The sequence below is a fragment of the Taudactylus pleione genome, unplaced genomic scaffold (genome assembly GCF_031769625.1).
Source record: "Taudactylus pleione unplaced genomic scaffold, aTauple2 ptg000372l, whole genome shotgun sequence".
In the NCBI taxonomy this organism is placed as follows: domain Eukaryota; kingdom Metazoa; phylum Chordata; class Amphibia; order Anura; family Myobatrachidae; genus Taudactylus; species Taudactylus pleione.
Genome location: NW_028284773.1, coordinates 8,202,089 through 8,490,446, shown reverse-complemented (window position 1 = coordinate 8,490,446; position 288,358 = coordinate 8,202,089). Strand labels below are relative to the sequence as shown.

General features: G+C 44.6%; 1 protein-coding gene across 2 annotated transcripts; it reads right to left on the bottom strand.

Moving 5' to 3' along the window:
* Positions 1 to 134,795: 134,795 nt before the first annotated feature.
* On the bottom strand, positions 134,796 to 242,703 carry CCDC50 (coiled-coil domain containing 50). 2 transcript variants are annotated; one of them, XM_088444807.1, is made up of 12 exons: positions 242,427 to 242,703; positions 210,312 to 210,374; positions 192,975 to 193,104; positions 185,899 to 185,989; positions 171,261 to 171,357; positions 165,918 to 166,418; positions 165,051 to 165,166; positions 162,347 to 162,391; positions 158,548 to 158,646; positions 148,251 to 148,324; positions 146,796 to 146,911; positions 134,796 to 140,033 (listed from the first exon to the last, which is right to left on the bottom strand). In XM_088444807.1, exons 1-12 carry the CDS (start codon positions 242,473 to 242,475, stop codon positions 140,014 to 140,016), a joined length of 1,401 nt encoding a protein of 466 aa, XP_088300933.1. In that variant the 5' UTR covers positions 242,476 to 242,703; the 3' UTR covers positions 134,796 to 140,013. The 2 variants fall into 2 exon arrangements, with proteins under 2 accessions (XP_088300933.1, XP_088300934.1); XM_088444808.1 differs by lacking the exon at positions 165,918 to 166,418.
* Between the last annotated feature and the right edge of the window lie 45,655 nt (positions 242,704 to 288,358).

The following is a 288,358-nucleotide window of genomic DNA, read 5'->3' as shown; positions in this document are numbered from 1 at the left end:
AAATGGCCTCTCCTGTCACTCATTCCACTGGGCAGTCTTTTCAGGGCGAGTGAGCAAAATCCGATCGCTCGTACTAGTTTGAGCACACGCACTGTGACTTATACGCATGCGCAGAGGGACGACCATCGCTCAGAGGGAGCGAGCGCAACTTAGTGCCCGGGTCTGAATCAGGCCCTGTATCCCATCTTGTAGATTGTTAAAATATACTGTACATAATAAAAGCTATATGTATACAATCACAGCTGTTAGTAAAGCAAGCTAATGTGATTGGCTGTATATGAGACGGGCATGCGGGCGGCAGTTGCTGATGGCTGCTCATTAGATGAGCTCTGCCCTATCCTCCAAATCATCCTCATCTCACACACATGCAACAGACAAACGTTAGTGATGCCAGCGGCAGATCACAAGGTGGCAGACAGGACTGTCATCTCACCAAGCTCAGAGGTGTATCTGGGATTACTTATCTGTGATCATGGAGAAAAAGTTTTCTGGATCTATGTCCAGCAGTGATCATAATGGTAACAAAAACTATGGACAGAAAGCGACTCTGAGCTGGCAGATAACCCAAAGGTAATATAACAGCAAAGACCTTCTCCAGCATTGCATAATATATTGGTACTGTATACAGTCAGGTGCATAAATATTAGGACATTGACAGAATTTTCATATTTTGGCCTCTATTCACCACCACAATGGCTTTGAAATGAAACAAACAAGATGTGATTTAACTGCAGACTTTCAGATTTAATTTGAGGGTAATTACATCTAAATCAGGTGAACGGTGTAGAAATTACAACGGTTTCTATATGTGCCTCCCACTTTTTAAGGGGCCAAAAGTAATGGGACAAACTAAACAATCCTAACTCTAACTTTCACTTTTTAATACTTTGTTGCAAATCCTTTGCAGGCAATTGCAGCCTGAAGTCTGGAACGCATAGACATCACCAGACGCTGGGTTTCATCCCTGGTGATGCTCTGCCAGGCCTCTACTGCAAATGTCTTCAGTTCCTGCTTGTTCTTGGGGCATTTTCCCTTCAGTTTTGTCTTCATCAAGTGAAATGCATGCTCAATCGGATTCAGGTCAGGGGATTGACTTGGCAATTGCATAACATTCCACTTTTTAGCCTTAAAAAACTTTGGTTGCTTTTGCAGTATGCTTCGGGTCATTGTCCATCTTCACTGTGAAGCGCCGTCCAATGAGTTCTGAAGCATTTGACTGAATATGAGCATATAATATTGCCTGAAATAAAAATGTGAAAAAATACCGGGGACAGCCCTGTGATAATAATGCCACCTGGAGGTGGCCTTATCCAGGGTCTTCCCCGGTTACCGGACTTCTGCTCCACTATAATGAACAGAGCAGAGCCCGGAGCCGGCCCCAGTGTTCAGCTGTGTGGTCTAAACACACCACACGCTGATTCACTGTAATAAAAAGTAAACAAAACCAAACTCACCTGAGTCCAGGGACCGGAGATCGGGGCTCCGGTGATGTCCTCCCTCCAGTCAGCTAGTCTCCCATGCGGCACTGGGGCCCGGTCGTCACCTGACAGGGTCCCAGTGCAGTATGGGATGTTAGCTGACCGGAGCGACAGAGGACATCACCGGAGGCCCGATAACTGCAGGTAAGTGTAATTAAGGGAGGGGGGGTCGCGGGGGGTCCGCGATTGCGGGGGGCAGGGCTTAGTGACGGGGGGTAGAATCAGCGGCAGGTCGGTGCATGCGCGAGGCACTTGTCACGGTATTTTTTGCGAATATACTGTGATAAGGCTCCGGAGGGGATTCGCAGGGACAGAGCTTTATCGCAAGCTCTGTCCCTACAAGGGATTTGTAGTAAATCCCTGTGATATTGCCAATTGCAATGCGAATTCAGTCAGTAATATCACACTACAATCTGCATTTCAAATGCAGATTGTAGTAAATAGAGCCCTAGAGCAGGAAGGCAGGACAGGAGCTGCTGTTGCTGCTGCGTATGGCACAGGCTGTCAACTACTTGACAGCTGCTCTTGAGTCCGACTTCAGGGCGCCCTCTGGTAACTAAGGCACCTGGAGCTCGTGCTCCAGTGAAAATGTGAGGGGCGGGTGCGGTGCAATGCCTGCTGCCGTGCAGGTGTACGTCTGTTACTTACCTTGCGTCGCACCCTCTCACCTTCAGGCCGTGTGTTGAGCAGACGGTCCTGGAACCTCCGAATAGAACACGGACACGATGACCTAGGGGGAAGGAGACGAGGTGAGTACCGTCCTTCCTCACGTCGACCGACGCGCCCTACTGAACCGGGGGATAAATTCAGGTTTTAAGTGAAGATCATCATTGGCACTTTTGGCCTCAGATCCCGAATTTTCACCTATCGGTACTCACGCACCAGGTTCACCGTCCGCCCAGAAGGAAGGAGATAGGTAGTGACAAACAAACAGGGAGAGACAGTACACACAGATATTTCTCACCGTGTCCACTCTTGCTCTTCGTCCGCTCACTCGCCTACAGGTCCCTGTAAGGAGATACACAACACAGCCGTGCAGGGCCTAAACCTATGTCAAGCAACTACACATACTAAAACGGCATCACCCTCAACCTACAGTGTGTGGTGCGACAGATATAACAAAACTAAACATTTGCCCTGCACGGAACACCAAACACAGACTAAATACACAAGAGCAAAACACAGTGCTGTCCCTTTAAATGTCTGCTACCTATCCAGAGCTGGCCAGCTCCTCTTCTCGGTGACTGGGGAAACCACTACCTCATGGGTGGAAGCCGTACAGCTCTCCACCACTGCTCACACCTCTAATCATCTATGCGGGGGCTACCTAATGGGCTCAGGGCCCTGGACCTAACGCCCAGGGTCTTACCAGCGGCTCAGGGCTTATGCCTGCCTACTGTGGGGTACTCAAGGGACTTGGGCCTACTGCCCAGAGTCCCGCTCTATTTTGCAGCTCAGGCCTAGTGGCCTGCCTAACGGTGGGCTCTGGTAGTGGCCTGGGCCTAATGTCCAGACCACTTTTATTGGGGCTCAAATATAGGGCCTAATGCCCTCCTGTATGGGTACAGGCCTACGCCTGGTTTATGGCCACGGGCCTAGTGCCCGCCTACTCGATCATTTAGTGGCCTGGGCCTAGTACCCAGGCCACTCACACCTTATTACGGGCCAATCCTTTTATAGGGCCTAATGCCCACTATAGTGCCCCGGGCCTTGTGCCCGCCTAATTACCCACGGGCCTAGTGCCCGACAACGCTCCACGGGCCTAACGCCCGACAATCCTGGCGGTCTAGGGAGGGGGTATATGGTGGGCCTCACGGAGGGCCTACCTGCTACGTTGGAAGAGGCTGCGGGGGGGAGCTTCGTGACACTCTTTCACTTCCCACCCCCGCAGTCCTCTCCGGTCCTCAGCCGCATTCTTCTGCCACTGGCCCGTCCTGGCCAGCGGCGCCGCCTCTTCTCTTCCTCCAGCCGGCGCCGCCTGTCTTCTCTCTTGACAGCGGCATCTTCTGGCCTCTTCCGCGGCCGCCGCCCCTGTTGCCGCGCCGATCTTCCACTCTTCGGGAGGTCTTCTCTCCTCCCTCTCCGCCGCCGAACTGACTTTTCCCGCTCTGCGCCGTCTAATACAAGACGGCACGAGTGGGCGGGGCTATGACGCGGCGAGCCGCGATTGGCTCGTCGCGTCCGCCTCTGATTGGCTGCTGGCCCGCGAGCCAGGTTTGGCTCGCGGACAGAGCCAAACGCCCGCCGCGCCCAACGCCTGACCGGCGCTGGGAGCAAGTACTCTCTCCCAGCGCTGGCTACCCGCCGCCTCTTGGCTGCCGGGCGCCAAGCTCCGCTGAGCTTGCGCCCGGAGCCAAGCTTCTCCCGGCGCCACAGTACCGCCGGCACTGGTGAAAGGGACCAGGCGGTCCCTTCACCAGGTGCCCGCGGTATCTGCACCGACGCTAGGGACATTACTGTCCCAGCGCCGGCAACGGATGTGTCCCGCAGAGGACACATCCCTCCTGCCTGCCCCTGCACGTCGGCTGATGCTGGGATCAAACTCGTGATCCCAGCACAGCCTTCCACATTTCCACCCCCTTTTTCCTTTGTAGTCCCTACAAAGTCTTCCTCCATCTCCAACGTCCGCGGGTCAGGGTATTCTATGGTCCCTCCAGCGAGGATCTGTTCAAGGGCCCAGCCGGGACCGACTATGACCCCACATTCCTTCTCCACTGGCTCCGGGCTCTCCATCTTCGTACCTCCTGACTTCACTCTGCGGATCCTCTGTGGGAGTGGCAACTCGGAAGTGCCACTCACGATGGGCCACCATGGGGAATTTTCTTCTAAGGGTGCCGCAGCCACCCACTCTTCTTCCAACTTGTCTGGGGCATCTTCACTGAATTCAGCGTGTGGCACTAACCACCACCCAATAGTCGATTCCTCCGGGGCATCCTCTTCCTCCCGGGTCTCCGCCGACATTTTCCATGAGTCGGGACTCTTCTCCACAGACTCCTGCAGCAAGCGACACTTTCCTTCTTCAGCGTACTCCACCTCTTCCGCTGACATCTCCGGGTATCCAGGTCTCGGACTCTTCCAGCATGGGGAGATCCTAGACTTCTTTGCCACTGGGTCTTCACGCTCTTCCTTATAGCGTGGCATCTTCACCTCCCAGTCATCCACATCCGTCCTCTGCGGGCAAGGATCCTTCTTCACTGGGACCTCTTCGGAGCATAACAGTGTCACTGCCTCTTCCCAGGGACACTCATGGGCCAAGTGTCCCTGCCGCCGACACTTCCAGCACGGGGGTGCTGTTGCCATCTTCATCACAAAGGGGTCTCTACCCTTCGGCTCCTGCTCAGGAACAATGGGCACCTGCGAACGTACTTCCAGCAGGCTCTTCTGCTCCACTTCCCTGGCTTCTTCTATCCACTTCTGGGCTCGGCCATCCAAGATCATCCGGTTTTCGTCCCACGGACAATCTCGAAGCTCATGCTCTGGATCTCCACATCCTTCACACCGGAATTCTTCATCCTCCTGGTGCCACTCTTCATCACGTGGACAGCTATTATGCTCATGCCCGTAGGTTCCGCAGAGCATACACCAGAGTCTCTTCTTCACAGAGTTCTTCTGACCACATTTCTGGACCGCTTGCTGGGCCATCTGTGTGATCTCCAACGGGGACATTTCTTCCTCTTCTGTCGCCCTAAACTCTCTCCAGGGACATTCGCTGGCAACATGTCCCAGCCGCTGACACGTCTTAGAGGCGGTCACAGCTGATTTCTTGCGCCCCTTCTCCCGGCGCTCTTCCTTGCCGCGCTGTACCGACCGCTGCACCATCTTCATGATGTCTTCTCCCGACACCGTAATCCAGTCACTCTTGTCCTCATACGCCCGGGGATGGTTCCACTCCGGAGCTGTCCGTAGGGGGGTCCTCTTGCCGGTGGTCCACATCGTGTCCGTGATCCTGCCGACTACGCCAAATGTGAGGGGCGGGTGCGGTGCAATGCCTGCTGCCGTGCATTTGTACGTCTGTTACTTACCTTGCGTCGCACCCTCTCACCTTCAGGCCGTGTGTTGAGCAGACGGTCCTGGAACCTCCGAATAGAACACGGACACGATGACCTAGGGGGAAGGAGACGAGGTGAGTACCGTCCTTCCTCACGTCGACCGACGCGCCCTACTGAACCGGGGGATAAATTCAGGTTTTAAGTGAAGATCATCATTGGCACTTTTGGCCTCAGATCCCGAATTTTCACCTATCGGTACTCACGCACCAGGTGAAGATCCGTCCTTGCACCGGGTTGCAAGGTTCACCGTCCGCCCAGAAGGAAGGAGATAGGTAGTGACAAACAAACAGGGAGAGACAGTACACACAGATATTTCTCACCGTGTCCACTCTTGCTCTTCGTCCGCTCACTCGCCTACAGGTCCCTGTAAGGAGATACACAACACAGCCGTGCAGGGCCTAAACCTATGTCAAGCAACTACACATACTAAAACGGCATCACCCTCAACCTACAGTGTGTGGTGCGACAGATATAACAAAACTAAACATTTGCCCTGCACGGAACACCAAACACAGACTAAATACACAAGAGCAAAACACAGTGCTGTCCCTTTAAATGTCTGCTACCTATCCAGAGCTGGCCAGCTCCTCTTCTCGGTGACTGGGGAAACCACTACCTCATGGGTGGAAGCAGTACAGCTCTCCACCACTGCTCACACCTCTAATCATCTATGCGGGGGCTACCTAATGGGCTCAGGGCCCTGGACCTAACGCCCAGGGTCTTACCAGCGGCTCAGGGCTTATGCCTGCCTACTGTGGGGTACTCAAGGGACTTGGGCCTACTGCCCAGAGTCCCGCTCTATTTTGCAGCTCAGGCCTAGTGGCCTGCCTAACGGTGGGCTCTGGTAGTGGCCTGGGCCTAATGTCCAGACCACTTTTATTGGGGCTCAAATATAGGGCCTAATGCCCTCCTGTATGGGTACAGGCCTACGCCTGGTTTATGGCCACGGGCCTAGTGCCCGCCTACTCGATCATTTAGTGGCCTGGGCCTAGTACCCAGGCCACTCACACCTTATTACTGGCCAATCCTTTTATAGGGCCTAATGCCCACTATAGTGCCCCGGGCCTTGTGCCCGCCTAATTACCCACGGGCCTAGTGCCCGACAACGCTCCACGGGCCTAACGCCCGACAATCCTGGCGGTCTAGGGAGGGGGTATATGGTGGGCCTCACGGAGGGCCTACCTGCTACGTTGGAAGAGGCTGCGGGGGGGAGCTTCGTGACGCTCTTTCACTTCCCACCCCCGCAGTCCTCTCCGGTCCTCAGCCGCATTCTTCTGCCGCTGGCCCGTCCTGGCCAGCGGCGCCGCCTCTTCTTCTCTTCCTCCAGCCGGCGCCGCCTGTCTTCTCTCTTGACAGCGGCATCTTCTGGCCTCTTCCGCGGCCGCCGCCCCTGTTGCCGCGCCGATCTTCCACTCTTCGGGAGGTCTTCTCTCCTCCCTCTCCGCCGCCGAACTGACTTTTCCCGCTCTGCGCCATCTAATACAAGACGGCGCGAGTGGGCGGGGCTATGACGCGGCGAGCCACGATTGGCTCGTCGCGTCCGCCTCTGATTGGCTGCTGGCCCGCGAGCCAGGTTTGGCTCGCGGCCAGAGCCAAACACCCGCCGCGCCCAACGCCTGACCGGCGCTGGGAGCAAGTACTCTCTCCCAGCGCCGGCTACCCGCCGCCTCTTGGCTGCCGGGCGCCAAGCTCCGCTGAGCTTGCGCCCGGAGCCAAGCTTCTCCCGGCGCCACAGTACCGCCGGCACTGGTGAAAGGGACCAGGCGGTCCCTTCACCAGGTGCCCGCGGTATCTGCACCGATGCTAGGGACATTACTGTCCCAGCGCCGGCAACGGATGTGTCCCGCAGAGGACACATCCCTCCTGCCTGCCCCTGCACGTCGGCTGATGCTGGGATCAAACTCGTGATCCCAGCACAGCCTTCCACAAAACCGCCCTCCCTATGCCCCTGATTGTGACATCATAACAATTCTATAATCACACAGAGCTGTTACTACCACCTGATGCATTATAGCTCCGCCCCCTTACTGGCTGAAATCCGTGGCTGTGTGATGCTTAGTAATGGGGTGTTTGGTGAGGGGCCGCTGAGAAATCACATTTAGCAGCTCACTGGACCTCCCACTCATATCTAAAATCTGTAACCATGAATCTCTAAACACAATTTCCCTAGGCAAAAGGACATTTTATAAAATTCACAAACATGCTTAAACCTTTTCATACCATGACTGAAAATGAGGTATTGTACATTTGCTGTGCTGCTCACTGCTAGATATGGAATCATCATTGTTATATAATGAGTATGTTTAGGCAGGGCCATCTCTTCCATTGGGCTTATTGGGTCCCGCCAACACACCCCCCTGCAGCCGCGACCAGTTGGTAAATTTGTGATATTTTCACAAGCCGTCCGCTGGTGCACTGTATTCTGATCTAATTTATGCACGCCCAGGAAACGACGTTCAACGGACAAATACGCCTGTATTTTTATCAACAACCGCCCGGCACCACCCCCAAACGCTGCCAGCCTGTCACTTTTTCTGCAAAGGATTCCTTTGAGTGTCTGTAATCGCAATGTGATCACTGCGTACGTGCAGTGTGACTTGTTCGCATGTGCAATGGCAAGCAATCACTCAATCTGCATCCGTAATCGCAATTGCATTCACTACTGAATCAGGCCCAGTGTTGTTATAATTCAAAGCTAGTAGTGTGTGGCTCTCCAGATATTATAAAGCTAAATGTCCCAGCATGCTAACTGGCCTTTTGCATGATGAAAAAGCTTTACTTGTGCAAAATAATGGATTGGGGCTGCTGTTCAGCCTTGGCAGTCTCCCTGCAAAAGGGATGTGGCCTCACCTGAAAAGGGGCATGGCTACATCTCACTGGGGCGTTCAGTGAGTCACGGGGGCCTGGCCTCACAGCACGCCACCATCTTTCAGTATCTCGGCCGAGCAAAGGACTGGGAGGCGGAGCTGCTCGGCCGGGTTTTGAGACCGGCTCAGCCCATCAGCCCTTCTGGCATTTGCCAGAACTGCCAGATAGCCAGTCCAGCCCTACCTGTGACCGTGCAGAACATCTGTCCTAGCTCCATGTGCAGCAGCAGTATCATAGTAAATCTCCAGACAAATACTCTGATCTCATGGATAACCAAAACGTAAGCAAGGACGGATGTATTAAGAAACCATAGATGTTCATTGACACAGCAATGGCCATACAGCACAATCACACACTATTTCACACCAAATAGAAGCAGGATATGGGTGCAGTAAAAATGTGGACATCTAGAATGTCCACAGCATAATGTCGCATTTTTAAGCTTAATAAGAAGGCTGATGATAATTTAATGTCTGAGTTGAGTGAGCTGGAGATTTGAACCAGCAATTAATGCAGTGATGTTTTCAGCAATAGTAATGGCATCATATCCATAGGCATGTTCATAATTGGTGCAGGGTGTGCGATGCACATGGGTCCCTTGGTCCAGTAGGAGATCGCACCATACGCCCTGCACAAAGAGTATACCTACATGGTACTGGCAAATGGGTCCCCTCTACTACGCGGCACCATCTTCACAGTGAACTCTTCATAAAGATGGAGCTATGCAGTGAAAGCAAAGATGCCAGAGCTTTGCTATCTGGTGCGCAAGCACCGTCTTCCTGAATATCACTGGGAAGAGGTACTACATATGAGGGGGACCCACTTGCCGGTACCAGGCCAGATGTGGATGGGTGCGACCCACAGCTCAGAGGAGGGGGGCACACTGCACACGGGCCTCCTTGGGTGCTAATATGCCCATCTATGGGCCTGATTCAGAATGGATCCCAAATGCAACCGCATACACACATCGGTCGATGGTGCGTACAGCGCATGCACTGTAGTGCGCGTGCGCAGGTTAGCATTGCGATCGCACTGTGATCACGCACGCAGATAGAAAGCCATCGCAGAGTGAGTGACAGAACATCAGCATTTAGGGGTGGTGACAGGGGAGTAGTCTAAGAAACGCAAGTGCACCTGTCCGTTTGAACGCCGTTACATGGGCTGGCATAAATTAGCCACTGAGACGGAATACGAAGCTTTACTACCCACTGCATGTGATGAGACTTGCAATTTCTGACAGGTCAGAGCTGCTGTAGTTCTGCGTGAGGGTCCGATGTCACTCGATGTTACCGATGTATACACAGGACTGCGAGTTATTACGGATGTGAGAAAGCGGTAGAGGGAGTCTCTATGCTGGCTGAGCAGTTGCAAACAGCATATTTTTGCAGCAGGACTGCGTGCGCAATCCCAATAGCGATCCATGCTGAATCAGGCCCTATATCACTATTTACTACTAAAGATTACTGGCTGAAGTGCCGACCTGTAAAGTATACCCGTTATCTGTATGTAGTGAGGAAGCTACTTTTATTTGGCTACCTAAGAATGCAATCTTACTACTCACAAGGAACTAGTGACACAACTGTATCATGGGCATTTTGTATTACATTGAGTTATTACATAATTTAATATCACATAAGATTCAAATAGATAGATCAATAGATTTTTATCACCACTTTTGTTTCAACTTTACAGCCACTTTTTCCTGCACTGTCCACCAATTTTACAAACTTTGACCTCTACGTCTACCTTAGGATACCACCATTTTTACCTACAGTTTATGACCACTTTTACCTCTAATTTGTCATAACTGTTAAAAACTGAACCGCTCATCTCTGCCGATTCCACCACTTTAACATACAGGCCTTGAGGTAGGGTTAGGGAACGCTGTAGGATCGGAGGTCTGACACGGAAGTGACAGTCACACGACTAAGTCCTGATTTTGTGACACAAGTCCCTCCATCCCTGTTCCTTGCAGATCCAAACATGGAACGGGAGAGGACTCCTTCTACTAAGGTGAAAGGCATTTGCTTGATGGGATTCTTGGGGATTCAATTTTATCACTTGGTCCAGGGGCAGACACACCTCTGCTTAAAGAGGACCTTCAACCCAGATACCCCAGCAGCCGAGCAGTTCCTGGAATAACCAAGCTACTCTGTGTTCTACATTTATAAACATTGGCACTTTTCAGATGTGTCCACATACATCTTAGCTCCGTGCGCTACAAGTCATATTAAACATAACGCATGAGCACTGTGCGACTCGGTAGCACAGAGCAACTTTCATGCAATTTATTTCGCTTCGAATGCATCTCATTTGCGCAGTGATGTGAATAGGACACACAAGCAGCTTCTGCTGATTACAATGATATGCAGCATTCCTATATTCTGTGAGCGACTGCGGGAGTATCTGCAAGCGAAATACTACGTTACAGTGTCAAGGGCCGCATGTAGCATTTTGCATGTACAGCAGATACACCCGCAGCAGCACACAGAACAAAGGCATGCTGCATATCATTGTAATCAGCAGAAGCTGCTTGTGTGTCCTATTCACACCGTTTTGTAAATTAAGCTGGGCATCCACAATACAATTTTCTGTCAGATATCTGTCCAATCTGGCTGGTTGGAAAGAAAACCTGGTAATGTATGGGAGCAAATGACAGTCGATCATATGGTTTTAAACACTGAAAAAAGGACAAATAAAATTGTTGAAGTTGGTTACATTTGTGTGTTTTAACCAATTTGTCTGAACAAAAATTTTTTGCTATTTTCCAGTGTTTGTGAGCAAATGGACGATTGTCATTTGTTCCCATATATTACCAGGTTTTAATTCCAACCAGCCAGATTGTACAGATATCTGACATAAAATTGCACAATGGATGCCCAGCTTAAGACGCATTTGAAGGTAAAAAGTCAAAGGAAAAGATGCTCGGCACTACCGGGTCATGCCACGGCATAATTAGAAGGGCTGTTTAATGCGCAAGGAAGTAATATGTATGTGAAAACATCTGTAGCTCTTATTGCTGGCTATTCCAAACCAACATTTTCCAGAGTTTTGTTTAAGGTCCTGCAGGCAATGTGGAAGCACTCTGCGGGTTTTATAAAATTTCCTCAAATTGAAGTAGAGTGACTAAATGTAAAAAGTGATTTTTATGATATAGTGGAATTTCCAGTTGTGCTTGGGACGATAGATTGCATACATATTGCCCTAATAGAACCACAGAAAATGGAGGAATTATTCAGAAATTCTCTGAACGTTCAGATAGTCTGTGACTGATGCCAACCACAGAATCCTGAATGTGAATGCTCGTTTTCCAGGGTCTTCTCACGATTCCTTTATTTTGCAACAAATTGCAATATCCACAAAGTTTGAAGGTGTTTTTGTCCCATCATGGATGGTTGCTGGGTAAGTTTATTTGTAATTGTTACTTTTTTTTGTTTAAGAAATTATAATATTCCATTGTTTTAGTTGAATTCAGTATATGGGATCAGGCTCTAGTTGCTGACTCCATTAGCAAATCCAAACACCAGAAAAAAGAAAGTACCACGTGGCAAGCATTAGGACCAGAGCGGTAATAGAGAGAAACTTTGGTGTCTTAAAAGTCACTTTCGCTGTTTAGACAGGTCTGGTGGTGTGGTGTATTCTGCCTCCAAATTTGCAACATTATACTTGACTGCAGTATTCTACACAATATGAATAAAAATAAAATGAATTGTTGTTTATATTTTCTTTACAGGACATCACACATCATTGACAGTTGGCCCGTTTCTTGCTACCAGTTTCTTGTTCTATTCACTTTATTACAAGTTTCCCATTATTCTGTAGTTTAATTTATCGTGTTCCTGTTGAGAGCACTTGTCTTTCTGGGAAATGATTACACAAAGAAGATAGGTGAGTGTATATAGTGAACAGGCGATACTGGTTGGACAGGGTTTTTTTTTACAATATTATTAAATGCTACTTTAAATTCCTCTATTAGATACTGCACTGCAGTGATTCCTGTGACTGGCAAGACCAGCTCCTTGTATTTGTCCAAAAGGTGAAGATGGGGATTTCCGGCAACACCTGTGTCGCATGGTGTCTGGCAATATCCATGTATGTCTTGTTTAGTTGTGTCTGTTTGTGTCTTCTCTATGTTTTATCAGTGTTTGTCGTGTGCCGTTCCAAAATCATTCTGTTTACAATTTTTTATTTTTACAATAAAAGAAGGTTGTGGCATGGTAAAAAAGGATGAAGGCCTTAAATGACTTAAAAACTAATTATTTAAAGAAGACGCTTCTGATTTTACCTTTTAACTTTTATTTCAAAAGAACCAACCAAAAGAATTGATTTGATAACATAAAAAATAATATTATATGAAATATAAGGGCAGTAATTTCTTTTCAATTTTGTTTTCTCCTAGGTGTGGTTTTGAACAAGAAACATACTAATCTGCCGGAATGAATATACATCATATACAAACTATACAACATTTCAAATCTATATAGAAACTACAATTTATACTACAATTTGGAGGACAGTACATGTAAAAGGACAAACAGGAAGTTCACCTGACTATAATCACAGTAAACGCATACTATTTTTGAGTGACATACTGGATTTAATATTATTGATTTCAATATTTTCCAGAAATAATTTACACTGATGTTTGTTTGATATGTACCAGAGAACCAGTAAATAATGTTTTATATTCAATGTTAATCTTTCGATGTCCCATCCTCAGCCCACTCCCGTGGGTAGGAGGGGGGCAAAGCGCACATCACTCTGCAGGCTTCTCTCCTCACCACGGAGCTCAGCCCACTCCCGTGGGTGGGAGGGGTCAAGCACGCATCACTCTGCAGGCTTCTCTCCTCACCACGGAGCTCAGCCCACTCCCGTGGGTGGGAGGGGCCAAGCACGCATCACTCTCTGCAGGCTTCTCCCCCACCCCAGGATTTCTAACTCCGCCCACTCCCACAGGTGGGCGGGGCAAAGCACGCAGCACTTCATCCACAACAACCCTGCTGGCCAGGAACAACTGCACTTACATTACTATAATGGTGCAAGCTGCTGCCAGGCGGTGAAGGATTCTAAAGTGTCACTGTCACCACCACTACTCTGCAGGCTTGGCTTCGCCCACTTGTGGGGGTGGGTGGAGCTACAATTCCTCGGTTCTAGCCCGCAGAAGTTGAACAGTGACAATTTAGAAACATTTACCGGCTGGCAGCAGCTTGCACCATAATAGTAATGTAAGTGCAGCTGCTCCCCAGCCGGCAGGGTTGTGGATGAAGTGCTGTGGGTTTGCCCCGCCCATTCACAGAAGTGGGCAGAGCTACAAGTCCGGGGGCCCACCGGGGATTTCCCCGAATCTCCGGTGGCCCAGTTCGAGCCTGATATTATATATATATATATATATATATATATATATATATAATGCTCGCTTCGGCAGCACATATACTAACAATTGATTGCTCAATCTTATACGATATTATATATATTATATGTATATAGGTAAGGATGTAGATATAATTCTTGTGTGTTGTGGCTGTGCATATCTGGTATGTCCATACATGCATTTACTTATATGTATAGGAGATGTTTTTAGTATTGTTCCTGCTTCACACACTATGGTGAGTTATCACTTCGCAACCTTTGACAGTCTACAGTAGTAATATCCAATACGCTTCTTTCGGGGGAGCCCTTTTTCAATGGTATTGCAGTACCTAGCTTCCTACTGCTTGTATGTTCTCTTGTACTGTCTCTGTTATGATATTCTACAATTGTCTCACCTGGTGTGGCAGTTCGGCAATAAACTAGTTCTGCTTAGCACTATTTTCCCTCAGAAACAGAGAGAGACATTCTCTTACATATACATGCCTCTGGTTGACAATGGCATCAATTGTATATATTATTTACCCTTTTTTGGGGGAATATTTAAAATATAAATCTCATGGGAGACTCCTTTTAGAACCCTTGCTGGGTTTATGGCTGTTAGTTGCTCTTTTCCCCTCCTTAACAGATGTGTATGTCTACAGGGTTATAGTCTCTATCCCTCCTCAGAATGGAATCACTAATGTGATTAACTTTATAGGTCATAATCCTGTACTCCATAGAAGCATCATGTTACATACTGAATTAAATTAGCTCAGTGTGGTAAGTCTCTGAGGATGGCGCCTGCGGTGTGAAGATTGGTATTGCTGCCTCGCAGCACTGAGGTCATGGGTTCTCTTCCCACTTCAGCCCTAACTGTGTGGCGTTCCTATAATTCTCCCTGGGTTTACAATGCAGTGTATTCCTCCCCCTCAGAACTTAAATGGTTTAAATTATAACAATTTGTAGTACAGCTGCTACTTCTGTAAGTGAGGGCCACTCTCCGAAAAGTTAGACAGGATCAGGCTTAGTTTGAATTCTAATGGGGACATTATATACATGTTATGGAAAAGTGTCTCACCAGATAAGGCAGGAAAACTTGGTTTGTAGAGTAGCGTGCGAGGAGGGCAGGATAACTTGGTTAGATGAGTTTCCTGCCAGGAGGGCAGGATTTCTTGGCTAGATGAGTTGCCTGCCAGGAGGGCAGGATTTCTTGCCTAGATGAGTTGCCTGCCAGGAGGGCAGGATTTCTTGGCTAGATGAGTTGCCTGCCAGGAGGGCAGGATTTCTTGGCTAGATGAGTTGCCTGCCAGGAGGGCAGGATAACTTGGCTAGATGAGTTGCCTGCCAGGAGGGCAGGATTTCTTGGCTAGATGAGTTGCCTGCCAGGAGGGCAGGATAACTTGGCTTGATGAGTTGCCTGCCAGGAGGGCAGGATTTCTTGGCTAGATGAGTTGCCTGACAGGAGGGTAGGATTTCTTGGCTAGATGAGTTGCCTACAGACAAAGAAGAAAAAGAAAACTCCTTTTGTGGGGGCACTCTATAAGTAATTAAAAGATTAAAGATATTTTAATTGGATCTCTTAAGATCAAGCAGACTAACAGGACATACAATGTTGTGCTGTGTGGGGACAAGTAACAGTCCTCCTCTCAACACTAGCACCAAACAACACATATGTTTTTGTACAATATTTTAGATAAATTAAAATTCTAATTCAAATAAAATAGATCAATTGACTTCTAATTGTTGTTTATCACATGATTAAACATAAGGTCTCCCACCGTACACGTGAATCTGTATGTACGTTTCTATGATTGTGGTAATTGTCAGTTCATCTCATATGTTCCAATATCCACATGCCCATGAATAGTGATGGTACTTGAATATTAATATTACCACACAATACACACTATTATTTCATAAATATCCATAGACCCGCTCTATTATTGTCGGTATAGATGCAACATAAAGCAGGTGTCCCAGGCATACAATATATATAAGATGATATTATAATCAATAATCATAAATTACATTCACAAACAAATTCTGTGAGAGATTTCTCATATTATGAGATGGAATCACTATCTTGTTGTGATACTAGGTTAGTTTGTGAAAAGCGCCTGTATTTCTCAGAAGTGGTGATCTGCTTTTGATCATATGCCCGTCGGCAGTGATGAACAATGAGAGTCACCCACTCCAATACGTGCATTTGCAAAGTTCCCCTGCATCTGCTGTCAGCTCCCAGAGGTGGAGCTGATGAGAGTACAGAAAGTAAAGATATGAAATAACAGTTCCCAAATCTATCTGACTTATGGACTGGCTTTAATAAAGAGGCATGAAAAGTGTTGTTAATCTTTAATGAATTTGGTAGTTGGAGTTTGAAAGCAACTGGGTTAACTTGAGAAATGATCCGGAAAGGACCAATAAACCAAGGACCCAATTTGTGAGAGGGTTTGCCGGAGTTTGATATTTCTAGTGGACAGCCACACTAAGTCCCCCCTTTTGAACGTGCAAGGCCTCCGATGTCTATCTGCCAATTTCTTAGAATGGAGAGATGTCTTGAGGAGATTATGATGCACCTTAGCCCAAATACCACGGAGTCTGGAAACAGTCCCTGCATCAGAGGTTCTGGAGAATGATAAATCAAATGAATTGGCCTGAGGATGTTGGCCCATCACACAATAGAAGGGTGAAACTGAAGATGCAGAGTGACAGGAATTGTTAAAAGCAAATTCAGCCATGGGAAGATGAGACACCCAATCATTCTGGAATTGTGAGACGTAACACCGTAAATATTGCTCCAGGGTTTGATTAGCATGTTCTGTCTGCCCATTAGACTGTGGGTGATATCCTAAAGACAAGCTGAGACTGATACCCAGTGCAGTGCAGAAACATCTCCAAAACCGTGCAAAAAATTGTGTCCCACGGTCGGAAACAATGTCACAGGAAAGACCATGCAAACGAAAAATATGTTCCAAGAAGAGGACAGAAAGTTCTTTGGCAGATGGCAATTTGGGCAGAGGAATAAAGTGCGTCATTTTGCTAAAGTGGTCCACGATAGTCCAAATAACTGAACAGCCAGCAGAGCGAGGAAGGTCCACAATGAAGTCCATCGCAATGTGTGTCCAGGGTCTTTTGGGTGTGGAAAGAGGAAGCAGTAATCCTGATGGTGGGGCACAAGGAGTCTTGTTACAAGCACAAACCTCACATGCCAAAACAAACTCCCGAACGTCCAAAGCCAAAGACGGCCACCAAACCGCACGAGACATTAATTCAATAGTCTTATTGATGCCTGGATGTCCGAAAGCCCATCTCACATGGAAGTCCTGTAGGACAGCTTTTCTCAAATTTACAGGAACAAACAGGCAATTGGACGGTCTACCAGGAGGCGAATCCTCTTGAAACACAGACAGATCCTAAGCCAAATTTTGAGATAAAACCACCTGGATACAAGATCTGGGAATGATGGATTCTTTGATCACAGTATCCTGTTTGACAGGAGTGAAACTCCTGGACAATGCATCAGCCTTGATGTTAGTAGATCCGGGTCGAAAAGAAATGAGAAAATTAAATCTGGTAAAAAATAGTGCCCATCATGCTTGCCTGGAGTTAAGCCTCTTGGCCGATTCAATGTATGCCAAATTTTTGTGGTCGGTGAGGACAGAGATCCGGTGTTTGGCTCCTTCAAGCCAATGTCTCCAATCCTCAAAAGCTAACTTAATGGCAAGCAACTCCCTGTTCCCAATGTCATAATTACACTCGGCTGAAGAAAATTTCTGTGAAAAAAATGCACATGGATGGAGTTTGCCATCCAATGGATTATTCTGAGAGAGAATAGCTCCTGCCCCAATCTCAGAGGCATCCACCTCAACCACAAAAGGCAGATCTGGATCTGGATGTTTGAGAACAGGGGCGCTGGTGAAAGCAAGTTTGAGATGTTCAAAGGCCCGAACTGCCTGACTAGGCCAGTTAGAAGCATCCGCACCTTTCTTGGTTAACTCTACTATGGGGGCAACAATGGAGGAAAACGAGCAAATAAATCTCCGATAGTAATTGGAAAAACCAAGGAAATGTTGAATGCCTTTCAATGTAGTAGGCTGAACCCAGTCCAATACTGCTTTAACCTTTCCAGGATCCATGGAGAAGCAATGAGGAGAAATAATATATCCAAGAAAAGATACTTGCTCCACATGAAACTCACACTTCTCCAACTTGGCAAATAATGAATTCTCTCTCAATTTAGATAGGACCTGACTGACATGCTGGACATACTGGTGCATGGAGTGAGAGTAAATGAGGATGTCATCGAGATAAACAACCACAAAAATGCCAAGAAACTCCTGGAGTACATCGTTGATAAAGTCTTGAAAGACTGCTGGAGAATTAGCCAATCCAAACGGCATAACTAAATTTTCATAGTGCCCCGTATGCGTATTGAATGCCGTTTTCCATTCATCTCCGGTCTTGATCCGGATCAAATTATAAGCTCCACGGAGATCAATCTTGGAAAAAATGGAAGCTTGCCGGAGCTGATCAAAAAGTACCAAGATCAAGGGCAAAGGGTACGAGTTTTTGATGGTGATTTCGTTCAATGCCCTAAAGTCAATGCAAGGACGTAATGACCCATCCTTATTCTGGAAGAAACCAGCCCCAACCGGAGATTTAGAAGGAAGGATGAATCCTTTAGCCAAGGCATCCGCAATATACTCCTCAATGGCCTTATTCTCAGGTGTAGAAAGAGAATAGAGATGACCCTTGGGTAACTTGGCTCCTGGTAACAGCTGTATGGCGCAATCATACGGACGATGAGATGGTAGAGAATTGGCCTTTGATTTAGAAAAAACATCTGCAAAAAGATGGTATTGAGCAGGAAGTCCTGGAAGAGACTCTGAGACAGCAGAGATAGCCGTCCGGATGGGTATAGATAAACAGCAATTTTGACACGCTGGACTCCATTTGACAATATCCCCCATAATCCAATCAATGACGGGATTATGGGACATTAACCATGGAAACCCCAAAATGACGGGAGCAAAAGGACACTGGAGTAGCAAAAAATAAATCATCTCCGAATGCAAAATTCCAACTGGGAGACGAAGAGGTGGTGTCTTGAATTTGATAAGACCATTAGCCACCAGACCACCATCTAACCCACAAATAGGAACATCTTGAGGTAAAGGAACTGCAGCTAAACCTAAGGAATGAAAAAATGATAACTCCATGAAGTTCCCAGCAGCACCGCTGTCCACAAACGCCGATACGGAATGGACGGATTGCAACAGATGTACCACTGCAGGAACTAGCAACACATTTTTTGAAGAAACAGATGCTAGGCCTAAATGTAACTCCTCTTTTACATTCAGACCCGATCTTTTACTGGCCTATGTGGGCAAGATTTCAGCGGATGACCTCTAGCTCCACAATATAGGCAGAGGCCTTGAGATCATCATCTTTGTCTCTCCCTGGGCGATAGCCGGAAAGCTCCCAGTTGCATGGGTTCCTCAGAGTCCTCCGCCAGCAGCCAGGAAGGTAACTGAGGCGACTGTACAGAAAGACTGCATTCTCATTTACATTCTCGGAGGCAACGGTCAATACGGATGGCTGAAGAGATTAAGTCATCAAGGGACTCAGGTGATGGATGTTGGACCATAATGTCCTTGATGGCATCCGAAAGACCCAAGCGGAATTGGCTATGCAATGCAGGGTCATTCCATCCTGAATGCACTGCCCATCTCCGAAACTCTGAGGAATAATCCTCTGCAGGATTATTTCCCTGCCGAAGAGCCCGCAGCTTGGATTCAGGGAAAGAACTACAGTCAGGATCTGCATATAATAATCCAAGAGCATTAAAAAAGGCATCTACTGATAAAGGCGTAGAATGTGTTGAAGCAAGACCAAATGCCCAAGTCTGTGGATCTCCTTGTAAGAGCGAGATCACTAATCCTACCTGCTGAGTCTCGGATCCAGAAGATAAAGGTCGGAGACGAAAATAGAGTTTACAACTCTCACGGAAGTTCAGGAACTGAGTACGGTCTCCAGAAAACCTATCAGATAGATTCATTTTAGGTTCCTTGGGAACGGCTCCAGGAGTGGATGCCCGAACATCCTCAAATCTTATAGAGAGCACCTGAACTATTTGGGTAAGCACTTGGATCTGTGCGGCAAGGATTTGTGCAGGGTTTTGAGCCTGCTCCATAATGAAGACTTAAATACAAAGTTGGCCGGTTATAATGTTATGGAAAAGTGTCTCACCAGATAAGGCAGGAAAAGAGTAGCCTGTGAGGAGGGCAGGATTTCTTGGCAAGATGAGTTGCCTGCCAGGAGGGCAGGATAACTTGGCTAGATGAGTTGCCTGCCAGTAGGGCAGGATTTCTTGGCTAGATGAGTTGCCTGCCAGGAGGGCAGGATTTCTTGGCTAGATGAGTTGCCTGCCAGGAGGGCAGGATTTCTTGGCTAGATGAGTTGCCTGCCAGGAGGGCAGGATAACACAGGCTGAAAATAGTTCAGGTGTAAATGTACAGTTTGATTACACACAGTAGGGCTGAGAAAACTGTAGCTGCTGATTATACAGAGGAAGCACGTAACCCAAAGGCTTGGGCCTGCATACACTGTGCACAGCATGTGGATGGTGAATAGTTCAGGTGTAAATGTACAGTTTGATTACACACAGTAGGGCTGAGAAAGCTGTAGCTGCTGATTATACAGAGGAAGTACGGACCTAAAGGCTTGGGCCTCCATACACTGAGCACAGCATGTGGATGGTGAAAACAGACAGCAAGCTAACAGCATTCAGAGCAGAGTGGAACAACAGTCTTGAATAATTGAGCTACCTGCTGAAGCCTGGAAGGCAGCGTGGAGGGGGACGGAGAGTGGTAAATAGAAGCAGCGGCTGAAGTGTAGACAATCACGGAGGATAGCTGGAACAACCAGACCGAGCTATAGGAGGAAACTCTATAACCGGCGAGGGGGAATGAATCTGGAAGCTACAAATAGGAGGAGCAGCCAATCAGCAGCATATGGAGTATGAGTCACTCTCTGCAGCATCCCCGATGCTTGGTAATCAGCGGAACCGGATTCTGAGTCAATGTAGGTCCCGAGCCGGTGGGAAACAAGCCGCTGCCATGGCTTGTGACAATACAATATTGGCAGGACAGGTTCCTGTTGTCCACCATAAATTCCTGACTAGGGTCTCCAGTTAGGGGTCCAGAGTTGGATATGTTGGTATTCCTGACACCCTACAGGCTGTCCTCACAGTCATCTACCCTTATAGGGTACCCTTCTCATCAGTTGGCTCTGCTCTATTAAAGTTTTCCTAGCTTGGGGGTCCATAGTTCCGCCATGGCTGTTATTCCTCTCTCCTAGAACAAATGGTTCTGCTTTACACTGGTGTTTTGGTATCTCAGTCAGCATAACCAATGAGGATATAACTGTTAGGTGTAGGGGTCCTTGGAAAAGGCTTAGTGGTCAATCCAATTAGGTGCAAAATTGCGAGTTGCTATTTTCTATTCGAATTTGCACAGCGATTTAATTTTGCAATCCAATTAGCAACTCGCACTGAACCAGTGAGACTGAATTCACATTTTTCCATTCGCAACTCCCTGAGGGTGAAAGATGGAAAGGAAAATCTTTATTTAAATGTGGAACACTGTGATGAACCCCTTAGATACCCCCCCAATGACTAATTAGGCAATTGGAAGTTTCCAATTAGCTTAATTAGTCCAATAATTACATGTCATTTATTGGGTAAAAAAAAAGTCCTCAAATGACCCCAAAATCTACATTTTTGTTAGTTTAGGCACTGCAAATTAAATTACAATTTTTTAAAATTGAAAAATAATTGTTTTTAATATTTATTTTTTACAATTTTTCAAGGTGCCCTCAAAGTACCCCAAAATATTTTTTTGTGTAATTTGTTTGAGATTAAATAAAAAAAGTTTGCTTTTTATAATTTTTTTGCATTTTTAAAAAAAAGCACAAATCAGCCATTTGACACCATTTAAAAACCTGCAGTACCTTCCTAATGCCGACAAACAGCCTTCTATACAGTCCTGCTAACTAAATTATCCATTTATGTGGGTCCAGGATGGTCTCCCCACTTTTTTATGCACTTCCCTCACATCTCATTTGGCAGTCAAAAAGTACATATTCAACTGGCTTTGTTACCGTCCTGCTTGAGGATATTATGCTAGAGAATGGGGAGCTAAGGACACTTAACAGTGGTGCTTGTATGATTGCCGATGCGATTGAAGGGGAAGGGTTTGAGACTTACTATTGTGTAATGAAAAAGCCAAGCCTTTGCGGGCAGCTTTGTGACTTCTATTTGAAGTATCTGAAGAGTAGACTTAAGTTTCAAATGTCTGTAATGGAGTTTGGAGGTAATGCTTTACTTTTTAATACAGCTGTAGTGGAATATCCGTGTCGTGCTAAACAACGCATTTTACCCACAGTACATAACTTACTAATTTTACCTATATCATTTACTCATGTATGTTACTGTGCATATAAACGTGCTAAAATATATTTGCTCCAAACATACTTAGTATAGGGAATTTTATAAAGTAATTATTTTAAGTCTAGTCACACCTAAAACCACTAATTTATTTTGGACACTGACAAGGTCATTAATATTGTCCATGAGACAAACAGTACAAAAACAATTTTGCTAAAGCTTTGTAGTGCATGATGCAAGTTAATTCAATGTCCTTGATACTTCCAATGCATGACTTTGATTAGGTGCAGAGGGTAGTATAATCCCAACCTTTTTTGTATCTCCAGACAACTTTTTTTGTAAAATGCTGTCCTTGGTACTAAATAAATCGTCTTGTTGTCTTGTCTCGCCACTTGTGTGTAATTCATGTTTAACCTCTCTGAGGTCTGCCTAAATGACTTCACTCAGAATGCCATATTTCCTGACAATGTCATTCATAGCAAAAGAAGGACATTTTTATTATTCCTCAAATTGTTTTATGGCATTATGTGCAGAGTGTAAATAATAAACCCTTCTGCTTTGGCTGGCTCTGTCACCATAAGATCGTAAAACAGTGTCAGCATATGCAGAAAATAAGAGGATGTATGAGGAATTTCTGATATTTCTGTGCAATGAATAAATGAGGAATAGAGTATTTTCACAATTAAACATTTATAAATATCATGTATATTAATAAGTGGAAAAGTCATGTTTTGGAAAAACTTGATAGTTGAGAAGGTGACTTTCAATGACTACAGGTTCACTTATGTGAATCTATTATATGTGATAGTCAAGACCCATTATCTACAGACAATCACTTAAATACATATTTTAATAGAAAACAAAATATAGCACATCAAATATAATGACAGAAGTACTCTGTTTAGGCTCTAATATTAGGTTCTAACACTTTTTACCGTTATATGTAAACTCAAAATATATGTAAATACAAAATCTGCCGTGGTTTAAAAACACTGCACAGACCCCCTAGGATCTCCTCAGGCTTGTATATCAAGAAAATTAGCATAATGCAAAAAAAATATATAGATATATATGTATATGTATATGTATATATATATATATATATATATATATATCTATATCAGAGGTCCTCCCAATATTGATAACCGTTCCTAGGCCTTTACACCTAGACTGCTAATGGAATAGTTAGGGGAATAAAGAGCTGGGGTCCCCATGATTTTCCACTATCCAACACTAGGATTTACCAACCAGGGCAGGTGGAATCATAGAGGGGAGACCTGCAGTGTGCGGGTCCCCCCACTATCATTTCACCATCCCTAAGCCAGTTGGCTTCGCTAGGTGTATCAGGCCTGCTACAAGACGCGACTTTAATTCATGACCATGAGAGTCACTTATGCTGGAGAGGCAAGTAGTTCCGGTCGATATGCACATATTCAGGGCCGGTACAAGGTTTCTCGGCACCCTTGGCAAAACCGCAGCCTACTGAGCTGCCCCCCACCACCGCCACCAATACCAACTTTCAAACCCAACAGGTTAAAGTGTGAAGGTACCATCCTAGTTCCAGAGCCACCACCTGCATTTAGTACAAACCCCCCCCCCCCTCCCCAGATCCTGGTGCCCCTGGGCAGCTGCCTAAAGCTGCCTTATGGTAGAGCCAGCCCTGCACATATTAATGCACGGATGGCTGAGAACAGAGGAAGCTTTTTTTTTTCTTTTTACACAGGTAATCCACGGATTACAATTAGAAGTATTAAATACTGTGGGGTCTATTCATCATCACTTAATTTCAACATTTTCACCTGCTTTTATAGAAAGTAAGTTTTTGGGCCATTCATAAAAAAGGTAATGCAGGAGATATCACAGATATTACTTACTCTCCAGGGATGGCCCGCTGTCCCTATACACTAGTATGAGGACAGAATTCATCAAGCTCTGAAAATACTATATACATCTTCAAATGGTGTTTGCTCCCGCAAACCGCTCCTTCCCTTTTGGATCCCTCTGCCCCTGTCCGGCTCCTTCTGCCGGATGGCAAGGCTTTTGTGCGCCTGCGTGACCTGTAGGTCATGCAGGTTAACTAGTTTCACTGCTCTGAAAGGAAAAGATTTACTGAATTGCTCCGGCGCTTGCTTTGAGTTGGAATGTTAATTATCAGGGTCCGTTTGGTACCCATTAATTACCATAATGAATAGAGCCCGAAGTATGAAACAGGTAAGTATGAAATAAAACCTGACATTTAAAGAGGTATTTGGGGGAGTTTGTAATTATTAAATATATTAATTTTGTTTGTTTGTTCATTTACATTGTTCCATGCTGCACTAAAAATGTCTACAAGCCTGTCTGTGGTTCTACAGGTGCCAGCAGACTCTGGCAGCTATTTTTGGCATCTGGGTATGTACATTGTAGTGCACCTAGGCACAATGTCATTTATCTATTATTAACCACTTATTATCTCCACACCCATCACCCTTGGGTGTGAGGAATACTGACACTAGGGGAGCTTATACTTTGGATTGGGGCCATCATTCTTAATTGCGGGGCCTGACCCCCTTGAGGAAGCCAGTTGTAGTGCCTACTGGCCTAGGGCTGGTGGAATAATGGTTTTGAGCCCCAAACTGCAGGTCTCTCCTCTATGGTTCCACCAGTTCTGGCTGGTAAAGCCTAGTGGTAGGTAGGGAGGGGGTGGATATAAACATAATTCTTTAATATTTGCAGTGCTTTAAAACAATGGCAGGTTTGTAGCAGGATAGGGGTTTAGAAACCAAAATGTGCTGGTAGCAAGTTCTTTTTAGAAGGTCAGTCTTGCCCAAAGATTGCTGAGCAAAGTGTAATCATATTGCATATGGTAAAAAAAATATAAATTGTTTTTCATTAAACCAAAATTCTACTGCTAAATGTAGTCAAACTTCTCCTAGAAGCAGTGAAAGCGATCATCACTTCCAAAAGTAAAGCAAATATTCAATTATTACACTGAAATGATCATTTGCCCCTGCCTATCTTCTTTGCTTGTTAAGATACAAAGCGAGCAATATTACCCGCACAGATTTTAATCAAATTTAAGATTGTTCTTCACTTATAAAAATATTCTTAATGGATCATATTACTTATATGGAGGTGCACCCAGGAATAGATACAATTATAAGACAACAAAGAAAAAGTATTCCCATAAAGGGCACTCATAAACTAATCATTAGTCCAACATAACTATATTAGGTTTACAAAAGGGATATAAGGAATGCAAGTTTAACTTTTATTAAATACTCTTAAAACATCCAGGCCAGCGAACAATGTTCCATTTTTATGTATTATTATTAGGGATGAGCGGGTTCGGATTTACTCGGATTTACACGGAATAAATCCGAACTAATCCGAACTTGCGGTAAAATGGCGATAAGAACCAAGTAAATCCGTACCCGCTCATCCCTAATTATTATTTTTTTATATTCTTAATGTAAAGTGTGAATGAGTGATATAAATTGTTAAAGTAAATCTGTAACTCTCAATTGTGATAAGTTGTGATTGTGCACCTAATGTAGTTATTTTGGACTAATTATTAGTTTGTGAGTGCCCCTTAATACTCTTTGTTGTCTTAAGGTGCGTATCCACTAGGCGATTAAAATGAGCGATTGAACGATAATCACATGGTTATCGTTCAATCGCTCATCAATCGTTCACAAATTGGGCATTAAAATGTTGAAAACGACCAGTGATGCGCACTCCCGCCAGTCATTTTTAACATCAATCATTGCCTAAACATGCAGGTCACTCTGCCCATAACGACATATTGTGCATGTTCAGGGATGAGGAGAGTGCCTGCACTGAACAACATATCGTTCAATGTAGGCACTTACAGGATGAGGAATGACTGTACGATTACAATGTTGTAATCGTGGTGTCATTCCTCTGTCGGCAAGTGGATACGCACCTAAGATATAAGCCCCATCATAGGAGCCACCTTTTTTAAATTATTTGGAGTGGCCAAGTTCCCTCCCCCCATATGATGTACAGGCATGGTTAACGACACTCACAGAGCAGGCCCCTATGTGCCCCATCATTTGCTCAATATTAGCAGTTTTAAAATCCCTGTAGCAAATAGCTGTTCAAATCAGTTGTCAGCAGATGATGCAGTGGTGGTGGTAAGTATGTATGAAGGCAAATGCTACCATTAGGCTAAAATGTAGTCGATTACCTAGAGCGCACCTATATATTTAAATGAGCAACATAATGTCACTTATTCAGTGTTTTCAACACCCCTACAGCTCCACCACATGGAGTCCTTGATACTGTTTTACCTGTGAGGCTGCCAGCGGCTGTTTCTCCATTAATGTCATGGGCTGGTAGTGAGGCGCTTAGCAAGATGTCACAGTCAGAGGCGTAGCCATGGGGGGTGCAGTGGGAGTGACTTCTCCTCCTGCTGAAGAAATGTATAAACAGTGTGTATCAGGGGACAGGCAGTGCCAGATCCCCACACACAGGAGGCCCCTACAGGGCCACAATTTCCTGCAAATTGGGTGCCCAAGTCCCTAATTAATCCCCACTCACCGGCAATAACAGTTCATAGCAGCATTGTGGATGTGATGCTGAAACATTGCGACATTGCTGCCAATTGAGTGCAGTGGCAGTGTCTGGAGGAGGGGACTTGGGGACAAAGGAAAAGAGCATAAGAGGATGTCGCCCACCTGGGGTAAATGATCCACTGGGGCAGAAGATGTGCACAATGCAAAACATACAGGGGTGAGTGTGAGCACAATACAGTGTAAGATTATTCCTTTTAAATTTAGAGACAGATATGGGAGAGGCGACTTTGTAAAATATATGATGATGGGGGATGGAGGTTACTGCCTATTGGGGAATGAAGAGAGGAATTCTCATGGGGTGGTGGTGGTGGTGGTGGACAGGGTTGTGCTTCGTAACCAATTATAATTCACAGCATAAGAAATAAAACATGTTTTAAAAAAAAAGTAACTTTTACTAAGAGACCCACTCATATTTACTAAAGTGCAGGTTTTTACAAGTGGAGATGTTGCCCATAGCAACCAATCAGATTGTAGCTATTATCTTCTAGAAGGTGCTAGATAAATGTTAAGTAGAACCTGATTGGTTGCAATTGTCAACATCACCACTTCTAAAAACTCTCACTTTAGTAAATATACCCCATAGGTTCATCGATCCCCGCTAAGCCAACCTACATTTATAGAAGGGCATCTAACTTAAAGAATAAATTAGTAAGCAATGTTCACATTAATACAGCCAATGATCCAAAACATTTTAAGCCTACAGGTTTTTACAGATGTGGATTATGTACAGGGTGCAAAAATGTAAAAAGTATAGGGGTGAATAAGTTTAATGAGGTTACTATCAACAATAGCAAACACCAGCAGGTAAATGTAATAGCCTGCGGACTGCAGGCATCGACGATCCCCGTGGGACTCTGCCCAATGTTTTAAAGTAGCAGTCATTTATAAGGCAAAATCTGGTTTTGCCTTTCAAGTGACTGCTACTTTAAAACATTGGGCAGTCTCGCCAGGGCTCGCCGATGCCTGCAGTTCGCAGGCTATTACATTTACCCCCAGAGCAGAGAATTTATCATTAAAAATGTAGTTTATGCCATAGAAAGTAAATGTAACAAAATTTATGTATGACGGACTAAGACCCCTAAAAGTCCTCAGAGAACACTTGAGAAATGTAAAAAACAGGATGGAAACCCATTCACTTTCGGTACATTTTAAAAGGACACATGATTGCTCTGTAGAGGGCATAAACAGCTTCCATGGCATTAAATTAGTAAGAAGAAATAGTGATCAAATCCGTAGTATTTCAATATCTCCTAACACAGAAATGAGACTGTTTATTCAATAACAAACATTGATAACTGAAGGTCTAAATAGCGATTTTGAGTTAAAATGGTTTTTATGATCCATCTCCCCTTATTGTATTAAGTTCTTGTTTTTAGGTATTTTATTAATGTGTACTATATTTATATCGCAAACTGTTCATCAGTTTACTGTTTTATGAGGCTAAAATACTGTTTTAATATAACAGTGTCTTATTTATATACTATTTTCTATTTATTGACGGGTTACTATAGAGATTTCCAAATATGATGACTACAATATGGTGTAACATCCGGTCCACGGTCGTGCCATGGATCAGAATAATACAACTGATGTCACGTCTGGTTTCGCTGCTATCCGATGGAAATGATCGAATACACACCCGGTGATGACTGACTGCTAGTCACTTCTGGTTCCGCCACAATCGATGCCCAGAGTTACATCAATTTCAGCTTGGATACCGGTAGTTTGGGAAGTAGGCGGGCTACAAGGAGGACATCACCGTGGATATACTAAGACTGTATAACTTATGGACTACAGGATGTTATTATATCCATTATGCAGAGTGGGTCATTTTTATGGTTGGCTGATGGGCTAACTGAACAGGGTATCATATAGTTGTGCTTGTTAGTTATCCCCCTATACCTTGAAAAAGATCCTTTAGAACGCATTGTTGGGGGACCTCTTGTTTGTTGAAAATATAGGACTTTTATTGGAAGAAAGGAGTACCAACTTGCAGTGTTTTGGGATCCCAATGTTGTATATCTACTGCTAGCAATCTTCTGTCTACTGGTATGAGTCCAGTTCACCTGCTTAAGAAGTTTTTTTAATATAGGAGTTATAAAAGGATTTATGCTATAAACCTTTTTTTTTTTGCTTTTGGATGCATATATATGATTGGCTGAGTACCAGAGAGAAACAGGAGGCGATTCCAGACCCTATACGAATACAGTTCTACACGCTTTCTATTCAGTAGGAGGCCGTGAGTGCAATGTCTGGGGGGCAATCCCGTCATGCATCATTTCTTTCAGTGGTGGTTGAGAATAGTTCACTACTTTTTCAATAAACAAACAACTGAGAGAAACTTATATATTAGTGTGGTAACAGGATTACACTATTTGTATTTGTGTTTTCTCTTTTTATATTTGAGTTTGGAATCAACTATGAAAAAGATACTACACATGCACTGCAAGGAAAGTATCTTTTATTTATATACAGAGGCCATTATACCCACATTATGCATTTAAGTTTGTGCTTCTCTTTGCCCACGTATTTTATGATTGGCAACCACTTTATTTCGTACTGGACCACAAATCCGTGGCACCCCTGCAAGTGCCCTGCAGCACCCAGTTTGTAACCACTGATTTAATGTGTTCCTTTTTCCTAGTTAGAAATATTGTGAGGTATAAAGAAGAAGGACCGGGGGTTTATATTTTATTTATTTACTAATAAAACTATTTATCTTACATTTGTTACTTAAAAACTATCATGACTGAGAACAACAGAGGTAAAAGAAAATTGTTTGAGACTATATAAAATAATCGAGAGCAGTTCAAAAATGCAAAGCATAGCAAAACATAATTGCATTAATCTTATAATAAATGAAAAAAATATTTATAAATATATGGTACTGGCCGTGTGTACAGACTTTGGCAAAACAACCAGTGTACAAAATATCTACAGAAATGCTGAGACAGGCATACTTAATGTACATTACAGGTAGAATTTAATATCCATATAGTTTATGTAATAAATTAAATGCAGTGAAAACTTGGACAAAAAAGTGATGAGCATAACTAACTAGAGATTCACTTATTTTGTCTATGACAGATGGAAGCAATGCCATGGTAATGTATGCTCTTGCAGTAATTATTTGCTACTATAGTACAAGAAATTTTCAGAATGAATTTATGGCAAGAAGTGACTTTAATCCATTGCAGCTCTTCACCCAGTATCCATTAATTCACAACTGCAAATGTGATCCTTGACTTCCTGACACCACCTTTCTTCTGTGGCTGCTCCTGTGGTTCAAGTGATTGGTTTTCCCAGTAGCAGTGAGACATGATGTTTAGAATTGTCCTGTGTACAGTAGGTTGCTAATTTGTGCCAGCGAGCTATGCCTTTATTTGTTAATTAAAAATAAAGAGATTATTTGACATTATTTTTCCTTAATGTTAAGTTTTAACAACAGCAATATGTTTGTCACATGCATTCTGATTTCTTTTTTGTATGAGCACCCCCAGTGGTAGATTCAGGAGGATGAGGGGGCACCAAGACACATGCCTCCATTGTCTATTATTGACATTTTATTTTTCACAACTGTTTCTTTTTCCCCTGCACCTTCAACTGGGAGGCATGGGGCTCTTTGGGACTGGTGTCATCTTTGGATGGTTTTATGGTGACAGGTCCCACCCCTGGGACAAATCACTTTATCATGACACTGGTTGCTATGAAATTTAATTTTTGATGGACTATATATCTCTTTATTGTTAGTTTACTAATGGGATCTCTATTTATTATTATTATTTATTTATATGGCGCCACAAGTGTTCCGTAGTGCCTTACAAAGTACATAAACAAATAAGTAACCAGCGACTTACAATACAATACAATACAATACAAAGCAGGACATGGACAAGGATAATAAACATTGCTACAGTGCATCCGGAAAGTATTCACAGCGCTTCACTTTTTCCACATTTTGTTATGTTACAGCCTTATTCCAAAATGGAATAAATTAATTTTTGTCCTCACAATTCTACACACTATACCCCATAATGACAACATGTAAAAAGTTTTTTTGAGATTTTTGCAAATTTAATAAAAAAAAAACAACAAAGAAATCACATGTACATAAGTATTCACAGCCTTTGCTCAATACTTTGTTGATGTACCTTTGGCAGCAATTTCAGCCTCAAGTCTTTTTAAATATGATGCCACAAGCTTGGCACACCTATCTTTAGGCAGTTTCGCTCATTCCTCTTTGCAGCACCTCTCAAGCTCCATCAGGTTGGATGAGAAGCGTCGGTGCACAGCCATTTTCAGATCTCTCCAGAGATTTTCAATCAGATTCAAGTCTGGGCTCTGGCTGGGCCACTCAAAGACATTCACAGAAGTGTCCTGAAGCCACTCCTTTGATATCTTGGCTGTGTGCTTGGGGTCGTTGTCCTGCTGAAAGATAAACCTTCGCCCCAGTCTGAGGTCAAGAGCGCTCTGGAGCAGGTTTTCATCTAGGATGTCTCTGTACATTGCTGCATTCATCTTTCCCACTATCCTGACTAGTATCCCAGCTCCTGCCACTGAAAAACATCCCCACAGCATGATGCTGCCACCACCATGCTTCACTATAGGCAGGCCCGGTGACAGGGGGGAACTACAGGTACACCCATACCAGGCCCCTAGAACCGGACGGGCACAACACAAGGCCACCTTGTTCTTGCTGGGTCGCGGCTGCCAGGACCCATAGTCACCGGCCGCCCAGCCTCAGCCCCGTTTCCCTAGTAGCCTAGCCCGGGCAGTGCTGGGCTCTCCCAGGTGGCTCAGCTGCGGCCCGGGCCTGACCTTAAAGTGTGCAGCGCGGCGGCGTGATGTCATAGGTCACGTCACCGCACGTCTTCCATGCTGGGCCATCAGGGGTAAAGTAAGCTGCGCGGTGCGCATTTTATACTTTTCCTAAGCTGCGCTGTAGAGGGGATGGTTGCTAGTACTACTGGGGATAGGTGTTTATAGAGGAATAGGGGCTGCGTGCTGAGGATGGAAAAAACTGAAGGGGGCTGGGGCAGAGGAAGCTAATGGGGGCTGAGGCAGAGGAAGCTGATGGGGGCTGAGGCAAAGGAAGCTGATGGGGGCTGGGGCAGAGGAAGCTGATGGGGGCTGGGGCAGCGGAAGCTGATGGGGTCTGAGGCAGAGGAAGCTGATGGGGGCTGAGGCAGAGGAAGCTGATGGGGGCAGAAGAAGATGATGGGGGTTGGGGACAGAGTAAGGTGACGGGGGCTGGGGCGGAAGGTGACACTGGCAGGGGCAGAGGAGGGTCATGTGAAGTGGGGATGGAGGAAGATGAAGTGGCAAAAGAAGGTAATGGGGCTAGGGGAGTTAACAATATCGTGCTTCAAATATCACACATGCAGGGGTGGAATGTGAGGGATTGTGGGTGGTGGTGAGATGGTGGGGCCCCCAGAGACATCAGTGTACCGGGCCCCGAGATTTCTGTTGCCGGCCCTGACTGTAGGGATGGTATTGGCCCTGTGATGAGCGGTGTCTGGTTTCCTCCAAACATAACGCCTGGCATTCACACCAAAGAGTTCATTCTTTGTCTCATCAGACCAGAGAATTTTGTTTCTCATGGTCTGAGAGTCCTTCAGGTGCATTTTGGCAAACTCCAGGCGGGCTGCCATGTGCTTTTTACTAAGGAGTGGCTTCCATCTGGCCACTCTACCATACAGGCCTGATTGGTGGATTGTTGCAGAGATGGTTGTCCTTCTGGAAGGTTCTCCTCTCCCACAGAGGAATGCTGTAGCTCTAACAGAGTGACCATCGGGTTCTTGGTCATCTCCCTGACTAGGACTAATGTGAATCATGGGCACTGTAATGTGAATAAGATTGTGCTACTGTGTGGCGTCATTTGGATTGGGGATACTATTGTGTGACCATGCCCCCTTTTGAGACCACACCCTTTTTACACCACGCTTTTTTTGTGGCGCTGTCCCTTTATTAAATAAGCTCCAGGGGGAGGGGGTAGTTCCACCATGTCTCTAGCACCACTTTAAGCACTAGACACAGACATGTTCCACTTAGCTCCAGAGACCCAGCTACATTATCCTGCATATTGGCCTGTATACACTGCATATCCCCTCTTATAACTAGCTCTGCTACCAACATACATCACTGGCTGGTTCTCTGTATGTTCCGCTTCTTCCAGATTAGTGTAACTGTGAGTATGGCTGTGCCAGTAACTATTACTACACTTCAGTAAACCTGACACCTGGTTAAGCACCTGGGCTGTTTGGTGTATTTGCAATTCCACTGGTGTTGCTATTTTGTTCTGCATACCACTGCCCAATAGCACACACATCTCAACAGTTACATGCATTTTATTTGTCAGATTTCAGGCCACTTTTTACAACTCTAATAAAGAGCCCCCTCAATTCCTTATATGCCTCAGAGCTCCCTCATGTCTAGGGAAGCCAAGTCCGGGTTGATTTTTAATTTGGGATTGAAAAATGGGCGGGTGCAGATGAAGGGGCAGTCCAACATGGGGTGACCTCTGATGTCACGTCATGCTGCACACAGCCACACAGCAGGGGGCCAGGGCAACCAGTCAGTGTCAGAATGAGTTCTGCAGGTGCTCAGTGCTGCCTGGCATAAAAAAACAACTAAACAGCGCAACAAAACCTGCACTCACTGATCCAGAAATCCCAGCAACTTTAGGCCAAAATCCCAATCCCGGGATTGGCCTCCCTACTCATGTCCCTTTATATGCCTCAGTTCCAACTCAAGCACTATTATATGCCATCAGGGTCCCCTCATGCCCCTTTATCCTGGTGCCCCTATATATGCCAGCCAAAACCCCCTAGTGCTCCTTTATATGCCCCAGAGCCCACTTATGCCATTATTTATGTCAGCCCAGAGCCCACTCATGCCCTTAAATGCCAGCCCAAATACCCCTCATACCTTACATGCCATCCCAGAGCCACCTCAATTCATCCTTCTTGCTTTCTATATATGCCAGTGCCACACATAAATCATGATAGATTGCCAGAGTCCCCCAGATCTAAGCCAGAATTGGCCCCTAGCACTTCATCTTGCTTACAATATCTTGCCAGGCACCAGCAGATCAGATTAACTGTATTGAATGAAGGTCCACTCCGAACGATTGATTTAAATCCTTCTCACCACAACTGAACAGAATAAACTGCCAGAAGTTCTGCTGCACACTGACTCCAGTCTCACCCATGGCCACTTGGAAGGAGTATACAGTGTAGGTGACTGCAGGGTGGGCTGGGGCTCACACCCATTGCCTGGGGGCCCACCTCGCATCATTGCTGGGGACATGCTGTGGAGCTGCTCACTAACCTCTGGAAGCATGTTAATAGGAAGGAAGGAAGGAAGGAGGAGTTGGGGGACAAGAAAGTAGGGGAAGCTGTCGGCTGATCTGCATGGCTCATAACGATACTGCCTTTGAACCTTATGAATACCCCTGCCTATACCTTCTAATATCCTTCCTATAAACCTCTAAGGATGACGCTATTTTGCGTATGCAGTCATACAGTAAATAAAGACTCCAGACCTAGAACCTGTGGTTCCAAAGCACAAAGTATTATTCGAGTAAAAAGTACAGCAGTTACACGCTATGATCCTCATATAATCTTAGCACAAAGAAATTATACAGACCCAAGTACAGTTATACATACGCAGCGCTCTCTGGTCCAGATGTAGGCATCATCAAGAAACCCCTCGTCAATCAGCATTCAGCACGAAGACTAGGAACCCAGGGTCAGAGCACACATATTTATACCCCCCAGAAATAAACAACACAATAGAGAAGTTTGTTGCTAATACCATTGGTCCTAAAGGAGAGGGCATATGTTACAAGGCATTTAACAGGTTGGTTCAAATAGACACAGTCCAGCCTCTAACAACTGGTGGTCTCTGGTTTCCCGCCTCATGCAAATCCTAACAGTTGTTCATATAATGTACATTTTGTTGCTTGAAGTCTCTGCGGTCCATAAGTTGAGAATGCATGTTGCGATCTCTCCATCGATATTACCGGAATACTGTTGAGAGAGTACGCATCAGTACAATACCAAACATGGCTTACTTATCACGTATAAAACCTTAGTTACAAAATAATCTTTATTTCCTAACAATTATAATAAATGTGCATACTTGAATCTTATACCTTAAAGCTTATGGAATCTTGTATGTGAATATGTAATGTGTGAGTATGTGGGGTTTGATGTAAAGACGCTAGTTAACTTGGGGAAGATGCGTGTGCATGAATCTAATATTCAGCGTTTTCATACAGGATGCATTCGCTAATATGCGACTAGTTAACAGCGCAATTGTGTGTATTAATGTGTGTATGAGAAATGGTGAAAGATGCAATCACATGATGCTAATAGTAATATCGCCACATGTACTAAAGTGTGAGTTTATCTAAAATGGCGCTTAGGTGGCCAGTCGCAAGATGGCGTCGCTGCGATCCAATTTTAAACTGATCTTGTCTCAGCCAATTATCCAGCTTCGACACTCAGGAAGATGTTGGAGCCAGCCACTAATAGGCTACAGCTTACAGCCAGGATCGATGAGTGTATGCTGCACAGGGATAATAAATACATCTGCCCACCAGGGAAAGTCTATACAGTGGCGTCCCTACCTGTAGATGCACCCAATGCAGTGGCTATAGTGGGTGTGGCCTCATGGATGGGGGTGGGGCCATGCACCTGAACCCCCGTTTTAGTCTCTCTGGGGTCCTGGAGGTGCGGGCTGCCCCCGGGGACCAGAGTACTTGTAGTGTCGGCTCCCTCACTGTGACAGGAACCGACTGTGGCACGTAATTCTACAGTGCAGCACCCGGCTCCTGTCGCTGAGGGGGAGTCTGCACTTTGGTGACACTCGGGTGCGGCCCGCACCCCCTTTGTGACGCCACTGAGTCTATGGCCAATCCGCCCGTGTGTGTGTCACTCCCAGTCAGACTGGAGAGCAGCCACAGTGGATGTCTACTGAGCCAAACCACTGAATTCTGCCCAGCCTGCCCCTGCCCTTTTGAGATCACTTCTCTCCTCTGGTGCTGCACTGTAAGAATTAGAGCAGCAAAACAGCAGCTGCCCCTACCTTCATCAAGGCTGCCAAGAGCATCAGAGCGGAGATCAGCAGTAACGTGGAGGAGTGGTCGGATGTGTTTGGTGCTGAGCAGGGCTGACAGCTGAGGATGAGCAGCAGTTCGGGCAGAGCTTACTGCAGACACTGGCTGGTGGTCTTGGTAACCAGGAGACATGGTGCAGTGGGTTTGTTGCTGAGCAGGCGGGCCCCCTAAGCCACCAGGCCCATAGTAAGTGTACCCCTTACACCCTCTATAGTTAAGCCAGTGGGCTGGCCAAATTGTGTATGAACTGCTGCAATTAGTAGTGTTGCAATGGTGTGGGAGGTTTGAGTAGTAGTTGTGTAATATGAGGGAAGTATTGTTGTAATGTAGAGTTAGTGTAGCCAATTGTTGTAATGTCGAGAGTTTAGGGCAGTATATTTACTAGAGATCGATTTTGCATTGGATTTTATGGTCGATTTAAATTGACTGAAATCGAATAAAATCGACATTCCTTTTCACTGTCAACATCCCACATTTACTAAGATTAAATTTTAAATTCGATTTCAGAATCAAAATCGATGTATGTCGATTTTAAATAGTGGTTTCTTGTTCTGTGTTGGATGTCCATTTGAAATCAAACATTAATTCACCTATAAAATCTAATATAAAATTTAATTAAAAATCGACAAACACTTCCTTATTTTTCCGATTGGAGAAAACATATCACATGCAAGAAGCTGCTGTGGTTCCCCTAATTCTGGTTTGCGAACACCTCCGATGATGGGGCACCTGCGCACACACAGGATCCGTTCATCGCACACAGTGCCCCCTAAGCCGTGGCCTGTCACTGTTTGGGGACGGGGAACCCAAAGAAACAGGAGCGATGTGCACTGCGTCCATCTCTGAATGAGGCCCATACTTCTTACAGCCACAGAGAACCACATGTTTGGGTCCCTTTTTATTAGAGATGTGCGCAAATCCTCAAGTGTTTCTTGATTTCTTTTAAAATTGATCAAAACATCTAAAATCATGAAATTTGGACCTGTCACATAGATCCTTTACAGTATTATCAGGCCTGATTCATTGACGGACGCTATGGTGATTGCAGCAGTGATTGTGCATGTTGAGGATGTGCAAAATTATTTCAAAAAAAGAAAAAAGAACAGAAACGCCCAGTGGAGCAATCGCAAAGGCACAGCAACTGTGTACACATTCCCAACGCACACGCACATCCTTTCGATAATCGCCAGCTTAATTAAATCAATGGACATGCAGCATGCCTGAACAGAGACATCAGAGGTGCACCAAGCAACACGCCCTAAAAACAGTCACGACACATCTGCATTTTTGCCACCACTCACCCGTCAACGGCCAGAAACGGTGCCTGACTGTCAATCACTCTGGGTAAACGTAAGCACAGGGAGCTGCATCACTATGCAGTGCAAATAATATGAATGCCCAATTTATTATTAATAATTGCTCAGTTGCAAAATATTGGCATAGCATCCATCATCTTTACTGATGTTTTGCCAATACTCTATTTTGAATGGGATTCGGCTTTATATTAGAATTTACATTCAATTTTGCCTTTAGTACATCTACGATTGCAAAATTGAATGAAAATCAAACGAAAATCTAATACAAATACACCAAAAACCCAATATCGAAAAACATGCCCACACCAATTATTTACTCTCAATATGAAGGGGTCATGTCCTCTTTGGTCGATGTAGCATCCTGAATGTTGGCAACACGAAAAAATTCCACTACGATGAGGCCCACCTCTCGGAGCCCCATCGCAAATGAGTGGCCACTCCCCATAGAAATGAATGGGCATGCGCTGATTGGTCAAAGCATGGAGCTGACGTGAACTGACCAATCAACGTGGGTACACTCTGTACCACCAGCACCCTCGCTGGATGACCTTTCAACAGCTACAGCTGATCTGCAACCCATCCCCAGATGTCGTGAGAGGGGTCCGTTCTGTGGCCACCATCTCACATAGGGAATTGGTCCATTATCTGTCCCTACTGCCATCAATGCCTAGACCTGCGATCTCTGTTGCGTGGGTCATTGCTATTGGGTACCCTAGTTAACTCATACTGGAGTCTGGTTCTGCCTGCTGTCTCTGTGCTGAAGGGGATGCTGGTGGTAGTGCACCAAGCATGAAGATTGTAGCAGTTTGTGGTGCTTCCGGGGTGATGGCTCCCCTGCCGCTATGGGGGTTTAGCTTATGGTGTAATGAATCCAGTGGACTATGTTGAAGGGGCCACCACCTTATCACCATCTGTAATTGATGTGTTTTCTGCAGTGGTGGTGACTGCCTCCACTGCTAGTCCAGTCCTGTTACAGTCAGCATGGGCTTTCTCTATGGTGCATAGTGTAGAAAGTCTTGCTGCTCTGCAGTATGGCAAAAGCCAATTTGTAAGGCACTAATCCCACACTAATTTTACTGTTCCTGATTCTCAGAGGGGTTCCATGTCAGGGGACCATATGGTGGAACATTGGTTGGAGCAGGCTGCCTATCGGGCATCAGGAGATGAGATCAATCTCGTATTCACTTCATCAGGAACTGGTGAGCATTCTGACTCCAGTGTTTACGTGGCGAATCTTGTGGGGCACAGTAGCAGGAGGAAGAAAAACTGGATTTAGTACCCGCACAAGAGCAGTTAAATTCTTTACATATTATATACTGCACACATACATATGGTCTAATAAATATATATTTAATTTCTCAGGGGAGGTGCGCCCTAGAATAAATATCACATGCAAGAAAAAAGGGGTAGTATTCTAAAGAGGGGCACTCAAATAAGCAGTATTTCCTAAAATGTAATCTTTATTACATAAATTAAAAGCGAATAATAAAAACAGAATGTGAAGTGATATGTACTGTAACATGTATGTAGTTTATATTGTCAGTTAAAATACAGACACAAATATAGGGTATTTACCCCAGTCCAAGGAATGTGGTCCTTAAGCTAGAATGCAGATTTAGGTAGTGGGGGTGTATTATTATCCAGGTCAATTATCAACCTCAATTTATTGGTGTTACTTCTCCAAACCCTCCACACCTGAAAACGCACCTCTATCTGCTAGTGGCTCTTATATACTCTGAATCCTGCTGGTTACCAGAATGAAACTGTCATGTAGCTACACATAGTAACTATTTTTTCTATTACAAAGATGCTGATCTTTGTGCAGCTGGGATCAGTCTCCACTGCCATTCATTCTGCTGTTCTCAGCAGTGACTCATCTCTGTTATACACTAAAGGTCAAATCAATTGACTTATTCAGCCCTCTCTCTGTGTATGTACAAATAGTGTATACCTGCCTGAGGTATCATTCTACGATTACCATTAAACCCTGTGTAATTCACTCATGCTTTTCAACAATCTGTTTCTGATTATCACACTGCAGTTGTAGACTGCTAAGGCCAGTGTGAAGGTATCAGTCTAATCTCATGTGTATAATATTCTCATGGGGTGCTTAGATACCCTTACTATATTCTCATGGGGTGCTTAGATACCTTTACTATATTCTCATGGGGTCAGAGCTGGATTTAGATCTCATGGGGCCCTAGGCAAGATACCAGTTTTGGGGGCCCCATCCCTCAAACATTCCATAGCACTATATTTTAATTTCTGATTCATTCACCTGTACAGCGCCCTTAAGAAAAGGTCCACTGCGGCCTTGAAATGTCGGCTATGTATGTATGGGTTGGGTATGGTATGCCAGTACTCAGAATCCAGACGCCGGCATCCTGACAAGGTTAGGATACCGATACCTGCTGGTAAGTATCCTAACCCTACCCCTGAACCTAACCCTCCCTCCCCACAGCCTAAACCTAACCCTCCCAGCCTAACGCTAACCTTCCACTGCCAGCAGCCTAGCCCTAACCATTCTCAGCACAGAACCCCCCTCCCCTCACAACACAGACCCCCTGTTTCCTCACATAGCTGTCGCCTCACAGCACAGACCCGCTCTTTCACTGACCCCTCTCCCATCTCAGCATAGACCCCCCTCCCCTCATGCAGTGTCCCCTGTACTAGTGCCCCTTATGCAATGCCCCCTGTAGTAGTGCCCCTTATGCAATGCCCCCAGTAGTAAGGGCCCGTGTAGTGCTCCAGTAGTAATGCCCCTTGAAGTGCCCCCCAGTAGTAAGGGCCCCCGTAGTGCTCCCAGTTGTAGTGCCCTTATAGTGCCCCCAGTAGTAAGGCCCCAGTAGTAAAGCCCTTGTAGTGCCCCCAGTAGTATTGCTCCCTGCAGTGCCCTGGTAGTAATGCCCCTTGTAGTGCCCCCAGTAGTAAGGCCCCTGTAGTGCACCCAGTTGTAATGCCCTTGTAGTGCCCCAGTAGTAATGCTCCCTGCAGTGCCCCAGTAGTAATGCCTCTTGAATTGCCCACCAATAGTAAGGGCCCTTTTAGTGCCCCTGGTTGTAGTGTTCCCAATAGTGCCCCCAGTAGTAAGGCCCCTGTAGTGCACCCAGTTGTAATGCCCTTGTAGTGCCCCCAGTAGTAATGCTCCCTGCAGTGCCCCAGTAGTAATGCCTCTTGAATTGCCCCCAATAGTAAGGGCCCCTGTAGTGCCCCTGGTTGTAGTGTTCCCAATAGTGCCCCCAGTAGTAAGGCCCCTGTAGTGCCCCAGTAGCAATGCCCTTGTAGTGCCCCCAGTAGTAATGCCCCTTTAGTGCCCCCAGTAGTAATGCTCCCTGCAGTGCCACAGTAGTAATGCCCCTTGAAGTGCCCCCAGTAGTAAGGACCCCTGTAGTGCCCCCAGTTGTAGTGTTCCCAATAGTGCCCCCAGTAGTAAGTCCTCTGTAGTGCCCCCAGTTGTAGTGTTCCCAATAGCGCCCCCAGTAGTAAGGCCCCTGTAGTGCCCCCAGTAGTAATGCCCCTTTAGTGCCCTCAGTAGTAATGCCCCTTGAAGTGCCCCCAGTAGTAAGGGCCCCTGTAGTGCCCCCAGTTGTAGTGCTCCCAATAGTGCCCCCCGGTAGTAAGTCCCCTGTAGTGCCCCCAAAAGTAAGGCCCCTGTAGTGCCCCCATTTGATGCCCCTAGTAGTAAGGCCGCTGTAGTGCCCCCATATGATGCCCCCAGTAGTAAGCCCCCCCGCGCACACACATACACACACAAATAAAAACCCAATACTTACCGTAAACCCTGCTCCAGTGCCTGCTGGGTTCCGTCCCCGGTGCCCACTTCTCGGAACTATGGGAGTGACGTCACTTCCATAGTGCATTGCGGGACCCGGAAGCCGGAGCTCAGGATTGAGCTCTGTCCTCCAGCTGCCGCTGGTGTCGGGGGGGAGAGAAGGAGCCAGGTACCCGCTGGAAAAACACTCTCAGCGGGCGCCTGGCAAATGGAGGGTGCAGCGGTTGCGATCACTGGGCCGGTGGGCCCCTTAAACCACCAGGCCCCATCGCAACCCCACCCCCTCCACCCTCAGTAGCTATGCCACTGCTCTCTCCAGGGCCGGATTGCGGGGGCGGCCCGGCTACGGGCCACTTGGGACCCGCTGGGCCCAAGTCGTCCACCTAGGATGCCTAGCGGTAAATCCGGCCCTGCATGGGGTGCTTAGATACCCTTACTATATTCTCATGGGGTGCTTAGATAGCCTTACTATATTAAAGCAAATAATGTTTAGAGCACTTGAGAATTTTTCACTATTCACACTGATAGTTACTCTCAGGGAGATTCTTCTTCATACTTATTTATAACTACATGCAGATATCAGGCACAGTAAATAATTTACGTGCACAGGTTAAATGTCTGCTAGTAACATACAGCTCTATTGAAAACACTTTCACTGAATCCTAGCTATATGGCAGGAATGTGTCTGGTGTCACTCTGGCCAGAATATAATTACAGTAAACTAGTGGGTGTGTAAATGTGTATATCACCTTCTGAAACATATATATATATATATTATGGCCCTTATATTTGTGGAGTAGTGTTCTATACATCAGATATACCGTTAGGTTCGTTCTATTACTGTGTCAGCTATAATCAGGAAGTGTCACTACAGAGTATATTATCCCTCCTGTCTGTAAATAAAATTGCTGCTGTGCCTTTTGGTGATTTGTTATTAAGTTATTATTATTATCCTTTATTTAGTAATGTATAACTCTAGATGATATAGCCTGTTAATTAAGGCATTCAGTACAGTATGTCTGAGGATCCTCCATTCAAAGGGCACGCTGATCTAGGCTCACCTACTAGCAATTGCTGAATAAAGTTTCATACTAACTAGTATATCACTCTTCTACCTCTCAGGTATAACATAACCCTGTATGTGACACTGTTATAAATGCAATGTTTCAATAGTGGATCTCACATTGGAGAATGTCATTGTATTACTATTATTTCATAGAGCTGCTGCTGTCAGCATTGAAGATAAATCCCTTGAGGGCTACTCTCCACTCATAGAGGCACATTGCACAACAGGTTTAAATACATATCAACGCCATTATGTACATAACAGGAGGTATTGCTGCAAAATAAAAATATAAAACAATGTATTGCTAACTGCCAAAAAAAAACTAGCTTGGACATTTTTTAACACTAAAAGGACATATAGGTGTCCATCAACCTGGGGGCCTGATTCAGAGGCGCTTGCAAAAAGCGAGCGCTCGCTCTGAATCATGGCGGGCGCTGCCTTCTTTAGCTGCGGCCTCCTGGCCGCTCGCATTACTGTGGGTGACCACCCACAGCTATTGCGAGCGGCCAGGATGATGGTCAAGACCATCGCAACCATCGGGCTTGCGACGAGACCCTTGTGGTAGGGTCTCATGGCCGCAAGCCCCAGAGAGCTTCTGGCTCTAATAGAGCCGGAAGCTCTCCCACTGACATCACTGGTGATGTCAGTGGGGCCGCCCACAAACGGCAGGCGTTCGCTTGGGAACGCCTCTGTTTGTGAAGCCACTCCCCGGCCATGCCTACAAAACGGGGCGAGCTGTCGATCAAGATCGACAGCCGCCCCTTTTGTAGTGAGTCCCGGAGCCAGTGCTTTTTGCGCTCGCTCCGGGGCTCGCACATGTGCAGTGCCACCATCGACCCGCTTGCGAGCACAATGCGCTTGCGAGCGGGTCTGAATCAGGCCCTGGGTCTGTTTGACATATGTTTCGCATCCAAGATGCTTTATGAAATGGAGTCAGTGGCAGGAGACGCAGGACAAAGAAAGAACAGAGAAGGCTACTATCAAAAGGTGTCGTCCACTGCACTAACACGGCTATTCACAAGCATGTTTGGGATAAGATGTGATCTGGTAATTATATGTATCTCTTTAGGTGCATACACACGTAACGATTTTTTGAACGATTTGTCATTAACGACATCGTTATCGTTCAAAAAATCATTCAGTTTCTGAGTTATAATGATGAACGATAATCGTTCAAGCGCGCTCCTGTTTGTAGTTTGTAGTTATCGTTCATCGTCCATTTCAGACTGTCCAACATAACAATTTTTATTAAGGGAAGGAACATTTTTCGTTCATCGTTGTAAATATCGTTCATTACACTATAAAATTGTTCACTTTTAAAAGAGAAAATCTGACAGACAATCTAAACGAAAATCGTTGGCTCCAAAATCGTTACGTGTGTATACACCATTTCAGGTTACTAATGAAACCAAGAAGGCTCTGTCGGCCAAAAGGAGCATTGCTGAGAAGGCCATTAGTACAAAAATTAGATGAGCAGCATGTACATTTTTACCACATGCAACCTGGAGATTCACCCGGAGAGACTTTAGACTAACATAGGGCCTGATTCAGATCCGGAAGCTATTTGTGCTCGCTCGTTCATTAAAAAGTGGTGGCTATTCAAATGAACCGTTCGCACTTTGCGGTCTGTTGACGCCTCTATGTCTAAACGAGCGAACAAAACTTGCGGTCGTAATTTTGAAAAGGACGCCCCCTGGCCGCTCGCACCATACGTCATGTCCGCTATTTAATAGATTAATCGAGTACATCGAACAGCGTATGAACTGCTCGCTATTCTTGTGGTTGGTTTTTCCTACCACAATCTTGCGAGCAGTTCTGACTATAAATCAACCAAGTGACGTGGTCAATGAAGCTCCTGTATTAATTATGCACACCCATAAAACGCCCGTTTTGACCTTTAAGCACGCCTGCGTTCTGATTTCCACTCCCAGTTTTCAAACACCTTCCCCTGTTACCACCCACATATGCCTCCTCCTGTCACTCAAAATAGCAGACATCCGCTATTTAGCGAACAAACGATTTTCGGCCGCACTGACTGGTCTGCGCATGCGTATTAAAATCCGTACGCATGCGCAGATGTGCGAACATCGCTCATAACGAACGAGCGGCCGCTTACGAGCGGCTCTGAATGAGGGCCTTAGTGCGGTAATTACCGCCAGATACCGCATTCATACTAATCGCATATGCACTAACATGTGATCAGTACAGCAAAGGACAGCTCTTTTCCGATAAGAGCTGTCCTTTGCGATCCACGCCGCATTGTCGACTTCCAGGTTTATGACCCGGGAGTCCATCTGTGCATGTGCAGAGTGACGCTGCGGCTGCGGGGCATGCTGGGAGAGATCCGATTGGATCCCTCATACCAGTGCAATGGGAACGCCTCCGTCTGGCAGCCACGCCCCCGGAACGCCCACCAAAGGGGGCGTGCTGTCACTCACCATTGACAGCACGCCCCCTTTGGTGCGAGAGCCCGAGCGACGTATTCCTCAAAGCTCGCCGGGTCTCGCGCATGCGCACGACGGATCTCCCTCCGATGTGCGCATGCGCATTCGCCCAACATCAACCCGCTAGCGAGTGGCCTTCGCTCGCGAGCGGGTCTGAATGACCCCCTCAGACTTTCACTTGGACACTGGTACATCACTCTACAGTCCACAGTATACCTCCTGGAAATCATTCATGTCCATATCATTATTATATCTATCCCTGATCTCTGTTTATTGTCTTTGGAATAGATAGCTGATCTTCCAGTAAAAAGATCCCATTAGGTAAATGAGCAATATAATTTTTCCATTACAGAAACTGCTTAATGATTTAAAGAGCCGTAATTACCTACGCAGAGTTAAATAGTAAATTATGTCATATACTTTGTTTAAATAAGTTATTTCTAGTGTACACATTTATGTTTGTCAAGTTCTGTGTATTATTAATTAGAGATATGTATATTTCCAGGAAATACTGGTACTGATTCAGCAAGGAATGCGCGGAGACAGACGCACGCAATCGGTCGATGTTTTTGCTCTGCGCATGCAGCTGCATCGCAGTGCGTATGAGCGGACTAGCTATTGCGATGGGAACTGCATTTGCAGAGGCTACGCAGACCCAGAGCACAGTGATTGACAAGAAGTGCCATTTGTGGGTGGTGACGGGAGGGGTCAGGCAAACGCAGGCGTGCCTGTGCGTTTGGACGGCTTTTCAGGGGCGTGCAGAATTAAGCCCTTGCGGTAGTGGACGCTGCCTGAGGTCTAGTTGCACACAGGAAGTCTCGCTATGTCTGCGGGAGGATCAGGTCAACCACTGTTGAGCATATGGGTCCGATGGTTCTCAATGTTACCGATGTTTCCGCTGTCTTGCCAGGTATAGAGGAAGCAAGTAAAGGGAAGTGGGTGGTATTATGTAGTGCTGGCCATCAGCTTATTCTGCTGCAATTGCCATGCATATGTATTCATTAGCATATTCTCACAGTGGCCGGGTGCATGTGTCTGCAGCCGTGTGTGAATCAGGCCCACTGCACGCTGATCTTTGCAGTTCAACAACAGTCAGCGAGTCACTTGTTGTCTATTTACATTAAATAACCTGTCTGCTGCATTCAGGTTCAAACACTCCACTTGTTCAGTCTCTGTGACTCTGGGCCTGATTCAGAGCCGGGCGTTTTTTGGTTTTTTTTGGTGCGTCCTCCTGGACGCTCGCATAGCTGTGGGTTACCACCCACAGCTTATGCGCGCATCCATGATGATGGTCACGATGGTCAAGACCATCGCGACCATCGGGCTTGCGACGAGACCCTGCGGTAGGGTCTTGCTGCCGCAAGCCCTGGAGTGATTTTGGCTCTATCAGAGCCGGACCCAGACGGTAGGCGTTCCCATGGGAACGCCTCCGTCTGGGCAGCCACGCCCCGGCACGCCCACCAAAGGGGGCGTGTTGTCACTCACCATCGACAGCATGCCCCCTTTGGTGCGACGGCTTCCCTGTCGCTCGCCGGGTCTCGCGCATGCGCACGACGGAGCAGCCTCTGTCATGTGCATGCGCATTTGGGTACCATCGACCCACTTGCGAGCGTCCTGCGCTCGCGAGTGGGTCTGAATGAGACCCTCTGTCCTCTCATGGATGACTTCCTACCTCTCTATCTGCTCCTTCTCTGGGCCTGATTCAGAATCAGACATGGACGGAACTGCACAGCCGCACACAATGTGTGCAATTCCGTCCATTTAAAATGCAAATGCAGAAGGAGGTGTCGAAAACCTCCTTGCTGCATCTGCGAGGTTGCAGCCTGGAATCACCATCGGAACAATCATGACCATAGATAACGATTGTTGTCCCTTTGGCCAGGCTGTGGTAGCTGAAGCATGCACCTACACAGACCATGGCCTCGCCCCTCCCCCATTTCCAGGAGCGCTGCCCAGGAACGCTCCCGATCCACCTCCTAAACACCGCACCCTGTCAATCAGGCTGCGGCTGTGAGGTTCTGTGTGCGAACTTGCAGATGGAGGGCTGCCCATGTGCAGTCCTCCCACCATCGGAGATGTGCGCTAACCGTCGGGTTAGCATACATCTCTGAATCAGGCCTTTTGTCTCCTCATCGGATCTTCCTCCTATTTCCTCCCCTTACCCATTTATGTTTCCCAAGGGTATGTTCTTGTCCCCTTTATTTTATCCAGCTCCAACATCACCTACTGTATATGCTGATGATCCTAAAATGTACCTCTTCCCCACAGATCTCTCTTGCTCCATTTCTTTTGTGTCACTAGCTGTCTTTCTGCTATCTCCTCCTGGATGTCCCAGTCCTTTCTCAAACTCATCATGTCTAACTCTAAACTCATAGTATTCCCACATCCAGGACCCCCTCTCTCTATCTGTTGGCACTTTCATCTTCACCTCTGTCCCCCAAGTCCACTGCCTGGACATAATTTCAGCCCCCCCTCATTCCATGCATCATAACTATCTCTCAATCATGCCCCTTTCACCTTTACAGTATCTCTAGAATCAGGACCTTTCTTACTATGGATGCCACCAAAACTCTCATGCATACACTTGTCATTTTCCACTTGGACTACTGCAACCTTGTCCAATCTAGTGTGCATCTCTCCCACCTCTCACCAATCTAATATCTACTTATAGCTGCTGCTTATTATTTACCTCTCAGGCATCTCTATGTCGAACTCACCCCTTTTCCAACTACTTCACTGGCTCCCAATCCACCTCAGAGTTCAATCCACAAACCTAACCCTCACAAAGCTCTTAATCACACAACTCCCACCTACATCTCTTACCCCATTTCTGTTCACATTCCCTCCTACTCTCACCATTCTTCCAATGACTGCTGTCTCTCCTCTAATCTGGTCACCTACTCTCCAGTACCAGAACTGAACCAATCTCTTGGTGGCCCTGTGGATATTTTATTAAGTGTAGAGATGAGTAAACTTTTCAAATATGTTCTGCAGAATGTTCGCATTTGTCTGCCAAGTTTTGCATGAATTCCAGAGTACATCCTTAAGTTTACCCAGTATTACCCATGCCCACCACGCAGCAAAATTGCTCAATTGTCATTGTTCCAATTACATTTTTGTGCTAGAAATTCAGCAAAATGTGAGTTTACAAATGCAGCATGAACTAATTGCAGAACTTGAAGATCGGATAACCAGAACTTTGAGACTCTGCAAAAGGGTCTCTTATGCCGCGAAATTTGATTCACTTGAAATTATTTGATTCACTTTCAACTCTGATTGAACGGCTCATATTGAAATCTCAATATCTTAAACTCAATAAGCCCAATCCCCTGATGAACACAGTTTTCTGCATAAAGTTAAAAGAGAGATAAACTGTAAATTACAAAGCAGCATATAAAAAGAAATCATTGGAAGAAAATCTATTTACTTTGCACTTTGCAAAATGATGAAGAGAAAGGCACAACTTGATCACCACAGTTGCTGGTACCCAGCTAACGTTACAACTCAACCTCTGCAATAAATCTCATGAACATAGTGGGAAATAAAACTACTCTGTTACAGGACAAAGTAATGCTTCTAACAGGAGGTATATACAGGCTTACCACACCATGGGGTCTATTCATCATCACTTAGGGGTCTATTCATCATCACTTAGGGGTCTATTCATCATCACTTAGGGGTCTAATCATCATCACTTATTTTCTACAAAAGCAGGTGAAGATGAACATTTTCACATGCAATTGTAGAAATGAAGTGTGCGGGCAATTCATCAACAAGGTAAAGCAGGAGATATGAAAAAAGGGGGGGATGGGCTGCACATCCTAATTTCAACATAATAAGAGGTGCTACCATGCTGAGACCTGTAGTTCTAATGCAGAAAGAAGGGGAGAAGCAGATGCACACTCTAAGTACTACGAATAATAAATATCAAAAATATATATAATTATCTATTAATCGATCGTAGCACCTCTTATTATGTAGAAATTAGGATGCGCAGCCCATCCCCCCCTTTTTCCTATGTAGAGTATGTGTGTATTTAAGATACAGTTGAAGGTGTGAGACCCCTTCTCCTGGGCTGGCACTCCTCCCACCTGTCTCAGGTGATTATAATTAGTATTAGTCCTGTGCATTGCAGCACACACATGTAATGGGCAGTATTACAGGTAAGTCCTAAATAAATGTATAAAATATGTCAGTATTATGGATGGTAAGGACCCACCTGATGAGGTCACCGTGACATGGTAGGTGGCCAAACATGTACTAAGAACCTCTATAGAAGACCATGTTAATTGATAGTTTATTATATATATTTTTGATATTTATTATTCTTAGTACTTAGAGTGCGCATCTGCTTCCCCCCTTCTTCCTGCATTAGAAAAGCAGGAGATATCACAGATCTCTCCTGTACCTTTCTCTCCCGGAATGGACTGGACACTTAATTTGTGATTTACAATTGCAGGTTCAGAGCTTAACTGCAGCAGCACTCACCATCTTCAGATGACATTTGCTCCCGTTCGCACATCGCAACCCACTCCTTCCCTATGGGGAATTTAATAATTAATCATCTTAATTGTTAAAAGTCTGTCATTGCCCGTACTTGCAGGGCAACCTGACAATATCGTCAGGTTCTGCAAGTACAAGGATGAGGGAGGGTGCAGTCACTGAACAATATCGTTAACAATATCGTGCAGTGTGTATGCTCAATGTCCGGCTACGCAGGGGAAGCAGTTAACGATATTGCTCATGGAGCATATCGTTAACTGTGCATGAGCCTTACAACACACTCTTCTGTCTGGCAGGGGCAGGCTACTTCCATCCTAATGCTAATGCTAGAATCCAGCTGTGTCTGGCAAAGATCTGTGTACCTGTATGTGGAAGCCTATCCCTCCCACTGCTTTTACCTCCGCAGCTGCAACCATCACCATTAGTATCTGGACTTGCACCTATCCAAGCAGGGTGCAAAAGATCAGTCTGAAACAGGCATTTAATTTCTGTCCACAGGCTGCAATCAAGCACAGAAGCTGTTTCAACACCCACGATACTCCCATAAGACGGAACAGTTACATATGGCCACATGGTCACCGCCAAGTTTCCGCCCAGAAATGGCCATTTCAAAGAATGCGTGGTCCATCAACTGAGGGATCAATCCGTACTTACTAGTGATCTCTATCTGTGTGCGTATGTCTGAGCCAGCGAATGTGCAGTCACCATTTTCTTACTTTGATGCATGCTGAAATCCACGAGATCAATCTACATTTCCTCTTCCATCCAACTCAGAGTCAGGTCCTTTATGTAATTAATGTCTAAGCAACAATTATTTGTACATTATTGATTCAGACAATGATTATAATGCCTGGTCACTGAAGAGACGTAATACAGCATACAATACAATATTGGTCTCCTAGGAATTAGGACAAAAGGTCATGGTCAAGCACCTTTGGTCATGTACTTCCTGTAACCTGAAATCACCCTCTAATTGCTATATGTGCCAATGGCATGTAGCAAATCAGAAGACAGTTGGGTGCTATAGTATATTGCAATTCTCAAACACAAAGCGAAGATCCATTCTGTCCCTAGAAGGAAGGAATACAGTTGAACCTGGATAAGTGGGACCTGGAAAAGTGGGAAACCTCTATTACTGGGACTAATTGTGAGGTCCCTGCATTTTTGCACCAAAAAACTGAGACTATTGCAGTTAATCTGTTACCCCAGAACCTGGGAGTCCCATTTATATAATTTGTGATTTTTGTAGGAAATATGTGAACTTATGACAGAAGTTTATATATGTATGTAGTGTATTAAGACTGGTATAATATGTAAACATTGTGTATGTAGTATTTTATCCAGTTATTATGCCCGCTTCTTATGTGAGGTTTGTTCCCCATTCCTGGGGTTAATGGTTCACCCCAGGTGGCCGGGACTGTCCAGCTGTATGGGGGGCTCCACTTAATGGCCCTGGCTGGCCAATGGACTTGAGGGACAGACTGGAGCACATGTGTTGAGCAGGAGAGAAGCTGACACGCTCTGCAAGGAGGTGATAAAAGAGGCATTACTCATGAGACTGTTGCGCAGTTGATCGTGAGGCAGACGGAGCTCTACGCTGTCCGGTGGTCTGAGGTGGCAGTATGTCCAGTCGTTGAGAGGGCGGAGAGTGGAGTGGGAGCTAAGCAGGCAGTACCACGGTGAATCGGAAGATCACTCCCTCTAATCTCCTGGCTGATCCAGATAGGCGATAACCCACGATAGTAGTAGACGCAACAGGCCCGGGGTGGAGCAGGAGAAAGAGCCAGAGCCTCACAGAAAGATCCAGAGCTGTAATGGTGGGTACACACTGGGCGATATTACTGAGCGACTGCACGATTACGACATCGTAATCGTGCAATTGCTCAGTAATCGTGCACAAATCGTGCACTTTTATGTCGGAAACGACCAGCGATGCGCACTCCCGCTGGTCGTTTCCGACATTGTCCATCGCCTGAACATGCAGCACAATCTGACGATGTCGTCAGGTTGCTGCATGTTCGGGAATGGGGGAAGAGAGCCCGGCGCTGAACGATATCGTTAATGATATCGTTCAGCGGCTGTGCTCAATGTGATAAACGACATTGAGCGCAGCCTGCCGGGGACAAACTACACGATATCGCTCAGGGAGCATATCATGTAGTGTGTACGCACCTTAAGAGACCGCTCTACAGAGGAGACAACTGTGAGAAGCTGTGAGTAAAGTGTCACTCATAAGGCGAGGTAGTCCACCAGAGAAGAGAGCAGTGAGTAAGAGGAAGCCTAAGCCACATCACACACACTGTCTCAGGTGTCAGTTAAGACAGCCCGTAGTCCCGGCTCACTTAACAGATGCCAGAGACACCAAAAACTCACCCCTGCAATATTAGTGCAAGCTGTTTGCCCATTATATATCAGTTCCATAGACTGAGGAGACTTCAGTTAGCGATCAGCTGCAGTACATCATTAATTTCATCTATGCAGATAGGGCCTGATTCAGCAAGGATCGCTATTGCCAACGCAGCTGCGATTACGCATGCAGTTCAACTGCGATAGTATTCTAATTCATTGCGGTCGCTATGCCACTGCAGCACTACATTAGCTGATACATAGTTGCCATATCGGAACTATATTGAACTTTACTGTTGTAACCATTGTAGTGATAACAAAGTAGCAAGTTGCGGGTGAAATTCACAACAGTCAGGAAAGGATTTAAGGGCCTGATTCAGAGCCGCTCGTAAGCGGCCGCTCGTTCATTCCGAGCGATGTTTGCCCAACTGCGCATGCGTATGGATCGTTATACGCATGCGCGAACCAGTCAGTGCGGCCGAAAATCGTTTGTTCGCTAAATAGCGAATGCCTGCTAATATGAGTGACAGGAGGGGGCGTATGTGGGTGGTAACAGGGGAAGGTGCTTGAAAACGGGGAGTGGAAATCAGAACGCAGGCGTGCTTAAAGGTCAAAATGGGCGTTTTAAGGGTGTGCATAATTAATACAGCAGCGTCATTGACCACGTCACTTGGTTATTTTATAGCCAGAACTGCTCGCAAATTTGTGGTAGCAAACACCAGCCCCAAGAATAGCGAGCAGTTCATACGCTGGTCGATGTACTCGATTAATCTAATAAATAGCGGACATGACGTATGATGCGAGCGGCCAGGGGGCGTCTTTTTCAAAATTACAACCGCAAGTTTTATTCGCTCGTTCAGACATAGAGGCGTCAACAGACCGCAAACAGCGAACGGTTCATTTGAATAGCCACCCCTATTTTGTTGAACGAACGACCGCAAATAGCGACCGGCTCTGAATCAGGGCCTAAGTTTCCTAAAAATTTATTCCAGCAAGCACAGGGAGACTGCTATCCATTGTAGAAAATCACTATTTCATTTACACTCCAACAACCCGGGCAACGTTAAGTGCACTGTCTGAGTGGTTAACTCTGAACTGAAGGCCTAATTAACTACGGAACGCAACTGCAAATTACGCATGCAGTTCAACTGCGATAGTATGCAAATTCATTGCGATCGCAATGCCGCTGCAGCACTACATAAGGACGCCTACTTTACCTTACACACATCCGTAATGTTTAGCAAGCCTGCAAAACATCTGTACAATCGAATACCTTCGCAGCCTGACGCACACGCCCTGACTTTATTCAGAAATTGCTAACTTCATCACGCGCTATGAGGCCTCAGGCTGCGTAGGGCATCACAATGGTCAATTTATGCACGTCCCTGCAACGGCGTTCAAATGCACTGGCACGCCTGCGTTTCCCCGACCACCCCCCGTCACCACCCACAAACAGAACTTCCTGTCAATCACTCTGTAATGGGTCTGCATAGTCACTGCGATCGCATTCCTTATTGCAGTGGCTGGTTTGCGCACAGGCATTGCGATGCATAAGCAGTACGCAACAATCATCCGACTGCGTGCGTATTAGCAACTGCGTTCCTTGCTGAGTCAAGCCCTCAGTCACTAAATTACACTGTACAACAAATTAATACTTTTAATTTGTTTCCTTTCTAAAAATAGTCATACATTACTAATTTGAGGTCAAGAAAAACTAAAATGATTTCAGAATGGTTTTACTAGCTCTATTTTTTGAACTACACTACTTGCACTATACTGTATGTACATTAGTAATATAGTCATAGTGAAAAGCTATTTTAAAATAATCTGATATTTTCTTGATAGAAAATAAATAACAGTTGTTTTAATGCAATCAATCACAAATAAGAACACAAAACGAAACAAACATACAGTATACAAAAGTACTATCTAATATAGTGGCCTATTCATGGGGGTACTTTCTCTTTGCTTGTCGCTTGTACTCCTCTTCTGGGGCATCTCTTGTCACTCTCCAACAGTAGTGATCACCGACCCTGATATCTTTGTTCCATTGCTGAAATGTCTTGGTGGAATCACTCACTATGCTTGTCACTCAGTGCACCACAGTTATCTTGTGTGGGTAATTCCGTGAATCGCATATATTTGAGTAGGGGAGGGGACAAATAACGGATTCATTTAATTGGGTCATTAGGCCCCGCCCCCTCTGAGCTGAAAGCAGATTGCTGGTAAGATTCTCTCCATTCTGCCCACTTCACTAGGAATACGCCTACATCGTCATAAATGGGCTGTATCTCGGAACTCAGAGCTAGCTGAGAGTTTTAAATGTCATATTCATTCTTTGCATGCTGAAATCAATTGGAAGTAACTATTTTCACATCGGAGACATTTTCATTGTTGTGCAGTGTTATTTGTTATAGTGCTGGCCAGCAAGAAATTATTATTAGTTAAAGTGAATTAGTAATATTATTATAACGATTATTTCAAATCCTAAACTTGTTATAAATGTAGTGATTACTTTGTAACATAATTGTTTATATGCTGCTGTAATGTGAATTATTTTATTAACCCCTTACCTTTCACAGGATTCCAGTTGATCCAGCTAATCTTCATCAAGAGTGTGTTCCTGTAAAACAAACATATAGGGGTATATTTACTAAAGGTCGATTTTGATCGATTTAAAATCGACCTTTAGTATATATACCCCATAGGGTCAATACAGATGTGTCTATTAATCTCGTAATGGTTTAACATTTGTGTAGTGTTGTGATTAACGAATGTTAGAGAGGACTGCGCTATAGTTGTCCAGTATCATACACCAGCATATTGTTAGTTTGAATAAAAGAGTCCAAGGCTTCTCAAAAAAACTATTCATTAAACAGATTTAATCACAACCCATGATATACATAATTAAAAACACACAACAAAACAAAAAGCAGAAATCACATATTCAATTGCACTGGTAGCTTGTTCTCTTAAATCGCTTGTGACTTGTTTGTTTTAGTCTCCATAGGCACCTCTGTAGACACTGATATTATCCACCTAAGTTTAAGTGCGGGCTTACAGACCCATTCTACAAATGCGCAGAACGGATCAGGCGCCTGCGCAGATTCCCGAACATCGGGAATCTGTGTTCAGCAGAGCACTAGCGTGCCCTGCTGAATTAGGCCCCATGTCTGTACCTGGATTTACAGGAGTGAGAATCTGGATAAGTGAGAATCTGGATAAGTGAGATACCTCTTTAAGTAAGACTAAACGTGCCAACCCTTGAGATCCCACTTATGCAGGTTCGACTGTATAAAGAATTGGGGGGATTGTGCGCCTTCCTTATTCATGAATCTGCCCTCTTGTTGTTGTTGTTTGATCTGGCAGGCATTTAGTTCCTGTAGAGATTACAAACAAGGTGCTTATTGCCAAACTTGTTCAAAAAGGAAAGGAACCTTGGGAGAGCAGAGATTAAAGGCTTTGGAGTTGAAACCTGGATCCTCCTGGGCCAGTAAGCTTGAGATTCAGAAGTGCAGAGGCAGCACACAAGAGCTAAAAATAAAAGGAATACTTTTACATTGAAATTTAAGAGTGTAACTTCAGTATGGTAAACTATATGTTAGCTGCATTAGTATAATATATGCAAATCATAACTGAATTCCTACTGATCTAATACTTTGGGATATCTCATCTAATCTTAGCAGTTGGCAGGAGAGTGAAGTTATTTACATTCAACCCCTGTGGGGATTCTCCCCTGCATCTGTTACTAAATGTGCACTGTACTAGTCTATGGGGGATGATCGCCATCTGAAGCTACATGGCTTAACAGTTACTACTGCCAATAAACCAGATGCCAAGTGGCAGATTAAGGCCACAGAGAGTATCTGCCTTGGAACATAGCCTAAGAAATGTATGGTTGCTCATGTCTGTATATGATTGCCTACTCTCCCGGAACGCCCGGGAGCCTCCCGAAAATTGGATGGCACTCCCAGTCCCCCGCAAAAGAAGGCAACTCTCCCAGATTGGCCACTGACAGTGGTGTCCCTATCTTTTCTGACACCCAGTACGGGTAGGAGTGGGCTGCCTTGTAGCACGCATGGCAAAAAGGGTCATGGCCTCACAGCCCAGCTACGCCCAAGGTATCACAGTACTTGTATACAGTATACAGAGAGGGCTACGGCCCAAGGAGTCACAGTACTTGTATACACAGAGGGTTATGGCCCAAGGAGTCACGGTGCTTGTATACAGTATACACAGAGGGCTACGGCTAAAGGAGTCATGGTGCTTGTATACACAGAGGGCTATGGCCCAATTCAATTCAATTCACTTTATTGGCCAAGTATGCATAAATACATAAATATACAAGGAATTAGTTCCAGATTAGCACACTCCCATAGAACTCACAACAACAATGCCAATCAATCATGCCACAATGCAAGCCCCTACCACCCTATACCCTCATCTATTTAACACAATAACAGCCTGTGGAAAAAAACTATTCAGATGTCTGGAAGTTCTCCCCCGTTGTGACCTATTCCGCCTACCAGAGGGTAACATTTGAAACAGATGACAGCCTGGATGTGCATGATCTGCCACAATGTTACCAGCTTGCTTACTAATCCTGGCTAGATATAGCTCTTGAAGGGGGGGGATCAATACCAATAATTTTTTCCGCAGCCCTAACACTCTCTGTAGTCTGTTCTTCTCCCATTCTGTAATAGAGCCATACCAAACAATAATTGATGTGCAAAGAACAGACTGGATTATTGTTGAATAAAAAAGGGCTAAAAATTCTTGGGGCAAATTAAACTTCCTAAACTGACAAGAAATACAGCCTCTGCTGGGCGTTCTTCATGATGGAGTCCACATTAGTTCTCCATTTTAGGTCTCATGAAATCACTGAACCAAAAAACCTAAAGGAATCGCCCACAGACATCACTGTATTGCTAATGACAAAAGGAGACATCACAGGCGGCTGTCTCTGAAAGTCCACTATCATTTCCACTGTTTTCTGTGGATTTAGCTACAAATTATTCTGACCACACCAGAGGGCCAGCCGATCAATCACTCTCCTGTAAGTGGACTCATCACCATCCCTAATAAGGCCTATAATGGTAGTATCGTCCGCAAATTTTAGTAATTTCACAGATGGCTCACCAGAAGTGCAGTCATTTGTGTACAACGAAAAGAGAAATGGCGAAAGGACACATCCTTGAGGGGCCCCTGTACTGATTATTCGACCACTAGATGTAAACCTACCCCACCTCACCTGCTGCTTCCTGTTCTTTAAAAAAATAATAATCCAACAACACATTGGGCCAGAAACCCCCAAACTAACCAACTTAGGGTAAAGTTTTCCAGGAACAATTGTGTTGAACGCTGAGCTGAAGTCAACAAATAGGACCCTTGCATATGTACCCAAGGGTCCTATATGTACCCAAGGAGTAACAATGCTTCTATACACAGAGGGCTAAGGCCCAGGGAGTCACAGTGCTTGTATACAGTATACACAGAGGGCTATGGCCCAAGGAGTCACAGTGCTTGTATACAGTACACAGTGGGCTACAGCACAAAAATGAGAGTTATGATAAAACTTACCTTTGTTAACGCTCTTTCTTTGAAGTCCATATGATCCACAGGGAGACCTTGGGGTGTAGCTGGTGGTTGAGGACCGGGCACCACACAGTCAAAGCTTTCAGCTCCCAGGATGCACTGGTCCCACCCCCGAGCCAGAGGCACCTCAGTTCATGACAAGCCAAAGGCCTGAGGAGGAGAAGAGAGAAGGAAGACTGGCACACATGAGAATCACACTCAAGTAGGAGGAGACGGGAAACCGGTGACCAGAAACATAGCCCATATGAAGCCAGGTATGTCAGGGCGTGTGCCCTGTGGACCCTATGGACTTCAAAGAAAGAGAGTTAAGAAAGGTAAGTTTTACCATAACTCTCATTTTCTTCTTCAGGGTCCATAGGGCTCCACAGGGAGACCTTGGGAATGTCCCAAAGCAGTAATTTAAGGGTAGGGATGCTCATGAGCTGAGAGGAGAATCCGGCACCCAAATAAAGCATCCTGAGAGGCAAATGTATGAAAGGCATAAAACCTTAGAAATGTATGGGCAGTGGACCACATGGCCACCTTTAAAGCTGTTCAGCTGAGGCGCCAAGGCTGCCCACGAAGGACCCACAGAGCGAGTAGAGTGAGCAGTAACAGTAGCCGGTACAGGAAGGCCTGCCTGTGTGTAAGCCTGTGAGATATTCATGCAAAGCCATCTAGCCAATGTCTGTTTGTTGGCTGGCCATCTGCTCAATACAAAACCTCGCGACCCGACAGCGGGATCGCAAGGTTTTGCCTTGGGTGAGGGATCCGGGGCAGGCAGGGAGATCCGAGCTTGGCTCGTATCGCCCCAGATCCCCAAAATTTGGGTGGGTTCGGATCTCTGAGATCCGAACCTGCTCATATCTAGAAAAGACCATTCCCTGGGATGCACGTCATGGCAGCTGAGGAAGTCTGCTTCCCAAATGAGAACTCCTGGAATAAACACTGCAGAGATGGCCAGGAGGTGACCTTTGGCCCATGTCAGAATGCATGACACTTCTGTCAATACTGCCCAACTTTGAGTGCCTCCTTGATGGTTGATTTAATCCACTGTTGTGGCATTGTCGGACTGTACCTATACAGATTTTCTGTGATGTATGTTCTGGGCCAGTATGAGGGGCCTGTAGACAGCTCGAAGTTCCAATATGTTGATTTGCAGGGTTGATTCGACGATGTCCAGCGACCCTGAAAGGTGGGTGGACAGGTCACTGTTCCCCAGCCCCAGAGACTGGCGTCCTTTGTTAGGAGTACCCAGTCCGGGATCCAAAAGGGGCAACCCTAGGGTAAATAAGATGTCTGTAGCCACCAAGAGAGGGACAGATGCACCTCCGGAGAGAGTACAACTGTCTGAGCTTTGATCCGATGGGGTAACCCGTTCCACCTGGAGAGGATCAGCCTTTGCAAAAGGTCTGGAGTGGAACTGAGCATATTCCACCATGTCGAAGGTGGACACGATGGATCCCAGAACCTGCATTGCTGAGTGGATCGACACCCGGTGACTGTGGAGACATCTGCGCACTCGTATTTGAAGTGTGGAGATCTTGTCTGATGTCAGAAAGATTCTCTGATCCTGAGAATCCAGCAGGGCTCCCAGATTAATCATTCTCTGTTAGGGATTCAGGGAGGACTTTTTCCAGTTGATTAACCATCTGTGCTTGTGAGGGAAAGCAATGGTTAGCCGCAGATGGCAGTGAAGCACTTCTCGGGATCCTGCTAAGAGGAGGAGGTCGTCCAGATATGGCAACAGTCGGACACCCTGACCACGCAGATGGGCCGTCATGACAGCCATAATTTTGGTAAACACCCATCACTAATGTGAGGGTGCTATAGGTACAGTACATGTAAGTATGCATCCTGAATATCCAGAGATACCATAAAATCCCCAGGCTCCATAGCTAGGATGATGGAGCGTAGGGTTTCCATCCTGGACCTGTGTACCCTGAGGAATTTCTTCAGGTATTTGAGATTGAGGATAGGCAGATGAGACCCATTTGAACCAGAAAGAGAGTAGAATAGTAACCGGTCCCCCACTGGGATAGTGGGACTGGCACAATTACCCTTGCTTGCAGCAAGGACTGTATGGCTTTCTGGATTTGTAAGACCTTGCTTGGGTCTGAAGCAGTGGCGTCCCTCCCCGCTGTGACACACGGTGCAGGGAGGGATGCCATGCACGTGACGCAGCCACGTACCGCTGTAAAGGGTTGTGGCCTTGCAGATGGGCATGACCTTGCTAACAGGGGGCGTGGCCTCGTGGACCGAGCCCCGGCCCGTGCCATGGGTATCATCACCATCACTGGGGTGGTAGGGGGTACTGGCTCCCTCACTGTGACAAGAGCCGAGTGCTGCACTTAATGCTACAGTGCAGCACCCAGCTCCTGTCACTGTGAGCAACAAAAGACATCTGATCCCTAGAAGAATCTGAGGGAAAAGAGGCTTCAAGTGCGTCAGCCCAGCTCGCTTTAGCTTTAGTCACCCATGCAATAGCAATGGTCAGATGGGCAACAGCCCTTGAAAGAGAGTATATTGATTTAAGGCAAGATTCAACCTTTCTATCCGTAGGGTCCTTCAAAGAGGATACCGTAGGGATAGGCAACGTAGCGCTTTTAATTAAATGTGTAACATGCATGCGTAAAATGGGAGTCCCCTATTTTGAACAGTGAGCCGCAGAAAATGGATAGCAGGAGGTCAAACGTTTTTGGGGATGAAACCTCTTACCAAGCGACTGCCAGGCTGCCGCCATGTGTTCAGCTAATTGATCCAATAGAGGGAATTCTGCTGAAGCCACTTTCTGTCAGTTAAACAGTGGGTGCTTTGATTTAGGGGCTGGCTCGTCATCTTCTATTAGTAAGATGGATCTAACGGCTCGCACCAAGGCAGGGACTCTCGTCCTCCCCCTGAGGGGAGTCAGTGTTAGAGAGATCAGCATCTTCTGCCTCCTCATATGGCACTTCAGAATCTGAGAGCTACGTGGTCTGTGAAGATAATACAGGAGCTTAGAAGGCTTACTGGGTAGGGGCTTCTCGCCTTGCAACATAGGTTGAAAGGCTGTAGAGGAAGCCACCAGATTCTGTACCGAGCTAGAGAATACATCTACCCATGGAGGGGCACAGGAGGTACCTGTATTGACTGAACCTGTTGTGGCAGCCCCAGAGGGGGAATGATGGCCTGCTGTGGTAACCCCATAGGGGAAATTACAGTTGGCACCGCTAGGCCATACTTGCCTACTTTTGAAAAAGCATTTCAGTGAGATTGTGAAAACAACACCTATGAGAGCGTTTGTAAAGTGGGCGTGTACTGCTACATCTGAGAGACGTGTCATAAAAGTGATTTATATTCAAATGTAAACGAGACCCAAAGCAGTTAGTAAGATCTATTTGTTAATGAAAACACACTGATACTTCTCAGAAAATGCATGTAGCCATAGGGATCATTGTGCCTTATAACCAATGCAGGGAAATTATACTAATGATCCCATTTGAATGTATATACCTCTGTTTTTTTTTCTATAACAGCTACATAATGGAGGTAAGGTGCAATCAGGGAGATTGCTAGACTCTTCAGGGAGACAGGGAGACTGCTACTATTTCAGGGAGTCTCCCTGACAATGAGGGAGAGTTGGCAAGTATGCGCTCGGCTAGGCGGTCCGCAATAGTAGCCAGCACCTGAGAAAAGGAAGCCCAGGGGGGCTCTGTGCAGGAGTTGGGGGATCTGATGGGCCTGGTGGAGTAGAACAATTAACACATAACACATCTTGTATCAAATCCTCCTCACTTAAGCCTGCAGCACATAATTTGCATGATAGCAGTATGGATGCAGATGCTTGCTTGCTACTCTTGCCTTTGCTAGACATCACTGTAGAGTAATATAGCATACAATATGGCACTGGGTATAATGCAACCACTGGGTATGTAGGATACAAGTAGGAATGCAATATACTCATCCTGTCTTAGGCTTGAGCAAGCTGCAGGGGCGCACAGCACAAATATGGCACTGTGCAGTAACCAACTGTATGCGACAACCCTCATCAATACATTAATTGTAGAGATGTGAGGTACTGGGAAAAACCCTGAATACACCTGTATGTTAGGGCAAAGTCAGAAAAAAAGGGAAAGATATATGCTGACAGTATAGAGAAATAAACAGACAGGCAGTGCTAGCATAAGTCACATACAATGCAGAAATACAATATAACTGAAAAATGGCACTACAATCAACTACACAGATTCTGTGGTCAGTGACTCAACATCTGGTAGGCTACAGCACTACATAACCTGACTCCAGGGAGAGGTATGTAGGGGGACCGGAACCTGCGTTTCCCTGAGAGAGCAGTAGTTGAGGGGGCGTGGTCAGAGGAGGATAGCAGCTCAGGGAAGCGAGACATCAGAGGAATGGCGCCCTGAGCTGAGGGGAGGGGACGCTTTAATGGGGAAAGCTGACCTCGCCATGCTGATTTTTTAACCACTGGGACGCTGGATTCCTGCTCCATATGTATCCTGGTGGTCTAGTGGATCACTGTGGACAAAAGCCTGTGTTCACTCTCAGCTCCTCTTGTCTGTCCCCTGAGACCGCAGGTATGACTGCAAATCCACTGGTCATCATGAACGATGACCCGCCTTACCTGTACCCTTGTGTCCGGGCTGCAGTCTGGGTCCGTCTGCGGGGCCGGCTAGCGAGGACCCCGGGATGCCCGCCAAAATCCCCAGCCAAAGCTGGCATTGCGGCGCCCAGAGGCATCTTTCGGACAGTCTGCTGCTGCTCACTCAACAGATAAAGTACACATAAATAAATTAATTCATAAAAATAAAGCTATTTGGGCCCCACTGCATAATGGTGACCCGACTCCAGCCAGGCACCGACGAAACTGAAGTGCCTCTGGCTTGGGGGCGGGGTATAGGGGGTTGGACCAGAGCATCATGGGAGCTGAAAGCTTAAACTGTGTGCTGCCCGGTCCTCAACCACCATCTACACCCCAAGGTCTCCCTGTGGAGCCCTATGGACCCTGAATAAGAAAAACATTTTCATAAATTTTTTTTAATACTTTTTTTAAAATAACATTTTACTTTTTTTTTTTACACTGAAGCAGATGGGCATGAGTACAGCACAGCATATATCAGCATGCCTTGTACACACAACCACTTGTGAGTCTGGACACAACCACTTTAATCAGCAGAGTATAGCGCAGCAAACATCAGCGCGCCGTGCAGTGTGCCCCCTTATACACAGTCACTTAATAGCACAGCCACTTGTGAGTCTGGAGTCTGGACACAGGCTACAGCCACTTTAATCAGCAGCGTAGAGCAGCATACATCAGTGTGCAGTGTGCCCCCTACAGTAACTTTACCAGCACAGCCATTTTAACATATGCAGAGAGAAATTGCAGAGCAGTGCGCAGCATGCGAGTGAACAGTGAAATGGCACAGAGTACCGGTCGCGACACCTTATATAGAAACGAACTCTTGCGAGAATCCGATGTTGGAAGGAGGGACATTCGGCCTCGTAGTGGGATCCGAGTCAGACGGAAACACCCGAGCCTCGGCTTGGGTGGACTCGGATCCCCGATGTTCGGAGCGGTTCAGATTCCACAGAATCCGATCCGCTCATCTCTAATGCAAACATTTGCATATCACCGCTGATATTAGCAACTGCGTTGCATGCATATAAGCAGAATAGCGATCCTTACTGATCAGGCCTTTAGCCCCCTTTATAGGTGTCATCATTGTGTTCCCACTAATTGCAGGTTGAAACACCTGTGAACACATGCAAACACTCAGGTCAGGAGGTAGACTATTTGAAAAGTGCATTTTGGTTTGAGTTTGCAAATTTATATGCGAGTTTTGAAAAAACACGATTCATGGTAAATTTGCGAGTTCTATGGAAAGTACTTGCAAGTTGGTTCGATGGTGTATTTCTGAGTATCTTTGTATTCACACGTTTGCCTGTTCGTTTCCTGCTTGCTCACCCGAGTTTGTCTTTACTAAATATACAAGTCAGAAAAACAGACAGAACACGCATGAGAATGCCAAAATAAGGATTCTTAAGGCCCCCATACAGGGTGCGATATAGCAGCCAATCCGACGAATTGGAACGATATTGCTGCTATATAGTTCCATGTGTGGCTATAACATCGGCCAGTGCGCGCTCCCATAGAACCGTACATCGCTCCTCCAGATCTTACATGCTGCACATAAGATCTGGTGTTGCGATGTACAATCAAATGCAGTGCTATGCAGGGGGGTGTCGACATGTCGGACAGCGGATGGCTCCGTGTGTAAGGATCGCCCGATATGTCGGCCTTCGGATGGGGGCCTTTAGTAAATCTACCCTCAAAAGTCTAGACAGTACATTTCTCTTTAAAGAATCAATAATTTGTATGTGGCTTATCTATCAGCATGGTTACTGTGACTTGTAGTTCGACAGCAGCTGTGAATGCAACATGAAGAAGGGGCAAGAAAAGTATCATGTGAGAATATTTACAGGGAATACACAAAATATCTTTACTCACCTATGATCAAGTCCTCTTAATGTAACCAGTCAAATGAGCAGATTCTGTAGGGCAGGTGATTGAATTAGATGTAATCATACATTTTAATGAATTCTTAACTTAACAGGCAATTTATTAACAAGAGTGAACTAATTTATCATTGTTGCAGTATGCAGACTGTGAGCAGGATTCTAATGCATACAGCGCCACCATGTGGAAGGACTGGCTGGTGCATAAAAGAGGAATGTTATAGCATACAGCAGCTCTTATAGGCATGGTACAAAAATAAAAATTAACCATTATTTCCCTGAATATAAGGTTATTTCTCGGCCTTATATATATTTATATATATATATATATATATATATATATATATATATATATTACCAGTGGCATTTAAGGGATTAATAACCAGTGAGGCAAGTGTTATATAATAACTATGTAAATGCTGATCCATTTATCCTGTAAACTACAACATTTAAGTGCAGGTTACCTTATTTTGGTATTATAGGGTAAATCGTGCATTTGCCTTCTAATATAATTTGCAGATCACATTTGTATTGTGCTTTTGGGAAAAGCAATTGTATGTGAAGTAGTCACTGATGTATGTTTGTTGCCAGTATTGTGGAATACTATACAAATCAGCATAACATATTCATATTGTTTCAAATGTTTTTTGTTTTAACTTTACTGTTTATTTATCTACAGTTGTCATTATATGTTGCAACAGAGAAGTTCTGCAGTGTAGTACTTGTCCCTTTCTGATAGGAAAGTGTTTTTTTTTTGGGGGGGGGGGTATATTACTCTGTTGAGGGCTCAAAGATAACCTTAGGAAGTTAGGGAATAGCAATTGAACTAATGTGTACGTTATTCCTGCGCAAATCAATGTTGCTCATCAAGTCCCAGGTGGTCCAAACAAATCCACAGAAAGTCTGCAAAGGGTATGTGATTGTATAGTGATAAAAGACCCAAAGTATACCTGCAAAGATATGACAGAGAGCAATCAATGCAGCTCATCTATTCCCTGATGGTACTTACATCTAGAACATAAGGGCAACAAAGAAGTTTACTCTCAAGATCAAACATATATAACATTTTACCATATATTTGGACCTTTGGGAACCTGTTTATAACGTGCAATTATTGCAGCCATAAGGGCTATTAAATCAAAATATATTGCTTACCCTCTTACTTAACATTATTTTATCACTTGAGCAATTCTCAGATATCACAGCATAAACTATCCAGAGAGATAAGAGGCACTGAATGCCCTGCATCCCTCCGAGCATGTGCAGTGGCCATCGTATGTCTGAGACTGGAAGCCTAGAGGATCTAGATATAGTTTGCTATAGTAAACTACCCTGCACTGATCCGGGATGTTTACCTGAGACCCATGTATGTGAATACAACCAATATACATAGCACTATCTATAACTAATGTATAACATAAAACAGATTTTTTTTTCTCCCCAGAAAATAAAAACCTAATTTATTTTAAAATTAAATAACAAATGTAAGCAACTATTTTTTTTTTCAATTCTCACTGTTAGTGGCATCCAGATATGGCATTAACAGGACAGGTACCGTACCGTAGCAACATAACAGATATACTTGAAAAATAAGCAAAGGCATGAAAGAGACTTTGCTGTTGATAACCCCTTTCATGTATAGCTCATAATGGGAAAAAGCCATATCACCAGCAAAAACACATTCGCCACAGGTAGGGAATTTTGCCCTCTGATTAATTAATCTGATAATTTTCATTAAGTGGTTCTTTTGTTGAAACATTAATTAAAATTTCTATATGGTACCAAACAGAACCAATAATTTGATGAGAGAGGGAGGGGGGATAACTGGCAACCAAATACTATTTAAATAAATTGGAGACCGATAGCTCTACCACTCAATGCGACGTATAGCATGAATAAACTTTATTCATTTATATTAAACATGAAGACAAGTGCCTTTTTCTTAATTCCAGACTTTATTTCTACCTAATAAAGCAAAATGTACAAATTAATCTGTTAAAGAAGGCTACCCAGTCAGAAGAACACCTATTAGCCTCTCTTGCCAAATGATTACTTCTTCCCACGATCGCCTCCAATATTTTGCACGGGCTGCTCCCTACCTCTGGAATTCTTTACCTGTCAGACTGTCCACCTCTCTGTAAAACTTCAAGACCCAGTTCTTTATGCCCGCATGGCACGCCTCCAAATAACGTCAGGCTGGGGGGAGCCTCACTAGCTGGGCTCCCCCCAGCCCTCTCCCGTCACTGAATCCATTCAGACTCCGGCACCGTTTTTTTACTCATGGGCTGGCTGCTGGCACTGACAGGCAGGCTGTATGTGGTGGGGTGCGACACACCGGCACATAGTCATACACACACAGCCTGCCCTGCCAGTGCCAGCAGCCAGCCTGAGCCCATGGTGATGCATTCACTTACCGTCTCTCCCCCGCACGGACGCCCTCGTTGCATCATCCAGGCCTCCGCGTCCGCCCAGTGCTCAGCCTCAGAGACCAGGGTGCAGAGTCTGCAGACACGCTGGGCGGGTGGGCTGGACAGAGCCCGGTATGACAGTGACAGGGCCAGGCCAGCCAGGGAAAATGGCGGCTGAAAATCGGTGCGCCCACTGTAGGTGGCACCCTCGTGCGGCCGCTCAGGTGGAACATGCCTGGAGCCGGCCCTGCCCTCTTCCCCCAATGTGCTTTTCCTTCCCTTACTATTACTTATGGAACCTAACCCTTGACTTCTGTTACCATACTACTTATTTGAGTGTTATGACCACTGTTGCAGCAATGTTTATATACCATGTAATTGTTCTGCATTGTCTTGTACTGTAAGTCACTGTTCTCTTGTTCTGCTCAATTGTTTATTTTCTTTGTTAGGCACTGCAGAACCCTTGTGGCACCATATAAATAAAGGATAATAATAATTAGATGTTCAAACAGCAGGCTCAAGTGACATGTACAGTAAAAGAATTATATCTACACCGTATTTTAGGATGACATACCAACCCCTCTACCAATAGGTATAAGGGGTAACCAAGGCTTTGGTTTCTGGGCCCTCTGCATCACTCTACAGATCCAGACCAGTCACCTCCTCACCTCCTTCTTCAAAACAGTTCCAGAATATGCCCCTATTTCACTCTGGACTTTACCAAAGCCATTATCCATTCTCTCATCTCCCTTTATTTTACTCATCCGTCCTTCCTACAATCTATCCTAAATGCCACATTGAGACTGATCTTCCTTTCTTGTCACTTCACATCCACTGCGGCACGCTGTAAATCCCTCCATTGCCACCACATTACCTCTAGTACCCTCCAAGCTACGCACGCTCACAGTCCCCATAAAAATGTAGCCCCCATACATTTGTCTCCCTCTCGCCCTCTTAGCTTTGCCTTTATCATGTTCCTTGCTCTCTGATAACAACTTTTCACTCTGCTTCCAGAATTTATTCTGTGCTGCTTACCCCCTTACTGGGCTCTCTTTATAAAGATAGTTTTGAGGCCTGTGATAATTACCATAATGATTTGCATTGTATCAATACCTTATTTTTATATGTTATTTATTTAGCAATTCATGTACATCCACCCCTCCTGTGAAATGAAATGGAAAAAGACATAACAGCAAATGTAAAATAATACAATTGAGTAAATATATATATATATATATATATATATACACACACACACACACACATATATATATATATAATATATATATATATATATATATGTATATATACTGTATATACATACACATATATATATATATATATATATATATATATTATATATATATATCACTGCGCATGCGTTCAACAGGAGTGAGTATGCACACTTCTAGTTATTTCAATCAGAGCCCTATAAAATCTGCTACTCTGATGAGAATTATGCAGCCTCAGCTTCCACTGTTCAGTTTCATTGTCACTGCATTACACAAGCCAGCAGACACTACAGCAACACAACAGCACTCTGGGTGTGTGTCACAGACATGCAGCATCACCTTGTACCCAAGTCAGTAGAAGGTGCTGCTGCCTGTAGCTAGGTTAGGAAAGGGAGCCACAGTCTCTGGGGGGCCTGGGAGTCCCCGACATGCCCCTCCATTAGTATAGCTAAAGTATGTGCCAGGCAGCTTTCTCTGCTGCTGGGACATAAGCGCATATTATTTCCTGGGACTGTGGTTAGCGGCGTAACTATAGAGCAGTGATTCCCAACCTCGGTCCTCAAGGCACACCAACAGTCCTGGTTTTGGTGATATTAATGATTGTGCACAAATGGTTAAATCAACATAACTGAGGTACTAATTAAGTCACTTGTGCTCAAGTATGGCTATCCCTAAAACCTGGACTGTTAGTGTGCCTTGAGAACCGTTGCTATAAAGGGTGCAAGGGGTGCGCTTTCCATGAGGCCCGGCGGCTTAGGGTGCCCGCTGGCCCAGCAAGCCACACCCTGCATCCATTGGCGTACACCAGACCACCCATTAGAATCGCAGTCGCTGCTGCTTTTTTTGTAAATCTGTGTGGCTATGTGCTCAGCCTCAGGCGGTCAGACGTTCAGGCTGCTCAGCGCCGTCAGTGGGAACGCACACAGCGTGATGTGACATCATCGAACCCGCCTACTCCACTATGAAGAGGAGCAGAGGACGGAACAGCAATGGCCTTAGCAGCCAGAGAGCAGGGAGAGGATGCTGCTAGTTACAGACACACTGCTGGCGGAGGAGACAAGTGGCCCCGGAATATGATTTTGCAAGACTCCAAATCATAGGTGGGTTGACCGCTCTCTTACTAGTTACCCCACAATAACTAACTAGTTGACCGCAATACTAGTTACAATATCATGTGGTGATTTTATTTTATTATTCCCTCTGCATCAGCCGCTTAGGAGTGTCCCGATCACTGGACATTTATTATATATGTTTGTATTTACATATAAACATTTATATATATATATGTATAAACTCTGGTTGAGACCTGAGTTGGGGGGGGGGGGGGGCTTTGAACATTTTGCTATGGGGCCCACAAAGCTCTAGTCTACGCCACTGACTGTGACTACACTGACTGAAAGGTCTCAGGACCCTTGCCCTAGGGCTGTGGGCGTTTCTCTTAATAAGTGCAGGATGGGCATCACTCTTCAGAGCTTTCTTCCCTTCACACGTCCATTTCTATGTCATACACCATCCTGATATTTATTTTATTTATTACCAGTTATTTATATAGCGCACACATATTCAGCAGCGCTTTTTACAGAGAATATTTGTCCATTCACATCGGTCCCTGCCCCAGTGAAGCTTACAATCTACATTCCCTACCACATGCTTACACACAGAACCCGTAGGAAACCCACGCAAGCACAGGGAGAATATACAAACTCCACACAGTTAGGGTCGTAGTGGGAATCAAACCCACAACCTCAGTACACCGCATAGTTGCCTACTTTTGAAAATGCATTTCAGGGAGATTGTGAAAGTAGCACCTATGAGCGCAGCGGTAAAGTGGGCGTGTACTGCTACATCTGAGAGGGGTGTCATATAATTGATTTGTAAATGAGCCCCAAAGCAGTTAGTAAGATCTACTTGTTGATGAAAACATACTAATACTTTTCAGAAAATACATGTAGGATCATTGTGCTTTATAACTAATGCAGGGAAATTACACTAATGACCCTATTTGAATGTATAGATCTCTGTTTTTTTTATATAACAGCTTCATAATGGGGGTAAGGCGCATTCAGGGAGATTGCTAGACTCTTCAGGGAGACAGGGGGATTGCTAGCCTTTTCAGGGAGACTGCTACTAATTTAGGGAGTCTCCCTGACAATCAGGGAGAGTTGGCAAGTATGGTACACCGTCTGTGATGGCCTGACATGGCAGGGCATAATCTTTTGATATATTGTAATAATGCGTAAAACAGCATTCTGTAGTTTTAGGAACTGACAAACCATCGCTTACCTCATACTTATGTATGAATGAGGAATAGAAATTAATAGAAAACATAGATTTCGCAGTGAAAACCCTGTTCTTGAATCAGATTAAGCTGTGACTTAATTTGCTTTATAAATAGAGCCTACTGAAATTCCTTGCCCAAGTCACCATTAATATTCTAAACATTCGCTATAAGCAACTTCTATACTACATTCTATCCTGCCGCCACCTCCCTTCTGCATGTTCTAAAACTTACAGTTTCATGGGGAGATGTATTATGCCTTAGGGCTCTATTTATTATCATTATTTTGTACTAAAATAAAGTGAAAAAATAAGAGTTATGGTATGACATACCTTTGTTAACTCTTTTTCTGCGAGGTCCATGGGGTCCACAGCCATTACGTTGGGTATGAATTCCGGTCACCAAACAGTTAATACAAATGAGCTCCTAGGATGCACCGGGTCCCTCCTCATATACCCCACCCCCTGCCTCAGGTAGCCAGTTCGTTACCAAGCTCCAGCAGGCGAAGACAAAACACAGGGTAAGAAAGAAGAAACCCATACTCATAAGTTCAGACTCCCAAGAGAAAGATTTTACGGAAACCCCCCCAGAATTACAGGTGCGTCTGGGTGGGTATCCTGTGGACCCCATGGACCTCGAAGTAAAAGAGGTAACAAAGGTATGTCATACCATAACTCTTATTTTCTTCTTCGGGGGCCATTATGTTGGGGATATCCCAAAGCACTAACCCTACGGGCGGGGACGCTCCTGACTCTCGGAAGAGAGGAGGATCCTACACCCGAAGGAGGCATCCTGAGAGGCAAAGGTGTCAAAGGCATACAATTTGACAAAGGTATGGAAGACCATGTGGCTGCCCTGCATAATTGCTCAGCAGAAGCACCCAGACGGGCCGCCCACGACGGACCTACCGTCCTAATAGAATGTGCCGTTACTGAATCCGGCACCCGCATGCCAGCCTGTGTATAAGCCAATGAAATTGCCATGCGAATCCACCTGGCCAGTGTCTATTTATTGGCTGGCCAGCCACACTTATGACAACCATAAAGCACAAAGAGTGAACCAGACTTCCTCCATTTGCTAGTGCGTTTCACATAAATTCTCAACGCACGGACCACATCCAGGGAAGCCTCTCCTGTCGAGAGACTAGTACCCTGAAACACTGGAACTACTATTTCTTCATTAATATGAAATTTAGATAATACTTTCGGAAGGTAAACCCTCACTTGTCCGTAGTACTGCTCTATCTTGGTGAAACACCAAGAACGGCGCACAGAAAGAAAGTGCAGCTAAATCCGATACTCTGCGTGCAGATGCTATAGCAAGAAGAAATACCGTCTTTGCTGTTAGCCACTTGATGTCTATTGAATTTAAAGGCTTGAATGGAGGAGCCTGTAAAACCCCCAGAACTAGAGTCAAATCCCACGGAACAACTGAGGGAACGAAGAGAGGCTAAATCCACAACACCCCCTGAAAAAAGGCCCCTATATCTGGTCTCAGGGCAATTTTTTGTTGGAACCAGACCGAAAGAGCAGACATGTACCCTCAACGAGGCCAGGCGGAGCCCCTTTTCCAGACCATTTTGAAGAAAATCAAGCACTCTGGAGATCAGAAATTTCTCTGGGTCATATCTTTTCAGTTCACACCACTGAAAGAAAGTAAGCCAAATTCTATAGTATATGCGAGCCAAGGATGGTTTCCGTGCCTTCAGCATCGTCCGTATAACGGACTCGGAAAACCCTTTCTTCCTCAAGACGGAGGCCTCAAGAGCCATGCCGTAAAAAAGATAGCCGATGCAGATTCGGGTACCAGCAAGGACCCTGTAGCAACAGATCCGGTCTCAATGGCAGAGGCCATGGCGTGTCTACGGAGAGGGACTGTAGATCTGTGAACCAGTGACGCCTAGGCCATGCCGGAGCTATTAATATCACGGTACTGCCCTCTTGTTTGAACTTTCTGATGATTCTGGGAAGAAGAGCAAATGGCGGGAACAGATATACCAGCTTGTAATGCCACTTTACTGCCAGTGTGTCTACAAACTCGGCTCTCAGATCTCTGGTCCAGGATCCGTACCTGGGAACCTTGTTGTTCCTTCTTGATGCCATCAAATCTATTTCTGGTAGACCCCACCTGTCCACAAGGTTCAGAAAAACCTGTGGATGTAGGGCCCACTCTCCTGCATTTATCTCCTGCCGACTGAGAAAGTCGGCCTCCCAATTCAGAACTCCCGGAATGAACACAGCAGATATCGTGGGAAGATGACCCTCTGCCCACACCAGGATTTTTGATACCTCTGCCAAGGCAGTCCGACTCCTTGTGCCCCTCTGATGATTTAGGTAGGCAACTGCGGTGCGATTGTCCGACTGTATCTGCACCGGCCTGTCTTTTAGGATTTCCTGAGCCTGAACTAAAGCTTTGAATATAGCTTCTTAGGGCCTGATTCAGAGCCGCTCGTAAGCGGCCGCTCGCTCCGAGCGATGTTCGCACATCTGCGCATGCGTATGGGTCATAATGCGCATGCACCAACCAGTCAGTGCGGTCGGAAATCGTGTGTTCGCAAAATAGCGAGTGCCTGCTAATTTGAGTGACAGGATGAGGCGTTTGTGGGTGGTAACAGGGGAAGGTGCTTGAAAACGGGGAGTGGAGATCCGAAGGCAGGAGTGCCAAACGGTCAAAACGGGCATTTAATGGGAGTGAATAATTAACAAAGCAGCGTCATCGGCCACGTCACTTGGTTGTCTCTTAGCCTGAACTGTTCGCATGATTGCGGTAGGAAAATCCAACCACAAGCACTTGGAGCAGTTCAGACGCCTTTCGATGTACTCGATTAATCTAATAAATAGCGGAGATGACGTATGATGCGAACGGCAAGGAGGCGTCTTTACAAAATAGCGAGCGCATGTTTCGTTCGCTCGCTCAGACATAGAGGCGTCAACAGACCGCAAAGAGCGAGCGCTCTATTTAAATCTCCGGCCCCTAGTTCCAGGATGTTTATCGGTAGCCGGCTTTCCGCCACTGACCACTTTCCTTGGAAAGTGTGTGACCCCGTCATCGCCCCCCAACCCTGAAGACTGGCGTCGGTTTTGAGCAATGTCCAATCCGACACCCAAATGGGGCGACCCTGCCTGAAATGCTTTGTCTGCAACCACCAGGACAGGGACAAACGCACCTCTGGAGAGAGACGCAGCAACTGAGACCTGATCGTTCGGTAATCCTTGTTCCAGCGAGACAGAATTACTTGCTGCAGTGGTCTGGAGTGGAAATGAGCGTATTCCACCATACTGAAAGTGGCTACCATCGACCCCAGGACCTGCATGGCCACTAGAACAGATATCTGTTTGTTGCGGAGCAATCTGCGTATCCGCGATTGTAAGCAAGGATCTTCTCCTGCGGCAGATATATTTTCTGCACCACGGAGTCCAATCTTGCTCCCAAGTGACACATCTGTTGTACCAGACAGGGTGACGACTTTTTCCAGTTTATGACCCAGCCGTGACTGTACAGACATGATACCGTCAGCCCCAAATGATCCTGTAACTGCTGCGGGGACCGCCCTAGCAACAGGAGATAGTCCAAGTAAGGCAAGATCCTGACGCCTTGGCGTCTGAGGCATGCCATCATCACCGCCATTACATTGTTGAACACCCGAGGGGCTGTGGACAGGCCAAAAGCTAGGGCCTGGAACTGAAAATGTTCTCCCCCTACCACAAAATGAAGAAACTTTTGATGGGCCTGCGTGATTGGTATGTGGAGGTAGGCATCCTGTATATCCAAGGATACCATATAGTCCCCCTGCTCCATTGCCAACACAATCGATCGCAACGTTTCCATCTGGAAACTGAGGCTCTAATAAATTTGTTGAGCTCTCTCAGATTCAGAATGGGCTGGTATGACCCATTTGGTTTTTGAACCAAGAACAGATTGGAGTAAAGCCCCTCCCGTTACTGATTCCCTGGCACCGGAACCACCACCTCTGATGCTAGCAACGCCAGGATTGCTTTTTGAAGGGCCAAAGCCCTTTCTGAACCCTCCTGCGGGTTTATACAAAAAAAATCTCTGAGGAGTACTCCTCCAAAACGTCAAGGCATACCGTCGGGAGACGACTCCTCGAACCCAGGCATCCTCCGTCGTGAGGTGTCAGGCCTCTGAGAACCAAAGCAGTCGGCCCCCCACCCTGGGATCCCCCAGAGGGAGGCCCGTCCCATCAGGCCACTGGTTTATCCTGGACTCTAGAACCTGGACGCTTGTTCTGCCAGGGCTTCCTGGGTCCCGCTTTTTTAGGTGGAAATCTCACCGAGGGCTGACCCTTGGCCTTGCCCTGTGCCCGAAACCCCCGAAAGGACACCCATCTAAGTTTAGACGAGGCTGCAGATGGCAGACCTGCCATCTTTGAGGCTGCCTTGGAGGCCACAATTTTATCCAATTCTGGACCAAAGAGGACTCCCCCTGTGAATGGAAGGGATTCTAGGGCCTTCTTGGACCCGGCATCCACCTTCCAATCCTTTAACCAGAGAATCCTACGTGCCACCACGGATTCCGCTGAAACCCTAGAGGAAAGGATCCCTGCGTCCAAGGCGGCGTCTCCCAGATAAGACGCTCCTTCTCTAATAAAGGAGATCATGTCCAGCTGATCCTTAGAGGCATCTGGTAAGGACTCAGCTATAGTTTTAATCCACTCCTCAATAGCTCTTGCTACCCAGGCAGTAGCCATAGCTGGACGGGTGGCTGTTCCCGCCAGCGAGAAGATTGATTTGAGGCAACTTTCCAGTCTCTTATCCGTGGCCTCCCTAAGCGAAGCCGCTGGGATTAGCAGAATAGTACGCTTAATCAGCTGCGCCACATGCGCATCAACCGATTGTGGATTCTCCCACCGAGCACAGTCCTCTGCTGGAAAAAAGATATAGAAGCGCCACTCTTTTGGAAGGGTGGCTTTTCTTATCTGGACAGACCCACGCTTCACCCATAAGTTCTGATAAATGCTCAGACTTTGGGAATTCTGCCTTGACCACTATCTGGCGTTTGAACAGGGGTGCCTTCCTAAGCGGAGGATCTCCTTCCTCGATATTTAATACCAATTTCACAGCCCTAATCAAAAAGGGGACATCGGCTACTGGGAAATGATCATCGCCCTTCTCGGCGCTAGACTCCTGAGAAGAGTCCTGTGCCTGCTCCTCGGAGGAGGAAGCGCTGGAGTACTCACCCATGTTAGAAGGTAAATGGCGCCTAGATTTAGGCTGTTTTGGTTTGACAGCCTGAGGAGGCTGAAAAACCCCCGAGGATGATGCCATAACCTTACCAGCACCAGGGTCCATCCATGGCGGCCACATCATGGGCATAGGATGCATCTGCTGGGGCAAACCCCAAACTGGTGGTGCCGGGGCAGCCAGCCGCTCCGCCACCTGAGCCATAACCTGAGAAAATGATGCCCAAGGGGGCTCAGGGCCTGTAATAGGCAACTTAATTGGTGTGGTGACTGTCTAAAACAGTTCCCACAAAGCCCATTTTGTAGAAAGTCCTGTGGGGATAAGCCTGCCTTGCAGGCTATACAGGATATCTGCAACAGGGCTCACGCCACCTGACCCTCAGACTACTTAGACATGTCAACTATGCCAAGGTTCTGAGAGTATATGTGCTGACTTTCTACTCTCAACCCACACACCTGTAGTAAGGGATAAGGGGAAAGACAGTGACAGTTTATAGGAATTACAGTTCTTTTACATAAGAAACAGTATCCACAGACAACAATCACATGATGATGTCATGCATAAACACTTTTGCAAGTCATACGCATATAAGCTCTTGCTACCATAATCAGCGCTAGGCTTAGTAGGATAGAGCACTGTAAAACCTGAACCAGCAGTAGGAAAGGTATACAGGAAGACTGCCCAGCGTCCTGAAGGAACAGCGTTCTGAGAGCAACTGACATACACGCTGGCTGCCCTATATGGAGGCTGGGAGGAGCAACCCACCCCACTGTGCCAGAAAACTGGACTAGCGTGTGGATTGGGGGAGGGGCCGCCGGGGAAGCAGACCTCCCCTTTGCTGCTTGGACCTGCCCGGTAAACTGACATGGCCGCCACCACAAGCCCCGGCTTGCCAGGAAACATCACATCCTGACGGTCTAGTCTAGGTGACAGGCTGTTCTGCCCCTGACTGCATGTCACCTCCGGCAGTCTCACCGCCGGATGCCGGACCACCACGTGGTCCCGGCATCAGTGGCCGCCACAACCACTCGCTTACCTGCCATCCCCTTTGATCCGGATGCAGTCCGGGGCATGAGAGCCCCTGCTTAAGCCCTAGCCTTGGACCTGCCAAGGCTAGCGGTGCGACGCTGGAGGAGGTAGTTGTAGCGGGTGACCGATGCGTCTCCGATCAGACGCGAGGCTGCTTCCAGAATAGCTCAGACCACCCGCCTAGATGGAGAGTAAAACTCTCTTTTTTTTTTTGTACTCGTCTGCGGGACTGCTTCTGCAGTCCCACAGTTTATGTGGTGTACACACCAAACAGCAAGCACTGGCTTCCTGAGGCAGGGGGTGGGGTATATGAGGAGGGACACGATGCATCCTGGGAGCAGAAAGCTCGTTTGTATTAACTGTTTGGTGACCGGGTTTCATACCCAACATAATGGGTGGGGACCCCATGGACCCCGAAGAAGAAAGGGTGTTTTCATACCCTTTTCACATTATTTTAGTATAACCTAAAGTTACTAAAGGGCAATTGGAGTAGAATTTGTAAATTTCTACTCCAAGCCCTAATTATCACTTATTTTTAGTAAGCAGATCGCATTTCCCATAATTGTAATGTGAAATGTGATCTGGCCAAAGTTACTAAAAATAAAATGTGAAAAAATACTGGAGAAAACCCTGTGATAATAAGGCCACCTGGAGGTGGCGTTATCCAGGGTCTCCCCCGGTTACCGGACTCCTGCTCTGCACTAACGGGCAGAGCAGCGCCCGGAGCCGGCCCCAGTGATCAGCTGTGTGGTCTAAACAAACCACAAGCTGATACACTGTAAAAAAAAAAAATTGTAAAAAAAAAAAACTTACCTGAGTCCAGGGACCGGTGATCGGGGCTCCGGTGATGTCCTCCCTCCGGTCAGCTGGTCTCCCATCTTGCACTGGGGCCCAGTCGTCACCTGACCTGGTCCCAGTGCAGGATGGGAGGTCAGCTGACCGGAGCCACGGAGGACATCACTGGAGTGCCGATCACTGCAGGTAAGTGTAATTAAGGGAGTGGGGGTCGCGGGTGGGGAGGGGGGGTCCGCAATTGCAGTCGGTAATATCACACTACAATCTGCATTCCCTATGCGGATTGTAGTAAATAGAGCCCTAAGAGAGAGATAGTGGAGAAGTTGCCTAAAGCAGCCAATCAGCTAATTGTCATTTATCTAGCACAGTCTATGAAATGACAGAAGCTGATTGGTTGCTTTGGGCAACTTCTCCACTTTATCTCTCTCCAAGGCTTGATACATCTCCCCTTCAATCTCCACTCTGTTCCATCAGTTCCTTTTGTGCCATTATTGCCCCATCTTTCTAGATTGTAAGCTCTCTAACCTCTTACTCACATCTGCACCTCTTTTGTCAACCTTGAATTCTATCATTCATAAACATGTTTGAAGATAGTCTAAATTAACAAAAAGATATCTAACTGGTTCTGCAACCTTTGGAATTTAAATAAATATGTTTTAAAAAATACATTTATTAGAATCTTCTAGATATTGTCAGAATGAAGCCAGCAGGACATTCTGGGCCCAGGTAGATGTAACTATTTTTCCTGGGGCAGTAACTAATGTTATGTATGCCTTGTCTCTCTCAAAATCGAACATCTACAAGGTAAGACAGACTATGAAGACAGCAACCACACAGAGCCAATCGTACACGGGAAGCAGTCGTGAAGCCGGCGGTCGAAATGCCGACCGCCGGCTTCCCGACTGCTTAATCCCGGCAAGGTACAAATGACAGGCGTCAAAATCTCGACGCCTGTCATTAGACCTACGCCGGGAGACCGACACCCGGCTAACTGATCGAAGGTAAGCCGGGCACGGACAGCCGCGGGGGGAGGGTTAGGTTAGGGTCTCTCAGGGGGGACTTAGGGTTAGGAACCCCCCCGGGAGGTTGGGGTTAGGCTAGGGGAAGGGGGGGGGGTAAATCATTCTGATTCCGTACACACTGCAGTACTGACTAGGTACAGCTTTCATTAGTTACATGCCTGTCTGCCCATGAGCGACCTCTGCAGTCACTTATATTTATGATACACACCATTTTTTTTCCAGATTATTGATAAGGATGTGCTATGAAATTATTAATGTTATTAAGTGGAAGTAGTGGTAGAAGAGCAAAAAATACTTATATACTGTATATATTACATTTATTCATTTATTACAGCTGATAAATCTAATACATTTCATATATTTGCCACTGTGTTCTCTTTATATCTAAAACAACAAGTAGTACATGAAAGTAAACCACTTTCCTCAGTTCTACCCTGACTTCCTACTGCATCTCTTATCAAGTGTGACTGATGTCCCCTTCCTCATTCCTTTACAGGTGGCGGAAACCACACCCCACATTTTTAGTAAACTGTCCTAAGGGAGTCTGACTGCAAAGAAAAAGTCAGCTTCCTGCGCCGTCTCTGGTAATGTGTGGGGTAATCCACCACAGCATTTCTAAATAGTAAGTATGCAAATGTTTCCTTTAATACATCTGACACTAGCCATCAGTACATCTATTTTTCAATTTTGTTGCTTCAGAGTGATACCAGGCTGAGAAGTACCTCAAAAGCGCAGTACCTTGGTATCTGGAACAAACCATGTTGCAATGCAAGGGGGGCAAATAATTTTACGTTGGGATTTCAACCGCCGTCATCTTAACTGCATCCCATCCCATTTCAAACCATGTAAGCAGCTTTATTTGTGGCAAAAACAAGATAGTGGAGTATATCTCAGTGCTCTCTGGCAGCCAACAGATCAAATAACCAATGAAGTTGTTCCCACAACCTCAAATCAAATACCTTCTAAACACAAATGAAGTTATTGGTATCTGCCGGTGCTCTCATAATATGACAATGCTAATAAAAGTCAATGAAATATGCTGTTAGCAATCCTTCTTTATAAATATAAATATCTTATCCTCCAATGAGTGTATATCCTCTGTTCATGAAAAAGCCAGACTTTCAGTCACTTTTTATTTGTGGCGTCACAAACATTGTCCAAACTCTTAATAAGAAGTAGATAAAATATTGGATATGTGTAATAATGTCATATCATGGCCAGTACTTTCAAAACATATTCGCTCATTTAACTTTGTATAATATCCAGTTGGTAGAATATCAGGATGTGTTATATCTACTTCTCTGAGAAACTTTCTGGTTCATTGTTTATGTCTTTCATATAACCAGGTCCTTGACCCTCCTGTGTTCCATCCTGGTACCCTGCCATCAGCACACAGCATATCCTGGCAAGAAAATAAAAGCTGTTTGCATGCAACATCAATGAATACACAAACAGAAGGAGCATGTTTGGGAATGTTTCCAGGTTCTATTGATAAACAGCACAAGATATATGACTCTGAATTCCAATACATTGTTTAATTTCAGCAAAGCATTATGTAATAGGACTAGTAAAAAAAGGCCTTATAACTTGGCACTCTTTAAGTGCTGTATGCATTCCACACTTAAGGTGCCCACACACATACCGACTTTTCATCCAATTAGGCCGATTTTGACGAATCGTGACAACGAATTGGGTAAAAAAAAAGTACAAATCGTGAGTTTATACTCACGAGCACGATGCCGATGCGCGTCCCCGGTCGTACATCGCATCCTCTGATCTGCCGTGCTGTAGGGCAGGTCAGCCAACCATGAACACGATGGAAGCCGATCGTGAGGGTTTTTTTCCCGCACAACGAATCGTATGATTAATCGCACAACGCGGAATTTAACTGACAGGAACCTGGACACGCCCCATCGCCATCTTGTGCAGCATCATGTATGGAGCAAGACAGTCACACATTGAGGAGCCTGCACACTGGATTCTTGTTTTGGACAATTTTTGGTGAGTATTGGTACAGTTTAAATTAGGGATGTGCAGGCTCGGATAGGTTCGAGTTTGCACGTGGAGTTCGGATTTTTCCCTCCAAAAAAACGGAACTCAGAACGAGGCAAAACGTCATCTTACATGGACGAACATCATCATTCCTGGACAAAAGACCAGGAATGATGATGTTCGTCCATGTAAGATGACGTTTTGCCTCGTTCTGAGTTCCGTTTTTTTGGAGGGAAAAATCCGAACTCCACGTGCAAACTCGAACCTATCCGAGCCTGCACATCCCTAGTTTAAATACAACCACACTGACCACCAATATGTGCTCCCCACTGCCCACCAATGTGAGCCCCCAGGTAATAAATGCATGACCCAGCCACCGCCCGCCTCAATACGGTGGGCGGTGGCTGGGTCATGCATTTAAGCTCCCACTGGCCACCAATGTGTGCCCCCTTACCTAACCACATCATGGGGCCACCTAATAATTAATTAGAAAACCAATCAATTTTTTTATAATTAATAGACAAAAATATTTACTCAAGATAAACAAATACATTCCAGGAAGATTATTCATATTGAAATATTAATAAAAAACATGTTTACAAATCAATTCAATACAGATAAAATAAAAATACATTTTAAGTAATATAACAAAAAAATAAATAAACACGTATTTTACAAAATAATCACCAAACATTACATTTAAAAACACACATTATTTAAAGCTGGGGGTGTTCTGCCTTTCGGTCTCCAGCTGTTGTGGAACTACAGATCCCAGGATGACCTGCCACCCACCTTTGGGAAATAACAGCATGTTAACACTGTTTTTAGGGCATCCTGGGATCTGTAGTTCTACAACAGCGACAGGCCCAAAGGTGGAAGACCCATGCTGTCAAACAAAGAAAAACATTACATTACCAAGCAATGAACACATGACATTCCTGTAAAAGAAAACACGATTAGAATACCATAACAAACCTTTAAAAACCTATAAAAAAGAAAATTTTAAAACATTAAAAATGTGTACTATAACAACATTAAATTTTTAAAAACAGTAAAACAGAAAATATTAAAACATTAAAAATGTGAACTATAACAACATTACATTTAACAAAACTATATACACAAATATTTAAATGTCCTTTTTTTTCTTCTTCATAGATAATGTCCATGGATTCTGAACGTGAATTAGTTACAGGATTCATTGAAATCCTGCACTCGAAAGAGTGTCTGTGGAAGATCAGTTCTCGGAAGTACCACAACAAGTCGCACAAGATGGCCACACTAGAGGAACTTTTGGTGTATATGAAAAAATACATATCTGATGCAGACCTGAAAACTGTACGTCAAAAGATTCAAAATCTCAGGACAGTGTACATCAAAGAAAAACAGAAGGTGGTTGACTCAAAAAATCAGGAGCTGGCACAGATGAATTATATAGTCCTGCGCTGTGGTACTACCATATGATGTCATTCATCAGTGAACAAGAGCCTCAAAGGGAATCTATCGTCTTGATGGCTGAGCGTGAGGGAGAAGAGGAGGTTGCAGAAGTCTTGGTAAGTAGTGACACAGTTTAAACCAAAATCCTTAAAGTTTTTGTTGTTAAATCCCAAATGTCCAATTTAGTCAGTAGTTCACAGTCAGTCCTCCTGCCATGGTACAGCACCTGGTCCATTAAAATAGGTCATGTACTCCTCCCTCACTTCTTTGGCACGTGCGGTGGATATTGTTGTAGTTGGTGGTGCAGACACAGATGTCAGATGTTCAATGTCCTCCAGGGGTCCTACATCTTCTGGTCTAGCTGGGACTGGTCCTCGTTGAGTAGATTTTCGTCACAGAAAGTTGTGCAGCACATAGCATGCCATCACGACCCAGTCTATCTTCTCCACACGTAGATTGATGGTGGTGTGGAAAATGCGGAAGCGGTTGCTCATTATTCCAAACGCATTTTCCACAATGCGCCGTGTCCGGATAGACGGTAGTTGTAGATCCTCTTCTCTCTGGTCAGGTCCCTCTGTGCAAATGGCTTCATCACATGTTCATGTAATGCAAAAGCCTCGTCTGCGACGAAAATGTAATTTAGGCCGTGCTTTGTCTGGTCCAGTGAGGGCAAGTTGAGGGTTTTGTTGGCGAGTCTCTGGTAAAAAGCTGTCTTTTTGAAGGACCCACCATCCGAAGCACGGCCATTCTTGCCAACATCCACAAACAGAAATTCGAAGTTGGCATTCACCACTGCCATGAGAACGATGCTGAAGAATCCTTTGTAGTTGTAGTAATATGATCCGGTGTTGGCAGGTGGGTTGATGCGGATGTGTTTGCCATCAATGGCTCCTCTGCAGTTAGGGAAATTCCAACGTTGTTCAAAATCTTCCGCGATGCTGGTCCACTCCTCCACGGTGTTAGGAAACTGTAAAAATAGTAAAAAAGGGGTTAAAACATGACTATAATATTTTTTATATATTTTTTCCCTATATAGACTCCCACCCAAGACCCTGATTTAGCATCCACACCGGACCTCAGTCTGCTTGGTGGTGAGAGTGAGCCGGAGAATACCACACAAGTGGAAACTCCACTTCCTCCTGGACCCTCATCTTCTCAACAACCCCCCAAAAAAGAAAAAAAAACAAGGGAGAAAGGAGAATCTTACTGAACATGAGGTCAATTTTTTCCAAAACGTAGAACGGCTGCTGCAAAAAACCCCTGATGCAATCGATGATTTCACAGCTCATGTGAACAGCACATTGAGAAATATGGATACAGATATCCAAAGAAATTTTCTAAGGTTAAACTATGACCTGTTGAGCCACTGTATGAGCAAAAATATCTCCAATTCTACATACATTTCAGATCCAATTCTATTTTCCCCTGCCCCAAATAGGTATGTCCCCCCTCCCCCTGCCCAGTTAGATATTACTCCCCCACCAAGCACCAGCACGACCTTGTATAATGCTCTGCTGGATGCAGCGGATGAGTCACCCCAATATACAGAGATGTAAATTTTTTCTTGCTTTTAATATCACCAAATTTTATGAATTCTAATAGGTGCTTGCTGCATGGGATAGGGTGGTGATGACGCCATTTGGACAAGGTCACTATGCACATGGCACAAGTACACATTGCTGGAAGCCGGGGTCACAAAGTGTACTTGTGCCATGTGTGTATTGGCCTGTTCAAACTGGCGTCTGACCCACCCTATCACATACAGCCGGCTACCTATTGGGATTCATAAAATTTGGTGATAATGTACTTTTGTGAAATTGTTACAAAAAAAAATTATTTTGCACACAGTTTAGTGCACACTATCAGTTGCCTGCAGGTCAGTGCACATTGTACTAAATGAAGGCTATTTTTTGCTTTATATTGAGTAAAAATAAAAAATAAAAATTTCTTTACACAAGAAACCAATGTGTGGTGTGTTTTTTTTTACTTACCTTGCAATAGTGGTACTGTAGCACTTTAACGATGTCTTTGCAGGTCTCCGGAATGATGACTACCAAGTACTGAGGTGAGATGTGTCGAAACCGTATAAATTGGTTGCGATCGCTTAATTGCGCACGAATCGCAACACGACATCCATTGGACGATTTGATCGTCCACGGCCATTTTATGCGAACACAGGCTCCCGCCGCATTTGCGCACGCACTTGCGCATGCGCAATTGCACATGCTCGCTATACATGCACACGCATCCCATGCCCCCGCAACTCGTCATATTGTGAATGGCGAGCCATGCTTCTGTGCTCAAAACAGTTAAGCGCCATTTTTACATTACATAAACACAAAGTTAGTACAGCAATACTGTTTAAATACTGTTTTGCGTTTCAATCGCATAGCCAGCTTTTAAGTATTATTGTCGGAAACCTTACCCCGACGGACAGCAGCCTTTCCTTACAATAAACTTATATCCCATTTAACCCTAAACTGACTGAGATACGCACAATGCTATGTGTTTTAAAGGTATACAGTGAATGTTACATGTTAAATAGCAGTTATATGATATCTGGGATTAGGAATAAGATAAATGGGTCATGAGTAGTATCTACCAATTTCCCTCTGTCTCAACAGGAATATGAAACCAACAGAATGAATATGGAAGGGATCACTATCGAGTTATGAAGACCTGCCAAGAATTATACTCTATACTGTATAAATCACTGTACACCTCCCCTGTAGATTTGCATGCCAAATGTTAGTACAAAGGGATTTTCTAACAGTTCAACCTCCAGTGACGTCAACCATTTACTAACAAATGAATAGCAACAACCATTGTGACTCAGTAATAAAGGGCCAATAGGGAACCCCTCTGAGTATTCAGCTTATGTTCAAAGGTAATTGTACACCTATAAATTGCCATGCAGTCTGGATCCCAGCCCCTTTCCTTTGCTACCTTTCTCCCTGCCTGACCCTAAAGAAACACACAGCAATCCTGATGGACAGCTGTTAGTCTAGGATCCAGACCGCATGGCGAAATATTGGTAATTGTATCTTTGTCTTTATCCTGTATATAGCTGCATTGTATAGATTAAGGCTGATTATACCCTTTTTACAATATAGTACCTTTGTGTGTGTTGGAACCGCAAACTGTTTCTGTGTGACAAAGTTATTTTATATTGAAATGGGAGGTATGGGCAATCTGGTCTGTGCAATCAAATCTCTCTAATATCGATGCTGTTCAAACGGTATCAATAAATGGGGGCTCACCGAGTTGGATATCACCCATCACTGTGTTTTTGAATTGCTCCCCTCGTCTTGGAACAAAAGACTGGAAAGGCGCCCGCAGATTTTTTTCCTGCGTTCCTATTTTTGTTCAGAGACGGAGACTCGCAGTTTGCGAATTCAGAGAGGGCTGATTAGAATCTGGGATAGTGGAGAGAGATTTGTGCTTGCCCACGTTGTTGTAGAATGGCCGCGCATTGCATGCGCAACCGATCGCACAATAACGCCACAAAGGTTATAGTGTACACCACATGCAAACAGTCACAGCATAGTGCGTGCGACCGGATGTACGGCCACTTCCTGCCATGTGTAGTGATTACATCTAATTGTTTGTAACCGAGCGCACAATAGCAAGTGAAGCATGTGACTAGCATTTCTGTTAGAATTCAAATAAATCATCAAGACTGAAATACATCATATTGATAGGGCTGTAATCTCCAAAAGGCTATTAATCAAAAGAAAGGTATTTTTTTTATTTTTGGCCACAATATAGAAGTGTGTAAGGTGTATGATTGAGATTGTGAAATAGGTTGTGCCTTCGTGGTCCCTATTTTAGGTAATAAATATAGGGTATACATAACAGGTATACTTGCAGAGGGGATCCTCCTGGTTTCCTATCGTTAAAGAGAGTTAACGATAAAATATAGCTTCCAGTGTAGTTGTAATATTCTTCGGTCAATTAGGGCCTTTGAGTGTTGCGACCGGACCATACGAGTGTGGCATCTCTGACTGAGGCTGGTTGCGGGGACAAAAGGACAATAGGTAGTTACTGTGGTTTTATCTATAGCTAGATAACTCCTGTGTTCCCTATTATAGGTGGTACTGTGCTTGCCTTAGTAGGTATTGCTGTGTTCCCTATTTTTAGATATTAGCTAACTGTAGAATAGGTGCGTGGAGGCAGCCTATCAGTTAATTCTTCCACCGGTCTCATCATTGTTGTTGTTTTTTTCCCAAAATGGGCGCAAAACAGTCAACAGGGATGGTAGACGATGCGCTGTGTATGCAAGGTCCGACGGGGTCGGCTCTTCATATAATGTACACTAAATATGGTGCGTACGCAATGACGCACTGTACTGTGAGGGTTAAGATGACGAGTAAGAGTGAGAAACCTTTCCCAAAGATTGGAAGCTTTAATATGGAGATTTTAAATAACCTTAGGGATCACATATGTAGAGTGAAATCCCTAAAGAAAAGAGTGGAGTATGATGATTCTTTGAAACTCTGGCTGAATGAGAGTCGCACATGGGTTAATGGCGTGCATGGGGCACTGCGTGGAGCCACGTGCATGCCTAGGGGTGATGCGCACGCAACGCTACACAGCGTAGCGTACGCATCACAGGGAAATGCAAACTTGCAGCACGGTAGCATTGCCAAAGGTATTGCGAATCGCGCTTGCGCACCCCCGCCACCTTATGTGGTGGGCGGTGATGATACATTACCACATAACAAAAACTATAAAAATGTTGTAACTGAACTAAGTAAGTTGTACCCGGTCCTGAGTGAATATTTGGAAAATGTCTATGATGCAGAAAGTGATCCTGTAGCAATGTCTGCTGTATCCCATGCTGTGCAGTTATTAAATGTCCTTTCCCAGCAAGTACAAGTAGCTGCCCCTATGGCATCAAGAGGGGGGGAGGGATCCTTAGCTCATGGGGGGGAGGCCCTAGTAGAACCCATGGTGGGGGAGGCTCCTTTAATAAGGGTGCAGGAAGTATTAGAACCAACTGCTTCAATAGCGGAGGTTACTAATACCGTTCGCTGCAGTAATAGGCTTAAAGGTATAGAGGTGGGAGGCATCCACCCTGTAAGGACAATTATTGTCCCTAATGGGAACGCAGATGCGAATGGTGTCGTACCCACAAGGGAAGTAGCGATGCACTGTCCTTGGACACGGGCGGAACTACATTCCATTATGTCTGAATTTCCTGACCCAAGAAACATCTGGCAAAATGTCAGCATTTCATAAAGGATCTAGGCAATGCCCATGAGCCAACCAACAAAGATTGGCGAGTGGTGTTAAGAGCATGTCTCCCAGAAGGTACAGATGTGAAAAAGTTTATCACATCATGTACTCTGGATGCAGACATCCCCTTAACTGATCAAGGTAATCAGGATTGCATTGCCCGTATAGTTGCCCAACTAGCCATATTTTTCCCGTTAGTTGTTAATTGGAGTAAAATCTTCTCCATTAAACAAAAGGAAAGTGAACCTGCAGAAGATTACTTTAATCGTGGGCTACAGACGATCACTCAGTACACTGGGATCGAAAACATTAAGGATAGCACGCACTACCGGGGAATGGTCATCACTGTTCTAATGGACGGTCTAAAAGACAGTTTGAAAGACAGAGTTCAGACCTCACACCCTGGTTGGAGAGGGATAACAGTTGACGCGCTCAGGGAAACTGCAATAGACCATGACAAAAATATCACCAGGAAACGTGAAGCTCAGAGCGAGAAATTGATGGCTGTTAGCATTCGAGCTCTAGAAGATATGCACTTACAGCCAACAGACACATATCCACCTGCACAGTTACAAGTCTTAAACACCTACCATCCTGCGCAGGCCCAACCCATACAATTCCCTCACACATACCACACCAGACCACAACACACTCTTCACACACACCCAAAACCATCATACCCACACTCAAAATCCCCTCCTCCCGGACTTCAACAAAATTTCCCCAACAGATCAGCTAAGAAATGTTTTAACTGTAACCAAGTAGGACACTTTCGGAAGGACTGTAGAGTCATAATTCAGGAAACCCACATGCAGCAACGTATTGATGCATCTCGTAACCATAAGAACTACCAGATAAATCCTGCCCACATAGTTGCTGCAAATGCCTTGCTGGGGGAAGATAGCCAACTATAGGGGTTAGGTCATACCTGTAGTCTGCAGGCAGTCAGGATAACGGGAGGTACTAGGGAAGAGCCGGTAATAAAGGTTAATGTAGCTGGTACTGAACGTTCCTTCCTAGTAGACACAGGGGCGACCAGGTCTGTTTTAAAATCTCTTGAAAATCTACAGATAACAAACCAGACAGTACCAGCAATGGGTGTAACAGGTAGCGTACAGCATTACCCTTTAACCAAACCCACGGAGGTTACCATTGGGCCTTTGCATGCCAGGCATTCTTTCCTCCTGGCAGCAACAGCCCCTACTAATCTCCTGGGAAGAGATTTATTGTGCAAAATGGGATGTATTATCTATTGTACCCCTGACGGGATATTTATGGATGTCCCAGGAAGGTTTGCACACGAGGTAAGGGATGTGCTAGACACTCCTCAAAGGTTAATGCTGCACACCATAACATCAGACAAGGGTTCAGCTCAGGTAGATGAAATGTTAGAACAAATACCTAGTTTCCTTTGGACTAAGGATGGACAGGACACTGGGTTAATGGCAAATGTAGCTCCCGTCATGGTAAACCTGAAAAACTGTAGACACGCTCCTAAAATTCCCCAATACCCATTAAAGCCAGAAGTGGAGTTAGGGGTTCACCCCATAATTGAGCGTTTACTACAGCAGGGAATTTTAGTCCGTACAGCCAGTGTAGCCAACAGTCCCATCTTCCCTGTGAAAAAGAGTGGTAGGAGGGGGTACAGGCTGGTACAGGACCTTAGAGGGGTTAATAAGGTGGTAGAAAGCCAATTTCCCGTAGTGCCTAACCCAGCTGTCATCCTTATGCAAATCCCATCAACCGCAACCCATTTCACGGTAATAGATTTATGCTCCGCTTTCTTCTCCGTCCCCCTTCACCCTGATTGCCAATACCTATTTGCCTTCACATACAAAGGCATACAGTACACATGGACACGACTACCCCAGGGCTTCATTGACAGCCCCAGTATCTTCTCCAAGGCCTTACATGATTGTTTACAGTCTTTTCAACCTGCCAATGGATGGGTACTAATCCAATATGTAGACGATTTGTTGTTATGCTCTGATTCGTTTATGTCATGTTTAAATGATACTAAACTATTGTTGCTTCACCTCTCGCACACAGGGCATAAGGTTGCTAAGGACAAGTTACAGCCGTGCCAGACCAGGGTTAAATACTTGGGACACTGTCTTACCCAAGGCCTCCGACATCTGACAGCAGACAGAATCCACGCCATACAGACCATGACACTACCGCAGAACCAGCACCAGATCCGTACCTTCTTGGGCATGTGTGGGTATTGCAGGTCATGGATACCCGGTTTTTCCATTCTGGCTTTACCACTGCAGGAGTTAGTATCTTCCACAAAACCAGACCGTGTCTTGCACTCTGAAGAGTCAGAGCAAGCCTTCCTTAATCTTAAGGACAGTCTGATAAGAGCACCTGCATTGGGGATTCCAGACTATGGGAAACCCTTTGATTTATTTTGTATGGAGGCTGCTGGTTGTGCGGCAGGAGTTCTCACACAAAAACATGGTGATGCCAATAGACCAGTAGCATACTACAGTGCCCAGTTGGACGCTGTGGCAAGAGCACTCCCAACCTGTTTAAGGAGCGTAGCTGCAACCGCACTCTTAGTGGAAAAGAGTGAGGATGTAGTGTTAGGCCATGACATGACTGTACATACACCACATGCTGTTTCTGCCCTGTTAAATTCAGCCCAGACCAGACACGTTTCCTCCGCTAGGTTCACTAAATGGGAACTACCGTTAATTGCACCGACCAACATTACTATAAAGAGGTGTAATACTTTAAACCCTGCTACATATTTACCAAGTGTGCCTCATGATGCACAAAGGGTGGAAGGTAAAGGTGAATCGTTACCAGTGGTAGAAGGTGAGTTTGGTACAGGACTTAATAGGCATGACTGTATGGAGTATTTAAATCAAAATTTTACAGCTAGGCCTGACATTCATGACACACCGTTAGAAAATGCAGACTTAACGTTTTACACGGATGGGAGTTGCCATAGACAGACTGATACAGGTGAGTTATGTACAGGTTATGCTGTGGTTGATGACAAGGACGTTATAGTGGCCGAACCACTCGGTCCACCCCATTCAGCGCAGGTGGCGGAACTCGTGGCACTAAGGAGAGTGTGTGAGTTGGCCAAAGGAAAAACGGCCAATATTTACACAGACTCCAGGTATGCTTTTGGGGTGGTGCACGATTTTGGGGCCCTATGGCGTCTAAGAAATTTTCTAACGGCAGCAGGCACACCAATCGCACATGCACATCACATAAAACGACTGTTGATGGCAATACAGCTACCCAAGACAGTAGCTGTCATTAAGTGTAAAGCCCACACCTGCGAAGATGATCCAGTATCATTGGGTAACAACAGGGCTGATGAAGCTGCCAAATGGGCAGCAGGTTTAAAACTTAATCAAATGGATAAAGTGTTGGTATTTCAAACGGTTGACATGCAGAAACTGGTTGAAATGTAAGGTGTGTGTACCCATCAGAAAAAGGCAAGCTGGAGATCCAAGGGATGTGAGCAAGAGTCCTCTGGGCTCTGGAGAAATAGACAAGGGAAGCCAGTAGCTCCTAAGACATACTACCCAAGCTTAGCAGAAGCAGCACATGGTCTGACCCATCTGGGTAAGCAGGGTATGTGTAAGTTAGTGAAGGCATACTGGTATGCACCTGGCTTTTCTTCCCAAGCAGAGAAGAGGGCAATGTCCTGTTTGACCTGCTTAAGGAAGAATATAGGAAAAACTGTACCCACCGAACCATCTCACATCCCTCCAGCAGACGGCCCTTTCCAGGTCATACAAATTGACTTCATCCAGTTACCACCCTGCAGGAACTTGAAGTATGTTTTGGTTTGCATAGACGTATTCTCTAATTGGGTAGAGGCATACCCAGCTGCTACCAACACTGCTGCATTCACGGCAAAGAAAATAGTTCAGGAGTTTGTATGTAGGTATGGTATCCCTAGAGTAATTGAAAGTGATAGGGGTACCCATTTTACCGGAGATGTTTTTCAATGTATGTGTAAGTTGATGGGTATTAATAGTAAGCTTCACACCCCATATCGACCGCAGGCCAGTGCCAAGGTGGAGAGGGTAAATGGTACTATTAAAAACAAGCTGAGTAAAATCATGGCTGAAACTGGTTTGGGATGGCCAGAAGCTCTGCCTCTTGTGCTCCATAGTATCAGGACCACCCCTAGATCCCCTCTTAATCTTTCCCCATTCGAAATACTGTTCGGGAGGCAACCTCATTTAATTATAAGTCCTCAGGAAGATTTGAAAAGTAACAACGAGGTTACTGTGAGGTACCTTATAGGGATGAGTAAGCAGCTCCAACAGCAGTAGCAGAAACTAAAACTGTTATCACCTGATATGCCTCAAATGAACTGTCATGATGTTGAACCTGGAGAGTATGTTATGATCCGAAACTTTTTACGTTCAGGTTGTTTGACTGACCGTTGGGAAGGACCATACCAAGTGCTACTGACAAGTACAACATCCGTGAAAGTAGCTGAGAGAGACACCTGGGTCCATTCCAGCCATTGTCGGAAGGTCAAAAATCCTGAGGAGAACCAGACCAGGGGAGAGACAGATAACCTGGACCTGTCGATTGCAAGCCTGTTCCGTAAAAGCTACTAATTGTATCAGTAGCACTTGAACAAGGCTGGTAAGACCTGGTATGGTGATGGGGTTTCAGGTTGTAACTGCTTTTGTGTATCCTCCCAGAGTTTATATCATACTGTTGTGTTTCGGGATGTCCTGGTTCTGTGCTGGTGGTCAGAGGATGGAGAGAGAGATCGGTAGTGGTGTCGGTGGAGAGGAGCTGGGAGAGAAAGAGCTGCAAAAACAAGGCCAGTACCTGACCAATATTAGCACTGTAATGGTTAAAAGATCTGCTCTCTTGGAATCTCGGCGGCAGCGTGAAGGTTTATTGTCTGAAGAGTATTGTATACGCGCAAATTGTGGGCATTTAGTCAATGATAAATGCATCCTATGATGTCAGACCCAGAGTCATTTATACTTGGGCGAGCATCCGTTAGAGGACTACCATTCCCTAGTAGGCAAGGTTTTGAACCAAACCGAATGTTGGGTATGCTCCCAGGTTCCTCAAGGACAGCATAATGTAGGGTTAGTCCCATTCCCCTTAAAGGTCTCTGAAGTCATTGACTTAAAGGGAGGCAAACCGGTGGACAGAAAATTTAACATATCCGATTCCCCTAATTTGAAGCTCCACCAATATCAAGTAGATAAATCCCTGTTATGTTTCAACTTCACCAATCCCAACAAACCTGGGAATTGGGAAGTCACAGGAATTAATCAGACAATGACCTTCTCACTGAGAGCTGATAATGTATCTATAGACTCAGCACTTTTATACAACATTGTTACAAGTGGGAAATTCTATAGGTACAGGTATACGCGGAGTAATGTTAAAGTGATGGTTGGAAGAGTACCACCCGGGTACTGTGCGAAGATCATACAACCTGATACTTGTATTAGCCAAATGGAGGAGATAGGGATGGGATCATTCATAGAAAAGATGTGTACCAGTATCATGAAACATTCCATCCCATTCATCCTCCCAGATAATGTATATTATATTTGTGGTAGAAAAGCGTATAAATGGCTCTCTCCAAGTTCCAGTGGACTATGCTATTTGGGAAAGGTACTCCCTGAAGTCATGACTCTTGCACATAATGAAATGATTGATGTCCATAGGAACATACCTTCTCCATACCTTCATACGCATTATGAACACAGAAATAAGAGAAACATGATTCCTGGTGATGTGCATAAAGCCACTCAAATGATAAGTGAGACGACTGGCTTCCAGATTTTAGTTGCACTTGATCCCACCAGGATTGCTCGGGGATCTCTAAATTTTAGGTATATTCAAGATCTCGCAAAATTAATAGATAATATCACCGAGCTATATGATGACACCTTTAGGTACACTGGTAAGGAGTTGCAAGTGTACAAGAAAGAGCTGGTCCAACATCGTTTAGTGCTGAATTATTTAACTGCTGTCACAGGAGGGTATTGCGTAACCCTAGCCACCCAGTTTGGTGTTAAATGTTGTACTTATATCACCAATAGCACTAGTGACCCCAAGGAGGTGATAGACCGGAAAATGGATGAAATTCTGCAGTTGAAATGGGAATTTCGGAAGAACCATAATGCTTCAATCGCTGAAGTGGAGGAACAGGTCGAAGAGTGGTTCTCCTGGTTGAACCCTATGAAATGGTTCTCGGGTCTAGGAGAGTGGGTCCAAGGACTGATTGCGAGTATAGGGAAACTCCTGATCCTAGTGTTGGTGGTCATCCTAATAATTGGCATATGTATCAGATGTGTTCCAGCGGCTATGAAGTGTGCAAAAGGTTGTTCCAATGGAAACCAGGAAAATGAAATAATGATGGTAGTTACCCATGATGCTGTGAATACTAATGTAACTAATACCCTACATTATAACACTGAATTAGAGAGTACGATCTAATGTTTGCTTGCATATTGCCATGTATAATAAAGTATTGTCAATGTTTCTTTAGAACACCCTAGTTTTAATGTAGTCTTCATCTCCCCTTTCTTCCAAGGTTGTCCTCTCCATGGAGTGGTGCTTTCCCACACTAGCTCCCCATTGGTCCTCGACTTAGGCCCTCATTCAGAGCCGTTCGCTATTTGCGGTCGTTCATTCAAAAACAAGGGGTGGCTATTCAAATGATCCGTTCGCACATTGCAGTCTGTTCACACCTTTAAGTCTGAATGAGCGAGCAAAACATACGCTCGTTTATTTGATAAAAACGCCCCCTGGCCGCTCGCACCATACGTCATGTCCGCTATTAGATTAATCGAGTACATCGTACAGCGTATGAACTGCTCGCTATTCTTGTGGTTGGTTTTTTCAACCGCTATTTTGCGAGCAGTTCTGAGTTTAAAAAAACCAAGTGACGTGGTCAATGACGCTGCTGGATTAATTATGCACTCCCTTAAAACGCCCGTTTTGACCTTTAAGCACGACTGCATTCGAATTCCACTCCTCCGTTTTCAAGCACCTTCCCCTGTTACCACCCACATACGCCTCATTCTGTCACTCAAAATAGCAGGCAGTCGCTATATAGCGTACAAACGATTTTCGGCAGCACTGACTGGTTCGCGCATGCGTACTAAAAACCGTACGCATGCGCAGATGTGTGAACATCGCTCGGACCGAGCGTACTGCCGCTAACGAGTGGCTCTGAATGAGGGCCTTAGAGTCCACGTGGTATGCGTACGAGGGGCTACTTTATGTCCCCAGGGGCGCATTGTTCAACGATTCAAATGACCACACGGAGTCATATCGTTAAGAACATTGAACAATACTTTATAATACAGTGTCCACATGAAATAAGATCCGAATGATAGTAGAAGTCCCATAAGAACAGGTACCTTGTAATGATGTGATTTGAATTTGTTTAGCAGTGCATAAAAGTGTTATTAATGCTATTTCAAAACATCTTAAAATGAAGTCTCTACACAATTCAAAATTATCCTTATGGGTTAGGTGCATTCCCACATCTAACATATGGTCACGACCTCTTCAGTCTGGCCTGTGGTGTGCACATAAGGCTAGTTTTATGTCCCTTCCCCCAAGAGCGCTTCATTGATGGGTAAATTAACAACTCATGCCATCCCATAACAATAACATTAACTAATGTCTTATAGTATGGCTAATCAGATAACCAATTATTAATTGTTGCTTGCGTATGGTGATAGCGTATAATTGCTATCAAAGGGTGGACTGTCGAAACCGTATAAATTGGTTGCGATCGCTTAATTGTGCACGAATCACAACACAACATCCATTGGACGATTTGATCGTCCACGGCCATTTTATGCGAACACAGGCTCCCGCCGCATTTGCGCACGCACTTGCGCACGCGCAATTGCACATGCTCGCTATACATGCACACGCATCCCATGCCCCCGCAACTCGTCATATTGTGAATGGCGAGCCATGCTTCTGTGCTCACAACAGTTAAGCGCCATTTTTACATTACATAAACACATAAAGTTAGTACAGCAATACTGTTTAAATACTGTTTTGCGTTTCAATCGCATAGCCAGCTTTTAAGTATTATTGTCGGAAACCTTACCCCGACGGACAGCAGCCTTTCCTTACAATAAACTTATATCCCATTTAACCCTAAACTGACTGAGATACGCACAATGCTATGTGTTTTAAAGGTATACAGTGAATGTTACATGTTAAATAGCAGTTATATGATATCTGGGATTAGGAATAAGATAAATGGGTCATGAGTAGTATCTACCGATTTCCCTCTGTCTCAACAGGAATATGAAACCAACAGAATGAATATGGAAGGGATCACTATCGAGTTATGAAGACCTGCCAAGAATTATACTCTATACTGTATAAATCACTGTACACCTCCCCTGTAGATTTGCATGCCAAATGTTAGTACAAAGGGATTTTCTAACAGTTCAACCTCCAGTGACGTCAACCATTTACTAACAAATGAATAGCAACAACCATTGCGACTCAGTAATAAAGGGCCAATAGGGAACCCCTCTGAGTATTCAGCTTATGTTCAAAGGTAATTGTACACCTATAAATTGCCATGCAGTCTGGATCCCAGCCCCTTTCCTTTGCTACCTTTCTCCCTGCCTGACCCTAAAGAAACACACAGCAATCCTGATGGACAGCTGTTAGTCTAGGATCCAGACCGCATGGCGAAATATTGGTAATTGTATCTTTGTCTTTATCCTGTATATAGCTGCATTGTATAGATTAAGGCTGATTATACCCTTTTTACAATATAGTACCTTTGTGTGTGTTGGAACCGCAAACTGTTTCTGTGTGACAAATTTATTTTATATTGAAATGGGAGGTATGGGCAATCTGGTCTGTGCAATCAAATCTCTCTAATATCGATGCTGTTCAAACGGTATCAATAGATGAGTGTCCCAAACTTCAGGTCTTGAAATGACCTTCCTGTAGCCAGGTACCTCTGGGTAGCCACAAGTCTGTCTTCAGCAGGGATTTCCCTCCGCCATCTTGTGTCCTGTCTCTGGATGTGGGGGGTCACCAGATGCAGCAATTCCTGGAAGGTGGCATCATCCATGCGCACGTAGTTCCGATAGTCATCTGGGTTGTTCTCCTTGATCTCCATCAGCAGGGACATGTGAGAGCGGGTATCCCTTTGTAGAAGCCACTCCTTGGTCCAGCATGCTCTCGTCCTTCTTCGCTGGGCCCTCTTCCTAATCTTCCGGGCCACAGCTTCAACAACCAACACTCTATACCGATAGGGATGCATCAGTAAAGAATTTAGGAACAGGATAGAATGCAGGTAGGTAGCACACACTTGCAGGTAGAATAAACTTTGTAAAAGGCAAGCCAAATACAAAGAGCAAGGTAGCAGGAATACACCTAGCCTCATCTAGTAGCAGAGCAGAATGTACACAGATTTTAAAGGGTGCCTGCTTTTTATACTCCCTAGATATCCCCTCCCATTGTTATGGTTATTTAAATTTCCCACCAATAGTCAAGAGCCTGTTTTTTTTTTTTTTTAAACTCACGATTTGTTATGACCAATCTCACGATGCGAATGATCCGATAGATCGTGAGATCGTAAAACAGATTGGGTGTCTTTTTTCCAAAATCGTGATCACGACGGCAAGGGAGCTCCCGTGAAAGTTCATGAGGAAATTGGACAAGAAATCTGATCGTGAGCACATCGGTATGTGTGTGGGCACCTTAACAGTATTGATAACCATATTGCATCCCTATAGGCTATTAAGCAATAGTACATCCATCTACTCTGATAACAAAGTATGGGCCTGATTCAGACCCACTCGCGAGCGGCTGTCTGCTCGCAAGTGGGTCGATGTTATGCACTGAGCATGCGCACGACGGAGGGAGCTCCGTCGTGCGCATGCGCCAGACGCGACGAGCGAAGGAAAGTCCTTCGCTCATTGTGTCTGATCAAAGGGGGCGTGCTGTCGATGTTGATTAGCACCCTAGAGTATCAACTTTTTGTTTTCACAGCACCCCTGGGGCAAAAGTTTATTATTGATAAATTTGACAAAAATGATTAAATTAAGTAAACTGTGGTTATCTGTCATCCTTCAGTCTAGTTATGTGCTGGAGGACATTGTTGCACTTCTGTTCATCCACATTTTATTGGGAGCCATCAGTTCTGGTTTTGCCTATCACATTGGCCATAAATATTTAGATTTGGTACTTGACAACCTGTGGCACCCCTGCAAGTACCCTGCGACACCTCAGGGTGCTACAGCACCCAGTGTGGGAACAAATGGTCTAAATGTTTGCCTGCCACATCACAACTGGCCCTGAGAACAATTGGTCTATTTCAATTGTTTGGGCAGAAAGATGGTAAAGGTCACTGGCGGAGGCATCCCCCTCACCCCCCAAAGATACCCCTTGATTGCTTAATACCAGGAGTGAGTAGCATGAATGCTGGGACACACGGTAGCACACAGTGCAGCCTGTATAAATGGGAGAGAGGTAGCAGCAGTTAGAAAAATGTTCTAGTAGCAAGTGTCTACTTTTCCCATACAAATATGTATTACAGTCAAACAATTTAAACCAAAGTATGACACTGCACTCATTCCCCAGAACTGGTTTTTCCTGAACTCTCAATATCTTTTGATCAGTGAAGCACAGTAAGTAATATACTGTATGTACTTCTTCATGACTGAACGCAGTTATACTGTGCATGTGTGCAGGGATCAATCCTTGGGTACAGCTGTCCTAATATGTGTGTTCCTGACAATGGAGAATGTAGTCTCTCTGTAGGTATGTGGCATCTTGCATCATTTCATTTGGTCGTTTTGTTTCAGTGTCTTCATGTTTATGACATAGAACAATAATTCTGTAAAACATGAATTATTTTTAATGTTTAAATATGATGGTCTTTAAAAATCATAGAAATTATTTTCAGGAGTAAAGAATTCCTACTTTGTTTCAATATCTAGTGTAACAGTCTGACAGTAAAGGTGCCCACACACATAGCGATTTTTTACCCGATCTGTCCAATTCCAATACATCGGAAAGACAGATCGTGTAAAAAATGCCCAAATCGTGAATCCCCACCCACGATCAGGATGCGATGCGCGCCCCCGCAGGTCGCACATCACATCGTCAGATCTGCCGTGCTGTAAGGCAGATCTGACAATCTAGGACACAATGCACTATAAAAAAGTCTGGCAGCAGGAGATCGGATGAAGATTGCACAGCATATCGTGTGCTGAGCTGCCGGGGAAAGTTTCAAGGGAAATCGGACACATCGTCTGATCGTAAGTATATCGCTATGTCTGTGGGCACCTTAAGGGTGTTTTGTAATGTAGGAGTTTGCAGTATTACTGGTAAAGACAGTGTTTGGCTGGAACACAATAGTTTGTTATGTCTCTATACATAATGCAGAATGCCTGATATTGTCAAACACACATGATTGTACCTTTTCCAGTCTGCCACACTGAAAACAAGATGAAATAAAATGTGCCAAATTTTAAGTCACAATACAAAGGTCCTGCTGTCAGCAAGAGCAGTGGCAAAAGCAGGAATTTGAAAGGGGGGTTTCCAAATACGAAAAAATCTAACCACTATTAATATTACCTCCAAAAACAAACGGCACTAGGATAATGGTGTAAAGAACAATAGCTTATATTGTAAAAAGATCAAAAGTTTCAAAGCTGCCGCCCCGTCGTCAGGACCATACAAACTGTTGATCTTCTTACAATACAAGCTATTGTTCTTTACACCAGTGTCCTAGTGCCGTTTGTTTTTTGAAGGTGTATGATATTTTACTCTGGCACAGGATCAAGTTGTTACAGTGTTGTAAAAGAGTTCCAGCAGAACTGTGGAGATGTGTGTGTATATATATATATATATACATATATATATATATATATATATATATATATATATATACACACATGTATTTGGATGATGGACAGACAGTTCGGCATTACAACCACAATGACACAGACACAAACAGACACACAGTGACACAAATACACTCTAACCTGGACAGACACTCACAAAGACCACAAACAGACACACACACCAACACAGACACCTGCACACATACATACACACACAAAGCTCTTTCACAAAAAAACATAAGCACAGGCAAACAAGTACGGCATCAGTTATTAAAGAACACCCCCACTGGCAACCCCGCCCCCCCCCCCACGCTGGTAGTAATCTCCCGCACTGGTAGTAAACTCCCGCACTGGCAGTAACCCCTGCCGGCGGCTCCTCCCTCACTGGGCACCCCCCACATAGCTTCACCTGCGGCTTCAGGTCCAGGAGAAAGTGCCGGGAATACAGTCACGTGGCGGCAGCTCAGCATGGCCCGCTTGCAATCAATGTCCCATCAGAACTTCCTAGGAGGAGCTGCGCGCTGCCGCAGAAACCACCCCTGCGTGCGCGTATGAAGAGGGAGTGATGGCAGTAGGCTAAGGGTTGATATTACCAGTTTCTGGTGGTGCTGTGTCAAAACTAATGCTACATTATAGCTCTTTCCTGACAAATGTCAGTCACTCATGTCACCTAGCAGCATTAGGGGCCTAGAGAAGGTGACGCTATGGTACTAGTGTTGGAGGGATAAGGAAAATTGTTTTAGTGTCATGGGCTGGTGAGCAAATTTTAAGATGCCCACACACATACCAATTTGATCTCAATCAAACGATGTGTACGATTTCCCCCTGAACTCTCCCCGGGAGCACCCTGGCAGTCCTGCACACGATTTGGTCTGAAAATGCTGCCAATTGTACACATGATCTATTGTGCCTCCTGACTACTCCAGTGCATCCTGACTTGAGATTGTCAGATCTACCCTACAGCACGGCAGATCTGAAAATGCGATGTGCGACCTGCGGGGACGCGCATCGCATTGTGATCGTGAGTGGGCACTCACGATTTCTTCACGATTTGGCCATATGTTACATGATCAGTCATTCCAATGCGTCGGAATCGGTCAGATCGGGTAAAATATCGCTATGTGTGTGGGCACCTTTAGTCTGCAGGTACACACACAGAACTGTCCCATGTGCAACAACCCATCTATAATGGAGGTTTCACTTATAGAATGTGTGACATGTTTATCAAAGGGCAAATACTGGAGAAAGGGTTAGCATTCGCTTCACTATATATTCATGAGGTTACAGTAGGTGATAATACAAGTTGATGTAGCCTGTTTTACAAGTATTGAAGCCATACTTCCTGTTCTGGCAACAAATGCTTTATTCTTGTAAACAAAAATGTTTTAAGGCCGTACCGGTTCAATTATGTGTTTATATTAGGGATGAGCGGGTTCGGATTTCTGAAATCCGAACCCCCCCGATCTGAGTCGTATCCGTGTCAGGCTCGACTTTTCCCACCTGACTCGAATCTGAAATCAAGGCAAAACGTTATGATCCCGCCTTCCGGATCTCGCGGGTTTTGGATTCTATAAAAGGTCCCCACGTCGGCGCCATTTCTCACTCCGGCTGTGGACAGTGAAGAGGGAGGGTGGGAGCTAGGGCTGGCTGGGCTGTGTTGTGCTGCTGTTGTCCATAGGGGCTGTGTCCACTCAGTCCATAGGGGCTGACTGGGCTGCGTTGTGCTGCTGTTGTCCATAGGGGCTGGCTGGACTGTGTTGTGCAGTGTCCCATAAAGGCTGTAGTCCTGGAGGGGTGCTGTAGTGTTGTCCAGGGGGTGATCTGTGCATCAGGGGTGCTCCCCCAAAGTGCACTCCAAAAAAAAATTTTTTTTTCTGTGTTTGTGAATTGTGTGCGCAGTAGCCGCACGTGCACAAAACAAAGTAACGCCAACCGTGCGCCTGTATCATAAGTAAAGGGTCGGCTGGCTTGACCGTTAAAGGGTGCTGTAACCCCCAAAGTGCACTCCAAAAAAAATATATATATATTTTTTTGTGTTTGTGAATTGTGTGTACAGTAGCCGCACGTGCATCAACAAAGTAGCGTCAAGCATGCGCCTGTGTCATAAGTAAAGGGCCGGCTGGCTTGACCATTAAAGGCTGCTGTAACCCCCAAAGTGCACTCCAAACAAAATAAAAAATGATTTTCTGTGTTTGTGAATTGTGTGCACTGTGGCCGCACGTGCATCAACAAAGTAGCTCCAAGCGTGTGCCTGTGTCATAAGTAAAGGGCCGGCTGGCTCGTCTGTTAAAGGGTGCTGTAACCCCCAAAGTGCACTCCAAAAAAAAAATCAAAAAATATATTTTTTTGTGTTTGTGAATTGTGTGCACAGTAGCCGCACGTGCATCAACAAAGTAGCATCAACGTGCGCCTGTGTCATAAGTAAAGGGCCCTGGCTTGAACGTTAAAGGGTGCTGTAAACCCCAAAGTGCACTCCAAACAAAATAGAAAATTATTTTCTGTGTTTGTGAATTGTGTGCACTGTGGCTGCACGTGCATCAACAAAGGAGCAGCGCCAAGCGTGCACCTGTGTCCCATAAGTCTGTTAAAGGGTGGTGTAACCCCCAAAGTGCACTCCACAAAAAATAAACAATTCTATTTTTTCTGTGTTTGTGTGCGAAATGTATATGCAGTAGCTGCACGTGCATCAACACAGCAGCAGCGCCAAGCGTGCGCCTGTGTCATAAGTCAAGGGCCGGTTTGGACATCTGGTCCGGACTGAAGGACGTGCCAACAATGTCAATTTCTGACATGTCTACTGTCACTGCATATGATACTGTCACCACTGACAGAATGGTGGAGGAATTATTTTCTGTGTTTGTGAATTGTGTGCACTGTGGCTGCACGTGCATCAACAAAGGAGCAGCGCCAAGCGTGCACCTGTGTCATAAATAAAGGGCCGGATGGCTTGTCCATTAAAGGGTGCTGTAACCCCCAAAGTGCGTCCACAAAAAATAAAAAATTCTTTTTTTTTTTTCTGTCTTTGTGAATTGTGTGGGCTGTAGCCGCACCTGCATCCTCAAAGCAGCAGCGACAAGCGTGCGTCTGTCTGTTAAAGGATTACATCGGTGACAGCATCCAAGTAGGCATGTCAGACAGTCCGTACCTGTACTGGCAGGAAAAAGAGGCAATTTGGAGGCCCCTGTACAAACTGGCTCTATTTTACCTGAGTTGCCCCCCCTCCACTGTGTACTCCGAAAGAGTGTTTAGTGCATCCGGGAACCTTGTCAGCGAAAGGCGTAGGAGGTTGCTTCCACAAAATGTGGAGAAGATGATGTTCATAAAAATGAATTATCAACTCTTCCAGGGAGACCAGCCTCCAGAACGTACAGAGAGACCTGTAGTGGTGGATTCCAGCGGGGACGAGTTAATACTCTGTGAGGATGAGGATGTACACAACACTGAAGAGGGTGAGGAATCGGTGGATGAGGACGACATCTTGCCTCCGTAGAGCCAGTTTGTGCAGGGACAGATTAATTGCCAGCTTGTTTTGTGGGGGCCCAAACGAACCAATCATTTCAGCCACAGTCGTGTGGCAGACCCTGGCGCTGAAATGATTGGTTTGTTAAAGTGTGCATGTCCTGTTTATACAACATAAGGGTGGGTGGGAGGGCCCAAGGACAATTCCATCTTGCACCTCTTTTTTTTCTTTGCATTTGCATTATGTACAGTTTGGGGCCTAGTTTTTCAAACTGCCATCCTGTCTGCCACTGCAGTGCCACTCCTAGATGGGCCACGTGTTTGTGCCGCCCACTCGTATCGGTTAGCATAGTCATCCAGCTACCTCGGTGCAACCTTTTGGACATAAAAACACTATTGTGAGGTGTGAGGTGTTCAGAATAGACTGGAAATGAGTGGAAATTAAGGTTATTGAGGTTAATAATAGCATAGGAGCAGAAAAACCCACAAATTCTGTGATTTTAGCTGTTTTTAAAAAAAAAAAAAAAAATACAGATCCAAAACACAAAACCCAGAACCCAAAACACGGTAGGGTGGTTTTGGCAAAACCAATCCAGATCCAAAACACGAAAAGTGGCCGGTGCACACCCCGAGTTTATATATATAAATTTACATGGGCACCATGCCTCTTTTTCAGTCTGCATAATTTCCATGTGCCAAACAAAAAAAAACAACAATTATAATTTGTGTTTAATCAAGTAAAAACAACCTCTCTCTCTCTCTGTATACATACACACACACAAGGTATGATATATATATATATATATATATATACTTTAGGACTAGAGTTGAGAAACTCTGTTTTAGACCTAACTTCAGTTTCTCCAACCAGAGTACTGTTCCTTGTACCATACTTCGAATTTCATAATCAGCTAATGAATTGATCTTCTGTTATCACTAGTACTACAGGACTAAACTGTCAGACTTCCAATGAAAAAGAGAGATGAAGAAGGCTATTGCACAGTGATTCCCAAACTCGGTCTTCAAGGCACCTAACAGTCCAGGTTTTAAGGATATCCAAGCTTTAACACAATAGGTTTACCAAGTACCTCAGTCAATTTGATTTAACCATATGTGTACAAGCATTGATAACCTTAACATGGACTGTAAGGTGCCCTGAGGACCTAGTTTGGGAACCACTGCTATAGCAGATAATGAGTTGTAGAGTGTGTAGGCATGTAACAAAATTGTGTGCGAGATGTAGAGGGTTTACTGAAGATAATAGTACTTGCCGATCTTTCTATGATTAATATCCTTTATTGTTTAAGGTATCACAAAGGTTCCGCAGCAACATACAGGGAATATATATACAGCAACAGTAAAACATGACAGATCAACGGTACAGTAAATGTACCGTGACATATCATTGGACAATACAGGGCAATAAAATTGACATACTAGGTGGGGCATGCACTAGAGATCGAGGTTGGGGACTCATTGTTTCTTGACAGGCAAGTGTAAGGGGAAGTCAGATCAGCACTTAATGAACCTGTACCCATAAAAGGGCAAGCACACAGTGAGAGGGGTCTATGTACTAAGCCATGGAGAGAGATAAAGTGGATGTAGATACCAAACAAACAGTTCCTAACTGTCATCTTTCAAACACAGCCTGTAAAGTGACAGGAGCAGATTGGTTGATACTTTCTCTCTCTCTCTCCAAGGGTTAGTGCATAGACCCCAAAGTAACTAAAAGGGACTAGACAAGAGACAAAGAGCACAGAAAACAAGGATAGTGTGGAGAGGAACATGAGTGAGAAGGGATCTGCTGGAGAGCTTACCTGCTAAAAGGAGGGGAGAACAGTTGGAAGGTGAACTGGAGATAAGAAAGGGCAGGGAGGAGAGAAGAGTGATGATTTAGAAGGAGAGATGGTAGGCCTTGATGAAAAGGTATGTTTTGAGTGAACTGAAGCAGAGTGGGAAAAATCTTGGAGGCGTGTATGAGAGGAGGTAACCTTGGAGGCAGCAATCAGAGATAGAATGGAGCGATTGGGTAGGAGTGTGGATAGAAATGAAGTTGGAGATGTAGGAGGGGCAGAGCAATTGAGTGCTTTGTAAGGGAGGGTTAGGAGTTTGAACTGGATGCTGAGGGGCATGGGGAGTCTATGAAGTAGGTTGCAGAAGGGGAAAGCTGACACAGAGCAGTTAGAAAGAAAAATGAGAAAGGCCACAGTGTTCATGATGGATTGAAGTGGGGAAAGGCTAGTAAGGGGGAGGCCAGATAGGAAGAGGTTACAATAGTGGAGGCAGGAGATGATGAGTGCTTGGACAACGGCTTTGATGGTATCAGTGGTGAGAAATGGCCTGATTTTAGAGATACTTTGGAAATGAAAGCGGTAGGAATGACAATTAGATTGAATGTACGAGGCAAAGTATAATGAGGAGTCAAGTATGACACCCAGGCAATGCCTTGAGAGGGGGAAAGTGAATGGGGCCCTGGAAAGGGGGAGGCCGATGTGTTCTGATTTGGACGTATTTAAGTTGAGACAAAGAATGTCAGATATTATTATGAGCAGTGACTATATGTCCCTTGTCACATAGACCAATACAGACAGACATTACAGACATGCATTTTAACTATGCAATCACTATGTAAAATAGTATATTTAAAGAAAAATTGAAAAAAAATCTTGAAAATGTAGTGTCACGTGAAGTAATGTTGTTTCCTTCTCTACCAGGTATGAACGTGTGCATACAGTACCATTGTGGTATGGAGAGGCAGTAAGAAGGCTGGTTCTACGTTTCACTTGAAACTGTGCCTGTAGTGCCACAACAACATTTCAGTCATGGTTTTTAGTGGAATGTGGATCTCACAATAGCAAGAATGTGCATCCCATGCAAACTGCGGTTACTGACCTATTTCCCTGCTCAGTATTGTGAGAAGCGGAGTGATGCACAGGTAAGATCTGGCTAATGTGCATTACGTTGCTTTTCACCATATTGGTGGGGCCAAGTTTCAAACATCCATTCTACCTATTCGATTCCTAATACGTAGGACAATTTATTTGTAGACCACTAATTTATTATTGATTTGTATAGTGCTATTATATTCCGCTGTGCCTTACAACTGGGCATATATATTAAAATTTAATAAGTACATGTTTCTGAGGATCTGAGCAAAGGTATATAATTGGAAATTGTGTAATGGTTTCTGACTGTCTGTGGTCGGACTACAGTGAATCTAAAGCTGGATACACACTGACAGATATATGGCCCGTTCGTTTGAATGGGTGATATATCTATAGTGCATCACTGAGTGTGTACAGTGAATATGTTTGTGAACTACGTTGATTACAGACATATCCGATCTGCTGTGCTGCACAGATATTTCGGTCATCTGCTGGTGTGTACGGACGACCCACCGATCACCCGTACACATGCTGCGGGATCCGGTGGTGATTGACAGCTCAACTGGGCGGGCAATTTAAATGCTCACTCATTTGAGCTGTCCAGCACAGCACATAAGGCAGATGAATTGGTAAGTGTGTATACACTTACCAATCGAAACGGTCGTCGACTTAGTGTGTACCCAGCTTAATGTAAACCTCCAATACAGTGGAGATAGACTGGAAAAAGTGATTAAAATATTACTAAACCCAATGATTGAAATGCTAATATATGCAAAATTAAAGTGAAAGTCATTGTTAAGTCTACACTGACTTTCCGGTGCAGCTCTGTAGAACAGGGCATTGAGGAGTATTTATTCTATTTTCAATAATATCTAGGGTTTTTGGCACCCAGGGCAAATTGAAAAACTGCGCCTCCCCAAAAAAATTTCTATAAATGCAATGACAGAAATTAGTGTTCATAGCAGACCGGGGGCAGGGCAGGGCAGGGCACTGAGGTGCGGGTAGGGCTTCCCTCTGCGCTCTCCCGAAAAGGGTGTGTGACCGACTGGGAAGGGGAAATGTCCTTATGACACATCCCTAATTCGTAACATACGGGTAGGGGCTCATTAGCCCAGAGCAGGGAGAGCAGCCAGCAGCTATCAGTAATCCAGGCTGCTGTATGACATGGCCGCCAGTCCTCCCACCCACCCATTATGTGGCCCCCCTCCCAGCAGCTGCATCAAACTAACACAAACTGACCGTGGACCGCCTGCTCCTAAATTCTATTAGCCGAGGTGCCTACATCCCTATCTCCTCAAAGACCTTATTTCCAGAGAATAGGGGACAGACAAGGCACAGTAAAAAAAAAAAAACACCCGGCGATGGTTGCGGACAGCCCGCCAGCCACCGCCGCCATCAAGCACACTACCCTGGCTGGCGGGTGGGGACGTCCCTCTGCTAGACTGTCGCGGTACCCAGGGCACGTGCCCCGCCCTAGATAGGCTCCTGCTACTGAATGCACTTTGTTTCATTTATAGATGCATTACAGACATCAGTGCTTTATTTATTCTATGTATAAAAAGTATTTTATATAAACACTAAAAAAAACTTTAAATAAAAATAAAAGCATTTATGGATAATAGTTTGGGAATTACCACAGATATATTTGTAGCCCCTTTTACACTGGGGAAATGAAAGTGGTTTTGCACAGGCAGCTACCTTTAGTCTTGGGTTTTGTACAGTTAGATTGGGCCTCCCTTCCCCTTTCTCTGACTTTGCAAGTTTTACGTCTAATCCTTGCATAGATAGTTTTATAACCAGATTGGTACTTAAGGTTAACACAGGTATGATAATGTAAAAAAACATAAGTGCAGAAAAAATGTGCCATCTCACAATGGATTCACACTCCACCATACTACTTGACAACCAGTAGCAAATATAAATGTCAGGAACTCACAGGTAAGTCTCAGACACTCACTCGCTTTGCGGAATGTGCTTCTGGTTCTCAAACTGCACGGTTTCTGTCACCAGGTCCTTTTCTTTCTTTCCAGGTGGTAAACATTTGTTTCTGATACAGCTCGGCTATTACAGCTCAGACTATTGGCCCTAGCAAGCCTGTCATAACGCTCTGTCTCCACAGAGTGTCCAGTGAAATACAGAGCCTCTCTCTTGGGTTTCAGAGTAGCTTGTCTGTCAAACACAGCTCATTGCAGTCTCAATATAAATCAGTGCTAAAAGTGACAGTACATCAGCTCAACTGGAACTCTCCAAAGCTATCTGTATGCCATGGAAGTAAGGCCCTCTATTAAGGTACTTTTGTCCACGGACATTAGGTGTATTTACATTTTTAAGTATTTAAAACCTCCTTTTATCCCAGAGTTCACTTGACACAGCCCGATGAAAGTACTATCAACTAAGCTAATAATTGCGACACGTGTCTACCAAATAGCAGTCAGTATACTGGTGCTACAAATAGAATATGCAATATATGAAAATGCCAGACTGGTTGTCCATCCTCTAAAATGATCTTGATACCAGGGTATCTAGATTATCAGTATGACCATGACTCCTACTTTTACTTCCACCAGCATTGCCCAAGAGGTGACATGCTATACCATCTCCTGCCTCCCCATTATGGTGGACAGCTATATCACAGTGGATCCAATCAGTTATTACTGACCTTCTTAGCTACACTTTACAGTCACTACCAGCTTCATTAATTGAGTTCACTTTTATTAGAAGCTGGTGGTTTCAATAAGAAATTACTGTGGCACATAAACATGAAGTGCTGGTGGTTCCATGAAATGGAAGCACCATGATTTCAAAGGATAAATTGCACTGCATCCTATACATGAACTATTCACACCAGCAAGGCATTCTCATTCATGCTAATATGGAGAGAGCAATAGCCACCAATGAAAAGAGGAGAAAAGCAATGTTATCCACTGTACCACTGTCATAGCATGAGGCAGTTCTACTGAGTATAACGTGTCTGTGATGACCATGAGACTGTGGGGAGAATGAGGCATTTCTTAGGGATCCGGTCTCATGATCGACAGTGACCATGTCGACAATCAATGTCGTCATGGTTTAATATGTGGACAGGCATATTGACATCCTCCGGATGTCAACATGTTCACAATGTCACCATGTGAAATGTTGATATTCTCAGAATGCCGACGGTTAGGGGCCGCCGTGAGGGTTAGAGTTTGATACTAGGGTATAATACTTACCAGAACCATCACACCTCAGAAGACTGCGCCGGAACTGCTGCAAACATGACCTCTGCACACATGACCACTGGGACACTAGGTGATTGCTGGGCCACCAGGGATGTTAGGTCAACATTCAATTATGTGAACATGTCATTCCTGTAGACATGACGAATGTCAACATGATCAATGTCGACATGCTTAGCACGTCCATGTCAACCTGATGGATGTCGAAATGAGAAATTGGGCACTGTGTATAATGGGCATAAAGCTCTGTGAGCAGAACTTATCTATCCATAGCAGTGGATAGCTGCTTGTTGGTGTCCTTTGGTGGTGTACAGGAGTCAGGGTCTATTGACGGTGGACACAGCCTGGGTCTGTGGATAACCAAGCATTGTGGGTATATGTGGCTATAGCAGGGAAGCTGTACATGGTAATAATGTTGGTTAGGAATTTTGGTTCTTAGATGGAAACTCTGTGTATTGGAATCAGTGATATAAAAATGGTGTATTTATCATATCGTAATTTTTAAGTATTACTTTTATAACTTCCACTAATTCTGTATTTATATATATATTACATCATAACCTTTAATAATCCTGTTCTACTGTTTTTTTAGACTTTAAATAAAATTTTACCTTTGCCTTATTTTATAACTAATATCGTATTTCATTCATTACTACTAGTAGTATGACTTTACCATATAAAAAAATATAAACATCTACTGTGTGAAACATATAAACACATCTATTGCAAACTTGACAAAATATAGTTTAAAAGGAATCGGTATGTTATACCGGCGGGTGAATTCAGCCGCGGGATCAAATACCGACACCAGAAGACCGAAGTAGGCAAATCCCGACTGGGGCTGGTAAGGACACTAACACTCCCCCCCACCTACCCCCCTAATTCTCCCTTAGTGGTCCCTAACCCCCCTCCCCGCACCCTAAACTTAACCCTCACGGGGGGGTGCCTAACCCTAACCCCCCTTTTCCCTACCCTAACCCTCTTGGGGCGGTGCCTAACCCTAAGTCCCCCCTGCGGTCCCTAAACCTGACCCACCCCCCCAGCGGCTAGAACCTAAGACACCCGGCTTACCTTTGTTTGGTATACCGGGTGTCGAGATTTCGTAGTGGGGCTAATGATGGGCATTGAGATTTCGATGCCTAACTGTAGTCCCATGTCGGGCTTGCAGTGTCGGGATATCAGCAGGCGGGATCCATTTTAAAAGATTGTAACAATAAGCCAGTCATATAAATGTGTGTGTTGTTGCAGTAGCATGTATGGAAATGTAAAGAACCACGTCAGACCTGTCACAATTGGTGTCTGCGAGTTACCTGTCTCAGGTGGTGATCGGGTTTCAACGGAGGCCGGCATGACTGGAACCACAGATGATGTAGATGAATAGCCCTTTTATTATAAGAAGTGGGTAGCAGTGAGAACTGCCTTTGGTGATGAGTGACTGGAACTGGAAACTTGAGACGTTGGAATGTGACCAGAAGGAACTTGGAGGAACCGGACTGGGACCGGCAGGTAGGCTGACTGGGCTGGTCGGGTTACTAGTAGATGGGCTTGCAGACGGATGGTAGCGTGGAAGCTACTTGTTGTGGCTTGGGAAGCGGTGGGTGGACGCTGGTAGCTGGGTAGCTACGTGGAGCGGCTGGATAGCCGTGGGTAGACGCTGGTAGCTGGGTGGCTACGTGGAGCGGCTGGATAGCCATGGGCAGACGCTGGTAGCTGGGTGGCTACGTGGATAGAACCGATGAGCTTGGAACTTGACTCTGGACTGGAATAACGTGACAATGGCTGAAGGGAAATCAGGTAATGCTGAGACGAGGGTTAAACAGGGTGATCCGGAAATGCTGAGACAAGATTGGAACTCAGGTGCAGGCTGGATTGGATAATTGGGAATAACAGGTTTCAGGAAGGAATGGGTAGGTTTGGGAATTTTAGGTTCAGGGAGGGAGTAGGTAGGTAAAAGGAGCAGGAGTTGATCCACAGCAGGAAGCAAGGCAGGGTGACACAATGCAGGTTTACAGAGTGCCAGGGACCAACCAGGAGTAGGACTAGCAGCAGAGCACAGGCCAGGTATTGCTGTAACAGGACGACTGGATGCCAGGTATTACTGTAGCAGGTTTTCTGGAAGCACCGGGGGTTGCTGCCAGCAGGTTTCAGGGATACACTTGAATGCAGAAACAGCATGAACCATACACCACGGGAAGACGAGATGTTCAGGCCCATAATGCTATCAGGGGAGGATATATATACCATGGGTCTGGCAGCAATTGGTGGATACGGACAGGTGGTCTGGCGGTAGCATTCTGAGTGGTGGAAGGCACAACATACAGAGGGAGTATTCATCTCTGCAGCTCTGAGAATCAGAACCACACCTGCGATTCCAATCAGGGCTAGCAGTGCTCACTGACAGGAGAGACCAGGTGCAGTAATTACTGTGACAGGAATGCATAGAGAAGTCAGAGCAGATCCCCCAGGAGAACTACAAACACAGATCCATGGGACAGCTGACAGGGGTAAGTCCCAAGGCAAAAAGGTGACAACTAGACAGGGTCGTGACAAGACCTACATTGAATCTGATCGTTATAGATCTCAAATGTAGAAAATCAGGTACCAGTATATTAAAGAATACTACCAGCTTTGTATAAGCAATGCAAGGCAAGTATAACGCAGCTTTGGGCAATGGATCTAGAGTGGCAGATTTTACTAGGGGCTGCATCCCACCTCCCCCAGGGGCTGCCCCACAGTGGTAGTGGCTTCCAATTGGAAGTGTTTTCTACTAATCACATGCCAGATAGGCAGTCTCAAGGGGAGGTCTTTTCTGTCAGTTTGGATCTGTTGCACGGAGCTGCACCAACAGGTTCTGCACCATCAGTTAGGTACCTGGACTACACCAAGCCACGGACACGATACATTCCGGGGTTTGGATTCGGTGAGCAATGCCATCTAAAGATGGCGTTGCCCAATAGAATCCTATGGGCTTCTATTCGCGTTGCGCCCCCCCCTTGGAGGATCCAATCAGATCCCCCCGAGCTCCCCCTGCAGCGCGCACGTCCTTCTGCACATGCGCAGAGGGACACCAGAGGGACTTCTGGGTCATAGACTTGGAAGTCCCTCACTCACAAAGTAGAGATCTTACCAGGAGAGCTGTCCTTTGTTTTTTTCCTAATGTATACCAGCATAATTAATGCCGGAATGCATGTGATGAGTCATGGGATGCATCGCATGCAAATTGCGATGAGTCATACATTCCGCAAAATATCCTTTCATGAATACATTGGGAGCTGGTTTTACATTTGAGACTATCTATAATAAACAGATTGAATGGAGATCTGAAATTGTCAACTTTCAACATACTTCACTTTCATAGAATAACACAAACACCATACAGTACTATAAAACAAATGAGAGCATTCCTTCACAAAAGAGAGCTGTGGTAACATGCTTGACAACATACAGAAAATCTCTATTCATTTACTTTTCTAATATTCTATGTAAAGGTATTTCTTTAGTACAGTGTGCTACTGCTACATAAAATGTAAATAGACAGCCAGTATATTTTAGTAAAGGACTCAATAAAGAATAACAGATAACCTTGTATGGGGAAGTTTGCATGACAAGTATTAACATAGTATTCTCTAACTGTACTGTAAACATACCAATAGAAAGAAATTGTTAATCTGCAATTGGTGCCAACTGCAACCTCATCAATTTCCCTAGCTCTTTGATAAAAGGGATAGAAAAACATACAATATTAGCTCAATGTCGGCAAACAAAAACATTTTTATTTACCCAAAAATAGGTTAAAATATGTTCATAAGTCCTTAACATGAATCTCCTGTCGCTGCTCTACCTTTTCCGGTCTCACTTACTCAAGATGCTGAAGTCTACCTTCCAGCTACACAGGTAGTACCAAAAGCTTTTGTGGAGACACAAACACCCACACAACCTTTTTAACCTGTGAAGAGATGCTTCCAACGGCAGGCTGGTTGGTTTGTTTCCAAATGTCCATCTTTACTATGTGACAGAAGTCCATCAATGGATAAACTGGAAAGTCACCTCCTGCAACATTTCTTATCTACTATAGATGATATAGCATTGCCTCAGACCAATGTTGGAGGGATAGTGGTCATGTAGAGGGGAATCCAATGTTTTTGGGTGGCTGATGGGCGATAGTAAATTGTTTTGCCGATGGGCACCCAAATGCACTGGGATTGGCCATGTAAAACCCATGCAAACTACTTGGTGCCCTGAGTTTGGGGCCCAAAAGCCAAACTTTGGGTGATTTCTACTCGCCACTGCAGAAGGGTGGGAACAGAAATAATAGGTCCCCGCAGCAGTCTGACCCGTTGGCACAAATTATTGAATCGTTCCCAGACACTTTAGACGGGAGCTGCAGCAGCACACATGCTCTTTCTTATTAATTTACCATCCATTCTACATTTATCTTTTCCATCCTCTACATTATTGAACGATTTGTAGTTTGGTTGTATGCCTAGATCGTTTCTGCATTGCTTGTGCTTTCCTACTCAGCTGTGTTCATTGGTTAATGATCTTTGTTTAAGTAAAGGTTAATTCAAATTGCTTAAATTAATGTTTGCATGTTTCTTGTGTGACCTTGTCAACTGTTGTTATTCTGTATCTTCAGTTTGTTCTTAAAAATAAATTGACAGGCCCGAACAGCGCCCCCTGCCCTGCGGTGGTCGCACCACCCTATATACGGCCCTGGGCCGACATATCAGATCCTGGGTACATTTCAGAACGAGGTAATGAAAGACGAAATGATACCTCGTTCCGTCCTTCATTACCTGCAATGGTGCCACTTGCGATATCGCAAGCAGCCCCATTGCAGGTAATGTAGGACGGAACGAGGTATTGTCAGTTCATATAGTCCGGTTGGACGTGCAGCACGGGAGCACACATTTTGTCCATACACACTGAGCGATGCGGCCTATATATTGTTCTGATTCGTCCGGAAACTATATATTGTACCGACATCGTCTCAGTGTGTACCCAGCTTTATACTTTCACTAAATTTTGTAACTATTAGTATTACCCTGAAATTACCACCCAACAGGTGCCAAACCCCAAGTGCTAAGCGGCAGATGTGTGGGTGGCCTTAAGAGGACAGGCATGACTGCCTGTTTTTTTTTGGTCCTCTAGCCCCTATGCTAAACAGAATGGAGCACATATGATAAGGGGAACCTAGGCAGCACATCTCCTGTCATAGTGTGACCAGTCTACTCTGGCAAAGCCTGGAGCTCGTTACCCTTTTCTCCATGGGAGCTGATACCCATTGGCCCTCCTCATTAGTAGTAAACTAGCCATTAGGCAAGGTGGTGAAAACAATGTCTGACTAAAATATTCAGTTATACCATGATGAGAGCTGTGTTCTCCTTACTAACATAGCATGCAGTTAAAAATCAGATTTTGGGGAGTCAGGAAGTAAAGGTGTCACAGACGAAAAACACCAAGAAGCGGTATGCAGATATCAAGAGACGTATTAAAAAATTATTAGCATTGTACAATCAATACATACAGACATACCTCATACTTAAATCTTACACCTCTAAGTACTATTATTTGTGCAGATCAAACCCCTATACAGGGCCGGATGAAAGTCTGTGGGGGGCCCTGGGCAACAAACTTGTGGGGGCGCCTTTTGCAATGTCCCCAGTAACAGTGCCCCCAGTAATGGTCCCCCCTTTGCAGTGCCCACTGTAGTAATGCACCTTATATAATGCCCCCAGTAGTGGTCCCCCTATACAGTACCCCCAGACCCAGTAGTGGTCCCCCCTATGTAAAGCCCCCAGTAATGGACCCCCCTATGCAGTGCCCACTGTAGTAATGGTCCCCCCTATGCAGTGCCCCCAGTAGTGGTCCCCCTAAGCAGTGCCCCTTATTTAATGCCCCCAGTAGCGGTCCCCTTATATAGTGCCCCTTATATAGTGCCATCAGACAAAGTAGTGGTTCCACCCTATTGCCCCCAGTAGTAGCCCCCCCTATTATATAAGTTTTTTTTGTCTTGATACTTGTTATATTTACTGTACACTGTGGTTTTTACTTAAAGTCCTTCCTGTGTCATTTGTTTCAGTTGGGTTTGATTGATACTGCAGGTTTTTTTTTTGTTCTGAGGATTGTTTTTGAAAAGACCATGGAGAGAGGAAGTACAGGAGTTATAGACAGTAAGGGATATATTTACTAAAGTGCGGGTTTTTAGAAATGGAGATGTTGCCCATAGCAACCAATCAGCTTCTAGTTAACATTTATCTAGCACCTTCTAGAAGATAATAGCTAGAATCTGATTGGTTGCTGTGGGCAACATCTCCACTTCTAAAAACCAGCATTTTAGTAATTATACCCCTAAATGTGTAGAGGAGTGAGAAAGACTAGAGGGCCATGAAGTGACAGAGGAGGTGCAAGAGTGGCAAGGGGTGAGGAGCAATATTCAGCTCTACTATGATGATAGCTGTGTTCTCTTTATTAATGTAGAAAGCAGTTTATGGTCGCATTTTGCGAAGTCGGGAAGCAAAGATGCTACTCAGCCACAAACGGCAATTAATGATGCCGCAATACTGTGATTAGAATTGTGTTTTTGATACAATATGGGTTATATCAGTCAAAGTACACATGCTGATATGAAATTTATCTATGCTTTACAATATTATGATAATGTCATGTTAACCCACAGTAACCCTGCTATGAATTAATTGCGATCACATTAAAATGACGTCTGATAAATTAAGTCAATTCACTGATCTATTATGCGTGTTGGGTATAGGATGCAGACAGTCACAATACTGACACTGGAAGATAATTTCTGTACACCTAACCCTTACTCTCCCCCCCCCCCCCCTAGTGCCTAACCCCTAACCCCCGATACTTACCTTTAGGATGCCAGCAGTCGGGATTCTGGAGCCGGGATCCTGACGCCATCGGTATCCCATCTGCCAGGATGTTGACTACATCCCATATTATAAATATATATATATATATATATAATATACACTAGCTGGGATACCCAGCATAGCCAGGGTTGTAGACTGAACCATGAAGTACACCTGCAGCCTTTGTTTACAATATCTTTGCCTATAACCCCATTCCATTTATCCTGAAAAGGATCCCACTTTTTGTTAACATGCTTGCAAATAATAGCGTAACTACAGTGGGTGCAAGGGGTCCGGCTGCTATAGTGCCCAAGCTGCCTCTGTGGCCCACCACTCCCCCTGCACCCAGTCACATACACAATGTGGGTTGGTCCAGTCAGGGCTGTCAAGGGGGGCCCGGGTGTCAGCAATGATGACTTGGTGCCAGCCTGCCAGCTGATTACAGCTGGTGCACTGGCAGGCAGTATTGGAAAGAGAGCACCGCCGGTCACAAGGCAATCAGAACTTGCGCACTGGCTGCCAATCAGCAGTGGCGGCTCCTGATTAGCTGTCGATCCATGAGCTCCGATTGGCTCGCGACCAGTGCCAGATTCAAATTGCGCCGGCGCTGTCTGTCCATGTATGCCGCTGCACCAGCTGTAAGCTGGTGGCCTGGTCCCAAATCCACACCTGCTGGCACACAGAGAGGAGAGAGGCTGCTGGAGGGACATGGGAAGGTGAGTTGCTGAGGGGGGGGGCATAATGTGTAAGGAGCACTACTATTGTGTAGAATGTGTTATATGGGGCACTACTACTACAGTATGTGGCATAATCTGTAAAGGGTATTACTGTGTGGTGTAATGTGTAAGGGGCAGTACTGTGTACTGTATTCAGCATTACTATGTGGCAGATTGTATAAGGGGCACTACTACTGCATGACAATGTGTATAAGGGATTCTACCGTGTGGCATAACCTGAGTGGGGTCTGTGTGGCAAAACATGAATGGGCTGTTTTTCTGTTTTTTTTTTACCTCTGGGTGGGCTTTTAAGATCTTACTATGTGGCCCACAAACTTCTAGCTATGCCCAGGGGCACCGAGAGGGGGGGGGGGTTTGGAGTGGGAACCCGGACCTGGGCCCCTCCAACAAGCCGTGCCCAACGCCATCCCCCTCCCTGTAACCTGCCAGCAGCCCAGCACACACTGCTTGTGCTGAGCTGCAATGGGAGACTGATCTCCTCTGCCTGTGGGGAGGGGGGAGCAGTAATTGCACCACTCTAGATTTGCATCATGCTGAGGGGCTTAACAGCATCCTCAGTGGCGGGCTGGGCCGGGGGTTCAGGGTGCCATGTGCCCCCCAGGCCGCAGCGTCATGCGGGCCGCGGGCAGTCTGTCACTGTGACACAGACTGCACCGCATGTGTAGCGCTGACCGGACGGAGTTCGGTCAGTGCTACACAAGTGACAAACACACAGCCGCCGGCTCCGGCAGCTGTGTGTTTGTTGTAAGCAGCAGCCAATGACAGTCTGTCAGACTCTCATTAGTTGCTGCTGCGCCCACTGCATCTTCCGGCTCCCGCAGTGGGCAATGGGAGAGGCGTCATGACATCATATGATGTCTCTCCCATAATGCCCGGGAGGGACAGACGGTGGAGAGGATGGCGACGGCGGGAGCGGGGATTCAGGTGTTTTTTTTTTACTACGTGTCTCTACTGGGGGGGGGGGGAGGCTGGCCCTATAAGGGGGAGACCACTACTGGTGGCACTGCAAGGGGGGGACTACTACTAATAGGGGCAATACAAGGAGGGGACTACTACTGGTGGCACTACAAAGGAGGAACCACTACTGGACTGGGGGCACTACAAGAGGGAGGGACTACTACTGGGGGCACTACAAGAGGGAGACCACTACTGGGGGTACTACAAGGGGGAGATCACTACTGGGGGCACTACAGGGGGGGGGGCACTACAAAGGGCGACCACTACTGGGGCACTACAAGGGGGGGGACTACTATTACAAGGGGGGACTACTACTAGGGGCACTACAAGGGGAGGGGACAACTACTAGGGGCACTGCATAGAGGGGAGGGGACTACTACTAAGGGCACTACATAGGGGGGAGGGGACTACCACTGGGGGCACTGCATCGAGGGACCACTGCAGGTGGCTCTATAAAAAGGGCAATACTGGGGGTACTGCATAGGGGGGAGACTACAACTGGGGCCACTATTTAAGGGGCACTGCATAAGGGTTACCACTATTGGGGGTACTGCATGGGGTGTGGACTGCTACTGGGGGCACTAATAAGGAGCACTGCATAGGGGGTACCACTAATGGGGGCACTATATAAGGGGCTTACTACTGGGGGCACTGCACAGGGGGGGACCACTACAGGGGGCACTGCATAGGGGGATCACTACTGGGGGCACTACTGGAGGCCTGCATAAGGGGATCCTCTCCTGGGGCACAGGGGGGCACTGCATATGGGCACCACAACGGGGCTGTTCCTAATCTTTATTTTTACTTTACATTAATCCCATATGGACCCGCCTCCTCCCTGGAACACTTGACGGGGGCTCCGTAGCACGCATGTTCTTCGGGCACCCTGGCTACACGCTACCCCAGGGCCGCCTGCATGCATTTGCCCCCCAAGGCTAAAAGTTGCCAGCCAGCACCTGAGCGTCCCTGTCCCCCAGTGTGAAGCAGAACCGAACCCACCCGAGAACCGAACCCACCCGAACTTCGGAGATCCGGGGCGATCCGAGCCCAAGCTCGGATCTCCCTGTCTGCCCCGGATCCCTCTCCCGAGGCACAACCTCGAGATCTGCTGTCGGATCTCGAGGGTTTGCCTCGAGCGGCCATTTAAAAAAATTGCTTTGGCCTGTAATGGGCAAAGTGCTGATTGGCTGACAGAGCTGTCTGTCACGGCTCTCAGCCAATCAGCATTATGGTGCTCATTTGCATGTAGCACGGACATGGGAGATCAGTGCTACATGCATCTGTTATTGAAATGGACCAGGAGATCCGTGCTACTTGTATCTGTGTCAAGCACTGATGGGTCCGTGAGACCCGTCTGGTCTGCTGTGGTATAAAAAAAAAAAAAAAAACCTGTGTAAAAAAAAAAAAAAAAAAAAATGGCGTGCCCTCCCCCCAAAAAAGAGCAACCAGCCCCGGGCATTAGTGACCTAGTGCTGGGTGTGCTTAAATACAGGGGACAAACGACGTAGGAGTCCCCTGTACTTAAGCACAACCAGCACCGGGCTAGTCAGAACCAGCGCTGGTTGCCAAAATACGAGGGACAAACGACGTAGGGGTCCCCCGTATTCTGCGCAACCAGCTCTAGGCTCTGATCCAGTCCTGGTTCTGGAAATACAGGGGGAAAAAATGGAGTAGGGTTCCCCTGTATGTTCCAGAACCAGCACTGGACTTTTTCTAGCGGGGGGCTGATGCCACAGCCAGGGGAGCCCTTTCACCGGGCCTCCCGGCTGCAGCATCAGCCCTGACAGCTAGTCAGCCCAGGCCGGGGATGATCCCTGGAGAGCTGGGGACCCCCCCCCCCCCAATAAAGGTGTCACCCTCTCCAGGGCACCCAAGCTGATAGCCCGAGGCTATCCCCGCCACCCCTTGTGGCAGTGGGTGGCGGGTTGATAGTGTGGTGTGGTGTAAATAAATAATATCAAACATTGTCTTTACAAGTAGAACTGAAAGCCTGCCCTGCATGCTGGTACTTGGAGAACCACAAGTACCAGCATGCAGGGCATTAAGGGCCCACTAGTACCTGTAAAAAAAATGTTTTAAAAAAAACAGGACACACACACCGTGACAGTATAAGTTTATTAAACATACATACACACACACACACACACACACACACGTACACATACTCACCTATGTAACCCTGTAGCATCGGTCCACTTGTCCGGTAAAGTATCCATAGGGGACCTGTGAAAAAAACACACACTCACCATCTCCTATGCGAGGTTCTGTCCTCTTCGTTCCAAAGTAGGCATCCCCGGACTTGCCAAAAAACAAACAAAAAAAACCCGAAAACCCGATCCACGAACTTCGTACCGTTCTATAGAACGGTACTTCCCGAAAGAGAGCTTAGCGGCGGGGTATCACCATGGAAACCCCGCTGCTAAGCGTTCATTGGCTGAGAGAGGTCATCCCCCGTCTCTCAGCCAATGAACGGCTCCCTCCATTGTAGTCAATGGTGGGAACCGCAGGGTAAACTTTAATAAACTTTAATTTTGCCGGCGCCGACTTGGGATATTCCCGAGTCGGCGTCGCTCACACCGGAGTCGGGTCTGCATAGACCTGGCTTTTCCAGAGTGAAAGTGGTCGCTTGTAGATAACGTCATCTCCAAGCGCCACTGAAGCCGGACCAATCGGCTGGCTAGCAGCGCACTCCAGGTCATCGTGACCCAGAGTGCGCTGTTCTCACAGCAGGTATTTCACGGGCTACGTGTATAGTGTATGCCAAGCATTAGTATTTTCTAAATATCTTATGACAGATTAAAATGTTGACCACAGTTATTTGTTACTGTAACACATTAGCAAACACAAGAAACTCCTTAAAACTACATCACATCTTTTATGTCTGGATAATGGAGACATGTTTAACTGATTGGATAATTGTTTTTTTAATCATATATAGTGGTGCATACACACGTAACGATTTTGCAACCAAAGATTTTCTTTCAGGTTTTCGGTCTGATTTTCCCTGGAAAAAGTGAACGATTTTTTGAACGATGAACGAATAATGGCCCTCATTCAGACCCACTCGCAAGCGGGCGCACGTACGTTAGGCGTACGTACAAAAATATTTAAATTCAATGGCTCGCTCGTATTTTCGTTCGCATCTAAAATTCCTCCCTAAACTCTGACGACCCCTCCTCTAACTAACGAGCGTACGAAATAGCGAGCGTACATCCCCGAAATGGCTTGAAAGGAACGCACGCACAAGTATAAACAGGAAGTGGCCTTGTCAGATGTCGATTACCTGCTCCTTTATTCTGCCTACCTCCATCAATCGTATCATGCCAATCAATGTATCAATTAGCTTAATTGTTTTTTTTTTTTCAACACAATGCAAGAAACTTTACTCTTGTCCGTGTTTGTGTTTAACCGCAGAATACGTACGGATGAAACATTCGCTTTTATTGTTCAAAAAACATGTGAACCACAATTAAACAATTGTTCTATTGCTGTGGATCCCCGCATATTTCTCTGGGTTCATTTCTTTATTTAAATTTGCTTACGCATGTCACTGCATCAAGCCTATCATAACTCTCCAGAGATTTCTGGCCCTGTCGAACACATGACTCATACACTAACCAATAAAATTGCTCCTGTTAATTTCCAAAATACATTAGCCAATCAGAAAATTTTTACACACTTTATCAAAAATGTTTTTTAAGAAAAACACCATTGCCATCATGAGAGCCTCCGCATTCACCAGGCGCGAGCTGCTGGTGCTTACGGAGGTCATGGATCGCCGGATCACCAGCCAACCTCAACCCATGACCAACCGGCAGAAGCGCTCCGCGTATGCGGAGGCACGGTCCCGCCTGCGGTCCTTCGGCTCACGCCGCAACATCGGGCAGCTGGAGCGCAGGTGGTCCGACCTGCAACGGCGAACGCCCCGCTTGCTGGCATGCTTTCGCATGCAGATCCTGGGAAGTAAGTGTTATGTATTGTGGTTTTAATGTTTGTGTTTGTGGGTCAAACTGCGTGTGCATGTTTTCCTCTCTGTCCTATTTCTTATTTGTACTCATATCTGCGTGTGCATGTTTTCCTGTCTGTCCTATTTCTTATTTGTACTCATATCTGCGTGTGCATGTTTTCCTGTCTGTCCTATTTCTTATTTGTACTCATATCTGCGTGTGCATGTTTTCCTGTCTGTCCTATTTCTTATTTGTACTCATATCTGCGTGTGCATGTTTTCCTGTCTGTCCTATTTCTTATTTGTACTCATATCTGCGTGTGCATGTTTTCCAGTCTGTCCTATTTCTTATTTGTACTCATATCTGCGTGTGCATGTTTTCCTGTCTGTCCTATTTCTTATTTGTACTCATATCTGCGTGTGCATGTTTTCCTGTCTGTCCTATTTATTATTTGTACTCATATCTGCGTGTGCATGTTTTCCCTCTCTTTCTGATTTATTCATTCTACTCCTATTTGGCTTATTTTTTGGTTTTTTTTTTTTTTTTAGTTTTGGTCCCCGGATTTGTCCATAAACTAACCGCAATTTCGTTGACATATTTTAGGGGGACAGCCAAGACTCCGCCGTCACCGTCCGTCCAGACGGCGTTCCCGGACACTATCCCCAACCCCCAGCCAACACTCCACCCCAAATCTTTCCCCTATTCCCCACTCCTCCCCATCCTTCCCAGACCCTCTCCCGGAAATGTCGGGCCTCCTTCCCCTCCGTCCCACTTCCCCCTCTCCTCCACCCACCCCTCTTCCAATTACCCCCTCCCCGGAGTCCATCATAACTCCTCCCCATTCTTTGGGGAATGACGGATCCTCCGAGGAGGATCATGGAGGCATTTCCAGAGCTCCCGTTTTGGCTCCCGGTATGTTTTTATTTTGTTTTTTTTTAAAGCACAAACTGTTTGTATGTAATCATGTGTCGTGCCTTTCTTCGTGTTTTTGTGGCTTGACTTTTGGTGATTTTGCAGTTTGCCTTTACCTCTTCCTGGTGATTTCAACATACACATATCACACCTGTGGGAATTTGTACATAGGCCTTGTATTTTTGGCAGCCCCCCCTTTTTTTTTTTTTTTTTAGGTTTAGGAGTGTTTTCGTTGTTTTTTTTTTTTTTTTTTAATGTGGATTCCCTATTGTTGTATTAACCCACACACTTTTCTCACCCACAGAGGAACAGAGGCGTCGGCAAGAGGTGGCGGATTGTGTGGGCCAGATGCGCCAACATGTAATTGGCATTCTGGTGGGCCTCGACCGGCTGTCTGGCCTCCTTCGCCAGTAGTTTTTTTATTTTTGTTAACGTTTCAAAATAAATTTTTTCAGACAAATATACGTTCTGGCTCATTTTTTACATCCAAAACCAAGATAGTTTAGCATGACATAAGTAGACTGTTCCTGCAAGGATTTCCCTTTTTTAAAAGTTAGATTGTGTTTTGTCTTTGTATGTCAAACAGACACAAGAAACACATAACAGTAACAATGTCATTTCCCTTTTTGGGTGTAGTGTCAATTACATATTTCTACATTTTACAGGTTCCTAGTTGGTGCGCAAGCTGCTTAGGCCAATCTTACAAATCCCAAGGTTGGGCCAGGCTTCCTTTTGGTGTGGGTTGGGAAGCTGAAAACATATTTCAGTTTAGCTCAACTGGCGTCAGTACTGGATTACCCCTTTGTCAAATGTAACTTGTGTTAACCTGGTTACACTTGCTGTTAACGTCCCAAAAAAGGAAGACCATTTCACTCTCCAAACATTTATTCACAACATAACAGAGAAAACAAAGTGGTCACTCCCAAAAAAAGAACACAGTGATAAATTCAAATACAACACATACCAAGAAATAATTAAATAAAAACTAAAAATCAAGAACTGGTTGACGAAGGACCATGCCAACATGATTCCACAAACATGGCGTTGCAATATGGGTTCCAGAATATATGCCCAAAAGGACCAGATCCAGGTTTGGTAAGGGTAGCAGGAAGTAGTGAGCGTTGGAGTGCCAAAGATTATGTGAACAAACAGAAGATGGTGAGAAAAAAAACACAAAATTAGATGTTCGCAAACAAACACAAACACATTAGGTATAAACACTGTAGTTTTGTTACAACTTACCTAAAAAATCTGGCCACCACATCATCGCGTATGGCCCCCCCACATACTGACCTCCGACCAACCTCGGCGGGGCCATCCTCAGGTAAGGCATCCTCTGGCTGCATTGGGACACCACTCCTTATGGCAATGTTGTGAAATATCCCACACAGGACCACAATTTTAGACACCATATCCGGCACATACATGAGCTCGCCACCAGAGCGGTGGAGGCATCTGAATCGGCCTTTTAAAAGGCCGATACAGCGCTCCACCACTTGCCTGGTGGCTGTAAGTGCGGAATTATACGCACTTTGTGGCCCTGGTGTGGGAGCCAAATAAGGAGTGAGCAGCCAGGACATGTAAGGGTATCCACTGTCTCCTGTGAAAAAAAATAGACAACATCAGGAACACTGTGTATCAAGCTTAACATTGTTATGTACTAAAGGTCTCCACTTACCCAGAAGCCACGCATCACCAGCTTGTAGGTTGGTTAATTTCTGCCATATCCCTGATTGCCGGATGACGAAGGAGTCATGAGCACTTCCTGGTAATTTAGCATTCAGGGACAGGATCTGGAGGGAGGCATCACATACCACCATTACATTCAGGGAGTGATAGTGTTTCCTGTTTCTAAATATTGCCTCCAGCCGTGCTGGAGGCTGAAGTGGTATGTGAGTACCATCCACAACCCCTATGATGTGTGGGAAGCCAGCTATTTGGTAAAAATTGGCCTTGGCCACACTAAGGGCACCCATATCCAAAGGCATTTTAATAAAATGATGGAGGTGCTTGAAAAGTGCCTCCATCACTGCCCTCAGGATCCGGGAAAAGGAGGATTGGGAGATGCCCGCCACTATTCCCACCGTTGTTTGAAACGATCCTGAGGCACAGAAATGTAACACCGCCATAAATTGCGTCAGTGGTGGTATTGCTGTTGGACTGTCAATTTGCCGCTCCAGATCACTTTCTATTAATGAGAGAGTGTCTATGATGATTTTGGGAGGTAGACGGTAGCGTCTTAAAACCTCATCATCGGGCATTCCAAAAAGGGTGACACGTGTTCGAAATATCTGGGGCCTTGCATGCCTACGATGCCTACGCCTGGGACGAGTTTGAGGTTGGTCGTCTTCCGGGAGCAGGGCCAGAACAATTCGCCCCAGATCTACCTGAAATTCAAAGTTTACAATGTAAGGCTTTTGAGCCACCCCAAAAGTAACATAAAACAACTTAGCTTTATGATACCATCCATAGCTGCTTACATGCCGGGGTATTGTCATGATACGTATAAACTGTAAAAAAGCCAAAAATGAGACATCAAAAATTTAGAGGGTGATTTTATGTTTGTCAAATTGGTGCAAGCCAACACATAAAATAGGCGAAACACACATTTGGCCATCGATGAAAACGACATTGCACACCGTACGTCAAATAGGGGTCAAATGGACCCCAAAAATGGAAAAGGGAAAAGCAAAACTGGTTTACATGATGAATAAGCCTCGAAAAATGCGTTAATTAGTTCGCAAATGCAAGTCCCTACACCAACAGTCAAAAATGCGTTAATTAGTTCGCAAATGCAAGTCACTACACCAACAGTCAAAAATGCGTTAATTAGTTCGCAAATGCAAGTCACTACACCAACAGTCAAAAATGCGTTAATTAGTTCGCAAATGCAAGTCACTACACCAACAGTCAAAAATGCGTTAATTAGTTCGCAAATGCAAGTCACTACACCAACAGTCAAAAATGCGTTAATTAGTTCGCAAATGCAAGAAAAATAATGGACTTACCAAACTCGAATATATAAGATTTCCAACAAAAAGGTCTTTGGGTCCGAAAGCCAAAACAAACTAAAATAGATGAAATTAGTGTAAAAAAAAATATATAAAACCAAAAACCAGAAGTAGACACCAATTGGCCACAAATTAGACTGCACAAAACTTACCAAATCAGGAAACGATGGAAAAAAATAAACCAAAAAAATGCGAACGGAAAACCAAAACAACTGTAGCAAAAAAAAAACAAAAACAAACTCCGCCAAATCCTCCAACCGCAAACAACCAAATCCAACCAACTTAACCGCCAACAATCCAACAACGCAACCTCGACTCCACACACACCAAGCCATAAATAGTGTTTATTTTCCCGCACAAATTAAGGATGAATCATAGGGACGCACAATCAATGATGCGGCCGCAAACTAAGGACGCATGTATAAATACGTCACGAAATCACATTTAATTTCTGGTTGATTTCATTCTGGAAGCAGAGACATGGCTTCAGACCAGGGAAACAATGGCCAAAAATCCGGCGGCAAGGCCTTCATGCATTTTGTCTCAATGATTCTTTTAAAACATAATATTGTGCAAGTTGTGAAGTGGCTAAATCTGCATATTTACCCAAATAGGTGAGGAGGATGACATGGAAGAGACTGCTGGCCCCAGTCAACCCGCCAAAGCTGCCAAAAAAAAAAGGCAGCCATATTTCACAAGCAAGGAGATGGAGGTTTTGATCCAGAAGTGCGTTGACATCCTGCCCCAGGCAGCCAGGAATATGAGCCAAAGCCAGAAGTGGAGAATGTGGGAGGAGGTCGCCGTTGCTGTCAATAGGGTGGGTGATTATGTCCGTCTAGCCCGGGATGTCAAACGGCGGTAAGTAAACACTTTCCCATCCTATAAACAAACCCCATTGTAAAACAAAGGATAATGGTTCCAATTTCATTCCACAGATGGGCAGACTTCAAATATTGTCTCAAGCAAAAACTTGCCGACAGGGCTAGGCATGCAAGGGGGACAGGTTGGGGTCCCACCCCTGTGTCATTGGAGTTGACAGACTTAGAAGAGCTGGCACAGGGGTGTGTGCAGGCTGTGGAGGTGTTTGGCGTGTCCAACATGGATACGGACATGCCAGACTTTGCGGCTCCTCATGTTGGCCAAGGTAAGTCTTGTGATGTCACCAACTCTGAAATGCTATTGTGCCAATATGTAGATTCTAATGTGAGTCTTTGCGCATTTTTCCGAACAGAGACAGAGGCGGATGAGTCTGCTCCAGAGGGGAGCCTTGGCCGCAGAATTTCTGCTGGCTCTGCAGGGGAGGAACCAGTACATCCGGCTGAGGACCCTGCAGAAGCCAGTCCAGGGCGTGCCCCCTCGCAGGCAGTGGGCCTCCTCACAGAACTCAATTTTAAATCGGATTTCCATACGGAGATTCTGCAGAGGATGGACGCCAGTCTGATACGGGTGGCTGAGGCCCTGGAGCAAAATGCTGCGGCCAACGTGACCATTGCTCAGGCCCTGGCGGAAAATACCAGGGCCAACATCCGCATCGCCGATGCCCTGGAGCAGCTCGTTCGCCAGCACATGGTGGAGCCGACCTCCCTTCCTGCCGGAACATCCAGATCCTCCACCTCTGGCACAACATCAGCCAATCCTCCAAATGTGCCTAGCCCTGTGCCTAGTCCAGAGGCCACAACATCTGCCTCTGGACAGGCCAGCCCGATGGCATCCCGGACCCGGTCTGGCGCCCACCCTCACCCAGCCAAACGGGCGAGAAAACGGTGACAGCAATGGCGACTTTTCCCACACTCCTTCTGTGCTTGGCTCATATTCCTTTCTGGTCAAAACTTCCCTCTCCTTTCTTGTGAAATTTTTTAAAATTTGGTATTTACGTTTATGTTACCAGTTATGGCTTTTTTTTTTATTTTAACAAATATCTTTGCCACAAAAAAAAGGCCAAAAAATATTAGGTAAATTTGTTTGTGTTTAAACAATAAATTTAAAACAAAAAACTGAGATTGTATTGTGACATTATTGTACAAATGGGTTACATTTAATCCTGGCCCTAAAGGCAAAAACTGACCCTCTTAAAAAAAAAAAAAAGGCCTCTTTAAGGAACGTTTAAAAAATCACATAGCGATGCAAATTCCACAGTAAACCAAAAAAAAGGGGAGCTAATTAAAACATGATGACATTATTGTTACAATAGGCCATAACCAACAAATTGTGGCCAAAATAAAACACCCAAAATGTACGCTAATTGATTGTGTAATCATGACATTAGCAGCTCTGATTTCCACCTGCGTACGCTTTTGTGCTATCCCAATAAACTGCTTTCCAAACACATACCAAGCCGGTTTTCAATCCAACACTAATTACTTTACTGACCAGCCGCGATTAATCGCAGCACCATCGTTGAGTCCCGGGACGGAGGAGAAGGCCATTGCCAATGTGGTCGAGTAATCCTGACCCTAAGCTGTGCGAGCATTTTGAAGGGAAAGCGGATGTTCCAGTGACGTATGAGACGGTCCGAACACATTTGACGTTCGCATCTGCTAATGTATGTACGCCCCAAAAACGCCTCGCCACGCCTGCGTTTTTTCATCTCCACCCCCGTCAACACCCAAAAACGCCCTGTTCTGTCAATCACATTTGACATGTCACTTCCTGTACGCTATTTTAGGAACGAGAGAAAAAAAAAACGCAATCTGCCGTACGCACATGCGCAGTGTAACACCGACGCATGCGCGGTTAGTCAACATCGGAACGCAACGAGCGTACTGTTGTTAACGTGCGGCTCTGAATGAGGGCCAATGTTCCTTCCCTAAATGAAAATAGTCTTGTTGGACAGTCTGAAATGGACGATGAACGATAACTACAAACGGGGTTGCACATTTGTGATTATCGTTCGTTATAACTCATAAACGGAACGATTTTTTTTAACGATTTAGCGATAACAGTTATCGACAAATCGTTCAAAAAATCGTTACGTGTCTGTGCACCTTATCTCATAATGATTAGAATAACTACATCCCATTGGTGAACAACTTTTAAATCTTCAAATTAGATGTGTGTATGTTGTAGTATGGTCACCTTTTTTTTAAGATATTAGTAAAAGTTATATTTTAAACAGTGCCCCAAAAAGGAGTCTTCTTTCTTCTCCTGTGTTGTATGCAGGAGGAAGAGTACCTGCCAGGCACATTTCAGTTATGCTTAATACAGTAAAGCACAGGTTCTCAAACTCAGTCCTCAGGACCCCAAACAGTACATGTTTTGCAGGTCTCCTCCCAGCATCACAAGAGAAATAATTAGCTCCACCTAAGGATCTGTTAAAATGTGTCATTGAGTAATGAATACACCTGCGCCCAGCTAGGCTACTTTGAAAATGTGATCCGAGGACAGAGTTTGAGAACCACTGCAGTAGAGTAGAGAGAGGAACAAAAGAGATGGAGGAAAAGATCAATGTCTTCCGTAAACATCAAACAGCAATTTCATCAAAGAACAGGAGCGTAAATGAACAGAACATTCAGTGTCCTCCAATATACTTTAAGAAAATTACAAAAATAAATCTTCTAAGTCCTACAATTGGGGGGACACTATGAACATATTGAGAACATCCCAAATATGTATTTAAGGGTGAAAAGCAGTGTTCAAAAACTGCCATGAGTAGATAAAGCCTGTAGAGTCTGGTGAATGTGTGAACTAATGCAAGCCCTACACAACTGCTCATGCTAGACTCCATGCACTCATCTTGAGGACATCACTCGTCCTCCGAACATAAGTCCTTAAATCCCTAGTCACATCCAATTAATGGAGAGAGCTTTCATCTTGTATACATATTCGTAGATCCACAGTGGAATCATGATATTCTGATTAATCTGAAATTGGGAGACAACTTTGGTTGAGAAGAAATCTAGGTCCAAAGAATAGTCTAGGCCTCATAGAAAATGAGCAATGAGGCTTGGGTAAAATTGGGTAGGCAGTAGCAACATGTAGAACTTGCTGGATAAGTCTTTAAAAAGGCCCACTTATGGACCTTTGACCACTGTTTTATCTTAAATCTATGTGGTGAATAAATATTATTTCATTTATGAAGTCTGGTGAGTGCCCTCAGTGCGTTCTTTATATACTTACTGATTGATACCCTCTATATGCCTGCCTTCCTTGGGGATCTGCACCCCAGTTGTTGAATATGATTAAGGCGAGTGCCAACCATTTGGATGGATGAAAGGACAGATAGATAAGACAAAAACACACTGCCTAACAGGTCTAGCCTTGGCATTGTGTGCCTCAATATTCATGACTAATCTGCAACAGCCAAAATGACAGGTACGGATTATTATTAATTTTCTATCTTTAGCTTGGTAGCATCATGACTGGAGATAATTAGTGAATGAAAAGGAAAATCCCATAGAACTGCCATGGTATCTACCAGAGCTGACCTTGGATTAATGTCCCTGGTGAGAACTTCAGTACCTCATTAGCCAACCAAAACTCCATTAATTCAAACTTATGTACTTTGAACTGATAATGCGGATTCCAAATCACAAACCAGAAAATGCAAGTGGTTGCATGCAAGTTTGCATTCTTGATGAAACCATGAACTTGTCCGTCTACATTCTGTTTAAAGCTGGGTAAACACTACATGATGTATCATATGATATATTGTACCGACACAGATCAAAACAATATATATAGTACACAACATATAGTGTGTACATTCGATCGGTCGTTCATCGCAACGTCCCATTTGCTGTTCTGCACAGCAAATAGGAAAATGCAAGGAACGATGAGGTGCAGTTACACGGTGCATGTAACGAAACATTGCGCTGTCGTACACCGTATTTTCAGTGTGTATGGCACGTATGGTGTATGGTTACATTTAATCATCGCTGGGTCACACTATCATTTGGTGTGCACCCAGCTTTTAACTATCTTGAATCTGTCCACCCTTAGCTGGGTGTTCAAGGACTTTAACCCCCTAACATGGGCAAGACTCAATTCTCCTGGCTGGCAGGCTGGGCAAATGGCAGCAGCAGGCAAATCGTCCCACTGACAAGTTGGTGTTATGGCTCTCGATAGGAGAGCTGCATTTCTGTCATGTTTGATGAGAGAAAAATCTGACAGAGCATAAGAAATAAAGTAAACCTGCCAGTACAGAGAGTACTCTAAAGAAACAAGCTACACTGACAAGACACCTTCAAACAGCAGCCCCAAGCAAGACCCCATACTACAGGGCATTTTAATTAAGCTTAAGTGCTACTGTCAGGCATATAGTGTAGGGGGCAGGAGTACTGACAAGTTTAAAATGTAAAGGGTCCGCACTCCTCCTGCACCTACTCTACAGCAGCAGGTTACCACTGTCCCCCGTTTGTAGGAGTAACCAAAACGTATAGTAATGACTACAATTTAATTTGTCACCTACAGTATGGACAGAGAAAGCAGCCATTTTGTGGACCAACCAATACTTCGTAAATTGTAATTGGGTCAGTTCTTTAGGAGGCAGTATTACCATTGCCGTACTGTATTATCAATATTTACAAAGCATGGCTCCTATGAGGGGATAGGAAATTAAATATTTAACATTGGGGTTCATTGCATTGTTGGGGAGTGTAGTATAATGAGAAAGCAATCCTCTATTATAGTAGTGCACCTGAGCTGTAAGGATTTAACACATTTATTACAACAATAAAAAAATCCAGAAATCAGCATTATATATCCCAATGAGTCTACAGTGATTGATTTATATCAATACATGTATGTTTTCCTTTCATTAAATAAAGCATAGGATGGTGTTTATGGAAGTTATTTAATAAACAAACAACCTAAAAATAAAACATACCTGTTCCAATTGCATATGGTTTACAATACTTTTGTTGGGAAAAAAAACCCTGCTCTATATTGCCATTTTATTATGCCTATTTTAATACATTCTTGTTTTTGCATGTTAATCAAGTGGCTATATAATGCAATTTACATGCCCCTATAGTGCCACTTGTACAAAAAGAAAAAAAAAACACTTACCTTAATCCCCGCTCGCCGTACTGTCCGCCCGGCTGCTCCTCGGAACTATGGGAGAGACTTCATGACGGCTCTCCTATAGTGCGCATGGAGAGAGGCGTAAGCAAGAGTTCAGAAGAGAACTCCAGCCTCCGGCTAACGCGGCGCTGCAGGGAAGGAGCCGGGCGCCCGCTGCTAATAACATCTAAGCTTGACCGGCTTAGAGTCTCCCTGCGGCACAGCCGGGCATGCATATGAATCATTCTATATTATAGAATGATTCATATGCATGCCCACCTGTCCGTCCATTACCCCCAGGAATTTCATTTTTACCCCATGTGGGGTAATTTACCCTTGTTCCCCGACCACTGGATTAGAGCAAAATGTCAGTCATGTTAAAAGGTTTGTTATTTTTCAAAGCCATAGATGCCTACTAATACCTGGACCTCAGAACTTAGGTAATACATTGAAGAATGAGAAGAGCGCTTATTTATGATAAAATAAAAATGTGCATTTTTTCCCCTCTTTGGAGCACTGCAGGCTCAGTAAGCCATGGACGCCAGGGTATGCTGGCACTTGTGGCTTCTAGCAGCCATTGGCATACTGAAGTCTGTAGTGCAATACTACAAGCAATGGCAATGCCCAAACACTTATAGGCAGCCTGGGCATGCAAGGACCTGTAGTGCAAAAGACAAAACATAACTATCAATTGTTTTCTTTGAACTAATCAACCCACGCCCACCAGCCAGGGTGCAGGAAAATATGGCATAGTGCAACAACCAACCAGAATAAATACCATGACTAGTGTCAAAAAAAGATTATACATGAAACCAATAAAGAAAGAAAAAATATCAAAAAAGCCATGGCTGTATTGACCTAGGTTAATAAAACACTGCTTTATAATACTGCAACATGAGAGTAACAATGTAACATGAACACAGATGGCTAAACACATGTTGATACCATTTCCAATAGTCCAGAACTGGATTGCGGATATAGGACATAAATGTCTTTTCAACAGCTGATACTGGAGGTGATATACATAAAGTGGATAGTAATCACGCATTATTCTGAGTCAAATCCATGAGTTGGATGTTAATATGGATATAGTAATCAGCACACAATCGGGTGTAGGAAAAGAACTAGAGCGGTCAGCACAGGACTGCTTTTAATAGGGAAGCCATTTATTTTTAGTGGGCCCAATAAAACTTATGGAATACGGTCTAGGGAGTGTTGGGATTTTATGCTCCTGAGAGGAAGACAGGAGGGTAAGGGGGTACAGAGAAAAAAACACAGCGAGATTTGCAGGGGGGGGGGTGCAGGATAGAGATAAGAAGGGGGGTGAACAGATGAGAGATAGGGGAAGGTGAGGGACAGAGATCAGAGACTGGAAGGTAGGCGGGATAGAGGCAAGAGACAGGGGAGGGGGAAATATAGGAGATACAGGGAGATGGGGTTGTGAGGGGGACAGAAATGGCAGATAGCAGGATGAAATACAGGGGGGAAATAACCCTGCAACATGCATGATAACTGGTAGCCCACCATATATCTGGTTCAAAATACTACTCTATTACATCAGATCAAAGCTACTGTATACTTTTTAAGAAAAAGTGATGAAGATGTCTGCATGCTACCAATGTCATTTGGAGGCTGTGGTGTACAGTACAATACATCATCCTCCCATTGGGTCACATATTGTTTTGGTATATTTCTAAAATGTACCAAAGTTTTTTTTTTTTCTCTTATACTAATCAAATTAGAATAAAAAAAAAAAAGCACAATAATTGAAATAATGTAATTGGATTCAATCTTGAAAAATCCTTCAATGCACCATAAGTCAAGCATGAATTTCTCAGTAATCATTACATCAGAGTTGTTTAGCAGTTGCATGCTGCAAGATAATGTAAATCATGTTTTTGTTTTTAGAAATAAAAGGTATAAAGTGCTTCTTCAGCAGACTTTGATTACACAATAAAGCAACTGATGTATAAACAATATTTTCAAGCAATAGAAGTACTCTGTATTGTTTATAGTAAATTGTATTATGGATTACTGTGGGAGGATTAATCACAAGCTTCAAAGAGCTCTACAAATCATGACCTCCCCTCTGTCATGCAGGGTGTAAACACGCTCATGCTGTAGCGACACAGTGGCACAGCAATAGACATATCATATACACTGGTGGCTTATTTATTTATCATTCACATTTAAATATGTTGTATAACTGCAACATATTTACATAGAACAATGCACATCTTTATTACATTTACCTTTCTCACATATGCCTAACTTGTTGAAGTGGGCCAGTCACCTACACATAGCCGAGGTATTCATCAAGACTGACCCAAAGTTCAGCCAGTTTGCTAAACTTAAACTAATGCAGTGACGTAAGTTCATCCAAGACGCCCGGAGGCAAGTTATAATTTGGTGCTCCCCCATCACAGCCGCTGACACTAATGTAGCCATTCGTATGGAGACAGGCTATATATAGACGAAGGCAGCAACTGATTGTCTGACATGGAGCTCTCCACTAGTGTATGGTGGCTTCTCAGGTGCCGGGAAGGGATGCCATGTATTGGGCGAGCGTGACGGTACACTCCGGGTACATACTGTAGTTACAGCCCCAAGTGTGGTGAATACGTTGTGGACAATGGAGGAGGTGCCCCTTCAGAGCTGGAGCCCGGCGGCAGGCGCCTCCTTTGTCTCCCATAGTTCGTCCACTGAACTAATGGTGCATACACATGGATCTGTCAGACGAACGCTGAACGATAAACGACGAATGATTTTACCAACGATTTCATGAACTATGAACAATTTTTTACAGTATTAAGCTGGCCACACACCTAAAGACTTTCTCTCCAACCATTCAACAAGTTGATTGGTTGGAATAAAAATCTGGTAACGTATGAGTGTAACTGATGATCAGCAATTTGCTCCTAAATGCCAGAAAACAGATGAACATGGTCATTCAGACAAGTTTGTTAAATGTTTGATCTAAACAATTTGTTCAAACAGTTTGTCCATTTTCTGCCATTTGGGAGCAAATTTCTGATTGTCATTTGCTTTCTTACCTTACCAGATTTTCATTCCAACCAATTAACTAGTTGGATGGTTGGACAGAAAATCTTTACGTTTGTATGCAGCTTTAAAATCAACCAAATCTGACTGCAAACACATCAGATGTCAGATATCGTTATCTGACAAATGGGAACGTGCATCGTTCATCGTTGCAGGGACACGTCAGATTTTCTTTCAGATATGAACGATTTTTAAAATAGTTATTGTACAAATCTGAAGGAAAAGCTGACCGTGTGTATGCACTCATGACTCTTACACAGAGATATTATTTTAGTCTATGTTCTTGTAGGGCCTGACTAAGTGACAGGGATCTCTGTGCATGGGAGCACACAATGGATGTTTGCATACAGCACATGCCCAGATGTGAATTTGTGTTTTTTTTCTGTATTTCCATCCTATTCTGAGTTGGAAAGAACTTGGCAGGATCGGTCTTTCTGTGATATAGGGCGTTTTGGGGCAGGAACTACATGAAACCACCCTGACTTGTGGAAGTGTATTCTGTGTCAGACTGATCTCTTGCACCTACAATGAGGCTGTGCAAGTGCAGATACTAATGATGATGATGTTTGAGGCAGCTGGCGGCGCAGCTTACCACTTGCAGATGCACAATCCCCCACATCAGCCCTACAGAATCTTGCAAAAGGTACATATGTGTCCACTTACATCTATCCTCCTACAAGTCACTCTATGTATAACGCTGGAGCTCCATGTGTCTCAGTAGTGCCAAGCTTCTTTTCGTGCAACGTTTGCCTTCAAATGCAAATAGTTAGCACAAGCAGCTTCTGCTGATGAAAAGGATATGCAGCGTGTCTATATTCTGTGTGCGACTGGGAAAATCACACTAATGCCTAATAGACAGCATGTGGTTCACTGCCCATGGCCACCTGTGGTAACAGAAATATGACATTACCAAACATTAACCCTCAATTTAATGTAAGCACAAGTTTTCTCAGCTATGGAAATAGGCTGCTGGATTTGGGCCTTTTAGGACTTGGATAATAAATATGATTCAAGACCATGCCTATTTACTTATCCTAAATGGAGAGTTAGTGGGCTTAGACCTGGCTAACCCTCCATGACTGTGCATTCATAGCTCTGGGAATGAGCCAGTTAAACTTCTGTGCTGAAATGTAAAATGCAGCATTCGGTAAAAATGCATGAAAGTTATTCAGAGTGTAATTATACCATCATTATCCAGGTACAGACTTCCGCCTTCCACTTTCCTACAGCATCTTCACGGACCAACACTGAGAACCGACCAAAGCACCATAAAGAAGTTGGTAATGGGAATGTGCACAGTTAAAACAATGTTACGGTCATAAAATGTGCAGTGGTACTTCAGAAATGTCACAAATCATTGGGCCATCAGTTGCCTTGTACCATACCTTCATTGTATTTTAATAGTTTACTAATATTTATTATGATTGAATATGGATTTAAGCATGTGCTAAGGTACATCACCATTCTACTGCATTTTTACTTTCACAGAAGTACAAGGTCAAGTTTTCAGGGGTTGAAGGTCAGGGACTTTTTCAAAAGAAGAATTTTTGTTGTCAAGATTGTATCATATTTGAGAGATGTAAATGGAACTGTCTCTGTCGCCACCTGCTGGTCATAAGTGGCTGCATTATTGTATTTTTACTTTTTTTTTTTTTTAAATGTAAGTATAATTCCTTGATTTTGGGAGTTCAGGAATCTATATGAATTATGAGAAACTTTGATTAAAATAAACATGGACAGGTTGGGGAGTGTTTTTAAATTAGCTATATATTTTATTTGCATAACAACTAGAATACTGAAGCTCACAAACACATTGTGTAATCAATAAGATTTATTGAGCAAGACAAGCTACAGATAACATTCAATAAACATTCATGAGTTCAAATAAAGTAAATGAATACATTCAATACATGATGCTTTGGTTAAAAGATATTTTCACATATCAAAACATCACATATAGCATGAACAGTCTGAAAAGAATTGCATAGATGAATTATTGGAAGTGTGCATTTGAATATTAAAAGAACAGATATATATTCAACTACCTGAATTCACCAACCGTGCATTACATCTCTATTAGTGCTTTATGTAATTTTTCTATGACATAATCTTCTATAAGAGGACGGTTGTCAAAAACAATCTTCCCCTAAACAACTTACTGACAAGTATTCATTTGTTTAGATTTGTTTAGGCTGTATCAGTTGCAAAAAAAATAAAAAATAAAAACATGACTCACCCGGGTTATTCTGTTTCTAAACCCATGCCAATAAAGCATAGCAGAAATCAATAGATTCACAAGATTCAAATTTGCATATAAAATGGCGAGTTACATTCAAAACCTGTGTTTAAAAAAAAAAAATTAAAACAAAAATAAAAATATAGAACAAGAATATAAAATATGAAATCCAGATAAATTGTTTACATTTCTGTAGAAGCCATACAAGTAGTATTTATTGCTAAATAGATATTTCTAAGCAGATTATAATGCGTGTAAAAATAAATGGAATACATATAAATGGTTATACTGTAGCTTAAGTATACAGACTTTTTTCCATGTTAAAAATCCTTTTAGACATCCGGGAGTCACCAGTCCATCACAAAATACAGAAGTCATCATATACCATGGGTCTCAAAGCTTATGTATATATAAGACATTCGTAATTCACTAACATGAAGCAGATACATGTGTGATGTGCATATTCACAGATAAGGAAAGGTAACATTTGGGAGGCCTCAGACCGATAACTGTCCCTGGGCAGTTCTCCTAGTTCCTATCAACACTAGATGGACTGAAAGAACCAATAATATTGCTGGCTGATTGTCTTACTTCTCTTAAAGCATAGGAACTAAAAATGGTCAACAATATCCTTAGAAAATACAGTAAGCAGGAGCTGAACAAACCTGACTGACTAACAAAATAACAAACATAAAAATAAAGCAAGAAAATACACATCAATCCATCTACTGTAGGGTAAACCACTCTGTATCAGAGATCCACCACAACTGTATCAGAGATCACCAGTCAAAGGCTGTTTACTGTCCTTCTTTGCAAGCGATTGTGTACACAGATTTACTGCACATGGGCGCAGGTCAACAATGGTATGTGCAGAGGCGATAAATCTCATTGTGTTGCTACGAAGAGGACTGCCCACATTACCACTAACCGTGCATGTTTAACAGATCTCCCCAGTATCACAATTGAAATAATTCGCTCCACCTGTGGCTCTCTTAAAATGTGTCAGCCAGTAATGAATAAACGGTGTACCAACTAGGAGATCTGTAAAACATGCACTGTTAGGGGTCCCTTAGAACTGGAGTTGGGAGACACTGCTCTAGATGATATAATATCAATGCAAGTATGCAGAGTGGTTAGAAAAAAAGCAGGTGTTTCTGACAGTTTAAACGCTGATTCATAGACGTGCATAAATTAGCTATTGCAATCTCCTTCACAGCATGAGAGCTCTGTGTCAGGAGAGCTGCAGAATTTGTGGCAGGTCAGACTTGACTTACAAGTTGTGTGGCTGCCCGTTCTGCGTCAATGTTACTAATGTTTAAGCTGTTGTATGTCATCGGACGGATAAGCTTTGGAAGGCATTAGCTTATTTTAGCAACTGCCATCTGTAGGAGATCGCAGTTGCAATTGCATTAGTGGAAAGTTCCTCCGCAGTGACTGTGTGCTAAGTGTGTGACAGACAGTGGCGGCTCCAGCGCAGTCCAAAACTCACATAGGTGAGCCACACCAACTGCCACCCCAAACGTTGCCAAACATCGCCAGCAGGGACTCACTGGCAATTGGTGTGGCTCCCCTATTTGAATATTGGACTGTCACACACTTAGCACACAGTTACTGCGGATGGACTTTCCAAACTCCCTGTATTAGATTACTTTTAATCCTGGCCTAATTTTGCCTTATATACCACATGCGGTAGACCAACTGCTTCTGGAACGGTTTGTAAAGCACTGGTTTAGTTTCCATTTTTAAAGTAGGAACCCCCCAACTGAAGCAAACGTTTTACATTCTGAGGATATCAACGCTATTTGTTACCAAATAACATTATTACAATGTCACACTAGGAAAAGCGTAACTGCAAAGCAACCGTAGATCCAAAGCAAATAGTGGTTTCGCTAGCATGTTTGTGCACCATACAATAATTCAATAATTGTGTCAATTTTTCATGAAAGAAGAAAGGTTGGTTGTGAAGAGAATTTAAGTATCTTTTTAAAAAGTAAATTAAGAGCCTATTTCTGAAGCTGCAGCTATCCAGTTTTAAAAAAATATACAAATAAGTTTTAATTAGGACTGAACAATTCCTGCAGTCTGTTTTAATATAGAGACTTTTTTCAAATATACTCTTTTAAAACCACATGTAAACACTTCCACTGTCAGTTCATGGATACGCTGACATGAGGGGGATATACTGTAGAGTGAGAGAGAAAGTACAAAAATTTCTATTTTGCAGTAATGTTTTTTTTTTTCCCCCCAATCCTGCATTGCTTACTACAGTGGAGGCCGCCATTTTGTAAACTGAACTAATAACCATACAATTGTAGCCCATCAGTTAAGTTGTTCTTAATGCCTTATGTGACGTCACCAGGTGCAACTGAATAGAAGAACTGGACCAGGCTATAAAATGCAGCTTCACTGTGTACATTACAGGTAAACTTAGGCTTACACAACCATTTCATAGTTGTGTATTAATTACTATTGTCCTTTTCTTGTTGGATTCATCATGAATAATATTACTCTGTCTTTTTTACTTAAAAATAAATGTACAATTCAATTGATTTGATGCTTTCATTAATATATCATTAGAATGATGCTCTTGTTTAGCATCGGGACTTTAAACACATTTTTACATATGAATACAAAACCATGGCCAAGGCCCATTCCTGCTGTATAGTGCAATAATTTTTTTGGTACAAACCAAAAATTCCTTTAGACAAATAGGAACAATATCGGTAAAACAGATCATTCCGGTTAACAGTAATTTTTAAAGTTCTAGAACTTCAGTGCAATAATTTATACAGTGGGCCCATATGAAAAAGGTTACCATGCATTACAGTTATAAAATGATTTCCAAATGATAATTGTATTACCCTAAGCAGTCACATGGTAGTCAGTAAGACTACCTAAATCCACAATTGAAAATGCACCAAAGTTAAACCTATTGCTACAACAAATATAAATCAAATTTAAAAAAAGGCTACTGGCATTATAAAAAGTTAAAGCTACATAAAGTCTATACGTCTCTTCCAAATGTAAAAGTTTACACACGATTGCCGGCATCATTACAGGTTACACTTAATGCCCTGAGATCATGAACACTTGTGTTAATCATATTAATATGCCCATTATAAAAAGCTACATCCATTAATTAGTAACAACAACTGTGCCTTCATAGTCACATCAAGTGTAACATGCACCACATAATCAAAGTGACTGTTTAGTGCATCAGACAGAACCAATTTCTTTTCTAGCGCTAATTCCGATAAGGGGTAATAATTTATTATTTATTGGTAATCTGATAAAAATGTAACACCTTACAAATCATGAATAAGTTCAAGGATTCCATTACCAATGTCCAAAAGAAAATCTGACCCTACATTAACTAAATTGCAGACAGTGGTAATCTACTTTAAAAAGGGAAAGCGTTGCAGCATCTAAGTATTCATCAAAAATCCTAAACAGCCGTGCTGGTTAAAAATACATAACAAACTTGACAATAGACTGGCTCACATCATAACAGTAACAATAAATATGAATCAAAAATATAAAATACATGGTAATCTGCAGCTTTCATTCACAAAACCTGGCTGCTCAGAGGATACATAAACTTAAGAGTGTAGAAAATGAAGATAAAAAATGGCACTTTGTTATATTTCATCTACCTGTACATACATTGTGCAGTTTGTAATCTTAACACTGGATACTGGTTTATGAGGAGGTGACATACAATGACAAACATACTACAGCATTGGCTGGGTGTGACAAGCAGCGGTTTCCTGAGGAGATACAGATGGGAATTCTTTATGACTGAGAGCAAACCACTAGTTTTGTGCTAAACCATGGCAGATGACTGTCTAAGGAGAGCAGAGCAACACTAATGTACAGTATATATTAATTTCTCCTGCTTTATAATGCAGCCAAGCTGTTGGGTAATCACACTTCCCATAATGAGCATTATGGAAGATGTTGCCCAGCAACACTCGGAGTAACAACGTTTGGTTATCTCTGTTGCACACAAGCATGCTTTAGATTAAACTTGATTTTAAGCAGCATATGTGGAACCAATGGCAGCAGGTATATTTCCTATGTGCTAACACGCTATACATATTACAGACATCAGACCCTTACATTTTGAGTGACATAGGCACTTATCACCATAAGATAAGGTCTAATCATGATATACATGTTTTGAGGAAATAAATGCAAATATGAAATGCTTAAAGTGGATCAGTCACCCATACACCACTGATTGTGCCTTAGTGATAGCACTTGTTGCTAGTCAATCAATAAGCTGCATTCTAACTTAGCCGACACAAGTTAGTTAAAAGGGATCTGTCCACTATTTTATAGGCTGTAAGCAGTCTCAACCTAAAAATATAATTTAATTCTATAGTAAAGCTGCTTTGTATAATGCCAGCCACGCTGGCTGGACCACATCAGTGTTATAATTGGCATTAGTGAATAGTTGTGGCAAATAAAACTATGCTCTGATATAGGATAACAAATTTGTATTATTCCTAACAGAGTCACTTTTTGATTTGCATAACTAAATGCCAATTGTTCCTATGTTGTCTTATTCCTTTTTCATGCATTGAACATACTGCGGAAATGCTTGTGCAATACCAACTTCGACAGCTGCTCAGAGCCAGATAATGCTGCACGCAGTTTGTCACTTGTGGGGGAGACAATAGACTGACAGGACATGGGAAGGGGACACTGCCTTGACACTTCAACCAAGGACTAGGAAAAACACATTTTCTTGAGATTTCCTATAAGCTTGTGAGCATCATTGGCATTATGGATCCATCTCTCATTGTTTGTAATAGGAATCTGAAAAGAGAGAAACACAGATCAGTAAATAGCAGCTGTAGATCTTAAGGTGTGTGCATTGCAAAGAGTCATGTGAAATGTAATGGGTACGTTGTCAATGAATTGCTACCCAGGAATACAGGCACAAATGCCTGAAGAGGAAGACAAGAATTCTAGGCAAATTTATATATCGGACGACGACCCTAACTGTTTACTATGGAGAGATGTAAAACCTCCAACCTACAACAGTCTCAAAGATATGCAGAGATAACAGCAATGCCAATGGTCAGAATTGTATTTGCCGACTCCTTTAAAAAGAAACCACATTTGTAGCCTATGCTCTTAATACCGTTTCACCAAACATTTTACATCTGTTATGGTTTTAATAACTAGATTAAGTTTTTGCCTTTTACACTACATAGATTCAGACTTTATATTTCACTCTACCAGAGTGAATTCTTTTTACATGTGGGGCAGAGAGTAAATGCAGACAGTGTTTTCTTAAAGAAGCACTTTGGCAGTGTTTTTATTCAGTGGCCATTCTAGAAGAATATTCCATAGACAAAAAACCTTTTGGTTTCACATGTCCCATTAAGGCTGCTTAGACATGATCTGAAAAGTCACAAAACCTATTGATTTTCTGCCACTCAAACTTCAAAAAGCAATGAAATTACGATCATTAAGGCTGACACCTTAATTGACGTGTTCCTTGAGCAATACATATATGGTATGCCATCACACCCTGTGGTTAACTGCAGATTCAGCACGCTCACAGAATGAGAATGCTGTCACTCACAAAATGGTGGAACTGCTAATTCACAGAATTGTGTGCTTATTGGAATACACACATGCAGTCTATGCAACTGAGGTCAAAGCAGAAATAGCTTTTTTAAAATTTATTAACTATCAGGGTTTGGATGAGCAAACCGGGCCACCTGCAGGGGAGAAGGGCAATAAAATGGTAAACTAACGCATGTGGAAGAGGGGATAGCACACAGGAGGTTGGTTTGGGGAGGTGCAGAGTGCGAGACGGCTGTAGGCGTGTGGGGTAGCGGTGGTGCAGTGCAAAGGGGGCATCAGTGGATGACAGTGGGCTCACTGGTAGTTCGTATGCACCTGAGAAAATCAAATCAATAAATCACAGATGCACGAATGCAGCAGTGAGAGCCATCTACGCAACTGTTAAAAATGGAATGTGTTAAACAAAAAAAAAAAGGCGTAGCCCCACCCCCTAGAAGACAACCAACACCGGGCTTTGGAGCCCCAGTACTGGTTGTGCTAAATACAGGGGACAAAGGACGTAGGGGTTTTCCGTATGAAGCACAACCAGCACCAGGCTTTTCAGAACCAGTCCTGGTTGCCAAAATACGGGGGACAAACGATGTAGGGGGTCCCCCATATTTAACGCAATTAGCACTGGGCTCTGAGTCGGTCCTGGTACTGGAAATACAGGGGGAAAAAAAATGCATATGGCCCCACTGTATTTCCCAGAACCAGCACCGGACCCTTTCTAGCAGGGGGGTGATGCCACAGCCAGGGGAGCCCTTATACCTGGCCCCCAGCTGAAGCATCACCCCTGACTGCTAGTCAGCCCAGGCTGGGGATCCCAGGGGAGTTGGGGACCCCCCCATTAAAGGGGTCCCCCCTCTCCAGGGCACCTCAGGCCGATAGCCCGGGGCTATCCCCAGCACCCCTGGGCGGTAGGTGCTGGGTTGATTTGTGTTGTGTGGTGCATATGAATATATAAATATTGTCATTTGCAGTAGTACTACAGGTCCCAGCAGGCATCCCCCACATACTGGCACTTATAGAACCACAAGTACCAGCAGGCGGAGCACCAAGGACCTGCTGGTACCTATAGTACCTGTGCAAAAGAAATATTAAAATAAAACAGACACCGTTTTTTAAAATATTTTATTTAGCAGGACCTTCACTTGGAGGGCGACGGCCTTTAAGCTGTTTTTACTGGCCGTAGCCCATCCAGGGCTCCCGCGGCGTCTTGAGTCTTTGGCAGCTCTTCTCTGCTGCCGCCCCGCCGCCGACTGAGTTCACGGCAACTCGCGCTGGCAGTATTTAAGCCAGCCGAGGAGGCGGGGCGATAACGTCGCGAGTCGTAATTGGCTCACGGCGGCCATCTTTTAATTTCAAAAATGGCGCTGAGGCGCCATTTTTGTAAAGGGCATACTCGAATCTCACCATTGAATTCAATGGTGAGAACCACTCATTGGCTGAGAGGCGGATAGTAGTGTTCTTAGAGAACACTACTAATATTCGTGGGCTCGGGTAATTTATTTTTTTTCCCAAGACCCAGGATTTCCCTACTTTGGAACGAAGAGGAAAGATACACGCATAGAAAGAGGAGAGTATGAAATTTTTTATTACAGGTACACCATTGGATTACCTACTGGAGAAGAGGACAGATTGGCTTCAGGGATACATAGGCGAGTATGTGAGAGAGTGTATGCATGTGTGAGTACATGCGTGTGCATGTACGTTTTAATAAAATTATACTTTTCTAAATATTGTTTTTTTTAAATATTGCTTTTGTTGTGGAACTACAGCTACCAGCAGGCCCGTAATGCCCCGCATGCTGATACTTGTGCTTCTCCAAGTACCAGCATGCAGGGGAGGCTTGCTGGGAACTGTAGTTCCACAGCAAAAGACAATATTTTAAATTTAATTGCACCACACTTTACATAATCAACCCGGCACCAACCGCCCAGGGGTGCCGGGGATAGCCCTGGGCTATCAGCCTGGTGTGCCCTGGAGAGGGGGACCCCTTTATTGGGGGGGGGTCACCAGCTCCTCAGGGATCAGTGGCCTGGGTGACTTACGGTCAGGTGTGATGCTTCGGCTGAGGAGCCCGGTGAAAGGGCTCCCCTGGCTGTGGCATCACCCCCCCTGCTAGAAATGGTCCGGGTGCTGGTTCTGGGAAATACAGGGAGGGCCCTATGCATTTTTTCCCCCTGTGTTTCCACAGCTCAGAGCCCAGTGCTGGTTGCACTACATTCAGGGCACCCCTATGTCATTTGTCCCCCGTATTTTGGCAACCAGGACTGGTTCTGAAAAGCCTGGTGCTGGTTGTGCTTCATACTGGGGGACCCCTACATCGTTTGTCCCCTATATTTAGCACAACCAGTACTGGGGGCTCCATAGCCCGGGGCTGTTTGTTTTTTTGGGGGGGAGGGGGCCACGCCAATTTTATTTTTTACACCGTTTTTATTTTTAAAACACAGAAGCACAGACGGGTCTAACTGACCCGTCCATGCTTCTGTGTTTGTTTGTTTTTAAACACAGATGCAGAGATCACGGAATTTTTAGATCCGAACCTGCATCTGTGTGCTGCTACCTCCCCCGGGTCCTAACGCATACACCACCGCAAACGCCCGCTACTGTTCTCTGTTCCTGGCCGCAGCTAATGTCTGCTAACCCCTACCCCCTCTACCCCGCATCCCGGCCGCAGCAAACACAGGCTTCCTACCCCCCGGTCCCGGCCCCCGCTACCGCCCGCAAAAAACGGCCATCTTGCTGCACCCAAGTGAAGCCACTATGACTACACCTGCTGGAGGCTCCTACTGAGTCTGCGCAACAAGTTGAAAAGTCCTATCTCTACAATGGCGCATTCTTGAGGTAATAGTTTAAAAACTAACTTTCAAATTTACCTGAACCCCAAAAGCAAGTACCCTGGCACAATAGCTACCTAATAAAACAAACCCCAAGTCTAAATTCGCCACCTACCCTGAGTTTTGCCTTCCCAAAAAACCCCATAGACTACAGCAGAAAAGTTGTCCTAATTGAGAATGTCAGAAAAATGTGACAGTTGGAGCTTTAGATCACTCCCATGTCCTAATTTTTTGTGTTTATGCCCTGAAATTTGGCATGCAGCACCGTGCAATAGTTCTACCCGCCCCTACCAAATTTCAACTCGGTACCTCCTATAAGCTTTTGAGGTGTAGCCCCTTAAACACCCTGCCGCCCTCCCCCCCCTTCGGAATTCTCTATGGAGAAATCCATTTTTTTAGATGCAGCCTTAATAGAAGGGCACGACTGTGCCCTTATAATACTGTGAAAATAGATTGAATTCTGTGCATTTAACTCAGTGACTATTGGTCAGTGCATTCCAATAAACAGACGTAGCAATTGTGCCGCCATTGTATAAGCCAAGCACAGTAGGAGTTCCACCTGTAATGCTAACACAACCAACCTGTTTTTAATTTCATTTCATGCCTTATGATTTGTTGTAGAATCACTGCGAGTATACGGAGGTCACAGGGAACCTCATTGCTTACAGACAGATGCAGTTCCCCAAGTTCTGCAAGTTACAAAATACCTAAGACAATTAGGCCAGTATTTCAATTGCAGGCGAAAAGCCGTTCCCGGCGAAAAGTTTCCGCCGATAACGTCATTTCGCCAGGCGGAAACTTATCCCCGTATTCAATTGCAAAAACTTTTCGCCGGTGCGAAAGTCTGCACCTTGTAACCAGTGGAAAAGATTTGCCTCTGAATGGAGGTGGAAAAAAGTGCAGAATTGGGGGTTTGGGGTGCAAAGTTGCGAGAGAACACACCTCCAGCCTTGGGACAGTCCCCCAAAGGTAAACTGCGTAAAAAAAAAAAAAAAAAAATACTTTAGATCACCCCCGAAAAGTACTTTAGTTTTGGGGGTAAAAAAAAAAGTTGGGGGACAAAGTTAAAAACTAGCGAAATAGACTCCAGGGGGTCCCCCAAGTATGCTCAATCTGTTTTTTTGATTGCAGGTGCTTGCTGAAGGTGCGTATTTTAAAACCTCACTTTAGCGATTTTTAACCATGCTTGAACCCATTTTCATGTACCCCAAATTTGCTGAGACTTATTTTTGCCAAAAAAAACCTGCTAAATGCTATTCTTCACCACTTGTGCGAAGATGTTAAATAGCAGCTATTGAGAGCATTTAAACACCCCAAATGACTACAGCAGGGCTATTCGGGGGTATCCATAGTGATCCCCCATGTCAGTGCATCTTTTGGGGGATGTCAGGCTGATTTCCCCAAATCTGACAGCACCTTTCACCTGTTTAAGATTTGCCGGGACGCATTTTCGTGTTGGAATTGAATAGGGCGAAAAGCGCCCGCGCACAAGGAAAGTGTTTTCGCCAAAAACACGTGATGTAGGCGGAAAGTCCGGGACTTTTCACCTGCAATTGAATACGGGCCTTAGATGGACTAGTAGCTTCTTCTCTGCTCATCTACTGCTCTTTGACTCTATGGTGTAAATTTACAAACAACTAATTTTCAGCAGTTTTGCGGGTGGTTTTAAAGCAGTGATTTTTTTATTTAAACCAATGCATGTCATGTATTAACTAAAAATGCTGCTTTCAATTGTTCTATTACTCTAGCTTTGTATTATCCCATATGCAAGTGTACAAAAACTATGGGCTGTATTCAATTTGAGGCGAAATGTCGGAATCAGCGATAATTTATTGCCGATGACATCATTTTCGCCTATTTCAATTATCCCCGTTTTCAATTACATTGACTTTTCGACGGTGCGAAAAGTCAATGTAAAAAAACGGGGATAAGTTTTCACCAGCCTTTTGCTGGCGGGAAAGTGCAGAATTGGGGTTTAGGAGTGCAGGCTTAAAAAAATAGATTGTCCCCTAAAAAAGATTTTTTTTTTTTTTATCTTTAAATCGGGACACTCCAAAAAATGAACTTTAAATTTTGGTGATAAAAAAAAAATTTAAAATACAGAACACACTTATATAAAAAAGCCAAATTAAATCCAGAGGGGTTCCCTTATATGCGGCATGTGTCTTCTTCATTGCCGAAGTAGCAGCAGGTGCATTTTTGAAGAATTTTTAAAATCATTTAGGGACCTTAAAATATGCTTGCACCCATTTTCAAGTACCCCAAATTTGATGAAACAAGTAATTTTCCCCCCCAAAAAAGCCTAAGTGCTATTCTTCATCTTCACCACTTCTTCAACAGCCGCATTTATGTACCTGCCGCGGCTATTACAATCCCTGACTTCTTTCAGCTGGCTAAAATGGGGGTACCCATAGTGAACCCCCATGTCTGGACATCTTTAGGGGGGATCCAGGGACATTTCCCGAAAATTCCCGATTTTTTTGCGATACTTACCTTTCCGCCGGCTCCCGTTTTCGCTGCTTCCTAATTGAATACGATAATAAAGCGGGCATGCATCAGATTTTCTATATCCCCGGAAAACCTGCGATGTGGAGCGAAGAGTCTAGCACGGACTTTTTGCTCTTAAATTGAATACCCCCCTATGTATTGAATTTGCCCTGTTCCCTACAGTATGGAATAAAAACTCGTTTACATGTATAAGCAGTGCTTTGTCTGATGGTGCTCAGCGCAGTAATGGCAGCTTTTTTATTTGTTTGATGCTTTCTAATGCTTATAATAAGTCCAGAAACGGGAAGAAATAAGTTAAATCCTTTCATAAATTTGTAAAATTAGCATTGAAGTCAAGGCCAGAGTATGGAAGTTACTATGGAGTTTATTTACTAAGCTGTGTTAGGAGATAAAGTGTACGGAGATAAGGTACCAGCCAATCAGCTCCTAACTGCCATGTCACAGGCTGTGTTTGAAAAATGACAGTTAGGAGATAAAGTGAATGGAGGTAAGGTACCAGCCAATCAGCTCCTAACAAAGCTTAGTAAATAGACCCCTATAAACCTTATAGCAACTTGTAACTTTATCTAACCGTAGACCAAAGCACTGCTGATAAGGGAAGGTCCCAGTGTTTGTTGGACCAGTCACTCCTAGATTTATTTTCTTTACATACCTTTATGAGAGGACTGAGACTTTGATTTGGATCGCGGGGAGTTATGAGAGACACGGTTTGTGTAATCGTGATCATAGTCATCATCGTGATCTTCATCTGGAGGGGGAGGAAGAGGCCTGCACAACAAAGTACAATTTGCTTAACAGACCAAGTTTGGTACCAGAAACATGGCATTGTCTAAAAGTGTAACAATCATAGAAGCAGGAGAAACACTGTCAGCATAATATAGGAAAACAGTAGCTACATATTGTGAAACTAACTAAAGTAGGTTGCAGACAGCATTAATTACACCCTTATCCTAATTTATATTATTAACGTTATAGGGCTACATCGCTATTACATGGGTCTGTCACAATAGTCATGATCATTCTAGGCAATTCTGCCAGACAGTAAGCGGTTAGGGAGGTTCCATTCATACATCAGCCAATCTGCTTGCTGCAGAGCAGACGGTGTGACTGTAGAGGCATTGTGTATTGGGGATTCACAGTCCTACACTATACATTATATTGCACTGAAGAAGGGGCCATTATGTTCACTCCCAAAACATTTGCTTTTTTTCTATATTGTTCACCTGTTTATCTTGCTGCACTAATAATTGGCCCAAATAAGCTGCTTTTTAAAAATGTTAATGTGTTGGCGTTTAGCCTTATCCTTTATTATAATGGACAATATTAAAGGTGTGAGGAGACACGGACAAGAACACCTCCTCTACACGAAGGAGACTGCAGTGAGGGTCACTCCATACCCTTCTATTACTTCACCAAAGTAATAACTTATTATAGTGTTATTTTGCCGTTATCAGTCCTCTCATTGTGATAAACGCTATATTGTCGCCCCTCTCATAACTGCTACTACATACTAATTGTGGATGAATGATTTTATATTTGTGACAGTATATGCATTATATATAATCATGTTCCATAATGCATTGGTAAACTGTATATCTAGTATTCTTAGCATTGACTATTCATTACACAGTCACTACACATTTTAAAAAGTAGTATTCTACAAGTATCACTTTATATATTGTTTTCTACTTTAGCGGCTTTGTGTTTTGGTGGTTGTACAGACCAGTCCTCATACACCTATCCTTTTTGCGCCATTTGGCCTAGATACCTGGCACGACATAGAAGCTCTGCCACAGGTAGGGATTTCCATGCTTGAGTACTTTTTCACTAATTTTGCATCTTAATTCACTAAACGTGTACTAAGTAGCTAACTTCTTAGGATTAGTATTTCTTGTCTCAAAGGAATTGGTATAAAAGTAGCACGATGCATGGCGCAGGTCACTCATAATGAACCTGTCTTTTGCCTTCTTCCCCAGATTGCATATTATTTCCTGAATTTTGCATTCATTCGCTGATAATGCACTAAGTACGCAGGATTAGTATTTTTGTCAAAAAATTATTAGCATAAAGTGGCAGATAAACCATAAAAGACTAATCTTATTTATACCTGTATGGCTTGTCACTTCTGGAACGGTGCTGTTCATCCCTCGATCGTGGCCGAACATGTTCATGTGTGTTTATCTAAAAAGAGAGAATATAAATATATATATATATAATTTTTAGTTTTATAAAAGAAAAAAAAAAAAAGCATACAAAGAATATTAATACAGATATCGCCACAAAAAAAATTAAAATTAACACTTTAAAGTGCAGCTCCACAATGCATCACGTACATGAGTGCACCTACTTTTCAGTCTAGTGCGTTGAACCTGCACATGTAAAAGGCATAGTGAAAGTTGTAAAGTTTCACTTCAAAGTTAAGCTGGGTAGACACTAGGGACGTTGCGCCGACCGAGCGGCCGATTCATACACGCTTAGCGATCGGCTGCTTGACAGGTCACAGCTGGGAGGGCATTTGAGTGTCCCTGCAGCAAAAAGGCGGGCGCCGGAACAGCCGTACACACAGTCAGATGCGGCCATATATCTGCAGCTATATCGGCTGTGCTGCACAGCTGACGCGATATGCCTGAACGACGTCGTTCACAGACATATCTGGGGTACACACCTGCCAACGCACTCATGATATATATCAGCCGTTTAATCGAACAGCAGATATATCGTCCATTGTGTACCCTGCATTAGTGTTCCCACTAGGCTATTTTAGCGTGGTCTTGCGGCTTGCTCTTCATCCGAGCACCATGATAGATTAGTTCTTCCACTTCATGCCCAACAATAACACACTCTAAACTGACAGCACGAGCATGTCACAGGTGGGGCGGCGCGCTTGTCAGATGACACCAGGTTCCACAAGCTCCCTTGCAAGAACATTACCGGTAGCTTAACTAGCGGCAGTGTAAGCAAGACACCACCCACCTATCATAGCCACCAGGAGTCCAATTCCTAGTGCATATCTGGGCCTACTGACGCCTGTGGCTATAGACTCTACCTCCGATGCCTGCGCCCATCCAGCACCAGAAGCTATAAACTGTGCACAGCAAACAGCAGGAATGACAACTATCTGAGGCATAATCATGCTGCAGGCAGATCCTTCACACAACAGACCTGGTGACATTAACTTTATTGTACACCAAGAAAGGGCCTTATGTGTAGCTACTCCCACTACACTGACGTGCTCAGGCTAAAGTAATTTGTCTGGACAGCCCTCAAATCATCAGGTCAGTTTGTGGTGTGAGTACCTTCAATACCAATGCAGAGAGGTTGCCACAAATCTATTGTTAACTACAACACACATGCGCTTTATAACACAGATCACTACCCGCACCATCCAAATTCACCTCAAGAACAGAATATATTTGTGTTTGTTGGCATTAAAACAGATGGTTATTAACTATAAATCATCTCATTAAAATAAAAAAGTTTAATTTGGAAAATATTTAAAAACAAGAACGGTTAAATAACATGCAGTGAATCAATGTACACATTAAAATGCATAACAATAACTATATGTTGCAGCTTTAGAGTCCAAAATTTTGCCCTTAAAAATTAAAATGTGCCCTCCCTAGTAATCAACACCCATCCCCAAAAAATCCTAGAGTGAATAATAAAAGTTCACCCTAAAAATACTATATGACCACAGCCTTCACTCATTCTGTATTTCTCCTAAAATATTGCAAGGATAACTTCATCTATCACTTAGATACAGCACTGATGTCCCTTCACTCATGATTAATTTAGGAAACTGGTTATTTGACCTTGAAGACGTTAGTTACATTGGTTGAAGTACGCCTGCAAATTTTGCACTGAAATGCAACTGGAAGGTACAAAATGCGTCCCTTTAAATGTATATAACCTGTTCTCCAGCAACTCAGATTGGTGGTGGGGGGAAGGGGGGGGGGGGGGGGGGGGGAGACATGCTGTACACAGGCATCAAGCAAACAATAAACCAGGAATAATTAAATGTATTGATCAGGCATCTGAATATACCATCAGAGTTTTATTTAAATTTAAAGAGGGGAAGCGGCTTCGTGGAGTAGCATGTGCATGGAGGGCACCCTTTCCCTCTGACATATACAGTATTGTGCCATGGAAGTCACTTCGCAATAGGAGAAGATGGGGTTGTAGAGTAAGGAACCGCTCTAAAACTCAATTTCATTTTGAAATGGAGACTAGAAATAACTTTCGCAAATGGAAGAAGGCAAGGGGATTTCCAATGCTGGGCTACAGTGGCCTTGGCCGATACTAAAATGTGACCAAAGACAAAACAGGCAGATTTAGGAACTGTGGGGGTATACCAATGTAGAAAGGCTAAGGATGGGTCTGGGGTTAAGGTGAGGCCTAATACCTCAGGTATAAGGTAAATATTTCCATCCAAAAAGGGCATAAAACAGGACATTCACAAAAAGCATGAAAAATAGAACAGTCAGATTGTCAGAGACGCCAGGAAAATGTTGACGTTGCAGGCAATATCTTATGAAGTTTACAGGTGATCAAGTACAATCTATTTAAGAGCTTGACATTCATCTCAGTATGATTGTGCATATAGAGGGGGAGAAGGAAGAAAGGGGAATAGACTCTCACTGTTAAAGGGTGAAAGTACGTTGGAGACCAGTCTCCAATTTAAGCTGGACTAGAGACGTATCCGTCGAGTCTGTAGGAAGGGGAAATAAAACAAAACCAGTAAGATATGGCACCACGGGAAGAAGGTCTGGTCAACCTGCCTAGGACTCGATCCGGGGGTGATTCATACGGTTATATGTCATTCTGGGAGGCTTACGTTTCCACACATAATCATCTCATCTGTTGTAGTAATGTATGGGGGATTGCAAGGGGTTCAATAGCTAACACAAATATTATCGGGGAGAGGGGGCAACCCTGCCTAGTGCCACTGGAAATTGGGAAAGAAGAAAGCCACTGCTAAAAATACGGACGGAAGGGCCAGCATAAAGAGCAGAAATAGAACGAAGGATGTCTCCCTGGAGTCCGAACCTGGATGAAACCTGGCACATGTATCCCCAATGAAGCCTATCAAAGGCATTTTCGGCATCGAAAGCAGCAGAAGAAACAGTGACTTCGTATAGGATACCCATTCAACCAAATCTAGAAACCTGCGGGTATTATCCGGAGCTTGACGTCCCAGAGCAAAGCCCACTTGTCCTGAATTTATTAGCTCTTGCATTCAGAGGGGTCCTTACCAGGCTTTGGTTCATAATTTGAGCTGGATTAGTACTAGTATGAGAAACCGCTGTACAAAGCTGTAATAAAAGTGGGGAAAGGACTTCACCAAATGCAGAATAAAAGGAACTAACAAAGCCGTCAGAGCCAGGAGTTTTTCCCTTTGGCAGCTGACGAATTGCCAGCTGTATTTCCTCCAGAGACCAAGGGGCGTTCAGAGAGGCTAGACTATCCGCATCAAGAGAGTGAAGAGGGAGGCTATCTAAAAATAAGGCAATGGTACTAGTTCAGGGTTGGGGAGTTGAAGGGTCCCCATGTAGGTTATACAATTTAGCGTAATATTCCGAAATAAGTTAGCGATCTCAAGGGGGTTAAAACATTTCTTACCTGTGGTAGTAATGAGACATTTAATCCTATTAAATGTGCCTGCCTACCAGGAAGTTTACGTGCTAGCAGACAAACTATTTCCAGCAATATAAAACTTATGATGGAGGCAGGCAAGGGCTAAATACATACGTAGCATGAAAAGTTTCTGAAGCTGATGTCTCACATCAAGCCGTGGCTGGGCGGGTTTGATTCTGAGACTTCAAAGACCGGAGGGTTGACTCTAAATCACTCTGCGTTTTTCAAGAGCGGGCTTTGAGCTGAGCTCCCTTCTGGATGAAAATACAGCGTACTGGTTTCAAAGCACACCAGCAAGTCAAAATAGAAGTTTCCTCAGGAGAATTAGTCTGCATGTAAGTCGTGAGGGAGTCAGTAAGAATCTTTAGAGTCTCAGGATCAGACAATTGATATTCGGGAAATCGCTAGGAACGTGCAGAGGGGAAATGGCGACCCGTATCCCTCTCCATAAAACAGAAGCGTGGTCATGGGGAGAATTTTAATCCGCTTGGTAAACTGAAGGACTATCTTATCGAAGAGAATAAGTTCTATTCTAGAATAACTATTATGGACTGAGGACAAAAAGGTATAATCTCTTTCATCAAGAGAATAGGTGCGCCAGGTGTCATACAAGTCGAACTACGATAGAAATTTCTTAAAAGCTAGAGAGGGACCTAGGTCCTGGGAGGAGGAAAGAGAACCATGTGGAGAGGATCTGACTATTTTAGGATCAAGGACTAAATTAAAATCGCCCATTAGGATAAGTGCACCCTGGCAAACCTTATGTATTTCCTCAAAAGTTTCCCAAAGAAAAAGGGACCAGACGGGAGTTTGGTTACTTTAGTCTCCTTAAATGACCCAAAAAGAGTTTAACAATACCTGTGAAATCTAACATTTTATCCTCAATTTTCTGTTGTAAAAGTAAAAGGGGTGTTCTTATGGAACAGAAGGGCAACACTGTTACATTTGGATGGGCCATTAGCAGTATACCAAAGGGGAAATATCTGTGGTTTTTAAAAATAGGAGGGGCAGAGGAGGAGAAAGGAGTCTCCTGCAGGGACACAATATTGGCTTCATGTTTGTTTAAAGTGTAGAGGGCTAACCGCTGCTAATGCGGGGAATTAACATTAAGGGAAAATATTTGAACCATTAGATAAAATTAGATAATGAGAAAGATGTACCTGTCAAACACAATAAAGGGAAGGGACAGAAAAAACCAAGGGTAAGGAGGAAAAAAACATAGGAGGTGAAGATGAAGAAAAAACCCAAAAGGCCCAGTATATTGGACCACAGTAGTTGCCGTAGGAAAAAAATACTGTAGCATAGTTAACACGTGGGGGTGGGCCGATACATTCCCCACCAATGAGACCTTTTATGTGAGAGAACACATAAAACAACAGTGCCAAAGACAAACATACTACAATATCTTAAAATCTCAGCACAACTTAAAGAAAAGAGGTATCACAGTAAACAAAAGAGTCTAGAATCATTTAGAAAAAAATTTGCATTGCAAAACACGGTACTAAGGAAAACCTAGAAAAAGAAACCAGGAAAACCACAGTCAAAATATTAAGGTAACGCAGATATCAGACATTGAGAGTCCAGTAATGGATAATACTTGTGTCCAAGGATGGCAGAACACAACACCCAGGGAAGGAACACTGGAATGGAAATGCAGGAGAGAATGGTGTCACGAGGAATAGTCCAACCATCACAAAACAGAATCATTGAAGTAGAATAGCTGACAAACTCAATTGAAACCAACTCTGTCGCAGCCAACGAATACCTGGAAAAGCATGAGAAACCGGGAACATCTTCACCCCACATGGAACCAGTCAGGTTGAAGAGGGAGGCCTTAGAGATGTTGAGGCAATAGACACTTCCATTCAGCACCGGCTTCCAGGGATGAGATGACGTAACAGGATCCATCCTTCCATATTAAAAGCTTAACCGGGAACCCCCAGTCATACCGTATATCATGGTCCCGGAGCACCTGCGTAATGGGTTGGAAGGATCTGCGTGCAGCCTTGAGAATATCATCCTTATCATGGAAGAAATGGAGAAGTAGAAGGGTGTCTTGGGGAGAACATCCACAGGCAGAACAGGGTTTAGGAAGACAGTGAAACCAGTCGATCAGTAAATCCCGATCCTCAGCAGAAGGTAACAATTTTGTGAAGAGGGGCAGAGCATAGTCCCGAAGATCATTGGATACAGATTCCGGAACACCTCTGATATTATTCTGCCTTCTGGACCTGTCCTCCAGGTCATCAAGCTGGTCTTTGACAGTCGAAAGTTCCACCAAAACTGAGTTATGGTAAAGTAGACGATAGTTGTGGGAAGAGACAAGCTCCTGCATTTTATTTATTTTCCAAGTGATTGGTACGATCGCCAATATCTGCCACTTCACCAGCGAGTTGTCTGACGGAAGCCTGAAAATCAAGAGATGAGGTCCGACCGGAATGCCTGGAGCATCTGGTGCAACGTACGGACTGTAAGCAGAGCATCAGCAGAAGGATCGGATCCAGGGACAGAGGTAGCTGAAGAGGCAATCAGAGAGGTTGACACCACAGAGGACTTTACAATAGGTACCAGATCAGGAGTTTTCCTGGAGGCAAATCTAACAGGAGGTACGATAGTGGAAAGTTTGCCTCGTTCATCAGGCATGATGATCCTCTTGGGAGGGGGCGGGGGATCTGCAAGTAGTAGTTAATAAAGTGGTATGGATGCGCTGAGTTCTAGATCAGGCGTGTAAGAGCAGCAGGGGTCTCATGAGTGTGGAGTGAGCAGATCACGGAAGTAGCATGAAGTTGAGAGCAATGGTAAGTGTAGCAACCTGCAGGGGAGTGCAAATGGAGGGCACTCAGTCACCAACCTTGTGAGGAGTGGAGTTTGGAGGCCTTGGAGCCATAGGAGCTATGCCAGTTGGTGAAGGGAGCAGGGCAGGCACCACACAGACACACTGCAGCTTTAAGGAGGCGTCTGCTCCGGCAACAATTTTTAAAATGTTACATAGGATAAGAAGCACTTTTCCTTCTGAGTTTATTTGATGGTCTCTACTAATTCTTCCATGGCTTATCTTTCATACCAATCCTATGCTGAGCCAAAAGGAAATCCATTTTCTGTAGGACTTAGTATATGTTTATTCATTCATCTGTACTAGCAGCAACTTTCAATGACTTGCATCATAAACTTATGGGAAATTGGAAAAAGATCTAGAACCTCCCCTGTATCCATGGAACTTCCAAACCACTGTTGCCAGGAGAAACACCCACACTCTTCCTGCCAGCCTTTGCCTTTTGGTATGATTTCCATTAGTAACATATATTGCAAATTGTGTGTGCAGCTCCACTTGCAATATATCTTAAAAACCTGAAGACGGGGATTGCCAAATGATAAGAAAAAAAATTAGACTGGAGAATGTGTTCTTTACTGTGGAACAGCTTCAGTGGAAAAATTATTGGAAGAAAACCACCATAAAACCTGTTCAAACATATGTTATTGACAGCCTTCCACAGTAGCTGTAGAGTATAGCCATAATCATGTGCACATAGCATCTGACATTAGGGTGTGCCAGGGCAGACCCTGTCTCCATGCTTGTCAGTAAACTACCTGCGCTACCAGCATCCTGATGAGATGACTGTGTAAGCGGTCAGTTACTCACAAAACGTAGCAGCCCAGTGGCATCCTCCCCTTCACTTTGCACACTAATTATCTAACCCCCCCCCCTGGAAGAGCTGAGGACAGAGCAGTGCAGTAAATTACTCATATACAGATGTGCCCTCTCCCACACAGATGTGCCCTCATTTATGTTTCATTTTTTGCACTGAGCACTCATGTATGTGATGTTATGTTATTTTACATATGTTTTAGGATGTGGAATTGCTCAAGTTAAACTGCAGAACCTTTTAATTATTAGAAATCCATATAAAATGTGTATTTTTACACAACAGATTCCATCCCAATTAATACATAAATGTGTTTGTAGCACTGTTATTGGTTTTACCCATAATAGATGTGCCCTCATACACCTATACTTTTTGCGTGAGACAAGGTACGATTTCCGTGCTGTGCCCTTTTTCCCCAATTTTGTTCCTTAGGGCCTGATTCAGAGTTTGATTGACATGCTGCAGCCAGTTGGGGGGCAGGGAAGGGGCGGTGATAGCCAGCACTCTAAAAAACGGGGGTGTCGGAGTCTAGGGTCTACGTGTTCCGACAAAAATTTCCTAGCACCAGCAGAGTGAAAACATTGGCCAACATTAGCATATTTACACAGCTGCTTTGTGTACCTTGTCCATCTCTAGATCAGGCCCTTAGTTTGCATATATTGTACTAGGTACTTAGGAATAGTTTTTTGATGCAATGGAATCAGTATAAAGTTGCATATAAAGCATAAGGATGCATGGCGTAGGTCACTCGTATCAAAACCTGCCTTTTGTCTTTTTTTACACAGACTTCTAAGGTCCTACGAAATCTCCTTTGTTTGTGGTATGATACACTTCCACAAACGCGTTGTGGACATCAGACCTTTGATAGATCCTTGTTCTTTTAAAAAGACAAAGTTGTCCACTCACACCTGATCATCATCCCATAGATAGAAATACCTGACTAATTTCATCTTCAAAATATCTGCCAAGCCTAAAACATTAAAGCATTAAAGCATTTTCCTAAAAAAAAAAAAAAAAATGAGCATGTCTAATTTTTTTGATTTGGTTCTCATTATCTACTTTTAGGACTTGTGTGAAAATCTGAGGTGGTTTTAGGCCAAATTTCATCATAAATATAGAACATTCTGAAGGGTTCACAAACATTCAAGCACCACTGCAAATCATCTAGAATTGTATTAATGGGAAATCATGGTGATACCAACGAGTGTATCCACCCCAAACACAAACTATTTAGACATGCATATAATCTCCACTCAGCTACTGGACCAAGTGATTTTTAACTATCACTGCTGTGTCATCTGTATTCCTGCACTGGGTATCTCCACCACCTCTATGGTGACAGCAGCTGCTATTGAACTTGGAGAGCAACGGCCCTTCCTATATTTCAGTAGCATGACACTAAAGAAAAACCAGGCTGCACATTGTTACTCCATACGGGCAGATAACCACAAGAGTACCTGTGCAGTATGAGCAGACACCTTCACTAGAACCAGAAAAGTAAATCTGGGTACACACTAGACAATATATTAGACTATTTGTTGTTTTGAAGCAAATCGGAACGACAAATCGTTCACATAGCCCAGTGTGTACGCACTATTGTGCGCTCCCGTGCATCATTCATTGCATCTTCAGTCATGCTTCTGGATGCGGCGGGGGAATGATACATCGGGGTGGTTGTACACCAGATTGTACAGTGTGTTACGGACCACCCAATATATTATGACACCACATCTGCTGATGCTGGGTACACACATTGCCTAGTGTGTACCCATCTTAAGGATGCTCAGTTATGATAAATGACCGTTACCGCTGTCAGCAGATGACCACTGGTTAATGTTTCTGCCTTTTGCTTGCTCTCCTCATTATAAAAGTAGTAAACCAACGGTACCTGCACAGAAGTGCTAGTCGCTGATGTCTGTTTTATTACTGGAGGCTACTTAAAGGCATTAGGTGTTCCCCACACCTTTTAGATTTGTAAGTTTAATTGGGCAAAGTCACGTTTACCTACTGTCTCCGTGACACTGTCTTTTTTTTTCATGATCCCTCACAATACAGTATTGCATACTGTCACTTTATAACTAAAAAGATAACTTACATAATGGCATGGTCATGCAGTTCTACTAGGAGGGGAGGGAGTAAAAAAGCATAACTGAAGTTGTTCTATCATTTTCACCACGTTATCCTGGCACTCTCAGTCCAGTGTGACACATCAGTGACCACTACAGAGGCGCCTAAGCTATGTAATACATATGAGGTGATCCCATTCAGTTAATGGGGATATTTATGAAACTGCTGCATCAGAAAAAAGTAGTATAACCCACACTAACCAACAAGATCATAATTTTTTATAGTTAATTTAAAAAATAAAAATAAAGCAAATGTCTTATTGCTAAGGGCTTCTCAAGCATCAGTTTCTAGGACTGTTCCTGAATGACTGCACAGGTATCGGTCTTTGCGTTTCAGTATTTGGGCTGACGAAGATTTACAGGACCCTAAGGCAGAATTAGTGCTGAATACAATCCAGCACCACAGCCATAAAAACAATTGTTTATATGCCATGAGGGGGTCCATATACAGGTCAGGTCATTTGACCTGAGCACTCAAATTAATATACAATTATACCACACATGTCCAGCCAGAGTAAACATGACAATCCAGTTCCTGCGGGGAACAATTTATACAGTCGGCTGATGTTTCTCCCCAATGTCAGATCACAGTCATCCCATCCATATTTTCGTCCAGTCCTTAAACAGATGTTAATCATAGTTGCCATGACTTTTCATTTAACAAATGCAGTAATTGCTAGTGTGCCCTATAGTACAAAAAAATTAAATAGGGCACCTAAACAGCTGTTTTTTTGGGCAGATGTTAACTCTTTGGACATCCAAACAGTTAGTGTTCCATTATGACAAAAAAAAAAAGTTTGACGCATGAAAGCTTCTCACATTTAATTCCCAAAAATTACAAGTGTACTGTGTATGTCTTCTATAAATATCTGAATATAGTGACATTAATCCTTCTATTTTCCTACACTTTAACAATTAAGATTTCAAATGAATTACTATGGTTTTAAAAAATATTTTTAAAAAAGTTCAGCAAAAAACAATGAACTGATTTTACACTTACCTCCAGCTCGTCCGTTCTCCTTCCATCTGGCATTTTATCACGTCCTTTAGACTTCTTATGCGATTTTTCCTCTCTTTCCATTAACCAGCGGGCTATTTCCTAGATGACAATTAATTTAATAGTTCAGAAATGTACTCCTTTAGCATATGTGTAGATAAAGTAGTTATTTCGAGATATTAGAAGCCATTGCCATCACATCCATAATATACTAGAGAATCAGAGGCAGTCTATGGGCATTCTATAGTCTTTGTTTATATCTATCGATAGATAGATAGATAGATATATAGCAAAAAACAGCGGCACTCACAGGGCTAAATAACATAGACTCTCGACTCCAATGTGTTGATGTTCGACATTTCAGTCAGGACGACTTTTATCAAGAACGATCTTGATAAAAGTCGTCCTGACTGAAACGTCGAACATCAACACATTGGAGTCGTGAGTTTTTGTTATTTAGTCCTGTGAGTGCCGCTGTTTTTTGCATGTTGTACATTGGTTTTCATACCATCTGAGGGCACCTAGGCAAGTACATCCTCTACAGCAGAGTGCCAGCTTGATTTTTTTTGTGATATATATATATATATATATATATATATATATATATATATATATATATATATATATATATATATATATAGTCCAAATAGGTCCACACTCTCGTCTTCAATAATAAATTGCTGGGGTGACACACCCATATGGGATCACAAAAATCCTCTTCTTTTTTTAGATCTTAACCAAAAAAACAGGTTGCTACCGCTGCACTGGTTGCACCACTTGTGGCTACCTAGAAACGGGTCCGGATGTTGTACATCCACATTCAGGAAAACGCATACCAATCAAACATGTCCTGTCATGCACCACTAAATACATCATTTACATGATTCGATGCCCTTGTGGACTAGTCTACATAGGCAAAACCACCTGCACAGCACGTATCCGAATGGCCCAGCACCGCACTGCTATAAGACAATCGTTGGAAGGAAAAGAAGTAGACCAACCAGTGGCACGACATTTCAAGAACCTACGCCACTCCTTATCTACCTTGGTCTATAAAATAATTGACCACATCCCTCCAAACAAGAGGGGCGGGGACAGAGAGAAAAGACTTCTCCAATTAGAAACCTATTGGATCCACAGAATGAACACTGTGTCCCCTTTCGGACTCAACAAACAATTGTCCTTTTCATGCTTTTACTAAAGTAACAATTGTATTCTTCCACAGTTGAACATCCACAATACACACTGGGTATATTTTACCCTTATATTGTTTTATGTGATCATATATGATTATTCTTAGCATCATCCTTTTGCTCTCCATATTCTCATGTTTTTCCTCGTGTTTACGTTGTTTCTCCATCATCCTTTTGGTATTCCTATCCCTTTGTTCCCATTCCTAGTGAATGTTTTTTGTCTCAACTGGCCCTTATGGGCTTGACCTATATTTTGGATAACATATACCGTGACTACAGTCACTCTACACTGGAAACGCCTTATACCGTCTGATCTTTGAAGCTAAGCAGTGTAGGCCAGGTCAGTACAGGGATGGGAGACCTCCTTGGAATACCTGGTACTGTAATAAGGTAATATCCATGGTTTTAATTTGAGACATCACATCCACACTCCCTCATTTCTGTTCCTTACATTTTTCCCTATTTTGACTCATTTTTTATTCATTCTTTCGATTGGTTACCTGTATAGCTCTGCATTATTGAATTGTACATCAGCCAGCTTACTTACTCTGTGACCTCACTATCGGCTCTGTTTATGTAGTCACACGGATGTCTCTATCACTGACAGATGTTCAACCTATATACCGATATGTGTTTAGTTATAGTAATACATCCACCATTGAAGAGTTTCAATTAGCAATTTAACACGCTAACAAGCATGTATTTAACTTAAGGACTGTACCAGTATTACTCATCTCCAATGGTTATTTCATGGATTGTATCAATGGTGACATTAATCTCATCCTGTCTCTCCACAGCTCGTGTTTGTTTACTGAATGTGTTATTTTTTACTTTTTACTTTCATTTATTTGTTTCTATTTTCATGTTTACATATGCAGTATACACTGCACATTTATCTCGTGTTTCTGCACCAGATTGATTTCACTTATATGTATTATGTATATGTTTATCACATCTTGTCCTGCCCATATTACCTGCATGGCATCTCCGCGCACCTTGGAGCTTTTTCCCTATTTTCTGTCATTTTCTATTGCCCATATAGCTTTTACAGCTTAAACATAACGTTACCCACCAGATACTATCTTTTTACCTAGCCTGCATTTCTTCCATTTACCTCACGCAGCACTCAGACGCCCCAGGGTTGCCAAGGTAACCCGTGGAGAGGTCTGATGAAGGCGCGTTACACGATAGTCACGCGACAGCTCCACTAGCTGGGTTGCCACGGTAACCTACATGCAGCGCCTGGAACTCTAGACGGCCGCGTCATCATGGTAGCGCCGGCCCCGCCCCTATCACGTGTTTTCACGGGCGCGCGACAGATGAGATGGGCATGGACATTATGGGATGTCACTGGGTATTTAGGTAAGATGTTTTACACTTCACTGCCGTTCTTGATAAAAGTCACACCGACTGAAACGTTGGACGCTGATCTCTTGGAGTCGTGAGTCTCATTTATGTTTCAAGTCCTGAGAGTGCCGCTGTTTTTCCCTATATACTTGGTTCACACACCATTAGAGGGCACCCAGGCAGGTACTGACTACACTGTGGAGTGCCGGCGTTATTTCTACATATATATATATATATCTCTATATCTATCAAAAAAGGTACAGCACACTCCTTCCCTTGCCATCCAACCGCTGCGGTGCCAGCTGCAGTAATTTGTATAGCAATCCAAGCGCTGCACTCAACGGACTTGCAAATGAAGACCTCACATCAGCATAATTTGCAACGTTTCGGGCTTTATTGCCCATCGTCAGGCTGCACAAACATCAACGATTTATTATAAAATCTATAGCACATCAAAAAATGCCTGGCACTCTGGGACCCAATGATGGGGCTCACACCCCAAAGGGTTAACAACCACCATAATATCTGCAATTGTTTTCATCAGAACAGAAAAGTTGGAAGTAATTGCAATTCACTGTATTATGAATTAGGGGATAGAAATACAAATCAAAAAAGTTTTCTCTGAAAAAGAAAGAACGTAGTAAAGTAACTAAAGAACACATGACCATATACTTGCCAACTCTTCCGGAACGTCCAGGAGAGACCCGAAATTGGGAGGCTCTCCCGGCCTCTCGACAGAGTTGGTGCTGCACACAGCTGAGTGGTTTGATGACCCGATTTGTGATTGACGATGACCAGTCGCCCGGCCTCTGCTGTAAAATGCATGAATCGCAGCTTTAAACAGCAGGGGGCACAATGACTAGAATGGTACATCATGCTTCGGAGAAGGGTTGACCCCTCTGGGACTCTCACAGAGGTGGTATAAAGAAAGTTGGCATGTGTGCATTAGAAGCATGCTAGCGTCGCCTCCTTCACTTTTTACTCTGTAATGTAGATGCTCCGCATCACTAATCACCAGACATGGGTAGTTAGTGCAAATGCATGATTTTTTTTTTTTTTTGATTTTTTTTTTTTTTTTAGAGAAAGGTCATATTTGAGAATCGGTCTAGAACTGTTTTTAGGTCAAATTAAGTTGTTGTAGGCATAGTTTTTTTTATAGGGTTGCTTATCGTCTATTCTTTTTTGCACAACTTCTTAGGTCTGCCAATGATGCAGGAGTGTAATGTGCATTTTATGTTTCCAGTCGGGTCACATACACCTACCTCATCCTGTGCCATTTGTGCTGCTCTGTAATCCACAGCGTTCACCTGGAGTATAAAATAAATAAATGAATGAACGAATGAATGAATGAATAGGAAAGCACACTTTAATTTGCTTAAAGATCAAAATGATTATATACTAAAAGCAAAACAAACACAATATAGATCATACTTGTTCCCTTACGTCAGCTAAGACGATTTAATTAACCAGAAAATTGGATTGCAAGACCATAACTGAAAAAGCATTGATTCTCTCGGACGTCATGCCAGCATTTACAACAATCATTGACTAAGTGACCCTAAGAATTTGACAATACGAGGTCCTTTGTACTGTAACATACCTTGGATAATGCAAAATGTAATTAGTGTTGTTACTATGCCATGAATCACTTAAGAGCTTTTCTCCCTTTATAATGCTAACATTTATTAGCTGGTATATGATATATAGTTCTTTTTTGCTGTCTTCTGCACTTTTCAGCCATATACATATATAATATCAGGCGGATTTGTTCATTTATTTTGTATATATACAGTATATCTTCTTGATGATATAAATACACACTTCACTGAAGGGAGCAAGAAACAGAATTCAACATACTGTATTTAGCAAAAGCTTCAAGAACGCATGTTCAAAAGTTATTAGAAGGAAAAAACTCCTTTTGCTTACATTTACATGAAAACATCTGTATGTGCTAGCGGCTGAGTTGGAGGCTCTCACCCAGCTGGACCTCTCTATCGTACAGTATTAAAGCCAGCCTCAGTCACACAGAGACACCATTGCCCTCCTCTCTCCAACCAGCCACTAGTACAACTTCTAACATTGAGAAGATTCCCAATGGAGAGCGAGTAATAAATGGGAAAACGAGGCTAGTGTGGGGATGTTTCTTTTCGATAAATAAATGTTTCAACTCTGTGTGCGAGTCCTCTCGTTATTACATCATTTTTCCACGTGTGAATTGCAGGTGCGAGTGGGATCTAGATGCCAGGGCACTCTGTCACTTGTGGCTCTCTAAGTGCCAGGCATGTTCTGGAAGCTATTAAAAATGGCCATGACAGGGTTTGCTGGTACATCTAAAGAGCTAGTAAAATAAAAGATTTTCTGACTTTAAACTATTATTACACTTGCATTTTTTGCAGGGCCGAATCCTAGAGGATACAGCCTTATGCTGACTAGCCTGGGCAGAGTACACGCTGTGTGTCCACCCTTCTATAGTGCCACCAGCCATGGCTAGTAAAGCCTAGTGCTGGTAGAGGGGGACCCAATGCTTTTTGTCCAATGATTTTTCCACTACCAGCCTAGGCTAAAAAGGACCAGGGTTCGCAAAATACGCGCTATAGCGAGTTTTTACGTGCTACAGGCATATGTGGACCCGGGTTTTAAAACAGAGCGGGTCCCACAGGGCGCGCTCCGCTGTGTGAGCTGCAGCAGCCGAGCCAGCTGCTATCTGCCTCCCATATTACCCCAGCTACTATCTACACTTGCCCCCCCTCTAGCCCCAGTGGTGCCCCAGCTGTTATCCTGACCCCAGCACTGCCCATAAACCTCTCCTTGCCCCCCCAGTACTGCCCTAGCTGCTATCTACCCTTGCCCCCTTCCTACACCCAGCACTGCCTGTCCCTAACCTCCTCCTTGCCTGCAGTACTGCCCCAGCTGCTATCTACCCTTGCCCTCTCCTTACCGCAAGTACTGCCTGCCCCTAACGCCCGCCTTGCCTCCCAGTAGTGCTCCAGCTATCTACCCTGCCTGTTCCTAACGCTCACCATGTCCCCAGTATAGCGCAAGCTGCTATCTGCCACTGCCCCCTCCCTACACCCAGCACTGCCTGCCCCTAGCCCCCTCCTTGCCCCCCAACACTGTTGCAACAGCTGTCTGCACTTACCCATCCCTACCCCCAGCTCTACCCCAACTTCTCCCTGCCTTTACCCCCAGCTCTACCCCAACTGGAACCTACTCCCAGCACTGTCCCAATTGCTTCCTGCCCTCACCGCCATTTTATGTGACCCAAAAACAGTGGAGAAGGACCCACATTTTGCAGAGTGAGGATTCCCCGGGACCCACAAATTTATTTGCTCAGCGTGATCAGTGACAATTCTAATTCTGCAGGGTATTCACACATTTTTTTTATTTTTTTTTTAAATCAAATTCTATTTTTAACAATATAAATACTAAAGCCTGCATGGAGCCTACAGCAGCATCAGGATTTGGAAACTGTTGGGGATCAACAAAGAGTTCAATTTAGATGGTCAAAACAACTTTAAGTTATTAAAGTAAATGAAATGGTTTTGACCATGAACCCCGCTAGCAATCAGCTGCAGAACCCATCGGTTTACAAACTAACAAGTAGCAAATTTAGCCCACAAAGTGTGTTGCTAAAACTTCTAAATAATTTTTCGGTCACCAATTGGTGTTAATGGCTCATTTGGAACTGGTCCTGATAACATTTAGCTACTGATGCCTTGAATGCACACAGCGAATACACTTGATTCCAAGTTGTAATTTGGGGCAGAATATACTGAAGTCTCTGCTTACAGCTTTGAGCCACTTTTTATCCATCAACATAACAGCTCTTGCAATGCAAATTTTAAATATGAGTGTGCTACAGTACATGCATAAGACTTTAAACCTTAAAAGAAGTTCAACTTGAGATTATATATAGATAGATAGAGATGTATATCTCCAAAGCAAGAATAAAAATGTCCACATCACCTTCAGTTCTTCTTCCTGAAGTCTCCTAGCAATCTCTGCATCATACTTATCCCGAGTTTTAGAGCCTGCTGTCAGTTTAGGTTGCGGGGCATCTTTGGGTCCTTTCGAGCGATGACCTATGGGTAATTAAAGATGAATATTTATTATGAAAAAATAAAAAAAAACAAGTACATTTTATGTTACCTATAAAAGACAACTATTTCACCCAATACCAAGTTGAGCAACACTAAATTCCTCCAAGATAAAACTTTATTTATTTTTTTTTTAAACTACAACAATAATTAAGAAATATGATTATGGAAATAATGTTTCCCCCCGGTCTCATGGTCAATTGTTCACCTAGGGCACCCGGCTCGCTAGTAATATGGGAAACTGTAACCTTTATGCTCTTCATTATATCCTCAAACTAAACAAAGAGTCTAGGTAGAAACACAATAGATTTTCTAAAGGCTTAACAAATGTATTTTTATAGTTCTACCTTCATACACAGTGCAAGTCAGAATTACAGAACTGAGGCAAGCGTGCAGTGACTCTAGTGCCGCCAACCAGTCTCACCCAATGGGGAGGAAAGATCATTTCTAGAAAATGTAATGGTTGCACAATGGCATGGTAAAAGGTAAAACAATTGCCTTAAAATAGCTTTATAATGTAATACTAAATAGAAAAGATAGGTCACGTGGTATCAGAATTAAATACAAAGGCTTCAATGAAAGAAAATAAATTTGAAATAAAGATCAGCAACATATACTGAGAGGTGTATTAATTTGAAAGAAACATTGATTGCAGAGAGATGATTCGTAAAGATGTCACTATGGTAAATCACTACCACCACCAGCACCACCACCACAAGTAGTAGTTCCTTTATACCTGGGTCTCTGTGTCTTTCATCATGTGGTGAAGGTGTTCTGTGCCTGTGCCTTTCATGCTCATATTCAACCCTAATAGCTCTTTTATTAGCTCTTGAATTAGAACCATCCTGATGATCGGGTATGCCAGAATGTATTGAGTCCAGGTCATGACTGTGAGACCTTCCCCTTCCAGGTAAATTTTCACCGGAGCTTGCTCCATTTGCATTCTGGTTATCAAGATCCTCATGTCTGTGTGTCCTAGGTGGTGGTGGCCTTTGAGGTTTGTTTGTTTTTGCAGATGTCCTAGTAATGTGAGTTTCAGATCTATGAAAGTCAGAGTTCTCATCTCTGGAAACTGAGCGCGGTTCTGCTGATCGTCCACGTTTTCTATCATCATTGTAGTGGGAAGATTGCTCAGATCTAGGAACAACCCTTTCCTTTCTGTTTCTCTCAGGTCTTTCATTCCTATGGTGTCTATCATATTCTGACATATGTTCCTTATGTCTATCCCTACGGTGGCCTAATCAATGAAGGAATATCATAAAAAGCAATTAGGTAATATCCATTATAACACACTCCTGATTATCCCCAGAAAGAAAGTGGCTCTAATCAGGTAACATAAGGCCTGATTCACAGTTGTACATAAACCCAATGGTCTGCGTACAACTCAGATGTTTAATGATCAGCACATGCGCAAGATATGTACTGCGTAAGTGCCGATCACTGACTGCTAGACTCAGATTTCCTTTTTATGTTGTGGGGATACTTAAACTTTGCAGGTATCCTCCAAAAACAGTTGATTTCGGGTGGATTTCTCACAAAATAGTGTTGAGAAATATGCCCCAGTTTAGATTTCACATAAATGACCTCCTCTACAGTCACCAAGGTATAAACTTTATTCAGAACACATAGGGCCCGATTCTCAGTGTTTCAATGGTGTCTGCTTCCAGTTATCCCATGCAAACATCCATCTATTATCAGAGTCTTATGCGGGTACACACTGACCTACATATCGGATGTTCAATTCAATTGAACGGCCGATATATCGAGTGTGCATCGGCCAGTGTGTACCAGCGATATGTCTGAACGACGACGTTCACAGACATATCACGTCGGCTGTGCTGCACAGCCGATGCCCAATATATAGTATCTACAGATACTGTATATTGGGGCATCGTGCTGTACACTTGCTGGCGGTGATTGACAACTCAAGTGGGCGGTATGCAGACCATTATGGGTTAAATTATGTGGGACAGGCATGTGTGGGTGTTATATGCATTTACTAAATTATTTGAGTTAAAAAGGGGTGTTACGGGAAAGTTGTATTTTGTAAATGTTATTTTACTGCCAATTTCTATATTTTTACTCCACCATCATATACAGGTTGAGTCTCCCATATTCGAAATGCTCGGGACCAGGAGCATTTCGGATTTTGGATCATTTCGGTTTTCAGAATACCTTGCAGGGGGGGTCCGGGAGATGTCACAGGAAGCCTGGCGTGTGCAGCAGAGGGGTCCGGCAGGTGTTACAGGAGGCCTGGTGTGTGCTGCGGGGGTGTCCGGTGGATGTCGCGAGTGATCCGGCGGGTGTTGGGTGAAGTCCGGCAGGTGTCATGTGAGTCCCGGCATGTGCGGCGGGGGTGGGTCCTGCAATAGGGTCCAACAGGTGTTGCAGGTGAGTCCGGCGGGTGTCATGAAATGCCTGGCGTGCGCTGCAGTGGGGGGAGCGCGGCATATAGACCACGCCCACACTGCTAGTGATTGGTAATTAATCTGTGACGTCATGACGCCAGGTCACGTCATGACGTCACGGCTGCAAAAAAAACCTTCGGTTTTTGGAATATTTCGGATAATAGAATTACGGATATGGGAGACTCAACCCTGTACTGTAGTATACTTTTTTTTTTTTTTTACACTGAATAAATGAAACCCCTGTTCTAAGGTGAGCTCATAGAAGTGAAAGCAGGCGCTTTCATCACAGGACACAGCGCACAACTGAAATACCACAAGAACACACATTAACAAAACACATTAACTTCACTCCCTTAAGATGTTTAATAAAAAGAAAAATCAGTTGGAGATCTATAGTAATCTGTAACAGTGTTAAGCCGCGTAACCACGAAACGATTCGCTCCATGAGCGATTTCGTTTAGGGTGTCCCTCGACATTGAGCACACACACTGAACTATATAATTAACGGTATCATTCAGTGCCGACACCCTCACTCATCCCCGAACCTGCACAACCTGACAATATCGTCAGGTTGGACAGCAAGTTCAGGCGATGAGCAACGTTGTCAACGACCAGCAGGAGTGCGCATCGCTGGTCGTTAATGGCATATGCACTGGACGATATAATGAATAATATCATTATCGTTCATTATATCGTCTAGTGGATACGCGGCATTAGATTTAGAATCTGGGAACTGTACATGAGATCTTGAACTTGCATCTGGGAGTTACAAGTGGCTTAAAATGACATTAAAAATCACCTTACAGGAATTTTAATGTACCCCAAGTTAGAGTCTTTTAGTTGCTGAAAAACATTTGCTTAATCTAATCTTTCCACTGTTAATAAAAACATGTAATAATGAACCATTTGACACCTTTAGAGAGCCCCAAATACTTTGCTTATGGCCACTAACAGCCTTCTATACTACCCTGCAATTTTATTGTCTACTTTTTTGGGTTTCAGGGTGATTTCTCCACTTTTCATCACTTATGGGTAAACCTTGCAGACCTCCCACGCAACCTCTACGATAAGCATTTTCTAATTGATTAGCAAAAGTCGAGAGAAAGTGCGCATGCTGAAATAGCCCGCAAAGTGTCCGGTAATGTTACCTGCTGTAAAATCTCCACTTAATGCAGATTTGATTTGAGTTTTAACAAAAACAGACTGTGTCCAAGACCGTGGAAGAAATGTACTCAAATAAAAATAGGCTATTGGGTATACTAGATTCATACTATGAATAATAAAATATAAGCACATACTGTGCTCAATCATGAGGCCATATTTATTTACTGTACTATTTAAGTGAGCCAAAAGGGGTGTGATGGGAAAGTTGTAATTTGTAACCTGGAATATTTGTTATTTTACTGGCAATTTTTATATTTTAACTCCTCCATACGGATTGGCATCATATACTGTTGTATACTTTTTTTGCACCGAATTAATTAAAAACCTGTTCTAAGGTGAGTTTCTAGAAGTGAAAACAGGTGCTTTCATTGCAGGCCACAGCACACAAGTGAAATACCACAAGCACATATATAGATTAACAAAACACATTAACTTCACTCCCTTAAACTGTTTAATAAAAGAAAATCAGTTGGAGATCAATAGAAATCTGTAACAGTGTTATGCTGCATACACACGGTCAGATTTTCTTAAAGATCTGAACGATAACGATAGTAAAAATCGTTCATATCGTTGACATGTTGAGCATACATCGACCAACGATATCTGACATCGACTGTTTGCAGTAAGATTTGGACGATTTCATTCATTTTATGGATGTCAGAAATTGTTCATTGTTGATAAAATCGTTCAAATCGTTGTTGAAGTTGTTCATCGTTATCGTTCAACGAAATCGATGATCTGACAAATCTGATCCTGTGTATGCACCACTAGATTTAGAATCTGGGAAACTATACACACAATGGAGGTGCCAGAGATGGCTTTGCTTCAATCTTCTCAAGTACAAAATAAATGTGAAGACATCTAGACTATAGTCATGAACCAGGATCTAGTGCAGTGGTTCCCAAACTGTGCACCGTGGCACCCTGAAGTGCCTCAGGACACTTGCAGGGGTGCCTCAAGGTTGGTGGTCCAGCACCAAATCAAATTATTTATGATCAATGTAATGTAATTATGTGGACAAACAGAAGCGCAAACCTGTCCTCCAACACATAATGAACATAAGGATGACAGGTAAGCACAATTCACTTCACTTTACTATTTTACTACATTTTGTTCTGAATTTCTCAAAAACAAATGTTTGGTTTAGGGGTGCCGTGAAAACAATGCCGATACTCTAGGGCGCAGCGATTCTAAAAACTTTTGGAACCACTGATCTAGTGAATATAAGAGCACACACACACACACTACACAAGAGCAAAAAGGTAACCGCTTAATACTTCCATTAGGATTAAAGTAAATTTAACATTTGTATATAGTAATTTTGATTAATACTCTTCTTTCCAGGCCATAACAATAGAAATATTAAAAAAAAGTTTCTTATAGTCCAAAAAAAGCATACACAGAAAGCACACAAAATGTAACATATTTGATTATGTTTTCTTTGTGATTATTACATACATCTTATGAAAATTACTAATAAGCTACACAGTTTGTAGGTTTATATGTTACAACTAAACCTTAAACATTATGGGGTCAATTCAATTGGTTGCGAGTAATGGAGCATACACATGGTCAGATTTGTCAGACTTGTCAGATTTGTCAGATGAACGACTGAACGATTAAACGATTTGGACGATTTGGACGATTTGACCAAAGTTTTGAACGATTTGGACGATTTGAACGATTGAACGATTTTTACCTGCATTAAAATGAATGGAATCGTCCAAGTCTGACTGCAAACCCATCAGATGTCAGATATCGTTATCTGACAAACGGGAACGCGCATCGTTGATCGTCCATCGTTCAGGCATGTCAGATATGAACGATTTTTCATCAGATATGAACGACTGAACGATTTTTAAATCGTTATCGTCCATATCTGAAGAAAAAATCTGATCGTGTGTATGCACCATAATGGAGCATACACACGGTCAGATTTGTCAGACTTGTCAGATTTGTCAGATGAACGACTGAACGATTTGAACGATTTGAACGATTTGAACGATTTTACCAAAGATTTGAACGATTTGAACGATTGAACGATTTTTGACTGCATTAAAATGAATGGAATCGTCCAAGTCTGACTGCAAACACATCAGATGTCAGAAATCGTTATCTGACCATCGGGAACGCGCATCGTTGATCGTCCATCGTTCAGGCATGTCAGATATGAACGATTTTCCTTCAGATATGAACGACTGAACGATTTTTAAATCGTTATCGTTCATATCTGAAGGAAAAATCTGATCGTGTGTATGCACCATAAGTGTGGTTATATTTTTGTTTACAGCCCAATAGGGCTGCGAGCAAAAATGTTTGAGTCCAGTTCGAAACCAGGCGCTGAGGGGCCCGGATTGCAGTGCCAACTACGGAGTTGAAAGAATAACTTGTCCCCTTTGCGTATATTTGAACCAACAACTCAGTATAAACTCGTGGGATAGGACATATTTAACAATCTACCAATCTGCCTTTTTCCAACATGCAATTGCACAAAGGCAGCACTCTACCTTCATGGTTCAGATAATATGGCTCTTCTGTGCTTCTTGGTGTAGAATATTTTTTTCTTCTTTTTTCCTCTCTCTCTTGTAAAACTCGAGCAATGTCCTGATAATGAACAGACAACAGATTGGTTTTGAGCATAGAGCATACATTATTATGCTGTAAAATAGATCACAACTTCTGACATGCTTTGTCTACTGAAGGACAGTAATCAATATTGACGTAGCTTAAGAAGTCATATGCATTATAGATTTAAAATAAAAAAAAAATAAAAAGTGACAAGGCTACTCTGATTTTAACGTAAGCAATGAAATTTGTAAGTTACACGGCATCAGAAGAGACATTATTTTGATTTTATTGAACATTTGTCCATCTAAACTGTGCTTTCAAATTATTCCATCACGAACAGAACTTCAAGAAGAGGAGAATGTCTGAGTAGTCTTCATCTCCTACATTAGTAAAAGATTCAGCCGACTACTGGGTGTTACAATGAATAAAACATTTCCTGTCTGCAGTGTAGACAACGGTTAGTTTTTTATAATTTATCAGAAGAATATCAGCAACTTTTGGGACCACAGTAAGAAAAAATGGTCCGTTTAATTGCAGTTTAGGTTATTGGGTTAACATAACAACTCTCTTGTAACAGGCACAACTTTGATTGATTTAACTGGGATTTATACATGTAATCTCATTAAATTGAATAAGACATTGACATGAATAGGAGAAATTTAGTAAAGTGCATTTTAGACTGGTTGTGTAAATTCACAGTGGGTATGTACTTAATGCACTCCCAAAAACATCAAACTTTTTCAAGTGCGGTGACTTGAATTGAGCGCACAGCTATAGACCAATCAGCATCCAAATAAGGTGTTCCAACACTAAAACAAAATAATGCAAGATAGAACACAACGTTTTTATTTTTCATTTTGACATTCTTTGCGGCAGACTACCAGTGGATGACCTGCCTAAGTGATACTGCATTTTGGCATGGATAATATTTTGAAAATAGTACACTATGTAGACAAAAGTGATTGGACACTGACAGCAAATAGATCAAGATTTAATTGACATCAGTACTTTGTAGATCCTTCACGTGCAGTGATTACTGCAGACACCCTTCTTGGTAAACTGTCCACAAGTTCCTGGACAACAGCAGGCGGTATGTTTTGCCATTCTGCCTTAAGTACAGTGACCAACTGCGACACTGAAGGTCGAGTCGGCCTAGAACGCACCCTTCGCTCTAATTTGTCCCAGAGGTTCTCAGTGGGGGTTAAGATCTGGACTCTGAGCTGGCCAGTCAATCTGGGTTACCGAATTTTCTGTATACCAGTCCAGCGTCACCCTGGATACATGACAGGTGGCATTGTTGTCCTGATAAAACATTTATTCTTCCCGTAGAACTGCAAGGGCATGGGCCTCCCTATGAAGTGTTCTTGTCGAAACCTCCACATTAATGGCCATTTGGAACTCGTGTGCAACGGTATGCATTTCTCTTGCGCAGGGGTGTCAAATCTGTCTACACAGTGTATAAAAAAGGTTTAGAAATTACTGAATGGTGAACTAATATTTGTATTGTTGGAATTCCATGTAAGTATGTTTCTAACTGCAATATCAGAAAGATAAAAAAAACTTACCGTATCCTTTAAGGATTATCACCTAGTATTTATTTATGAAAAGTGATCATTAAAATAGTTACTTGCTACTTCATTTAGATTTGTTGTATAATTGTGTGAAATGTTGCAAACACACTGTTCTGAGTCCTTTATATCATATAGCCTGTGAGCTGTAGGTTTGCAGTCTACTAAATACAGCACAGACCAGGCAGTACCAAGCTGTAAATTAAATCCGAATACACCTTTCAATTTTATTGCAGTTGGTACACAGGAAAAATGCCACATGAGCACAATATACGATATATTGCTCCGACGCAATAAACTACTAGGTATGAGATCATGCAGTCAGGATACCAGCGGGCGCTATCCCGCCACCCACATCCCAACATAGGACTAAAAATAGGTGTCGAAATCCTGACGCTTAGCTTTACGGACCCCCTGGGGAACTTAGAGCTAGGCATCCCCCTGGGAGGGTTATGGTAGGGAAAGGGGGGTTAGGATTAGGCACCACTAGGGGGGGGGGTAGGTTTAGGGTGCGGGGAAGGGGGGTTAGGTTTAGGCACAAGGGGGGGGGAAAGGTTAGGGTTAGACACCACTAGGGGAGGGTTAGGGTAGGGAGGGGTGAGGGTTAGAGTACTTACCTGCTGCATTCTGAATTCTGACCAGTCGGGCTGCCACTGTCTGTACTTGATCCGGCGGCTAAACACACACCGACATACACGTACCGACGTGCGCAATGCATCGTTACATCGGTTGTCGTGCTGCTGGGTCGCATTATCGTTCGCTGTGTACCCAGCAAGAGTCACAGTTAACCATCTAGATGACCTGCTCTTCTAAGATAGTTCTGGATAAAAGAGCCCCTTTATTGCTCAGTAATCAGAGTTTGCGCTGATACCAGTTAAACATTAGCTAACATGACAATCTGTTCCTGCATGCTGAGATTGTTGCATGCAGAAAGCATTGTTAGCAGTGAATAAAGAATGAATAAAACTTAATGGTCTGATTGGAAGGGAAACAGCAGGTGCTGTATGTGAATAGGTCATTAAGTCATAACTTAATGGAAAGGTAGCATCCTAATAAAATTAGACACATGGCATATTGCCCAGACCTAGAGACACAGGAGCCAACTTTTTTTTAAAGTGATTGGAGGTGCTCATTTTATTCCAACCCCCATATGCTATGATTAGTGGCTGAAGCATCACAAAACATCAGGGCTGCTGAAGCAGCCACAGCACCCACAGAAGGAAGAAGGAAGCCCGTGAAGGTGCAGCCTTATTTAGATGAGATCATTTGTTTTAGAAATCTTATCTAAAAAATTCATTGGTCTGTTTTTTGTTTTGACCGGTTATGCAAATCGGACACCCCTACACGATTTGGATGAAACCAACACAAGGTGGACAGGTTTTAGGTGGGTTAGGGTCCTGGTCGGACCTCCTGTTGGTGTACGCTGGGCAGAACTTTGACCCAGGGAGCCTATTCTAGGCCTTCCACTGGATGGATGTCGATGAAAACTTTACAGAGGGATGCCTAATGGAGTGATTGGGGTCGGACCTCACAGCAGAGTGCGCTGAGCAGAACTTTGACCCAGGGAGCCTGTTCTGGGCCTTCCACTGGGTGGATTTGGATGACATCACATAATAAAACAGAACTTGGAGGATTTAAACTCTGGCAACACCAGGTACTTCAGCTATATTATATAATAAATTAAAAATGGGGGATGCCATTACCACTGGGTTATGTATAGTAAGCTGTGGAGACTGGCACTAACCAATTAAAGACTGGCTCCCACCCCCTATATAACCCCTCCCCTTCCACTAGAACCTCAGTCTGTGTTTAACAAAGCCAGAGAAGGACCCACGGAAGTACTGAGAAACCAGAAAACCAACAGGTAACTTGTAAGAAACAAACCAATTTTTACGGTGAGTAAACATCGTATTTCCTTTTTCATCCATCTGGGGGGATGCCATTAACTCTGAGATCTACCAAAGCAAGCCAATTTAAAAGGGAGGGAGCGTCAAAACCAGCAACTCAGAGAATTTTTTGCCAAACACTGGTGTCCCACGCTCCAAAAGTATGGAAGCGGTAAAATTTTGTAAAAAAGTGTGTATGGATGACTAGGTAGCTGCTCTGCCAAGGCACCATGCCCAAGAAGCCCCGACAGGACGAGTCGAGTGGGACCGAATTGAAGCTGGAACCGTCAGATCTGAAGGCAAATATGCCTGCTGAATGGCAGAAGTGACCCATCTAGCGATGGATCCTTTCGAGGCTGGCCAGCCTCTTTTTGGAGTATCAATCAACACCAACAGCGAATCCGTAAGCAGTGCGCTCCAAGTAAATGCATAACGCACGTACCACATCCAACACGAAAAGGAAGAAGCTTCACTAGTCACTGAAGCCTGGCGAAAAGCTGGAAGGACGATATCCTGTTTAATGTGGAAAGCTGATACGCACCCTATCCTCATGAAAAATGAAAAGCCGATATTTACAAGAAAGAGCCGCTAACTCAGAAACTTTTCTGGCCGAGGCAATGGCAAAAAGAAAAACAACCTTCAAAGTGAGGTATTGCAAACAGATTCCAATGACTCAGAAAGGTGCCTTTTGAAGTGCTTCCAAAACTAAATTTAAGTCCCAAGGAGGAACCAGCGGAACATAAGGAGGCTGTATGCGAAGAACCCCCTACACGAAGTTTTGAACTTCAGGAATGGAGGCCAATTTCTCCCTTAAGGGAGAACAATCTAAGACCCTTAACCAACCCATCTTGCAGAAAAGACAAAAGTAGAGACATATGAAACCTTTCAGGTTTAAACTTGTGTTGTTCACACCAAGAAATATTTATCTTCCATATCCAATGATAAATCTGGGAAGTGACTGGTTTGTGAGCCTGTATCAGTTTTCACAACAGATTCTGAAAACCCTTTGGCCCTCAAGATGTTGGCTTAAAGAACCATGCTGTCAAAGCCAAGCGAGGCAAATATCAGGGTGACAGCATGGACCCTGAAGTAACAGATCTGGACGCAGGGGCAGACGATAGGGAACGACTGCCAACATGTTGCGAAAAATTGCGTACCATTGACAGCGCGGCCAATCTGGAGCCACCAGAATGACTGGCCGTGCCACCGATCGAAACCGTTGAAGTACCAGAGGAGGAAAGATGTATCCCAGCCGGATCACCCAAAGTGCTGTCATGGCAGCCTCCAGGGATGCCTGAGGATCCCGGGACAGAGCTCAATTCTTTGGAAGTTTCCTGTTGAGACAGTTAGCCATTAGATCTATGTCTGGAGACCATCATCTGGAAAATATTCCGCGAACACTTCCTGGTGTAATTCCCATTGTCCAGGATGCAGACTGTGGCGACTTGGAAACCCATCTTTCTGTCCAATGAAGGATGTGAAAAACCTTCCTCATTGCTCGCCAGCTGCGTGCGTCACCCTGCTTGTTTATATAAGCAGCTGCCGTGGCATTGTTGGATTAGATTTACACTGGTAGGCTCCTTAGATAGGATTGAGCCTGAACCAATGCATACCGAATCGCCCTTAACTCCAGTATACTGATGGAAAGAGAAGCTTCCTGGACGATCCAAAGACCCTGTAGGTCATGGGTGGGCAATAAGTGGCCCTCCAGCTGTTGTTGAACTACACATACCAGCATGCCTTGCAACAGTTTTAGCAAGGCCAAATAGCAAAACTGTGAGAAGGCATGCTGGGATGTGTAGTTCTACAACAGCTGGGGGGCCGCTTATTGCCCACCCCTACTGTAGGTGCAGGTCTAGAACCACCACCCCCAGCCTGATAGGCTGGCATCTGTGGTGACAATGATCCAATCCATTACTGACAACTGGCAACCCCTGAGATTTACATCCTGCAGACACCATAGGAGTGACTGACGGGTCTGCAGAGATAATCTGAACATCTGCCTGTTTTATCGAGGGTCTGACTTTACCCATCGATGAAGCAATTAGTTTTGCAGTGGTCAGGCATAGAATCTGACGAAAAGGAACAGCTTCGAACGAAGATACCATTTTTCCCAGTAACTGCATAGTCCTGAGGACTGATATATAAGGCATCTGAAAAATGATCCTTATTCTGGATTGAAGATCCTGAATCTTTGCATGTGGAAGAAACACTCTGACACTGGGTATCGGAGAAGATCCAAAAATACCATCCTCTGAAATAGAAATAAATTTGATTTGGGAAAATTGATGATCCAGCCGAATCTCTGGAGCATGCCTATGGTATTCTGAAGATGTTGCAATAGGACTACTGAAGGTGCCCTTATCAATAAATCATCCAGATAAGCCAACACATTGACCCCCCCCCCCCATCACTCCCGAGTAAGGAGATCATTTGTGCCATAACCTTTGTAAAGACTCTGGGAGCGGTGGACAAACCGAATGGCAGAGCCTGGAACTGAAAATGCTGATGCCCCACTGCAAACCACAGAAGATGATGACCCCTCCATATAGGAATATGAAGTTAGGCATCCTTCATATCTATGGAGGCCGGAAATTCCCCTTACTCCATGGAACAAATGACTGACCTTACAGACTCCATCTTTAACCCCCAGAGGTTGAAAATGGGATGAAACGACCAGTCTGGTTTGTCTACCAAGAACAGACTGGAGTAAAACTCCAGGCCTTGCTGTAGTACCGGAACAATTACTCCGGAAACGGAAAGCGCAGAAATTGCGTTTATAAGAGCCGCCTTTCTGCAACCGTCCACAGGGAGAGCAGTGGAAAAGACTCTCTCTCGAACAGTAACCTCCAAATCTAAAATGTAACCCCTGGTTACGAGTCCACTTATCCAAAAATCCGGGTTGGATTGAAACCAAGTTTCCCGGAATCTGAGTAAGATGCTCCCACCATAGGTCAGATCCCAGTGCCGTGACAGTCATGTGGATTGACCTGCTGACTTAGCAGCATGGTGATGGGTGTCGGGGACACCACGTCCCCTGAAGGCACCTGTAGGGGGACTCCTAGGTGTACCCCGGAAGAAAATAGGAAAAATAGAAGCTGCTCTAGTCCTCTTGCACACAGGGTATGTTAAGCCTTTAGATGCTGCCATGGAAATAAGGGGAGAGGTTGAGGGCACCATATAACCCCAAAAAGTGCTAGTATACAAGTTATTCCCAGCGCGTACCACAAAGCATTTCAAATATGACTCGAAATCTGTGTAATGTCTAATCAGAAATTGTTTATTAAATACAGTTAATAAAAATCAATTCATACTAGAATGGTATAAAACAGGGGAGGGTAGAAATTGATGAAATAAATAAAAATAGGTAAGTTAAAATTTTCTGAAAAACCTAATACCGGTATACAGGACAGTATTTACATTTGACAATTAACAACAAATAGTACATAAATGCCACAAAACACTTCACATGCAACATACATAAAAAATCCATGCTTAGTAAGTGGTAGCTATATAATGCAGATAAAGCGACAGTTTTGTTGCGTTCCTTAACAAATAGAATATGCCCGACTGTGATATGCCCTATGCATTGTACTCACCCAGTAATGACCTTAAACAGGTATTGCTTCAAGTAGTATTTTGTAGTTATTAAGTACCTTATGAGGCTTTCTGTACTGCCTCCTTTGGTTAGCTGGTTCCCGTCTCCTAGTGCCCCGGGTTCCGTGTGAGTAAAAGGTCCCTTCTTTCCGGCTACTGCTGGTCGTGCTGCCGCGTGATAGGCAGACTGATAGTACAGATTCGGGTCCAGAGTGCCGCTGTGGTGGTATGCATAGAGGTCTGCCGGCAGACTGATCAGTACATCTGTCCTATGTATCCCACGGTTCGTCGTGGATCGATACACTCTACCTTCGACGTTTTGCCTGATCACAGGCTTCTACAATATAGCAGAGTAATCGATCCTCTGCTCTTGCCATTAAAGTTATTGTGGCTAGGGGCTCAGACAGTCTGTCTCCAGCCATCAGATAATCATATACAACAGGGGTCTTCCACCTTTGGCCCTCCAGCTGCTGTGGAACTAGTCATCCAAGCATGCCCTGCCACAGTATGCTAAAACTGTGGCAGGGCATCCTGGGATCTGTAGTTCCACAGCAGCTGGAGGGCCAAAAGGCTGAAGACACATGATATACAATGTACTAGACCACTACACTCCAAATATGCAGCTGTACAAAATATACATATACACAAACACGGATATGCATATGTTACACTGAATGAACATGTACCTATACAATACAAAGCAGTACTCACTAACCAGAACAGTTTACCATACATCATATATTATTATCATATCAACAGTCCCTCAGATAAAAGTGAAGACCCATACTCTCATTATGTCCTTTAGGTGATAAAGTACCTAACCTGTGTATCCATTGCACTTCACACCGCAAGAGTTTGCCAGCGCGGTCACCCCGACGTATAGAGTCGACGGAGATTTACAGTTTGGGTGAGGTGGTGGACAATGTGAATTTGGCCATGAATACACAAGGATCGGAAGCTGAATCTATTTTGCTGGAACGCCACTTAATTGATGAGACGGAAGCAATTTCTCTGGAGCATCTATATAAAGATTGGATTCGCCTTAAACAAAAAGAAATTGACACTCTGTATCACAGGATTATTACTATAAATCTTTGTGTATTCCCAGAGGATTTAGGGTGCGTAATGCACCGACTATTGGCAAATTCAATGTTTACTTTTGTAAAAGATGGATCGCAGTGCTCAACAAGTGCAGCTTCGATCTTTTCTTATTAGTGATCGAAGAATCAACTAGAGAATTATCCCAAATAAAGGATAATATCAGTACTTTTTGAAGCTGCACATAAGGGAGTATTTGAAACCAATCCATCAACTAACTGGACTGAGAAACTGGCTAGCCAAGTGGCAGTATATAAACGCGATCTAATTGCATTCAAATAGAAAAAATTGGATAAAGTCAATATGGACTATGAACAGAACCGTGTGTATCCCTGGGTGAAGAGCACGCATGCAGCGTCAGGATGGTCATTCTGATTCTTCTCAAGATCTGCCCTCTACCAGTGATTCTGATGGACAGACAAGAAATGTAGGGTTAGTAGTACCCCCTTTCGGCACTGGTGGTTCCACCAATCCCACAGCTGAATCAAACTTTAGGAGATGGTCCTGGCTCTTGCTGGACGTTCTTGGGCACCCTGAAGCCTTCTCCACAGCTATTGAACCTCTCTCCTTGAAATTCTTGATGATCCGATAAATGGTTGACTTAGGTGCAATGCAGCAATATCCTTGCCTGAGAAGCCCTTTTTGTGCAAAGCAATGATGACTGCACGTGTTTCCTTGCAGGTAACCATGGTTAATAGAGGAAGAACAATGATTTCAAGCTCCACCCTCCTTTTAAAGATTCCAATCTGTTATTCTAACTCAAACAGCATGACCGAGTGATCTCGTCTTGTCCTCGTCAACACTCTCACCTGTGTTAACGAGAAAATCACTGACATGTCATCAGCTGATCTTTTTGTGGCAGGGGTGAAATGCAGTGGAAATGTTTTTGGGATTAAGTTCATTGTCATGGCAAAGAGGGACTTTGCAATTCATCTGATCACTCTTCATGACATTCTGGAGTATATGCAAATTGCCATCATAAAAACTGAAGCAGCAGACTTTGTGAAAACCAATACTTGAGTCATTCTCAAAACTTTTGGCCATGGCTGTATATGTTTATATCTGTATCTGATGGCTGGAGACAGACGGTCTGTAGCACTTATTGCTAGTGAATATGCCACTTTTCTGTTTACGATGGCTACTATGGTAGCGGACTGCCTATGATGACGTCATATTGGAGCATCTTCCGGCGGTCCCGCTCCCCAGGCAAGTACCACGTGGTGACGGTGGAGGATGTCATAAGATCAGTGTGTTTGTAAAATTTTTTATCCTGATGACGAGACCATAACATGGTCTCGAAACATTGAAACAATATTGCTGTGTCTTGGATGTGTTATATTAAGTGCCGACTACTGCCGTATAGTTATTGGATCAACTGTTTGGGGATACCCAGGAGGGCACCTGCACTTAATACATGAATATTGGGAGTGCTGCCTTTTGAGAGAAGACACATACACACTAATATATATATATATATATATATATACACACATACACACATATATATTCATACACAGATGTACCATAAAAATGTGTGGAAATTCTTCCAATCCATAATATATATGATAGCCATTCTAGACAAAAAAAAAACACAACTATCAAAAGTAGGAATCCGATGTTGTAGTAAATCAAGAGGGGGTTAATCTGTCAGAGCTGAATGTATGAGGGATACATGGCTTTTATATGTTGTGTATAAAAGTGGTTATCGCATAGAAATTATATATAAGTATATAAATTTACTCAAGTAACGGGATTAATTCAGGATCTATATTTAATCCTTCGGTTGTCTTGTTCCCATTGTGAATATCTCTGCTTCTTTCTTAGCAAAGGTTCTTTCTATAGCTGCTCCCCCTCCAGTTGGTCGTGACTTTTTTTAAACCTATAAAATGTAGGTCCGATGGGTCGCCGTTATGTTTCCCAAAGAAGTGTACTGGGATGCTGCGATTATTTATTTTTTTTGGCTGTTGCATAAGTGCTCTTGGATCCAGAGTCTGAAAGAAATGAAACCTAGGAGACTTTGGTTTTGGTATCGATACGGGAAGGTAAGGACTTTTACCTCATGTGACCTGAGAAATAATTTTTAGTAATTCTGGGCCAAACAGGAAACCTCATTCAAAAGGCAGTGCCTCTAAAGCATGTTTGGACTCTGTCTGCCTTCCATGTTTTAAGTCATAGAGAATGTCTGTCAGAAATGGCCAAAGCAGAAATAGGAGATTGTACATGAATCATATCTATTAAAGCATCACCTATATAGGTCAGAGCCTCCAAAATTTGATCAGCTATAGAACTAGCTTCAGACAAATCCTCTGATTTAAACCCAGCAATCATCTGGGTCATCCAGAAATTGATAGCCTTTACCATCCAGGCACTGGCCAGAACAGGCCTCAGTGAGACTCCTGACAAAGTGAAAATAGACTTAAATACGGGATGGGATTGAAATGCCAGCGGCGGCTGCCCAACAGGATCAAGATCCCGACAGAGGCAGGCAAGTACCCTAACCTCCCCTGTCCCCCCCTACCCCTCCCTTAGTGGTGCCCAACCCTAATCTCTCCCCCTAGTGCCTAACCCAACCCCCCCCCCCTTTCCGCTACCGAAACCTAACCCTCCCTGGTGGTGCCTAACCCTAATCTCCCCCCAAAACCTAACCCCGCTAGACTCCCTAATCCTAACCCCCCCCCCCCCCCCCGCGGCTAACTCTAAGGGCACCCCATACTTGACTTCATTCGGGATGTCGGCGTTCCGGCGTCGGGATTGTGATAGCCGTCGGTATTTCGATGCCTAACATAACTCCCTAACCGGCGTTCCGCTGTCGGGATTGTGACCGGCGGCCGCATCCCCTAAAATACAGCCTCATTCTTCCTATTCATAGGATCTTTAGAAATTACAGACTGTTGTGGGAATAACAGTATTCCTGACCAGCCTAGCAATAGGAGCATCCACCACGGGTGGAATTTCACAAAGCTTGATATCCTCTTCTGAAAAAGGATAAAGATACTTGCATTTCTTCGGAATTTTCAAAATGTGAAAATTCTGGGAAAACAGATACATGTTTCTTTAAAAAAAAAAAGAAACTGAAACAGTCACTGGACTAGCTGTTTCCTGTAGATGCAAAGTCTCCCTGACCGCATCGATTAGCATAGACACCACTAAATCAGAATGGGAGTCATCCTCCCAGTTTGAGGTGTCTTCCCAGTCATGATCTAAGTCCTTCTTCCTGGGAAGAGGCGGCTGAAACCTTAACTCCAGGAAAATCCACTGAGGACTAGCCTGAATGGCTATTAGTGGCAGTAGCCCCTGCTGACGTTACCACTTTCTTTAGGGACATTACCATCTCAGCGAGACATTGTCCCATATCCTGGGCCCAGCTGGACTCTATCGAGGGATCAGGCAAACTAGTAGTCTGAGCACAAGGTAACATAACTGCCTAATAGTGATGTAATTCACCTATGGTCTCAACGATAGACCTGGCCCATTCAGGCATAACCGACTGTTCAGCCGAACCTTCCGGTAATGAATTTCCCTGTGAACAACCAGCACAGAGTGATTCTGGTTCCGTACAACCTTTTGGCAACTTATCACATTTTGTACAGGTATAAAAAGGGAGCGAGTCCTCTTTTTTGTTACCCTTGTCTGGCTTCTCCATATTTGAGAGAGAAAAGACATTTCAAACCAATACAGATAGCTACCTAAATTCCTCTGGAAAAAGTGTAGCACTGTTTAAATAGAAAGAAACCATAGGAGGGGTCTTTTTTTTTTTTCATAAAAAAAACTGCTTCTGAAATGACAGCAAAGAGAGGAGGCTTAATAAGACTCTAATTCACCTAACTATTTAAATGCAAAAAAACCCACAGACTCCTGAAGTCCACATTCACTTGCAAAAAACCAAAGGCAAATAAGAATCTTCAATACAAATAATGTATGTTACAGCCTAAATTCCTAAGAAACAGTGCAGTAAAGTTGGTTATACATACATAACAATGTTAGAAGACCAACATATATCACCAGGTAATAATCCTGGTGGTATAATAATCCTGGTTTAACGGCTTATCTGATAAAAAGCCATCTCCCTGTACTTTGCAGAACTCCGACAGCGCTCAAGCACCCGCCAAACTAGTGTTTGGGGCGTGTGCTATGACTCCCCGTGAGCCTGCAGTCCTGCTTCATTTAGGACGCTTGGCATCATCAAAGGAGTTTCCTAGCCACCTGTGCCTCCTCCATAGATCCACAAGGCGTGTCTAAAATTTACAATTAAGGGATGGTTACCGATAGCTATATTATTATTATTCTCCTTTATTTATATGGCGCCACAAGTGTTCCGCAGTGCCTTACATAGTACATAGAATAGGTGAACAAGAAACAAGTAACTTACAGTACATTACAGTGTAGGACAAGGACACGACTTATATACATTGCTGAAATAGTGATTAAAGCACTCACAATAAGCTGCCGGGAGTGGGTAGTCCCATGCTAGGTACCCTAATGGGGAGTAGAGAGTAGAAGAAAATGTAAAGAGAAGCATATGAGGGAAGAGGTCCCTGCTCATGAGAGCTTACATTCTAAGGGGAGGGGCAGACAGACAGGTGTGACACAGAAGGGGAAGATAGAAAGGAAAGAGCATGAGGTGGGTTAGGATGTGCTGAAAGGCCTTGATGAAGTAGTGGGTCTTGAGAGCCCGTTTGAAGATTTGTAGAGAGGTGGAGAGTCTGATAGGGAGAGCATTCCAAAAGGTAGGGAGCATATATCTTTCCTCTGTGTAACACAGTGGATAACAGGTTGAAGATGAACACTTTCTATATCAGGAAATTATTTATTTATTTCATCCATATCGAAAGCAAATGCTAAAAACAGCTTGTGGTGACATGCTATTACTTTATATTGCCGAGAGTACAATTTGGGTCAGATAAGAGATTTTCCTGTTACTGGCAACAATCCAGTGGGGAATTTTGCTTTCGGGCCTATTACTTCAAAAATGTATTATTTTGAAATATGAGCAGTCAGAAAACCTGCCGTAATATACCAGGACTGCGTGATGCCAGATAGAACAATGCTTCAATATAATGATTGCCAGTTACAGAAATCAAACTGGGATAGTTTTCAAAGTCTGAATGTGGCAGAAAGTCTCCACCTAGCAGGATCAATTTATCTGGGCAGATTTATGAGTCATGTAAGCATCTAAGTACACAGCCATTCAATTTTTCAGAGTTGTATTTTTTTCACAGTGAAAAAGCTGTGTTCAATAGAGCGGTGCCCTCATATACCTATGTTTTTTTGAGCCGTATAGTGTGTGGCGCCTTTTGCAATTACCATTCTGTGCATTATTTCCTCATTTTTTGCTTCTTAGTTTGCATACAATGTATTAGCTACTTAGGATTAGTTTTATATCTCAAAAGTAATTTGTATAAAGTCACAGATAAATAATGATGCATGGCCAAAGTCACTGGCATCAGACTTGCCTTATGACTTTGTACCCTAGATTGTCTACTTTTTCCTTGTTTGCGCTACTTTTGCCTCTTAGTTCATTTATAGTGTATGAGGTACTGAAGACTAGTGTTTTGGAGCGGCTAAGTCGCAAGTCGGTGGTGCGCTAAACAGGGCTATTTGGTGTGATTGGAGGATAGCTGTATTTTGCAAAAGATCAGTGGGCTGTATTACAGCAACAGTCCAATTACATAAGAACTTTAAACTGCAACCATCATACTCAACCTGATTTTAATATGCAGCAAATAGCATACATGTAGTTCAGAGCTACAATATATGTACATAATTGTTACACCAAAGCACTTATCAATAAGGTACAAAAGGTCTGATTCAGAGATGGACGTAATGCTGAGTTTTTTGCAGACTGAGTGACTGTTTGCCATTGTGCGATTACGCCCGCACAGAGGATCCATTTGTAAAGTGAGTGACAGGTAGTCAGCGTTTGGGGAATATAACTGGGGGTGGTTATGCAAACGCAGGCGTGTCTGACCATTTAAACGCAGTTATATGGATGTGCATAAAATAGACATTGCTATCCTTCGCAGTATGAGAGCTCACTGCATGTCATGAGAGCTGCAGTGTTTGAGGCTGGTCAGAGCTGCATGGCTGCCTGATCTACATTGAGGTTTAAGCTGTTGCACATCATCGGACAGATATGAGAAGGCGGCAGTGGGCATCTCTATGCTCGGCTAAGCTTTGGAAGGCATTAGCATATTATGGCAACTGCGATCCACGAGAGAACACAGATGTGATTGTATTAGCGTCTGTCTCTTAATCAGTCCCAAAGTATATGACAAAGTGAGGATGATATTTCCAGGATTGATTGTTAAATAAACCCTTATTTCATTTTATTTATTTTTTTTACATTACTTGTTGGGAATCCCCCTTTGCATCTGATTTGAGTCTAAACCACTAAAGAAGCCAATTCCGAGGACTCTGTTTACATTTACCTCATCCTTTTCCTCCTGCCTGCGTCTGTGTTCTGCTTCAATCACCAACTTATCTTGAATTTCCTGAGCAATTTCACCATCTAAAAGTTCTCTGAAAAAAATAAAAATATTGTAAAGACTTAAAACATTAACTTTTAAAAGTAACTGATATTCTAAAAACATAATATTGATGGCTGTCAGCAAAAAATAATTGAAGCCTGCAAACGTTGATGCAGACTTAAAAGCTTACTTCAAATGGTATCTCCACCCGTGAACAGATTAAGACTTTATAATAATTAGAAGTTTATTAGACTGACCCCCACACTGTGCTGTATTAATGTTCATCCTCTGTTAGCTCAACACCATTACAAATCACTTTATAGAATTAAACCGAATACACAACTGTCCAATGTAGTGTGGGATATTATGTTGCCATATTCAGAATGTTGTCAAATGTCGACACTGATATAATGTTGACATTGTGAATGTCAACAGTCGACACGTCGGCAATGAAATTTAGCATTACATGTCTACTCCTAACCCTTATTGCAGCATAATCCTAGCATTTTATGTCAACATTGTGGCCGTCGACATTCTGTACATGTCAACCTTATAGTGACTGCATACTGTCCAATGCCATTCCTAATTACCCAGTTTTATAAAGCAGTCCAAAATGTTACCTTTACTTATTCATTATTTTCCTCTAACTCCTGTGAACTAAAAAAGTAACATTAAAATTGACACCTACCCACCAGACACACCAAAATAGCTCAAACATCCAACAATTTCCCTACATTTTACAAACTCATGCTCAACCACAGATGGGTTCCGTTCAAAAGTAAGATCTACATAATAACCAACGCTGTAGTGAACCAAGTTGCCCTGTATAGTTGAGAAAGTCAAATATATATATATATATATATATATATATATATATATATATTCGACCCATAATTTCTTAATTTTGGTATTTTATTTCCTGAAATACAGAAGCACAGTGACCATAGTACTGTCTGTACATAGGAGGGATGTTCAAGAAATATTCAAGAAAATTTACAACTGCCTAATAGATGGTTAATTTCATACAGACGTAAAGCGGGTAAAATAAGTATTGAGCACGTCAACATTTTTCTCAGTAAATATATTTGTAATGGGGCTATTGTAATGACATTTTCACCAAATGTCAGCAACAACCCATGCAAAGAAACTAAAACCATAGATGTCCATAAATTACATTATGTGTAATAATGTGAGATGACACAGGGAAAAAGTATTAAACACATGACGAATGGGAGGTGCAAAAAGGCATAGAAAGCCAAGACACCAGCTGAAATCTATCAGCAATAAAAAGCAATCCTGCCCCTTGTCAGTGCAAATTAATACAAGCTGGTTCATTCCCAACTGATGGCCTATAAAAAAGGTGTCTCATTACCAAGGTGTCACACAAGAAACATCTCATGATGAGTAAAAGCAAAGAGCGCTCTCAAAACCTTCGCAACCTTATTGTTGCAAAACATTCTGATGGCATTAGTTACAGAAGGATTTCTAAACTGTTGGCGCCATAATCTGGAGGTGGAAAGGACATAATTTCACCATAAACTGGCCACGACCAGGTGCTCCTTGCAAGATTTCTAACAGAGGAGTAAAAAGAATCAGAAGAAGAGTTGTCCAAGAGCCAAGAACCACTTGTAGAAAGCTTCAGAAGGACCTGGAATTAGCAGGCACAGTAATGCACTCAACCGCCATAGCCTGTATGCACGCTCACAATGCAAGACTCCATTGCTAAAGAAAAAGCAGGTTGAAGCTCATTTAAAATTTACTACACAATATTTGGACCTGCCTCCCCTACCTCTAAACAGTGGCTGGTTTATACAAGCTGCTGGTGGCTGGGCATGGGCAAGATAGAGGACCATGCTTGAGAAGGTGCTGAAAGCAGCTGCTGATGGGACTTAAGATAAGCTAAGAGACAACCCAGCATGAGGAAGTGACAGCTTTGAAAAAAATGTCGATTGCCGAGAAACGTGTCAGAACACACCCCCTGTGATTCTGGAGGCTCCAGCCGTACCACTCTAAAGGCTACATCACCTTAACACCCAGTGCCTTATACCGCTTGTGGATTCCTGCCAGACGCACGGACATCAGGCACCGGCTTCATACTGCGGTGGTTGCTTCCTGCGGTGTGAGCACGCCCAGCCCGCTCACCTAGCAGCACGCCCCGCAAGGCATATCTGCCCAGCACAGACACTCAGAGGCCCTGCACCCACACCGGAGGTCCATGACCTAGGTCCGTCAGACCCGGAGGTCTGGCTGATATATGCAGTCTGCTCTCAGGAACCGGATTTAAATTTTTTCTAAGGAGTATACACAGTTTAACTCTGGGATCTCTCCATACCATTTTGACCAGTGCCACTGTCACTAACTGTGAGTACTACATACATTTATTTCAACCTCTCATGATGGGACTTTCCAATTGTCAGTCATTTGTGAGACTGATTTATACCCAAGTGACGCCCTTTTTTTGCGGTGACATATGGCACTCATGGTGTTTCTGCTGACGAGGACCATTTGAGGTTGTATCCAGTATTCCAATACCGGTTATTTTTTTATAGGGATTTCAAACAAGGATCCCATTCAGAGACATCTCAGAGTTACAACTACGTTTTTTGCTACCATTTATTGTTACAACCCAAGTTACAATTGCCACAAACTTTGCTACTTTTCAGTCAGGCTCTTGAATAGAGTCACTTCAGAAAGGTCATAAATTGTTAATCTTTTACTATTTTGTAATGTGTCTACATGTGGTCCTGCTTGGCTTCTAGGAAGTTTATATATCCCTTGATCATTTATATCAACTTAAGTGGGCGGCAAGTCAATTTGACTTCCATTATTGGTATATGTTTTTATTATGTATATTTATTATGTTTGCAAACCTTTTTTATTTTATTGATCATATTTCCTATCTCTGATTTTTATATCTTTTTCACTGCATCATTAAACAACCATTTCTTGGTATTTATATATATTACATCAATGTATTAATTTATTTATTATTAATTTATGTCTATTGACCCAGCGCTATCATTCTGTTCCTTTTTGTAAATATTTGGACAAGCCTGTGAAATACTGGGAGATTGTAGTTTGGTCAGATGAGATCAAAATTGAACTCTTATACACACCATGTTTGGAAGAGAAATGGCACTGCACATCACCCCAAAAACACCATACCAACAGTGAAGTTTGGAGGTGGGAACATCATGGTGTGGGGCTGTTTTTCAGCATACGAAACTGGCATACATCATGTAATTGAAGGAAGGATGAATGGAAAAATGTACCGAGACGTTCTTGATAAAAATCTGCTGCCATCTACCAGGATGCTGAAGATGAAACGAGGGTGGACATTTCAACAAGACAATGATCCCAAACACACAGCCAAGGACACTTTCAATTGGTTTCAGAGAAATAAAATAAAACTGCTAGAATGGCCCAGCCAATCACCTGACTTGAATCTAACTGAAAATCTATGTAAAGAACTAAAGATAAGAGTTCATAGAAGAGGCCCACGGATCCTTCAAGATTTGAAGACTGGTTGTGCGGAAGAATGGGCCAAAATCACACCTGAGCAATGCATGCGACTAGTTTCTCCATACAGGAGGCGTCTTGAAGCGGTTATTACCAACAAAGGTATTAAATAGATTTCAGTAAGCGTGTTCAATACTTTTTCCCTGTCTCATTTCACATTATTACAATTAACTTAATTTATGGACATCTATGGTTTGATTTCTTTGCATGTGTGGATTTAATGGGTTGTTGCTGACATTTGGTGAACATTTCGTTACAATAGCCCCATTACAAATAAATTTACTGAGCAAAAGTTGATGTGTTCAATACTTATTTTACCCACTGTATACAGGTTGGTTCTCCCATATCCAAAATGTTTGGGACCAGGGGTATTTTGGATATTGGAATATTCTGTATTTTGGAATATTTGCATAGCATAATGAAATATCTTGGAAATGGGACCAAAATCTAAAACACAAAATGCATTTATGTTTTATATACACAAAGCCTGAAGGTAAGTTTATACTTTCATTTTTAATAATTTTGTGCTTTAAACAAAGCTTGTGTGCACTGAACAATCAAATAGCAAAAGGTTTCACTATATCAGTCATGCTAAACAAAAAATTCTGGAAAATTTGGATATGGAAGACTCAACCTGTACAAAAGGTGACTTTAGAAGAGATCATGATAATTTTAAACACAGAAAATATAAAATATATTTAATTAAAAATAGTTTTACTGTTCAAATAATTGTTAAATGTGTAGTTGTGCTTAAAAAGTATTGGATTTAGTGAAGCGACAGGTATCATATAATGCTGTAAGACTGTAGTTTCAGGGTTCTTCAACCTTTAAGGCAGTGTGGGCCACATAAAAAAATTTGACGAAGCCGAGGGCCACTAGGCTATACTGCGGTATTTAGACACTGCCCCCTCCTCACACAACCCATAACTGCCCCCTTCTACAATTTTAATTGTGTCCCATAACTGCCCCCCCTCTGCAGTGCCCCTTATACAGTGCCCCAGTAGTGGTCCCCCCCTATGCAGTGACCCCAGCAGTGCAAAGACACATACTAGTACATAAAAAATAAATAAATAAATCTTACCCGCTCCAGCTCCTGCTCCCGTCGCCATCCGCTCCTCCTTCCTCCCGGGCCGGCCAGCTCTGCACTATGGGAGAGACATCAGTCTCTCCCATCACCCACTGCGGGAGCCAGAAGATGGAGCTCATGAGTGAGCTCCAGCCCAGCTCCTGCACTGGGCGCAGCAGCCAGTGAGTCTGTGACTCATTGACTGGCTGCCAAAGCAAACACACTGGCAGCGGCGTGCATGTTTGTGTGTGTAGTGCAGACTGTGGTAAAAACTTCACCCTTCCTAAACACCCACATAATACAGGGGGAAGGGGGTGACAAATGACAGAGCGAGAAAGAGATGGAAGACAGAGATGAAAAAGAGAATGGGACATAAGGCTGGATATAGACCAGGGGTGGGCAATAAGCGGCCCTCCAGCTGTTGAACTACACACCCCAGCCTGCAGTTTTTGCATGGTCAAATAGCAAAACTGTGGCAGGGCATGCTGGGATGTGTAGTTCTACAACAGCTGGGGGGCTGCTTATTGCCCACCCCTAATATAGACTGTTGGCTTGAGCCTGGAGAGACGTTTGCATAAAAATTAACTATATGAACGATTTATCGTTGAACAATATCGTTAATAGATATCATACCATGTGTACAAACCTATACACTGAGGATGAAGCGGCCACAACAGCCATGACCCGGCAAATGACTGGTCAAGAATACTGGTGTATTTATTTATTACCAGTTATTTATATTGCACACACATATTCCGCAGCGCTTTACAGTGAATATTTGGCCATTCACATCTGTCCCTGCCCCAGTGGAGCTTACAATCTATATTCCCTATAACTTACACACATACTAGGGGTAATTTTGTTGGGACCCAATTAACCTACCAGTATATTTTTGGAGTGTGGGAGGAAACCGGAGCACCCGGAGGAAACCCACGCAAGCACAGGGAGAATATACAAACTCCACACATTTAGGGCCGTAGTAAATATACTCTAATATGAGAAAGACAAGGACGCAGTTTGGATACTGATGGGCGCTATCCCGCTCGCCAATATCCCGACGCTGCAAGCCCAGCATGGGACTAAAGATAGGCAGCGAAATCCCGACGCCCATTATTAGCCCCACTACGAAATCCCAACACACCGAACAAAGGTAAGCAGGCTGTCTTCGCTTCTAGCTGCGGGGGGAGGGCCAGGTACCCCCCCTCTCCTCCCCGGGTTAGGGTTAGAGGTTTAGGGTGCAGGGAGGGAGGTTTAGAGTTAGGCAGTAACAGGGGGAGGTTAGGGTTAGGCACCACTAAAGGGAGGAGGGTTAGGGTTGGGTAGGGTTAGGGTACTTACCACCTCTCATCGGGATTTCCCTCCGCCGGCATTACATACAGATTCCGAAAGAGATGCAGCTGTTTGTTAAAGGTGTGAACAACAAACTTTCACTTCCTCTTTTTAAATGATAACCCCTATTTTAAATTTTAGTCAAGCACATAATAAAAAGCTACTGAAGCTCAACCTTATCTGTGTAGTTAAGTTAGTACAGTGCCTTTGCTGATGGCAATGTAAAAAACTGGATATTGCAAATGTGTACAGATGCCAGTTGCTTTCCAGCCTTGCAGACAGTTAATATGGAGGAAAATAAAGATTAGTATTACTGGGTTCTACTATTTAGCTATAGGACTCTAGGTTTCAGTAAAAACACTAATATCATTAATTTGTAGTCTAACAATGAAACCAAACAAGTGCATACTGCAGATGTCATGGGATAAAAATCAGGCTCCAACATAGTTAATAAAATGCCTCACGTGTTATTACATACCGGACATTGCATATAACCTAGTAAATACATAAAATGGGGACTATAAATGAATAAAACATGACAATCGATACCGATTGAAAAATATAAAATAATTGAAAAATGTATATAATACAATGAAAGATAATGGTGATAATTTATGGAAACGGTTTCATAAGTAACTTTAAAGAAACTATTACCAATCAATAAAAATTTTGCTATGGACATTTTTTTTTTTTTCAAGTTTCCTGGGGAACAGTTATGCCCTTCAATATGTTTTATCATTCCTTCAGAAAGGGGAGATTTGAAATATCAAACATAACACAATGATATTGTATTTACAAAGTATGCGCTATTGGAATGATCCACTGGGGTCCCAGGTGGCTGTATTGGCCACCTCTAAATTTCACTTTCTGCTTAGTACAGAAGATTTCAAAGTCAGTATCAAGCAGGTGTAAAAGCCCTGTACTGTGAACATCTCATTCACACTATGCAATGGCCATCTAACCAAAGACAATGAGACAAATCCAGGGACCAGTACAAAGTAGTGCATTCATCAAAACCTTAACTAATAACACTGAAAAGTATGGTGCTGCTCATCCCTCCATTTTAACTATTCCCTTAAAAGGACTTCTGCTATCATTCCACATGCCCCTTTGGAGTACTCACAATTCAGTGTGACGGTTCTTAACCCGGGCTTGTGCTCTGAGGTCCTCCTCTTCCTGTAGCTGTTTGGCCACCTGTAGGTCATGCTTCACCAAGCGGTTTCTCTGGATATTTGTAGATAGATGATGCTCAACTATAAGCAGAAAAACATTAAACCATGGGTCTAATGTCAAGAAATCATACATACGGTAATCATATTCACTAATTGCTCATTCCTACTGCAAAAGTTTGAAAAGGTAAAAATGTCTCATCAAGCTCTCATCTTTACTTAACTGTACCAAAACACAAGGGACTGTGTAAAATAAATTATATACATATATATATATATATATATATATATATATATATATAATATATATATATATATATATACACACACACACACATATATATACATATATATATATATATATATATTTTAGGGATGTGCAGGCTCGGATAGGTTCGAGTTTGCACGTTGAGTTTGGATTTTTCTCTCCAAAAAAAACGGAACTCTGAAAGAGGCAAAACGTCATCCTGCATGGACGAACATCATCATTCCTGGACAAAAGTCCAGGAATGATGATGTTCGTCCATGCAAGATGACATTTTGCCTCTTTCTGAGTTCCGTTTTTTTTGGAGAGAAAAATCCAAACTCAACGTGCATACTCGAACCTATCCGAGCCTGCACATCCCTAATATATATATATATAAAATTTTATTCAGCTGCAAAAGGTCATGAGCAAACTCAGATTTCTGTTTGCTATCTCTCTGCTTGCTCCATGTCATATTCAGGGCTCTTTCCTAACATGACAATACAAACAATACATTAATACCATAACCCAACAAGCCATTGTCTTATCATAGATCACATCTAATTAATACGGACATGAAACCTTAGAGAAGGGAGAAGGGGATTATATGGAGCAAAGAAACTATAGGATCTATAATAAAAAAAACAAGCTAAGATTTAGGTAGCAGAGCCACAGTATAAAGAAGGTAAAATCCAATAACATGATAGTAACTGTTTGAGGAAGAGGAAATATTAGAAATATAAAACCATTTAAATGGTTGCCACAAAAACCAAATGAATAATACAAGTGTTATAATACTTATTTTGAACTATTGCAGCTCTATATTAAACTTACAAAAGTAAAAAATTATTAAAAAGAATATTACAAATCACGACTCAGCTGTGTGATATGTACTAGAATGCAAACCACAATCTCAGTTCATGTAGGACAAAGTGACCATATAAAAAAAAAAAAAGGAAGGAGACCCAAGGGCATGGCTTGGCGGTCAAAACTGGCAGTAGCACTCGAAGTGCTGTTTTTGAATTGTGTACTACCGGCTCCCGGAACCTCCCTAGTGCCTGGGGGATCCTCCAGTTTGGCTGCCTGTTCCAGAGCGGGCACCTGAACAGGCATTGCTCACATGCTTCAACTGGCACAGTCGTCTGCATCCCTCTTACTGTGGTCCGGCCTGGCCCTGATATGCCCGAGGCCCCGGTTGAATTCCAATGTGCGCTCTCCTGTTGGACCTGCAGGCCGGTCCGTGACGTCATTTGCCGGACGCGGCTTCTGGACAAGCGGGCACTAATTGTGGCTAACCCTTCTGGCTCAGTGTCCTGCAGTGGATCTCTGGAGAGTTCTAATGCAACCCCTCACCATACCGCACAGCTTCCCAGCTCCCCCTACTGTAAATCACTGCCAGCTGCTCTCACAGACTGCCCTTGCTGTCCTCACCCTAAAAAGGGTCTTCCTAATAATTAGGGGCTCAGCTTAACTGCTTTGGGCTGCCACCCACCGCCCCGCTGTGGCCCAGAGACTGCTGTAGTGCATTTTACATTGGTGTGGCTGAGAATTAATCATTTTACATTACATGCTCTATTGTGTTTTAGTTATTTAAATTCAGTAAGCACCATCTGAATATTGCGGTGCTCTGTCAGTTTAATCTACTATCATTACTGCTCTGTTCCTGGATGAAATACATTTCAGGACCATCCATGGGGTGATCCCTTACCGCTGAATCACTAACTACCCTGACAAATCCAGGGATGCCCCGCTGGCCCCGGGCAAGGTACAGAGATGGAATCTTTTGATACGAGAGCCTGCTACTAGTGGTCATAGTTGCCCAGACTTTCTTTTTACAGGGAAAGTGGCCGTCAGTCACCCTAACACTTATAGCACAGTCGTTTTATGTGTTGACATAAAAAAAGAAGCGAGCCTCCTGAATATGATAACACGTCTTTTGTAAACATACAATGGGGAAGAATAGGAGATCCACTGTCGAGGAGGAGTCCTGACCTTCCTCTCAAACTCCTGTCTGACACGCGCTAGCTCCTTAAGCCGACAGGTCCCTCGCACCCCAGTGAGGACTCCTGTTCCATAACCTCGATTGTTCATGAACCCCCTTCTCACCTTGACCTTACTGTTAATTCTCCGCAGTCTGCAGAGGCTCCTGAAGAAGAGGATCTCTCTCAAGTGCTCCAACTCCTACTATCTATGCCTACCAGGACATTCTGTGGAGCACAGACTCAGTGATACCATATGCTCTGAATTGACGGACATTAAATCCGACATTTCACATCTAGGTGAGAGAATGTCATAATGTGAGGACTTCCGGGTCGGATCTGTGGAATTGTACAATGGTCTACGAGAGGTGGTAGTTCATCAGGCATCAATGCTTACTGCTCTGTGTCAGTGGTTGGATGATCTGGATTACAGAGGCAGACATAACCTCCTGGTCTGAGGTGTTACGGAAGATATTCCCACTAACAGCTTAGTCACTTATCTTACCAGAATCTTAAACATACTGCATCATGGATAAGAAACCTGATTCCTCTATCCTCTCCGACAGAACCCATCAGGCTTTCAGGTCTCTTAGTGCAGCGACTGACCAACCCAGGGACATAATTTGACACCTTCTTTACTATACACAGAAGGAGGATATTGTGCAAGGTCTGTAATCAGGACTCAGTTGAGACAGACGATCAGAAGATTCCGATTTTTCAAGATCTATCGTTGTCTACTTTGCAACATCGCAGGGCTCTCAGACCCCTCACAGCAAAACTGCGCAAGCTTAACCGGCGTGATCTTTGGGGTTTCCCTTTTAGCTTTCAGGTGACAGATCAGGGCAAACAGCTGATCCTATTCAGCTCTACCTGCCTTATTGGCAAGTTCTGGTATACAGCACTGTCCCATCCGCGATAATGTTGGATGAGGAGAGGTGGCAGTTAGTTGAGCATCCTGCAAAAAGCCCTAAGCGGTGACGTGAACCCTCTGAAGGCCAGATTACCAGAACTTGAGGCAGATTTCTTTTGTTTATGCTTTCAGTTTTAGGTGCTGAATTGTACCAGACTGCCATTTAACAGTTTGTCCCTCTTTTTTCTCCATTTTATTATCCAGGTCTCTCCAGTGACTAGTTAACTGCCCTCTCACTGGCTCAACCAACCCTTAATGGATTACTTTGATCTCAATGATTCCTCTGAGGTCTCTAACCTTACAGTCTGGGCAGCACATAAGTGTGTGATTAGGAGAAAAATAATCCAGCTGAAGTCAAACCTTAAAAAACAGCGGGAGGGATGCAAATTACGTTTGCTACAGCAAATCAGGTCCTTGGAACTGGTGCATAAGGCCTCTATCTGCAGCAAATCAGGTGGCTTTAGCATCGGCCTGGACAGATTAAAATAATCTACTGAATGAGGGGGTGACACGGGACTTTCGCCTCTGTAGAAACCGTTATTTCTATTGGGTGAATAGACCAGATAAATTGTTGGCACGGGCCTTACGTGCACTAGCATATGTATGTCAACTCTGTCCATATGAAAATCAGTACAAAAACGATCTTGTATTTCTTCTGTGCTCTCTCCTATGACTCTGCTCTTTCATAATCTTGACTTTCCTCCTGGTATGACCCTGGTGTCTTTTAGTTTCTGGTTACAGCCAAGAGTTACGTGTATCGGCCAACCGGTGTCCGAACCTGGCTAAAAGAGTGCACGCCAGATGAGAACGGCTTGGGACCTCCCCGTCTCGAGAACTGGAGATACCTTCCCATTAAACACCTCATTTCTAGCAAACTGATACACGAGGCTTCACCTACCATTTTTTAAATCTCTTTGCCAATCACAGGATCGACCTCAGCATTTTCTCTCCTTAGGCTACAAAATCCTTATAGAAGATACGGCTGACTGGGAAAGAGATCTTGGCATACAATTAGAATTTAAGGACTAGGACAAGATCTTCCAGACTACTAAAGCTGCGTATCTACTACATGATGTTACTGAGCGATTGCACGATTATGACATCGTAATTGTGCAATCGCTCAGTAATCGTGCACAAATCATGCACAATCTCGCACTGTTATGTCAGAAACGACCAGCGATGCGCGCTCCTGCTGGTAGTTTCCGACATCAATTATCTACTGAACATGCTGGTCAATCTGCCGATAACGACAGATTGCCCATGTTCAGAGATGAATGATCGTCCAGTGTAGGCACATCAATCGTTCAGTGTAGGCACTGCAGGGGGAAGGGGAACGCCGGTACAATTATGATGTCGTAATCATACGGTCATGCCCGTATCTGCTAGTGGATACGCAGCTTTAGTCTTGCTCGGTTAGCTGCTCGGTGCTAGAGATGCAGTTTAATGTTCTTGCCCATTGGTAGAGATGTCCTTCGGTACTTGCTAAAATGTTCCCCAGTGGTTCCTGGTACGTGTTGGCAATGCACCTCCACTGTAGGTTCCCTGCTTCATATCTGGTGGGATTGTGTTACACTACACCCCTTTTGTAATTCCATAATATCCCCATATAGGGAAATGCTGGGTCAGGAAGTTGGTTCGGAACCTGTATTTTGGCTCCTCAATAAGATCTGGCCTTGTATCATAGTTCTACTTCACTGGAAATCTACAACTCCTCCCACTATAGCAGAATGGTTTGCCATAATGAGAGAACTTACCATTGTTATCTCTCTTTCTTCGAAGTCCATAGGGTAAGCAGGGTTGACCTTGGGGTATAGGTTGGGAACCAAATCCGGGCACCAAGCAGTTAAAGCTTTTAGCTCCCAGGATGTACTGGGTCCACTCTCCCTATAACCCCGCCCCCAGGCCAGAGGTACCTCAGTTTGTAAGTAGCCAAAGGCCGGGGGGGGGGGGTTAAGAGAGAGAGAGAGACTCAAGAACCATACTCACAGAGAAGGAGACGGGAAACCGGTGACCAGTACCAGCCATATGAAGCCACGTGTGTCAGGGCAGGTGGACCCTTTGGTCTTCGAAGAAAGAGATAACAAGGGTAAGTTCTTAGCATATCTCTCATTTTCTTCTTCAGAGTCCACAGGGTTGACATTGGGGATGTCCCAAAGCAGTCCTTATAATGGTGGGGACGCTCCTGTGATGAGAGGAGAATCCGTTGCCCAAAGAAGGCATCCTGAGAGGCAAAGGAATCCAATGCATAGAACCTTAGAAAGGTGTGGACAGAAGACCACGTGGCCATCTTGCAAGGCAGAACAGCCGTTGCGCCACAGAGAGCCGCCCACGAGGGGCCCACAGCCCGAGTAGAAGAAGCATGAACAGAAACAGAAAGACCTTTCTATGTGTAGGCCCCTGAGATAGACATAAACAGACATTGGCTAGATGACTTTGTATCAGCCGGCCCTTCTTTCCTGTGAAATTCATAGACTACAAATAAGGAGTCTGATTTGCTGAAGAAACTTGAACAGACCAGGAAAATTGGAGAGGCCGGACCACAGTCAATGAGCACACCCCCGCCGTGTGGACTGGAGACTGAAAAGTAGGAACAATAAGTTCCATATTATTCAGGAACTTAAAACACACTTTAGGAAGAAACACAGGGCAAGTGCGACACACAACGCTGTCTTGGTGAAATATCCAGAAGAGGGAGCCAGATGAGAACGCTCCCAATTCCGCCACTCTCCTGGCAGATGTGAACACCATAAAACAGAGTCTAGGCCATAAACCACGTAAGGGCTATTAAAGCTAGTGGTTCAAATGGAAGCCACAGGACGACACAAAGAACCACTGCCAAATCCCAAGGAGCCCCTAGGGGAGGATAAAGGGAGGGAATTCAGAAAACACCTGGAAGGAGGGTATGGATACCCGAGAGTGAAGCACTTCCACATCCGAACCAGACTGGCAGTGCAGAGACCCGCGCTGACAGGAGGCCAAAAGGAGGGCGAGACCCAAGCCAGCTGGAAGGAATGCTAGAACTTCTGGAAATCCTAAACACCTGAGGATCGTAACTACAGGTACGATAGCATAAGAATTAGTTCCGGGCCCTAACACCGGCAGTGTGTGATAGAGTCAGAAGGCCATGAGGACCACCTCTGGCAGGCCCCTCTGGTCACTAGGAGTTGATACCTCTCTTGGAGAGAAGACCAGTCCCCCGGAATGCACGTCATGACGGTTGAGGAAGTCCACTTACCAATGAGAACTCCCGGAATGAACACTGCAGAGAAGGCCGGGAGGAGACCCTTGGACTATGTCAGAATGTGTGACATTCCTGCCATTGCTGCCCAACTACGAGTGTCTACTAGATGTAACCCACCGTTGTGACGTTATTGGACTTAACCTTCACCGGTTTACCGTGAAGGTTGTGTTAGGCTAGAACAAGGACCCAAGACAGCTTAACGTTCCAAAAAACTCATCGGCAGGGCGAAATCGCCAGACGTCTAACTGCCCCGAAGGGAGTGCGGACCGGTCACTGCGCCCCAGAGGCTGGTGTCTGTTGTAAGGGTTACCCTAGTTGAGATGGCCATAGCCACCCAGACAGAGACAGACACCTCTAGAGAGAGCATTATCGTCTCAACTGTAATCCGATGGAGAAACTCGTTCCATCTGGAGAGGATTAGTTTGTGCAAAGGCCTGGAATGGAACTGAGCATATTCCACTCTACTGAAGATAGACACCCTGGATTCCAGAACCCGCATTACAGAGTGTAAAGACACTTTTCGATTGAGGAGACATCCGCGCACTCATAGATGAAGAGTGGAGATCTCGTCTGACATCAGAAATGTTCCAAATCTGAAAATCCAGCAGGGCTCCCCAATGAATCATACCCTGTGAGGGATTCAGGCAGGAATTTTTCCCAATTGATTAACCATTTGTGCTTGTGAAGGAAAGTAATGGTTAACTTGAAATGGCTTCAAAGTACCTTGGTGATCCTGATAAGAGCAGGAGGCCGTACAGATACTGAAGCAGTCAGATACATTGAACAGGTGGGCTGTTCTGGTAAACCCCTGTGGGGCTGTGAACAGTCCAAAGGGCAGAGCCCGAAAATTGCAAGTGCTGCTGTGGCACAGCAAACCTGAGCCAATGCTGATGAGAGGGCTCTATAGGTACTCGTAGGTACGTGACCTGAATATTCAGCGATACCATAAAGTCCCCAGGTTCCAAATCTCGGAAGATGGAGCGGAGGTGTTTCCTCCTGAGCCCAGGCACCTTTAGGAACTGGTTCAGGGATTTGAGACAGAGGATAGGCCAATGAGGACCATTCGGCCACTGCACCAGTAAGAAAGTAGAATAACCAGTCCCTCGCTGAGATAGTGGGGCTGGCATAAAGAGCTCTGCTTACCGCCAGGACTGTATAGCTTTCTGGATTTGTAAGGCCCTACTCGGGTCCGAAGAAGGGCCTGTGTAACAAAACATGTGAGGAGGCTGTCCGAGCAATGAGAGGGCGTACCAGAGAGAGACTACCACTCTTACCCAAGCATCCGAGGTGACTTGACACCAGTACTGGGCGAACTGAAAAAGTCAGTATCTCACTCTTGAATCCCCCCGATGAAGACCTGTCCCATGAGGCTGAAGGTTTATCCTTAGGTTAAGAAGCAGGGCGTCTGGATGTGTAGGTCAGCTTGGTACCAGGTATGGTGGCCCTTGTGGAGGCCGACAGCCTAGGGTAAAAAAACAAAAAAAAAAAACAACACATGACTTTAGGCTGACCCTGAGGACAAAAATACTAAACAGATGTAGACCGAGGCCTCGTATAACTGAAGGCGGAAATTTTGCAGTTAGTGATACTGCCAATGTTGCTACAATCTTGTCAAGGTCAGGACCAAACAAGATATTCCCAATATATGTTATCTACAGCTCTGCTTTTCCAAAAGCGCAGCCATAGGGTATGGCGGCGGATGCAGTCGCAGCCGAAACTTTGAAGGTTAGGAGACTGGCATCTAACGTAGTTACTCCCACATATGTTATGTGAGCAACATTTGATCCCTAGAAGTATTGGAGGGAAAAGGCCTCACAAACGCATCAGCCCAGTATGTAATAACATTAGCCAACCAGGCGATAGCCATGGTGGGACGGGCAACAGCCCCTGAAAGAGTATATTGATTTCAGGCAAAGTTAGCATCTACGGATCCGTAGAATCCGTCCAGCCAGGATTGGGAGCCGTAGTAACACCCATAATCAAACGAGTAACCTGAAAATCCACCCCAGGAGGCGATTTCCATGACTTGTGATGACCCTCAGGAAATGGGAATCATTAGGCCAAACGCTTTCACGATACCCCTTATCTGGCGATAGCCAGACTCCCGCCATGAGATCCACTCGCTTGTCAGAGATGGGGAAGACACAGGAGATGACACGTTAATGCTTAAAGTGTGGGTGTTTGATCTAGGTGCAGGTTCGACATTCTCTCTAACTAGGAAGGACCAAAACAGGGATAAGAACAATACATGATTTAGGCTCCCTCTCGTGTGAGAGGGAAAGAGCCCAATACATCATCCAGTTCACCATATGTTAGAAGGCAGAGGAAACTGGGAAGTAACCACAGGGAGTTTCTTACGCCATTTCGTAGAAAAGACATCCACCTAGGGCAGTAATCCCAGCAAGGAAAATGACAGACTGTTGTGGTACCAGAGGGAATTTCATATACTGTGTAAAACCCCAGTAGGGAGTGATAGATTGTCACAGGAGTAAACCATAAAACTGTGAGACACCCTGAAACGAAAAGGCAGCATGTTGAAATAACCCCAAGGGAGTTACAACAAAGGGGGACTCCTGGCGATCCGCAATGGAGGCCAGGATCCTGAGAAACAAACCGCCCAAGGGGGTCATGTAAGGGGCCCGGCACCAGATGGCACCACATACATAACCCTTTCTGAGTCAAATCCTCCGCACTACTACCTGCAGTGCATGATTTGCAGGATAGCAAAAATGGGTGCAGTATTGTGCTCTCTCTCTTGGTCAGACCTATCTAACAATCTTCACGTAAATCTTAAGCAGCGCTATACTGGTCCTGACTGACGATAAGATTAGCTGCAAGGACCCACTGTCAGCGTATGCAACACACAGTTCCAAGTGAAATATGGCAACGTGCAGCACGCAACAGTATGTGACAAACCTCACTAATATTGACAAATAAAAATATATGTGAGGTCTCAGACCCACCCTAAGTACACCAGTATTAGGGCAGAGTGTAAAGAAAAGTGATAGATATACACTGACAGGTGAGAGAATAAAGCACAGACAGTCAGCATAGCATAAATCACATACAATGCAGAAATACATAAACATTACATATAATATCCTGCAAATGGCACTACATTCAACTTCCCAGATTCAGTGTCTGGGAAGGCTATACCGCTGTGTACATTCACCCAAACGGTGCAGTACGCAGGGGGACTGGACCAGCAGCCATCCTAGGAGTTCTCTGCACCATAGCATTACAATCGCCGCCTGGAGATCTCAGAGGAAGCGTGGCCCACGGAAGAAGCACAGCGACGCCAGACTATAGTACTGAAAGGCGCGCTCAGGGGAGGAGCCGCTACAACAGGAAAGGCTGCCTCCCCTGGCCTGCTATTAACCCCCGGGACGCCGGCTCCCTGCACCAATCTTGAAGTCCCTGGTGGTCTAGTGGACACGCGGGGTATGGGGGAAGGGGGGCCCGCCGCCACTGCAAGCGCCTCCGGTCTGTCCCCAGAGACATCGGACAGCATTGTCAATGCGCAGATCACCGCAAGCGGTGACCTGCGACCTTACCTGCTCCCTGTCGATAGGGCAGCAGTCATGGGCGCCCGCAGAGTCCGGCTAGTACATACTCTGGGGTCCCGCTGAGACCCCCAGATCTGTACTGGCGTCTCAGTGCCGAAGGGGTGACGGAGCGGCAGCTTGGATATCCTATGGACAGTCAGACGCTGCCGCTCTAAAGAATCAAAAAGTAAATAAACGTTTAAAACATACAATAAAGCTTAGGGGCTGCTAATCAGCCCCCTTGCGATAACGGTGACCCGATTCCAGCCAGGCACCAACTTAAAACTGAGGTGCCTCTGGCTTGGGGGCGAGGGTATAGGGAGAGTGGACGCAGTGCATCCTAGGAGCTAAAAGCTTTAACTGCGTGGTGCCCGGATTTGGTTCCCAACCTATACCCCAGGGTCAACCCTGTGTTCTCATTTGACTCTGAAGAAGAAATTTGAGTTTTATATGACTATGGACGATCTCAGGATGTCCGGTTCCATTACATTAAGAGTTTAATGCAATTTGGATCCCATGGCTCTTGTTCAAAGATTCCCCCTCCCACTTCAATAATGTTCAGGGTGGCCATTAAGCCACTTGGTAACTTCTCTACCTACTTGTTCTTTCTCGAGTGGTTCCCCCTCTTCCCTCCTTCCCCCGTCTCTCTTCCTTGCTCTAAGAATTTACTGCATATGGTGTGATTTGTATATTTTTTATTGTGGCTAATCGATTATTGAATAGTGTATTGATATCGAATGCACCATGCTTTGTGAGGGTGTATTTAGCTCTGTGTGAATGTTTTTGATGATCATAATATAAAAACAGTTGCAAAAAATAAAAAAGACCCCCTAGAACACAGGTAATTTTTTATTAAAAAATGGCAATTGCAGTGTTCCCAAGCATTTTTAAAAATATCATGAGGAAATTCAGCAGAACTAAGAATCTTTGGGTGGGCATATCCAGAACATTGATTGATGAGATCAGAAGACGGGCTCCTGCACATACAATTTAGGACTGTGCACCCAGAGGGTCTCTACAAGACTATAAAAATTAATTGCTTATAATCTTCTTTATTATCCCTTAAATTCTGGGAGATTTTTCTTCTTTACATCACCAGTTTGTTCAGAAAGGGAGAGATACTGTATATTCAATTTGAGTACATTAGATCATATTGGTATAATTTAAAATGTGACTATTAAAGATATGGAAGACAAGACACAGACTTCAACAATAGTACACTATTATAGTTGATTCGTTTTTCTGTAGTAGACATAAATAAAATTGTTCTTTAAACTGTATTTGAGTATATAAAATGGTAGCCCAAAACATAATATCAGCCCGAGAGATTGTAATACTTTTCACAATGCCTATTGTTCTGCAGTTAATTCCAACCAACTTTTCAAGTTTACATACTGGGATTACTGTAATACACTGACGTGCCAAAAGTCATGGGATAGATGCCTAATATTGTGTAGGATCCCCTCTAGCCTGGCGAAGCGCAGCAACTCGGCATGGCATTGATTCCACAAGTGGAAGGAAGAGATGTTGACCCATGCAATCTGGAAAGCTCCACACAGCTCCCTCATATTTGTATATGAAGGATCTTGGGACCTCTCCAAATGCTCAATTGGGTTCATGTCAGGTGAATGTGGTGGCCACATCATTCGGTCAGGACTCTCCAGAATGCTCCTCGAACCAAATTCTGGACAACTTGGGATTGATGACATGGTGTATTATCCTGCTGAAATATTCCATAGTTGTGGGGTTACATGACGTCGATGAAGGGCTGCAAATGGTCATCAAGCAATGCAACGGTAGAGGTTACTGGTCAATGGCGTGATTAGATGGACCAGCAGACCCAGCCCATGCCACGTGAATACAGCCCACACTATTATGGAGCCACCACCAGCCGGCAAGGTGCCTTGTTGACAACTGGGGTCCATGGCCTCATGACTCATCAGACCACGCCATATGCAGGGAGTCATCCAGGGTCCAAAAAGCGACGTCACAAGCCCAGGTGAGGCACAGTGTCCAATTTCGTAGCGTTAACAGGGGCACTCTGGTGGGTCTTCTGCTCCCATATCCATTGGAAGCTAAAGAACGCTGCGCTGACCTGATAGATATGCATCTGGTACCTCCTGCATTGAATGTGGATGTGATTTGAGCCCAGGACAATTCTGGCCAGACATCGCTGGTTGCAATCATAAAGCACCAGTAGTTGGCCACTGCGCTGTCCACAGTGGATGGTAATGCCTTCCACGGGAGAATCCTGGTACACACATGATACCGTAGAACGAGGAATGTTGAATAAAATGAAATGTTCCATCTGTCAGGCACCCATTTATTATGCCCCATTCGAGATGTCAGACTACAACTGATGCAGGTCTGAGCATTTCCAAGATGTCACAGTAATGTTAAGCCACCTACCATTACCTTTACAAACTACCATCACATGACTTTTGGCACTTCAGTGTACTTTGGAACTGATGTATTGATGCTAAATCAGAACAATATGTTACTATCATATGTAAAGGTTCATCTGATTTAAGATTTTAATGTAAAATATATTTGTTAAGACACTATATGTATATGTATTAGTCCAGATATAATAATACACAATGTAGATAAAAGTGATTGGACACTGACATCAAATGTAACAATGAGATTTGATTGACGTCAGTACTTTGCTGTTGTCCAGGAACTTGTGGGCAGACACCCTTCTTGGTAAACTGCCCACAAGTTCCTGGACAACAGCAGGCGGTATGTTTTGCCATTCCAGTGACCAACTGACACTGAAGAAGGTAGAGTTGGCCTAAAACGCACCCGTCTCTCCAATTCGTCCCAGAGGTTCTTAATGGGGTTAAGATCTGTACTCTGAGCTGGCCAGTTCATCCAGGTTACTGAATTTTCTGTATAGCAGTCCAGAGTCACTCTGGAAACATGACAGGTGGCATTGTCATCCTAATAAAAGCATTTGTTGTTTCAGCAGAACTGCCAAGTGCATGAACACTATGAAGTGTTCTTGTTGAAACTGCCACATTAGTGGCCATTTGGAACTTGTGTGCAATGGTATGCATTTAGATTGCAATCACTTTTGTCTACATAATGTATGTAGAATATATTAAATATAGGACACTAATTTAATTCTTTACTGTGTTCTGCAATGGCTTTTGGTGTGCGCATCTAGGAAACAGTTGAAACCATATGTAAAATCACAACAAATTTATACATTTTATAAATAAGACCATTTAAAACATTCACTGCACATTACCACTTTATAGTATTTAGAATACATTTTTATTTCAACTTGTATATAAGAATCAGCTAGTTTGCAAATCAATGTGCTACAGACCAGCAGTAGCTTAATTACCGTATATATTCGAGTATAAGCCGAGTTTTTCAGCACAAAAAATGTGCTGAAAAAGTACCCCCTCAGCTTATACTTGAGTCAAGTGTAGCGCTGACCGGACGGAGTTCGGTCAGCGCTACACACTGCCAAACACACAGCCGCCGGAGCTGGCAGCTGCGTGTTTGGTGTAATCAGCAGCCGCTGAGAGTCTGTCAGACTCTCAACGGCTGCTGCTGCTCCCACTGCGGGAGCCATCTTCCGGCTCCCGCAGTGGGTGATGGGAGACACGTCGTCATGACGACGTCTCTCCCATGCAAAGCGACCGGAGGAGCGGACAGCGGCGGGACCAGGAGCGGGAATTCAGGTAAGTGATTTTTTTTTTTTTAATCTTTTCACATCTCTCTCTACTAGGGGGGGGGGGTGGGGGGGGGGGGGACTACAGGGGGCACTACCAGGGGGCGATGACTACAGGGGGCACTACCAGGGGGCGATGACTACAGGGGGCATTACCACTGGGGGAACTACAAGGGGGGGGGGATTACTACAGGGGGCACTAAAAGGGGGGATTACTACTGGGGGTACTACCAGGGGGGGATTACTACTGGAGGCACTGAAAGGGGGGGCGATTACCACTGGGGGCACTACCAGGGGGAATTACTACTGGGGGCACTACCAGCTGCTGCCATTTCCCACACTAGGCTTATACTCGAGTCAGTAAGTTTTCCCAGTTTTTTTGAGTAAAAGTAGGTACCTCGGCTTATATTCGGGTCGACTTATACTCGAGTATATACGGTAACAATATGTATAATTTAAAAAACCTCATAGGTCAAGGCATTGATATATTACTCTGACGGAACATGACGATGCGGGTTAGTGAATTTATTGCATAAGATAATTTACTAAGAAGTGAGGAGCATTCACACTGATGCACATCTTGAAAAGGATTGGTGGGAAACGTATGCCCTGCATTTATACTCTAAATATGCACCTCCTCTCCCTTCATCCATCAAATCAATTTTTTATCCACCTACTTAAAAACAAAAAATCCACATCATTTGATAATGTCCTACATACTCTACCCTCCTTCTCCTACACTCCTCAACTCTTCCTCAATTCAAGCTCCACTAACCAAAGAGTCTCTGCATTAAGCTCAGATTACAACCACCCATTCTCAACCCTATACGCTCCCAATATCTCGACTCCCTTACTCTTCAAAAGGTCTCTCTTCACAGGCACATTTGCATGCTCCTTCAAACATACTTTCTTCTTGTCTATTTTAAATAAACCATCTCTCAGCTAATCTTCTCACACCAACTAATTTGCTCACATGAACTAATGTTCTATGTCTCCCCTCCCCTTTGCCTCCAAACTACTTGACTGACTTGTGTAAAACTATTTATCTTCCTTTCCCCTCCCCTTATTCCATTCTCAACGTTCTGTAATCAGGCTTCTGCCCTCGAAATGCCACAGTGACTTCACTCACAAGAGTAATTAATTGTCGACTTAAAGCGGCCTAAGGCAATTTTTCTCTGCTCATCCTCCCGTACTTCTATGCGGCTTTCAACACTCTTTATTACCCTCTTCTCCTGCATACCTTGCACTCATTGGCCTTCATGACAGTTCTTTCCTGGTTCACTTCCTACTCAGCACCGCTCCTTTAGTATTTCAACCTGAAAAATCCTCTCCTCCACTTCTAGTATCTGTTGGGGTCTCACAAAGCTCTGTGTTTGACCCTCTGCTTTTCTCACAGTACACAGTTTCTCTTGGAGAACTAAATTGCTTATATTGATAATGCACAAATCTACCTCTCTTCTACTGTCCTCTTCCCTTCTATACAATCTTGTGTAACCAAATATGCCTCTACTAACTTCACATGGCTATTCTGAAGGTCAACATGTCCAAAACAGAAGTTATAATTTTCCCACCTTGCCTCAGATTTATCTCATAGTCACTAATACCACAAGTTCCTCAAGTCAGCTACCTTGATGTCACACTGACTGCACCATCTACTTTATTCTTCACATCCAGTCTCTCACGTTCAGAATAGAAATGTTGCCAAAATATGCACTCTTTTCATCAAAATATATCTGTTGTCCCATTATCTCCCACTTTATCTGCCAGTTCCTTCAGCTATCTGGTGTTCCCCTCACCCATCTACCTCTGCTTAAATGCCACAGCAAGGCTAATATTCCTCTTGTACTGCTCCACATTTGCAGTGCTACTTTGCATATCCCTGTGTAGATAGGGTGAGTAACTTGTATTGGTTTCTGGAAGACAGTCCTCAACACCCTTCATAAATCTCATGTCAAAATAATCTGTCTTTTGACCCTTCTATTCACCTTGGACTCTTGCCTTGCCTCTGGTGACTACGTCTCACTCCAGTTTACAAGACTTCTCCCATGCCACTATTCCTTTATGAAATTCCCAAACATGAACTCTCCCACAGCCTTCAAATCTTTTAATGAGTTTTGAAACACATGTATTAGAAATTACCTTACCTTCGACCTATACTGCCCACCCTAATGGACAACTTTCTCAATTCCTCTTGAAGGAACACTCACTCCTCTCGTTTCAGATATGCCCTCTCCCTATTAGAATTTAAGCGCGCTCTCATATCATACGCTTATTTTCATGGTTGCATATATTTTTTCTACCTTGTGTGTCCTGTTTATCATACTTCCAGCACTGCAAATCACTATGGCAAAACAACCACCACCACCTAGGCAGTTTGGTTTTCAAATCCATATAGGACAATTCAATTCCTCTATCGTGCTCCTTAATTAATGGGCGCCTAACAGAGCAATTCAATTGTTGCTTTGTTCGGGCGCCCATGCTGCAGGTGCGCTCGACAGTACCGGGTTTAGCCGCACAAAGCTGATAAAGCCATCTAAAGTACTGGTTTGGTGGCTCAAAGTGTCGACTTCTTGCACATTTCTGCTTGCCACCTCAGGAGACGGCCAGCGAACAGAAATTAGTCTACCCGCGGCTAGGCAACAATTTAATTGCTCCATCGGGCGCCCATTAGTTAATGCGCCCAATAGAAGATTTGAATCGCCCCATAGAATTGTTAAATTTTATTATGTAATTTGAAAACCAAAAAGTAAATTAAAATGACAGTCTTAAAACATTATGATTCTTATATTTTTAATAAGATACTTCTACCATATTTTTTAAATCCCTTTAGTCCCAAGTATATTTGCATATAGAATATTTTAGACCTGCCAAATAGAATTATAATAAAAATATATCAGGGCTTGACAAATTTTTCTAAAATCTAGGAGCCAGGATGACATTGTAGGAGCCAGCCCACCCCACCAAAAAAAAAATTAAAAATACAGGAGTGAGTAAGGAGCGCAGCTCTGTGTGTTATGCAACTGTTATACACACTATACTAGTCCACAAAATGGTCACAGTTGAATGGATACAATAAAATGGAGGCTCCCTCACTACTCTGCAAAAGTCCCCTGCTCCACTCACCAATCTCCAGTAATAACAGACCACATTTCACATAAAATAATGGTGCCAGAAAGTACAACAAAACTCCCCTCCCCTCGTGGTCACACCACCATCCCCCTGAAGACGCTCCACCATCCCTGGCCACACATAGACCCTACTAACGGAGAGCTGTATGTAGCCGGAGATAAGAGACAATAGACAGCTGGGACGTACAGGAGAATCAGCGTAGACTGTGACAGACAGCAGGGATCACAGCAGGCCAGGATGGAGAGGAGGAGTCAGTGCAGGCCGGGACAGACACAGCAGTCACCGCAGGCGACATTAAGCACATGCACTCCTGTGCATGATATGAATACCACAATACTATAGGCACGACTCTCCGCCAGAGCTGATGAGGATCTCCTCCCTCCCTCACTGCAAAATCTGGTAGCCAGGCAGCAGATCTGGTAGCCATGGTGACCTGGCCCCTGGGATTTGTCGCGCACTGATATAAAGATGATATATATATTTATTATCTTTCTTAGCTAATAAAAGTTATACTTAGAAATGCACAGTACATGGACTTAGTAATAATTTACTACTTACTTTCCTGCTCCTGCAAGGTGTGTGCAAGACTGTGATCTTCCAGTACTGCAAAATCACGGCAAACTGTGAAAACATATGCGCAATGTATAAGGTTTATAATGTATTAGGAGTAAAGGAACAGGCTTAAAAGGAGCAAAATATAATAAACATTAAATAATAGCATAAGATTTTCTTCAAAATTGCCCAACAACTGATAAGTTATAATGCAAGAAGATGGTTATAAATGCTAAACACCTCAACGACTGTCTTTCACTACAAGCTATCAAGCTATGTACTGTTCTATATGCATAATCTACCTCCAATAGCTGCAGGTAGCTCTCAATTACAAAACAGCACATACAGCAGGCAAATGATCCCAGAACCTCCCAGACCTGATGACATATTTCACAAACCTAATTGTTGATGGCCAAACCTGGCCAAAGGTTTTCCCATCAGCACCTACTTGCTAGTGTTATTTTTTTTTTTTACATCAGGAGCCAATTAACCTACCAAAATATATTTGTATTGTAGGAATACTTAGAGAAAACCCTTGCAAGCACGGGAATAATATACAAACTCCACAGTCATGGCTGTGGTGGGGAACTGACCTCAGTGCTGTGAGGCAGTAATGCTAACCATTACACCAAAGTGCTGACAGACAGGATTCATCCAGTTATCCAAAGTTACAAAGTACTTTTTGGAAAGAAGTTTGGAGCCTAAAGTATTGGCGGACTTAATCATTTCCGCTCACCACCTCAGGAAGCAGCGAGCAGAAATGTGTCTACATAAAGTACAATCAGAGTTGAAATATACATACAGCTAGGACATCACTGTATCTTCATATTGCTTCCCCTCCGATTCATAGAACCACCCATACAATGGCACCTCTGGAGATGTGAGCAGAAACCAACATGTACTGCTACCCTATGGCTGCTTGCGGGTTGATCGCTATTCGCTGGTCTCTAACTAATTAGCTGCGGACTCTTTACTGCACGACACAACCTGTGGGTAATTTAATCTGCCCCTTAGGGAAGTCATCATTTTAGCAGAAAGTGTGGTGCCCGGCATGGAATGGATATGTAATGCTGGCTGTCAGGATGCCTCCTGTCAGAATGCAGACAGCGGCATCCCAATGGTTGGTATCCAGACAGGGGTCAGGTAAGTATACTTAGGCTACAAAATGGGAGGGTTAAGGGGAGGCTAACACTCCCTGTTAGTGCCTGAACCTAACCCTTCCCCCTTCATGCTTAAACCTAACCCCCCACTTTGTGCCTAACTCCCCCGTGGTGCTTTACCCTAACCCTCCCCCCTAGGGGTGCCTAAACCTAACCTCCCCGCCCCCAATATATATATAAAAAAAAAAAAACTAACCCTAACCCTGCTAAGCTCATTTGCTGCTCATTGGTCTGGAAAGGGTTGTAAGGCTATTAGTGTACATTTTGAAGTTCATCATTCTCTAATGAAAAAGGTTATTTACAAATAGAGAACGGTGAAGATAGTTACCAGACTTCCCAGAAGTGAGCATAACTTTCATGCAATGGTAGCCAGAATAAAGCACTCTAAAAAATAAAAACCCCAGTATGACTATGGTTTGCAAAATTGTATCTAAGCTAAACATACAGTGCCTTGAAAAAGTATTCACCCCTTTGCATTTTTTATGTTTTGTAGCCTCACAACCTGGAATTAAAATGGATTGTTTGAAGTTGTAGGCATGTTCTGTGAATGAAATGATGCACAACTGTGAAGTTGTGTTTTTTTATTTATATTGTTAAATCAAACATTTAGGACAACATAACAGAAAACTTCAGCATAACTATTCGCCCCCCTAAAGTAAGCACTTTGTCGAGCCACCTTTTGCGGCAATTACAGCTGCAAGTCGCTTTGGATAAGTCTCTATGAGCTAGCCACATCTTGCCCCTGGGATTTTTGCCCATTCCTCAAGGCAAAGCTGCTCCAGCTCCTTCATGTTGGATGGTTTCCACTTGTGAACAGCAATCTTCAAGTCTGACCACAGATTCTCAATTGGATTGAGATCTGGGCTTTGACTAGGCCATTCCAACACATTTAAATGTTTCCCCTTAAACCACTCGAGTGCTGCTTTAGCAGTATGCTTCAGGTCATTGACCTGCTGGAGAGTGAACCACCTTCCCAATCTCAAATCACAGGCAGACAAACAGGTTTTGCTCAAGAATATCCCTGTATTTAGCACCATCCATCTTTCCCTCAACTCAAATTAATTTCCCAGTCCCTGCTACTGAAAAACATCCCCACAGCATGATGCTGCCACATTTCACTGCGGGGATGATGGGATGTGTTCGGTGTGCACCAGACATAGCGTTTTCCTTGGTGGCCGAAAAGTTCAATTTTAGTCTCATCTGACAGAGCACCTTCCTCCATACATTTGGGGAGTCGCCCACATGCCTTTTGGCAAACTCAAATTGTGTCTTCTTATTTTTTTCACTAAGTATTGGCTTTTTTCTGGCCACTCTTCCATAAAGCCCAGCTCTATGGAGTGTACGGCTTATTGTGGTCACATGCACAGATACACCAGTCTCTGCTGTGGAACTCTGCAGCTCCTTCAGGGTTACCTTTGGTCTCTGAGCTGTCTCTCTGATTAATGCCCTCCTTGCTTGGTCAGTGAGTTTTGGTGGGCGGCCCTCTCTTGTCAGGTTGTGGTACCATGTTCTTTCAATTTGATGACGGTTTTGATGGTGCTCTGGGGGATCAAAGATTTGGATATTTTTTTTTTTTTTTTTTTCATAACCCAACCCAGAATTGTACTTCGACAACTTTGTCCGGGACTTGTATGGCGAGCTCCTTGGTCTTCATGGTGTGATGCGTCTTGCTTAGTGGTGTTGCAGCCTCTGGGGCCTTTCAGAAAAGGTGTGTTTATACTGACAGATCATGTGACACTTAGATTTCACACAGGTGGACTTCATTTCACTAATTATGTGACGTCTGAAGGTAATTGGTTGCACCAGAACTTTTGGAGGGGCTTCATAGCAAAGGGGGTGATTACATATGAACATGCAAATTTTCAGAATTTTATTTATAAAAGATTTTTTTATATATATTTTTCTCATTTCACTTCACCAAATTAGACTATTTTGTGCAGATCCATTACATAAAATTCAGATAAAAAAATAAAGTTTTTTGATGGTGCTGCTGGTATTGGTTTGTGTTATACAGGTCATTAAAACTTGTGTTTCACATATACAGTATTGCTTCTCCATATCACAATCCTGTGTTATGCTTCAGCCCATGCTAATGCAGGATCACCGTAGTATTTTCTTCTTGTTGGGACTTCTGCCTTATGGACCACGAAGACTTTTTTACTGATACATGAATGTGCCATGCGGAGTACTTTTGCCATTTAGCTGCTTCTTGAGTCATCCTTATGTTTGTACGCTGTATTATTCTTGCAGTGTTTACCTGTTGATGACGAATTGTATGGTCCCAATGTCAATACTTTTTATTTTGTACTATTGAAAAATTAATAAAATGCTTTAAAAAAATAAATAAATAAATAAATAAATTACAAGTTGTAATGTAACAAAAAAGGTAAAAAGCCAAGGGGGTGAATACTTTTGCAAGGCACTGTAAGTTTCCTTGAACAAACATTCTCTGGAGAGACAAAAGGTTTTTGAATGAACAAATCAAAGTCCAGACCTTAACCCCATTGAGATGCTGTGGTGGGATCTATGCATAAACAAACACTCTCAAAGAGCAAAAATCCACATACTGGAATACGATTTAATATAACCTCCTACAGGAAATGATCACTTTCATGTTAATTCTGCTAAAGGTGGTTATACAAGTTACCAAATCATGGGGAACTGGTCTAAAGATCTACAGTAAAAAGGTAGACCATGTCTAGACAGACACCAGATGTTAGACAGTCAATAGGTCGACAGGGACTAAAGGTCAACACTTTTTTTTTTTTTTTTTTTTTAGGGTTAGGCACTTACCAGAGGGTTAAGGTTAGGCACCCCAACGGTTAGGCACCAGGAGGGAGGGTTAGGGTCAGGCACCTACCCCGATGGTTAGGTTTAGTCACCGGGATGGTTAGAGTGATGATTAGGACTGGAAAAAAAATATACACGTGTCGACCATTTTTTTGTGTCAACCTTTTGTCCCTGTCGACCTATTTACTGTCTAACATCTGGCGTCTATCTAGACATGGTCTACCTTTTTACTGTAGATCTTTCAATCCACACCCCAAATCATGTACTATACAAATTTCTTGAATTAAACTTAAATAAATATTTACAATCTGATATGTGTTGACACATGAGATTAAATTTATCAATTTATAGCAATTGGTGACAAATAGAGAATCGTCAATTATATCCTGATATGTAACTAATTTGAAAGAGGAGTAACTTTATATTAATGTATCATTTGTGTATTAGACAAATGATTATACTTTCATTAAAAAGAATATGATCACAATAAGTCTTCTACATTTAATTAAATCAATAAAACTGTATAGGAAAGTGCTAAGAAAAATAGGTACAACCGCAGTCCTGCAACTGAAAAATAAAAGTTGAACACCTGCTGCTTATAGAAAGTTTGCTTTAGTTTCTAAGCACACTCACTATCTGATGCAAACAGGTATTATCTAAAATGTAAAAGTACAAAGTACCTTTTTTTATTTTTTTTTTTATTAATTTCAGAAGAATTTTCTTTTAGTTTTCCTAAATGGTACACAAAGTTTAAAACTACTACTTGGTAAGGTATATGTTTTATTATTATATCAGTTAAATGTACAAAATAAATATTTTGGAAAAAAAAAAAGTTAATTTGCTGGTGTCTCCTACTTTACAGAGGGCCCCATGTGAACAAACAGTAGCAGATTCTATAGACTATGCTTTACATTTGCTGTTGATTAGTAAGTGGGAGCTACAGAATACATGTTGCCAAGGCCATACTGTATGTCTTCCTCCCTGACATATTTAATTAGGGAAATTTATGACTCTGGGATCAAGCTCCAAGTTAAGTGATTAGCAGTCACCTCTTGAAGATGATGAAACCCAAGTGGAAGAAAACATGCAGGAGAATACATGGTGCTCATCAGGGTTATCATACAACCATGATTATGGTTACAAATCTATGAATCAATATAAGTACATGCTATTGTCATGATGTGTCCCATACATTAGCATTTATCACATTCCACTAACTTTGTTATCAATGTTTCCATGGGTGTAAACATAGATGGGTTAGATTCCTCATACCTCCCAACTTTGGAGAGAGTGGGGAAAGGGAGCATTATCACATCACAATGGAGGTGTGATACCCTCCTCACCCCCAGACATGAGCCTAGTGTTTTTGAATCGTCAGGTTTCAACTTACCCAGCCTCCTTCCATATCACCTATTCATTGCCGTGCACTGCTCTGCTATAGAAAGGTGCAGTTACCATGATATACCCATCAATTTTCTGACCAGAGGGAGAAAACTGTTCCAAAGGAAAGAGCCCTTAAATTGGGTCTTTACCATGTAAACCAGGACAGCTGGAAGGTATTTGTTGTAGTATGTACTGTAGGCTTCCAGGTAGAAGAAAGGTATCTGTGCATACTACAGAAGACAGAACTACCACCTTTGCAGGTGACCCAGTACTAGGGAAGTGGTTCATACCGGTACACCCTTACAAAGCAGAGCACAGGAGTCTTCTTAGGATGAGCTGCTTAGTGTCCATTCTAGCACCCTGCACCTGTCACAACTCGTGAAGTTCCTCTTTCCTGCCTGGGGTGTCGCTCTCTGCTCTGGTGCTTCTAGCACACTCTGGCCTGTATCTCAGTTTGCTGCATCAGTAATGTGCTAGAAGCACCAGAGCAGAGTGTGACACCCCAGGCAAGAAAGAGGAACTGCATGGGTTATGACAGGTGCAGGGTGCTAGAATGAACACTAACTGCTCCTGCACAGTTAAGTCCTTGTGACAGCAGGGATTGCTGAGACTACCTCAAATTTTGATATACAGCTCATCAATGCTGTATTCAGCCCCTGGGGACCATATATAAGCTATGTAGCTCTACAGCACACAAGGTAAATAGCACTGCAACTGGTCAGTCTGAAAATTGGTTATTTTTGGTAGTTCTACATTTTTAATCCATTATTTTAACTAATTTATCAACTTAATAAATTGTGCAATATTCACAGAAATATAATATATAAAAAATATGAGATATGGTAAGAACTTACCCTTGTTATCTCTATTTCTACGAAGTCCATAGGGTTCCACAGGATACCTTGGGGTATAGGTGTGACGTCAGTCGCAGGGCACCAAAGAGTTAAGCTTTCAGCCTCCCAGGATGCACTAGGTCCCCCTCCTATACCCCGCCCCCAGGCCAAGGCACCTCAGTTAGTTACCAAGCCATAGGCCGGAGGAGGAGAAGGAAGAGAGAGAACAAAGATCTGGACACATACAAGAATCACATTCTCACCAGAGGGAGACGGAAAACCGGTGACCAGAGCAAAGCCCATCTGCAGCACAGGTGCGACAGGGCGGGAGTCCTGTGGAACCCTATGGACTTCGTAGAAATAGAGATAACAAGGGTAAGTTCTTACCATATCTCATATTTTCTACTTCAGGGTCCATAGGGTATCCACAGGATACCTTGGGGATGTCCCAAAGCAGTATCCTTTAAGGGTGGGGACGCTCCTGTGCAGAAAGGAGAATCCGCCGCCCGAAGGAAGCATCCTGAGAGGCGAAGGTGTCAAACCTGTAATACCTCACGAAGGTATGGACAGAAGACCACGTAGCAGCCTTGCAGATCTGAACTGCCGAGGCACCACGTCAAGCTGCCCACGAAGGACCCACAGACCTAGTGGAATGAGCCTTCAGAGAAGGAGGGACCGGTAGGCCTTCATGAAGATAAGCTTCAGAAATAGCCATACGGATCCAGGCTGCCAAAGTTTGCTTTGAAGCAGGCCAACCCTTTTTACAGAAGCCATAGAGGACAACAAAGCGTCCGACTTCCTAAACAAAGAAGTGCGGTCCACATAAGTCCTTAAGGCCCGCACAACATCCAAAGAGGCCTCACCCATGGAAAGACCCGGTGAGTTAAAGGCCGGAACAACTATTTCCTCGTTAACCTGAAACTGGGAAACAACTTTGGGAAGAAACTCGGGCCGAGTGCGGAGCACTGCCCTGTTCCCATGAAAAAACCAAGAAAGGGGGTCTACAAGAAAGAGCCCCTAACTCAGAAACACGTCTGGCTGAAGCAACGGCCAGAAGGAAAACAGTCTTAGCTGTTAGCCATTTAATATCCACTGAGCCCAGTGGTTCAAACGGCGGTCCTTAGAGAGTCCTCAGGACCACAGCCAAATCCCAAGGCGCCACAGGTGGAACAAAGGGCGGCTGAATACGGAGAACACCTTGCATAAAGGTGCGCACAACCGGGATTGTAGCAATCCTACGGTGAAACCAGACAGATAGGGCCGAAACCTGTACCTTCAAAGAAGCAAGGCGAAGCCCATGATCTAGTCCCGCTTGCAGGAAGGCGAGAATCCGAGACAGACGAAACTCCCGCGGTGCATAACCTCTCGGTCGACACCACTGGAAGAACGTATGCCACACGCGATGGTATATCCTCGCGGAAGACGGTTTCCGAGCTCGTAACATGGTACACAGCATAGAGCTGGCAAACCCCCAGGACCTCAGCATGGCCGTCTCAACAGCCACGCCGCCAAAGACAGCCGAGTCAGGTCCGGGTGAAGACAAGGACCCTGAGACAGAAGGTCCGGTCGTAGCGGCAACCGCAGAGGACTGTCCACGGACAGACCCTGAAGGTCTGAGAACCAGTGCCGTCTGGGCCACGCGGGAGCTATCAACAGGAGCGTCCCTCCTTCCTGTTTGAATTTCCGGATTACCCGTGGAAGAAGGGAGACCGGAGGGAACAGGTATGCGAACCTGAACGTCCACCGGACGGACAGAGCATCCACCAGAGACGCCCCTTCGTCTCTTGTGCGAGACCCGTACACCGGCAACTTGTTGTTGTGCCGGGACGCCATGAGGTCGATTTCTGGAAGACCCCACCTGTCCACCAGTAGTTGAAAAACGTCCGGGTGCAGGGACCATTCCCCTGGATGAACGTCCTGGCGACTTAGAAAGTCCGCCTCCCAATTTAGCACTCCCGGGATGAAGACCGCTGATATGGCCGGAAGATTGCGCTCCGCCCAAACCAGGATCCGAGAGACCTCTACGAGAGCCGCCCGACTGCGAGTTCCTCCTTGCCTGTTTATGTAGGCCACGGTGGTAGCATTGTCCGACTGGACCTGCACCGGGTGACCCTGGAGAAACCGCTGTGCCTGCAGGAGAGCATTGAAGACCGCACGGAGTTCCAAGATATTTATTGGAAGCTCCGCTTCTGTCGGTGTCCACCTGCCCTGGAACAAGTGTGGACCCGAAACTGCTCCCCAGCCCCGAAGACTGGCGTCCGTTGTCAACAGGACCCAATTTGGAACCCAGAACGGACGTCCCTTGTTGAGGTGGGTCATCTTTAACCACCACGCAAGGGACAGGCGAACCTCCGGGGTGAGCACAATCGTCTGGAACTTCAGAGACTGAGGCAGCCCGTTCCACTTGGACAGGATCAGGTGCTGCAGAGGTCTAGAGTGAAACTGGGTGTATTCCACCATGTCGAACACCGACACCATGGAGCCCAGTAACCTCATCGCCGAGTGTAAGGACACCCGGCGGCTGTGCAGACAACTGCGCACCCTTGACTGTAAAGCAGAGATCTTGTCCTCCGTCACGAAGATCCTTTGCTGTCCCGAGTCCAATAAGGCTCCAAGATGCAGAATCCTCCGAGACGGGATTAGAGTGGACTTCTGCCAGTTAATTAGCCAGCCGTGCCGTTGCAGCAGTGCAATGGTCAGGTCCAAGTGGTGTAACAGGAGCTCTGGAGATCCTGCCACCAATAACAGGTCGTCCAAGTACGGCAACATGCGGACTCCTTGCAGCCGCAGAGAAGCCGCCATGACCGCCATAGCGTCCTGTATGTCCAATGACACCATGTAGTCCCCAGGTTCCAGCGCCAGAATGATGGACCGTAGGGTCTCCATCCGAAACTTCGGGACCCGCAAAGACTTGTTGAGTGCTTTGAGGTTGAGAATCGGACGATATGACCCATTGGGTTTCTGTACCAAAAATAGATTTGAATAGAAACCCTGGCCCCTCTGGGAGAATGGAACAGGCACTATAACTCCAGCCTGGAGCATAGTGTGCAATACCTTCCGCAGCTCCGTAGCCTTGTTCCGGTCTGATGGTAGACCCGTGGTGAAGAATCGAGCCGGGGGTCTGTGCCGGAAGGAGAGGGCGTACCCGTGAGAGACCACCTCCAGAACCCAAGTGTCTGTCGTAGTGAACGACCAACACCGGGAGAACTGCAGCAGGCGGCCTCCCACCCTGGGATCCCCCAAGGGGAGACCCGGACCGTCAGGCCGCAGGCTTGTCATCTGGCTTGGGGGCCGGACGTCTGGTACTCCATGCCTGTTTCCGGGGCTTGCCCGATTTCTTAGGGCCAGCCTGTCGAGGAAACGACTGTGGTTTGGGCCTGCCCTGGGCCCTAGATGACCGAAAGGACGATGGTCCAGAACCAGAAGGAGCAGCGGCCGACGGGAGACAAGCAGATTTGGCTGCCGCCAGCGTGGCCACAATCTTATCCAGATCCGGACCGAAGAGAACTTCTCCGGTAAACGGCAACGCTTCCAGACCTTTCTTGGATCTGCGTCCGCCTTCCAGGATCGCAGCCACAAGGTGCGACGAGCAGCTACCGCTGCTGAAGAAATTCTAGACACCAGAGTACTAATGTCTAGAGCCGCCTCGTTGATGTAGGTGGCCGAATCACGGAGATTGCCAATCAACTCCGCTTGTTCGGCCGGACAGTCGGATTCAAAAGAAGCCTCTAATGAATCCGCCCAGCGCTCCATCGCTCTGGCAACCCAGCAAATGGCCATAGCCGGCCGTGCTGCCCCCCCTGCAAGGGAATAAGCGGACTTCAGGCAGATTTCTACCTTGCGGTCCGTAGCATCCTTAAGGGAGGACATGGATGGCATCGGCAATGTGGCACTACGGACAAGACGGGTCACGTGAGAATCCACCTGTGGAGGGGATTCACACTTAGCAAAATAATTATCCGCGAACGGATAAGCCACCGCCAGGCGTCTCTGCGGCTGGTATCTTTTGCCAGGTTGTTTCCACGCCTCCTCTAAATGGTCCACCAACTGACCCGAAAGAGGAAAGACTGTGGCATCGCCCTTCACATCTTTGAAAAAGGCATACTTAGATTTAGCCGCTGGGGGAACTTCGTCCTCAATCACCAAGGCTGTGCGGACCGCCCGAATAAGTCCAGGAATATATACTTTGGACTTAGCATCAGCGTCCTTAGTATGGAAAGGTTCCTGATCGTAAGGATCCAGAATCTCCCCATCATCAGACGTCCCTTCGTCATCCTCATAAGGAGCGGACAGAAACGCCACCGGCCTTTTATGAGGCCGCATCACAGACTCCCCTTGCAATACATCCGACAAGTGCTGTAAAGAACTCGTCAGGGAGTTAACCCACGCTGGCTCCTGAGAACCCGGGAGCGGGGAAATAGGGAGACTGTGGGGTACCACCAATTGTCGTGGGAACCCCTGCATGGGTGACGACACCACAGACTGCTGGGACAAACCCATCGGAGTAAACGCGGGCTGCGGAGCTAACTGGCCCACTAAAGCTGTTAACGCCTGAGCGAAACAAGCCCAGGGCGGCTCCTGTACCGGTGCTGTAACCGTAATAGGCCGCGCCATGGACAACACTGCCGGCAAAGGCCCTCCGCGCTACCCTCCCCCTCCGCTAACGGTACTTTGCACGTGGTACACTGTAGCCGGAGGGGAAAATCACTTTCAGACATGATGGCACCACGTATGTGACCTCTCTCACCAATTAAGTATTAAATAGGCGAGAGACCACCCTGCAGCACCGCACCGCAAGGGCTTTAGCAGAAAGAACAGGGACAGTAATAAAGCTGACAGTTTAGTGAAGAATAGTTACAGGCAGCGCTAGCACAGTCACATACAATGCAGAGAAATAACAATTCCTGCACTAACAGCGCTGATCACTCAACTACACAGACACAGGGCCTGGTAGGACACAGCGCTGCATACACAGACCTGAGCCACAGCGGAGGAGAGGTATGCGGGGGGACCCAGACCACGATGCTTCCTTCCAGACTTCCAGCAGCGTTCACCATGCGTTGCAGAGAAGATGGCCGCCGAGGAGCAGAGAGAAGCTGGCCTGGGGGAGGAGCGCTGACACAGGACCAGTCAGCACAGTGCAGAGAGGGCTGTGTGCAGCGGGGGAGGCGCCGGCTGTGAGACAGGGAAGGCGCGCTCCCCTGGCATGCATTTAACCCCTGGGACACCGCAGCGCTACCGCTCTGCTGCGGTCCGCTGTCCCAGGGGGTAGTGGAAGCGCAGGTTGGTCGCCTGGCTCCACGCTGCAGCCAGTCCCCAGGGAGCCCCCTGTCTGGGGACTTAGGACCATGTGATCAGCGGGGACCCACCGCGGGACCCCGCTGCTTACCTCTGTCCCCCTTGAATCCGGCCATGGTCCGGAGCATCTGGGGTCACCGCTAGCTGTGACCCCAGACGCCCACCAGCATCCCCGGATCAGTACCGGCGTTCTGGTACCGGCGGGGTGTAGGGAAGACAGCATGGACGTCAGGACTGACTGTCCATGCTGTTCATCCAGTTGTGCAGCCACAGCTGCATGAAGAATAAGCTTCAGGGGCTCTTCTAGCCCCCACTCCAACAGGTGCACCCGACTCCGGCCGGGCACCAAACTAAACTGAGGTGCCTTGGCCTGGGGGCGGGGTATAGGAGGGGGACCTAGTGCATCCTGGGAGGCTGAAAGCTTAACTCTTTGGTGCCCTGCGACTGACGTCACACCTATACCCCAAGGTATCCTGTGGATACCCTATGGACCCTGAAGTAGAAAGTCTATGATTTTAATTTTTTTTTCTTTAGCCTATGCCAGTGATTCCCAAACGCAGTCTACAAGACACCCTAACAGTCCAGGTTGTAAGGATACCAATGGCCGCACACAGATGGTTATATCAAAATGGATGAGGCACTATTAAGTCATCTGTGCTCAAGAATGGATATCCTTAAAACCTGGATTGTTAGGGTGCCTTGAGGACAGAGTTGGGTACCACTGGCCTATGAAGTACATCAACAATCAAAATAAAATGAAGTTTAGTGGTACGTACTAAAAGACAAAACATTTCTTGAACTTTAAAATCTACATAGAAGTGATAACAGTTCCAAGATGAGAGATTCTCTCCACATATTGCAAAGTAACTGCACAAACTAATAAACATGTTTGATTGTTAAAAGCTTTCCATGTAAAGCTTTGCATTTACGTAAAAAAAAAAAATGCATAACATGTCATATAATCCCTATTTCTCACATTTTCCATATACATATAAAAATTCTGCATGTTTGATTACCTACACTGAGTTAACATGATATTTGTCTTTGTTTTGTGTAAGTAGTCAGATGGAACAGCTGAAGCCCATCTGTACAGCAGAGGGAGGCACTGTAGGAATTAGAATTTATGTAAAGTATGCAGCACATCTCCCCTGATTATGCCCAGCCCATTTGCTTCTAATTTGCAACTGTACTCTGTGCATCAACATTGTCTTTCCTTGAATTTAGCCTAATTTAACCCTTTTATTACTAAGGGGATTTCAGAGCTTCTTGGCAAGAAAGATGGTAAAATAGTGTTTGTTGTAATACACAGAACATTTGTTATGCATTTATTTTATAGCCTAGTCTGGCTAAGTGGTAGAAGATTATTTCAGGACGGACACACACTATTATTTTTTGTAATTTTCATTAGCAGCATATTAATTTAATTTACTCCTTTATGGATTATACCGGGAAAATGAGCAGAGTAGAAAATCCATTTCTATGCAGATGCACAACTATACCCCAATATTTCTTCTTTAGGGGCAAATTCAATTGGGCGCAAGTCCCCATCTCCCCCCATATGATGCAAGAAAATTTGGACAGGGGCGAGGTTCTCTCTATTCCATTAGCAGTGTGAATTTTAGGCTTTTTTCTTGACGCTTCAGAGGAGGTGCAAAGTTGGGAAAATGTGTTATTTTAAAGGTAAAAAGATCGGGACGTGGTTCAGAACCCCTAACGATCAATTAATTAATTAGAAGTTTTTAGTTTAATTGAATGTCATTATTAGGGTAAAATTCTGCAAAGTGCAGGACAATTGGTTAAAAGATGTGGGACAGATATATGAGGGGGTGCAGTATGTTTGGGACGGGTGATTTAAACATTGCAGGTGGGAGTTACTGTACATGTTTTTTTTTTTGTTTGTTTTTTTAATTACAGTGGCTTCAAATCAATTTGTTGACACTTTTATGCACCTTAAATACAGTACAGCGCTTATTTAAAAAACACTTTCACTGCTCTTTAAAAAAGAACAATTCAGCCAATTGAAACATTTTAAAAGTGCAAAAATATTTTTCTTTGGGACAGTAACAGACATTGATAAATGTTATCCAAAATCTATCCTAATTTTTTTTTAGGATACAGGCTGATTACCCCACTTTTTAAAAAAAATTGTGGTCTTTTTGTAGAAATTTTTTTTGCGCCAATGCAATTGGATAGTGCGATAATCAGGAGTGCACATAGCAGAGTTGATCAAAATTTGGTCGCAATAGCCGCATTAATCAAGAAATTGGTCGCTTAAAGTTTTGTGGTGAAAATCTCACAGCCAATTGAATACGCCCCTTAAAGTCTATTATTAAAAGGGGGTTTTAACTTCTGCTAAAGAACATTTTATATTTTGTTAAGCAAATACCCCCAGAAAACCTCCCTTTACTTGACACCTGCTGGACCGCACTGCTAGCCCAGCACTAGGGTATTGATCAGTCCATGCTGCGAGGACAAAGCTCTATTAGAAGAGGTATATCTGGCTTCTTATAAGGTGGTAAGCTGCAGCATCGCAGTTGCAAAGTAAGCAACATGAAGAGTGAGGTGTTCTCCCAGCTTAAGGTAATGCGACAGCCCCACCTGTCCTTATATGCTAAATATATTGATAGATCTTTACTAAAACAAAACCAACCTGTACCAGTAATGGATTACAAATTATTCACATTATAGATACCAAAGCAAACAGTATAGCTTGTGCAAACAGCTGGACTGAAACTCAGTACAAGCACCTGTGTGTAACATGGGGAGAGGGGGAAATGAATCTGCATTTGGCAATATATATCTAGGTCTTCGTTAGAATGCATAAGAATTACTATGTGGTTAGAGTAGACTAACACAGATGCTATATAGTTAAACACTTGAGGACTGAAAGAAGTTAACAAATCTGAATCATGTGTAGTTTATATTACATTATTAAACTGGATAAGAGGCAATAGATGGTTCAGAAGTTCTTATGAAGATCTCGTTTGGGTTTTCTAAACAGGACCACCACCCAACACACCCATTGTGTTGTGGCTCTAATACAAGTAATAATGTTGATCGTTCTGATGCATCGCAGAATATATATCAAACTATGTACCCAGCTTAAGGTGCAAGTCATGTGTCAGGACTGTGAACTGTGAGTTAGGGAGCCAACGTACCTAGGAGACCTTGAGATTGTCAGTGAAGAAGGTCGAACACAGTATTCGCATAGCTCAATATTATTATAGATTTATAGAATATCCAACAAAATTATTTCATTACATGGTTACTACTGATGGTCGATTGGGAGATACTACAAACATCTGTAACTGGATGTCACCATAATCATGTAAATGACCGAAAAAACTTTTTTTGTGTGTTTGTTTTTCTTATATATAATTTTACTGGGATAGGGGAGTTTGGCAGAAATAATCCAGAAACAGCCTACAATAATTCCCAAAACACAATTGAAAACCAAATTTAAAAAGGTAAATGATTTACAAAGTGATCCAGTCGGTATTTCCTTATTTGGGCACAGAAGTAACCTAATAAACTTCTTCATTAGTTCTATTACCTGTGTCATAAATTAAAGTTCTTAAAAGATTACCTGGCTCAGAAGTTTTTTTCTGGGGAGGATGCCTCCTGAAAGTGAGGGCATAACCCTGAGAGACCACTTCTCGGATCCAGGCAACTGTTGTTATTTGATGTCATGTTAGTAATCAGCAAACTTAAGAAATCGGCCTCCAACCCTGGGATCCCCCAGGAGGAGGCCCGCCCCATCAAGCAAAGGGTTTGTTGTCCAGTTTAGAAGCTGGACGTCTTGCCGGCGCAGACTTCTTAGTTTATCGCCTTGTTGTCCTGCGAAAACTAGACGGCTTAGAGGAAGACTGATCTCTTTCTCGTCCGTGAGGACGGAAGGGCCAAAAATAAACCTGCCTAGATTTTATTGTAGCCGTAGATGGCAGACCTGCTGACTTTGATGCTGCCAGGATAGCTATTATCTTATCTAACTGTGCTCCAAAAAGTACTTTTCCATAGAAAGGTAAGACTTCCAGAGCCTTATTTGATCCTGTATCAGCTTTCTAGGTAGGATCTTAACCAAAGGGCCCTGCGTGCCACTATTGAAGCTGCTGATGTATTAGAAGCGAAAATTCCAGCATCTACTGCAGCTCCTCCAAAATAGGAGACCGCTTCCCGTATATGAGAGATATACATCATCTATTCTCTGGTAGCATCGGGTACAGAATCTTCCAATGCCCTCATCCATTCTTCAACAGCTTTGGAGTAACCGCTCCAGACGATAAAACAATATTTTCAAGACATGCTTCAATTTTTCTATCTTTGGAATCCTTCAGAGAAGAAGATGCTGACAAAATAGGCAATATAGCATTTCTGATTAAGTGCGTCACATGAGCATCCACAGTAGGAGGTACCTCCCACTTAGTACATACAGAAGCTGGGAAAGAATACAACTAAGTTATTATTTTATTCACATAAAACAGGTTGTCCGGGTTACCCCATGCCTCTTTCATCAGCTCAGTGAGCTGCTCAGATATAGGAAACTCCGTTTTGGCCACCTTCCGGTGGTGTTTAAACATTGGAGCCTACTTACTAGGAGTTGGTTCACCATCCTGAATATCTAGGACTAATTTATCCGCCCTCACCAAAGGAGGAACATCCATTGTGGAAGGATGGTCCTCCTCATCCCGAGCTAAACCCTGGAGAAGAACCCTGCGCATCATCTGATTCCTCTGATGATGCGTCTGAATTCATATGTTGAGCAGACCGATAAAAAGATAACTTGCGCTTATGCGCCTTAGTAACTACCGGTCTACTTTCAACATTTGATGGTTCCATACTCTGACTAGAATGGCTATAAACATCCTTCCAGGATGTGCAAACATGGCATGCTGTGGACACCCCATCCAAGGAGGCAGTGTGGGAGCAGCCATATGATCCAAAAACTGCTTCATTACCTGGGACAAAGAGGACACCCAAGATGGCTCTTGTACAGTGACAGGTAAAGGATGGTTTGTGTGTTGTGCCTCACCAGTCCAGTTTACTTCCTGGAGGGAACAATCTGGCCATACAGGATTTACATGAAACCAGCACAGGGGCCGCCACCTCCTGTTTCCCTTTATCCTTTGACATGTTTAAGATAAAGGCAGTACATGCAATGCTATGTGACAACCTTCAAATACTTAGTGAATGTGAAGTACCCAAAGAAAAACCTCCACCCCACAAGGATGGAGAGAGAAAAAAAAAACATTGATAGTTATAATTGACAGACAGTATCAATACAGCAGCTAGCAAAAAGTCACATACAATGCATATGTAATATAATTACAATAAACTCTAAATCAACACCACAAACCAAGGAATGGTATGATATAGAGCACTATATACCTTATCCAATGGAAAGGTATACAGGGAGACCCAAATCCTCCTGAAACAAACAGCTACAGCAGCGCATCGGTAGTGGACCAAAAGAGTCTCACGTAATATACACATGGAGGGTAGGCGGAGCAACTCAGACGTGCAAAAACTTTTGATGGTTCTGCGTCTGAGTCAGGGTAGGAGCTGCCGGGGGGGGGAACGCCTACCTCCCTTAAGCTGCATCAACCAGCTGGATACGCTGGCCTCATGGCAGCAAAAGCGCCTGTTGCCGATCCCCGGCGTCAGATGATAAAGCCACAGCGGTCTAGTGAGGATGCGGACGCTCCGGGCCCTGACTGCAGTGGCTTCCGGTGCGTCTCCGGCACCAGAAACAAGAACTGCGTGTGAGATACCCTGCAAGCAAGGAATCGCTTTACCTGACATCTCCGCGTGTCCGGTTGCAGTCTGGGTCCCAGCATCGCTGCTAGCAAGCTCAGCCGTGACCCGCCGCAATCACCAGCCCGGTTACTGGTGTTGAGGCCCGGCAGAGGTAGATGGAGTCGCAGCATAGAAAATAAAATAAAAGCTTAGGACTGCCTGAGCGGGTGTGGTATAAGAGCTAGACAGTAATTCAATAGACAATGTCTAGATAGACAACAGGGGCCAAATGTAATAAGGTGAGAGTTTAGAATATGTGAGCGTTTTCTCACACTTTTTAAACTTGGCCAACATAATAGAGTCCGAGAACAAAACAACAGAGCAAACGCGCATTTTTTTCAGACTCAAAACGGTTTCCCCATTTTGAAGATAAAACTCAACCAATTGGCCTCATATGTTAGACAATCAATAGTTACAGGGACAAAAGTCAGACACACTAAAGCTAGACATGTAAAAAAGTCGACAGGTACAAAACGTCGACATGAAAATGGTCGACACATTAAAATTGTCGACAATTTTTATTTAGTTTTTTAGCCCTAATCTTCACTCTCACCCAAACCCTCCTTTTGGTGCTTAGCCCTAACCCTCCCTCCTGGTGCCTAACCCTAACCAAACAAATAAAAAAAAATTAAAATAAAGTGTCGACCATTTTTGTGGCAACCATTTTCGTGTCAAACTTTTAACCCTGTCGACCTTTTTACATGTCGAACTTTAGTGTGTCTGACTTTTGTCCCTAACATATGGTGTCTATATAATTACTGTCTATCTATAGTCCGGAACCCGTCTGAGCAGTCCCCTGTTACAAAAGTGCGGCATCCTGGGAGCTGAAAGCTTTAATTGTTTGGTGCCTGGATCCCGCCAACCACATTATCCCCATAGTATCCCTGTGGATCCCTATAGGCCCTGAAGAAGAAAAAAATAAAAAAATTTGACACAAGAGTATAGTTCTTCATGAGGATGGTAAGTAAATTATATTTTTATACACTAGTGATGGGGAATCTGAAACACTTCCAGGGCTGCATATGTGTCCCTCTTACCTGAAAAAAAGCCCTATTTGCAGGTTAGACAGCCAACCATTACCCTCAGCAATAGGGAAAAATCAATGGCCGTAATGCAGCAAAAGGTACCAACGCGTAATAAAGCAAGAAGCAGGGGCCGCAAGTGAAGGCTCTTTGGGGTGCTTGTCTATCACGGTTGTATATGGAGCGAATTCAAGGTTGGGAGCAAAGCAAAAAGTAAGTTTGTACCTTGTTGTAGCGATTAGGCCCTGAGGTAATCACCAGAAATTATATTTCATGAACTTTGTATGCGTAAAGCAAATATATTCTATTGAACTATTTGTTTATTATGTAAAATGTTCCACGACATGTATCAAAATGGATAACAGGTACACTGCCCTATACCTGACCTGGGTCTGTACTGCAGAGGGGCTGATGGATTATACACATATTGAAGCCACACACTCATTGGCCTAGCCTTATACTCTTAGAACGTGTTGGGTATTGGATCTTGGAGGTCAGAATGCCGACAGTGGCATCCAGACAGTCAGAATCCTGACCCAATCAGATAAGTGTCCTAAGCCACTTTTCCTGCAGTCTAAGGCTAATCCCCTCCCCCCCCCCCCCCCCCTGAAGCCTAACCCTAATCCTCCGTCCCTGCAGCCTAATACTTACTGTCGGGATGCCGGCGGTTGGGATTCAGATTTCCAACTGCTGTCGAAATTCCAGCGCCAGTATTGTGCGCCAGCATCCCGACCACCAGTATAGTAACATCACTCTTAGAACAATTTGTAATCTTAATGTCTAGTTTATAAAGTGTCTTTACAAACTCTACAAGGTTCTCCCAGCAGCAACAAATAAATTCTAATCTTTCCCCCTTTACCAGCCAATCACATACACAAACACCCATATGCTAAAGGTTAACCACCCAAAACAGTCGGAGGAGATAATATATATATATTATCTTTTTACCATTCATCCTTGCGCCCCAGCTTGGTGTAATGGTGCCTACACACTAGACAAAGTAGAGAACCTAAAGATCGGTGCATACAAAATAATACCATACCTAAAACATGAAACATGAAATGTATATCACAGGCTCAAAAAAAAAAGCCTAACACCTGTATTGCTACTGAGAGTCTGAGACTATTTAGATAAGAAGCAAAAATTTTGAACAAATAGATGGAGATTTCAAATGCAGTGAATGCTTCCCGCACATCGGGATCTATTAATTGAAGGGCGAAAAGTACTACAGCTAGCAAAAAACAGATGTCATCACTGATGATAGCAAAACATAGGTAAGCCTATTTAACAAGGATTGCGGCAATCCTTGCAATCCGTCAGTGCAGCGTTCTTTAGCTTCCATGGGATATGGGAGCAGAATACCCACCAGAGTGTCCCTGTTAACACTAAACCACCGGACACAACAGCTCATCGGGGCTTGTGAAGTCACTAATTGGACCCTGGAGGACTGGTAACATGGGGCGTGGTGTGATAAGTCATGGCTCCAGTTGTTTCAGGCTGATAAGTTTTTGGGTGTGGTACAGACCCCATGAGGCCATGAACCACATTTGTCAACAAGGTACCGTGCAGGCTGGTAGTAGTACTAGAATGGTGTGGGGTGTGTTCACGTGGCATGTATTGGGTCTGCTGGTCCACCTGAACTTGTCATTGATTGGTAACCACTATGATTCATTGCTCGATGACCCTTTGCAGCCCTTCACAGACTTTAATGTACCCCCACAAAGATGGAATTTGCCAGCAGTATAATGCACCATGTCATCGGTCCCAAATTGTCCATAATTGTTTCAAGGAGCATTCTTGAGATTTCTGGCGAATAGTGTGGCCACCACGTTCGAGCCGACATGAACCCAATCGAGCATTTATGGGATATGGTGGAAAGGTCCATTCACATCAAAGACCCTGCACCTACTGTACAAATATCATGGAGCTGTGGGAAGCTATCCAGACGGCATGGGTCAACATCTCTCCAGAGGTCTTCCGCCCACTTGTGGAATCAATGCATGTCGAGTTGCTGCTCTTCTCTGGGCTAGAGGGAATCCTACACGATACTAGGAATCTCTTCCATGACTTTTGGCACTTCAGTGTACTTCTGTTTTGATCCATCTCTGGATGTTTGCTCTCGATATTTTATATTTATCGTGTTACCCTCCCCATTCCCCCCACCTTTGTTTTTTGTACCCCCACTCCTTTTAGTTTCTTGTCATTTCTGGTTATGCATATCTTTTAATAAAAATTTAAGTTAAAAAAAAATATTGTATGTTCTAAACTTATTTATAAATATTTTCATTTTATTTTTTTTAAAGCGACAATTTCTGTGTGGTTTTTGAAAAATAAATTACTCAGTTAATAAAAGAAAATGAGAGGCAACAGCATTTTGAATCAACAATGAAACAGTCATCAGTGCCAGTTGGATAATAATTAACAGTTTGCTATTTTCGAAGCACTGTTTAAAAAAGTACTTTACTATGAGTAATTGCAATGGAATCTCCAAGAACAATCTCTTAAAAATTTTCCATAATGTCACTACAACAATAGTATGCTAATAATTAATGCAATATTGTCTCCATACGAACAATCTTAGCAGGGCTGCAATAACAAATTTTAGGCCAACATAAAAGTAAAAGCATTACTCCTTAAAATGGTGCACAAACTAAGACAAATACTAAAGCTGCACACACACACACACAACAATTTTGTTACAAACGATTTTCTGAACGATTTTCTGTCAGATTTGTTAAAGTTTAATGAACGATTTTTCTGAACTACAAACGATTTCTGCATATTCCCTTAATGAAAATCGCTCAGTTGACAAGTCTGACTGAACTACAAACGTGAACGTGCATGAACGATAATCGTTCATTGTTTGACTCAGAAAGTGAGCGTTTTTTTTAAACAATATCGTTTAACGATAATCATTAAAAAAAATCGTGTGTGTATGCAGCTTTACTCCGTATTTGTGGAGTTAAAGGCAAATAAAACTCCTATTATACCTGTACAGAACATAGACACTTCTACTTATAGCTCCCCCACTGTTACATGTCGCTGATATCAGAGATGAGCAGAGAAGCACAGAACTACTTGTGCGGCTCATTTCAAAAGACAAGCATTTTGGGATTGTGGTGCTGCAGAGGAGGGAGGGAGTGCAGCCACACACAAAAATGGGAGCAAAGGTGGGTACACATTAGACGACATGCAAACGACGCAATGTCGTCAACTATTTCCCTTGAAATCCCGGAGAAAAGATCTAGTGCATACACACTGGCGCAACATTACCAACGACCAAATTATATATCGTGCGTTGTTAACGAATTCCAAATCGTTAGTTTATTAACGACATATCATTTGCTTACCAAAACACCTTAAACATATTAAAGATTCCTGCAAAGTTTAAATAATGGGCTGTACTATCCAGAGTAGGGGTGGAAAATGATCGGCCCCCAGCTGTTGTAGAACTACACATTCCAGAATGCCTTGCAAAAATTTTGCTATTTGGCCATGCTAAAACGGTTTCAAGGCATGCTGGGATTTGTAGTTCAACAACAGCTAGAGGGCCGCTTATTGCCTACCCCTAATCTAGAGGGTATATAAAGCAAGCGCCATGTTAAAATATCAAAGAAAATAAAAATGACATGGGGTTCCCCCTAAAAGTCCAACCAGCACAAAACTTTTCAGAGCCAGTCCGGATTGTGTAAATACAGGGGATAAAAAAAAAAAACGTAGGGGTTCCCTGCATTTTGCACAACCAGCACTGGGCTCAGTAAGCCAGTCCTAGTTTTGGAAATACAGGGGACAAAATGAGTAGTGGTCCCCTGTATTTTCCATAACCAGCACCGGACTCATTCTAGAGGTGGTGTAATGCCACAGCCAGGGAACCATTTCACAGAGTCCCCAGGCCAAAGCATTATACCTGACCTCTGGTCAGCCCAGGCCAGGTCTCCCTTGGGAGGTGGGGACTCCCCCAATAAAGGGATTCACCCTCTCCAGGGCACCCCAGGCCTGGGCTGAGTGCCCAGGTCTGGAGGTGGGATGCATGCAGGGGAGGCTTGCTGGCACCTTTAGTTTGCCAGCAAAAGACAATATTTTTTTTTACATTTCAAAACACAGATGGAGATGAAGAGGCATATAAAACACATTAGTGGCCAGTGTGTCACCAGCAGCACAGAGAGACAGGAATATATATTATTTACCAATATGTGTTGTGATGGTGCTGGATGATGCGGCTGCTATGATTGGGTGGGCCTGGCTGCTCATGATGCTGCAGATATCTCACAATGCTGGTGGAGAAGGGGAGTGTCCTGGGAATGCCTGTCAAGTCCAGGTTGGAACGACATATCGTTCGACGATCGGTAGTGCGTACACACTGAACAATCTGCGGCAAATCTTTCATGAGATTGACAGATCTTCCTGCATGTACAAAAAAACTGAAGATGCGACCAACGACCCACGGGAACACGCATCGTGATTGAGCGTACTCACTGGACGATTTGTCGTTCCGATGTGTCAGAATCGGCCAAATCGTTCAAAATATCTTCTAGTGTGTACCCAGCTTTAGCCTTTAAAATGAAATCAATACTTTGAAATGAAATTTTGCTCACAACTGTTAATTAACCTGCCTCTGCCAAATAATTTTGGTTCTAATTTAGAATTAGACGTTTGGGCAGTGGGGATTGGAGTGATTGAAAAAAAAAAATAATGGCAATATAGTATGTGGCTGATAGGACATAATGTTGCTTGAAGAACTACAAGCAGCAACATGCTCTTGCCTGCTGGTACCTGTAGTGTCATTCAGCAAAGTGAAAGTACATAAGTCACCACATATCAAGAAAATAAAAGCTCAACCATTCCCTTATTGCTCAATGCCACACTTAAATCTCTAGAGATCTTATTTTCTTCCAGATTCCATGGGTTAAAATAAAAAAAAGGGGAAGAACAAACCACCTCATATACTTGCAACGTTAGGAGTCAAAAAGTAAATGACAGGTAGGCGGGCATGTCCACAATCACTGAATCAGATTAGCTTTGCGCCGATTGGCTAGGGCATGGTAATGTTGCTCTGATTAGCTACTTGAGCATCTACCTCATGTGCTGTGTGAATGAACTAAACTGTATGGCCAAAGTTTATTGATACATTTTATGAAAGAACTTAATTGATGTAATATAGCTCATTCATAACCCAGGTCTACAGCAAGTAGCCAATTAGAGCAGCTTCCCCGTGCTCTACCAAATAAGAGCAAAGTCGCTATTACTTAAGGTGCCCACACACATACCGACTTGCTCCCAATCAGCCTATGTACACGATTTCCCCTGAACTCTCCCCAGGCAGTCGTGGTCACGATTTGGAGTTAAAAATGGCCAATCTGACTTAAGATCTATCGTGCAGCCAGTGCACTGTATCCCAGATTGGCTAATCTGCCCTACAGCACGGCAGATCTGAAGATGCGAGATACGACGAGCATCGGCATCGTGATTGTGATCAAGAGTAGAAACTCACGATTTGGCCATTTTTTACATGATCTGGCATCACGATTCGTCGAAATCGGCCAAATTGGATGAAAAGTCGGTATGTGTGTGGACACATTTAGGCTTACCATATCATCCCTTTAAACCGGGACACTCATGGATTACACAGGTTCTGTGGCTCATTAAAACAGGTGAAATTCAGTCTTGAAGTGAGCCAGCCACAAAACCTGTGTAATTCATTTGTCCCGGTTTTAAAGGATAGTCTGGTAAGCCTACTGTTACTGGACATTTATGGAGCGGCCACCCTGGCTGCCATTTACCATGTGGCTCCTGTTAAGGTTTTTCTTTTTTACTAATCTTTGGATTACTGAAAAAAAGAAAAACAAGAGGGAATGTGGCTGAGTCTTTAAATCATGTGTGCGTTTATTTACTTATTTACCATTTGGCTGACTTGGGTACAATGCCAATGTACGCCAATCCTTCTACGCATGCGTCCAGCATCCATGTGTGCAAAGTCACAGTCGCAATTGAGGCACAGTTTCAGAAAGGTTTTCGCAATGTTTTGGGCATTCCTAGGCGGTGACAGGGAAGCAGCTAAGTTGACACAAAGAGATGGTCCGTCAATCTGCACCTGGCATGGGGCTGGTCCAAGATTCGATGGTGCAACTGATGGTTGCTCCTAAAGACGCACCAAGTGGTATTTGAGCATTTAAAAGACACAAAGTGGAGAACTCAGTCCTTGCACATTCATACACATGGGAAGGGCTTGTATTGCCATTTGCATAAAGTTACAGACAAGCGACCGGCAAAAGACACAGACTCAGAATCAGACTCTATATGCACCAGTGCCAGTATTCTCTAGCAGCCACTCACAGTCAGTAGTATGCTAGCACTTACAGTTCTACGAGTCCCTGCATACCCAGGAATTTAATTACTGTGTTTGCTGTGAATGGTAAGGCCACCAACTAACGTACTTTTCACATTTTGAAGCAAATCTTCATACAGCCATTCACCTTTCAGATCGCAAATGGCGGGTTGCACCCGGGATTTGTGCATGAGTCCATCCTGAGTGCGACCTCTTACAGACTAGCGGCTTGACCTGGCAATAATGCCGGGTCAATGACATCGCTGCTGAGCTGGCGCTTGGAGATGATCTCATCTCCAAGCACAGGCTCTCCCTATGCAGTGAACCGGACCCACCCGTTCACACCGCACCACGAGCTGGGTTAAACTGGTGTTCAACGCTGCTCGTTACCCAGATTGAAATGCCGGGATAATTCAACTGGGCCCTTTGACACTGCTCAGTAACCCGGGTTGTTGTGCGTTCATGTGCAATAACCTGGGTTACTTGATGGCAGTGTAACTGGGTATTAAAGTAGTTTCTGCTGCATATATCAGTTTTGTATGGTTGGGGACTCAAAATTGCCCTCAACTCTAAATGAAGCTTTTGTTGCAGATTTGTCATTGATCTGAACTGCATGAGTGTTTAAAGAGTCCATTCATATCTAATAATCACGCACTCCTTCGGAATATCATTTCTGGCATTCCCTTTAGATTGTAAGCTCTCAGGGCAGGGTCCTCATTATCTGGCGTTTTAGTCTTGACTGTTCTGTTAAAAACTGCAATATAAATAAAGTGTAACAAAAAAATAAAAAAAAGATATTTAATCTAAACCTTCTCTTCTTCCCATCGGTGTCTCCCAAGGTATTATCCTTGGTCTCCTCCATTTCTGCCTTTTAACATCCTTCCTCAGTGAGCTAATCAGCCCTTGCAGCCTTCAATCCCACCTGTATACCGAAGACACTAAAATTGTCATCTTCCCAGACCCCTTCCCCTCCCTTTTCACTAATGGGGGGCATCCACTACAAGATCTGAAAACGACTGCACGATTACGACATTGTAATCGTGCAGTCGTTTGTCAGTCGTGTGATGAGCCTACACTGAACGAGCAGACGTTCAGTGCAGGGTCATCCATCATCTGGAAACATGCTGAGCCTGACGATATCGTCAGGTTGACCAGCATGTTTGCACGATGATAGATGTCTAAAAGACCAAATTTTCAAACGATTTTCAAACGATGTTCAAACAATATTCGAACGATTATCGAACGATTTTATCGTTATCGTTCAACTTTATCGTCTAGTGGATACCCCCCCATTAGCCATCTCTTCATGGATGACCCAACGTCATCTTAAACTTGCTATCTCTAAAACAGAACTCATAAGGGACAATTCAATTAAATGTGATGTTGAATAGTGCCGGGAATGAGTGCTCGGTGTTACAGATATAGCCTCATATCTATTTTCCGCGTGCTACAAGTCACGTTACACAACACGTGAGCGTCGCGCAACTCGATAGAGCAGATAGATTTTTGTATTATTTTTGTGCAACTTTCTCCCTTAAAATGAGTCTTATTCAAAAAGTGATGCAAATAGGAGACACAAGCAGCTTCTGCTGATGAAAATGAAATGCTGCATGCGACTGCAGTTATATCTGCATGTGAAATGATATGTTACAGTGGCAGCGGCTGAATACAGGCATGCATATACATCATTTTAATCAACAGAAACTGCTTGTGTATCCTATTCGCATCACTTGGAAAATAAGATGCATTTTTAGGGTAAAGTCGCATGAAAAGACGCTCAACACTACCGAGTCGTGCCACAGTATGGCATGGCTAGAAGGGCTGTTTAACGCACAAGGAGGCTAGGTGTATGTGGACACATGTACTCAATTGCCTGCATCGTGCCCGGCACTTAAGTTGGGAGATGCTGTTCATCACGCCTAATGAAAGGCGTTTAATCACAGTAAACTGCATTCTCTGACTTGCCAGGAGTAATGCGGTTAGTGCATTTGTAGTGTTCACTCTAGGTCCAGCAGCATGCAGGGCGTCTGACCTAGAGATAGGGCACTTCTGCGCGCGCCCGAAAAGGGGGCCTGTCTATTACCTGCCCACCTTTCGTTACCCCTGTGGGTGTGCCCGGCACTTACGGACATGCCGGGCAGCCCCCAAGCACTGCGGTCACTTTGACTGAATGCTAGGCACATGCGCCTGGCATCCATTCACCAGCGGTTACCGCCACCATTTTGACCACCAACGGGACACTGCGACCCGCGGGTGGAGACAGAACCCGCAGGCTGTCTCAGGCTGAAACAGCCTAGCAGGAACGCTACATTTGGTAAACAAATAGAAAGGGATTCCCAGCACACCATAAAACTGGCATTATACTGTTATATAGAATGTCACTGACACAAAAAAAAGTGTGTGTATTTATATAAAATATAAATCTATAGTAATAACACATGAATTCAAATGATGTTATAAATAACCGTGTTTAACAATTCGTCCTAATACCGGTATACTTTAAACGACATAAAGAGACAACATAAAAACAACATATTTTGTTCTCCAAATGCAATGTATGCGTAAGAAAACTTACTATACTTGCACTTTTCGTTTAAAGTATACCGGTATTAGGACTGTTAGTCATTTGAATTTATTTGTTATTATCATAGATTTCGATTTTACTTAATTTAAGTAATAAATATGCTTTTTTTTTTTACAAAAAAATAAATAAAATGATATATAAATTTATTGTGTCAGTGACATTCTATAGAACAGTATAATGCCAGTTTTATGGTGAGCGCTGGGAATGCCTTTCTATTTGTTGTTCATATTCTCTGAACAGGGTAGGTGGATCCCAATTCTTCCTTCCCTAGCAGCTACCATAGATTTAGGTTAAGCACAGCCTTAAATACCCTTTTTTTCAGTGCATGTGGTAAGCCCGCAACTAGTTTAGTCGGATTTCTGCAGAAATCCTATAGGTCGTTAGTTTACAGCACGACCAATTGAATGGCTCCGGGCATTCATTCTCGGCGCTATTCGACATCGCATTTAGTATTTCTGCCTGCCAATTTACTAATCCAACCCCTCCCTCTCCATTAACAATACTTCCCCTATGTCTACCAAGTCTGCTACCGGGATGTCATCCTTCCAGGATCTGCCTCATCTTTCACTCCCCACATTCAGTGCTTTCTCAATATTGCGAGTTTCATCTCCATAACGTCTCCAGGATCAGTCCCTTTCATACCCTGTAAGCTAGCACTACTCATTAACAACCTGATCTCTTACGTTGATTACAGCAACCTTCTCCTCACCTCCGCCCACCAATTTTCTGTCCTAAAAACTCCACCTCTGCTGTCTCTCCACTCGCTCTCTCTTTATTAAGAATCAAGCTCAAACTCCTCTCTTTCAACCACTCCTCCACAGACGTTCATACTTTGCTCTGCCGATGACTGCTACCTCACCTCCTGATCACTACTTCCGCTGTCAGGATTCTCCCGTGCTGCCCTTACACATTTACCCAGATTTCAAACATAACCTTAAGACCAGGCCTGGCAACAGTTGGGTACACTGGAGATTCCAAGCCCATATGAAATTCCAATTAAAAAAAAAAAAAAAAAAAGCACAATATAAAAACTTTATAAATGTAAAATAGAAACAAACATTGAGCAGACCTGCTCATATGGTCATGTAAACTATTTTAAAAAGGATAAAAAGGAATTAATTTTGTCATGCACCACCTAGCACTCAGTCCTGTCCAAAATAAATGTGCTAATTATGAGTTATTGCAGCTTAGCTCCTTTCAGTGGGACAGAGGAAACAAAGAGTGGGAGAAAGACTGCACAAAAATCCAGAAAAACAATTTTCTAAACAAAATTGACAGGAAAAGATGTGATGGCTGATATGATATTTGCAATTAGACTTTAAGGAGATTAAATTAGCATTAAATTGTTGGAGATTTTCAAAGTGTAATACATTCTAAAATCCAATTAATTTATTTATTAACAGATTCCAAAGCAACGCAAGTCTGTCAAACCACTATGCAGATCTAGGAAAATATATGTCGTGCTCTAGGAATAGGAGTGAAATAAAACTATCCACACCTACTACCATAAATGCAGCCTAGGCAGAGCAGCAAGTAGGCGCATATCTTTTGAACCTTTTATAGGGTAGGTTTAAGTTCACACTTAGTGTTCACTCTTGGTCAAACGCCGGGCCTAGAGAAAGGGCACATCTACACATGCCGAAAAAAGGGGCACGGCCAAGGAAGAGGGGGCGTGTCTTTAAGATGCGCCCCCTTTTCGTCACTCGTGGAGGCGTGCCCGGCATTTACGGACTTTCCGGGCTGCCCCCAAGCGCTGCTGTGTGAATGGATGCTGGGTGCATGCACCCGACATCCAGCCACCGGCGGTGACTGCTACACCGCAGTTTTCCCCACCCTCATGACACTGCGACCCGCAGGTGAGAACGGCACCCACAGGCTGTTTCAGTGGGGCGACGTACCGGAGGGCAGGGTGCTTTTTGCCCTTTAAAAATAGGGCAGGGTGCGGCACCCCGCGGGAACCCTACATACGGATGACTCTGGTGGGGGTTCAATTCAGAGAGCAGTAAATATCCCCTGGAAAGAGTCTATGGAGCTATTCAATTCACCCTGCTGCTAAGTCCGACTTAAGTCAGAAAATGCTGCTTAGCATGACTAAAGCTGGGTGTTTAGTCGTGCTAACCGGCATTCTTCGACTAAAGTGCCAGCTGCGAGGCTGTTAGTGCCGCACTAAGCCGGAAAATAGCATCGCAGCTGGCACTTTAGTAGGATTTCTGCTCGCATCCTTCAAGAGGGTGAGAGAAGAAATCCTTTAGTCGGCCTAACAGCGCGCTGAATTGAATAGCTCCAGGAACTCCTTCCCGGCGCTATTAAAAATACGCTGATTTGAATCACCCCAATAACTGTTGGTAAACTAGGATCATATGCTGCCAATGCAGAGGCGTACACATTTTGAGGTGCTCTGCATATCTGAGCAATTATTTTTCCATTCACTTTTCTTTTGAGTAACGTACACATCCACTTTACTTCCTACTCTGCATCAGCCTCAAAATGTACAAGCAAGGTGCTGCCTTACAGACAGAAACATGTTATACATGAGACAAAGGCCCTCATTCAGAACCGTACGCTCTTAGCAGAGCGCACGCTCTGAATGAGGGCCGCCCTCCATAATTCTGGAGCGTCCTCCTGGACGCTCGTATAGTTGTGGGTCACCACCCACAGCCTATACGAGCGTGCAGTTTGATGGCCACGATGGTCGTGACCATCGAAACTGCGAGCCGGAGCCTGCGGTTGAGGTTTTCAACCGCAAGGCCCGGAGTGATTTTGGCTCTATCAGAGCCAAAATCACTCCCACTGACATCACTAGTGATGTCAGTGGGCCGGCTTCTGACGGTAGGCGTTCCCTTGGGAACGCCCCCCCCGTCAGGGAGGCACGCCCCCGGCACGCCCACCAAAGGGGGCGTGCTGTCAATCAACATCGACAGCACGCCCCCTTTGATCAGACACAACGAGCGAAGGACTTTCCTTCGCTCGTCGCGTCTGGCGCATGCGCACGACAGAGCTCCCTCCGTCGTGCGCATGCTCAGTGCAGACCATCGACCCACTTGCGAGCGGACAGCCGCTTGCGAGTGGGTCTGAATCAGGGCCAAAGTTGCATGAATTCCAGGAGCCAGACAACAGTACTGGTGATGCCTAACTTTTGCAAGTCACCTGTCTTGAGGATAAAAAGAGTGCATCCCCCCTCAGCATTTTTTTTTTTTTTTTTTCCCCCAAGTATCACACAAAGTGAGTCTGCAGATATAACCTGACGGCTACATATTAAACCAATCACCACTTCCTCACCAGTGCACTTGTGTATTTTCAGTATAATATCAGTTGGTCTCCTATGAGAACATTCTCTCTCCACTGTCATACATGAACCATTATATAGCACGGTTCTTTATTACCATGAGTGCATATTATTTTGTTTCTTTTGCTTGATAAGACCCCAGAAACTCACTCTAAAGGTGCGCACACACTAGATGATTAAAATGAGCGATTGAACGATTACATAATCATTATCGTTCATTAATCGGTGTGTACGCACCATAACTTGTTTGATAAGTACATGGGAATGAAAAGTTGTCTGGCTGGAAAACGAATACAATGTCAAGAGGGTGTCCTAGATCATTTGATAAAATTGGGATGCACTACAACTAAATACAAACAAAAAAATATATATAAAATCATTCCAAAAAACAGTGTACTCATTTTACAAAATCAAATTTATTTTTCACATTGGGTCACAAAAAATAAAAAATGTATTAGATTACAGTTTGTTTCTTAACACATTATCAAATATTAAAAATAGTCAATTGAAAAAAAAAAAAAAAAAAAGTGTGTGGTAGAAGATTTATGTACATGGGAGCTGAACTGGGGCAGAGGTGAAGTTATTAAACATTTTAGGTGCATACACATGTAACAATTTTTTGAATGATTTAACTATGCTGTTACCTTTTAAAAAAAATTATTCACTTTTTTTAGGTGGATGATGAACAATAATCATTCAAGCGCGCTCCAGTTTGTAGTTTATCGTCCATTCTGACTGTCCAACATAACGATTTTCGTTAAGAAAATCGTTCGTGTTGTACAGAATGAACGATGAACGATGTCAATTCACTGAATGCATGATTAAAAAATCATTCATCATTCATGAAAATCGTTCACAAAATCGTTCATTAATTTAGTAAGCAATGACTTTTGTAAACGATTTTCTTTCACTTTTTCAAGGGAAAATCTGAACGAAAATCATTAGTTACTAACATCGTTAAGGTGTATACACGGTCAGATTTGTCAGATGAACAATTGAACGATTTCTGACTGCATTAAAATGACTGAAATCGCCCAAAACTGACTGCAAACACATTAGATGTCAAATATCGTTATCTGACCATCGGGAACGCGCATCATTCAAACATGTCATATGTCAGATTTCCTTCATATGTCAGATTTTTAAAATCGTTATCGTTCAGATCTGAAGAAAAATCTGACCGTGTGTATGCACCATTACGTGTGTATGCAGCTTCTCTGTTCAGCGCTGTGTAAAACACTGCTATAGTATATAAAAAGACTACTACAAATATCAATCCATATAATTCAGAGTGTTAAATAAAACTTAGCAACAACCACAAAACAAAGAATAAGAAACCACACATAAAAACTGCACCTAACATATAAAACAAGAAAATATAAAATACTCATTACATGGGAGAACGCAGTGATTTGGGCATCAGACCTACCTTGTGTGCCAGTGATAATACATGTAAGCTACCAGTGCCACCAAGGGCCTATCGAGGCAGAGAACACCGCAGGTAAAGGGGCTAATAAGCTGCCAATGGAACAGGTTGCCCATTCACCCTCCCCAATCTCCTGCCTGGTTATTACCCCGCTGTTAGACGGCTGCTGCCTATACGGAGCAGGGGAGTAGAACCTGCCTATTACACTGCAATGCATTTACCTTCCTTCACTCCTGGCAGGTTGGAATTGTCGATACTGATCTCAGTCATGTCTGTGGTGCGCTGCCAGCACCCCCAGCAGTAGCGGCTCCGTGCCCAGGAAAGCAGCAGGTTATCCGGCCCGGCGGGCACTGGCGCAGTTGTACGGGCTGGAAGCTGTCATTGGCAGTGAGCGGGGTCCCTGAGACTGTGACTACATCGCCCCATCAACGAGATTTGTTACCAGGAAAGGCTACTCCAGCAGGATTGTACGGCAGGAGAGGAAGGACAAAATGCTTCCAGGGCTGAGCTAGCTTAACAATCATCTGACGTCATGTTCTCATTGGTTACATAGGAGGTGGCAGCAGGAAAGATTTAACTCCAGTGCTGATCGGAGACGCCTCAGTGCTGGTAGTTTGCCCAATGTACTAACTGCTGCTCAATAGTATCTATTATGATAAGTATCTTTTCTGAAAATTACTGACCTTTTTCAACCTTATTTGTGGTTGTTTTAACATTGTCTTTTTGTCAAGATTTCTATGAAAGGCAAAAAGGTCTCAAAATTGTACTTGGATCTGTCATTTGTTGGTCAGCTCCTGTATTTCCAGTTTTACACTTTTTTTTCCTCTTTTTTTTTTCTTTTACATAATTACACATAATGATTATTATGTGTAATTATGTAAAAGAAAAAAAGTGTAAAACTGGAAATACAAGAGCTGACCAACAAATGACAGATCCAAGTACCCATTTGAAAATGTCTCATAAGAATTAAGGAAGTATGTTTACTTTTTTTTTTTTAAATGTACAGGTCCACTGCAGGTGCCAGCGAGCTCTGGATCCCAGGGCATGCTGTTATCTGTGGTTCTCCAAGTGCCATCATGCCCTAGCAGCTATTAAAATTGGGCATGCCGGACTGCTACGAAATGACAGGTCACTTGCGGGCATTGCCATAGAAATGAATGGGGAAGCGCTGATTGGCTGAGTGTGAGGCTGAGAGACACGGGCTGGTTGTTACTCAGGAGAGGGACCCTATTTTTGGGGTGGTACCAACTTTTCAAGGGATTCCAGTCCTGGGCTGATCAGTTTGGGGCTAGTTAACATTATGACAGGGGCAGGGCTGCCATCAGACATTGCGGGGCCCGGGCTCCGCTCTCATTCATGACGTCACGCCGCGCTGGCTTCAGTGATAGTAAAATATATTGAGGGCAGTGAGCATCTCGGCGATTGGCCAATGCGGTAAAATAGGAGGCATAGTGGTAGGGCGGCTGGGTGAAAAGTGATTGACTTACTCAGTGAGTCAATTAGTCTAATGTGCGGCGGCGAGGGTGGCCCGGCTGGGGGATAGTAGTGGGCGGGGCCTGTCACTGTCTGCCACCTTGGGCCAGTGGGGTTGTAGCGGGCGGGTAGTATGTAGTGGGTGCCAAACGGGCCCCCCAAGTGTCTGGGCCCGGGACTCCTGTGCCGGCAGTCCCCCCCTGATGGCGGCCCTGGGCATGGGTACCCCACACTGTGTCCCCCTGCTATATCATCCCCCCAACTGGTTCAGCCCAATGCTGGTTATTGGAAAATAGGGGGAACCCCATGCCTTTTTTCCCCTATTTTCCAGTACCAGACAGGCTCAGAAGTCCTGGGCTGGTTATTTATTTAACTATATATATCCTTTTAAACCTAAGAAGCCTGCACAGATCAATCATAGTGATCTTTGCAGTGCGTCTTCCAAACTCACCTGCCGCAGGCCGGTCTATTGTTTGGGTGGGTTTGGCATCTTTTCACATTCAGTTTTAATAACGACCATAAGTAAATCTGCCGCTCCTATTCTTGTCTATGTTAAAAAAAATTGGATGTTGGATGTTCTAAAGTGTTTTAAAGTCGGTCATTTGGATGATTTATTTGTTTGTTTTGCCTTTAGTAAATAGTCTATTTGCCAAAACTGCTGGAAAATCGTTGAGAAACCCAAAACCGACACTTAGTAAATTTACCCTTCAGTACTATCAGCACGAGGCTGAATTTTCCTGGGGAAGATGTGTAGATACTGGGGAGGGAGCCCAATCCCCCTAGGTAATGCAGCCTCGTGGCCTTGTGCTGTTTGGCACTATCTTAGGGGGAACCCATGCTGTGGGTCTTCCTGCAATAATGCTACCATCCCTAGGCTGCTAATGCCTAGTGCTGGCAGTGGAAAATTTGGGGGACTCCATGCTCTAATGCTAGTTGGGGGGAGGGACTACATGTGTTTTTTTTTTATTATCTATTCTTTGTTTGTTTTACAAATGTTGCCAGAAATGTTGTTTCTGCATTTCCATCGAGTTAAAAACTCGGCTACTACATATGTTCAAAAAGCAACTCACGGACAGACATGTTTCACGCGACTTTTTGAGTATGTGCATCCATTACACCTGGCTATTTGCAACTCTGGAAAATCACCAAAATCAATTCGGTCTTTACAAATCGGAGACTATTACATTACTCCTTAAAACAAGAATGAAATAAGACTATGAAAACAGGAACATATAGGGGCATATTCAATTAGCCGCGGGGTTACCTCATGGCTAATTGCTGCGCCGGACTTATTCAGTTAGCGGGGATACCCCGGGCGCGAGTCCCTGCATTCGGACTTTACCTTGCAGCTCATTGAGGTGCGAGATAAAATCCGCGTAAAAACTACCAAGTCGGGCTCGTGCACGGATAAAAAATCCGTTGATTCCACAGTTTACACGGAATCAGTGTGTTTACGCAAGTGAGTCCTGATTTTTCGCCGCGGGAAAAGGGCTTATTTATTGAATAGCTTTTCCTCGCCCTGCGGGGATTTTGGCAGGCAATTGGTCGCGGGGTAAACCCCACGGCTAATTGAATATGCCCCATAGTTTTCCTGAAATTGTTGCTGTTCTCAAGGGCGATGGTATATGTAATATATAAAATCTGTTACATGAGGATGTTGTTTGTTATCCCAGCACCATTGATAACAAAGATACAATTTTGAGGAAATATTAACTAATTCTGTCCTGCAACTGCTTAAAAGGCAGTAACCATTTGTTAATCATGTCCAGGGGTGGGACCAGAAATTATATAAAGTGGTTCATAGCCCCAAGAACACTACACAGTGGGTCTGATGCAAAATTGGCAGCAATATGGGCATGAATGACTAAAAATATATATATATATATATATACTAGGGATGAGCAGGTTCGGATTTCTGAAATCCGAACCCCCCCCCGAGCCGATTTGAGCCGGATCCAAGACAGGTTCGAGTTTTCCCGCCTGACTCGGATCTGAAATCGAGGCAAAACGTCATCATCCCACTGTCGGATTTTCATGGGTTTTGGATTCTATAAAAGGTCCCCACGTCGGCGCCATTTTTCACTCAGGCTGTGGACAGTGAAGAGGGAGGGTGGGAGTTGTGCTGCTGTTGTCGTCCATAGGGGCTGTGGGGCTGATTCAGACCCACTCGCAAGCGGGTCGATATTTGCCCCCTGCGCATGCGCCGCCTCCGGAGTGCGCATGCGCGAGACCCAGCCAGCGACAGGCGCTCCGTCGCTACGGGTCTTGCACTAAAACGGGGCGGCTGTCGATTGTGATTGACAGTTCGGCCCATTTTGGAGGCAGACAGGGGGGGTGGCTGGACAAACGGAGGCGTTCCCGAGGGAACGCCTTCCGTTTGTGGGCGGCCCTACTGACACCACTAGTGATGTCAGTAGGTGGACTTCCTGCTTTATTAGAGCAGGAAGTCCACTTGGGCTTGCGATGGACGAGACCCTAACACAAGGGTGTCGTCGCAAGCCCGATGGTCGCGATGGTCGTCTGTTGAAGGGTGGTGTAACCCCCAAAGTGCGCTCCAAAAAATAAAATCTTTTTCTGTGTTTGTGACTTGTGTACGTAGTAGCCGCATGTGCATCAACAAAGTAGCAGCGCCAAGCGTGCGCCTGTGTCATAAGTCAAGGGCCGGCTGACTCGTCTGTTGAAGGGTGGTGTAACCCCCAAAGTGCCGGAAAAAAACCAAACATTTTCTGTGTTTGTGTGCGCCTTAGCCGCATGTATATCAATATCACATAAATGGAGGACAAAAATTTATCCGATAAAAATAAAATAGGGAAAGGTCAAGAACCACTTCCTCCTAGTGCTGAATCTGCTGCCACTAGTCATGACATAGACGATAACATGCCATCAACGTTGTCTGCCAAGGTCGATGCCCAATGTCATAGTAGAGGGCATATTAAATCCCAAATGGCAAAGTTCAGGAAAATGGCCTTAAAAAATAAATTTAAATCACTTGAGGAGAAACGAAAATTTGCCAATATGCCATTTACGACACGGTGTGGCAAGGAACGGCTAAGGTCCTCCCCTATGTTCATGACTAGTGGTTCAGCTTCACATGACGAAGCCCTCCTCCTGCTATAAAAATCAAACGAGTTGCTGGCAAAAGCACAGCGAAGAACTGTGCATTCTAATTCTAAGAAGATATCACAAATCCCTATGGAGAGTCCAAGTGTGGCGACAGTTGCGATTCCTGACCTTCCCAACACTGGACGGGAAGAGGTGGCTCCTTCCACCATTTTCACGCCCTCTGCAAGTGCTGGAATATTTCTATCCAAATCCGGACAACAACTGTCTTGCCATATGTACCATATGTAAAGGTGAAATAACTAGGGGTAGGGACGTTAACCACCTAGGAACATCCTCCCTTATACGTCACCTGCAGCGCGTTCATAAAAAGTTACTGTCATGTTCAGAAACTTTGGCTAAGACCGTAAGCAGTCCAGGGACACATAAATCCCTTTGTCCTGTTGTATCCAAGCGCCTGCAAACCACACCGTCAACTCCCTCCTCGTCAATTTCCTCCTCAGTCAGGATCGGAAGTAGTCCTGCAGGCCATGTCACCGGCATGACTGACTCTCCTATCCGGGATTCCTCGGGAGGATCCTGCATTGCTACTCCTACTGCTGCCAGTACGGACATGTGGACAAGTGGAACAGGGCAGACTAAGGACTATATGACTGTGACAGCCCACTGGGTAGATGTATCGCCTTATGCAGCAACAACAGCAGCGTCACCAGTAGCAGCATCTCAGAAACGCCAGCTCGTTTCAAGGCAGGCTACGCTGTGTATCACCGGTTTCAGTAAGAGGCACACCGCTGACAAACTCTTAGAGAAACTGAGGGAAATCATCGCCCAATGACTTACCCCGCTTAGACTCTCTTGGGGATTTGTGATATCTGACAACGCCACCAATATTGTGCGGGCATTACATCTGGGTAAATTCCAGCACATCCCATGTTTTGCTCACACAATAAATTTGGTGGTACAGAATTTTCTGAAAAACGACAGGGGCGTGCAGGAGACGCTTTGGGTGGCCCGAAAAATTTCGGCCCACATTCGCCATTCAGCGACAGCGTGCCGAAGACTGGAGCGCCAGCAAACACTCTTGAACCTGACCTGCCATCACCTGAAGCAAGAGGTTGTGACGCAGTGGAACTCAACCATGTATATGCTTCAGAGGATGGAGGAGCAGCAAAAGGCCATTCAAGCCTATACATCCTCCTATGACATAGGCAAAGGAGGGGGTATGCACCTGACTCAAGCGCAGTGGAGAATGATTTCCGTGTTGTGCAAGGTTCTCCAGCACTTCGAACTTGCCACAAATGAAGTCAGTTCAGACTCTGCCAGCTTGAGTCAGGCCATTCCCCTCATCAGGCTTTGCAGAAGCATCTGGAGAAAGTGAAGGAGGAGCTAAGACGGAGCGATTCCGCTCGGTATGTGGCACTTGTGGATGAAGCCCTTCATTTGCTTTGCCAGGATTCGAGGGTGGTCAATCTGTTGAAATCAGACCACTACATTTTGGCCACCGTGCTCGATCCTAGGTTTAAAGCCTACATGGTGTCTCTCTTTCCGGCGGACAGAAGCCTGCAGAGGTGCAAAGACCTGATGGTGAAAACACTGTCAGCTGAAGCGGAACGTGACACGTCAAGAGCTCCTTATTCATTTTCTCCCGCAACTGGGGCTGCCAGGAAATAACTTCGGTATCCTAAGCAACCCGCTGGCGGTGATGCAGGGCAGGCAGGACCAAGTTTGGACATCTGGTCCAGACTGAAGGACCTGGCAACAGTTTCTGACATGTCTACTGTCACTGCATATGATACTGTCACCATTGACAGAATGGTGGAGGATTACATCGGTGACATCATCAAAGTAGGCATGTCAGACAGTCCATACCTGTACTGGCAGGAAAAAGAGGCAATTTGGAGGCCCCTGTCATTTGGACTTACCATACCCAACCTCACTTGGCTATCCACCTTGACTCTCGACTGAATTATATCAGCGATTGCCACTATTATTGATAGTGGCCTATTGGCCCTCTTTGTTTGGGTGTATTTTTGGTGTAAGGGTATCTTTCAGCAAAACCACAAAGAACTATCGCACATCCTGAAAACGGTGCTTTCACTACCCATTCAAATTCAAAGAGCAACAAGAACTCAGTATCATTATATCCCTGAGAAGGAAAGAAAATCCACTACCTACCTCTTCATCTGGGACTGTGAAAGAGCCTTTGCTATCCAGTGAGCATGCGCCATCTTTCCGAATGTGACTAGGAAGAAGGTGCAGCGAAGGGGGAGGAGCTACCCAAGGTAAGATGCCTGGTTTGGGGGCCCGCTGCTCAGATAAGTGGTTTCCCTGCAAACGGGCGTTTACACACCGCTGTCTGCATGAGACGCATTTGCGTAAACTTTGCAAAGGTGAGAATGACTCTTCCCATCCCGTTCTGCCTCTCATGGTTGTAAGGTTTGCTAAGTGCAAAATGTATGCGGGTATGCATTCGCACATGTACTGCATTTGTTATCTGAGCATGAGCAGAGCAAAATCACGTAAGATATGCAAGTACCAAAACTACATCAGCTTCAACGTGTTAAATGCAAAAGTTTATTACAATATGCAATATGCAAATTAATGCAATCGCAAAGCCGTCACACAACCACCATAGAGATGCCCACTACCGCTATCTCACATCTGTAATACCTTGCAGTCCTGCGTATACATCGGGAACATTGAGTAACATCAGCCCCTCACGCACAATTCCAGCAGGTCTGACCTGTAGTCGCACGCAGTGAGTACTCAAGCTGCGTATGCCGTTGCAGTGGCTAACTTATGCACGCCAATGTAACGGCTTTCAAGCGAACAGGCACGCCTGTGTTTCTCCGAACACTCCACCATCACTACCCCCAAATGCTGACATCCCGTTCTAAGGGGGTGATTCAGCAGGCGATGCAGTGACAGGGATCATGCAGATTCACGATTATAGAGAATCTGCACATTAGCCTGACCTGTACTGTGTATGTGCAGTTCGGGTCTGTGATACCACACGCAGTCCTACAGCAGACTGTCAGTGACTGACAGTCTGCTGCTATTTCTAAGTGGAGCGGCGACGGTCTCAGTTTCCCAAAATGGAGGCATGTCGCCGCTGTTAGAGGGGAGTTGAGAGGCCAGGATCTCCATCGGTTGCCGTAGATTTCCTGGCCTCTGTTACTCATCTGTGACAGCCGGCTTTCGTGACATCATGTTCACTCAGCCGGTCGATGGACACGCAGATGACCCGATGCTGCGTCCTTGGATCAGTAATGCATGTAGGAGGCGTGACACCTCCTGCTGCATTACCATATTACAGCAGGGTTGACGACAGTCTGGCTGCCTCTTCCGGGAGGAGGCAGCCATATTGTCAGAGCAGGGGAGCGTGATGTGAATTTGGGGGCAGGACGGGACTGCGCGTTCACTATAAAATGCAGAGATTACAGGCATTTAGCAGCTGGGGGTGGGGCCATGCTGACATGATTCAGTGTGAATTGCGTCATCGACTCCCTGGACGGCCAATCACAGGGCAGAGCGAATAGCAAGGTGGTGCGGGCGGGTGGTGCCTGCCGGGAGACTTGCCCACTCTTCCAGGGGGGCCGGGATCGCCACCCAATTTTAGGGAGGCTCCCGACCATCCTAGGAGAGTAGGCAGGTGTGTATTACAGCTATCGCTGGCTGCTACATGTCACCCCCTAAGGGCCTGATTCAGAGATGGATACTATAGCACAGCTGCTGCGTCTTTGCATGCAGTGGATGTGCTAAAATTTGCAAAAGCTGCAGGAGGCGTCTTAAGTAAAAAGAAACTCACTACCGGCTTCTCTTTACTGCTGCTGTGTCTGAAGAGGCAGCATCAGATCAACTGTGTGCACTACGAATATATGAGTAACCCTCAGGTTACCCAGGGTGTTCCTGCAAAATGACACTGCCACTGGCATCAGCACGCCTTTGGGGCAGTGCAACGACATTGTAGAAACAGATCTGCACACGCGCAGGGCGGCTTCTGCATAGATCTGCAAACATCTCAGATTTTCATAGATATCAGATTTACTTACTTTATTATGCCCTAAGTTTGGTAGAGACAGGTCTATAAAAAGCTGCCTTCCTGATGGTATACATTGCATCCGGAAAGTATTCACAACGCTTCACTTTTTCCACATTTTGTTATGTTACAGCCTTATTCCAGAATGGAATAAATTCATGTTTGTCCTCAAAATTCTACACACAATACCCCATAATGACAACATGTAAAATGTTTTTTTGAGATTTTTGCAAATGTAATAAAAAAAAACAACTAAGAAATCACTCGTACATAAGTATTCACAGCCTTTGCTCAATACTTTGTTGATGCACCTTTGGCAGCAATTACAACCTCAAGTCTTTATTAATATGATGCCACAAGCTTGGCACACCTATCTTTGGGCGGTTTTGCCCATTCCTCTTTGCAGCACCTCTCAAGCTCCATCAGGTTGGATGGGAAGCATCGGTGCACAGCCATTTTCAGATCTCTCCAGAGAAGTTCAATTGGATTCAAGTCTGGGCTCTGGCTGGGCCACTCAAGGACATTCATAGAGTTATCCTGAAGCCACTGCTTTGATATCTTGGCTGTGTGCTTAGGGTCGTTGTCTTGCTGAAAGATGAACCGTTGCCCCAGTCTGAAGCCAAGAGCGCTCTGAAGCAGGTTTTCATCCAGGACGTCTCTGTACATTGCTGCATTCATCTTTCCCTCTATCCTGACTAGTCTCCCAGTTCTTGCCACTGAAAAACATCCCCACAGCATGATGCTGCCACCACTATGCTTCACTGTAGGGAATCTCAATCTGTCAAATAAAATGTTTGGAACCATAGCATAGTTTTGGCTTCCCGCCTAGTCACGCCCCCGACCGGCATATGAAAATGAGAATCTCACTTGGTTGCAGCATTCCAGGCTTATCTAGTGCTCCTGAAGCGCTAGGCTGTCCCCAACACTGTTCCACTCACCTACCACAGAGACACATCTCCATTGCTGCAAATTGAGGGTAAAGGGACTGTGGGGCCCATTTATCAATGATCGCTTTGCAATGCAATCAGGGCATGCCAGTAAGGCCCATGATCGCATTGCAAAAAGCGATCCTATTGGCCCGTCCCTGCGATGACTCCGGAGAGCTTCCGGCCAGTGCAGGAGGATGCTGCGCATGTGCAGCCCCATGGACTACACATGCCCATCCGCCGGGGAGGGTTTCAGCAGATCCCTCCGCCGGATAATAGTACGTCTATAGGCTACAGCAGCTAACACCATCTTCAGATGGCGTTAGCAGCGGGGGCCAATATCTGGAATGCATTGCATTCCGAACATTGGTAAATTTGGCAGCATTGCAGCCCTCATAGAAATCTATGGGGGATGCGGCTGCCAGCGGTAATGGACAGCTGTCCCTCCTTAATACATATGGGGGATACTTATTATTTGAGGTAAATCCCCGAAAACGGGTGTTTTCGGGGATTATACCTCAAATACACTTTGATAAATGGGCCCCTGAATCACAAGGCGCTACTAATATAAAACATGCAAAACTATACAATATGTTCCTTATTCCGTAGAGTGGGTGTAGACAGTGATTCTTATTTTTCCTTCCCCAGAAATTCTCTTATGTACTTGTATCCACGTCCCGGATCATATAGAAGAAAGACACAGGACAAAAAAACCATATACATGTGTAATGAAGTCTTAGATAAGGACTGAGGTTTCCACCATGAAGTCGTATTCTGGGAAGGATGGAGAAAGTGCTTATAGTAGACAACGTACCCAGACTCACACGTTATGGATAGATGCCCATCACATCAAGGTTTCCTTTTGTGTGTATTTCCTTTGAAGTATTAGGAATAACCACCTTGTAGATGTAGATGTGTCACAGCATAGAATAAACGTACCACACTCAGTATAAGGAATACATTTACTAATATTCGTGTTGGTCCGAATGGCTGTACGGGAGTGTTGAGTCATTTTTCCAAACACAGGAATTTACTATTGCAAAAACGGGAGTATTTCCCGTAACTTCAGAGTTAATCACGGCCGAAATCACATTTAAAATGCAGCTGAAAATACAATTAGAAATGAATACACCATTATCTCAACACGGCAGTCATTTCTCTAGACAGGAATGCAATACAGGAATTTACAAAAAATCGTGATTATAATCAAACTCGGTGTCCAAATAGAAGTTTCAAATAGACCCCTTCCTGAGCAGCGTGTCTAGCAGAAACATACACAGATCAGTGTTATTGTAAATGAAATTCTTAAATGTTTTTAAAAAAATTATGTGGGGTTCCCCTCCAAAAGCATAACCAGCCCGGGCTCCTGACCCAGTCCTGGTTCTTAAAATATGGGGGAAAAAATGAGTAGGGTTCCCCTCTATTTTAAGAACCAGCACTTGGCTTCTGAGCCAGTTCTGGTTTTAAAAATAAAGGCGAAAACATGCGTAGGGTTCCCCCTATTTTTAAAACCAGCACTAGACTCAATTCCAGCTGGGGTGTAATGCCACAGCCAGGGGTCCCTATTTGGCCAAAGCATTATCACCCCAAGCTGGTCAGTCCAAGCCGGGGATCTCAAGGGAGGTGGGGATCCCCCCAATAAAGGGGTCACCCCCCTCCAGATCACCCCAGGCTTAAACTAAAGTCTGGGGCTCTTCCCTGCACCCTTGGACAGTGGGTGCAGGGGTAATAGTGTTGAAAATAGATTAAAACTATTGTTTTTACAGTGGAACTACAGGTGCCAGTGTGCCTGCCCTATAGCACTTGTGGAACTACAAGTGCCAGCAGGCGGCCGGCACCTGTACTTCCACTATAAAAAAATAGTTTAAAAACCACAAGACACACATACCGTAGATTTTACAACTTTATTACACACCTACCACACTCACACATACTTACCTACTGCCAGATGTTCGGTCCCCTTCTCCATGTAGAAATCCAATGGGTTACCTGTAAACAAAATCCTATACTCACCTACCTTCTGGCGTAGATTCAGTCTTCTTCTCCAGTAGCATACAATAGGTCTTGGCAAAACAAAAAACGAGTGTCCCGGTCCAGCTCAGACAAGTATAGGTATATGTGTTATCAAACATACCTATACTACGCGGAATTACAGAAGACGCTACTCTTCTGAAATTCCCACGGCCCGCCAGCCAATTAGAGGCCGCTCTACATGTAGCGGCCACTGATTGGCTGTGACCCACGTGCCTGTCACTCTACAGTAATGTGCCACTGAGGAAACTGCAACTGGAGAAATCATAATAGATAATATGGCAAGTCCTGAACCTCTCAGAGTGTATTGTATGTTATCGAATCGGTTAGTCAGTTCTTGGAAGAACTGTACCACCTGACCCTGTGCCACCTCTTGGTGTTCTAGGCAAGCAACAAGATCACATGTAAACCCAGCAGCTTGTGCCTGATTCTTGGCTGGATCCATTTGCCAGTACAAACTGGCTAGATCTGCGCATTCCTACTCCTGCACTGGCACACCTGCGTTTCACTGACCATCCCCACGTCACCTCCCACAAACGGCACTTCCCGACAATCACTCTGTGATGGGTCTGAGTAGTCACTGTGATTGCAGTGGCTGGTCTAGCAAGTGCACTGCGATGCAAAAGCATGCGGAGAACGCAACAAGCATGCGTAATCGCAGTTGTGATCCTTGCTGATCAGGCCCTGTGTCTTGTTACTGAGCATGGAGATGGCTCTCCGCAGCCTCTTGCTCACAGTGGGCCTGATTCAGAGCCGGACGCTATTTGCACTCGCTCGTTCAGAAAAAGGGGCCGGATATTTAAATAGAGCGCTCGCTCTTTGCGGTCTGTTGACGCCTCTATGTCTGAGCGAGCGTCCGAAACATGCGCTCGCTATTTTGTAAAGACGCCCCTTGGCCGCTCGCATCATACGTCATCTCTGCTATTTATTTGATTAATTGAGTACATCGAAAGGCGTATGAATTGCTCGCTATTCTTGTGGTAGCATTTTCCTACCGCAATCATGCGAGCAGTTCAGGCTAAAAGACAACCAAGTGACGTCGTCGATGACGCTGCTTTGCTAATTATGCACACCTTTAAAACGCCCGTTTTGACCGTTTGGCACGCCTGTGTTCGGATCTCCACTCCCCGTTTTCAAGCACCTTCCCCTGTTACCACCCACAAACGCCTCATCCTGTCACTCAAATTAGCAGGCATTCGCTATTTTGCAAGCACACGATTTCCGACCGCACTGACTGGTTGGCACATACGCATTACAACACATACGCATGCGCAGATGTGCGAACATCGCTCGGAGCGAACGAGCGGCAGCTTACGAGCAGCTCTGAATCAGGCCCTGTGTGTCTTCCCAGCATGATGGCACACATGATGGCCTCCTAAATAACAGTATGGGCACAGCCATGTTGTGTCAGAGTTTGTGTTTGTTGTGGACCCAGGGTGGAAACAGGAGCAGACACAGGTTTAAACTGAAAGGTGGGTTGTTTAATGTGACTGTTTGTTGACATGAATAATAAAATAAAGTCCAGTAATAAACAAACTGATATATGTGGCTGAGGGGAGCTGTAGTGAATGGGAGTAAACAAATGTCCAGATCAGTGACAGAGATGAATCCAGATAGACTGTGAGAGTGAAGTGGATATCCTGGTTTGCTGAATAGTGGCTGAAGGGGATATCCGGTAATGCTGTGATGCTGGCTGAAAACGGAAATTCGGGAATGCTGTGATGTGTTAACTGAGGAGACAGGTTCAGGCAGGAGTGGGTTAACTGAGGAGACAGGTTGAGGCAGGAGTGGGTCTGGTGGAAGGTGCAGGGCTGATCTCAGCAGGGAGCAAGGAAGAGCGGTGCAGGTTATGCAGGAAGCCAGAGGCCGACAAGGAGCTAGGGCAAGCACCGGAGCACAAGTCTAGGTTTCAGGAGCGCAGAGAACTCTCTCTCACAGCTACGCTGTGAACACGTTGCACTGGCAACTACAGGGAGCTCCAAACACCCTTAAGTACCCAGTAGCGGAACATGATAGGCCAGAGAGAGCAGGTGACCTACAGACGTTTGGCCTGCTATGTCACATGGCCACAGACAACATGGTGGCGTCCAGACACCTGTGACGCAGAGATGCCGCTAGACTTACCCTTGCCAGGATGGCCCAATGCTGGCAGACCTCTGCGTACAGCCAATGCCAGTCTCCACATGCCAGCTCCCCTGACAGAAGGACCGCACCACAGCACCCTCACTGGTAAGGACCGCAAACCTCCACACCGTGAAACCCTGGTTGTGACAGTACCCCCCTCCTTACGGGTGGCCTCAGGACATCTTCCAGGTTTTTTGGGATGAGCCGAGTGAAAATTGCTGATGAGTTTGGGAGCGTGGACGTCCTCAGCTCTGGTCCAACAATGTTCTTCTGGATCATAGCCTTTCCAATCAAGCAGGTATTGCAAATGACCATGACGGATACGAGAATCCATAATCTGAGACACCTCAAATTCAACCCCTTTTTCAGTTTGGATCTTGGGGGGAGCAGGGAGAACGCTGAGAAATTTATTCAGAACTAATGGCTTGAGGAGAGAGATGTGAAATGAATTAGGAATTTTCAAATAAGATGGGAGCTGAAGATGATAGGAGACTGGATTGATTATCTCTGTAATGGAGTATGGTCCAATAAACCGGGGGGCGAACTTCATAGATGGTACCCTGAGGCGAAGATTGCGGGTAGAAAGCCATACTTGATCCCCGACCCGCATCTGAGGAACTTTTCTTCGTCTCCTAGCAGCCTGGTCCTTGTACCGCAGGGAGGTTTTCACAAGAGCAGCTCGCACTCGAGCCCAAACTGAAGCAAAGTTCCGTACAGTGGCATCTACAGCTGGTACATCAAAGGCTGGTAAACTTCAGAACTCAGGGACCCTGGGATGAAGACCATATACAATGAAGAAAGGAGTTTGGTTCGTAGAAGAATGGTATGATGCGTTGTGCGCAAATTCGGCCCAGGGAAGGTACTCAGACCAGTTGTCCTGGGATGAGGACATAAATATTCTCATGAAAGTCTCGAGGTCCTGGTTCACCCTCTCAGTGGACCCATTACTTTGAGGGTGATAGGCTGTGGAAAAGTTAAGTTTCACCTGCAGGACAGAGCAGAGAGCTCTCCAGAATTTTGCCTGAATTTTGCCCCGGTCTGAGATGATTTCTGAAGAGAAAATATATGGTGGGCAAACAAGTGAGCCAAATCAGGTGCCGAGGGTAACTTCTCTAGCGGAATGTAATGGACCATCTTGGAGAAATGATCCACTACAACCCAGATGGTGGTATATCCATTATAATTTGGCAGGTCTGTCACAAAATCCATGGACAGATGTGTCCACGGACGAGATGGTATGGGGAGAGGCACCAATTCACCGGCTGGAGACTGTCGAGGAGACTTATGCTGGGCACACTGGGTACAAGATGAGATGAACTCGGTTACCTCGGTTTTCATCGATGGCCACCAGTAGGATCTCTTCAGGAACTCCAAGGTCTTACAAATGCCTGAATGACCAGCAAAACGAGATGAGTGAGCCCACGTCAATAACTGTTTCCGCAACTGTTTCCTGGGACACAAAGGTCTTCCCAACAGGTGGTTGCAGTTGTATAGTGGCGAACACCTTTGACTCCAGCACGGGGGTATTCCGCAGAGTTTCTGGACCACTATCAGTGGACAGCGATCGTGACAAGGCATCAGCCTTCTGATTGAGAGCCCCATAGTGATACGACAGGGTAAAACCAAAAGGGCAAAAAATATTGCCCATCGGGTCAGACGAGGACTTACACATTGAATACTTTACAGAAAAAGAAGATTCCTGTGGTCTGTAAACACGGTAAAAGGGAACTTAGCGCCCTCTAGGAGGTACCGCCATTCCTCTAAGGCCAGTTTGACAGCTAATAGCTCCTGTTCGCCTATGGCATAATTTCTTTCAGCAGGGGAGAATTTCTTTGAGTAGAAACCACACGGGTGAATCCGGTTATCCTCAAAACACAGGGACAAGACAGCTCCCACTGCCTCAGATGAAGCATCCACTTCCAGTAAAAAGGGCCTATTGGTATCCGGTTGTCTCAAAACTGGAGCTGTTATAAAGGCTTGTTTGAGGAGTTGAAAAGCCATCTCCGCCTCAGGGGGCCACAGAGCAGGGTTGGTACCTTTATGAGTTAGGGCTGTGATGGGAGCCATCAAAGAGGAGAATCCCTTGATAAAACGCCGATAGTAATTTGAGAAACCAAGAAGTCTCTGGATGGCTTTCAAAGATATGGGACAGGACCAATCCAATATTGCTTGCACCTTTTTGGGGTCCATTTCTAAACCCGATCGTGAAATTATATATCCAAGAAATGGGATACTTGGTACACCAAACACACATTTCTCCAATTTATAATACAGTTGGTTCTTTCTCAGACGTGACAAGACTTCTTTTACATGATTATGGTGTTTCTCAGGAGAAGATGAAAAAAATCAAAATATCATCTAAATAGACGACAACTGAGACATATAAGAGATCCCTAAAAATCTCGTTAACAAATCCTTGAAAAACAGCAGGTGCGTTACACAGCCCGACTGGCATGACCAAGTATTCAAAATGACCGTCCCTTGTGTTGAATGCTGTTTTCCACTCGTCACCTGCTCGGATATGGATGAGATTGTATGCACCTCGGAGATCTAATTTAGAAAATATAGTGGATCCCTTAACTCTGTCAAATAATTAGATGATTAATGGTAGAGGGTATCTGTTTTTTACTGTAATTTCATTCAGGCCTCTATAATCTATACACGGCCTCAGGCCTCCATCTTTTTTAGAAACAAAGAAGAATCCCGCTCCAGCAGGTGATGTAGATGGTCGGATAAATCCCTTTTTTAAGTTCTCTTGAATGTATTCTGACATGGCATCGGTTTCTGGTAGGGACAGCGGATAGGTCCGACCACGGGGAGGAGTCTTCCCAGGCAACAAGTCGATAGGACAATCCCATTCTCTATGAGGAGGTAAGATGTTAGCTTGTTTTTCAGAGAAAACATCGGTAAACGATTGATATTCTTTAGTTATAGATGGGGCCTCTGACGTCTGAATTTTTCTCACAGGTCGAATCTTCAGAAGACAAGACCCCTGGCATTCCTCACTCCATGACAGAACCTGCATAGTGTTCCAATCAATTCTGGAATTGCGTTTACGCAGCCAGGGATATCCGAGTATAATCTCATGGGAAGCCTTGGGTATGATTAAGAAGCTGATATGTTCAACATGGAGGACTCCTATACGAACTAGAATAGATTGGGTTCTTTTAGACACAGTTCCTTTAAAAATAGGTCTACCATCGATAGAGGTCAAGGAGATAGCAGGATCCAAGGTGATGCAAGGAATTTGTAATTTATTTGCCAAACGAGATGACATGAAATGTTCTGCTGCCCCAGAATCCAGGAGTGCAGATACGAATGCAGGACTTGACTTAATGTCTAGAGCTATGGACAAGACAGAGTCATTTTGCTTTGGGGACGGAAGTATTACTCCTGAGTGTCCCCGGGACTAGTTAGGAATGGGCATTTCCCGGCTTGCGGGTACAGGAAGCCACGAGGTGACCCGAATCTCCACAGTATAGACAAAGGTTATTTTGAAAGCGTCTCTGTCGTTCTTCTTTAGAAAGACGGGTTTGATTAACCTGCATGGGTTCTTCATCTGTAAGAGAGGGGGGAGAACGGGTAGGAGAGGGTTGAGGATGAGGCCTAAAACGATCAGTTCTGTGCTTCTCGGCTTGGTGCTCTCTAAAGCGTATATCAACCTTGTTGCAGAGGGAAATTAGATCATTAAGACTAGAGGGTAATTCATGAGTGGCTAGGTCATCCTTTATACGATCCGATAGTCCGTGCCAGAAGGCCGATGTTAGGCCTTCTTCTTCTATCTGAGCTCTGATGCCAACGTCTGGAACTGAATGACTTACTGACAGGACGGATACCTTGTGTCAGATTCATAATACTGAATGAAGCAGAAGTGGTTCTTCAGGCTCATCAAAAATCCTCCTGAATGAGGTTAAAAATTCTGGATAATTATCCAGTAGTGGGTCTGATCGTTCCCAGAGCGGAGAAACCCAATCTAAGGCTGAGCCGGACAACAGCGACACAATATAGGCCACTTTGGTTTTAGGAGTAGGGAAATTGGAGGGTTGCAAAGTAAAATGTACATCACACTGGTTGAGAAATCCATGACACAGTTTAGGATTGCCATCAAACTTGCCAGGTGTAGGTAAATACAAATGAGGAGGAGCTCCAGAGGCAGATAACACAGAAGTGAAGGCAGGAGTAACTGCAGGCATACTTGGAGTAGTTAGTGTAGCTTGTAAAGTATCCTGACGGCGTGCCATTTCTTGCACATACTGGCAGACCTCTGCGTACAGCCAATGCCAGTCTCCACATGCCAGCTCCCCGACAGAAGGACCGTGCCACAGCGCCCTCACTGGTAAGGACCGCAAACCTCCACGCCGTGAAACTCTGGTTGTGACATGTTGGACTCTTCCTCCACTCAGAGCGCTGCTCCCAGACCAGATGATCGCAGCATCCAATCCCTAGGGATCCTCCCCTATATATTCCATTTCCAGACTGGCCTCTGTGATTTGGTTCCACCCCCTCCACATGGACCCACATATTGCAGCATTTTTGCACAATGGGGCAGGACCTAAAGACGTGGAGAGCCTCCCCCGAAGCTGTCAGCTGCATCTCCTTTCCGAGGTTCTCCCATAGAGGAGATAATTAACGTTGGCAAGTATGGCTAAGTAATTTAGAACAAAGTCTAATCCCGCACCAGAGTATGTGGAGTATAGTGTATATTTAATCTATATTGAATATTTTTCAATTCCAAGTATTCATGAGGACTATTTTCCTCATATTATTTATATTCCAATAATGTATTATGATGTTACTTGGATGGTGCTACCAACGGCTCTATATATTGTATATCCAAAAATGAAGAAAAAGAAGAAAGAATAGAGGCCCTGATTCAGAGCCGGATGCTCTGAATCAGGGCCGGTCTTTTTTTTTTTAGAACGGACTCCTGCCGCTCGCATAGCTGTGGGTGACCACCCACAGCTATAGCGAGCGGCCATGATGATGGTCTTGACCATCGGGCTTGCAACGAGACCCTTGTGGTAGGGTCTTGTGGCCGCAAGCCCCAGAGAGCTTTCAGCTCAAATAGAGCCGAAAGCTCTCCACTGACATCACTTGTGGTGTCAGTGGGGCCGCCCCCAGACGGTAGGCGTTCTCATGGGAATGCCTCCATCTGGGCAGCCACCCCCCGGCCCGCCCACCAAAGGGGGCATGCTGTCACTCAACATCGACAGCATGCCCCCTTTGGTACGAGACACGGAGTGACGGCTTGCCCGTCGCTATCCGGGTCTCACGCATGCGCATGACGGAGCCGGCTCCGTCATGCGCATGCGCTCTGGACCACCATCGACCTGGTTGCGAGCGCTCAGCGCTTGCGACCGGGTCTAAATCAGGCGCAGAGTTCTACTATTCTGGTGCACTCTAATACACTTTATATACACAAATAGTTATAGTATTATGTATGTATTAAAACATATAATCTTTATTGGTTATAAATTAAAATATATTATAAGTGTACCACTTGGCGAAATATGAATAAAATCAATAACTCATAACTGAAAAAAATATAATAATACAAAAATTATAAATTGTGAATGATATAAAAATTAATAAAGATTTTTCCAATACCGCTGTCTTCTATATTATTGAATAATTTATAATCTCTCAATCTATACTATGTTTCCCTAATTGTTGGCAGTTTTGTTAGGTGATATAAGTCACAAATAGTGTGGGTTTTGAAATAATGTCCAGGTCTTCAGGTCTTGTCATTATAAACAACACATATACCCCTAAGATTCTTTTCACTTTACACTTTTGGTAAACAGTGTTATGTTGACTAGCAACCAATTCTACTGTATATTATCAAGCTATTAATTATAGCAGAAGATTTAGTGATGCATTTTGATATTGCAATTTTGGTTCTTTGTATCCGTATTTTAATATTTTTACACTGTCATCACAGGAAGAGATTACCCTTTGTTCAAATTTTTATTAATCACTCCATTAAAGTAAAGTACTGATCAACTTAGTGCAACATATGTTGTAGACCACTTATTTATTAGTGGTATAGACCACCTCACTATGTCACCACTTATCAAAAGAAAGTTTCAATCATCCTGCCATTAGCACATGTTCGCATCCGCTTTCACAATGCTGCGGGGTACAGGTATAAAACCAATTTTAATATTATGCACTGAAGCGCTGATATATTATTACAAATGATTATTAATCACACCGTTATAGTAAAATACTAATCAGCTTCGTGCTGCATATACTGTGAGCCACTCATTTAGTAGTGGTATAAATCACCTCACTATATCATCACTTATTAAAGGAGAGTTTCAATCACCGTGTCATAAGTACATGTTCTACTCCGCTTTCACAATACCACAGAGTACAAAAATAAACCAGTTTTAATATTGTGCACTGAAGCACTGATATATTGTTCCTATTAGTTTATTTCTCATTGCACTTGTGGTGTCTGCACGGTCAGAAGTTAGTAGCAAACATATTCCTAATCAGTTGCACCGTGTGCACTAATGGTATCAATTGGGAAAACAGAGAGATATATTTTCATATTGAGTGAAGCTCTGGTTAGCTTCACAATTTACATGCTTTCATGCATAAGGCAGTGGTATGTACGGAAACGCCGACGCGCGTTTCGCCTCAGGCTGATTTATCAAGGCAGATCAACCAGAACATTAGTCTCCGACATCATAAATACTCTTACCTCTATCATCATTGGTCCATTCAAATTGTGTCATTAGCTCCTATTTTTCTCAGAGGTTCTATAGTACTTCTTCAGCATCCCTTTAGAGACCTGTTATCGGAGCAACAGATCTTTTAATTTCTTTTAATTTCACTTTATTAATTTTGATATCATTCACAATTTATAATTTTTATATTATTATATTTTTTCAGTTATGAGTTATTGATTTTATTCATATTTCGCCAAATGGTACTCTTATAATATATTTTAATTTATAACCAATAAAGATGATATGTTTTAATACATACATAATATTATAACTATTTGTGGTATATAAAGTGTATTAGAGTGCACCAGAATAGTAGAACTCTATTCTTTCTTCTTTTTCTTCTTTTAAGTATGGCTAATTGACAGTAACAAAGACAGTTAGTGATACAGGGGATGATTCAGATTGGGACAGAATTGCAAAGCTGCACGCAAGCAGCTTTGCAATTCTGCCCTTGTAAATATGCAAATGTAACAGGAGATGTGTGACACCCCCTGCTGCATTTGTGAGCCCAGCACTGCGACTGAGGTTGCAGGCTGGGATAACCATCGCGACCATCGGTCACGATGGTGGACAATGTTGGGCCGTCAGCCAGCCGAGTAAGCCTCAGGCTGGCCGGCTTGCGAGTATCTGCGTTCAAAGTGCAATGGTGAATTAGCCCCACAGTGCCCTGGGAGAGCAGACAGACTGAGGGTCTCATTCAGACCCGCTCGCAAGCGCTAAGCGCTCGCAAGCGGGTCGATGTTGAGGCCTTGCGCATGCAGAAAAATTCTCTCGATGGTGATTGACAGCTCACACCATTTTGTAGGCGGGCTGGGGGGGTGGCTGGCCAAACGGAGGCATTCCCGAAGGAACGCCTGCCGTTTGGGGGCAGCCCCACTGACATCACTCATGATCTCAGTGGTGAGCTTCTGGCTCTAATAGAGCCGAAAGCTCACTGGGGCTTGCGGCAGACGAGACTCTACCACAAGGGTCTCGTCGCAAGCCCCGAAGGTCGCGATGGTCTTGACCATCGCGGCCATCAACCTGGCCGCTCGCTGAAGCTGTGGGTGGTCACCCACAGCTTAGCGAATGGTCAGGAGGCCGGCTCTTTACTGAGAAGCGGCCGCCTTCATTCAGAGCGAGCACTTGCATTTTGCTAACGGCTCTGAATGAGGTCCCGAATCAGAACTGATGATTAAAATAGGGATGGACTGGAAAGGTGAGAATAAGAGTGTGGTCCCATATGGACATCCACCAGCATTCTAAGTCAGATGCATCACTTGACAACACCATCAACAGTCCTCTGCTCATGGGAGCAGTGATCTTCACCATTATTTGCACCATACCACTTCATTGGTGCAGGAGATCCGATTGAAGTCATATGGATCTTTGCAAATGCACAGCTCATTATAATAGGCTGCACCTCTATGTAAATGCCCACATCAGGACCATTGAAAACTAGTATTAAAGCTGCAAGTGAGTAGTTAAGATAGGTACACGCCTCTGATCATTTGACCATCCCGACAGTCACAATACTGGCAGAGAAATGTCGATGGTCAAAATACCCCTCCTGCAACCTAACCCTAACCACCCCCTTTTAGCAACCTGACCCTAACCCTCCCCTTCGGCAGCCTAACCCTAACCCTCCCAGTACCGCAGCCTAACTCTAACCCTCCTCCTAGTGCTTAACTTTAACCCTAACCATAGACCTAACCCTAATACCATTGGGATCCATCTGTATTATGACCCAATGGGAGTCTGCTGCCCATATTGTGACCCTCATTGGGATTCTGCTGTTGGTATTGTGATCCTTACTACAATTCCTACACTATGGGCCTGATTCAGACCCGCTTGTGAGTGCATAGCGTTCACAAGCAGGTCGATGGTCCCCGACTGCGCATGCGCCGCCTCCAGCGTGCGCATGCGCAAGACCCGGGTCTCACTACAAGACGGGGTGGTTGTCGATGTTGATTGACATCTCGCCCCGTTTTGTAGGCGGGTAGGGGGGGTGGCTGCACAAACGCAGGCGTTCCCTTAGGAACGCCTGCATTTGTTGGCGACCCTACTGACATCACTCGTGATGTCAGTAGTGGACTTCGGGCTCTATTAGAGCAGCAAGTCCACTCAGGCTTGCGAGTGCTGAGACCCTACCACAGGGTCTTCTCACAAGCCCGATGGCCACGATAATCGTGACCATCGCCAGGCCGCCCACAAAATCTGTGGGTGGTCGCCCACAGCTTAGCAAGCGCCCTAGAGGCTGAAAAAAAACCTAAAAAACTCCGCCCTGATTCAGAGCGAGCGCTCGCAAACAGTGAGCGCCTCTGAATCAGGCCCTCTATGTGAACAATGGAAACCTATTTTAATTATCATGGACAAATAGACTATATACCTCCCAATGGAATTGCAGCATATGCTCACCTTAAAAACTGCTGGAAATTATTTTGTGCTGATGTTCCTTGGCTGTACTCAGGGGCACTAGTACTTATTACCCGGGCCCTGTCTTACATCACAGCAGCCCAGCACATGCTGCTGTGTGCTGGGCTGCACTGGCAGACTGCTCGCGGCTGCTAAGCAGCAGCCACAGCAGTCTCCTATGCCTGTGGGGGGAGCGATCACACTGATCGCGCCCCCCACTGGCTATGAGCCACGCTGAGGGGCTCACAGGGCCCCCCTCCCCAGCGTGCAGCGCTGCAAAAAATATTTGTCTTTTTTTCCTAAGGTGGCGTGGCCATGCCTCCCGCGATTGGGATACACCCCCTATACCCATGCCCGGAGTGGTTATTGGCGCGCCTGGCTGTACTCTCTTGTAAGGGGTTGTGATGGTCAATACCAACCCTAGTGAAATATATATGTGATATACAGTATTAACAAATGACCTATTTTTATGGGTACAACATGTATGGATTAGAAAGCCCAGAACTGTTGGGCATTACTGTTGTTTACCTTTGTTTTCTTCCTGTTTTATCTCAACACTGACAATGGCTTCTGTACTGTTGTTTGTGCCGGATGATGCTCAAAGTTTTCACACATTCTGCCATCTAGAGAGATATGACATGTTTTATAACAAATGATTCAATAAATAAAATAGCTAATGACAGATATTCTTAATCGATACAAGGTCACCATAATGAAAATGATACATGAAATTATCTTTTATTTAATACCAAAAGCCAGAAATATAGTTTTTTCCCCAATATATCAGAAAATCAATACACATCTATAATCTGACCCGACACAGGAGGCCGGGCCTCTGCTATAGAATATAAATGTGTACAACCCAATGGCGCTAAACCAATAAATACAGGAATAAAACGGGGCTGTGCTATGTTAGTATGTCCCCAGCAACTGCTCATCTCTGCAGTCGCTGGGTGGGGTGTGCCGCCAGGCTGCCCGATCACTGCAACCAACAGTGATCAGCAGACACTGGGGCGTAGGGGATCCATGGGTGCAGATGGTCCGGGAGGTCCCTCTGAGATTGGAGGCAGCTGGATGATTAACTTCTTGCAGCCCACGAATGTGTGTTTCTGACTAGTCTCATCAGATGCGACTATGTCAGGGAAAGTCCAGCATGACGTGGTTGCATCTGATATGACCACACTAGGCAATTGGTTAATTTTGCATGTTCATTTGTGTTTAAGATCTGACCATCTCTTCTGTATTTGAGACTTGTTTCTCTTTTTCCTAGCTTTTCTCTTCATACTGTTGTCAATCTCTGAATTATCCTTTCTCTTCTGCAATTTGTTCACTATCATAATCATGTTGTTCTAGGATTTTAACCATCACCTCCATTTCCCTTTCAGTCATTGCTTTAGCTCTCCTTCCATCTGTTACCATATCTTCTCATCCTTCCTCCAGCAGCTATCTGCGACTGTTCCTTCACTATTTTCTTCTCTATTCTCTCCTCCGCTTATCATATTTTCATGTACTGCTCAGACTACCTTGCTTCTCTGTGTTTCTCTGGAATTATATATTACAAACATGGGAAGGGGGGAAGGAGAGTTTTTATGGTCCAATCACATACCGCTTTAGGACATCAACAAATAAGATCATTCGCCATCAATGTTCGACTTCGGGAGAACATTGAATTCCAGGGACTGCAATTTCTCAGATTTTATATTACTGTGAGTACTTTATATTTTATGATTGCATGCATATCTATATGAATGCTTGTAATTTGCACTTCTTCTACTTCAACCACTTAACTAGCTAATATTTTTTTCCAAAACTGCTCAGAAAGTCAGGTTTTTCTTTTTATTACTGAATTAGGTCAAGAACATCTATTTGTAACTTATCCAACCAGTGCTTAAAGTGGTGGAACCCCCCCCCCCTTCCTCTACGGCCTTTTAAACAATAGAACAGCACGCCGGAAAAAAAGGGACATGGTGTCAAAAGAATGGGGCATGGTCACACAATAGTATTCCCAATTCAAATTATGCCACACAGTTGCACATTCTTGATTCACCCGATTCACATTACACCACACATCAGTGCCCCTTTTACACAATGTCCACAGTAGTTGTGCCCCTAATACACATAATGCCCACTGTAGTAGTGCCCCTTATACAATGCTCACAGCAGTAGTGCCCCTTATGCAATTCCCATTGTAGTGGTGCCCCTTATGCAGTGCCCCCAGTAGTGGTGCCCCTTATGCAGTTTCCCCAGTAGTGGTAGTGCCCCTTATGCAGTGCCTCCAGTAGTGGTAGTGCCCCTTATGCAGTGCCTCCAGTAGTGGTAGTGCCCCTTATGCAGTGCCCCCAGTAGTGGTAGTGCCCCCAATAGTGGTAGTGCCCCTTATGCAGTACCCCCAGTAGTAGTAGTGTCCCTTTTGCAGTGCCTACAGCGATAGTGTCCCTTATTCAGTGCTTACAATAGTGGTGCCCCTTATGCAGTGCCCCCAATAGTGGTAGTGCCCCTTGTGCAGTGCCCCCAATAGTGGTAGTACCCCTTATGCAGTGCCCTCAGTAGTAGTAGTACCCCTTATGCAGTCCCTACAGTGATAGTGCCCCTTATTCAGTGCTTATACTAGTGGTGCCCCTTATGCAGTGCCCCCAGTAGCGGTGCTCCTTATGCAGTGCCCCCAGTAGTGGTGCCCCATATAGAGTTCACTCAGTAGTGGTGCCCCTTATGCAGTGCCCCAGTAGCGGTAGGCCCCTTATGCAGTGCCCACAGTAGTAGTGCCCCTTATGCAGTGCCCACAGTGGTAGTGCCCCTTATGCAGTGCCCACAGTGGTAGTGCCCCTTATTCAGTGCCCCCAGTAGTGGTTTCCCTTATGCAGAGCCCACAGGAGTGGTAGTGTCCCTTATGCAGTGCCCCCAGGTGTGGTAGTGCCCCTTATGCAGTGCACACAGTGGTAGTGCCCCCAGTAGTGGTGCCCCTTATTCAGTGTCCCCCAGTAGTGGTGACTCTTATGCAGTGCCCCCAGGAGTGGTGCCCCTTGTAGTAATGCCCCCTGTAGAAGTACTGCCCCCAGTAGTAGCGCCCCCAATAGTAATGCCCCCTGCAGTGGTGCCCCCAGTAGTAGTGCCCCTGTAGTGGTGCCCCCAGTAGTAATGCCCCCTGTAGTAGTGCCCCCAGTAGTAATGCCTCCTGAGTAATGCTTCCAGTAGTAGTGTTCCCAGAAGTTATGCCCCATATAGTGAAGCCGTTTACACCAAAGAAAAAAAACAATACTTACCTTAAGCCTGGCTCCTGCGTATGCTGCCTCCGGTTCGCCTGGCTGCTCCTCTGAACTATGGGAGAGATGTCATGGCGTCATGATGTCTCTCCCATAGTGCCCATGGGGGAGCCGGAACTGGAGCTCAAGAGTGAGATCCAGCCTCCAGCTACCGCTAGCACTGTGGGGAGTGAGCTAGATGCCTGCTGGTAACAAAATCTCAGTAGGCGCCCGACAAATGGAGCCTCCCTGCGGCGCTGGGCTGAGGTGGGTCGGAGGAGTCGGAAATGGTTCCCGTCTCCAAATATAAGTAACGGAAATCAGTACTGCCAAGTTCCGGCCCAGTTTAACCCCTGTATCCAACACAATTTTGTTAAAATAATAATAATTTTTTTTTAAATAACAACATTAATATTCATTTTTAACATATCGGTCATCGATAATCGGGTCATGTGTAGGCTTGATAATGTAGCAGAGTTTCTGTACACACCAGCAGATATCCTGAGACTACAAACAGCCCAGTTACTTAACCACTAGAGTAGTTTTATTCAAGGTAAAGCAGGTACAGCCGTACTTAAACACACGTACTCGCACTGGTAGATGAAGCATAGCTTGAGAGGAGTGTCATACAGCTCACCAGCCGGTGAATGTATGCAGTTAGTGTAGCGTTACAGGATCACTGGAAAGTGTTTGGGTGGCAGGTATTTATCTTCCATTGTTGCACTCAAACACAGTGACAAGACGGTGTCACGCATAAGCAAGTACTTACGTTGGTGGCCATCTTGGAACAGAGAATGAAGCCAGTCTGAAGGAGTAACAAAAAGTCTGCGCAGTAGCAGGACCTATTAAAGGTCAGCCTGACATTTTCCTGAGGCAACAACAGACTGGGTCAGAGAGAAGATTGCCAACACGCGGACAGTGGGCCTGATTCAGACCCGCTCGCCAGCGCTATGCGGGTCGATGGTGGCCCAGTGCGCATGCGCACGACGGAGCCGGCTCCATCGTGCGCATGTGCGAGACCCGGATAGCGACGGGCATACCGTTGCTCCGAGTCTCGTACCAAAGGGGGCGTGCTGTCGATGTTGAGTGACAGCACGCCCCCTTTGGTGGGTGGGCCGGGGGTGTGGCTGCCCAGGCGGAGGCTTTCCCATGGGATGCCAGCCCCATTGACATCACAAGTGATGTCAGTGGGAGTGCTTTCGGCTCTGTTAGAGCCAAAAGCTCTCTGGGGCTTGCGGCAAAGAGACCCTACCACAAGGGTCTCATCGCAAGCCCGATGGTCGCAATGGTCTTGATCATCGCGACCATCTTCCTGGCCGCTCGCTATAGCTGTGGGTGGTCACTCACAGCTATGCGAGTGGCCAGGAGGCCACTCTAAAAAAACAGAAGGCTGGCCCTGATTCAGAGCGAGCGCTCTGTCAGAGCGTCCGGCTCTGAATCAGGCCCAGTGTTCAAGAAGGAAATGAACAAGAGGGAGTCATCCAAAAAATGTGGTGCAAGAGCAGACGAGGTGCATGTGCCCAGATTGTGGTAGTTGGAACTACTGTCTTTCACAGTGGATCAGGAGATATCAAGACCATCCATTGGCAACTTGCAACAGGCCATCAATGTGAGTGCCTCTACATCTTCTGCTACACCTCTTGAACTAGAAGATTTAGGGGTCTATTTATGAAGCAGTGTTAGGAGACAGAGTGAAAAGTGATAAGAAAGTGATAAGGTGCCAGCCAATCAGCTCCCAACTGTCATTTTTCAAACACAGCCTGTGAGATGACAGTTGGGAGCTGATTGGCTGGCACCTTATCACTTTCTTATCACTTTTCACTGTGGGCCTGATTCAGACCCGGTCACAAGTGCTGTGCGCTCGCAACCAGGTCGATGGTGGGCCAGTGTGCATGCGCACGACGACCAGGATAGAGACGGGCACTCCGTCGCTCCATCAAGGGGGTGAGTTGTCGATGTTGAGTGACAGCTCGCCCCCTTTGGTGGGCGGACCGGGGGAGTGGCTGCCCAAATGGAGGCGTTCCCATGTGAACGCCTCCATTTGGGGGCGACCCCACTGACATCACGAGTGATGTCAGTGGGAGAGATTTCAGCTCTGTTAGAGCCAAAATCTCTCTGGGGCTTGCGGCAACGAGACCCTACCACAAGGGTCTTGCCGCAAGCCCGATGGTCGCGATGGTCTTGACCATCGTGACCATCTTCCTGGCCGCTCGCTATAGCTGTGGGTGGCCACCCACAGCTATGCGAGCGGCCTGGAGGCCGTTCTGAAAAAAAAATAGCCCGGCCCTGATTCAGAGCGAGCGCTCTGTCAGAGCATCTGGCTCTGAATCAGGGCCTCTGGGCCTGATTCAGACCCGCTCATGAGCGCTGACCGCTCGCAAGCAGGTCCATGTTGGCCCAGTGCGCATGCGCACGACGGAGGCGGCTCCATCGTGCTCATGTGCGAGACCCGGATAGCGACGGGCAAGCCGCCGCTCCGGGTCTCGCTACAAAGGGGGCGTGCTGTCGATGTTGAGTGGGCAGGCCGGGGCCGTGGCAGCCCAGATGGAGGCGTTCCCATGGGAACGCCTACCGTCTAGGGCCGGCCCCACTGACATTACAAGTGATGTCAGTGGGTGGACTTCTTGCTCTATAAGAGCAAGAAGTCCACTGGGACTTGCGGCAATGAGACCCTACCACAAGGGTCTCATCGCAAGTCCGATGGTCGCGATGGTCTTGACCATCGCGACCATCTTCCTGGCTGCTCACTATAGCTGTGGGTGGTCACCCACAGCTATATGAGCGGTCAGGAGGCCGCTCTAAAATCAAGAAGGACGGCCCTGATTCAGAGCGAGCGCTCTGTCAGAGCGTCCGGCTCTGAATCAGGGCCTCTGGGCCTAATTCAGAACCGCTCACGAACGCTGAGCGCTCGCAAGCGGGTCGATGTTGGCCCAGTGCGCATGCGCATGATGGACCCGGCATGATGTTGGACCAGTGCGCATGCGCACGACAAGACCCTACCACAAGGGTCTCGTCGCAAGCCCCGATGGTCACGATGGTCTTGACCATTGCGACCATCTTCCTGGCCGCTCACTATAGCTGTGGGTGCTAAAAATTCAGAAGGACGGCCCTGATTCAGAGCGAGCGCTCTGTCAGAGCGTCCGGGTCTGAATCAGGGCCTCTGTCTCCTAACACTGCTTAGTAAATAGACCCCTTAAGCTGGGTACACACTAATACAATATATTGTACAATATATCCTTCCGATGCAGAGCAGAACAATATATTGTACACATCGTTAAGTGTGTACACCCAATCCATCGTTCACGACAGTCATTCATCGCATTTTCCTTACTACTGTCCTGCACGGCAAATGGAACGATATAATGAACGACGCTGTGTTGTTACATGCTGCATTTAGTGACAAATCGTGCCATCATACACTAGATTGTGCAGTGTGTACGGCATGCATGATGTATCATTACTGCCCCCGCAGACCACGCAGTGGCTTGGGGGCGTGGAGGCTTTTGGGGCGTGGTGGCTTGCGGGCTGCAGATTCCATGTGGACTAGCCGTCCGCATGGAATCTGCTGAAAACGGACCTCCAAAAATGGCCGCCGCCTAGGAGGAGACAGATGCTAGAGGTCCTACTGGAAAGCTGCATCTTCTCCCGTGAAACACCTGGCAACAACCGTAAAACCCCTGGCAATGAGTGTGAAACCCCTGACGAGCATGAAACCCCTGGCAACGACCATGGAACACCTGACAACAAGCATGAAACCCCTGGCAACAAGCATGGAACCCCTGGCAACGAGCGTGAAACACCTGGCAATGAGCATGAAACCCCTGGCAATGAGCATGAAACCCAGAGCATGAGACCCCTGGTAACAAGCATGAAACCCCTGACAAAGAGCATGAAACCCCTGGCAACGAGCATGAAACCCAAAGCATGAGACCCCTGACAAAGAGCATGAAACACCTGACAATGAGCATGAAACCCCTGGCAACGAGCATGAAACCCAGAGCATAAGACCCCTGCCAACGAGCATGAGACCCCTGGAAACGAGTATGAGACCCATGGCAACGAGCATGAGACCCATGGCAACGAGCATGAAACCCTTGGCAACGAGCATGAAACCCCTGGTAATGAGCATAAAACCCCTGACAACGAGCAGGTAATTTCAAAGTAATTAGGAGCCTTACTGTGTGGTAAAAATTGGTGTCGGGGCAATTATGTAAGTGGCACTTTGGTAATAGGCATTACAGTGTGTGGCATAATGTGTAATGGGCATTATGGTGTGTGGAATAATGTAAGTCACTATACCAGCGACGTCTGACTAGTGCACTGCCTTATGGAGGAGCAAGGACAAAATCCAGGTATGGGAATGGAGGGGGCGCAAAATTACTGCCTTGCCCCGGATGACAGATATCCTAGTTTCGGCCCTGGCAGAGTACTGTATGTCTTTTACACCTTAAATAGTTGTGCAGTACACAATATGCCATAACCGCAGTGTCTATTTTTTCTAGTCGAAGATAACTGGAAGTATGAAAAATCCTAAACCTGTTGCTGGGTATGCCAAATGCATTCTGAACCACTCTTGTGCAAAAAGCTTCATCAGCCAAAGACACAAAATTGAGTCCTAATTTATTTTGTTTACGTGATGATATATTCAGTGCATTATTTTGAAGCTTTTCATGGAACAGAGGGCCTGATTCAGAGCCGGACGCTATTTGCGCTCGCTCGTTCAGAAACAGGGGCCGGCTATTTAAATTGAGCACTTGCTATTTGCGGTCTGTTGACGCCTCTATGTCTGAGCGAGCGAACGAAACATGCGCTCGCTATTTTGTAAAGACGAGCCCTGGCCGGTCGCACCATACGTCATCTCCGCTATTTATTAGGTTAATCGAGTACATTGAAAGGCGTCTGAACTGCTCGCAGTGCTTGTGGTTGGATTTTCCTACCGCAATCATGCGAACAGTCCAGGCTAAGAAACAACCAAGTGACGTGGTCGATGACGCTGCTTTGTTAAGTTTGCACACCCTTAAAACGCCCGTTTTGACCGTTTGGCACACCTGCGTTCGGATCTCCACTCCCCGTTTTCAAGCACCTTCCCCTGTTACCACCCACAAACGCCTCATCCTGTCACTCAAATTAGCAGGCACTCGCAATTTTGCGAACACACGATTTCCGACCGGACTGACTGGTTGGCGCATGCGCATTACGACCCATACACATGCACAGATGTGCGAACATCGCTCGGAGCGAACGAGCGGCCGCTTACGAGCGGCTCTGAATCAGGTCCTCTCTCTCTTTTTTTAGAGCGGCCTCCTGGCCGCTCGCATAGCTGTGGGTGACCACCCACAGCTATAGCGAGCGGCCAAAAAGACCATCGTGACCATCGGGCTTGCGAAGAGACCCTTGTGGTAGGGTCTCGTCTGCCGAAAGCCCTGGAGTGCTTTTGGCTCTATCAGAGCCAAAAGCACTCCCACTGACATAATTTGTGATGTCAGTGGGACCGGCCCCAGACGGTAGGCGTTCCCATGGGAACGCCTCCGTCTGGGCAGCAAAGCCCCCGGCACGCCCACCAAAGGGGGCGTGCTGTCACTGAACATCTACAGCACGCCCCCTTTGTAGCGAGACCCGGAGCGATGGCTTGCCCGTCGCTATCCGAGTCTCGCACATGAGCACAATGGAGCCGCCCAGAGGTCCTGATTCAGCAAGGAACGCAACTGGTAATAAGCACGCAATCGGCCAATTGTTGCATACAACGCATGCATCGCAGTGTGCGTGCTGGCCACTGCGATCGCAGCGGGTACGCAGACCCATCGCAGAGTGATTGACAGGAAGTGCCGTTTGTGGGAGGTGACGGGGTGGTAGGGGAAACGCAGGCGTGCCAGTGCACTGGAGTTACCAATTTCTGAGTAAGGTCAGAGCTTGTGCAAGTGTACGTGAGGCTGCGTTGGTACTCAATTGTACCGATGGTTTCGCAGTCTTGCTAAACATTACGGATGTGTGTAAGGTAAAGTGGGCGTCCTTGTGTAGTGCTGCGGCGGCATAGTGATCGCAATGAATTAGCATAATATCGCAGTTGAACAGTGGGCCTGATTCAGACCCGCTCGCTAGCACTGTGCGCTCGCAAGCGGCCTGATGGTTTGCGAAGGCGCATGCGTGTACTACTCTGTGCGATCGCAGCCCGCTTGCTCGCACAGCAAAGACAGCCCAGTGAAATGAGTGACAGGAGAGGCCGTTTGTGGGCGGTAACAGGGGCAGGACACTGATAACAGGGGTTGGAGATGCGAACGCAGGCGTGCCTGAGTGTTTCAACGCCGTTTTCAGAGGCATGCATAATTAACAGGCAGCGTCATAGTACACTCACTTGCCATTTTTTTACCCAGATTTCCTCGCAATGCTTGCGGTAGGGTAAAGCTCTGCATTAGCATACGATGGTGCTCGATGTACCAATGTTTTAATACAATTCCAGGAGATGACGTGTGCTGGTGGGCGGCTCTGCCTTTGCGATTGGGCATACGCTCACACAAAGTGACCGCTCACTAAGACATGGTGGGCGTGCTTTACCTTGGCTTCCCGTGGCGTCACTTTGAAAAATTTGCATACGCATCTAGTGAGCGTACGCAGATAGCGACCAGGTCTAAATCAGGCCCTGTGTGCATAATCGCTATTGCATTCGCAGTTGCGATCCTTACTGAATCAGGCCCAGAGTATGTTCCAGTGCACCTACATCTGACATTTTACCATTTTTCCTATGTCCACAAACATAAATTCAAATTCATATTTGGTATTGACAATGGCCACGAATATTATACTAAAGAAGCCCTTATATTTATAGAAATGTAGTAAGATCCAGTATTGGAGTGTGGCAGAATATGGACACGTTTACCTTAATGACTCTACCACAATTCCAGTGGCCTTCAATATCTTGAGCAGCAGCTTGCCACTCTTCCTCCGTTGATGGGAACTGAAATATGTATGAAATATAAAATAAATAGTTGCAGCAATGATCAAATATTGACATTTGCATTTTTATTACACAGCCATTATTGTTCATCGAGGAGGGGACACCCCCAACTATAACAGAGGAAGCTGTTGTGATATTATCTCCCATTCAGTTTACTATTCCCAACACCCAGCAACATGGCTGGTCCTTCAAGAGGGAAAGGAAAAGACCACGTGAGGCAGAATATAATAACACCTGAGGTCATGACTCACCACATCCTGGAGTCTACAATCCAGCTCATGGAAAAGAATGAGGATGAGATGGACATAGTGGGAGCAACCATTGCAAAAAACTGGGGAGGATGGATCCCAAGAATAGAGCAGAGGCAGAGAGGACCATGAATGAGATCTTCTGTAAGGGAAACTAATAACCCTTTCACATTACCAGCAAATAACCCAGGTTATTGCACATGAACGCGCAGCAACCCGGGTTACTGTGCAGTGTGAAAGGGCCCAGTTGAAATAACCCGGGTCGAGTGACCCGGTATTTCAAATAAGGTACTGAGCAGGGTTGAACACAAGTTCAACCCGGCTCGCAGTGCAGTGTGAACGGGTAACCCGGGTCAAGGTGACCTGGGTCCCGTTCACTGCATAGGGAGAGCCAGCACTTGGAGATGATCTCATCTTCAAGCGCTGGCTCAGCAGCAATGGAGGAGATGTCATCGACCTGGCATTATTGCCGGATCAGGCCGCCAATCTGAAAGGGGTCTCAGCCGGGTCGCACCCAGGATCGAAGCATGTACAAATCCCGGGTGCAACCTGGCAATTGCCATGTGAAAGGGTATAAGGTGAACTGACTCAATACACCAGGTTAGCAGAATTAGATTCAGACAGGAACATTACAGAGTATAAACCCATCTGTCCTGCCCCATTGCCTCATGCGCCGTCATATACACAGAGGAACTTTCCCCAATTTTATGGATGGTGTGCTATCACTCCTGTATTCAGATGTCCTCCACTAACAACAGTAGCTTCGGCTTCCATGGACAGTTTCAAATATGAAAATCTATAATTAGTAATTATTAGATGTTAAAAGCTTCAGTTCATTTTTTAAAGTTGTAATATTTATAGTTGTTATTTATAGTTATGTTTTATATATATTTTTTAAAATATATGTATACAGTATGTTTTGGTTGTTAATTTAATAAATAACATAGATTTACATCTGTGCATTTTCTTTCTACTTATCTTCAAATATTGTTCCTGAGGAACTTGGGTGTTGGCCTCACAGACCTCAGCTATTATCTGACCCAGAGTTTGAGAAGATATAGATGTGCTGTTCCTCAGATCAGCCAGTGTCCTTCCAGTAGCTAAAAGCCGTAATGTAGCCACCAGTCCCTACTCTGCAGAAATGGGTCTCCTAAAATAGGTCCTCTATTTCTATGTGTGGTGACCACTTGAAGAAGCTCCTGGAAGGTAGAGTCATCCATACGCAGGAAATTCCTGAAGTTATCAGCATTATGCTTATTGATCACCTGTAGCAATTGCATATTGTAAGAAGAATTACATCTGAAGGATGATTGTATAAGTGTGTACCTAGCTTTACAGAGATGTGTATGACTCAGAATTGCTCATATAAGCAGCCTGTGTTCTCTTTCAGAATGGCATACAACACAGATTCAGAACCTAAATCTGTATATCATTTTATTAAGACTTACCATCAGTGTGGCATGCTGTAAGATTGGTGCAGCCGTAGGTGAGAATAGGTTACCATTTACTGTTCATCACACATACCAGAATAAATGTGACATGAGTCTATGCACCTCACAGCATGATACATGCAGGCCAAAACTCTACAGAAAAATAACATCAGTTGTACTACAAGTGGCAGGGCCGCCATCAGGGGGGGAACGCTGGAACTCGAGTCCCGGGCCCGGAGAGATGGGCCCCGTATGGCAGAGATGCTGCACCGCCTGCCAGGAATAATTGACACAACGCTGACGGCATTTAAAGTATGGCGCCGGCCATGAGCCACACACAACTCACGGATAGGCAGCCAATCAGAAGCGGCTGCTCCTGATTGGCTGCCAGTTTGCGAGCTGTGATTGGCTTGTGGCCAGCACCATATTTGAAATGTATCAATTGTTGTATCAAGTATTCCTGGCAGCCGGTGCAGCACCATCGCTGCCACCTGGACCCACCTCTCTCTCCGTGATTTCCATGTATGAAATGCTGTCTGAAGTGATTCTACCTGGCTGGCTGCCAGGTGAAGAAACAACTAAACTATGTACTGTTTAGTCCTTGACCATGCCCTGTGCCCCCCCCCAGTCCAGCCAGCCAGCCTTCCCTGTCCCCCTCCTATTCCAGTCAGCCTTCTCTGCCCTGTCCCCCCCAGTCCAGTCAGCCTTCCCTGTCCTGTCCCCCCCAGTCCAGTCAGCTTTCTCTGTCCTGTGCCTCCCCTCCCTAGTCCAGTCCAGCCAGTCTTTCCTGTCTCCCCCCCAGTCCAGCCAGCGTTCCCTGCGTCCTGCATTTCCCTTCCCTTTCCTTCTGGCTTTTGATGTGGGTCTGGCTATTTCAGTGTATTTTCTGCGGATCTGGCTATTTCACTGTATTTTATGTGGTTTCTGCATTTTATGTAGAATTGACATTGCTGTCCCTAGATCCTTAATGTCATGAAATACCACAGAGCAAACATGTTGTCGAAGCTAAATAATTGGCTGAGACAAGTTCAGTTTAAAATGTAATCGTGGCGACGCCATTTTGCGACTGGCCGCAAGACGCCATCTTGAAAATGAGATCGCAAGACGCCATTTTGCGAATGGCCGCCTAAGCGCCATTTTAGATAAACTCACATTTTAGTACATGTGGCGATAATACTATTAGCACCATGTGATTGCATCTTTCACCATTTCTCATACACACATTAATACGCACAATTGCACTGTTAACTAGTCGCATATTAGTGAATGCATAGGACTTTGTATGAAACCGCTGTTTTATTAGCTTTATGCGCACGCATCTGCCCCAAGTTAACTAGCGTCCTTATATCAAACCCCGAATACTCACATATTACATATTCACACATAAGGTTTAATAAGCTTTAAAGTATATGATTTAAGTTGGTTCAGTTAGTTTAAATGCTGAGAAATAAAGATATTTGATAACTAAGGTTTTATACATGCTAAACAAGCCGTGTTTGGTTTTGTACTGATGCATACTCTTTCCACAGTATTCTGGTGTTATCGTTGGGGAGATCGCATCATGCATTCTCGAGTTATGGATCGCAGAGACTTCAAGCAACAAAATGAATTAACTGTTAGGATGTTACAGGGGGCAGGAAGGGAAAGACCCCCAGCTGTTAGAGGCAGGGAGAGTCTATTTGAACCAGCCTGTTAAATGCTCTGTAACAGATGCTTTTCCCCTGGGAACCAATGACATCAGCAACAAACTTCTCTATTGTCCTGTCTATTCTGGGGGGGTATAAATATGTGTGCTCAAACGCTGGGTTCTTAGTCTTCGTGCTGAATGCTGAATGACGAGGGGTCTCTTGCTGATGCCTATCTTCGGGTCCGGAAGCGCTGTGTATGTATACTGTACTTGGGTCTGTATAATTCCTTTTGCGCCTAAATTGTGTCTGGATCAATTGCGTGTAACTGTCTGAACTTTTACTTGAATAACACTTGTGCTTTGGAACCACAGATTCCAGGTCTAAGTCTTTATTTACTATGTGACTGCGTACGCAAATTAGCGTCATCCTCAGAAGGTATGGGCAAGTTATCAGAAGGTATAGGAAGGAATGTATAGAGGTTCTTATCCAGTATCGTTAATGTTGACATCAGTGAGTCTGTGATACTCCCCCAAGTGAGACTCACCAGCACTGTAGGAGTTAAAGAGTACTGCAGGGGATAACTTTCCCTTCAGCTTCTGTCACGTGCATAAGGAAGTGGAAAACGTGCTCTGATTGGAGGAGCTTCAGAGAGGCTGTGTGTTTTGCACGTGAACACTGGCTGATAGCAGGAACACTGGGTACAGGAAGTTGGTGTGTATGGAGAGAGCTGGCTGCACGGTTCTAGCTTATTTCCCCTTCTTGCTAGGGACCTGGAAGTGACGTGAGTGAGGGCAGAAGTGCAGTTCATGCCCATGAAGGCCAGCTAAACAAGTAAGTTGTTGCCACTTAAACAAGAAAGTTGTCCCCTCGTGGGCTCGCTGCACTTGCCACGCTTCAGGCTCGGTGACTCACCACAAGGTTATATTTTATTGTTTTTTAACAGTTTCTTATATATCGCAGCATATTACGTTGCGCTCTACAATTGGAAACATTTATAGAACAAAACAGGGTAATAACAGACAGATATATAGGTAGGAAGGCCCTGCTCGCAAGCTTACAATCTATATATTCCCACTCTATGCCCATTTGGATGGTAGGGAATGACAATGGACACTGGCTGACGATGTCAGGGTCCTCTCCATGAAGGGGATTTAGACACTATGTCTAAATCCCCTTCACGGAGAGGACTCTGACGTCATCAACCAGTGTCCAACGTCATTCCCTACAATCCAAGTGGGCATAGAGGGGGAACATAACCTTGTGGCCACCGTAGAGAGCCACCGAGCCCGAAGCAGGGCGAGCACAGTCTATTCTGAACACCTCACATCTCACAATAGTGTTTTTATGTCCAAAAGGTTGCACCAAGGTAGCTGGATGACTATGCTAAGCGACACGAATGGGCGGCACAAACACGTGGCCCATCTAGGAGTGACATTGCAGTGGCAGACAGGATGGCAGTTTGAAAAACTAGGCCCCAAACAGTACATAATGCAAAGAAAAAAAAGAGGTGCAAGATGGAATTGTCCTTAGCCGTTCCTTGCCACTCCGTGTCATAAATGGCATATTGGCAAGTTTACGTTTCTCCTCAGATGATTTAACTGGTTTTTTTAAGGTAATTTTCCTGAACTTTGTCATTTGGGATTGTATGTGCCCTCTACTATGACATTGGGCATCGGCCTTGGCAGACGACGTTGATGGCATGTTATCGTCTATGTCATGACTAGTGGCAGCAGCTTCAGCACTAAGAGGAAGTGGTTCTTGATCTTTCCCTATATTATTTTTATCGGAGAAAGTTTGATCCTCCATTTATGTTATATTGATATATACGTGCGGCTAAGGCACAAACACAGAAAATAATTTTTTATTTTTGTTGGAGACTAGTGCACTTTGTGGGTTACACCACCTTATAAGAAATAAGCCAGCCGGCTCTTTACTTATGGGACACAGACGCACGCTTGGCGCTGCTCCTTTGTTGATACACGCGCAGCGGACGCTATTTGCGCTCTCTCGTTCAGAAAAAGGGGCCGGATATTTTAATAGAGCGCTCGCTCTTTGCGGTCTGTTGACGCCTCTATGTCTGAGCGATGAACGAAATATGCGCTCGCTATTTTGTAAAGACGCCCCCTGGCCGTTCGCATCGTACGTCATCTCCGCTATTTATTAGATTAATCGAGTACATTGAAAGGCGTCTGAACTGCTCGCAGTGCTTGTGGTTGGATTTTCCTACCGCAATCATGTGAACAGTTCAGGCTAAGAGACAACCAAGTGACGTGGCCGATGACGCTGCTTTGTTAATTATGCACACCCTTAAAATGCCCATTTTGACCGTTTGGCACGCCTGCGTTCGGATCTCCACTCCCCGTTTTCAAGCGCCTTCCCCTGTTACCACCCACATACGCCTCATCCTGTCACTCAAATTAGCAGGCACTTGCTATTTTGCGAACACACGATTTCCGACCGCACTGACTGGTTGGCGCATGCGCATTCCGACCCATATGCATGCACATATGTGCGAACATCGCTCGGATTGAACGAGCGGCCGCTTACGAGTGGCTCTGAATCAGGCCCACAATTCACAAAGACAGAAAAAAAAGATTTTTTTATTTTTTGTGGAGCGCACTTTGAGGGTTATACCACCCTTTAACAGATAGACGCACGCTTGTCGCTGCTGCTTTGAGGATGCACGTACAGTGCAGACAATTCACAAACACAGAAGAAAATGTTTTATTTTTGTTGGAGTGCACTTGGGGGTTACACCACCCTTTAACAGACAGACGCACACTTGGCGCTGCTGCTTTGAGGATGCAGGTGCTGCTATAGCCCACACAATTCACAAAGACAGAAAAAAAAAGAAGAATTTTTTATTCTTTGTGGAGCGCACTTTGAGGGTTACACCACCCATTAACAGACAGACGCACACTTGGCGCTGCTGCTTTGAGGATGCAGGTGCTGCTATAGCCCACACAATTCACAAAGACAGAAAAAAAAAGAAGAATTTTTTATTCTTTGTGGAGCGCACTTTGAGGGTTACACCACCCTTTAACAGACAGACGCACGTTTAGCGCTGCTGCTTTGAGGATGCAGGTGCGGCTATAGCTCACACAATTCATAAAGACAGAAAAAAAAGGAGAATTTTGAATTTTTTGTGGAGCGCACTTTGGGGGTTACAGCACCCTTTAACGGACAAGCCAGCCGGCCCTTTACTTATGGGACACAGGCGCATGCTTGTCACTGCTGCTTTGTTGATGCACGTGCAGCCACAGTGCACACAATTTACAAACACAGAAAATATTTTTTTTATTTTGTTTGGAGTGCACTTTGGGGGTTACAGCACCCTTTAACGGTCAAGCCAGCCGGCCCTTTACTTATGGGACACAGGCGCACGCTTGGCGCTGCTCCTTTGTTGATGCACGTGCAGCCACATTGCACACAATTCACACAGGAAATATTTTTTTATTTTGTTTGGAGTGCACTTTGGGGGTTACAGGACCCTTTAACGGTCAAGCCAGCCTTTGTTGATGCACGTGCGGCTACTGCGCACACAATTCACAAACAGAAAAAATATTATTTTTTTGCACTTGGGGGGAGCACTCCTGATGGACAGAGCACCCCCTGGACAACACTACAGTACTCCTTTAGGACTGGGACACTGCACAGGACTTTGGAGTGGACACAGCCCCTATGGACAACTGACTACACAACACAGCCCAGCCAGCCCCTATGGACTTTGGAGGAGTGGATGCAGCCCCTATGGACAACAGCAGCACAGCATAGCACAACACTACACTGCACTAAACTACACTACACAGCCCAGCCAGCCCTAACTCCCACCCTCCCTCTTCACTGTCCACAGCCGAGTGAGAAAATGGCGCCGACGCGGGTACCTTATATAGAATCCAAAACCTGCAAGACCCGGAAGGCGGGATGATGACGTTTTGCCTCGATTTCAGATCCGAGTCAGGTGGGAAAAGTCGAGCCTGACTCGGATCGGCCTCGTATCGAGGGGGCTTAGGGGGATTCGGATTTCAGGAGAGAGAGAGAGATATGCACGTATACATTTATACTAGGGATGTGCGCCGGACCATTTTTGCCGGATTTGGATTTGGATTTGGTTCTAATTCGTCGTCCGGCTTTGGATTTGGATTTGCCAAACTGCGGTGACTGGCTTTGGATTTGGATTTGGATTTGGATTTGGATTTTTTTACAAAAATTTACAAAAAAAAGCTAAAATCACATAAATTGGTCTTTTTTTTCTTCCTAGAGTATTATTAACCTCAATAACATTAATTTCCAGTCAATTTAGACCATATCACAGCTTATAATATTGTTTTCAACATTATTGGCCAAAGGTTGCAGTGAGCTGACTGGTTACTAAGCGACAAAGCAGCGGCACAACGACACCACAGTATAAAGCACATCTATGACACATTGCCACACAGCAGTGGCAGAAATGAAAAGTAGTGCACACACCCAGTGGGGTACGGCCAGCAGAGTCACAGTACTTGTTTACAAAGTGGGCTACGGCCCTAGGAGTCACAGTGCACAATCTTATTAGCATTACACCGCACATAGGGCCTGATTCACATTACACCATAAAGTAGTGTCTCTTATTTATGTTACGACACACAGTAGTGCCCCTTTTACACAATGCCCACAGTAGTGACCCTTTTACACAATGCCCACAGTAGCGGTGTCCCTTACACAATGTCCCCCAGTAGTGGTGCCCCCTATGCAGTCCCCTTAGTAGTAGGGTCCACTATGCAGTGCCCCCAGTAGAATGCCCCCCAGTAGTATGCCCCCCATTAGCAGGCCCCCCCCAGTAGTATGCCCCCCATTAGCAGCCCCCCCCAGTAGTATGCCCCCCATTAGCATGCCACCCAGTAGTATGCCCCCCCAGTAGTATGGCTCCCCCAGTAGTAGGCTGCCCCAGTAGCAGGCCCCCCCAGTAGTAGGCTGCCCCAGTAGTAGCCCCCCTGTAGTATGGGCCCCCCCCCTGTAGTATGGCCCCCCCTGTAGTAGGCTGCCCCAGTAGCAGCCCCCCCAGTAGTAGTAAGCCCCCCCAGTAGCAGGCCCCTCAGTAGTATGGCCCCCCCAGTAGCAGACCCCCCCAGTAGTATAGCCCCCCCCAGTAGCAGGCCCCTCTGTAGTATAGCCCCCCCAGTAGTATAGCCCCGCCTAGTAGCAGACCCCCCCAGTAGTGCAGACCCCCCCAGTAGTATAGCCCCCCCCCCAGTAGCAGGCCCCTCTGTAGTATGGCCCCCCAATAGTGCAGATCCCCCCCAGTAGTATGGCCCCCCCAGTAGCAGATCCCCCCAGTAGTATAGCCCCCCCCAGTAGCAGGCCCCTCTGTAGTATGGCCCCCCCAGTAGCAGACCCCCCCCAGTAGTGCAGACCCCCCCCAGTAGTATAGCCCCCCCCAGTAGCAGGCCCCTCTGTAGTATGGCCCCCCCAGTAGTATAGCCCCCCCCAGTAGCAGACCCCCCCAGTAGTGCAGACCCCCCCCCAGTAGCGCCCCCGGACCTTTGACAAGTAAAAAAATAAAAAAAATAACACTTACCTGTATCCCCGCTCCCGCGCCGTCCGCTCTGTCACACGCTGAGGAGGGAGCCGGAAGACGGAGCTCATGTGTGAGCTCCAGCCGGCTCCCTCCGTGCAGCAGCCAATGAGAGTCTGTGTGACTCTCATTGGCTGCTGTAACAAACACACAGCTGCCGCTGGCGGCTGTGTGTCTGTGTCTGTGTAGGGCAGAGCGCTATCACTGCGCTCTGCCCTACACGCGAGGAGACCTGATGTCGGATTCTCTAGTGAGAATCCGACATCAGGCGGCCACCGTTCGGCCCCGAACGGGGATCCGAGTCAGGCGGTGAACACCCGAACAGGGTTCGGGTGGACTCGGATCCCCAATGTTCGGAGCGGTTCGGATTCCACAGAATCCGAACCGCTCATCTCTAATTTATACACACATTTATATATATATAAGGACACACATATATATATACATTTATACACACACATAAATAGACATATAAATACGCAGAGGACAGACATTACACTGACCTGTGGACCTGTGGAAAGATAACCTGGATGTGCTTGCCTGTTACTTCCCCTCCTGAGCTTGTCCGACTGATTGACACTTGACACAGTTTCAGAGCAGGATGATTGAGAGGGGGCGGAGCTTCGGTTGACTTGGGGACGAAGCTTCAGCTGGTCCGAGGTGGGCGGGGCTGCAGTCGGACAGTCTACCAGTGGAGAGGAGGGGGCCAAGGGGGGGTATGAGACCGCGATTTTGGCTAAACGTCGGCCGAGAGGTGAGGAAGCTGGGCAGTGAGCTGGGCTGTTGCTGGTGATAGAAAAAAAAATGTTTTTTTTCTGTCTGCACTGCAGCCTGTGTATGCTGTGGGCCTATTTCCAAAGGGAGGCCTGGAGATGTAGCTCCACCCGCCCCATTGTTAATCCGGCCCTGAATACACATATATATATATATATATATATATATATATATATATATATATATATATTGGAATCCATAGTGCTCTGGAAAGTGCAATTAACTTTCATTATAAACACTTATTAATGGGCCCTCAGCTGCCTTTGTTTTTGTGTACTGATCAGTGAAGATTCAAGAGACATTTTATTACTATGCCCTCAGATCCTTCATCTGAAATATCCATTCGGCTTATCTCTTACATAAACAGTTAAACCTATCTGCAATCTAGAAGTCATTCTTACTTGGTCAATCATTTTAAGTGAGGTTTTTTACATAACCTGTCTTAAGCTGCATACACACACAACGATTTAGTTAATGAACGATTTTAGTAAAAGATTTTCTACCTTGAAAAAATGAACTAAAATCGTTTACTAAAGTTGTTAATTTAATATGTTCATTTAAATGTAATGAACGACAAACGATTTTTGCATATTAACTTAATGAAAATCGTTGAGTTGACAAGTCTGACTGAACTACAAACTACAAACGTGAACGCACATGAACAATAATTGTTCAAGTGTCGGTATGCTAACCCTGTCGTGATGCTGGCGTCGGGATTCTGCCCGCCGGGATCACGTACCCAACCTATAAAAATATATTGAACATGTATAACATGAACAATGGAAGCATTTTTTTTTTGACTCACTAATACCCCTTTTCCACCAAAATTCCGGGTCTGACCCAGAGTTGGAGCAGGGTTCCTATCCGGATCAGACCCGGAATTTAGCCGGTGCGGACTCGGATATTCCCGAGTCCGCGCTGCTCACATCGCAGTCGGGTCTGCATAGACCCAGCTTTTCCGGCTTGAAAGTGGACGCTTGGAGATGACGTCATCTCGAAGCGCCACTGAACCCGGACCAATCGGCTGGCTTGCGGCGCACTGCAGGTCCGCAAGACGCGGAGTGCGCCGTACACACAGCAGGGTTTCACGGGTCACTCCCGCGTTAAACCCTGCTATTTACCTGGGTTGGATTGCCGGGTCACTCAACCCGGCGATCCAACCCTCGCCCCTTTTACACCAAGGAACTGCCCGGATTAACCCTGCAATAACCTGGGTTTTAGCTCCGGTGTAAAAGGGGTATAATATGTACGAAGAAATAAACTGCATACTAGATTGTGGGAAGATAGAGATCAGGTTGACGCTGTCAGTAAATCAGCTTGTTCAAAGGAGGGTGTCAAGAAAATATATAAATGAATAGATGAACAGCATTAGTCATTAATGGAGTGTTTTTATATAATAATCTCAATACAGTCAATAAGGAACTAATATATGATGATCAATTGATATAAAAAGAATAACAAACATAAAATAACAGTGTATTCTTGCAATAGAATTCAAGTTGATTAAATATATATATATATCTATATATATATATATATATCTATATATATATATATATATATGCAACTATTAATACGGCGTGTTTTAAAGATTAATCAAATATATTGCTGCGCTTCATAGATAAAAAAAAAAATCAGTATATATATCAGATTTGAAGTATGGATAAAATAACCGACCAATGATTAAAAATATATATATAAAAGTCACAATTCGTATAGATGGAGCAAATAATTGTCACACAGGGCTTCATTCACTACCGTTCGCAACTGCGATCACGCAATCGGCTGATTGTTTTGTTCTGCGCATGTGTATGCATCGCAGTGTACATGCGCAAACTAGCCACTGCGATGGGGACTGCGATCGCTGTGACTAAGCAGACCCATCGCAGAATGATTGACAGGTAGTTCCGTTTGTGGGTGGTGATGGGGGGGTGGACGGCGGAACGCAGGTGTGCCAGTGCGTTTGAACGCTGTTGCTGGGGCGTGCATAAATTATCCACTGCAATGCCGAAAGCAATCTGAGGACTCATAGCGTGCGATAAAGTTAAAGATAAAGTTAGCAATTTCTAAGTAAGGTCAGAGCTTGCGCAAGTGTGCATTAGGCTGCGATGGTACTCGATTGTACCGATGGTTTCACAGTCTTGCTAAATAGTATGTATGTGTTCTAAGTAAAGTGGGCATCCCTGTGTAGTGCTGCGAGAGAATAGCGATCCCAATGGATTAGCATACCATCGCAGTTGAACTGCGTGCGTAATCGCAAGTGCTTTCGCAGTTGCGATCCGTAGTGAATCAGGCCCAGAGTGCACTGAGACAGAGCAAAAGTGAAATAGTCTCAGTACAATCCGGAATAATAGCCTGTGAGAGGAATACATTTACCAGCCTTGAGAGGCTTACCGTATATACTAGAGTATAAGCCGAGTTTTTCAGCACATTTTTTGTGCTGAAAAAGCTCCCCCTGTGCTTATACTCGAGTCTGCCCGCATGGTACGCAGCTGAGTAGCGTACCATGCGGATCGCGGTGCAGACTGTGTCTCTGTGACACAGCTGCACCGCATGTGTAGCGCTGACCGAATGGAGTTCGGTCAGCACTACACACTGCCAAACACACAGCCGCCGGAGCCGGCAGCTGTGTGTTTGTTGTAATCAGCAGCCGATGAGAGTCTGTCAGACTCTCATCGGCTGCTGCTGCTCCCACTGCGGGAGCCATCTTCCAGCTCCCGCAGTGGGTAATGGGAGAGACGTCGTCATGACTACGTCTCTCCCATAATTCAAAGCGGCCGGAGGAGCCAGTAGCAGCGTCGGGACCAGGAGCGGGGTTTCAGGTAAGTGTTTTTTTTTATTTATTACATCTCTCTCTACTGGGGGGGATACTACTGGGGGCAGTACCAGGGGGGGGATTACTACTGGGGGCACTACCAAGGGGGGTATTAATACTGGGGGCACTACCAGGGGGGGATATTGCTACTGGGGACACTACCAGGGGGGGTGTTAATACTGGGGGCACTACCAGGGGGGGATATTGCTACTGGGGGCACTACCAGGGGGGTATTACTACTGGGGGCACTACCAGGGGGGTATTACTACTGGGGGCACTACCAGGGGGTGAATATTACTACTGGGGCAGTACCATGGGGGATTACTTCTGGGGCAGTACCAGGGGTGGATTACTACTGGGGGCAGTACTAGGGGGGGGATTACTACTGGGGGCAGTACCAGGGGGGGGATTACTACTGGGGGCACTACCAAGGGGGGTATTAATTCTGGGGGCACTACCAGGGGGGGATATTACTACTGGGGGCAGTACCAGGGGGGGTATTATTACTGGGGGCACTACCAGGGGGAATATTACTACTGGGAGCAGTACCAGGGGAGGGATTACTCCCAGTAGCTGCTGCATTTCCCACCCTAGGCTTATACTCGAGTCAATAAGTTTTCCCAGTTTTTTGTGGTAAAATTAGGTACCTCGGCTTATATTCGGGTCGATTTATACTCGAGTATATACGGTAATTCGTCCTAATAATTAGCAAGAAGTCCTGCCAGTGTT

What these genes read in the sequence shown, in the direction of transcription:
- CCDC50 (XM_088444807.1), bottom strand. Translation starts at nt 242,475, where the DNA reads ATGACTGAGATCAGTATCGACAATTCCAACCTGCCAGGAGTGAAGGAA. An exon ending in CCTGCCAGGAGTGAAGGAAG is followed by an intron (nt 210,375 to 242,426) that starts GTAAATGCATTG and finishes ATGTTTTCACAG; the next exon opens with TTTGCCGTGATTTTGCAGTA. An exon ending in TGAAAGACACAGAGACCCAG is followed by an intron (nt 165,167 to 165,917) that starts GTATAAAGGAAC and finishes AATTACCCATAG; the next exon opens with GTCATCGCTCGAAAGGACCC.